The 287071-nt window shown below is 43.2% G+C and overlaps 8 protein-coding genes, 2 long non-coding RNA genes, 1 other non-coding gene and 1 pseudogene across 23 annotated transcripts; 7 read left to right on the top strand and 5 right to left on the bottom strand.

The window, feature by feature from the left end:
• Positions 1 to 17956: 17956 nt before the first annotated feature.
• LOC112927310 (small nucleolar RNA SNORA17) lies at positions 17957 to 18087 on the bottom strand. The gene has a single exon (XR_003236500.1). It is a non-coding gene; the product is annotated as a small nucleolar RNA SNORA17 (small nucleolar RNA).
• A 21537-nt stretch (positions 18088 to 39624) lies between these two features.
• FOS (Fos proto-oncogene, AP-1 transcription factor subunit) lies at positions 39625 to 42968 on the bottom strand. Its single transcript, XM_026008629.2, has 4 exons — positions 42660 to 42968; positions 41748 to 41999; positions 41198 to 41305; positions 39625 to 41072 (listed from the first exon to the last, which is right to left on the bottom strand). The coding sequence occupies exons 1-4, from the start codon at positions 42798 to 42800 to the stop codon at positions 40431 to 40433; spliced, it is 1143 nt and encodes a 380-aa protein (XP_025864414.1). The 5' UTR covers positions 42801 to 42968; the 3' UTR covers positions 39625 to 40430.
• A 23610-nt stretch (positions 42969 to 66578) lies between these two features.
• On the top strand, positions 66579 to 68877 carry LOC140599231 (uncharacterized). The gene is made up of 2 exons (XR_012001915.1): positions 66579 to 66800; positions 67546 to 68877. It is a non-coding gene; the product is annotated as an uncharacterized lncRNA (long non-coding RNA).
• Positions 68878 to 101486: 32609 nt separating this feature from the next.
• LOC112927133 (large ribosomal subunit protein P1-like) lies at positions 101487 to 101836 on the bottom strand. Its single transcript, XM_026008346.1, has 2 exons — positions 101771 to 101836; positions 101487 to 101689 (listed from the first exon to the last, which is right to left on the bottom strand). Exons 1-2 carry the CDS (start codon positions 101834 to 101836, stop codon positions 101492 to 101494), a joined length of 264 nt encoding a protein of 87 aa, XP_025864131.1. The 3' UTR covers positions 101487 to 101491.
• Positions 101837 to 117164: 15328 nt separating this feature from the next.
• Positions 117165 to 153436, top strand: TMED10 (transmembrane p24 trafficking protein 10). Its single transcript, XM_026008628.2, has 5 exons — positions 117165 to 117699; positions 136960 to 137071; positions 141131 to 141204; positions 149779 to 149905; positions 150293 to 153436. Exons 1-5 carry the CDS (start codon positions 117475 to 117477, stop codon positions 150412 to 150414), a joined length of 660 nt encoding a protein of 219 aa, XP_025864413.1. The 5' UTR covers positions 117165 to 117474; the 3' UTR covers positions 150415 to 153436.
• A 2579-nt stretch (positions 153437 to 156015) lies between these two features.
• Positions 156016 to 194705, top strand: NEK9 (NIMA related kinase 9). 2 transcript variants are annotated; one of them, XM_026008626.2, is made up of 22 exons: positions 156016 to 156378; positions 158861 to 159038; positions 160783 to 160838; positions 161381 to 161451; positions 163152 to 163257; positions 164952 to 165083; positions 166611 to 166721; positions 167782 to 167846; positions 170849 to 170899; positions 171360 to 171552; positions 173369 to 173513; positions 174431 to 174631; positions 174823 to 174869; positions 176132 to 176287; positions 178277 to 178385; positions 179245 to 179406; positions 182837 to 183007; positions 183780 to 183839; positions 186346 to 186548; positions 188111 to 188272; positions 189498 to 189707; positions 191649 to 194705. In XM_026008626.2, exons 1-22 carry the CDS (start codon positions 156160 to 156162, stop codon positions 191769 to 191771), a joined length of 2931 nt encoding a protein of 976 aa, XP_025864411.1. In that variant the 5' UTR covers positions 156016 to 156159; the 3' UTR covers positions 191772 to 194705. The 2 variants fall into 2 exon arrangements, with proteins under 2 accessions (XP_025864411.1, XP_072618153.1); XM_072762052.1 differs by lacking the exons at positions 156016 to 156378; positions 158861 to 159038; positions 160783 to 160838 and adding an exon at positions 160990 to 161088.
• Positions 194706 to 196986: 2281 nt separating this feature from the next.
• ZC2HC1C (zinc finger C2HC-type containing 1C) lies at positions 196987 to 205479 on the bottom strand. 4 transcript variants are annotated; one of them, XM_026008623.2, is made up of 4 exons: positions 205321 to 205479; positions 204593 to 204698; positions 203161 to 204502; positions 196987 to 197535 (listed from the first exon to the last, which is right to left on the bottom strand). In XM_026008623.2, the coding sequence occupies exons 3-4, from the start codon at positions 204481 to 204483 to the stop codon at positions 197272 to 197274; spliced, it is 1587 nt and encodes a 528-aa protein (XP_025864408.1). In that variant the 5' UTR covers positions 204484 to 204502; positions 204593 to 204698; positions 205321 to 205479; the 3' UTR covers positions 196987 to 197271. The 4 variants fall into 4 exon arrangements, with proteins under 4 accessions (XP_025864408.1, XP_025864407.1, XP_072618154.1 ...); XM_026008622.2 differs by having other exon boundaries at positions 205119 to 205476; XM_072762053.1 differs by lacking the exon at positions 204593 to 204698 and having other exon boundaries at positions 205119 to 205466.
• A 5629-nt stretch (positions 205480 to 211108) lies between these two features.
• Positions 211109 to 219586, top strand: ACYP1 (acylphosphatase 1). The gene is made up of 3 exons (XM_026008625.2): positions 211109 to 211210; positions 211630 to 211727; positions 219171 to 219586. Exons 2-3 carry the CDS (start codon positions 211638 to 211640, stop codon positions 219384 to 219386), a joined length of 306 nt encoding a protein of 101 aa, XP_025864410.1. The 5' UTR covers positions 211109 to 211210; positions 211630 to 211637; the 3' UTR covers positions 219387 to 219586.
• A 1375-nt stretch (positions 219587 to 220961) lies between these two features.
• On the top strand, positions 220962 to 250583 carry MLH3 (mutL homolog 3). 9 transcript variants are annotated; one of them, XM_026008615.2, is made up of 13 exons: positions 220962 to 221086; positions 222398 to 225750; positions 228497 to 228592; positions 229292 to 229377; positions 230124 to 230228; positions 231323 to 231395; positions 237200 to 237271; positions 238511 to 238622; positions 239617 to 239776; positions 247631 to 247654; positions 247761 to 247839; positions 249059 to 249210; positions 250202 to 250583. In XM_026008615.2, the coding sequence occupies exons 1-13, from the start codon at positions 221025 to 221027 to the stop codon at positions 250322 to 250324; spliced, it is 4497 nt and encodes a 1498-aa protein (XP_025864400.2). In that variant the 5' UTR covers positions 220962 to 221024; the 3' UTR covers positions 250325 to 250583. The 9 variants fall into 9 exon arrangements, 7 of the variants coding, with proteins under 7 accessions (XP_025864400.2, XP_025864402.2, XP_072618150.1 ...); XM_026008620.2 differs by lacking the exon at positions 220962 to 221086 and adding an exon at positions 221096 to 221393; XM_026008618.2 differs by lacking the exon at positions 220962 to 221086 and adding an exon at positions 221345 to 221660.
• On the top strand, positions 239935 to 241481 carry LOC112927287 (protein SET-like; annotated as a pseudogene).
• Positions 250584 to 257481: 6898 nt separating the features above from the next.
• EIF2B2 (eukaryotic translation initiation factor 2B subunit beta) lies at positions 257482 to 264242 on the bottom strand. Its single transcript, XM_026008614.2, has 8 exons — positions 263971 to 264242; positions 263739 to 263859; positions 263459 to 263607; positions 262366 to 262529; positions 261371 to 261466; positions 260500 to 260637; positions 259386 to 259452; positions 257482 to 258174 (listed from the first exon to the last, which is right to left on the bottom strand). The coding sequence occupies exons 1-8, from the start codon at positions 264131 to 264133 to the stop codon at positions 258017 to 258019; spliced, it is 1056 nt and encodes a 351-aa protein (XP_025864399.1). The 5' UTR covers positions 264134 to 264242; the 3' UTR covers positions 257482 to 258016.
• A 556-nt stretch (positions 264243 to 264798) lies between these two features.
• Positions 264799 to 280746, top strand: LOC112927284 (uncharacterized). Its single transcript, XR_012002253.1, has 3 exons — positions 264799 to 264938; positions 276232 to 276289; positions 280646 to 280746. It is a non-coding gene; the product is annotated as an uncharacterized lncRNA (long non-coding RNA).
• Positions 280747 to 287071: the final 6325 nt, after the last annotated feature.

The raw sequence follows: 287071 nt of genomic DNA, 5'->3' as shown, positions 1-287071 counted from the left end.
GCTTCCCCCTGCACCTCGCCTCTCCTTCAGCCCCCCTGTTGATTCCACATCCCACATAGTTCTTGGGTGTGCCCACCTCCACCATGCTCACAAACCCTTCCTTACTTGAGAACCATCATCTCTCACCTGGTCAGTGCAAAATCTTCCTAACTGTCCTCTACTTGTGCTCCCTCCATCTACTCTCCACAGAAAGCCTGATCTTTCTTTCTTTTTTTTTTTCTTTAAAGATTTTATTTATTTATCCATGACAGACACACACACAGAGAGAGAGAGAGAGGCAGAGACACAGGCAGAGGGAGAAGCAGGCTCCCTGCAGAGAGCCTGATGTGGGGCTGGATCCTAGGACCTGGGATCACGACCTGAGCCTAAGGCAGACGCTCAACCACTGAGCAACCTAAGTGCCCAAGCCTGATCTTCTAAGATAATCTTTCCAAAATGTCAATATAATTCTATCACGCCCTAGGAAAATTCTTCTGTGCCTCCCTAAAGTCCAAATTCCTCAACATGTAACATGGCTTGCAAGGCCCTTGGTGACTGGTCTCAGCTTATCTCCCTGCAATTTCCCTCCCCACCCCTGTCTACCAGCCCCCAATACACACATGCAATAAGGCCCCGCCCCTCAGAACAACGGGTAGTTTCCCAAAGGATTACTCTTCCTACATTTCTAACCTGGCAGCAATTGCATGCAGCCATGTGACTAGTTCTGGCCAATGGGTTGAGAGCAGCAGAAGTAATGTGCTTACTCCCAGGCTAAAGCAGCTCACCTCCAGTGCACCTCCCTGCTCTCTCTTTGTCTTCCTGACCATATGTTGAGTTGATGAGGTCTCAAGCTGAAAGTATCCTAGATCACTAAGTCCCTAAGAGGCCAGTTGCTCTGAACGCGAATCCAACTTTGCTTGAATGAGAAACAGGCTTTCCTTGTGTTAGGCGACCTGGAGTTTGTGAGGTTTCCTTGTCCTGTGGTATCACCTACCGTATCCCCTCCAGTTCTTTTCATTTACTCTCCGCTCCACCTACAAGGATTTTCCATACTGGCTCTCTACCACTCACCTGCACACCTGGCCAACTTCTATTTTCCTATCAGCCTTAGCTTGATTGTCCTTTTCTCCTGGACCCCCAAGTCTCAGTATGGGACTCTTGCTAAGAACTTCCATCCCATCCCGTAACATGGCACTTTGCACTTCATGTTATAACTAGTCATTCATTTGCCTCACGTTCCCCTGCAGGTCAGCAAAGCTAGGACCCATGTCTATGTTGGCCATAGCTCTCTCCCCAGCACCCGACATGGGGCCTGCATGTAGGATATTGAGCCAATATTCACCCAGCAGGAAACTTTGTATTCATGGGACTTAGTCCATAGTTCAATAAATATTTGTTAAATGAACTAATGTGTGACTTTGCAACCCCTAAAATCAAACAAGCAAAAAAAAAAAAATTGAGATCTAAAAAGCAACCCGATACTCATAAACAGCCATGAGTTATGAAACTATACTCACAGAAAACTATTGATAGACAAATTAACACAGCTCCCCTCCTCAGGGCTGCCCTATATCAAAGGTCAATTGTATTACTTTAATGAGTCTTTAGTCCCTCTTTTAATAATAAACTATTGGGATAACTGAGCAACCGGGAGGGTGGCAAGCTCCCCTTTTCAGTGACTTATACTCAGCACAAATGTTGAGAATCTACAACCAGGTCCTTCCTCAGCCCCTCCCCGTCTTCCTTCATGTCTAACTCTTCCTCCCCGTTACCTACTGGGAATGCAGAAGGACATGTTCCAGGCTTTAAAACAGAAGCTATGTAAATAAGGGAAGCAGCTTAAGCTCTGGTGCCATGTAAGGCCACAGCTGTCCCACAAAGCCACAAGCACTGCTGTTGAGTCAGGTGGTTGGGAGGGGCACGAAGGGGGTGCTGAAGGGCCCCCTCTCTTTAGCTGTCAGATGCTTGCAGTGGCACTTGGGTCCTTCAGCTCCTCCATTTGTCATTCTCAGCAGAGCCAAGAGCTCAGGTCTCTGGGGACCGGGACAGGCTGCTGCAATTTTTCCCAAGGGTTTCAGTTCAATCTGGGTGAAACCTTGAGAAATCAGCAGGGAAAGAGCCATCAATCAGATGCGATGCAAGGCAACAAAGATTTATTGGGCATGCACATACATGAGTCCCCAGAAGGAATACTAAAGAAATCTATGTCCCAGATGGTGCCCTCAAGGGTCGGAGGCCCATGAAAAAAAACCAGAGTGAAGCACGTGAGAAAAAAACTAGAGGACAGTACAAGGCAGCATATAATCAAGTGCTACATTATGCGGTTCAGGCTTTAAAAGGATCAAAAAGGCAAGAGCCATGTGACCAGGGGAAAGCAAGGAGGACCTCACTGTAATATTTGATGTTGGATGCCTGCTTTGCACCGAGTAGCACATACATTAGTGTTTAGTCTTTACAAACCTTATGAGATCGGCTCAGAGAGGCTCAATAAAAAGCCCAGGGTGACAGAGCTGGTGAATGGCAGATGCAGGATTCTAACTCATGTCTAACCTCAGAGCTTGTCCAGACCCCCTCATATATATGGCCTCATAAAGGGTATTGTTATGACCAAGACTCTGAGCTAACACCTTTACACAGACTGTTTTTCATCACCACGCTATTCTGGAGAGAAGGTATTACAACTCCCAGTTGACCCTTGGCAAACCTGGAGCTCAGAGAAGTTAACATACCATGGAAAAGGGGTAAAATTGGGAGACCCCTAATTCCCACACCATTCAAGCTCATTCAGATTCAGATAACTGTGCATTTTCATTTTTCCCTTGCCACTGATATTTGCTTGAGCCGCAAAGATTTTAGGGACACAAATGTGCTATTTTAGGAGCTGGGCATATTTAGATACCATAGATTACCTGTTTTTCAATGACACATTGATAAGCAGTCTTTTTGCAGCCCAGCATTCCTCCCTAGGAAGTAAGCACAGTCTCACTGGGCACTGGGACTTACACTTGACCAAGGTCACACCCACCAGCTCCACGTTGTCTAATATTTCCATGAAGTAGCATGAGTGAACTTTTTCAAAGCAAGCTTTGTGTTATATGCTTTTGCAGTTTCTTCACATTTTCCAATCGCCATCAACTTTTGTTAATCATTTCAAAGACCCCTATATCCTGGGCACAGGGCTAACCCTTCTTTCCACACAAATCCCATTCTGTGGGTCAGGGATGTTAAAGTTACTTGCTCCAGATCATACAAGTAATCAGTGGCAGAGCCAGATTTCCTGTCTCCAAGACCAAAATCTGTTTTTACATCATTCTCAGTGAAAACTCCCATCTGAGTGACAGTAAGGCGCTTCTTAAATCAACTTATGAAAAACTTTTAAACCTGTAAATGTGTACTTTGTTCATACAAAAAGAGAGAAGCACATAGTTGCCTATCTCATTGACAACCTTTGTAACTTTTGACAAGTAACGTAATCTCTCTGGGCCTCAAGTTTCTTGTCTATAAAACATGAGGAAGACAGTTCCTGTGCCATAGGACCATTCTGAGGACTAAGTTAGACAGAGTATATAAAACACCTAACATCATGCCTGGCATATCATATCACAGACATTCAATAAATGATACTTGCTAGCAGTGACAATATTTATTTATTGTCCACTGTTTTCCAAATCTTATGCTGTGTATTATAAAATAGCATATATAATAAAACTCTAACATCATATGTGGTAAATACATGTATATATGTGTGTGTGTGTGTGTGTGTAATACATATATATGAATGATTGGAGTATACAGAAAAGTCTAGAGTGACATAAACCAAAATATTAACAGTGATTATAGGAGGCTTTCATTTCCTTCTGCATCTTTATATATTTCCCCAATTTTTCTATAAAAACCATGGACAGATTACTTTTGTAATCAAAATAAAATCTTGTGAAATCCATTTGCAATACATTTCATTTTGGAATGAGAGGAATGCTTTATTTCAAAGAAGCAATAAAAGTTTAAAACCTTTTAAAAAGGTGCACGAGCTTAATAGCCCCAGGAGGGAAGAAGTAGCTTTTTCTAGTAAAGCTGAGCAAACCCAGCTGACTTCACAGGCAGTTGCTGTGACACCTGGTTCTAGAACAAGGATCTTAGGACTGAAGAAAGAAGACTTTTCAGTGGCAATCACCCATCTGGCGGCTCAAATCTCATTTTTCATTGTTCTGAGGCCAAGCACTGCTAGGACTCCGAGCTCTCCTGTATCCCATCACGCTATCAGTGCAACATATGTATCCTTCCTGAATGGAGACCTCACACTGATGCAGGTGTAGCAGTAAGTGGCAGCCTGCATCTCTCCCCACCTGGGAAGGCAGATTTAGCTGCTAAGCAAGGACCCACCTGGGTTGGCTAAACAGCAGCGTCCAAGGACAGAAGGGGTGGCATCTGGGAAGGGGACCTAAAAGAAGAGGAAGTGGCAAAGCAGCACTTGGGGGAGGGACAGAGTGCTTCTGCTTACCAAGGAATTTCCCACCCAAGCCTCACCACGGGCTCAGAGGGTCATTGGGAACTCTGACTTGCAGATGAAGGGGTCTCGGGAAGTTAAGAGTCTTGCTCAAATCCCATGGTTCGTGTGAGGAAAGCAGCTACCATGTGTGGACTTATTTCAGATGGCACCAAAACAAAATATGCATGAGTGGTGAGGACCATGGCAAATCGGAGAGCTGAGCTGAACCAGGGCCAGCTTTTCAGCTCCGAGGGCTGTGCCATGCCTGAATGCAGGCCCACCATGGCCGGGTCTACTGACTGTCTTGTGAAACGGCTGCACTTCTGAATGTTGGATTCACCTTAATGGTAAAATCAAATGAAGGCAGGTGGGTCAACCAGAACACCCCCCCAGGCTGAGTGTGGCCAACCAGCCTGAGCCCTAGGCCTCAGGGGTCACCTGGGTCAGGGTTGGGCCACCCAGCCTATCCAGAAGTGCCTCTTGCAAATGCTGCCTGGTAGTGTCATGAATTTCAGGCCTCCCTAGAAAAGAGGGGACACTTCCCATTGGGCTGGGGAGGTAACCCCAGAGAAATAAGAAAAGATATACAGGTCTTCAGATTACAGGTCAGAGAAGAACACTGGCTAAGTCCAAATTGGACAGGACAGCCAAGGGCCAGAATGGTATCTAGTTTTCTCTAACCACAGACCCTTTATTTTTGTGGGCTGAGTCAGTCAGCAGACATCACTTCAGTGATGACTGTACATTTACTGATACCATGCTAGACCCTGGGGATAAAGCCAGCGACAGAACAGAAAAAATACTGTTCCATAGAGTTTACAGTTGAGAGAGAGACAGTGGAAAATAACTCAGTGCATACTCCCTCAGTGGGGAGAGGCCAGTGAGGAAAAGTTAAGCGGGACAACAGAAACAGGACACATTGACCAAAGCCCATGGTGGTCACAAAGACTTCTCTGATAAGGTGAGATTTGGACAGAACCCGGACTTCATTGACTAGCCATGTGGATTTCTGGGGAAGAGCAGTTCAGGAATAGTAGGCAGGAGGACACATGATGCAGGAAGAGCCATGAGTCAATATGCCCGCAGCGGAAAGGAGAGGGGGAGATGAGGCCAGAAGAGGGGAGCAGAGGGGAGCAGGGGGAGGAGTGGGCTCCATTTTGTAGGACCATGTTGGCCCTTGTCAGGACAGGTTTGAGAGATGAGACAGTAATGATATCTGCCCTCAGCCCTCAAGGGGCTTGCAGCTTGGCCCTGGGACCACTGTATCCCATTCGTGTCCACATATATGTATTTGCTATCCTGAATTCTCCTCACCGGCCTCACATTGGTCTCAGAATCATCTGGCTGCAGGTAGGATACTTCAGAGAGCCCACTCAACCCTGGGCCACTCTCTGGATCTGGACAGAGAAGCAGAGAGAAGGGATAGCCTGTATGGCCACCAGCCGTAGGACCTGTCATGCAAGACACCATGATTAAATGCCCACCTTCACTTCATAGGCCAACACAGAGGACAAGAATCAATGTCTTTCCATTAGGAGCCAGAAGTATTTTTGCCTTTATTGTATTCATGAAACGGGTATGGATTGAGTGATGCCTGAGCATTGAGTCCTGATTAGTACGTGAGTATCCACACATTAACAAGACTACCCTCCCCACCCCAGAGCCCACAGTCCTGAGGGGATACCAACAAGCAAATACTCCCTGTAGGCACAGCAGGTGAATTCTACGATGGGGGCAGGATGGGAGACTCTGGGTTGTAGTGTGCTGGCAAATATTTAGCAACTGGCTCTCCAGAAAACTATGTGTGTGTTTATGAGTTTTACTGCCATGAAAGACGTATAGCACATAATTTACAAATAAATAATAACAAATATACAGTACTCTATATTGTAAATTCCATACAACCAATTGATTTTCACAGAATACTTTTGTTGACTTTTGCTAACACGTGAATCTGGAGCCAATCTATTAGTTGGATTTGATGAGCAGGTGTGATTGCAACAGAATATTTGCTGACATTCTTGTTTATGTTAATAAGAAAGACAAAAGTGAGATAAAAACGTATAGTGGAACTTCACCTATCTGTCAGTGACGTGAACATTCTTGCAGAACTGGATAGTGGTTTTTAAATGCCAAATGAGTAGTTTCTTGATTTTTTTGTGTGTATGCTAGTCACAATGCCATGGCTACAAACACTTTTGAGTTTAAATCTGTGTTTTCTCCATCACTTCCTTAAGTTTAGACAATCAACACAACAGTAAATTAATCCCCAGTTAATAGTCTTTGCTGGCTTTCATGGTGTAGATATACATACAAAGGCTGATTTCAAGCTATCAGTGGACTATGGTCTGAGTATTCATATGTTGAAATCCTAACCTCCAAAGTGATGGTATTAGGACGTGGGACCTTTGGGAGGTGGTTAGGTCATGAAAGTGGAGCCCTCAAGAATAGGATTAGTGCCCTCACAAGAGACTCCAGAGGGATCCCTCACCCCCTCTACCATGTGAGGACATACAAGAAAGAAAGCACTGGCTATAAACCAGGAAGAGGGCCCTCACCAGAAGACAACCAGCTTGGTACCTTGATCTTGGATTTCCAGCCTCTGCAACTGTGAGAAATACATTTCTGTTGTCTATAAACTACCCCGTCTATGGTATTTTGTTATAGAAGCCAGAACAGACTAAGACAGTGTAATCCACTGAAGGAAGATTTGGGAAGAGGTGCACAGCAGCCTACAAAACATATATAGTATTTTCCAGCCTATGGATACAAGAGATGGAATTTCAAGGGCATGGGTAATAGCAAGATGTACTAAAAGTGATTAGGAAATGGAGACTTTTTAGTATTTATTACCATACTTGAATTTCGAGTAATGGCCGAGTTTAACAACCAGCCCACAAAATTCCTGCAAATTGAACAATGGGTTCTTTCGAGGCACCCTGGTGGGCTGAGACCATTGGTCTAGTGGGACCCCAGGACCAGGCAAAGGAAATCGATACAAGGAGGCAGGTATGTGTTATCTCAGCAGCTGAACGGGAACAGTATTATTGGGGAAGAGTAATTTAGTCTTCAGGAAAAGGTCTTGAATCAAGATACCTCTAAGTCCAGGGGGTGCAACCCTGAGGCTTTCAAGGATGGAGGGAGGGGCTGGGAGCTGTGGGCATCCAGGTGGAGGATGGGGGGGGCAAGGAAGAGGGAGTGGAGTTGAGTGCTGGGCACTGCCCAAGGGCTCCTACCCTGAATGGTCCCCTCCCTCAGACCTCAGGAAAAGCCACACCACAAAGAGGCAAGACACTTGAAGAGTTTAGTTTCTTATGAGAAATGGATTGAGGACGTGGAGATGTGTGTCAGGGTTAATGTACACCTAGGCCCTGACGTGAGAGAGCATAGGGGTATCCCAAGAACTGAAAATAGGTTCATCCCCCAGAGACGTGAGGCAGGAAGTGGGGAGAAGACTGAGCCCCCAGAGGTCGGGTTGGCAGTGATGGATCCTGCCTGGAGCAGCCCAGGACTGCAGAAACTTCATTTCTACCCACAGTTCTGGGCTCCTTTGCCTCGCTCTTGTGGCCACTCCAGGTATGGGCACCCCACAAGCAACCTAGACCTTGCAGATCCCCACATCAGAGTCCGGTTACTGCCTTGCTGAACAGGACTTGATCCCCTGTCCCTGAGAACCCACATGGCCTTCCCCCAATGCTAGAGGCTGTGGTGGGACAGGACCCAGGCAAACTCCACTGGAGAGCCCATGAACACCTGCCCCTTGGCTAACAATGACCTCTGATGGGCCCCAGGGGCCCCAGAGCGGGGACAAGGATTTTTCCCCAGCTGCAGAATGTCCTCTTCTGGGTCTCTTGAAATTCACCCCTGTGGTGACACAGCCAGCTCCGGGCAGTGACTAACCCAGGCTTGAGGTGAGTCTTTCCATGATGGGGCAATGAAGCTTTGGAAAAAGCCCCCTGCTGCAGGGGGTTTCCTTCTCCTACATGAGATGGCTCATCCTGAAGTCACAGAATTCTTACCTTCCTCTTCCCCATTTTCTGACACCCTATTCCTGTGGGAAAAGGAGGAGGCGGTTCCTGAAACCTCCAGAATCTGGCTCTTCCTCCGTCCCTATTCTGCCCCCCAGCATCTGCACACCTCCTGCCTCCCAGGGGCTGGAGGTTGTGGGGCTTGTCTCTACTACATGTTCTCATCTCCCAGGAGCCCACGGTCCAGTAGGTGGGGGACAGACAGACTGACAGTTGCAATGTAATATGACATGCGTCCTAACAGAGATCAGCTCAGGGCTGTGGGGGGGGGTGGGGCGGGGAGGGTTGGTGGCTGGAGGCTGGGACAGTTCAGGAAAGGCTGCCCAGAGCTGATGGCAGGGGAGTCTAGAATTAGACACTGAGTTGATGAGAAGCAGGGACAGGACAGATGGAACAGGCAGATGGAACAGCATGTGCAAAGACATGAGAAAAGAAAGCTCATTTATGGGACGCCTGGGTGGCTCAGCGGTTGAGTGTCTGCCTTCAGCCCAGGGCGTGATCCTGGAGACCCAGGATCGAGTCCCACATCAGGCTCCCTGCATGAAGCCTGCTTCTCCCTCTGCCTGTGTCTCTGCTTCTCTCTCTCTCTCTCTCTCTCTCTGTGTGTGTGTGTGTGTGTGTGTGTCTCATGAATAAATAAATAAAATCTTTTTTAAAAAAATAATAAAATAAATCAAAATAAAATAAAAAGCACATTCAGCTCTTATGAGTGGATACTCGTGTGGTGGACCATGTTCTTGTTGACATTTCCACATCCCAATGAATTCAGATAGGGCTGAGGGACTTCCGTGGCTGCTGAAATTTGAGTAGAAGTGACACCAATTCACTTCCACAGAAGTGCATGGTTCAGGAGCCAGTGTCCTCTTTCTCTACCTCTACGATCGATCGGATTGATCGAATGGAAACACATGCCAACGTAGAGCTTCTGTGAGCCTGGATGCCTGAGTGACTATAATGAATGGAGCCCCCTGCTGGTCTGAATGGCCACGTAGTGTAGGCAAGAAAGGAACCCCATGGCTCTTTGTTACTGCGGCACAACTTCGCCTGTTCTTCACCGATACCATTGGCCTGGCTCCGGAAGGCTCATATTCGGGGGTGTCAGGAGATGAGCCTAGATGTGGATGCGTCTAGACCCCCTATGATTCTTTCTCCAGATCTCAGACAGCAGCACAGTCTCTACATAAGTGGATTAGAATCTGAGCTTTGTCATTTACTAGTTTTGAGAGTTTGGGAAGCTTAGCTAAATCCTTTGAGCCTAAGTTTATCCATCTATAAATTGAGAAGACTGAAAATAATATCACCTACTTCACAGGGCTGCGTGGTTTCCTGAGTAAATCTGTGCTGGATCTCCCCCCCTCTCCACTGATGACCCTTGCAACAGCCTGTTCCCGGTCACGGGGGTGCCTACTTCAACTGCAAATTCCTCACCCCCACGCTAGACCTACCAAGTCTGAATCTCTGCAGGTGAGGCCCAGAAGTCTGTGCCTTGCATGTTAGAGTTGAGGGACCACTGCCCTTAAAGTTTTGATAGACAATCAAAACCTCTGCCCTGAGGAGGGATCATTGCTTGGAGGCTGGCTGGGTCTGAAGCCAAGAATCTCCAGCCTGCTGCCGATCGGTGGCTACAGTGCCTCGGACAAAAGCCAGAGGCGTAAAAGCTCTGTATTACTTGGAGATCAGGTAACCTTACTTGGAGCCAGATCGGTTTGTACGACTCCAGCATTCATCAGCCCTCTGTAGCCCGCCTAGATCTCTGCTGAGCTTTTTATGAGGTGTTCTTCTCCAAGGGAGAACCTCCAGCAATGCACCTCTCCCCACCCCGCCCACCCTACACTGGTCTAGGGAGGCCCACCTCCTGGGCATGTGGTATCTGTCCCTTTTCCTTCGGGACAAGGGAATCATGGGAGATTAAGACCAGGAAGTGGGCTGCAAAACTAGACCCTGGTAAAGTAGGCTTCTGAGCATATAGAGCTGCCCAAAGGCTACAGAGGAGAGAGATACTTTTAAGCTACCTGTAGTAGTGCCCAGACCAGGCCCAGCTGCCCTCTTTGCCAGCAGCTTCCTTGCAACACGTACCAATGTCACATGGCTCTCTTCCTAAGCATTGCTCCAAATCATACATATGCTCAAGAACACACCGTGGCTCCCTATGGCTTCCTGCCCATGACTCCTGCCTCTGGCTTCAGACCCTTCCAAGTCATATTGTACCATCCATCTCCAGTCCTTTCTCCCACAACGTTCCCAACCTACTAAGCTCTTTCTTCACTCCCTTGCCACCAGAAGCCAAGGAGTTTAGATCAACCACATGTAGCAGATGCCACTGGTGTGCCGCACCCCCCAACCTCCTTCCCTCGGCCGGTGCATCCATTCCCTGACACGAGGTACAAAAGGCTGGCCTTCTTGCCTCAGGGAAGCTCAAACCTGCAGTGCCATCCATGCTTCAGAGCTCTCCCTGGGGCCAGACTGAGGTTATACTTCAATTGGACCTCATCTTTGTGTGACCTCTTCCCTTCTCCCACCCTGTCTTTCTCACTTCCTCACAGACTTTTTCTCCAGACAGAGCCCCCTCATAAATCACTTGCACAAGAATTGATGTCTTAGGCTTTGCTTCCAGGAAGCCTGAGCTAATGCTTCCAGAAAACCTGAGCTACGACTCCTGTGCCATTTGAGAAGATACCTGAAGGCAATGATAGCTTCTAACTCTCCTTCCAGGCCGCCTATGCCAGAGGTCACAGAACACAAAGGCTCATGGGCCAAATTAAGATGCTTGAATCACACCATTCGTTTCATCAACTTAGAGCATGCACTGAAAAGAAGCAAGGCAAAGAGATGGGACAGGTGAACACACTTAGGATGAGGGCAAGCACCCGCCCTACCTCAGTCCTGGGTCACACACGTCCACAGATGTTGTTCTCTCTCTGCCACAGCAGCCTTCTCTCCTGCTGGTGTGGCTACGGAGGTCAGTGTTGAGGGCAAGCCCCGGGAACAGCTGCAGGTGGCACCTGAAATAAACACACAAAAGAGCTCCTATTGGGACGACTCAGGGCCAAGTACACCTGTTCACACTACAGCACCCCAAGTAAGCTGCTGAGCAGCTGTGGGTTTTAGCTAGGTTTCTTGGAGCATCACCACTGAGCGGCCAACAGAGGAGTCACATTGCTTCAATCTGGAGAAGACGTGATCCGCGCCTTATAAATATTTAAGGTTTACTTGGTCTTCTCATCCCTTGTCTATAAGTAACATTCTGATTTGATCTATATCCAGCCCATATATGTTCTATTTATTTTAACTCTGTCTAAAAAAAAAAAAATCTCATAAGCTACTTGCTTCTATATTTAATTTCCCTCATTTTCTATAGCAAAATTGAATATTCATAAATAACATGGCAAACAAGACAGTTCCTTTCTCCAGGGTTAACATCTCCTACCCACTGGTCTCCAGAGCTTTATGTCGCCCCAAATATAAAACTGCATCCTTCAATAACAGAGCTAGAACTCGACTCGGGTTCGACTCAGGTTTTGAGCACTGATCTGTTTGGTTCTAAATCCATTGTGCCGGGTAACATGTTGTTTAGCAACATGGCTTATCTCCCCTACAGATGGTAGGGACCTGTCTTCTCTCTCTGTCTCACACACACACACACGGACACACATGCACACACACAGTGCTTGCCCATGGTGAGCCCTTGAAAGATGTTGTGGGGTTCAGTTGTATCCATTAGCACTTTCGAGAGAGCACAACCAGTTTGCTTTCCTGTGTCACCATCACTTGGCTTTAAAAATCCAGAGGACAGAAAGAAGCTTCCCCCTCCAGCAAAGCTATGAATGGGGTATGTGCTAAATCCTGGTTTTCATTTGCCAGATTCAGCCTGTGAATACCAGTGTCCTGATAGCTCTCCAGATTCAAGAAAGCAAACTCCTGCCCCCGTGTGACTATAAAACCAGGAGCCTCTGTCCCTTTCCAACCGGTCCACCCATCACAGCACTAAAAACTGAGCTTTTATAGGTGAAAAGCGCTTGCCAAATTCCCAGAATAGCCGTGGCAGGAAATTGAATAACAAGGTAAAAGTGTAACCCTGTACTACACCCTTAATATTGGAAGGGAGAGGGTGGTACAATCCATTAAGAAATAAAAATCTTACTGTTGGCCAGTCTAGCTCATACACAGAGCTCTAGTTGAGTTTCAAGCCACCAATTCCAATCCACACAGAACTGGAGATGAGGATTGGGAAGGACTCCCTGCTCCAGGCACAACCCCTCAGCTCATTCCCCAAAAGGTATGGGGTTTTTGTTCTTGCCATTCTGCATCGCACCATGTGGTTACCCTTTCCTAGTTGGTAGGAAAGCCTTTCCCCTTTATACACTTTCTCTTATTTTCTCTATAACTTAGGATGCTTTTAGATGAGGATAGGGGTGAGGATAACAGCTAACATTTATTGAGTCAGACATTGGGTTCCTGAGAAGAAACTCAAAGAGTAGCATGCACGATGTGCTGCTTGGATCCATGTCCACAGAAAGGGAAGAAAAAGAAGCAGAACTGGGGAGAGGGAGAAGCTGAGCTGAGAAGGAAGCCCAACAAAGGCTTCCATCCACCCCAGGGAGAGGTCCAGGACCTGTGTGACCTTCCAGAATTGTCCCAAGTTGAGGCAAGGGGTCTAGCCATTTATACTTCCTCATAGATCAGTCATTGGATGTAGACTGCTCCCGGAAAGAGGCCTTGGCCTTAGGGTAACAAGGTCATCTTCCCCTGGGACAATACTTCTAAAAGACTCCCAGTGGTTGGGGGAAATAAGTCTTCTATTCCCAAAGTGTGGACTGGGTGACACATCAGAGCCCCCACAGCAAGCACATACTACATGTCCAGTCTTGTCCTACACCCTTCACATTCTCTCACTTAATCCCCACTTAAATTAAGTGAGAGTATAGTCAACCATCCTATGAGGTAGGCACTAGAATTATCTCCTTTTTGTATGTGGAAACTGATGCACAGAGAGATTTAATAATTTGTCTGATGTCACACAGCCACAGAGACGTGGAGCCACAATTTAAACCTAGGCAGACTGACTCTGATGATCATCTGCCCACCCACCCCCCATGCTAATAAAAGAAAAACCAACAAAAACTGGACAGGGATTTTTCCCAAACAACACGTAGAACAGTGTTGAGCACATCATAAGCACTCAAAATGTTGTGAATGCATGAATCGGTTCACAAGGGGAAAAATCCAATGCTATGCATTTCAAGAGCAACTGGAAGCCTGGCTCTACTTCTCTGCTTGCTGCCTTCTTCCATGTGTTGGCTTTGTCCTCAAGGTGGCTTTCATGAAGGTCATAAGATGGTCTCGGGGCTACCTGTGTCTGTACTTACACCAGGAGGGGAGAGAACTTCACTTCTTTACCCATCAGAAGACTCAAGTGTCACACTTCCCAGTCTGAACTGATCACGGAGGCAAAAGGATTGAGATTATGCTGATCACTAGGACAGCAAGGAACCCCCTTGATATCCCGCCCAAACCTAGGAGGCAGATATGAGTGCTAGTAGGAATTACAGAGAAGAGGAATGGATATTGAGTAGGCAATCAATGAACAACCACTGACGCTTCAACCCCTGGGCCCCAAGCCCTCGAATGCTTTGCTCCCCTCGCTAGGGCCTAGCTTTTCCTTCTCCTCATTCCCTGCCTAAATGTCCCTCGTCTACCTCCATTCTGCCACTGAAGGCTTAGAACATGGGTTACCCTCAGATCCTGTGGGAGGAGGGAAACAAGAAGAAAGCAGTCCACTGAGAGTGGGGTCTAGGCTTGGGATGTTTAATATAATTCTTTACATAGCTAGATTAACCACATTGCAGAGCCTCAGATAATCCTGTGGCCACACTATGTAAAACGTGCCATACTCTCTTCTCCCCTTCCCCTGCTTTATTTTCTTCATAGCCCTTATCTCTGTCTAGACTTCTCTTGTGTTTATATTTATTCAGTTGTTTGATGTCTTTTTTCTCCACAAGAATAGATGCTCCACAAAAGCAACTACTTTATCTCATTCATCTCTGAGTGTTTGTCACCTAAAACAGTACCTGACACAAAACAGGTGCTCAGTAGACATTTGTTGGATGGATGGATGGATCGATGGATCGAAGGATGGATGGATGGATAATCACTGCCTTTGTGTTGTTATATAACAGGCTCCGTCTCCTCCTCCACTTTGAATGGCATTACCAAAGACCTTTTTCTGTTATCCTCAACTTCCAAGTGACAGGCCCCAGAAAGGCAAGTGAAGAAAGACAAGAGAAGAAATGCCATCCTATCTCAAATAAATCACAGTCCATCCTCATGAACCAGAGAACATCTGATCCATAGATACTTGTCATTTCTAGGTAGAGTTTAAGAGGAAACAAATCAATGAAACCATTTTGTCTGTACAGATTTCACAAGTGTGATTTTTGACAACAATCCTTCTCAATTCTTAATAATCATTAAATTGATAGCAACCACACATGCACTGCGAGGCCAGCAATGACTGTCTCACCTCGGCTAACGTCTAACTGGAGAGTGCTGATTGTCTCAGTCAACCTGTGTTCACATGGTCCACAGGCTCTTCGCCACAGAATGAGGATAATTCTGTTCTCTTCTGCATGGTGATTTGGGAGCACCAGTTAAGATAAAAAAAAAAAAAAAAAAAAAAAAGACCACACAGTTTGAAGCCAATCTCCCTGGGTTCCAATCCCAGCTCCACTTTTTACTATTGGGTGGTTTAGAGTAAGGTAATTGATGCTTCTGTGTCTCCACTTCCTTATTCATCAAATGAGGATACTATTAGTAACTACTGCTCAGGACTGTTGCAAAGATGAACGAGTGATTACCTGTGAAGCACTGAGAGGAGTGCCTGGCTCATAGCAAGCACCAAGTAAGTGTTGGCTGCTGGAACGTCTGGTCTTCAGTGTTGAAGAAATCAGGCATCAGGCAAGTCTCCTTCACTTACACAACTCACTCATATACATGTGATACATGCATAACACACGTAACACATACAACATACAACACAGAATAACACATAGAAGACACCACAACACATACACATGTACACACATAACACAGCCAAGCATTTTTCTATACTCTGTACTTGGTGGTTTCATGCAACTTTAGAGCCAGATCGCTGTGAAGACACACTCATGGTACTCATTGCTCTTCCCCATTGTAAGTCAATGTGACATCATGCAATGTTACGATAAAGCAATTTACCAATTGCTCATTCAAATTGCTCCCAGAGAAAAATATTCATTACCAGTTTGTTTCAGAAGCTTCTCAGAGGGGTACCTGGGTGGCTCAGTGGTTGAGCATCTGCCTTTGGCTCAGGTTATGATCCCGGGGTCCTGGGATTGAGTCCCACATCAGGCTCCCTGCAGGGAGCCTGCTTCTCCCTCTGCCTGTGTCTCTGCCCCTCTCTCTCTCTCTCTCTGCGTGTCTTTCATGAATAAATAAATAAAATCTTTAAAAGAAAGAAAGAAAAGGAAAAGAAAAGGAAAAAAAAGAAAAGAAAAGAAAAAAGAAAAAAGAAAAGAAAAGAAAAGAAAAGAAAAGAAAAGAAAAGAAAAGAAAAGAAAAGAAAAGAAAAGAAGAAGCTTCTCAGCAATAGTGTCTTCTCCAGTGTAGTGTGGTGTTCTGGTGGAGAGCTCTGGAGTCAGACATGAGTTCAAATCCTGACATTACTACTTACCAACTGTGTGACTAGGGGCAAGCTGCTAAACTACTCTAGCTGTTAGCTAGCTAGTTTCCTCATTTTATAGATGAGGAAACAAAGAACCAGAAAGAACAAACGCTAAACAGGACTCTCATGTTTTTATCCTCAAAGATGTACCTTGCATGGTTGTTATAAGAAATGAAAAGATAAGGTATGAACCACATTTAGATGAGTGCTGAGCACATCCTAATATATGCTAACATAACATGTGGTGGGTAAATGGTGGTGGCGATGAATTTGAGTATTTCTTTCAGGATGAAAAAAAGTCACTCTGACTAAACTGTTAACTGTTAATGAAACCGATGGTGACTTGAGTTCCACCAGCACATTTGGGTTCCAGATCCATAAACTTTGACCCAGCATCGTTTTGTAACTGTACCATTTCCCTTCATGAAATTTGAGAGGTGATGTTTTGACATTGTTTCATTTCGTTTCATTTCCTCCTTATGGGTGGGCTTAACTTGTTTCTCAATTTAGGCCCAGCAAAAGGGAGAAGTATTTTAAATCGCTGTGATAGCCCAAGTCGGTCCTACCTTCTGGTCCCTAAGAAGGAGCCTCAAGTTCTCTTCTCCCTCTCCCATGGTGTTTGGGCTTTTTCCAGCCCCTGTGATTGCCAAATATCATGCTTTCCTTCGTTTCCTCCAAAGCTTCCCTTTCCCCCCTTCAGCTTCCCCCCCCCCCCCCCCCCGGGCATTTGGGTACCTTAACAAGGAGCTTTGAAATAATATCTTAGCCATATTTCACGTCCTTGTGGTGCCTTTCTGCTCACTCGGTGTTTTCAAGTCCATTCCTCATTACTGGCTGAAGGGAGACGAAAGTCCTCTCTGTGATGGCACAGCCAAGGCACAGGAGGTAAACCAGCAAGCCCCAGGCATCGGCCTTCAAACAAATGCCCCTGTCTCCTGATACAATGAGAAGGCAATCTCTACTTGACATTTTTTTTAAGATTTTATTTATTTATTTTTAAAGGTTTTATTTATTTATTCATGAGAGACACAGAGAGAGAGAGAGAGGCAGAGACACAGGCAGAGGGAGAAGCAGGCTCCATGCAGAGAGCCCGACGTGGGACTCGATCCCAGGCCTCCAGGATCAGGCCCTGGGCTGAAGGCGGCGCTAAACCGCTGAGCCACCCGGGCTGCCCAAGATTTATTTATTCATGAGAGACACAGAGAGAGAGGCAGAGACATAGAAGAGGGAGAAGCAGGCTCCCTGGAGGGAGCCTGATGCGGGACTCAATCCCAGGACCCGGGAGATCACAACCCGAGCCAAAGGCAGACACACTCAACCACTGAGCCACCCAGGTGCCCCTCTAATTGACATTTTAAATTGTGATAAAATCTAGTAACACAGAATTGACCATTTTGATCATTGTCAAGTGTACAGTTCAGTGGCATTAAGCACATTCACAGTGCTGGGCCGCCCTCACCACCGTCCATCTCCACAACCCCTTTCACCTTCCCAAACTGAAACTCTGACCCATGAAACACTAACCCCCACCTTCCCTTCCCTGACCTCTGCGAACCACCTTTCTACATCTTGTCTCTGCAAAGGTCCTGCTCTAGGTCCCTCCCTTAAGAGGACTCACACAGTGCTTGTCCTTTGGCGTGGCAGACGCTTTAGCAGCAAGATTTCTAGGAGGACATACCAGGATTCTTTCCTCCACTGCATTTGTTTTGCTAATATTGCACATTAGCCAGAAAGAATGCCTTTTTTTTTTTTTTGTAGTCAAGTGTCAGACTATTAATTATCCAGATGTTCATGGGCCAGAACACTCAGCGTAGACAAGCCTCTCTTTCTGCCACCTAATGACACAAGTGTGACACAGCAGCCGCCACATCTGCAATGTCTCGGAGGGCAGGAAGGTGTCTACTCTTTACCCTAAAGTAACCTACCCTCATGGACGCAAACACCTCACAGGCCCTGCCCTGCAAAGCAGATGTTTGCTAACATTTGTTTTACGCTGAATGCTGTTCGTTCCTCTTGCCCTCCGAGTAATTACTTGACTTGTGGACATCAGCAAAAAAGAAAAGGGGGGGGGAGAACAGGAGAGGTAGTTATGACAGGGGACACAGGAGAGGGGAGGGGAGGATCGGAGGGGAGGGAAGGGAAGGGGAGAGGAGGGGAGAAAAAAAAGGAAAAGCAAAAGAGCTCCTAGAGAGGGATACAAGACATTCTCACCTCTGAGATTCCCAAAGACACACACCCCCATCCAGTGGCCTGTGTGTGTGTGTTGTTGTTGTTGTGCTGTTTTGTGTTTTTGTTTTGTTTTAGAGAACTCTGTGATCTACTTCAATTCATGTTTTGCCAAGAAAGCTAAAACAGCTGCAAATCCTTTCTGCCCGGAAAGCCTTCCAGCCTTTCCAAAGGCCTCTTTGCTAGTTCAGTAGCCACTTCCCTCCCTCCCAAGCTGGCCAGCCTCTCCCAGCCCACTGCCCCCTGGCACCCCAGGTCACCCACCCAGGTCCCGCGAGAAGGCACTACTCTCTGGAAGTGGCCCTGCCTTCTCTGGATTACCATTACTTAGAGAAGTGCAGGCCACCTTGGGCACCCCAGCCCCCCCTCCCTAGGCTTCACCCTCAGAAAACTGGCTCTGCTGCCCGCTGGTAAACGGGCTGGCTGTCACCAAGACAACGGCCTGGCCTAGAGCCTGGATGACGCCAGGCCTGACTCCCCTCCCAGCCTCACCCAAATCTGTTTGTTCAAGTTCCAGCTGCTTTTGTTGGGCTTCGTTTTGCTTGTCAGTTTGAGGCATCTCTGCTGCTGATTGGTTGCAGGGGGCTGGGCTTAGACTCCCTGGGTTACTAACCAGGAAGTCAGCTCCCTGCCCAGGCAGGAATTTCCTGGCACCCTGGGGTATTTCCCCATCACAGTAGGGAGAGCTAGAAGAGCCTTTCAGGCAAAGCAAAGCCTATAGGAAGCCGAGGTATCAGATAATCCAATAATGCTCTGATCCTTAGGACAACTTCAATCAAGGACACTCCTACTAACTCATCTTGGCTTTCTGATGCCACACTCATGACCAAAGGCCAGCTCATTGTTTCATGAAACTGAAGAAGCAGCACACCATCTTGACAGAACAATCCAATTATGCATTAACATCAAAAATAAATAAAACCAGGGGCACCTGAGCGGCTCAGTGGCCGAGCATCTGCCTTCGATTCAGGGTGTGATCCCAGGTCCTGGGATCGAGTCCCACATCAGGGTCCCTGCAGGGAGCCTGCTTCTCCCTCTGCCTGTCTCTGCCTCTCTCTGTGCCTCTCATGAATAAATAAATAAAATCTTTTTAAATAAATAAATAAATAAATAAATAAATAAATAAATAAATAAATAAATAAAACCAAGAAGAAGAAACAGTTATGTGGATTTCTGAGGAACAGTGGAAGGTGAATGTAGCAATAGACATCCAAGTGAATTTTCCCCTCAACATTTGGGGTGGTTTTGCTTCTACTATTTGGATAACTCTAGAAGCAGGAATCTGGAACGTTGTTTGGGACCAATCTGAAACCACACTGACTAACCTTTTGCCATTTCATCAGGTCATTCTCTCCCAAATAACTCATTTTAGTAACTTGCTTGGACTCCAGGGTTCCTGAGTTTATCCCCAGATTCTCTGATTTGTGGTATAAAAGGGGCTTCTCGTGTGTCACCTTTTGAAGCTGTGTCAGGTCAGCCTCAGCTCCTTGTCTATGAAACAGGGGTGAATTATGCCAGCTAACCAGGTTGTAGAATACTTAGCTTAGTCTTGGCACTTACTGAGCAATTATCATCATCGACTTCCACCGATGCCTGTTTTCTGAGGATCCTGACACTCTTTATAAAAATTACATCATTGATTCAACAAATATTTATTTAACAAATATTTACTAAGTCTCAACTGGCCAGGCGCTTTGCTAGCTACTAGTGATAAAGTGATAGAAACACACACAGTTCCAGTGCCTCGGTAGCTTCTGCACTAGTGAGGGAGACAGACACAAAAATAATCACACAAAATGTAAAATTACATCTGTTTTGTAGACCCTCCAAACCAGCCCACCTCCCAGCCAAATACCACAGAGGACATCAGTCTGCGCCATACTGAACAGAACTTCCTAGCTAATGCCTGTCTTAATTCCTAACTCACAAAATCTAGAGATATAATAAACTGGTTGCTGTTTTAGGTACTGTTCTCCAAAAAAATAATTTCACGTTATTAAGTGCCTAAAGCATTAAGAGAACGTGAAATAGAGGGACTAAACAGCATCTTAGCCACTTTTCCTAGTTAGAAGACAAGAGTTAAGGGACGCCTGGGTGGCTCAGTGGTTTAGTGCCTGCCTTCGGCCCGGGGCATGATCCTGGAGACCTGGGATCAAGTCCCAAGTCCAGCTCCCTGCATGGAGCCTGCTTCTCCCTCTGCCTGTGTCTTTGCCTCTGTGTGTGTGTGTGTGTGTGTGTGTATCTCATGAATGAATAAATATAAAATATCTTTAAAAAAAAAAAAGAAGAAGAGTTAATATAAGAATGTAGAATGATTTGATCACCTAAATCCCAGAGTTTAGAGCAAAACCCAGAGATGCAAATTCTCCATCTGAAATCCTGAAGATCCAGGCGGCTCCTAATACCAAACCTTGTTTCGCTGAACAGCGCCCTCTTCTGGCTTCTTCTCCCTTTTTCCAGCCAGCTACTTCCCTACTTGCTGCTTTTAAAGAGATGTGTAAAAAAAAAAAAAAAAGAGAGAGAGAGAGAGAGAGATGTGTAGAATCGAGGTCCACCAGTCCTTCATGAACCAAGGGCTGAGTGCCCAGGCCCTGGAGATACCACCTGAATCAGACATGGGCTTCCCCATCCTTATGGAGCTGATGCTCATTTGAACTTCCTGACATCTCTGAGAGTGTGGGGCAAAGTTCAGAACTCCCACTTGACAGATAAGATCTTTTTTTTTTAAGATTTTATTTATTTATTCATGAGAGACACACAGAGAGAGAGAGAGAGAGAGAGAGAGAGAGAGAGAGAGAGAAGCAGGCTCCACGCTGGGAGCCCAACATGGGACTCGATCCCAGGTCCAGGATCACACCCCAGGCTGGAGGTGGCGCTAAACCTCTGGGCCACCGGGGCTGCCCTTGAAGGATAAGATCTTAACTGAGTCAGGGTCGGCAGATAGAACTTTACTACGTTATCAAAATATTTATTTTATTTATTTATTTGACAGAGAGAGCACAAGCAGGGGGAGCAGCAGGCAGAGGGGGAGGGAGAAGCAGGCTCCCCATGGAGCAAGGAGCTCGATGCAGGACTCAGTTCCAGGACTCATGATCTCAGGATCATGGCCTGAACTGAAGGTGGATGCTTAGCTGACTGAGCCACCAGGGCACCCCCATTATTGATAATTTGGGACTCGTTTTTAGGGCTCAAGGAAACAAAAAAACCTCCCACTGAACATGAGATTAGGCCCAAATTCCTCACTCTCTGTAACCACACCCTGCCTCCTCATCCTCTACTTCTTAACCTTGAGTTCCCTCCTGCTTGGGAAATCTCCTCATGGTCCCCTGAACCAAGGGCCCCCACCTGTCTATCTCTGTGGCCTCAAGTGCCTTGTCTTGCCACTTCAGCACTGCAGTGATTGCTCCAAAGCCAGTCTCAATTCTCCCTCTTTCCGAAGAGCCTCTGGCCCTCCCTGAACATCTTACCCTCCAGCATCCCTGCTACTGTAATATACATGTGGTAAGATATCCAGGCAGGAACTTCGATGTACATCCTGTTTCATCAAGGGCATGGTCTTTGGATGGATCAGACCAACCTGGAGTTCAAATCCCAGATCTGCCACCTACTAGGCTGTGATGTCAAGAAAGTGACATCACTTTCTCAACTCTGACTTCCCCCCGGAGGCATAACATGGGTAGTAACTCCTATCCTACCTCACAAGGCTTTTCTGAAACTTAAAGAGTATGTTTCAAGCACTTGGTATATAGTAAACACTTCATATTTTGTATAAGTCCTTTAACATGTCCTATCTGGTCACCCGCTTTATTTCTTTTTTAAAGATTTTATTTATTTATTCATGAGAGATACAGAGAGAGAGGCAGAGACATAGGCAGAGGGAGAAGCAGGCTCCCTGCAGGAAGCCCGATGTGGGACTCAATTCCAGGACCCCGGAATCATGACCTGAGCTGAAGGCAGATGCTCAACCACTGAGCCATCCAGGCATTCCTTGTCACCTGCTTCAAAAGCAACCTGGCCCTCGAGGCATCTCCTACAGCCTTGGGCTTGGTAGAGAGATATAACCTGGGCACTGCGGGGAGAAAAGGGCTGATACAAAAGGCCTGATGTTGAAGGCCCATGATATTTTCACAAATCCAAGGAAATGTTTTAATTTCTTTTGAAAATCAGAAGAAAAAGATTAATACACTGAAAAATTATAATATATATGTTAACATACTTATCTTTATACCAATACAATCATAAAATACAATTCTCAATTAATTTTTATAGAGGAAGGAGCCCACAGAAACTAAAAGCACCTAGGGCCCATGAAGTCTTTATGCAGCCCATATGAAGAAAGGCCTCTGCTAAAAAAAAAAAAAAAAAAAAAAAGCCTCTGCTAATTAAAAAAGGGGGGGGGGGGAGGGAGGGAAGCAAACAGTAGTGAGAAAAGAAAGTCACTAGCTAAGTGTTAGGGTCCCTCCTAGCACTAACATCCTTCAGTTCAGGGAATTCCTTTTGCCTCAGTATGGCAGGATCCTTTACAGAGAGCAATTTTTTTTTTTTTTTAAAGATTGAGTTATTTTAGAGAGAGAGAGAGCGTGCAGGCATGAGCAGGGGGAGGAGAAGAGGGAGAGGGAGAGACAATCTCCACCAGACTCTGGGCTGGGTGCCGAGTCCAACTGGATCCCATGACCCTGAGATCAGGACCTGAGCTGAAACCAAGAGTCAGTCGCACCACCCAGGCACCCCCAGGGTGCATTAACAGTACATTTCCTAATGCTTTCAGAATCTGTGTGCCATCTGCTTTTAGCAGAAGATCTTGTCCCCCAAGAACTTGGTGTGACTTAGAAATTCCTGTAGGCGCCCTTGATCTACTTGGTCAAGGACTGCCATGCCCGGCAGTGGCCAACAGAGGGCAGAGAGACTCAACATTCAGCCTGAGCATCACAGAGGCCCCCGGAATAGAAAGCCTCGCTGTTCAACAACTGGGGCCTGATCTGGTTGCTTGTTAGAGATGCAGAATCTTAGACCCGAGCCTAAGGAGGATCCTAGACCCCCATGATCACAATTCACATAAGAAGATCCCCAGGTAATTGATATACAACATAACTTAAAGAAGCACTGATTTTAAAGGACATCTGGGTGGCTCAGGGGTTGAGCATCTGCTTTGGGCTCAGGGTAATCCTGGGGTCCTGGAATCAAGCCCCACAATGGGTTCCCCATGGGGAGCCTGCTTCTCCCCCTACCTATATCTCTGCTTCTCTCTCATGAATGAATGAATAAATAAATAAATAAATAAAATATTTTTTTAAAAAACACTGATTTTTTTTTTAAGATTTTATTTAGTCATGAGAGAGAGGCAGAGACATAGGCAGAAAGAGAAGCAGGCTCCACGCAGGGAGCTGGATGTGGGATTCAATCCCAGGACTTCAGGATCATGCCCTGGGCTGAAGGCAGACGCTCAATCACTGAGCCACCCAAGGATCCCCAAGAAGCACTCATTTTAAGTCTCTAGTCTGAGAAAGAGAAGACCACTTCCTCCAAGGAAAGGAGGATGGGAGAGGAACTGGCTAAAAGCATCCCTTTCAGTCCCCATATCTCCTGTTCTTTCAGCCAATCAGCCAGCATAAATCAAGAGGGGGCTGAAGCCACAGGAGGGGTATAAAAGCATTTTACAGGTCACAAAGCATTGGGTTGCTTCTTCCATTTTGATAAATACTTATTGAGGCCCTACTATGTCCTGGGCATCAGGGATACGATAGTGAGCAAAAAACAGACCCTCGTGGAGCTTTCAGCCTGGTGGGGATGCTACGGGAGAATCATCACACACATAACTGCAAACCTTGATGTTGCTATCATTGTTGTGGGTACCGAGGGCCAGGGGACAGTCACCAGAGGGAGGGGAGCTGGTTTATACCAAACGGTCAGGGAAGGCCTCTCTGAGGAAGTGAGCTTTTAAGCTTGCACTCTGATGCTGCCTAAAAGTTAGCCAGGCAGAGAGGAGGAGCTCCTGGCAGAGGGGAAGAAAATGTACAAAGGTCACACGACAGAGGGGAGCATCGCACTCAAGGAACTGAAAGAAGACTGGCAAGGAGTGAAGCAATGTGGGGCTCCAAGAGAGGCAGAAAGCAGCCTGGGAGGCGACTGGAGTGGAGGGTAGAGGCTCTGCATCCCCCCCTCCTTCTCCTTCCCCCCCAGAGTGACTGGTGCACAGCCCTGCTACCAACATCCATGTGGACATCTCAGCCCTGCCCACAGAGTCCCATTCTCCCCGACAGACAGCCCACTCTCTCCTCTTCTAACCTTTCCTCACCCTCCTCTCCACCAGCCACTCCTCTGCTACTCATCTACCTCTACCTTCCCCTCTCCAACATGTTCACCATTTACCATTTAAACCTGCCTGAGATCCCCCCCTCCAACCATTCCAGGCAACCAGACCTCGATTTCAGGACAACTTCTTCCCCAGAAGAAACAACAATCCATACATCAAAAACCACAAGTTTACTGAGGGCTCCACGTACGGAGGGATCCTCAAGTGCTGTGCCACCCACCACTTCACACATTTTTTCCAGCCGGCCCTTACAACTGTCTTAACTACATAGCTACTATCATTTCAGTTTTATAGTTGAGGAAATTGAAGTGTCAAAAAGGTAAATAATTTTTACAGTTACACAGCTGTAAATTGGTTGAGCCAATACTACCTTCCCATTTGTCACTGGGCACTCTACTATGTGACCCTGTCTGTACTGACCAAGCAGCTGCAATTCAAAAGCCTTAAGAAGGAGGGCACCCTTGGCCTGCCCCAAAAGTACGCACAAAAAAATTAGCCGTGAAGATATTTGCAGCCTTGTCTACAATAGCAAAAAAGTACGGAACCACCTGAAGGTTATATTTCAACAATGCAGAATTGGTTAAATTGCGGGACATTTATAACTAGACTCCTATGTAACTAGCTATTAAATTTGATCACGTAGAAAAGTATGTTCATGGGACACCTGGGTGGCTCAGCGGTTGGGGGTCTGCCTTCGGCCCAGGGCGTGATCCTGGGGTCCCAGGATGGAGTCCCGTATTGGGCTCCCTGCATGGAGTCTGCTTCTCCCTCTGCCTGTGTCTCCGCCTCTCTGTGTGTCTCTCATGAATTATCTTTAAAAAAAAAAAAAAGAAAAAGAAAAATATGTTCATGATCTACAGTATAGAAAAAGCAGATTACAAAACATTATTACAGCATGACCCTATTTCCATAAAAACCACAGCATAGAAACTATAGAGTATAAAACTAAAGTGTACAGGAAAGGTAGAATGAAAAGTAATAACAGTCATTATCTCTGTGATGAGACTACAAGTGATTTTTTATTTTTTATTTTGATTGTCTGATTTTTCAAAGCTTTCACCGTGAGCATTTTTTCTTTTGGAGAGAGAGGAAAAGGAAAAAGAAAAAATCAGAAGGTATTTGAACCTTCTCATTTATTATCTTTAAAAAAAAAACAAACCACTCTGCTGGGAACATTTAAAAAAAAAATCTTTTCTTCTTACAAAAGCAATGGGCGCTTGCCAAAAATAAAAAAATCAGAAAGTACAAACAGGCAAAAAGAACAAAAACACATTCCCTCTTCCCCGCAGACAACCAATACTAGCACCTTTGTGACTCTGCATAGGTCCTGTTTTTTTACAGACAATTCAATTCAATTTCTTTGAATTCTGCTCGAGACGCTAGTCACTGGGGCCCACCCTGTTGCCATCACGAGCCATATGAGTTGGAAGGGGGCTTACAGATTCCTGTGTGATCCCCAAACAGCCCGTAAGGCAGATTGTCCAGGTCCCAGATTGTGTCTGAGATCCGGAATAGCGACTCCCTTAGTATAGACCCTGCCACCAGGGAGCACACAGCTCCTTGTGGGTCACAGGGCAAGAGCCATCAAGTGTGAGGACCACGAGAGTGATTCCCAGCGTGTTTGGGATTGCAACACCCTATCATTGTTGGATTTTGCAACCCTCCTTCCCCCTCTTCGAAAAGAACTCAAAGGACTACAAGCAACATTTGCATCTCCCACTTAGTACTTTTCCACACATGCAGCTGAAGGGAAGTAAGGTTAATTTGGCTTTAAGACTATCATCACCCCCCCACCCCACCCCTTGGAGAAGAGCCTGCATCTGTCCCAGGTGTCCTCAGACAGGTTTGGGAATGGCAGCTTCCAGGAGCTGTGCCAACAGGTTCTGCTGTGAAGGAGGCCATACCAGTCCTGGAAGTCCGGGTCACAGGGCAGGATGTCCCTGGGCCATTCACACACACACACACTCCACAACAACAGGTTTCCAAGGCCCACCCTGCCCACACCCTCTTACTAAAGTCACATCTTCTGAGAAGGAGGTAGAAAGGCCTAGAGCTGGCATCTAGCCCCACTGCGTCCACACCCTCAGTGCACCCTTGGGCAGAAAATGTTCCTAGAGCTTGTGTGCAAGTAAAACCATTCTTGCTTTCTTCAGAGCCTGTGATATCCAGTCACGGCCCAGACCCAGGGCCTCCCCTCCACCCTGAGCTCCCCGGTTGAGATGATCTCATCGCCGTTCTATATGCTCACTCATTCTTGAAACTTCAAAGATTTTGGAGACCCTGTTCTCCTTTATATATGGCTCTTCTCATCAATAATAACCATCGCTTCTGTTTCTTAAGCTCCTTATATGCTGGGCATTTTATCAGCGTGCAATTGGACAGCATTTTATTCTAGATACAACTATCCTCATTTCACAGATGAGAAAACCGGGGCTCCAAGAAGTAAAGTGATTTGCCCAAAGTCACGCAACTGCTGACAGGGACAAGAGTCAACTCAGGCCTGCCTGACCCTAAAGTGCATGCATTGTCCTGGAAGGCTGGGGCAGAAAGGAATCGAGAGATCCTATCATGTTCCCCATCCCATTTACAAGGCACCTGAGCTGGAAAATTCATTTACAAACTGTTACATAGCACTTAGCACTTATGTGCCAGGCACTTTGCAAATATCAACTCAATTTATCCGCATCATATTGCTAAGAAGCTAGGTACTTATTTTTACAGATGAGAAGGTGACACACAGAGAGGGGAGTAAACTTGTCTGAGGCTACACAGCAGGTGGTGCAATCTGGATATAAACCTGGATCTAGAGCTTCTGCAGCCTGTCTGAACCCAGGAGCAAGGACCTCCCTCCTAATCCTTCATCCCTTGACCTTTCCAGTGTCACCCTCCTCTGTGTCTGAGAGTCCACTCCAAACTTCCTCATCCCTCTCTGGGTGGCGGTGGTGTTCTCTTGTGAAATTGTTTGGTGGAACCACTTATTGTGCAAGGCTATATTTGATTAGGTCACTACCTAGATTCCCCCAAAGAACTAAGTTCTGGAAGGTTTGTCGAAGCGAAGGCTTAGAGTTTGCTTTTGCATAGATTAATCGGTTAATATATCAGTTAATCAGCAAGAGCTTGTTGAGAGCACTTTCTGTCCCCAGCCCTGTGCTGGGCACTATGGAGTCTGTGAACATGAAGCCACAGAAAACGTGGCTCCCACCCACAGGGAAACGCTAATGATAGATAAGCGTGTCTTCTGTGTGCTGAGTCTGTGTACAGCTGTATTTAGAAGATATACAGAACGGGAGAGTCAGAAAAGCTGTTATGAAAGAGGTAGAACTTGACATAGGGGCTGAGAAGGGGACAGGGTTTGGATAGTAAGAAGGAAAAATACAGTCCGGGCAAGAGAAACAACAGAAGTCTCTTCTGCATCCCAATTGACCAGATCCTCAGAAATACACTAGAAAGCGAAATGGCTGGGATTGGGGCACCTGGGTGGCTCAGTGGTTGAATGTCTGCCTTTGGCTCAGTTATGATCCCAGCTGTCCTGGGATGGAGTCCCCCATCAGGCTTGCTGCAGGAAGGCTGCTTCTCCCTCTGCCTGTGTCTCTGCCTCTGTGTGTGTGTGTCTCTCATGAATAAATAAATAAAATATTTTTAAAAAGCAAGGGCTGGGATTATTTTTCTTCTGCCAAATTTTGCTCTTTGTATCAGAGTGAACAGAGTACTTCCTCTACTGCACCACTACGGTGCTGCTTCTGAACTGGAGAAGGGCACTGTGCCTCCCGTGTCCACCGGGGGGAGAGCCGCTGCTTCTACTGCTGTGGCCCAGACTCCTCCAATCAGCCGGTTGGGGTGACTGAGGCCAGCCGTGGGCACCAGCCTTCTCAGTCTGAGCTGCCTTCTTGCTCAGTCTAGACATTAGGGAAGAAATAGAATGTAGGATGTAAGAGAAGTTGGTTGAGACATGAGGGGAAGAGAGACAGAGAGGTTCGAGAGGCATTCCCCCTCCAGAATCTAACCTCTAAGCCTCATGAAAAGACCTTCCAATGAGCAGAAAAGGGTTCCCATGGGTTCAGGCTACGCATCTTCTGCTGTTTGTTTTGGCTGAGAAAAGCTTAATTAACGCAAGGCTTGGGTAACTATGCTAGTCTAAGATGGTTTCAGGACAGCCACCTCGGGCTCCCTAGACAAGAAGCCATTCCAGCTACCTTCAGAGGAATGCTTATGGCTTTGGAAGCACACACCTCCTGGCCAGCGCCACAGGCCCTGCTGTGGGGCTGTGGGCTGTGTGGAGCAGCAGGTGTGCCCCTGGCCTCCTTTAGGAGGCCTGCAGTCAGCATTTCTTTTTATTTTTTTTAAGATTTTACTTATTCATGAGAGAGACAGAGAGAAAGAGGCAGAGACACAGGCAGAGAGAGAAGCAGGCTCCATGCAGGGACTTGATCCTGGGTCTCCAGGATCAGGCCCTTGGCCGAAGGCAGGCACCAAACGGCCGAGCCACCCAGGGATCCCCTGCAGTCAGTATTTAGCTTTACTGCACACCCCCCCCTCATCTGAGCCAGGCAGCAGGGTCCCCAAGACACAAGAGCACAGGAGGTTAGAGGTGAGGCAGAAAGAACTCTAGTCTGAAGCCAGAAATCCTCTTTATGTCCCTAAGTGCACTAGCTGTGCAAGTTTGGATGGATGAACCAACGCCTCTGAACCTCTGTTTTCCCATTTGTGAGATTAAAAAAAGGGGGGGGGGGGCAGGATTAGGGGGAAATGCCTGATGTGCGTTCCAGCTCTGATATTCTGGAAAACACACAGTTCTCTGGCCGAGGAAACTGAGGAATTGGAGGAGGGGGGTGAGGGGGGCGCAGGCGAGCCGCTCAAGGGTCAGCCCCAGACGCCAGTTCCGAGGCCCGAGGCCCCAGCCGCGGCCTCTGCAGCACCGCCTGCCCCACCCCCGGCCCCACGGCCCACGGCCGGCGGCACACACCCACGGCTCCTTCCCTCCCTCCCTCCCTCCCTCCCTCCCTCCCTCGGAGATTTCTGGAATCTCGTTGGATTCCTCCCAGGAATGCTTATTGCCCTTTACATCTGCAAATCGCTTTACATCAGCAACCCTGCTGCGCGATTATTAATCATCGCAATATTCTTCCTTCCGCCTGTAAGAGGAATTGCGGGGATCCGGATTTATGAAGGTGAAATCCGGAGGGAATGGGCCCGGGATTCATTCAATAATCAGTTGACGGAGTTCATTAAGCGCCTCGGAGGAGCAAGGCTCCAAGAGCCGCACCAATGCGCCTACTGTGCACGCGGCTCGGGACCGCCGGGGCCCCGAGAGCTCCTCTGACCTCCCCGTTGGGTCACGGGGACGGGGGTGGGAGGGCACGGACGACCCCACACGCACCCTCGCCGGCCTCCCCGACTCTGCGGCCAGCCTTACGCTCCCTCCACCCACGCCCGCAGCTCCTTTTACCAGGCCGGGCGAGGGACGCGACCTTCCCAAGGTCACTCCTCCCCCAAGGGACAACACTGATCCCAGATCCTCCGGCCCCAAAGCGCTCCGCTGCGCCACGGGCGGGAAGATGTCAGCTTCGAGCCCGTAAAACATAAAACAGAGTTAGGCGAGAGAGGGCTGTTTCCAGGACTTCCGGCGCCGAGCGAGGACATCGTGATGCGAGCTCACCCGCCCGGGACGGACGACACAGCCCTCAGTCTTCGTGCGCGGCCTCCCGAGTCCCGGAGCGCCTGGGGACCTCAGGGCGCGTCCCTTCGGCCACGCCCTCTCTGGGGTCCCTAACGCCCTCGTCCCCCGCCCCCCACACCTGGGGTCTGCGGGCAGGAGAGGCGGGGGCGGGGGAGCGGGGGGCGCGTGACACGGGGCCGCAGCCGGCACCCCGCGGGGGCGTGGTCGGGAACTGGGGGCGCGGCGAGGCGGGCGGCCGGCTCCCAGCCTCCTCCCCGGGCGACTCGCCGGCTGCGCCAAATATGGGCAGAACGGAAGCGGCGGCTGACGTCACGGCGCCGGGTGGGGGCCGCGCTGCGGGGCCTGTGACGGGAGGCGCTGACGGCGCCCGACGTGTCGCCATGGAAACCAAACAGTAAATAGAAGACTCGCGAGCTCCTGGCAGCGCCTGACCCTGCCGGCGACCTGGCCTGGAGCGGACGGCCGGAAGCTGGGAAGGGCCAGGAGAGACCTGGGTCTGGCCGAGAGGGCAGAGGAGGGGGGGCGGCTGCGGGAAGCCGGCTCTCCCTCTGCCCGGAGCCAGCAGGGGCCGGTCTGGAATAGGAAGGAGCCCTCCTGGATGGAAGCAAAGAAGCCTTCCTGTCCTTTCTGGAAGGGCTTCCATCGGCCTGCAGGGTTGCTGGGGAGCTTGGTTTCGCTTTGTCTGGTCTCACCGGCGGCTAAGAATTCAGGGATTGGAGCCGCATGACCCCGGCTCACATTCCAGCTCGGCCACCCTAGTTGGATGATCCTGAGCAGATCACGATCCTTCTGTGCGTCGGATTATTTTTGTAAGATTCATAGCAGGACTTACCTGCTAGGGTTGTTTTCACGAGTTAATACAAATAGGAGCGTGTGTCCGTGTGTGTTTGGAAGAGTCTAGCACATGGTGAGCCAAATCAGTGCTAGCTATTTTTATTCCTGAGCAGCAAAACAGTAGCTCATCGAGTATTAGGCAACTGCTAAATCATAGTGTTGTAATGTTTTGTCTTCTCGATTCGTTTTTCAGTTTTACAGTAAGTCACTGTAAAGGAATTTTCCATCTTAAAGTTAATATTAAAGTTTAGGAAAGTGTTTCCTGTGTCAACTGTGATGTGCATTTCCCAAATAAAAACATCACTCGTCTCAGTTTGCATCGCTTTACAGTATTAAGTTTCAAACACAAAAACTCCACACGGTCATATATAATAACAGAACCGAAGGAACTCCTGTTCGGTTTCTCAGTCTTTCCAATTATTGTTGCCCCCATTTTTTTCAGACCTCTTTAAACACAGTACTGGGATGCCTGGGCTGCTCAGTGGTTCAGCATCTGCCTTTGACTCAGGTGGTGATCCCAGGTCCTGGGATCAAGTCCCGCCTCAGGCTCCCCTCAGGGAGCCTGCTTCTCCCTCTATGTCTCTGGCTCTCTCTGTGTCTCTCATGAATAAATAAATAAAACCTTTAAAAAATAAAAATAAAAAATAAATAAACACAGTACCGTGTAGTACCATAACGCTGGAGACGGGCCTGGCACCCAAAACAATCCCAAATGACTCTGAACCATCACAGACTTACTCTTAAAGTGAAGGCATATACCTAAGTCCATGTGTTGGGGACCAACTCTTAGTATAACTGGGAGTTTACTTACATGTAGAATACAAGGTGTTAAAGGATAAGTAATTTTTAAAATGAAGCTTACCTATGCATTATGAAAACTCAACAGCCCTCCCAGCAACTGTTAAAACAAAAGACTTTTTTCAGGAAGGAGTATTTCATCATAACTAAAATTGGCAGTTTGTGGCATTAATAAAGCAAACCAACTTTATTTGGATTTTTTATTACTTTTAAATTCTCAGCAGATAATGTGACCCTTTGTGGAAGACAGACCCTTGGGTGACCCCAGTAATCCCTATCTCCTGGTGTCCATGCCTTTGTGGAATTCCCTTCCCTTGAGTATAGGTGGAACCTAAGACTTACATCTCAGCAATAGAATATGGCAAAGGTGATGGGATGTTACTCCTATGATATGTAATATGCAATATTTATATATCTACCTATATCTATTTCTATGTAATGGAGATCTGTCTATCTTACCAGCACACACTAGTAGGTTCTCCTCACAAGCTTCACGAAGTGAGTGGCCATATTGAGGAAGCAGCCTCCATGACCTGACAGTGGCCTCTGGCCAACAGCCAGCAGAAAGTCAGGCCTTAGGTATACAATCATGAGGAAATAAAGTCTGTGACAACCAGAATGAGCTCAGAAGCAGACTCTTCCCCATTCAAGCATCCGGCTGAAAACTCAGCTCAGCACACGGAGCTAAACCACTGAGTCCACAGAAACTGAGAGAAGACACGCGTGTTGTTTCAAGCTGCTAAGTATGTGATAATCTGCCGTAAGAAGTAGAATGCTGGGATCCCTGGGTGGCTCAGCGGTTTAGTGCCTGCCTTCGGCCCAGAGTGTGATCCTGGAGTCCTGGGATCAAGTCCCACATCGGGCTCCCTGCATGGAGCCTGTTTCTCCTCTGCCTGTGTCTCTGCCTCTCTCTCTCTCTCTCTCTCTCTCTCTCTCTCTCTCTCTCTTTCTCACATTCTCATACACACACATGAATAAATAAAATCTTAAAAAAAAAAAAGGAAGTAGAACCCTAATCCACCTGCTTTGCCTGCGCCTAGTACAGTCGGCTCCCACCTGGCCACTCCTGGTGTAGCAATGTAGCACTACATATACTTCTCAGGCCTTCCACCCTGAGTGATGGGCCAGGAATAGGCCCCTGCAGGGCATCTTCACAGGAGTCATTGATGTCAGAGTTTTAAACCTGGAAGGGGAGCTCTTTGAGATTTTTGAGACCCACTCCTGTTGTGGTAGTCTCAGAGGGGTTCTGAGTCTCACCGTCGATCACATAAGTACATTTTTAGGAGCAGATTTTAACATTCTAGCAAAACAGTGAAGCACTTCAGAACTTACAGTCACAAAGAGCTGATTTCAAATCTCAGATCTGCTGCTTACAACTGTGTGACCTTGGTCGATGTAATCTTTCCTAGATCACTTTCCTCATCTGTAAAAAGAAGATCCTAATACTATCTGCCCCACAGGGTTATGGTAAGGTCTAAATGGGAGTCTCCATTCAATAAAGTAAAATCATTACTGTGTGCCCAGTATGTGCCAGTCACCAGAGGTAAAATAAGTGAAGCAAGACGGTCCCTGATTTAGCATGGCCTGAGAAATGCGTAGCATGGCTTGGCACAAAGCAAGCATGCATAAAGTGTTAGCCATTATTAATATTATACCCTAGGGCCCCAGGTTCTGTCCCCACCACATGCCTCCAGACAAACACTATAACCTCACATATAGAACCTCTAGTGTATAATTCCAACTGCCCACACCCCCCACTCTAGATGTTCCACAGGCATGGGAAACTCCACATGTCCAACATAGACCTTATCTTCTTATTCCCCCTTCTTCCTATATTCACAGTATTACAGCCTCCTTGCGTGTCAAGCCCAGTGAACCTGAGAGTGACTTGGTTCCTCTCCCTCGCTCACCTCCTACATCCACTCAATCACCAAGCCCCAACAGTCCTACCCCTCAATTACCTCTTGTTCCTTCCTCTCTATTCCCACCACCACTGCCTCGCTTCAGCCTACACACAACTGAAGCAAGTAAATACTCGGCTTTTCATGATCTGGCCACAGTTACCTCTTCTTGACCTATCTCCAGCCCTCTCCACTTTGATGCTGCAATATTAATGTCAATGAAATCAAATGCACTTATATGATGCTCTGTAATTTACATCCGCCTTCCTCTCTTCCTCCCTCTTCCACTGACATTGTATAGTTCAGCAAAAGCAAATGTGCTGTTTTATGGATCTCTGCCTTTACAGTGCTATCCCTCTGCCTCCTAGAATCCCTAAACCTGCCACTAGCTGGTCTAGCAAACTCCATCCATCTTCAATGCCCAGCTCAGAGGTCACTTGCTCAGAAATTCCCCCATATAGGGTTTATCACTCACTCTTCCGTGCAACCATTGCGCCTAATGTTTTCATTGTTACAGGGTATTATGATGTATGCATTTACATGTCTTTCTCCCTTCCTAGACCATGAACTCTTTGAGTATGGGACTGTGTCTTGCTCACATCTGAAACCAGCACCTGATAAAAAATAGACACTTGGCAACCTTTTATTGAATTAAATGCCCATGCTTGCTCCAGAAGATAAATGTTTTCTTCCCTGACCCCCATCTCTCATAATTACAGAGATAATAAATAATAGCTAACACATCTACACTGTGACAAGCACCGAGTACATAACTTTTTTAATGCTTGCAACAACCCCAAGAGATAGGTACAATTATCCCCTCTTTTACTGATGAAAAAACTAAGGTGCAGAAAGGCAAAGTAACTTACCCAAGGTCAAGGAGCCAGGATTCAAAGCTGTGTCTATGCTCTGAACCACTCTGCTATGTTGGATCCAAATCTAGATTAATTTATCATCATCTTGATAATTATAGCTGTGATGAGAGTCTCATAATTGATCAAAAAGCCTGAAAATCGATCACCATTTCTGTAGATCTAACCACAAATTGTTCCCCAAAGTGAACTTGGCAGCAGGCAGAGCCTCTACCATCCACCCTTATGAGGGAGGTGCTGCCGTTTGCTCCTCACCCTTTAACAAGTCCTCCTTCCTAGGGGCCTGTTCCTAATGTAACCATCAATCAAACCCCTCTGGGTTCTTATCCTAATCAGCTGATTGAACCAAACCTAAGCGCCTTGTCAGTGTGAGCTGAAAGTAAAAAGGGCTTATTAATTAAGAAGAGCTGATGGCCATCAGGCCTGGCAGCCTCTCTGGGACAATGGCCAAGAGCCCTTTCTGCCCTTGGGCAAAGGAAAGGCAACTCAGTTTTAGTCCTTGAGTGAATGTGTAAAAGCCACTGAAATGAATTGCTTTGAACTAAACCAGTTTATGAATTGCTTTCTCCTGCGTGCAAAGTGGAAATCTATCCAGCCAGCTCCCTTCAGGGACTTTGAACTCATTCGTCAGGATTCAGTACACTTCACTCCCAACTGCTTTTCTTCAGGTCTGGGCATATGCTTGGTAACCAATGATTATGATAATGACATTGATATCAGCAATGACAGTAATAACAGCTAACCCTTATTCTTCTATTCTAATGCAGATTAAATTGTAGGCTTTGTAATTTAGCTTACCAACTGCTAGGCACTGAAGAACTCAAATGGATTTGTGTGATGGTCTAAAACTTCATAGGAACATGAGTGAAAAACACAGGTTTGTTTGTTTCTTTGAAGATGATTATACCTATATTTACCTATACATCCATTCTTCATTTGATGTTGAAACACATTTCTCAATTTGTAATTAGTCTGGAAGTGTCACTGACCTGCAGCACGCTTGTATTTTTGGTACCTCTTAAAATTTCTTCCCACGCTAGCTACTTCCTCACTTTAATATTATACAACCCTTGTATGCAAGGATTTTTTAAAAAATCCTTAATACAGGATTTAAAAAAAAAAAAACCCAAAGGACATGCTCTTCTACTCAGAGAGAAGTCTGTGAAATACACACCTCCTCTTTTAAATTCGACTTATCTCCTTTTAGATATTTTTGTGATTTTCAGCCGCCTTCACTTATGAATCCATCTTCATCCACTTAACAAGCATCTGAGATCCTAATAGATACTGGAGATATGAAAGTGATCAAGACAGGGCAACCTGGGTGGCTCAGTGGTTTAGCACCACCTTCAGCCCAGGTGTGGTCCAGGAGACCCGGGATCCAGTCCCATGTCAGGTTCCCTGCATGGAGCCTGCTTCTCCCTCTGCCTGTGTCCCTGCCTCTCTCTCTCTCTCTCTCTGTTTCTCATAAATAAATAAATAAAATATTTTTTTAAAAAGATAGCAATTGATTTACTTTCATTGACACATGGAAAGTTGTTGATACGAAATGACTGTCATTAGAACAAATTGCTAAATGTTACCCTTTAATTTTAACATTTGCACATGATGCAGGGATGCGCAAAGACAATACAGAATCTATAATTCACTATTATATAAAGATAAGTATTTTTTTTCTCCTTCCCTTTGTCCATCTAAAATTAATATGGGGCAGCCCCGGTGGCGCAGCGGTTTGGCGCCGCCTGCAGCCCAGGGCATGATCCTGGAGACCCTGGATCGAGTCCCACATCAGGCTCTCTGTATGATGCCTGCTTCTCCCTCTGCCTGTGTCTCTGCCTCTCTCTCTGTCTCTATGAATAAATAAATAAAATCTTAAAAAAATAAAATAAAATAAAATAAAATTAATATGGAGCTAGAAGCACAATGGCAGCGTATTCACTTTGGAATTGAATGGGCGAAATTGAATGGAATCAGAGGAGGCAAGTAGATGAATTCCAGTAGACAACGACAGAAGTGGGGCCTGTGTTTGAAACCAGACATAAAAGATGTGAAATCCCCATTGCTTAATATCATAAAAAGGTCTGGAATAGGAGAATTATTTTTTAATTAAGTAGGCTCCACACCCCATGTAGGGCTCAAACTCACAGCTCTGACATTTGAGAGTCACATGCTCTACCAACTAAACCAGCCAGGCGCCCTTGGAATAGGAGAATTTAGAGAATATGTGTGGAATTTATTTCTGCTCATGGAAATAGAGCAAAATGTATTCTTTTGGTTACCAGGTAAATATTTATTGACCTGTATTATATGCCAGACACTGAGACAGGTCTGGAGATCCACTGATGAGCTAAAGTAGAAATGTTCCCTGTAAGGAAATGACCCCTCCCATCTATATTCCCATCCCTATTATATGTGTATCTTTTGGGGTAGTTGTTTTGTTAAGACCAACAGGGGGTCATACCTTGTGGGTAGAGATCAGTCTTTCCCAAAGTCATATCTTGTGGGTAAAGATCAATCTTTCCTAAAAGGAAGTCAGCATTCCTAGTGTACACCATCCATAGGAGTTGTTAAATCCTGACTTAGAAAAGGGAGATGTGGAAAGAGCCCTTTGGTTTCTTCTCTTGATCCCATGAGAATAGTCCACAGGGAGCTTGGTGTGATGTCAACTCTATGGAGCACACTCTGGCCTCTGAGAAGCCTGTTAAAAGGATTCCCTGTGTGCAAGTACCTCTCCCTGGACCTGCACTGTGGTCTTGTTGATGGAGCAGCCTGGTCTCCACTGGGTTATGGTGACTAGAGGAAGGGTCTGGGCATAGGCTAAGGCTGTCAAAGGGAAAGCAATGTCCTTTCTCTATAGTCAGCACAGGATTGACAGGGGCCATTAGCCAGGTCCTGGGAGCAGTTCAGTGTCCAGGGCTGAAGTCCAGCCATACTTCTCCACTTCCATGGGTTGTTATCCCTGTACCCTGTAAGGGGAGCCAGCTGGCTTCCTTACAGGGTATCTCACCTTGTTATTTCAGATCTGGGTGTTAGTTTCACTAATTTTCTAATTAGTCTCGGCCATATTTAAGGCTACAGAGGGGTGCCTGAGGTTGTTCAGTTGGTTGTGCATCTGACTCTTGATTTTGGCTCAGGCCATGATCTCGGGGTCATGAAATCAGGCCCCACACCCCCACACCCCACTCTGCTCCGGCTCATGGAGCCTGCTTTAGATTTTCTCTCTCCCAGCCCCTACCCGCACTCACTCTCTAAAAATAATAATAATAATAATAAAATAAAGGCTACAGAAAACTTACCCTCTGAACAGCAAACAGGGAGTCTATAGCCACTTCCATTACTGTAAGACGGGCAAGAGTAATATGCAAGTGGTATGACATATATCTATCAGTGCTCTTAAGAGCCTAAAGTAAGTTGGTTTCAAATGTCAATTATGTGTGGCCTAGGTAGATCAGAGGTGAAAATATCAACCTCAACGGAGCTGTCATTTTTAATAAAAACTTTCAACTTGACTGAGTGTGACACCCCATAACCACCCAGGGATTTTCATTATCACCAAAGCATTGGGAGGCTAGCACTGAAGCACCTCTTCTTCCACTAGGCAGGTGTGAAGCATGGTCTCTGGCTTTCAAGCATGGGGCCAGCATGGTATCTGAGAACAGCGGGGAGAAAGGCTCCTCTCTTCATGATTTGTGCATGTGCGTGTAAGGGACCCATTACTAGAGGTGCCCCAGACAAAGGTCATGTTCTTCTTTAAGATGATAAAGGTTCTAAGTTACAGCTCATGTTGACTTCTCCATAATGAGCTATTATGTAACTTTTTATTGACCGAAAGATCAGCCATTATTTGTACTGTTGGAGAGATCTCTTTCCGATTCTCAGAGCCAGTTTTCTCTTCCCTCAGTGTAAACTAAACAGCAGGTATATGATCAAGAAATGTCAGAAATTGGAAGGCATTTATCACTAAGGGATAGGACAAAAGCTCTCCCTTTCTTATGAGAATAAAAATAGTCCAAGGAAGTGTATGTTCAAATGGAGGCCTGAGAAACTTTTCTTTTTTTAAACCAAGTATTCAGAGACAGCTTGGCCTTAGGGATAGGGGAAGGAATGAGGAAGTTAAGACTCGAATCTCACTAGTGCAACATTGAGAAAGTCATTCATTCTAACCATTCTTCAATTTGCTCACTCTGAAGGTAGGAGCAAACCCTCACATAATCTTGTGGGAATAGGAAGCTAAAGTGGTTTGTACAAAACTTAAATTTTGTTTGTTGGGCAGCCCGGGTGGTTCAGCAGTTTAGTGCTGCCTTTGGCCCAGGGCGTGATCCTGGAGTCCCAGGATGGAGTCCCATGTCGGGCTCCCTGCATGGAGCCTGCTTCTCCCTCTGCCTGTGTCTCTGCCTCTCTCTCTGTGTTTCTCATGAATAAATAAATAAATAAAATCTTTAAAAAATAGTAAATTTTGATTGCTAAAAGTACCCCATTAAGTTCAAGACATTTCAACTTAACATAAGCACAACTAAATTTAAATATCTCCCCCTTTGACTTGCAAAACAGAGAAGCAGGCAGACATGTTCCCACAGAGCTATTGCACAGCCAACTCCCACCCCAGAGTCTGCTAGAGAATCTTAGCACGGCCGTGTGAACACATGTATTTGTCAGATATTCCAACATCAGCTCTAGAGTTTCCTTCTCCTTTTTGATAAGGGATCAAAGGGGCGTGTCCCCCTCCAGGAGCTACCCTTCTGGACGAACTGGTCTCCAATCCCTTTCAGAATCTTACAAAACTTCCCGAATGAAGAGCACAAGGTTGGTCGCATTCAACTTAAATGCTTTTATTGACAATGTCTTTGAACAATAAGCAAACAATGCTTAAATTTTTCATTCAAATTCACTTTCCACATGTCAAAAGACCTCAAGGTAGAAAAAAATAAAATAAAAATATAAATATCTGAGAATCCATCTTAATAAATAAATTAAAAACACAATAAAACGTTTTCATGGAAAACTGTTAATGTCAGAACATTCAGACCACCTCAACAATGCATGATCAGTAACGTTACAATGAACATTGATGTTGAAGAAAAAACTACAGTACATGGATAGAGCTATTTATTTCTATCTACTAGAAAATAAAGTCATATCTTTTCTTAGTTTAATATTGGTCATTGCTAATCAGAACACACTATTGCCGGGAACACAGTAGTTATTGTTAAAATCAGCTGCACTAGATACAATTCGAAAATATCCAGCACCAGGTTAATTCCAATAATGAACCCAATAGATTAGTTAATGCTATGAGAAGACTAAAGAGAAAGAGATAAGAGACACAGACCCAGGCCTGGCTCAACATGCTACTAACTACCAGCTCTCAGATGTGTCACTGGGAACAATACACACTCCATGCGTTTTGCTACATCTCCGGAAGAGGTAAGGACTTGAGGCCGCGCGTGGATGCTTTCAAGTCCTTGAGGCCCACCGCCTGGCGTGTTTCGCGCACAGATAAGGTCCTCCCTAGGTCTACGGGAACCCTCGAGGGAAGACGTGTTTCTCCTCTCTGTAATGCACCAACTTGGGCAGTAGCACCCTAGGGTGCCTGCCGCCTCCCCTCCCTGCCCGCTCACAGGGCCAGCAGCGTGGGTGAGCTGAGCGAGTCAGAGGAGGGTTCGTTGCTGCTGCTGCCCTTGCGATGAGCGGCCGCACAGCTGGGGAAGGAGTCAGCCTCAGGGTAGGTGAAGACGAAGGAAGACGTGTAGGTAGTGCAGCTAGGAGTACAGGTGACTACGGGGGTGCACAGAGGCTCGGGCTCTGTGGCCATGGGCCCCATCCCCAGGGAGCCACCATGCAGGGGCTCCCAGTCTGCTGCATAGAAGGAACCAGACAGGTCCATGTCTGGCACGGAGCGGGCGGTCTCCGAGCCGCTGGGCCTGGATGATGCTGGAAACAGGAAGTCATCAAAGGGCTCGGCCTTCAGCTCCATGCTGCCGATGCTCTTGACGGGCTCCACGGAGGGCTTGGGCTCAGGATCATTGAGGAGGGGCAGGGTGAAAGCCTCCTCGGACTCCGGGGTGGCAGCTTCGGGCAGGCCCCCGCTCAGATCTAGGGAAGCCACGGACATCTCTTCGGGGAAGCCCAGGTCATCAGGGATCTTGCAGGCAGGTCGGTGAGCTGCCAGGATGAACTCTAGTTTCTCCTTCTCCTTCAGCAGGTTGGCGATCTCGGTCTGCAGAGCAGACTTCTCGTCTTCTAGTTGGTCTGTCTCCTGTATCCAGAGGGATAAGAGCAAAGCATAAGACGCGGGCTTACTCAAGGGCCCTGCTCCCGGATGCCCAGTCTCCAACTTTTCCCCTAAGTTTGAAAAAGGAGTGACCCACAGGGTCCACCTACCGCTTGGAGCGTGTCAGTCAGCTCCCTCCTGCGGTTCCGGCACTTGGCTGCAGCCATCTTATTCCTTTCCCTTCGGATTCTCCTTTTCTCTTCTTCTTCTGGGGACAGCTAGAAAAACAATTTCCAAAAAAGGCCAACAGTCAGTAACAAGGTCTGCCATCAGCTCGGTTCAGCCACCCCGGGGGTGAAACTGGTCCCTGCAGCTTCCCAGCTTCCTGGCACCCCTGCGAGGAAGCCATTTCTAACCTGCAGTTGCGGGCTGGGTGTGACTTGCATTTAAAATAAGATCCTTAGCAAGAGAACAAAGAGGAGCCCGGTCTAAAAGCAGGAGAAGGAGCCTATGAGGGAAGAAATACTACCAGAGTATTTCTTGGGGTAGGACTATCAGAGTCCGGCTTGGGACGGAAATGGCTTGGAGCCAGGGTTCCTCGTGGAGGACAGATGGGTGGTGACTTCCATCAGTGGCTTCACCCTGCCCACGGTGCTCCCCATCTCCACCAATGCCAACCCACGCCCCCTACTGAGAGAAGGTGCCCGAAGAACCGCTCACCTGTTCCACCTTGCCCCTCCGGCCAATGCTCTGAGCTCTGCCTCCCGTCATGGTCTTCACTACGCCAGCCCTGGAGTAAGCCCCAGCCGAGGGGGTGGGGACTCCATACGGGTGGGGGGCTCTGGTCTGGGACGGGGCCACGGAGGAGACCAGGGTGGGCTGCACCAGCCACTGCAGGTCCGGGCTGGTGGAGATGGCGGTCACCGTCGGGATAAAGTTGGCACTGGAGACGGCCAGATCGGTGCAGAAGTCCTAGAACGGAACAGAGCGGGGAGAGCTGACGTGAGGGAGCAGGTTCCGGACACAGGTGCTGCGGGCCGGGCGTCCAGTGCCGCATGCAGCGGGGGAGAGCGGAGGAGAAGCACGCCCGGGGCTGCTCGGGTCTTCTGATGTGCCCCTCGTCCTGGAGGCAAGGGGCCCTCCGTGTCCTCCCCAGAAACCCGCGACGCGGCGCGTTTCTCCTCCACCCCGCGGCTGCGTCCCCGTTACCCCTCCGGCATCACTCGCTTGAAAGGGGGTTTGTTATAAATATCCCTGACGTCTGCGCTGACGCAGGCGCCGCTCCGGAGTCTCCTGAATGAACTCGCTTTTTATCAATGAAACTGCCTTACACACCCGCCGGCTTCACCCTCCTCCCCCGCCCCTCCTCCCTGCTCCAGGCTGCGAGGGGAGGGGTGGGGGCGGGGGGATGCCGCTTCCCGTCGCCTCCCGGAGGAGCCGGGCGCTAGTTCGCGAGTCTTTGCTCGGGACACGCTGTGCCCCGGTGATGCCAGGGAGCGCGGCCCGAGCCTGCCGGGAGAGGGGAGCCGATCCTCGCCAGGACGGCGTGCGAGCGTCCCGCCCCGCAGCCGGAGTCTCCTCCCTGGGGTCGGCCCTGCCCCGGGCCCCGCGGCGGCGCGAAGCCAGCCTCACCTGCGCATTGACGGGAGAGCCCATGCTGGAGAAGGAGTCGGCCGGGGAGTGGTAGTAGGAGAGGTTGTCCCCGGCCGGGGACGCGCTGCTGCAGCGGGAGGAGGACGCCTCGTAGTCGGCGTTGAAACCAGAGAACATCATGGTCGCGGTGAGTCTGGGCCGGGGCGAGGGGCGAGGGGCGGAGACAGGTCGGAGCTGCGGGCAGAGCTGGGTGGGAGCGCGGTCGCTGCTCGCTCGCTGCGCCGCGGCCGCCGGCTCCGTCTCGGCTTCTCGGCTGCTCGCTGCAGATGCGGTTGGAGTACGAGGCGCCGCAGCACCGCATTTATAGCAGCATTCTATGAATGAGCGCCCACCCACGTCACGGGCGCAACCATCGCGGCGCCGGGGGGGTGGCCGGCGGACCCGCACGCCGCCTCGGCCTCCTCGGCGCCGCCGCCGCCCCCGCCGCCTCCCGCTGCCGGCCTGAATGTGGTCCCTTATCTCCTGGGCGGTTAGCAGTTGGGGTCTTCGGGGTCTCCTGGAGCCCCCGAGGTGCGGGACCCCGGGGACGGCTCCCCCCACGACCGCAGGGAACGGCCGTGGAAACCTGCTGACGCAGATGTCCTAATATGGACATCCTGTGAAGGGGGGACGGATTGACGGGAACTGCTCGCCGGCTGCAGCCAACACCGAGGGTGCAGCGCGGGGGGAGGCGGGGGCCGCGGCCGGGGGAGGGGAGGCGGGAAGGGAGAAGAACGCGAGCGAACATTCGCACCTGGTTCAATGCGGACCCTTGTTCCCGGGGCGGGGTGGGGGGATGGGCCGGGAGCGCCTTTTTACCAGGATACGGCACCCCGGAAATGTGCTGGGGCTCAGGTATGGGAGAAACAGGTACACAGCCCGAGGGCTTAAGCCTCAGCCCCAGAAGGAATGCGCCGCCCCCCCCCCCCGCCCCCGGCCATTCCGGATTCTACCCTGATTCAGTGCACACGGTGGAAGCAGACCCTCAAGCCCCCGGCCCGCAGCAGCACTAGGGCTGTTACTGCATTTGGAAGCAGAAAAGTCGGGAAATCCGAAATAAGGGAATACGTACGCTAACCTACTTTATCTACGATGTTGGGTATTTTAATTTTAATTGTTTTGGTTTTTTATTTTTAGGGGAAAAAAAGCGCATTTTTTTTTCTCGGCCATACTTAGGGATATTAGCGATACCGTCAAATCTGAGACGCTGGCCAGTAAATATTGGGCAGAGCCTCCATGCAAGGATATCTGATGGGTTCGTTTGCCTAGTCTGAGCTGGGGCCCGGGGAGTGGGATGCGATTCCGGGGGTGCTATGTGGACAGGGTGGTCAGTTGAGGGTACCGGGTGGAGAGAGTTCCCCGGGGGAGCGCAAATCCGAGCTGGGAAGTTAGACGAGGCGCGGTTCCCCCAGGAAGCTGGGCTTACTGGCTGCCCCAGCGGGTGATTTTCCAGCGCAGACTTGGGGGGGGGGCGGGGACCGGGGGCGCTGGGAGGACTGTAGCCAGCAGCTCCCAGGAGGGAGACCTCGGCCGCTGTGGGACCTCAGGCGCGGCTCTGTGGCCTGGAAAACCGGGTTGGGGCGGTCGGGGGCTCGAGCGCGCGCTGCGCCCCCAAAGACCCCCCAGCCTCCTCCTCCGCTGCAAAGGACACCTGGGGTCACATTGCCCCTGCCCGGGTCCCAGCGCGCGGCCTCCTCCGGGCGCGAAGTCGCAGAGCCCAGCGGAGCCCCCGTGTGCCTTCCCCACTCTTCCGGGCCCGGGGCTCGCGGTGGACCCCTGGAAAGGGGCGAGGCGGGACTAGGGCGGCGGGCGGATCCCTCGGGGCGCGCGGGGAGCCGGACGGGCGACCTGCCTCCCGCCGCCGCACCCCGGAGCCAGGCGATCCTGCTATAGATAGTAACAGGGAAGCTGCTGTTTACAGCAACACTGCGCCGCCAGGGCTGTCTCCAGGCGACGCCGCGCGGCCGGGCGCGCCGTCGGCCCGGCCAGGCCGCCCTCCCTCCTCGCTCCCCCGGGGCCTCGGCCTCCCCGGCCCCGCCGCGGCCACTCCCGCCGCCTGACATCATCCTCCGGGTCCGGGGGCTGCGTGCGGCTCGCGCGCGGCTGTGCGCTAACCTCCATTCTTAGAGATGAGAACCCGGCGGGAGCTGGGAGGGCAGGGAGGCGGGGATTCGTGGAACTGGGCCACTTGCTATTTTTGCATTCCCTGTCACAGGCAGAGGTGAAAACAGAATTTCATCATTGTATGTCACTGGTTTATGTTGGTGGGAATTCAGGCGCTTTTTTTTTTTTTTTTTTTCCTCACTTAAAAAAGGAGAGAGAAGGAAAAACACATAATACATAAACACAGACTTCTCCGAGGTGCCCTGAATCCTAAAACAATTCTTCGGCTTTTAGTTCTCCTAATTCTATATCTGTCAGGCTACTTCGCTGTCCTTGATTATTTAATTAAAAAAAAAAAAAGTTATGAGAGTTGAGAGCAAATCCATCTCTCTTCTGATTAGCTCCAACAAAGTAGGTCAAGCTTTGAATTCCTGGGTCTGGCCTTGCCTTCCATTCATAAATGGATCTCAGGCCACTTAAGAGAAAACCTAGAATGATTTCATTTACTTGCCCTTTAGAGTTTGAATCGGTTCAGCCCAACACCTAAAGACTGTGTCAAGATTTTATATCCAGGATTTATCCCATATCTCACTTTATACTGTCTTTGTCAATAAAAGGTCTTTGGATGAGCCTGTGTCCTCCAGATGGCTTAACTCTTTCCTTCCTGGCACCATTATGACCAGAGAGTTGGAGAGTTAATAAATCCATCCTCGGGATCCCTGGGTGGCGCAGTGGTTTGGCGCTTGCCTTTGGCCCAAGGCGCGATCCTGGAGACCCAGGATCGAATCCCACATCAGGCTCCCAGTGCATGGAGCCTGCTTCTCCCTCTGCCTATGTCTCTGCCTCTCTCTCTCTCTCTCTCTCTCTGTGACTATCATAAATAAATAAAAATTAATTAAAAAATAAATAAATAAATCCATCCTCTGAAAGGACAGAACCATGAATTCATAATTCTTTTATTTGTCAAAGAACTATTGAGAACCTCCTATGGCTGTGCACTCCTATGAGTGCTGGGGGCTGGCATTTACTGTAATGAACAGAGTGGACCTGTTCCTATCCTCAGAGAGATTCCAGTCTTGGGCAGAAGACTGAAAAATCAATAGAGAATTGCAGAGCAGCAAGCAAGTACTTTGACAGAGGTAAGGACAGGGTGCAATGGAATGCAGAGGAGGGCCTGAAGACCAGTATTAGAGGAAGTGACTGTAGTCCAAGAGATGGGACCCAGATCCACTGTCCTCTGGGAAATGGCATGATAAAGATGGAAATGCCAGAGCCTCTGAAACTGTGATCATTCTAATGTACTCTCACATCTCAATCTACACATGATATCCATTTCAGGACTGCAAAATCACATTTTTATTTATTTATTTTTAATTTTTATTTATTTATGATAGTCACAGAGAGAGAGAGAGAGAGAGAGAGAGAGAGAGAGGCAGAGACACAGGCAGAGAGAGAAGCCGGCTCCATGCACCGGGAGCCCGATGTGGGACTCGATCCCAGGTTTCCAGGATCGCGCCCTGGGCCAAAGGCAGGCGCCAAACCGCTGCGCCACCCAGGGATCCCAAAATCACATTTTAAAAAAAAGATTTTTATTTATTTATTCACGAGACACACACACAGAGGAGAGAGAGAGAGAGGCAGAGACATAGGCAGAGGGAGGAGCAGGCTCCATGCAGGGAGCCCAACGCAGGACTCGATCCTAGGTCTCCAGGATCGATCAGGCCCTGGGCCGAAGCCGGTGCTAAGCCGCTGAGCCACCCGGGCTGCCCGCAAAATCACATCTTTAATAAGGAGCTCACATGGTGTAGCCGTAAAATAGAGGGAAGTCAGAATCAACAAGTGAAATTATCTTTGCCATTTGCCAAGGTCAGAGTGACTTTGAAGACAGATGTGCATGTGCCTCTGTGAGCGCAGTGGTGCCTGCCAGCAGGGCAGGGATTCTGTGTTCTGGACAAGTCTGAGCATATAAAAACCAAAACTTACGCAGTTTATGATTATCTGTGTGCAGAGTTCCTCCTATTTGGGGATCCAAAAGTGAAAAGGAGGATAGAATTCCGTATCTGATTTTAACCCCAATTGAAAACAAATCTATCTTTCCTCTACAGTTGTTCCTTATCAGATGGAGACTTTTCCTATTTTGCACTTTTCTGGCATTTGAATTAAGAGACCTGACCCACATCAAGCATTTGTTCAGTAACTCTGGAAGTCACTGTACATTGTTTAGCCTGGTGTTATTGCAACATTAAGTGAAAGGCTGCTGTCTGTGCCGCCTACGTAAATGCTGCCGCACACAACCCGTCCCCATCATGCAGAAGTAGTTATTTATTTGGGGAAGTGTGGTCTAGCGGTGAAGGGTTGTGGTCAGAGCACGGGACCAGAAGTCAGGAAGATGCGTATAGCAAAATCAACTCCTTCAGGGACTTGGGGAAGTCGCTTCCCCAAGCGACTTGTTTAACATCTACATACTTCTGGCCTTTGTCTTTTTCATGTACTGATATTCACTTAGCACCTAGCACAGTGCCTGGCCCATAGTAGGTGTTCAATAAATATCTCTTGAATGGACAAATGAATGAATGAACACCTTCATCTAAGCAAGGCAAATATTGTTCTTTATGGGTACTTAGAAATCAATGGAGAAGGTTCTTTGAATCTTTGGAAAGGCTGAACAGGCTGAGTCTTTTATTCTTGGGTATGAATAGGCAAAAATTGGGAAAGAGAAAATAACAAGATGTTAGGGCTATTTTCAGCTGGTGCAGGCTCTAAAGAACACCCCAGCAGTTTGTGATGAAAGATCAGACTTGCCCTTGTTATTGAGCCCCATGATAAAGACAGCCAGTGCCCATATATAAATGCCACATTGTCTGCAATGACAATCACCATGTTACCACCACCCTCTAATTTATTCATTCTAAATGTCTGGACCCAAGGAAGAGAAGCATTCCACAGTTCCTGCAGGACTCACACACACATGACACCCATGGAGGGTTTTAGGGGTCAAGGTTACTCACCCTATGGCTCAGACAGTGAGCAAAATAGACTGCTCCTATTTTAAAACAGTGGAACACAGGATTGCCACCACCATCTACACACACACACACCACCACCACTACCGCTACCACCGCTGCCACCACCACCACTAATTAGTACTAGGGATTTAGCCTCTTTGGGAAAAACTTCTCCTTCTGAACAACTCTTGGCTCTTTGACAGGAGATGATGATTCAATGGGATCCCCGTCCTTCTGCTAATGTGAGCATTTAAATAAAGCTCCGTGTGGACCCTAGGATATACTCAGTCTGGAGCTGAGGAAACGGGAAGAGTTATGGTGCTGAAGGACACCTTTCAGCCCAAGCTTGCAGCATTTCTCACTACAATCAGCATCACCAGACCCTCATTGCCAGTCACTCTGACATGTCTCCATGGGCAGACAAGCTAGTCCCCTCCAGGTTCTCAGCTCCTCAGATGTCCTGAGCTGACTTTATGCCGCTCTAGAGAACTTAGCTCCTGCAATTCCAAAAGAACCCCATCTACGTCATGAAACCTACAGGATAACAACACACCCAGACCTAAAACTGTGACTGCATGACTCCCATCCAATGGGAAAAATCTCGGAGTCAGCAAAGGGTAGGGCCAGGGATGGCCAGAACGGGCTGGCACATGACGTGCTCCAAGGTGTTAAGACATCTCAAGCATAGTTTACGCCATTTTATCCACTACCTTGCTCAACAAGAAAGATCTTTAAAAAAGACAGTCATAAATTGTGATGCCAAAAAAGAAAAAAAAAAAAATCCTTAGTCTAAACCAGGAAAATCCCGACTGCTATGTAAGAATTCAGAGTTACACTGCCTTCTGATCTAGAGTAGAATTTCATCCTCAGATATGAACACTTTTCATCCTAGTTTAGTATTTGACTCTGTCCTACAAGAAAACTTCTAGTTGCAACTCCCAGATTAAGTCTGATTTTCCCCACTAATGTTTTACCTGGGTGGCAGTGAGTTCTATAAGAGATCACTGGTAAAATCCCCAAAAATGACTCTACTGAAGAATTCTACCTTCAGACTCTGGCCCACCCTAGACTGAGAGGTAATCAATTAAGACGGAGACAGATCGCACACTGAAAAGTCCACTTTCCTACTTAATGGGGCTCTGAATTAAATCATAACATTGATCACTAAATCATAAATCCCTCCAAATCTGTTTAGTGGCCAATTCACAGAATTACACTTAGAAAAAAAAAAAAAATCTACACTCTTTACTGAGATCCACCGAGTATATGACCCAGCCTCTGCCGAGTCCTCCAACCTCATCTTAAACCACTTTCCCTCATTTACTCCACTCCAGCTACACCGGCCATTCTTCCGTTCCTCAAATATGCCAATCTGGGTCTGTAGGACTTTTTACCCATTGTTTCCTCTTCTCCCCATATCTTGACATGGTGACTCTTCCTTCATGTCTGCTCAAATACCAGTTCTCTAGGAAGCCCATCCTGCCCCCCATCCAATGTGGCATCCCTCAGCACCTTCTGTCACATTACCTGATTTTATTTTCTATCTAGGACTTTTCACCATGGGACCCTGTTGGCTCATTTATATACTTTTTCATTGCCTTCCTCTACTAGGCCATAATCTCCACGAAAGCAGGGACCTTATTTGTCTTTTTCAGAAGGAAACTATCCTCAGTGCCTAGCTTCTTGACACTAGAAGGCACTCAATAAATGTTTGTGGAAAGAATGAACATTAAACAGAAAGCTCAAGCTCATCCTCTATTGTCCATGTGGCTGAAAAGGCAGCACAGATTCTCTCTTTGGATAAGGGAGCTTGATGGGCGACTTCTGACCTGTACCCTCCGCAAGTGAGCAGAACCAAAATCCTGATCAGGCATAATGATTTAGATGCTTATAAACCCCATGCATACACCCATTCTGAGAAATGTACAGACCCATCTCATTTGCTGTCTAAATGCTTCTACTACCTGTTATACAACGACCCCATCCAGAAACACTGATCAGCACAGCAAGAAAAATCCCATCTAGGGCAGGTGAGTCCCCCAAGTCCTTTCTTTTTCACAACCTCAAGTTAATACCACAAGCGACTTCTTAGAAAATATTTGGGCATTAAAAAAAAAAAATCAAAAGAAAATATTTGAGCATAAAAGTTAAAAACCGAATTTTTGTTTGTTTGTTTGTTTGTTTGTTTAAAAGCACTAAGAATCCGGCCATAATAAAATGTTTATGGCCCCAATACTAAAATGGTTATGGTACCCTCCCAAGTGGTTCAAAATAAAAACAATATTAAATTGCAAAATAAAATTTTATGGAAAAAATAAAGCTTTACAAGTATGCTGAAATAAGGCCAGAATGCGAATTTGTGAGGGAGGGAAAAGTCTCTGGCTCCCCCAGGAACCATGTCTTGCACAATAACAAGCCCTCAATAAATAGAATGAGGGCTATAGTTTTCCCAGTTTTTTATTGAATGCCCTTACCCCCATCCCTGCCCCTGTCCTGGCCCAGCATGTGCTTGCCTGGCTTCTTGGGCAATCCAGCCATGATCGGACATGTAGCTAGGGCCAGGTCAGTATTTGTTGGGTATTATTAGACTTGCACTGGACAGGACTGGAGTATCGCATACCACAGGCTCACCTGAGGCCTGGATGCAGGACCTACCTACATCAGCCCTATCTAGGCTGGAGCTGATCTGCAAGGTTACGTCAGGGCATCACGTGCTCCTACCCCATTCAGATTACTTGGCCCAGTGGATGGGATCGGAACCCACAGGATTCTTCATTTGCATCATTTTGTTGCAGAATCATTCTATCCCTTCCTCCAGATTAATCAAGTGGTTTGAAGGGATCCCCTGGTGGCTCAGCAGTTTAATGCCTGCCTTTTGCCCAGGGCATGATCCTGGTCCTAGGATCGAGTCCCGCATCCGGCTCCCTGCAATGGAGCCTGCTTCTCCCTCTGCCTCTGTTTCTGCCTCTCTCTCTGTGTGTGTCTCTCATGAATAAATAAATATAATTAAAAAAAATTAGGTGGTTTGGAATAAATTGTGGGTAAGCTGTCCAGGGGGTATTGGTGAAGAATCTTTGTCGTCCCCTGGTCTCTGTTTGCCATGAGTGGGACACCTCACAGTAGGAGGGACTTTGGGTCCATTTGGAGGTTCATTTGCTACTATTACTTTGCCATCCAAGTCAAGTTTTTTGAACCAGGTCTTCATCCAGCTGGTGTCTGTCTGAGCTTGGAACTTGGAAAAGAGTGAAGCAAGGGGTTGTGAAATAGGCCGGGGAGATGGAGAAAACCTGGTGTTCTTCAAATAGCACTCTGCTCCTTGGTCTGCAAGATCAGCAGGCTCACCAAACATCAGCTCCAAGCCACAGTGAGTATTTCGACACTCCTTACCCATTTCTGGCCCATGACCAGAGAAGTACATTAAAAAATAATGGAGAAAACCGAAGAGTTCCAAATGAAGTGATTTTAGATTATATGTTCAGATAAGAGCAGCCCTGTGGTGTTTATATCACACATCTGGCTTGAGATTAATTTAGTTGTAGTCTTATCAGATATCTCTATCCTACTTTCTATTTTTCCGTTGGCTTCAGAATCCCCTCCGGGGAAGAAAGGGATTTCATGTGACTCAAATTATTATTATCTTGCATAAGAGCCAGAAAAAAACAAATGGTTACCTGCAGGTACTAGGTAAGACCTCTACAAAGTTAATTTTTTCATGACTCAAATTGTACAGGCACAATTATCCTATTCCTTATTCTTCATCCCATACCTTTACTGAGCATCTACTATGTGCCAGTCACTGGAATCCATAGTAAATTAACAAACTGCCTATAAATAAGTGAAGCTCACAGTCTACTAATGTTATAAACAAGTAAACAAACAAAAATGTCAGATGAAAGTGAGTGCCAGGCAGGGTATTAAAATGGAGGGATATGTTGTGATATCTCAGATTAGGTGGAAGGAGGTGACTTTTGTCATGAGAAATAAATGATGAGAAGGAACCAGCCAGGGAAGGACAAGAACAGAGCATTCTAGGCAGAGGAAATGCTTCCCAATGTAGAGTTAAGTACTGGGAAATGTAACTCTCGGTTCTCCCAAACCTCTGAACCCAGCAACCCTCTGTCCTTGCAATGTGTACCTCAAGCTTTACTCTCTGAGTTGCCACCAAACCGTCTCTCCTCCAAATTTTGGGTCAGTGCTACCAAATTCGGAAATGTCCCAGCTATTCCCAATTTACTTTTGTCCCTAGCTGTCACTAGACTTCAAACCGGGCCTGGACAGTTCTATTTTATTTTTATGCAATAACGACCCATATGGATCCTTCTTATAAATGGCTCCATGCTAAAATTGGTGGTTGGTAAGATCTTTCTCAACAGCTTAGAGTCTTAATAGAAAGCCCTGAAAAGCAGTGACGTAAAGAGCCCTAAACCAGGCTCTGAGGTCTTCCAGGACCCTTTCACAAAAGAATTTGAAAACAGGCACATTCCATTTTGCCCTTTGTTAGAGAGCTATTGACAATAAACAGAATTCAGCTTAGAATTTGTGCTGTAAAACAGCAGAACACTGAACAAACCACGCTTTCTCACCCAGGGCAACACTCTGCTGTATTCTGCTGATATTCACACAGGGTTTAAGAGGAACATTTGGGAAGTTTATGAGGGCCTAAAGTCTCAAAGCATTAGTTCCTTGAATTCTTTGTTATTTTGACTGCACTGAAGACTATTCCACAAGCCATTATCAGAATCCACCCATCTTCAGTTCCCGTAAATATTATGTCTACCCAGAACTATGTGAACTATTCCGTAGCTGGAATATGAACCAGGCTGTGAAACTTGCTAATGGGAATGAAATAAGAGGAGCATTAAAACCTAAAGGAGAGAAAATTCAGTAGTAAAGAGAAAAGTAGACTAAAGGATTATGTATGTTTTGGGGAAAGAAGATAGCTCACCCCTCAGGGACTGCACTTGATTATTTAAATCCAGCAGCGAATGTACCCTGGCACATTCTTGGGGGCACGAAGGTGACTTTCATTATAACAAGTAAAAGAAGCTGAGTTCAGCTCTCAGAGGTCATTCTTGTCGTAGTGATACTAACTGTTCCAGGCAACAGAGAGCAAGGGAAACGGAGGCAGCAACTGTCAACTGTCAGTGATTTCCTGGGAAAAAGCCAAGTAGGCAGCTGCTGCTGTGTATTCTAGAGCTGAGACTGAACTCAGTCTAGTGCCAAACTTCTGATGCAGACCATCTCCCATCTTTGGCAGCCCTGGCCTCTAGGGCTTTTTCACATTTGTGAAAAGGCATTGTAACCTGGAAAGCAAGAATTAAATGTGAGTTACTAGCGTTAAATCATATATTCTCTGCCCCCACCTCCTGCACTCTCCTCCTCTCTCCAGATGTCAAACTTGAAATGTCAGGTCCTCACACAAGACTTCCCTGAGCACCCAGGCTTTGCATTTGTAGCACTTCACACCATTTCTAATAATAAATAATCATTTAGAAAACAGTTGGGCTAATATCTACACAAGGGTTGGGATCTTTGTCTTGTTCTTTGGTGAACCCCCAAACACCTACAGAAGACCTAACACAAGTAGCTGTTAACTGTTGATTGAGTTTGTTTGGTGTCTGTGTCCGCTCCAGGAAGGGAGAAGTCTTGCCTAGCTCACTCATGATGGACTTGCTAGCCCCTAATGTAGTGTCTGGCCATGTACTAGCTGCTTGAAAAATTCTTCCAGAATGAATAGAAAGAACAATAGCTAATATATATTGAGTGCTTGTTCAGGGATTATGCAGAGCATTTTACAGATATTGTTATGTTATTTAATATTCACCCAAATTCAATGATACAGGTATATTAATATGCCATTTTGGCTGAGTAGTTTCAATACATTCTTTAAAATAATGATCTTAAAATTCACTAATCCACAATGGATAATTGGGCTGTTTTCTCCCCAGTATAGTAGGTAGATAGTGCCCTGCTGACTGGAATAAGTGAATTTATTTTCCTAGGTATCTAGCAGGGAGTAACAGTCTCATGTACTTAATTATTCTTAAACTGATTTGAATTCAACTATAGCCTCAATTTCTATTTACCTTTAGGAGGAAAAATATATATAATACATAATACTATATATATATTTATATATGTAATACTATATATTTCTATATAATACCATATATTTCTATATAATATATATAAAATATAAATATATATATATAATTGTTATATATATAATTATATAATGCTGGTTGCATTGGGCTCATATACAACCACAAAACATGTAGAGTATGGAGTGTTTCCACTTCTAACCAACGGAGCTTACCTGCCAAGCGGAGTGTTTCCACTTCTGCCAGAGGAAACTGCAAAGAGGAAAAAAGTATGGGCCAAACCTTGCCCAAGATGCTGGTTAAACTGGCTCTGCTAGTGTCTCCTGCACCTGCCTGGGACACCAGTTGGAAAGCAAGCTTGTTCCCTCCTCTGGGAACCGTGCCAATTTCCACCATTCAGCCCCATCTGATCTGGCTAATGGAGGCATAGGGCGGTCACAATCCCACCATCCCAGGTAATCCTAGAAGTGTTTGGGTGGGTGGGGCTCACTGGAAGCAAGGACCCAACCAACCAGAAACAGAATGACCCAACCCAGAGTGGAAATAATTCCAAGGGAAGTACTCAAAGTATGATATTCCCACAATTGTATAATATTCTTGCCCTTCCTGGTGAGATTATGTTACCAAAGAAACTGGTGATCCAAAGGTGCACAATGCAGAAGTGGTCAGTTTGATTAGGAAAATTAAACAATCCTTGAATTAGATTTTTACCTCTTGATTTCTCTGTCTGCTCTTCACCACTGTCACCATCACCCCATGGAGACCAAGAGGGAATAGAACGGTTAGAGGAAAAAGGACAAAGCAGGGACTTTTCATAGAGCTACATATATTCCATTTAAAAGGACAGTCCCGGGATGCCTGAATGGCTCAGCGGTTGAGCATCTGCCTTTGGCTAAGGGCGTGATCCCGGGATCTGGGATCAGGTCCCATGTCGGGCTCCCTGCAAGGAGCCTGCTTCTCCCTCTGCCTATGTCTCTGCCTCTCCCTGTGTGTCTCTCATGAATAAATAAATAAAATCTTTAAAAATAATAAAATAAAAGGCCAGTCTTTTAGTCTTAGTTTGTGTCCTTTTGACTTTTTTAAAAGTGTGAAAATGTCCTATTATTTGTAAAATGATGGTGATAATAAATGGTCATTGGTAAAATTAAAAGCTGGCAACCGATGTCAGTTTACCAACTTTAGAAAACTCTGCTGGCCCCTAAAATCCAGCAGTGTGGGAACCCCTGGATTACTGTACAATAGTGTCCTCAGAGGCTTTGGGAGAGGATGGGGCAAAGAATCTCCCCTTTTCATGTATGAATAGAGTTCCAGATCTGCTGGGTGGGCTCTGACTATCCTCTGTCACCAACTGGCACAACTATGAGGGCTGACTTTGAGTAAAATGAATCACATTCTCTAGACTCCCAGGATCCTGTTTTTCAGACCAACCTAAGAGCCCAGTGTCCTTCTGTGGTGCTGTCTCACCTGTCAGGGAGGAATGTGTCTGATAACCTAATTTAGGTTAAATTTTAGTTTACTACTTGTCAGAAAATTTGTACTTTTTAAAGGATTTATGTATTTGAGAGACAGAGAGAGAGAAGGAGAAGCAGACTCCCCACTGAGCAGGGAGCCCCATGCAGGGGCTGGATCCTAGGACTCCAAGATCAGACCTTGAACCAAAGGCAGATGCGTAACCAACTGAGCCACCCAGACGCCCCAGAAAATTTGTATTTTAAAGCTGAGACCTGAAGAGAGTAGTAAATGCTAACTCCAAAGGCATATTCCATTGACAATGAAATCTTAGGGACAGTGAGGGAGCATGCCTTGACATGGGACATATCAGATCTCACAGGTGGGCCTGCTCCTGAATTATACCCAAGTCCACCTTGACACTGCTCCATTTATAGGTCACCTTGCCTAGTAAAACATTTTAAGACGTAAATGCTTTCTGCTTTATGGTTTTCAAAGCCCTTTCATGAACATTTCTTAATATATCCCTCCTAACAGTGCTGAAAGATAAGCAGGGCAGGTAGCAGTACCTTTGTTTTTATGACTAAAGAAAAGCCATACTTGAGGAGTGGTGGTTGAAGAGCTGCATTCAGTTGTGGCTGGGATGGGCAAGACGGACAATGTGCACTTTGGTGTTAGAAGGCCAGGTAGGCCATGCTCACTGGTCCTCCTGGCCTGAGACAAGGCCTTTCTGCTGTGGAAACCTGGTAGGTGGAGGCTCCAGCTAAAATGAGGAGATGTTGGGGGAAATTGTGCCTATTAATAATAATTGAGCATTTATACACCATTTGGTATTTCCATAGTACCAACTAATAATCATTCTATCATTGTAATCCTCTTAGGTCTACACAAACATGGAGGGTCAGAGAGTTCTCCAGATCCCATTTTATAGATGAGGAAATAAACTGGGGAGATTAATCATCTTGTGGTTTGAGAAAATCAGCAGCAGAGCAGGACAGCACGGGTCTTAGGTTGAATTTAGTCAGCTAAATGGAGCGGCTGGGACAAACCCCAGGGCAGGAAGGGTCTACGCCTGTGTGTGTGCATGCAAGCACATAGGAAACAGACGGCTGTTTTCAATACCATCAAAACTATAATCCATTTGGTATTTCCTGGATTTAAAACTCCCTAGGCCACACACCATGGCCCACAACCATGTTTGGGTGATGGTCAAAAGAACAAAAGGGAAGAACTAAGTCTGGGCGGGGGATGGAGAAGGACATGGAAGCTTTGAGGTTACAACTGATGTCCTTGGACAGAATCATAAAATCCAGTTCGTGTGCTAGCGTCAAATCTAGGCGCTTAGAGATTCTGTTACCTTCCATCACACTCCCCTCTTCCTCAGCCACACTGAGAAATCCCCTCAGTCACCTCTCCTAGCTTTTCGGGTCATCTTTGGTGAATACTGTAAATATTGCCTCATGATTACTCTTTCTGTACAACCCAGATACGTTGGCTCTCAGAGACCAAGCCATTCTGGATTCCTGGAAACGTAAAGAGAGATGTTAGAATTTGAAAGGGATGTTTGATGGTCTAAAGATGATCTTATATCAGACTTTCAAATATCCCTTGGCAGTGTCAGGACAAGAGGGAGACTTGCCTAGCAATGTAATGTATTTACTGGGTAAATAGTAAGCACTTGCAGTCTCTGTGACTTAATCAGAATGAAGTTCATTACGATAAAGAGCTGTGCCCTTTGGTCCTATTTGCATTAAGCAGGCTCCCAATTTCATTCACATCTCCGAAGGAAATTGTAGGCTATAAGCCGGCCAAGGAGTGGTGGGGAGGACAGCTAGCAAGGATATTCACCAGAGCAGATAAACGGGAAAAGAGGTAATGGGCTAAGATTACAGCAGAGAGAACAGATGCCCTTCTTATCAATTCCAATCTATGAAAGTAATTTTGCTTTCTTGTTTTTTAACTTGAGGTTTGCATCAGTCCCTCTCTCTCTCTCTGGGTTTTGAAAACATATTATCAGGTCATCTAAACCTTTTATGAAACATTTCAGACTTGTATGTGCATGAGCTGGTGAAGATTTATTATATTTGACACCATAACTAAAGATTTTAAGGCATTCTTTCAAGCACAACTTGACTGAAACCCCTGAGGCTAGATCCCTATCTCTTGCCAGATGTTAACTCGGTTTCACTGGTGGGAGCCCAGGGTAAGGTTAAAACTGTTTCTGGAGACATTATCTGTACCTCAGAATGTTTAACTCCATCAGTATACCACTATATATATCAAGAAATCTGGGATTTCCAGATCAGAATCCGCACCCCCCCCCCCATCCACCCCTGTCTTCAATTTATTTCTATTTCTTTCAGAGAAGTCGTGGCCCCCCTCGTTTTGAATTAAAACAGGCACAGAGAAGAGCCTAAGATTCAATGAGTCCATGAATAGAAGTACCAACCCTTGTCCTTTGGGATTCTTTGGTATTTGCTGAAGGTACAAGCAATCTGGGCATCTCTGGGTAGGAATACGGATAAATGATGTCATTCAGCAGAATTAGGGCCAGACGGAAAAATGTAGCCAAATCCTGCAAGGGGTAGCCCTGAATCCTGGCATTAGGTAGGAAAGGCCCCGACTGCTCGGGGGTAAACAAGTGTAGCTGTGAAGGCAACACACAGTTCCTGGGATGAGGCTGAGAGGGGAAGTGCATTTTCGAGACGTGAAGTGGGGTAGGGTCGGGGGCGTAACACCAAATACTGGGCTGTGACAGCTGCCAGGCCCCAGGGCCGTGATTCCCACCATGGACCTGGGTCACACAGGACCTGTGTCATCCTGAGGCTGTAAAATCGGTAGGTGCAGGCTGCACGTTGAACACGTTTTGTCCTGGATCCTATCCTTGGCGACGGATCCAGACCTCAACCTCCAGGATCTGTTTGAGAAATAAACAAATAGGAGACAAACAACCAACACAGCAACACAGCCGAGCGGGCGCGGGCGGCGAAGCTCCGCCTCTGGAAGCCTCGGGCCAATCAGAAGCCTGTTGCTGGGGCCTGGTGTTTGGCCGCCTGACGTTCCCATGGAGACGGAGGAACGTTACACACTAAACACCGGGCGACGTTGACGTCTATGCATTATATCCATGGAGACGACTGAGTAAACGTCATGCCCCCCAGCACTTCCCCGCCCTCCCGCCGCGCCAGGGGCGGGGGAGCGACGCAGACGTCGCCGTCACGTGCCGCCGGCCGCGAGCGAGGCCGGGTGGGCGGGGCCTGTTGCTATGGCTGCAGCTGCGGCGGCTGTTGTTGTTTGGAGCTGGAATTAGAAAGCGCTGAGACGGCAGTGGAGCCAGGACCGATCCTGGAACAGCATCTTCCGCCCCCGGGCCAGAGAGGGTTCCCCAGCCCCTGGAAAGCCAGGACACCCCCTCGGCTGTCCCAGCACGCCTCAGCCCCGGGTCCTGAGCCAAGATCTGTGTGCTGCCTGGGACTCCAGACTGAGGGCCAAACCTAGACCACTCCCTCCACGCTTCGTCGGCGGTAATTGTCAGGGTGACCTCCCAGACCGCCGTCTCCTCCAGACAGCAGCGGCCCACAGATCAACCACTGCCCAAACTGCCTGGCCCGCGACACAGGAGCAAAACCCAGCGTGGAAAACTTTCCCACTCTTGGAGTAAACTCCCGAATCCAAGGGAATCAGAAGTTTGGAGATCTCTTATACTCTCAAAGCAGCACGTTACACATTCACGCCTTAGAGTTTTTGTTGGAGACTTGAGGGAAGGGGGCCTAATAACCCCAGTCCAGGGCAGGCCTCCCGAAGAGAGAGGCAATTTAGAAATCCCTGAGGACTGGATACTGAAAAGTGGGAAAACCTGAAGAACCCAACTCACTAGGAAGTGAAGCTTTGATTTTTGTATTGCTTGGTAGTGTGAGAAATCTCAGGGGGCCAGCCTCCTTCTCCCCCCCCCCATCCCCACCCCCCCACGAAATCCTGGAAACAGTTATAGAAAGGTTGCACCGACAAATTGCAAACAAAACCAGATCCAGTAAGAAGACTGAGGGGTTGAGATGACTGCAAAGGCAACTGCCCTGAACAGAATGTAACATTTGAATGATAAGGCACAGCTGAAGAGTCTGAGACTCTGAATTTTCTCCAAATATCACAATCTTCCAGCCTCGCCAAATTTACATTGTGTCTTATTTTTAAGGGAAAGCAGAACTATTATTTGCTTGAATTAAAAATAAGCCATCAGAGGGGCGCCTGGCTGGCTCAGTCGGAAAAGCACACCACTCTGGGGGTTTTTTGTTGTTGTTTTGGTTTTTGGTTTTGGTCTTGTTTTTTTTTTTTTTTTTAAGATTTTAGTTTTTTTTTTTTTTTTTTTTTTAAGGATTTTAGTTATTTAAGAGACTGAGAGACAGAGTGCCGGAGCAGAGGAAGAGGAAGAAGCAGACTCACCCACTGAGCAGGGAACCCCAGGCAGAGCTGGATCCCAAGGTGCTCCGTCCCAGGCACTTGATCCTAGGACCCCAGGATCATGACCTGAACCAAAGACAGATGCTTAACTGAGCCAACCAGGTGCCCCGAGAGCATGCCACTCTTGATCTCGGGGTGGTAAATTTGAGCCTCATGTTGAGTGTAGAGATTACTTTAAAAAATAAATAAATAAAGCAGTAGTATTCACAGAAAAGTAAAAATAAAGTGAAATGCTTTAGAAAAAATAATAAAGGTAAGCACATGGCATCCATCTGTTTCCAATGGCAGAAGCATAAAGAAGGATTCATTAAAATGAATGGCATCGGGGGTTGATCTGGGATCCCTCCAATCCTCCACCAGTGCCTATTCAATCCCATTTTCCATCTCTGACAAATCAGCACCTTAGGGTTCCCTCCCTCTTACTCCTTCCTAGCCCTCCCTGGGCTCCCATTCAGATATTTTACCACCTGCCCACAGAGCATATCCGTTCTCTTTCAATATTCCTTTGCTCCATCCTCTGACCTACCTATTACTCACTTCCCCCGACACCTTCTCTAAACAGCTCTCCCTTAATTCCCTTCCCACTCTGTTGCCACTCCCCAGGTTTCTACCCAATTGATCAGCACTCCCCAAACCCTTGCCCCATCCACCCATCTCCACCATAATGTTTTTCCTGTCTAGTCCTTACTAAACAGAGGACGGCAGCCTTTTGTAAATGTAGGCCAAACACAGGAAGAAGAGCACAGTGAGCTGAACTAAAAGTCATCATCTGCACCTAAAAAAAGAAAAAAAAAAAATCCCCAGACAGTAGTTGAGATTCCACATATCCAAGCTTTATGCAGATTTTGCTTATTACAGGACTATGGGCAAGGCAGCAACCTACTAATTCTGACATTTTCAGGGAAGTCCGATAATTTCTACTTTTTTTCTGCCAACTGATGCTCAAGCTAAATCCCTTTGGGAGCATCAGTTACCCTCTCCCCACCCCCAATACTCCACCTAGAGCCTAAGACAGATGGAAGAGAGTGAAACCTCAAGTTCAAGGCAATGGGAAGGCCTGACTTGAGGGTAGATTAGATGGAATCAGTTAGGGCATGGGAATGAAGTGGCTTGTGTTTTCTTTCAGATGGGAAAGGAAGCATTGATATGCTTTACCCCCGGGCACATAAATAACCTATCTTACCATCTAGAAGAAGATGGAAGAGCAGTCATTGTTATCTTCCCTACCTCAAACTCAAAGTTAAGTTAGAATAAGACAGCTTTGTTAATTGTGAGATTCTCTCACCCTCTCTCTAGGCCTCTCTTCCAATCCCTCTGGCTCATCAAGGGTCCCAGCAAACCACTGACAGAGAATGTAGGGAAAGGGAAAAACTGAGGCAAGACTTCTCTAGTCCTTTGATGGGTACAGAGTGTCCTCGTATATGTTATCTCATTTTATGCTCCCTACGTCCCTGTGCACTAGGTATTTTTGTATCCATTTTGACACCCAAAGAGACTGAGGCTCAAGCAGTGAAATAACTTGCCCAAAGATGTAGCACAGAGCCAGGTTTCCAACCCAGGTGTCAATTTCCAGAGCTTTTGCTCTTCCTGCACCCCACAATGAAGTGGAATACATGGAAAACCTCTACTTGGACCACTTTGCAAGTTTACTTTTCTACAGGGAGATGGACTCTAGCCCTTCCTTCCCAAATTTATTAAAAAGAAAAGGCAGAGGGGAGATTGAAGCTCTTTTGTGAGATCTACCAGAACTTCATGAGAAGGTGCTGACACTACAAAGTAAGAACATGGATCCATCCCAGCCTCCTGGGATTAACCTATATTTCCTCATTGGTTCAAGATCCAAGAGACAAAGAGAGACATGCCCCAGAGCACAGGCAGCAGAAAAGTTGGGCGAGTTCTGGGAGACTCTGACCTGCCGCAGGCTAGGGAGGCACTACCTGGAGAGCTCGGCCGGCGGGAGTCAACTGAAGCTGTCGCTCGGGCCTGGCCCCGCCTCCTTCCCCTCTCTCCTCCCCCACGGCCGACCCTGCGGAGAAGCACGTCCAGCACGAATTCCTCCAAACCTCGGATGCCTTTAGGATTTTAATGTGTCTAAAGAGTTCCCTCCTTGACAAGCGGCATTAGTCAAGTTGAGTGGGTGGGAAGGGCATTTCCCAGCGATCCAGGGCTGGAAGGAAGGGGAGACCCTCCTCCCTCCTGGCCTTGGCAAGCAGCTCCAGTGAGTTCCATGTGGGTGGCAGTGAGTCCAGAGGAGCCAGAGGGTTCCTTGCCGGGCAGGAATGCCCACAGGCCACACCTTCTTCAGCCCTCCTAGCACCCATCCTGTCTGGACCCGTGAAGGGAGGGGGTGCAGTGCCAGGGAGTGGGTTCTCCTGTGTCTGACTCCAACAACCGGTTTATTGTGATGATTCTATTTGTGCTCCCTGTGTTCTGTTTGACTTGGCAGCATGGAAGGGAAAGGGCAACAGGTTCACTCCGGTTTGTGTGGGGTGGTTCCTGCAGACACACCCAGGCATTAGAGCCAGCGGCTTGCACTGGGGATGCCTTCACCTGGGGGCCCTCAGTGTGCTAAAGCAAGGTGTGGGAAGTATTTCCTTTTTATGGACCAGCCAGGTGTGGTTGGCATTTCATCTATTCCTGTATTACTAACGTCATTCAGATTTAGGTCAAAGGTCCTGGGATCCAGTACCAGTGGATGGTTGATGGTGTCCATTTGGGCTAGATTACCATGAGTACCTACTGCTCATGGACATTGTAACTCGCAGACGTAAAACAAAAATCCCAAGCCTGACAGTTGGGTTCTACTTTGGGGAGCTCATGCGCCCAAAGTTGAAATCTGGACTTTTCTAAAGCATCCAGAGGGATTCTTCTCATACAAGGTGGTAACATTCAAAGAGAACAGACGTCGAGGTCAAATACTCTGGATTTGGTCTAGAACTCTGGATTTGCCTCCTTATTTACCTGAGCCTTTACCTAGAACTAAAATCTTTAGCACGTGGGAAATAACAGCTAATACTTATGCTACTACATGCCAGGCACTGTTCTAAGCATTTTTAAATGCATTTTAAAACTCATTGTAGCTTCAAAACAATCTAAAGAGGTGAGTAGGTGGACACTATTATTATCATCTTCTTTTATAGATGACAAACAGAGGCACAGAGAGGTTAAAGAAATCACCAAAGGTCACTCAGCTAATAAGGAGCAGTCCCATGATTCCACAGCAGGTAGTCTGGTTCTGGAACCTATGTGCTTAACCACTCTGTGGTAGTGCCGTTCCTAGAGGGGCTAGGCATGTCATGGAGAGCAGAGCGCACATGTAGCCCCCAGCCTCTACCCTGACATTTCTACACTTGACTTCTGAGGTGCCCAAGTCAACTTGGAAGGGGCCTTTCTACCAAGTCTAGAAACTACCCTCACTCTGGACTCTGCACTCACGGAAAGACAGGCATTTCCTAGGTGAAGGTGACAGTCCTGGTCAGCCAGCGAGGTCACTAAAAGGTGCACTAGCTTCCATGGGATCCTCACTCGCCCCAGAAGCAAGAAGGAAGCCACACTCATAGCCTGTCAGGAAAGAGCATTCTATCAGGCAGGCAGGCATGTGCCTCTCCGTGCTCCTTCACACAAGGGGTGGGGGGTGGGGTGGCGGGCAGAGCCAGGTGAGGGTGCCAGATGTAACCAAGCATGTCCAGCAGGCAAGGCCACAGAGCCTTTCCCTGAAGAAAGTAGCCCTGACCTAGACAGCCAGGTGATGAAACCATTTCCTCTACTGGAGAGGCCTGAGCACATGGCTTCAGGGCTTGGCAAGGCCACAGGCTTTGTTCACCAAAGCCACTCCCAACCGGATGTGATAATGTACTCTGTGGACGTGAGACACTTACAATTATTTCTTAAATGGAGGCAAGGTGTAGATAATTACCACTGCTCACATTTATTGAGCTCTTAGTGTGCTTTATGTGGCTGATATGGATTCATTTATTCAATCCTTAAAACAACCCTCTGAGGTACGTGCTACCATCTCCATTTGTCAGATGAAACATGGAAGCATAGAGAAGTTGGCTTCCACAAGTTGGCCCCAGCAATAAGTGACTTTCAAACCCAGGACTGGCTGACTTCCAAGCCTGTGCTCTTAACTATCTAAGGCAAAGTGGACGCCCTTCCTCTGAATCAGTGGAGACGTGTGAACAGGGGGAAGTCTTGAGACATTTCCATATCAGACTAGGGGGGTTCAAGGCCTCAAAGTCTAGTTTACTGGGGATCCTGGGGTTCATGCCTCCAGAAGTGTCATCTTATTGGGGCCCTCAGGTTCTCACTCTCTATTCTAGAGCAACATGGGCCCGAGACAATTCTAGTAATTCCCTTAGGCTAACTAGATCCCATATAAAAATCTAAAACTGGGCTGGAACCTTGTTGCTCCTATAAGAACAGAACAAGATGGAGGCAGAGACTAAGTATAAAACTATGATTTGTCATACCTTGGATATTTGTGCAGACAAGGTTTGGGTTCTGTGCTATGACTGGGAGTGAGGCTTGTCCTTCTGGGTTTGGGTTTTGTTCTGTGATTAGGATGGCACCATGCAAGGCCAGAGCCAAAGCCCTGAAGACACCTTTCTATTCCTGGTCCTTTTCCTCCACCTCCTCCCAATAACACACACACACACACACACACACACACACAGGTATTATTTAATAACACTGGCCCTGGAGCCAGACTCCCTAGGTTCTAATCCTACCTCTGCCACTTATTTGCAAAGTATTTATCTTCCAAATGATTTAAACTTTCTGTGCCTTAATTTCCTTATCTGTCAAATGGGGATGACAATAGTACCTTCCTTATAAAGTTGTTAAGAGACCAATGAGATAACGTATGTGTATGCATGTTAGGCATTGTTATTGCTGTGGTAGCTTGTTACTTCTTTGCATCCTTTTTTCTCTGGATATGAGATAAATTTGCTGAAAATTGGCTCTAAGCTATCACTTACTGGGTTACTATTTATATTCCTCCTCCCATATCCTCTTGCTATCAATCCTTATGGAGTCCTCTCTGAAGAGATCCAAGAATGGGTGCTCTTAGAATGGGAAAGAAATCCCATTAGATTAGGTCAAGGATCTTTGGGAAATTCCTTAAAGCCAATTTTCTTGAGAATTTTAATGGCTCAACTTGGGAAGGCAGCCAAAGCTATTAATTTGTAACAGCTGCTGAGAAATCACTGTCAACACCTCGGTATAGATCCTCTCTGTTGGGCACAGAAGTTAGGTCAAAAGTTATGAAACCTAAAATAATTAATGAGCAACAGCAATGTAGGGGATTACTAATGGCAAAATAAATAACCCTTTCAAAAAACACCCCCTCCCAGCTGTGTCCCCCTGGAGACTCTCACCTCCTTTTCTTAGATTATCATCTCAGTCTGACTAGAAACCATGTCTTAATAGATTTAACTTCTGTTTGACTTCTAACATAGGGCAAATACAAACCCACGTGCCCTACTAAATATAAGCTGATGATGATACAGACCAAGGATAGAAAGTGAGCGACCCAGTGGGTGAGTTAGTGCCACAAAGCAGAGTCAAGGTGAAGGGGTACCTTATCTCAAATCTAAACCAAGGAGTATATTTCCTGTGAGGTCTGATGAGAAAATACAAAAAAAAAAAAAAAAAGTGTGGTTTGACTCCCTCACACATAGTTACAGTGGGTCTTGCCCCGGCGTAGAACTTTAAAGACCTGAGCAGCACATCTGTGGTTTGGTTGTGTTATCCGATTCTAGGGCTGATACCTGCTGCATTTAGTTCATGGCTGTAGAGTTTCCAGTCCTCCTCAGGGCTCTTACGTTATGGTTTCAGGTTGGCCACATATCTCTCTCCACTATTCGGATGGAACACCAGCAAGGAACCCCCACAAAGAGACCATAAGAGACCAAAGATATAGGGGCTCACCATATGCCAGACACTGCTTTATCTACCTCATTTCATTCATGTTGCCCCCTTCACAGCTTAGGAAACTGAGGCTTACTACAAGTTAAATAATCAACCCAGCGTCATACAAGGAGAAATGTGTCAAGCCTGGATTCACACCTGAGGCCATACCACGTGACTGCATGCCCAAACTGCATCCTTACACACCAAGTTAGGCAGCGGCATCGTATTCTTTCCCCCATCTACCTCTTTACTTATGTTGTGCTTTGCCCTTTTCTCCTGCACACCTACCTGCAATGGCATGTCCACTCAGCAATTTTTCATCCCTCAAAGACCTCCTCTATTCTGCCCAAAGCAGCCTCTCGCCCTCCGAACGTTTCATCTGGATCATTTACTTTGACCCTGAAACATGCATTATCTTGGTTACTATTTAAGTGTTGTATTGCATAGGCTCCATCTCTCCAACCAAATTACAAGCTTTGCATTGTTCCCCCCAACACTCAGCCTAAGACTTGTGGACACAGCAGTTGCTAAGTGTCTGAGCAAATGAAAGAAAACTCGAGGTAAATATTCCAAATGGAGCTTCTTCCCAGAGATAATTTTCAGCAAGTGAGAATCATTTTGAGCTCAGCTACTTTCATCTCTCAATCCTTTTGTAGTGCCTGGCCCAATAAATAGGTGACCAATAAATATTTGGGAATACAACAAAAACCTACGGAGTGACTTGGGCAAATTACCTGAATTCCTCCAAGTCTCAGTTTCGTTACCTGTAGAATGGGGCTAATTTTTAGAGCATTTACACTGGATCAGAGACATGTGAGGCATGTCCTTTCAGAGCCTTTAGCTCCCATGTCTATCATCACCACTATGATAATTTACTAAACCTTCCACAGGAAATGTTTCCAGCAACTCAAAAATAAAGGACTTTGGTCACTTGTCTACTGGGTATGCGGTGGAAAATTGCTGCAGGAGATGATCAAAACAATCCTGAACAACGCTATGACCCACAGCCCTCTGCATATTGCTATTTACCAGGTTCCGGGGTTACCGGTTACGTTTTGTTTTTGCTTGTGGTCAAGTCGGAACCCCCATGGTGTCTTCCTATGGAACTCAGGGTAAGGTTGCTGCGGAGGGGGGGGGGGGCTGCTTTTCCTTTCTTTATTAAGAAAAGGAAACAGGAAATCGAATGTAAAACCCTCCGACGGTTAGTGTCACACCGAAGTTGTGAATTTAACCACACCCCCGCCAGGAAATGAAAGTACAGTTCTCACAGTGATGTTCCCTCTCCTTTCAAGGCCCACACAGTGTTTTTCAGATTTTAGTTAGATAGTGTAGATCAAAGGGCTGAACCTAGGGGCAGGGGGCTGTCACCGGGTATTTGTTGATTTGGGCATAAATTCTCACACTGATTTGAAATTGCACAAATGGAGATGGGACTTTCACTGGCTCTGTGACAATATGGCTCCTACCAGATGTCACAATGGGACATCTGACCCCTGGACATGTTTTTCTGTTTCAGCCCACATCATGTATTTTAAAATGTGCCCCATTGGCAATGTTTAAACGTGGAGAGGTTTCGTCGCATGCACACCCAATCTGGATTTACGCCCCGCCTTGGGGGGGAAGTGGTGATAACGGGGGACAGCTGCCCCCTGTAGAAGGGCACTTGTTTCTGGCTCTGTGCGGTAGTCCACTGCACTCATATGTCTTACCTGCCCTGCTTGCCCAGGGGGCTTCTGTCCTGTGTAGAAAAGGCAGTCAGTCACAGACCCTCCCAGGGAGGCAGGAGTAGGTTCCTGTCACCTGAATCTCACCAGTATATGCAACCCTTCATTCTCACCTTGCTCCTTCTGCTTCCAGGTCACTAGTCCTGCCTCACCCCAACATAGACACTTGTTCATAATCTGCCCTAGCCAGATCATAAGGAAGTTTGTCATTTCTTCACTCAAGTCCAAGGTAAGTCTCGATGGGACGTATCGATACCCACAGGGAAATTCTGGAGGATCAAATCAGTTGAGGAGATCTTCCTCTGAACTGTAACATTTTCCTTAATTGATGGGGTGGACCTCTTCTTTGGCCACCCAACATTCATTCTTGCTTCTCCTGGCAACCACTCTCACTACCCCACTCCCATTGCCCTGCCAAGAATCCCCTTCTCCACTCCCAGTCCCTGAGCCCTCTGTGGAGTTAAATCTACCTCTCCCTCCATAGCTGGGTCTTAGAACTCCTAGATGAAACCTTGCCTGACACAGGCTTGCCCCTGGACTTTCCAGCTCCATGAACTACTCCCTAGAAACCAGCCCTAAACCTTTCTATAGATTTAGTCTATATATATAAACCATGCTGGGTTTATGCTGCAGGTTCTTTTCAAAACTGTCTGTCTTAACCACCACCTTCGCTATCATTCCATGTCACTTCTCTGAGAAGAACTTCAAACTCTCAGAACTGCTGAGTGAATACTTCTGGACATGGGTGACTTTCAGGTGTGGCAGCCCAGTGAGGAGGTGTTGAGTTGGCCCGAAGGTCTCCAGGAAACAGGAAAATATCCACACATCTGGGGCAGGTAGCAAGTAGACAACACGTGATCATTAGCCTTTAGGATACTGTTATACTTTTAACCTATTGGCCATCAGCTGAGAGACATCCATGCATGACATGTTCCTTGAAGGCAAGGACTAGACCTTAGGCCCAGTTTATCTCCAGAGCCTCGTCAGTGTGCGTGGCATGTCTGGCACAGAATAAGTGCTTGATAATCATATATTGAGTGCATAAAGGGATCACTTGCTGAATACTTTGGGTCACAGCATCTAGAAATAAGACTCACCCTGAGTCCTCTGTGGAGTTGCTGCTGAGCCCTGAATAACATAACTGACCTAGATCCATAAGTTTTATTAATAATGATGTTGTGCTGATGTTCATACAGGATTTCCACATAGTTTCCCTCATTCTTAGGCACCGAGAACACACACCTCGCAGGTCTTCAAAGACAATTTGATGAGGGCACACGGTGGTATAGGATAGTGGTTACCAATCTGGGAGCTGGAGCTAAACTGCTTAGGTCTAAATCTTAGCTCTTCCAGGGGTGCCTGGCCAGCTCAGTCCACGGAGCATGCAACTCTTGGTCTCAGGGTGGTGAGTTTGAGCTCCATGTTAGGTGTAGAGATTACTTAAATAAAAATTTTTAAAAATAAATCTTAGCGCTTCCATTTACTAGCAGTGCGGTCTTGGGCATGTTACTGAATCTCTCTGTGGCTTCACTTCCCCATCTGTAAAATGGGGATATTAAGAATAACCATAAAAAAAAAAAAAAGAATAACCATCACGGGAGGCCCTGGGTGGCTCAGTTGTTTGAGCATCTGACTATTGATTTTGGTTCAGGTCATGGTCTCCAGGGCATGGAATCGAGCTCCTCATTGGGCTCCAAGCTCGGCGGAGTCTGCTTCTCCCTTCTCCCCCTCCACTCTCTCTCTCTCTCACTTTCTTTCTATCAAATAAATAAATAAACAAATATTTTTAAAAATGAAAGAAGTTGTAAGGATATAGAACATTTAGGGATCCCTGGGTGGCACAGTGGTTTGGTGCCTGCCTTTGGCCCAGGGCGCGATCCTGGAGACCCAGGATCGAATCCCACATCAGGCTCCCGGTGCATGGAGCCTGCTTCTCCCTCTGCCTGTGTCTCTGCCTCTCCCTCTTTCTCTCTCTGTGACTATCATAAATAAATAAAAATTTAAAAAAAAAGAAAAAAAAAAAGGATATAGAACATTTAGAAGATCAACAAACATGCAGTTAGCACTCAATAAACTTAGCATCGTCACTCTGGAGAGCCCTTATCATGTGACTTTAAAAAAAAATTATTTATTCATGAGAGACACAGAGAGAGAGAGGCAGGGACATAGGCAGAGGGAGAAGCAGGCTCCGTGCAGAGGGCCCGATGTGGGACTCGATCCCAGGACTCCAGGATCAGACCCTGGGCTGAAGGCAGCACTAAACCTCTGAGCCACCCAGGTGTGCCCGTCATGTGACTTAAAAAGAAGCCAGAGTAAATGACAAATATGAGATCCTCTACAATCTTTCCCTATCATGCCCTGCATAAACCACAATGTGCTACTGATTTTGAAATATCTTATATACTGAACACAGAATATATTGTTTTAACTTGTCTACTCCCTGGAAGGTGTTCCAATTCATTATCTGTTTCTTGGCAGTGAAAGCACATGCCTTTCTGTGTAATGATAATAGCGCCTAAAACAGATAATCTCTTTCCTACCCACCCACTATGTAAACTGAGTCCCCTCTGCTCCTTGTCATCAGCTGCAGAATCTGTTCCCCCTTTCTCCTCAGTGGCCCAGCATCGTCTCATTCAGAGGAGTTCCTCTAAACCTCTGCAGCTGTCCTAAAATTGTGGGCATGCCAACAGCCAGCCTTCCCTCTCTGACTCCCCAGGCTCCCATTCGAGCAGGCTCTTGCTGACCCTCTGTCACAGCAGGGTGAGTGTCAGGAATCTAAAAAGGGCACTGTTTGAAATTCCAAAAGTTTTCCCCAAAATGCCAGTTATGTTGCTACCTTGTTCCTGAATTAATAGCATTATTATTCTATCACTGGACAATTTTGAGAACAGGGACAAAGGACTTAGGAGAACCTATGTACGTGCACGCACACAGATCTGTCATTGGAAGATCAGTAGGCAGCTTCCAACACAGAATTAAATGAAAATATTTGGGGCAGTGATGCCTTGAGAGTATAGAAAAGGTAGACTCTGATTTAAGAAAGCCCAAAATAGGGTCACCAGGGTGGCTCAGTGGTTGAGCGTCTACCTCCCGCTCAGGTCATGATCCCAGGCTCCAGGGATCAAGTCCCGCATCAGGTTCCCCGTGGGAAGCCTGCTTCTCTCTGCTTATGTCTCTGCCTCTCTGTGTGTGTGTCTCTCATGAATAAATAAATAAATAAATAATCTTTAAAAAAGAAAGCCAAATAAATGCAAATGTGAGTACTAAGACAGATGAATTAGGTGGTAATTAACGATCCTTTTTTTTTTTTTTTTAAAGATTTATTGAAATAGGTGGTGAGTGTGGCCAGAAGCACTGAGAGCAGAGGCAGCGTGCTGATGGCTCTGCCCTGAGTGCAGCCCAACCTCCCAACCTCATTTCCCGGACACTGAAGCACCACCCACCCTCTGTCTTGGGCCTTGGAGACAGACCACTTGCAGGCCTGCTGGTGGTGTTCTGGGTCAGATTTCCCAGGACCCATCCTTTTCTCTTCAACTTTATTGACATTTCCTACCAACACTACCTCTATCCCTCCACCTCATGGCATTTGAGGAACTTGTAGTTCTGAACTGTGGCTTCTGCCCAAATTCAGTCATTCCTTTAACAGATGCTTGTTGTAGGTGGAGCAGTGGGCCAGGTCAGGAGCTGTATAGTCCCTGGCTTCTAGAAGCCCCTGGTCTGGGCAGAGCGGAGTGTGGAGCGTTTAAGCACTACGACAGAGCCTGATGCCTGATCCAGGTGTGGAGGGGTTAATACAACTTCCTAGAGAAGAGGATGTGGGAGTTGAGGCCTGAAAGAAGCTCAGGGGGCAAAAAATGACTGGAAGGGCATTCCAGGTAGATGGAATGGTCCATGCTAACACACAGAAGATGAGAGAGTTTCACACATTTAGGGGATTGCAAGCAGTTCAGTAAGGCTTCAGGTGTCAGGGGTGGAATGAAGGAGGTGAGAGGGGCCCACTTCCAATAGGGTTGAGAGGGTTGCTATGTGACCTAAGCCAGATAAGCAGGCCCAGATCATGGAGAACCTTGTCTGCCTGTGAATTCATATGTGTTTTCTCTGGAGAGAGAAATGAAGAAGCTTTGAAGAGATTTGTGCACTAAGATGACCAGATACGGGTTTTAGAAAGGTCACTTTGACAGTGGAGGATGGGGGCGGGGGTAGGTAGGGGAGGTTGGGGCACAGTGAGGAGACCACCAAGAAGCCCAAGTAGTGAGTTCCTGCCTCCGACCAGGGGCAGAGAGAGGAGGGGCACGAGTGGTGAAATTTTGCTTAAGTCAATCATTAACAAACAAGACACACAGTGATTCATTTATACCTTCCCCATTCCTGGCTTCATTTCCCCATCAGGCCCCTACCATCCCCATCTCTGATTCTGCTCCAGTTCCCTTTCCTGTTTCCTTAGCCACTCCCTTTGCCAGAAAACTCCAAGGTACAGGTCCCAGGCAGCAGGCTGCCACCTCCTTCTAGTCTTCTACGTGGAAAACTCCTAAGCTTTTTCTCTCTAAAGACCCCTAGAAGTGCTTCGGCCAGTGGAACAGAAGGGTCTTCAACACCTCTCGAAGAGCAGCTGAGAAACAGTGCGGCGGTCAGGTCGCTAGTACCGGGAGCCCCACCTGCTACGATAGCTGCTGGTGACAGGAAAACCCGAATGAGAAGCAGCAGCGCCAGCCTGAGGTCTCACATTTTGTCAGGCTCCAGGAGCCAAGCTGCACACAAGCCAGCGCTTCCCTCCCCTGGGTAATGCCTGATGAGCCCCATCATGTCAGCCAAAATACACCCTGGAGATTATATATGGGAAACGCGTAGCTCACCGAGTACAGAACATCTCCTCTCCCTGGCTTCTATTGGGGGACAGGACAAACACTTGTGTGATAAGGTCATCGGGCTCTGTTAGGCTTGTTCTGTGTGAATAATTTATATTTTGGGAAACCTGGCTCTTTCAAAATCATCGCCTAATATGCTATATTATATTAGAATTTTGTTGTATGTTCCTTATTCAAAATCGACATGTCTAAAAATATTTATTAAGTTTTAATACTGGGAGACGCAAAGGTAGATTAGATATCATACATGACTAACTTTTGCAAGCACCTGTCTTTATACAATGGCCTCATTACCAGCACCGGAAGGATTTTGGAGATCTATAAGCATATTTTTTCCAGGTAAAATGTGTCCCCAGTGATGTGGGAAATAATCATCTTCTGCCATCAACCCCATCCCTAAATTCATGCTTTCACTTTTGTGCATCTAGCTGCTGTTCCTAATTCCAGATTTAAAAAACAACAACAGGGGATCCCCGGGTGGCGCAGCGGTTTGGCGCCTGCCTTTGGCCCAGGGCGTGATCCTGGAGACCTGGGATCGAATCCCACATCGGGCTCCCGGTGCATGGAGCCTGCTTCTCCCTCTGCCTATGTCTCTGCCTCTCTCTTTCTCTCTCTGTGACTATCATAAATAAATAAAAATTTAAAAAAATTTTTTTAAATAAAAAAAAATTTAAAAAACAGCAACAACAAAAAACAAAAAACCTGCCATTCAGAGGCAGAGCTGTTTGTGTATAATTTATGAAACTCTTGGGTTCCTTCAAAATGAAAAGAGTTACTGAAATAGAAGTTATTCCCATCACCGTGCCAACAGCAGACCCATAACATCATCTCACAAATGCACTCTGTCCTAGAGCCCAGAGCACACACGCTCATGCTCCTCCATCAGAAAGATCTCTCCATTTCCTTCCAAAACAAACCATCTTCACGCACAGTCCCCCCTCCCAGTAGTATATGCAGCCCTCCTCCCCCAGTGAGTTGGCAGGAGTGTGCGCGCGCGCACACGCACACGCACACATGCTCTGCCAGCACACACCTCCCTCCTCATTCCCCAAGAGCCCCGGGGGTGTGTGTGTGAATGTCTGAACTGATGACATATTGTGACAGAAGGAGCAAGAGTGAGGCACAGCCACAAAGCAATGCAGGTCACAGCAATAGGCTTTATATAACCCAGAGCCATGGAGAGACCCAAAATAGCAGCCTCCCTGCTGCTCGGTTAGTCTCCTCCATCAACCAGGGATAAAATTAGAGCAGGCACTGACGCGCACCTGCGTCTGCAAGTGGGACTCCAGGGAGACAGTGAGAACAGGCTCGACTCTCTGCCATCGGCCACGCAGACTGCCAGATCCTTCAGGCCCCATCTGTCACCAGACAGAGAGGTGTGTGTGTGTGTGTGTGTGTGTGCGCGCGCGCACGGGCTGTACATGCACACCATGTGGAGCCCTACTCAGAGAACATTTCAAGAGAGTGGCAAGGAGCTGGTGCAAGGAGCTTGGCTATGTGGGGCTTTCAGAAAGATGTTCCAGGCCTTTGGGGAGGAAGTCTTGTCCACACCCTCTTTTACTTCATGGTACCTCTTCGCTTCCTTCCACACCTCCTCTTGTCTGGCCTGTGTAGGATCAAGATTGGCTGAGGTCAAGGATATTCCCTCCTGGTTGAGCCCCATTCTGCAAAACAAACGACAAAAACAAAATCCTACTGTGTTTATGTAAGTTCCACCAAACACACATGATCTGGAGGTAAAAAAGTGGTGCCAAGAAGTCAAGAGAAGGGACAAGGCTGAATGAATTTGGCTGCCTTTTCTGTAGGCCTCTTCAGGGCCTTGACCGCATATGGAAGCCGTGATCACTGCTAATAAGTGTGGTGGGCAGAACTACTGTCCAACTGAGGCAGCTCAGCGATTTGTTTTCTTTTTCTGCTTGAGGGAAGGCAGGGCAAAAGATTCCCCCACCCCCGCAAAAAAAAAAAAAAAAAAAAAAAAAAAAAAATATATATATATATATATATATATATATATATATTTACTGGTTTGTTATCTTGGTCCCTGAGGATCATATATAAATTCCAAGGGAGGAAATGCAGCTGACCCCAGGAACCAGAGACCAGAGAAATGACATGAATAGTACAGAAGAATAAGATAGAATAAAACTGGGTTATGATTTTTTCAAGGAAGTCACCATCCTGTCCTACTAGTACCTCTGAAATTCTGCTAGTATGCATTCACTTCTGAGGGGTAAGGGTGTTTCTGACCTTTGCGCTCTCTTTTAAGTAAATACTTCACAGAGAGAGGTAACGTATTCAACTATTTCACACTGAGGTATCAGTGACTTGTCAGATTCTTTTCCTCTTAAGGTAACCTGAATATATCCTGGAGCTCCCACGTGGCCCAGGATCTGCACTGTATCATCTCCCCAAACAAAACTGAACATACACAGGAAAAATAATCTAAACTAATTAAAAACTGGTTTAAAAATCCATTCCCATTTTGATTTAAATATTGAGAAGAGAAAAAGGGATCTGATCGGTAAACATAGCCACACTTCTGAACATCCTCTTTCTTCTCCTCTCTAAACCTCAGAGCTGCTCTGAGCCCCCTAAAACCTCCAGACACCCAGCCCTCAGGGGTATTTCTCTTCTTCTCCCAGCTGCTTGTCACTCGGTTCTTCATTTTCGTGTAGACTGCCTAGCTTCTCGGGCTTCCTCTAGCCCTCTCCAACATGCCCACTATTTGGCTTCTCCACACACATAAAAAGGAGCATCCAGAAACTGACCAAGTAAGCAAGAATTTGGCCCCCTTAGAAGCCTGGGCATAAGAGTTCAGGAAGAGTGTGGATATTCAACTTGTTAGACCAACAGGACTATGAGACACTGATGAGTGAGGTCAGGGATCCCTGGGGAAAGACCTCCAGGGAAAGACTTGTTTTTTGTGTTTTTTTTTTTTTTTTTTTTGACAGTTTTCATCTTTAGCCTATCTTGTCTGATTTCAGGAATTGAGGCCAAGAACTCATTGAAAGAACATGGTGTTCATGACTTAATATTCTATCTACTTTTCTCCACCCCACATCCCACCCCACCCCACACCACAATCTATGGCCCCACTAGACAATTCCTTTGCCACTGAACAGATTTCTTCCTACACTTGTACCTTTATTTGTGGTCTTCTATCTCTATAATGTCCTTTCCACCCCTCCCAAAGCCCTCCCCAACAGCCTTCCTTCCTTGGATCACTAAAGCATTAGAGCCTGCAGCCCTTAAATTTATTGTTTAGCACTCTGTGTAAAGATTGCCCACCCTGGCACTTTCCTCTTCCTTCTCCCTCCCCCACTCTTGGTTGGCAGAATTTTAAGATTGCCCCCAAGACTCCTGCCCTCTGGTGAACATGCTTCCTAACCCTTGAGGGTACAGTAGGTAGGATCTATGATGTAATATCACCACCTTGATTTTGACAAAAAGGATTTTGCCAATGTAATTAAGGTCCCTAACCAGTTGATATTGAGTTAATCAAAAGGGAGATCATCTTGGGTAGGTCTGACCTAATTGAGTGAGGCCTTCATTTTTTTTTTTTTAAGATTTTATTTATTTTTTCATGAGAGACACACAGAGAGAGGCAGAGACATAGGCAGAGGGAGAAGCAGGCTCCTGCAGGGAGCCAGATTTGGGACTTGATCCTAGGACCCTGGGATCACAACCTGAGCCAAAGGCAGACACTCAACACTGAGCTACCCAGGTGCCCCTAGAGTGAGCCCTTCAAAAGAGGGGTTGGGACACTCCCTGAAATCAGAGAAATTCTCCACCTCATCTTGAAGAAGTAAGCTGCCATGTTGTGAGAGGGCCTATGGAAGGGACCATGTGACAAGGATTTGAAGGCAGCCTCTGGTTGTTGAGGATGATCTCCACTGACAACTAGAAAGAAAAGAGTGTCTTTAATCATACAGGCACAAGGAAATAAATTCTGCCAACAACTACATGAACTTGCAAGTGGACCCAAGCTCCAGAAAGATGTACACGTTGATTTAAAAAAAAAAAAAAAGATGTACACCTTGATTACAGCCTAATGAGACCCCAAGTAGAGGACCTAGCTAAGCAATGCCTGGACTCCCAACACACACAAACTATGAGGTAATAAATGTTTGTTGTTTAAGCTACTAAGTTTGTAATAATTTGCTAGGTGACAAATTAGGAGAAAACGAGTACCAGTCCCCTCCCAAGAATGAATGAATCATCCTCTGGACTCCACTTTTTTTAATATATAAGATTTTATTTATTTATTTGAGAGAGCATGAGCAAGAGAAAGAGAGCAGGAGCAGGGGAGAAGGACAGAGGGAGAGGGAGAAGCAGAATCCTTGCTGAACAGGGAGCCCAATGTGGGGCTCAATCCCAGGAACCTGAGATTGTGACCTGAGTCGAAGGCAGATGCTCAACTGACTGAGCCACCCAAGGCATCCCTCTGGACTCCACTCTCGCCACTGTTAGAATCACCACTCCTCACACTATAGCATGATCTTCCCTGCATTTCTGTCATCTTTGTTATCACTATAAGCCTAGTCTCAGTCTTCTTTGGGTCTGGCACCCACTCAGGATCTAGAAGCTAGTAGGTAGTAGTGGTAGGAAGCAATACATGTTTGTGGAATTCCCATCATACAAAACCGATCACTTTTATCTCCACTCACCGAATCTTTGAAGCAGAGGCAATCTTTTATACCTCAGGTGTGAGCAGGCCTGGCTCAAGTCTCCTTGACATTTTGTAAGTATATAAAGATTCAATTATTAATGTAATGCATCTCGTAATAGCCCCTAAAACAATCTATTGTCTCAGAGCTCCCCTGTAGTTTTAGGCTATCATGTTTCTCTCAAGTGTACTGGGAATATCAGATCCTCCATAACAGCATCTTTAAAATCACATATAATGGTGCCAATCCTTAGTGGGCTGTGAGCAGCTGGCAAGATTATACTTAAATACTCAGGTCTCAACTCTTAGCCAAATCTCGTCTCTCCCAAGGGCCTATAGGACATCCCCAAAAGCACACCAAAGCATCTCTGCTGACCTGTTAGCTAACAAACAGCCTCTGTATCTCATGTTCATGTTATTGATCTCATTGTTACAAAAAGACACTTATACTGGCCCATCAATGCATCCTAACTTTGATTTTGAAAATACAGTCATGGAAGACACATATGACTATAGAAATAAGGGACAGATCTATGAGGTTGATTTGCCTGATTCCTACCCTGCCTCTTAAACACACGTAAACACAGACAGACATGCATGCCCATACACCCCTTCTTTATTGGCTCCATTGATAACATAAAATACCTATAACAGGAGACAGAGCTTTAAATTTCTCTCTGTATAAAAAGATTTATGGAGTGAAAAGCTCTTCACTGGGACTCTGGGTACACCCAAGGCACACATTTCCTTTGCCACCATTTTACAATCCTGGCCAGAATTTTCTTTGGCCAGGGTGCCTGAGTGCCTCAGTTGGTTAAATGTCTGACTCTTGGTTTTGCCTCAGGTCATGATCTCAGGGTTATGGGACTAAGCCCCACACAGGGCTCCACACTCAGTGTGGAATCTACTTGAGAATCTCTCCCTCTCCCTCTGTCCTTCCCCCTGCTCATGTGCGCACACACACACACTCTCTCTCCCTCTTTCTGAAAGAAAGAAAGAAAGAAAGAAAGAAAGAAAGAAAGAAAGAAAGAAAGTCTTCCCAAAAATGAAACAATTTTTAAAAAATAATTTCCGGGCACCTGGGTGGCTCAGTCAGTTAAGCGTCTGCCTTCAAATCAGGTCATGATCCCAGGGTCCTGGGATTGAGTCTCCCCCCATTGGGCTCCCTGCTCAGCAGGGTGTCTGCTTTTCCCTATACCCCTCCCTCCTGTTCACACTCTTGCACAAGCGCATGTGAGCGCTCTCTAATAAATAAATAAATAAATAAATAAATAAATAAATAAATAAATAAAATCTTTAAAAAAATTCCTTTGGCCTTAGGAAAAAGAAGGAAGGATTTCTCAGGATTGGGAAATCAAGCCAAGGACTCTGGGGGCAGGGACAGAAGGGGAAATGAGGGTGGCATGGCAGGCAAACTCTGCGTCTTTATTTCAGACATTCCTGATGCTTACACACCTTTCTCTGAATGGTTCCCTTGCATGCAAAATGGGCATAATAATCATTTACTTCACGGGATTGTTCAAAGGATTACATGAAACAGTGTGCTTAAGGCACACAGCCACAAGCCTGGCATACAGAAAGCCACCCAATGCCCTTTAGCTATTATCATCATTTGGCCTGTCATCAGTCTCAAAGGGAGTCTTCTAGGGTCTCAGACATTGGGTGGTAATTGGCCTGCCCCCAGAGTTAGTGGTTGTTTGTTGGTTCTTAGGGTCTCTGGAAGGTGAGCAGGTCTGACGGACACCTCATTACAGGCTGTTCCCCTGTCACCTCACCCCCACACTGGGAGTGGCAAGGAAGGCATTGGGCAAGAAACCCAGGAGTGAGACAATAGGTGTGAATGATGAAACAGGAAGTCTGGTTTGGAAGCAAGTACCAGCAGAAAACCACTCACAGAGAATAGAGAATACCCAACTCAGGCCGTTGATTGGGCACTGAGCCATCACTCGGCTCAAGCCTCAACGGGAAGTTTGTATCAGTGCCCAAAAGTTAAAGAACATGGTCACCAGGGAAATAGATTTAGTTGGAGACCAAGGGCTCATTTGAGACAGCACAGGCTTTTGCCTTCTGGGTTCAGATCTTGGGTCACTCTGTTATTATGTGACCTTGGGCTCATTATTCAACCTCTCAGAGCCTCAGCTTCCTTATCTTTGAAAGAGGCAGGGCTTTGGGAAGATTAATTGAGATAACATGCAAAGAGCCTAGCACAGGGCCTGGCCCATTCCATAAATGTGTGCTCCCTCCCACTACCCCTCCCAGGTGTCTGGGACACTGCTCCACCCCTTCCTTGTCTCCTGGCTAAAGACAGTTGACCACTACCTACTACCCAGGATGACGCCAGTTCTTGATTATTTGATATTGCTGCACATCTGGCCTTATCACCAGTTATTGACGGCAATACCCTGCTGCTCTCTGTTCCACCTGGCTCCTTCCTGCCAGGTGGCTTCTCCTGCTGCACTTGGACAAGGATGAAGGGTTGGGCCAGGTCACATGGTGGCACCGGGACTGATGTGAAAAAGTTTCTGCTTAATACTCCAAACTTATGGGAAGGAACTACTTTCGAGATTTTTATTTATTTGAAAGAGGGAGCATGAGCTGGGGGGAGGAGCAGAGGGAGAGAGAGAGAAGCAAGTTCTCTGCTGAGCTGGAAGCCCAATTCAGGGCTCAACGGGAGGTTCGATCCTAGGACCGTGATATCATGATCTGAGTTGAAGGCAGACGCTTAACTGACTGAGCTACCCAGGCGCCCTGGGGAAGGAATTACTTTAAAAATGTATATGTATGCATGTACCTGTAATACACACCCCCTTGAAAAATCCTGAGTGCCCAGGCTCCAACCTCTGTATAAATACTCTGCTTGGTCCTCCCTCCACCATGTTTGTGGTTCCCAGGCTTTAGGATTCTCTGCAGTTCCTCTTCCTCAGCACATCTAAGTGTTGCAATTGGGGTTCCACCCTCAGCCCTCCTCTCATCCTCCTCCACATGTTCCCTGGGTGATCTCACCCAGGGGCCATCACCACCACATCTCCCCATCTAATCCACGGCCCCATTCACACTCCCTTTCTGACCACAGATATGTATATACAGCTGCCCCTGGCACATTTCCACAGGGTTCTCCAGCCCCTCAGACTCAATCCTCTCAACACTCCCTTAATTCTTCTATATTTTGGGCCCCAGCAAATGACACTCTGTGCAAACCCAGAAGCCTAAGCAAACCTCCAATTATGGTTCCCAACTTCTGTCAATCCTATTTCCCTAGTCTCTCTTGACTGGATGCTCTCCTTTCTATCTCCACTCTGCAGCTGGCACCCAGGCTGTTGTCCTGCGGGCTCCCCCCTTCCCCTTGTTCTGCCTGGGAGTCTTGCAACCACTCCCTGAACAGGCTCTTTGCCTCCCAGCTTCATACTCTGTAATTGTTCCAACCTGTATGGGGCTGGCTGGCTCAGTCAGTAGAGCGTGTGACTCTTAATCATGGGGTCATGAGTTCGAGCCCTATGTTGGGTATAGAGAGTACTTTAAAAAAAGGATCGAGTCCCGCATCAGGCTCCCAGCATGGAGCCTGCTTCTGTCTCTGCCTCTCTCTCTCTCTCTCCCTCTCTCTCTCTCATAAATAAATAAAAATAAAATCTTAAAAAAATAAAAATAATAATAAATAAATAAAAATATAATTGTTCCTAGAGAGACATTTTCAAAATACAGATTGCCTCTTAAAAATTCTTCAAGCCCTCTAGGTCAATCAGGATCCAGCCAGAGAGCTCCATTAAGATTTCAGATTAGTTTTTCAGATCAATTGTTTAGGAAGTCTGAAGTTAACAACCATGACACTGAAAAGACAAAAAGAGCCAAAATACCGTGGAGGTGGCAACTCTCAGTAGGGGCCATTGTCTACTCCCAGGGCTGAGACAAAGAGAAAAGGTTGGGATAATTTATCCTATTTTGCCTTAATAATGAAAATCAAGCTAGTTTGATATGCAAAGCCCTCCTTCTGGCTCCAACTTATCTCCCCGGCCTCTGCTCAGGTCGCAGCACTGCCTTCCCCATCTTCAGACCAAGCCTGTGGTCATTGTGCTCTCAAACTTCCAAACTTTTCTACCTAAACTGGCACCACTTGAAATGAAATGTTGCTCTTCATTCTTTTCTGGTAAATCATCCCTCAAGAAAGGCTCAAGGAGGCTTCATGTCACTTTGAGAGCCTTTCCTGACCACTGTCCACCCCCACCCCCCTTCTGGCAGGTCCAGAAGCCCCCGTTCTTAAGGGTTTCTGTAACATCCTGGTCATGTTACTGTCATATCACATTGGATTCTTATTGTCATTTTAGGCATCTATGAGCTCCCTAGGGCAGGATGGCAGTCCCTTTTTCCTCTTTGCATTCTCTGCTTTCAGTTCAACGCCTGGCATATAGTACGTGCTCAATATATCGCTGAGTGTTAAAATGAGACTCATCTTGCCTCTCACATAGATAATAATCTCCTACTTGCTTTCCCCATTAAAACCATCCTTGCTAAGGGCAGCTCTGATCACATCTGTCCAATAATCAGAAAATCTTCAGTGGCTCCCCATTGTCTGAGGAATAAAGTCCAAACTCCTTAGTATACTGTCTGGCACCTGTCTCTCTGATCTTCCTATCTAGACTTATTGCCCACTATACCTCTGTACATACCATGTGCCCCTCCCATGCCAGCCACCCACTATTTCCTCAGTACCTTGAACTCTTTCCCTCTGGATCAGAGTTCACTCTGTTACCTTTCACCAGAAACACCACTGGGGGCTGCATGCTACCCTGTTGAAATGCCCCTGGACTTCAAAGCCTAGTTCATTGGTTACCCACTTCAATGTAGGAAATCTTTCTACATCTTCCCTCAGTAGCAGGGGAATAAAGTCCCAAATGTTCATGACCTTCATGTCCTTGTAGATTCTGTCCCCTGCTCACTGGTCTAACCTTATCTCTTTCCACTCTCCTCCTTGCTCTGTCTGCCCTAGAATGCTAGTCTTCTCTGGTTCCTGGGATGTGTCATGCTCTTTCACACCCCTAAGCCATTGTGCAAGCTGTTCCCTCTGCTTGGGTGGCCCTTCACCTTGCTCTCTTTCCTGAACCCCAGATCAAGTGGGTGCTGTCTGTAACACACTCTCCCAGCACCCGGTGTTTGTCCTTGTTTTCAGCTACTGTGCCTATGTCTATAGGCTAGACTGTATGCTGGATGAAAGCAGGCCCTGGGCGGGTCCTGGTTATCATTATACCCTGGCACTTAGCACACAGTACTTGGCACGCACTAGATGCTCAGTCTGCATAATAAATGCCGATTCATTAACAACCCCTTCATTTATAGCATTCTCAGCAGCCTACAGCAAACCAGTCATTTGTGTATACCTCTCCCCATCTTGAGCATAAGCTTTGTTTTTTTAATGAAACTTTTTATTTTGGACATTTTCAAAGATACACAAAAGCCAAGAGAATGATAGAATCACACCCCCCCCTCCTTTTTCCATCATGCCGCCTTAATAGTCATCAACATTTGCTCAGCCTTGTGTGAGATATTCTCCCTTCTGTTTTCTCCAGATTATTTTAAAGCACATCTCAACATCATAAGTCAAACACTCCTTGAGGGTTGATGTGTCTTGTTCATCTTTGCTCTTCTCATAGCCCCCAGCTCAGCATCTGGCCCCTAACAGATGATAAATCCACAGTGAATTAATCAATTTAAAAAAATGTCATTCATTCACTCATTTTGCAAATTTATTCAACAAAGACTTCTTGAGCAGCCACTATATGCCAGGCACTGTTGGCATTGGGGATAGATTCAAGTGGGAGGGCACAGAGAATGAATGAATGAATGAATGAATGAATGATGACATTCTAAAAGCACTCATAGGGGACACCTGGGTGGCTCAGTGGTTGAGCATCTGCCTTTGGCTCCAGGCATGATCCCAGTCTGGAGATTGAGTCCCACATCAGGCTCCCTGTGAGCAGCCTGCTTCTCCCTCTGCCTATGTCTCTGCCTCTCTCTGTGTGTCTCTCATGAATAAATAAATAAAATCTTTATAAAAAAATAAAATAAAAGCTCCTCATAGTGGTAAGTGCTATGCAGATCATTAAGACAGGACAACTTGGCAGCAAGTGATGGAGTGGCTACTTAGAATCAGTGGTTAGGGAGAGCCTCTCCAGGGAGGTGTCCTTTAACAGAGTCCTGAATGGCAAGAAGGAAGTAACATGGGGAGCCCAGGGGAGAAAGCATGCCAGAAGTAAAGAATAGCAACTTCAGTGTCCTGGAGGTGGAGCCAGCTTGACTGCTAGGGGAACAGAGAGACATGTGGCAGAGTGAGAAGGCCAGGGGAAGTGGCTGGAACTGAGGTCTGAGGAGCAAGCCGCCCACATCCTGTAGGGCTTTATAAGCCAAGGCAAGAAGTTTGGGTTTTGTTGAAGGTTTGTTGGGAATCCTTTAGGAGCTTTTAAGCAGGGGAATGCTTTGTGATCTGTTCAAAATATCATTTTGATTATGGTGTGGAAGATAAACTCTAAGGTCAGCAGGGCAATTGCAATAGTTTAGGGGAAAAGGGTAGTTTGAGACCAGAGTGGGAGCAGTGGGGATGGAGAGGCGTGGAAGCCTCAGACTTTTTGAAGCCAGTGTGCATACCTCTTGCTGAGGGACCAAATGTGGAGTTGAGGCAAAAAGAATTAAGGACAATTCCTGGGAGGAGAAAGGTCACTCCTACAGAATGAGGGAGGCATCGATGGCTGGGGAGGTGGTGATCAGGAAGTGCCAGCAAATGAACAGTAGCGTGGCCATACAGATAGAGCCGGCTCTGCTCACACAGTTTTATTTTAGAGGCTTCTACACCCACCTCAGTTTCCTCATTTGTCAAATGGGCATGGTGATACCATCTTGAGGGGTTCTTTGAAAGTTAAATGAGAAGGTACTAAAGGGCCAGCAGTGTCTGGCAGAGAGTCAACACAATGAATGAGAGTTCTTACCCATTGCCCCACCCTGAAAACACCCTTCAATGAGTTAGCCACTGTCTGGCAGAGGATCCATCCTGGGAAGTGGGTGGGTTTCCTCCCTCCTCTGGGAGTGTCAAAATTCCCAGGGAGAACCCATCCACTCACTCATTTGTTGGGTAATTCTTGTACTTTTGGTGTGTCCAATAGGAAGAGACTGGGACAATAGGGAAATTGTAGCCATAGGGCTAAGGCTTTCTAGGATGAGTGAGACCCAAAACTCCTGGGGTAATTGGACTTCCCCCAAAAGGGATAAGAATGAGAGGGAATGGTAAAAGAGGGAGACACTGCTTCTCTATCCCATGTGGGACCCAGGGATGCATGACCTCCAGGGACCTGTACTCTCAGCCACAGGGTTCCTTTCCTGCCTCAATGACTCCTTGAGTACAAAGACCCCAAGGGATTTGCCTCCACTTGCCCTTAGGTGAGAACATAGGAATAGGGCATGGCATCCTGGAGTTCCTCTCATCTTCCCCTTGCTCCAATTTTTAAAGGGCTGTGTGTGTGTATGTATGTGTGTGTGTGTGTGTGTGTGTGTGTACATTCATGTATACACCCATGCATATATACATGTATATGTCATATTTTATAAGTTCATATATATATACAGAAAGACTAAAAAAATAAATAAACACTAAAATGTTAATGGTGAATTTTCTCTGGGTGGCTAACCTATGAGTGATCTTCATTTTTATCTTTGTGCTTTTTTGTATTTTACACAATGCAGTGCTTTTCCAATGAGGGCAAAATATTATAGTTCAAGACCCTCTAGGGATCCCTGGGTGACTCACCGGTTGAGCGTTTGCCTTTGGCTCAAGGTGTGATCCAAGAGTCCCAGGATCGAGTCCCACATCTGACTCCCTGCATGGTGCCTGCTTCTCCCTCTGCCTGTGTCTCTGCCTCTCTCTGTGTCTCTCATGAATAAATAAATAAAATCTTTAAAAAAAAAAAAAACCCTCTAGAATATCTTTTTTTCAAAGTGCTCAGAATCTTCCTGGATTCTAATCTGTTCCTGAAACCATCTCCATGGGCAATGTTTTTGTTTTGTTTTGTTTTGTTTTTTACTTTTTTTTATTGGAGTTCAATTTGCCAACATATAGCATAACACCCAGTGCTCATCCTGCCAAGTGTCCCCCTCAGTGCCTGTCACCCAGTCACCCCAACTCCCCACCCACCTCCCCTTCCACTACCCCTTGTTCATTTCCCAGAGTTAGGTATCTCTCATGTTTTGTCACCCTCACTGATATTTTCACTCATTTTCTCTCCTTTTTCCATGGGCAATTTTTTTTTTTAAGATTTTATTTATTTATTCATGAGAGAGAGAGGCAGAGACACAGGCAGAGGCAGAAGCAGGCTCCATGCAGGGAGCCTGACATGGGACTTGATCCCAGGTCTCCAGGATCATGCCCTGGGCCAAAGGCAGGTGCTAAACCGCTGAGCCACCCAGACATACCTCCATGGGCAATGTTTGTGTGAGAGTTAAGAGTAGGGGGCGTTCATTCACTCACTTATTCATTTCATTCATTCTCAGGTTTGACAGCTATTCAAGCGCATTATGGGTAATATTGTTAAACCCCCCGGTAACACAAGACATAGGAGGTATGGTTCCTAGCCTCAGAAGCTTTTCAAGTTCAGATTTTAAAAACTTAAAGCCTGAATATTGCAAGGAAATGAAGGAATAATGCAGAAAATCAAGGGTCCCGAGGAGGACGAGATGACTTCCACCTGGAGGTGTCAGAGGTGGTTACACACAAGAAATGGGATTGGAATCAGCCTTAAGAAGTAGGCAGAGCTTGGATAAGTGGAGCAGGTGAAAGGGTATTCCAGGCAAGGTGAATGGCAAAAGCAAAGGCACAGAGGCAGGAAAGTATTAGAAGTATTTGGAAAATAGCAAATAAAGGACCCCATGTTTCTTGGATACCATAGAACAAGTACAGATTTATTACATATATATAAAATAGACTTGAGAGTTTTGCTCAGAGTACTCCTGTGGGGCAGTAGCATGCCATCATTCCATAGGTGGGGAAACTAAAAGTCTGAGGGGATGCCAGCTTCTCCCCACGGCCTCCAAGTAGTAATGCAAGGTCCCAAAAGAAAGAGTTCTCAGATTTTCTGACACCATGGATGCTCACATCTAGAAAAGAGCCTGCTAGACATAGAAGGTTCCCACCAAGAGAGAAAACCAAATCACTAAGAACATGGGGCAGCCTTTCATTACTCATATATAAGTGGCCAAACAAATAAATCAGCCCCATATGTGTCCCTGGGCTGGGCATCATTGCTTGGGCACAGAGAAAGGTGTATGAAAATATATGCCAGCTTTCAACATTTGTTTGGGTGGAGAAAGATGCAGGAAAGAGGGAAGGAAGGTGGAAAAAAGAAAAAAGAAAATGAATGAAATGTTTTAGAGAACACAGTTGGGAGAAGCAGAATTTCTGTATAAATACGTTTTTGCAGGCATCCTTTATAATGGCAAAAAATGTGAACAACTAAAATGTTTGGGTAAAGATTTTAGTTAAAATAATTATGGCATATTTGTACCATAGAAAAACTTCTTAGCCCTTCAAAGTGATAGAGCATATAGTCAATTGAGCATGCAACTCATGATCAAGCCCAACATTGGGAGTAGAGATTTTAAAAAGGTGATAGGGCATATATGATTGTTAACATGAAATAGTGCTTAGTAGACGTTTTTAAGTAGGAAAAAATTAAATAATAGGGGCGCCTGGGTGGCTCAGTCAGTTAAGTGTCTCTCTTCGGCTCAGGTCATGATCCCAGGGTCCTGGGATTGAACCCCACATGGTCAGGCTCCCTGCTCGGCGGGGAGCCTGCCTCTCCCTCTCCCTCTGCCTGCTGCTCCCCCTACTTGTGCTCTCTCTTTCTCTCAAATAAATAAATAAAATCCTTTTTTTAAAAAAAAAATTATGTAATAGTATGTATGTGAACCTAGCTCTTTGCACATGGAAAGTATTTCAATAAATGGCTGTCAATGGTTGTGGGATTCTTTTTTTTTTTTTTAACAAGCAGATTGTTTTTTTGAGATTGGGAAAGTTAGCAAGAACTCTAAACTGCTTTTAAATTACAGTTTCTTATTTACTGCATTTGATCTCAGGCATTGTTCTTCATGTTCCTTGTCCATCTAGGCGCCCTCAGGGAGCCCTCTGGCAAGGGCTGCAGCCAGTTCAGCCTGTTTCCTGAAATGCCACACGTGCAGAAAGCTTGTCCCGCTGCCCGTCCTGGGCTTATTCACAACAGATCCTCAGCCCCAAAATAAGCAGCCAGGGTGTTTCCTCTTCCTAAAGGGGAAGCAGAAGCCCCTGATGAGCAGAGGGAAGAGCGAGCCCTGTCTAGACCATCATCCCAGGGGAATTCTATCCACTCAGTTCCCCCTGGAAATCCCCAGGCCCAGAACAGCTCTGCTGACTCAGGCCACCCATTCTGCAGGCACCTTAGATCCCAGCTGACCTTCCTTCTCCAGCACCCAGCTCCATCCCATCCCCCTAAGGAAAGGCAAATTATGCAAAGGCACGAGGGTGAGGGGGGATCTTTAAAGGGAGAATTTGCTCTCAGATAAGGTAATGGGTCCAATTAGAGCCTCCTTGATTGATGGGCCTGTCAGGTCCAGCCTTGGGTCCATGCCTGGAGATAATTCTCTCCTCTCAACCCTGGGAATGCAACTGTCTGGGGCTTGGCCAAAGAGATTCAAATAACAAAGAGACATTTCAGGAGTACAGGTAAACAGGCTCCATTATTGTTTCTGAGTAAAAGAATTAACCATGGGCAATTTATCCCCCAGGAGACATTTTGGCAACATCTGACATTTTTGGTTGTTACAAGTGGAGAGTGTGTTTGCATACTGCTGGCATCCATGGGTAGAAGCCTGGGATGCTGCTACACACCCCAGAATGCACAGGACAGCGCGCATGTGTGCCCCCCCCCCCCCCCACCTTAAAGAATCAACCAGCCACGAATGTCATAGTGCCTGAGATTGAGAAACTCAGGTCTAAGGTGTGTTTTGTGCTTTATAAATACAAAGAAAAGGGGTTGTTGGGAATCCCCAGATTTGGGAATATCTGAAAAGGAAGACCTCCTGGGGGGAGGATATCCCTAAGCAGCAATGTTTCCAAGCTGCTGGCCCCCATCCAAACATGCTATATAGCTCGATTTCAAAAGTATTTTTATTTAATTTTTTTTATTTAAATTCAATTTAATTAACATATACTGTACTATTAGTTTCATTGGTAGAATTCAGTGATTCATCTGTTGCAAACATCCAGAGCTCATTACTTCAAGTGCCCTCCTTAATGCCCATCACCCAGTTGCCCCAACGCCCCACCCACCTCCCCTCCAGCAACCCTCAGTTTGTTACCTAGAGTTCAGTGTCTCTTATGGTTTGCCTCCCTCTCAATTTTCATCTTATTTTATTTTTCCTTCCCTTCCCCTATGTTCATCAAAAGTTTGTTTTTTTTTTTCATCAAAAGCATTTTTAAAGTGATTGTCTTCTAAGAATGTAGGAAAGTGTTGAGGACAGAAGGAAAAAGACCTAGATTCTGGCCCCTAGTTTTGCTCTGATTCTGAGCATTTGGTAATTAAAGACAAGCTCTTTTGTCAGGAACTTAGTAAATAAAGCAAAAGAATAAAATCCGTATCTGTCATGTTAACCCTTATAATTGTCTGGAACCTTGGAAATGCCTTTGACTATGCCTGAAAATATAGCAACACAATACAAAATGAGCCAGAAACTTAACACCACCTGAGTTAATTTAACTAATGGGTGGTCAAATATCTATGTGTAGAGAGCAAGATGGAGTCATTATGTCAAGCAGGGGCCTGCAACAAGCAATGACGCAAGCAGTTAAAGGGAGTGTAGCTACCAGTCTATCACTGACACCAGTATCAGCTAACGACACACTCAGACCTCATACCAGGAGAAGCAGAGGAAGTCTACAGGGGCCCAAAGCTGATTAAACCCCTTTACGAAGGGAGGATTTTTGCAGCAAACTGTCAAACTCTTTGGACACTGACCCCTCTATGTCTGACCAATGGAAAAAGGCAGCTGCCGCCGAAGGCTCTGCCCAGTTGATCTCTGATCAGACCTGAGATCCTCCACTGCTTGAACATAGTAAGCAGTAAGTGCCAAGAATTGACCCGGATCAGACTGAGGCCTCATCTCAATCATGTACCACAGACGGACTTCGTGCTTGGTTCATTAACTTCCTATCCCCTGCTCTATCTTGTTTGTTGTGTGACTTGTGTCCTGCTTTGTGTGCCTATGAGAAGCCAAGTTAATCACGTGGCAAAATGTCATTGAGTTTGGAATCTCGAACTTGTTTTATAATTATGTTAACCTTGCTTTATGACTGAATAAAGCTGACAATGTGCAAAGACACAACTCATGTGTGCACCTTCATAGCATGCTCATGACACTATGGTTGAGGTTGTGTCAATGAAGATTTAAATTAACTGTGTCTGCAAAAGGTCAGCCAGACCTTCACTTTGCTTCTCCCTACAAACTCTGAGTACTTACTTGGATATCGTGAGCCTCTGATAGGATGTTTACATGTCCTCCTTCTTGGACTCCTTCCCCAAGATCTGATTTGATTCATCAAGCATATCCTAAGCCCTTCCAATATGCCCAGCAGTTTGGTAGCTGCTGTGGACAAATAATATAGCACCTGTGTGCTAATTTAGGATGAGCATCTCTAGGATTTTGAGACTGGAGGCTTGGAAAGATAGTATTGCCTCTAATGGAATACAATATTTGGTGAGTGAGTGGGAGTTGGATCAGGCTGGAAGACAATGACTCAGGGATGGGATGATCAAGGATGTCCCAGTGGAAAATGTTGGTGAAATCGTTGGAGCTGGAGGGTTGGATCTCAGGTGAGAATATGAGCTCAAGATCTAAATGTGGAAATCTTCCACATTAAGATGAGTCCACCGAGATGGCAGAAAATAGAACAGAAGCCCAAGGGCTGGACCTTGAGGTGCAATTCATAGCTGAGAGGTAGGAGGTGGAAGAGAATCCAGCCAAAGGGGATGACTAAGAACAATTAGAGAAATAGAAAGAAAACCAAGAGAGCACAGCGCCTCTACAGTTGAGGGGGGAGAGGTTTTGGTTTTGGTTTTGTCTTTTAAGGGACAACCAAAAAATGTCCAAACGTCTTTTTTTCCCGAAGTATGATTGACATACAATATTATATTAGTTTCAGGTCTAAGAAACTGTCAATGCTTTATAGCATGAACTCTGAGGAAAGGAAAAGATCTTCTGGATTGGGGGGGGGGTGTCCTCATTTGCCCAAGATTGTCCCAGTTTTAGTCCTGAAAGTCCCACATCTCAGGAAATATGTCAGTCCTGGCCCAACAGGCTTTGGGATGTGCAAAGCCCTGAGCTAGAGTCTAAATTGGAGCACCAATGAAGAGTTCAGCTGCCAGTCATGTTAATACATACCCTCTAAGAGACCACATTTAAAAAATAATCAGATTCTGCATTTGCCACATCCTCTGAGCATGACCCTGGCTCGGACAGGGGCCAAGGTTAATAAACTGAACTAGTTGGATCCAGTCTTTGAAAACCTTTGAACACTTTTTGAGGTTTTTTGGCCTGGAAGCATTTCCTATCATAAAATTGAGTTAGCCAAACTCTTACTTGGCTCCAGTTTTCTTTTTCTAAATTGCCTTCACTCAAGTGCTTTTACTGGAAATGCAGCTGTCAAAATAAAGTCAATGGCTTTCAGAAAAGAAAGTTACCCCAAAAACTGGCGCACCCGAGAGAGAGATGAAAGAAAATGAGCTCACTTCATATCAGAGCTATGGATTCAATTTTGAGGAAACTGCAACAGATTTGGGGAACTACAAGGTACATCTCTGGCAACTTCCAGAAGCCCATAGCTTTTCTGAAGACCAGATGTATTGTGTTTTGTGGGTGATTGTCTCAAAGCTCTTCTATTAGTTTCCTGTGGTGCTTGGCAATCCGGTGAAACTCTGAATGATTTTCATGTTTTTTGTTTTTTGTTGTTGTTGGTTTTTTTTACATGCTTCTGGTTCTGCCCATTTCCTTTAAGCCAGAGGCTAATAGCTGGCAGCCTGTGAGCCAATTCAGCCTGTGAATGTGTTTTATTTGGCCCGCAGGGTGTTTTTTAAAAATTTTTCAATTGGTTGCCAGCATTTGAAAAAAAAAAAAAAATTCAAGAGATTAAAAAAAAAAAAATCAGGATTTCCTGCTTTTCTTGAAAAAAATTAGAAGACCTGAAGACCTTATGGCTGCATGTCCACATGGCAATAATCCACAGGGCTGAGCAGCAGCCACCCCCTTAGGCCAGGCATGAGCCCTGGCCTTGGTCTCATCCCCACCTTCCTTTATTTTACCTACCAGGCTCATCCCAAGACTCCACAGAGAATGAGACTTCCAATTTACCTCAGCCATTAGTTCTAAACCACTTGCCTTGACCTGTTTCCTGTTCTACATCCCAACATATTCCCAAGTTCTACTGTCATTGACTGATTTCCTGTTTGTGGAATTGACTTATCACCCTGGCCCAATACCTGGTCCCATCCCCCCATGCTACCTGTGCTTCCTTCCCACCTGCCCCTGCCCCTCTCAACCTAGAAGACCCACCCATGCTGCTGGCAGACATACAACTGAGCCATGGGTACCCCTGCTTGGTTTGCTCTCTCTTTGGATCTGTCTCTGCTCATATTCCTCACTTACTATCTCTCCCATGGTCTCCCCGTTTGCTTCAACTTTGTCTCCAGTTTCCATCCTTGAAATCATCCCTTTAGCTTAACTACAGAGTCCAGCTTTTCCCATTTCATCTTTTGGCCTCCCTCTCTTAAGCTTCATTTGTGACTCTTCTTACTTACAAGATCTTCAACTCAGGGACACCTGGGTGGCTCAGTGGTTGAGCATCTGCCTTCAGCTCAGAGTGTGATCCCAGAGTCCCAGGATCAAGTCCCACAGCTGGGTCCCCTTGAAGAGCCTGCTTCTCCCTTTGCCTGTGTCTCTGCCTCTCTCTGTGTGTCTCTCATGAATAAATAAATAAAATCTTAAAAACCAAACAAACAAGATCTTCATCTCAATCTGGCTCCAGCTCTTAAAAGTGTAGTAGTTAGAGTAATGCTAGCTGCTGTGACAAGCAAATCCCAACTTTTTTTTTTTAAGATTTTATTTATTTATTCATGAGAGATACACATACAGAGAGGAGACAGAGACATAGGCAGAGAGAGAAGCAGGTTCCTCACAGGGACCCCAGATGTGGGACTTGATCCCCAGACCCTGGGATTGCACACTGAGCATGAAGGCAAATGCTCAACCACTGAGCCACCTAGGCATCCCAAATCCCAACATTTTAGTGGCTGAACATAATAAAAGTTTGTCACTCATATAACAGTCAAATGGGAGTTTTTCTGGCCCAAATGCAGGACCCAGGCTCCTTCCTATGGCTCTAGCCTTGAAATTCTCCTTACCCAGCTAGTCAGTAGCACAAAAGAGAAAGTGACAAGGAACCACTGCTTCTTAACTGCCTTCCAGCCTGGAAACAACATGTGCCACTTCCACTCACATTCCATTGGTAAGAGCTAATCATGTATTGCCAGCTAAATGTAAGAAAGGTTAAGATACGTAGTCTGTGGGTGAGGTGCCACCACCTCAGGGACAGAATCATGACATGAAAGGGAGAGCCTGAGCTGTGGGAGAGCTGCTGGCAATCTCTGCCCAGCACATAGTCCAAACAGGGGCCCAGGTGGATGCTTCCCTGGCTGAGCTGGTGGTACTGGTCCCATGAGGTGTGGAAAGAGAGTCGCACACTTCTCTCCAGGATTATGGAACTCTCCACAGCAACTGACAGAAACCCAAGTCAGCTAAGGAAAAAAACAAAAAACAAAAAACGGCATTTTAGGCTCTTGTAACTGAGAAGTTCAGGGGGTTGAAGTGGCCTACAGGACAATTAGATCCAGACATAAATATTGATGTTAGGTCCCTCTTTCTCCATTTCCATATCCCAAGGCACCTTCTCCTGTAGATCTTTTCCACTTAGCAGAGAAAGTGGCTGACAGCTATCCTTGTATCAAAATCTTCCCAGTTCCATGTTCTCAAAGGCAAAAGCCCCTTCTCCAGCTCCAAGCTTTAAAAACCACATGAAGGCCATTGGCCTGGCAGGGGTCACAGGATTTCCAGGAAGTAGATGAACTCTGAACTCCTTTCCCACCACATTGGAGTGATAGCCAAGCAGCTTCCTTAGGGAAGTAGGCACTACAGTACAGCAAAAGCAATATAAATACACAAATCTTTGACTGCACAGCCTCTGCTTATACCCATACGGTCACCTCAGAGTCTGGGCCTCCATGTAGGTCCCGGGAAGCAGCCTCCCAAGACCAGAGTACTCACTGTGGACTATTTTGGTCAAAGCCATGGTTTCCATAAGATGTGATAGGATCTGCATGACTTCCCATGAATTCACCAGACTTGGAAAAGGCCTGTGGATATGTTTTTTACAAGACCTGAAGACCTAGTAAGCTCCATCAAGTTCCACCAAAGGGATATATATATATATATATATATATATATATATATATATATATATATATACACACACACACAAGAGGAAATATCATCAGAAAATTCATGGTTTTCAGGCAGAAATTTACTTCAAATGCTGAAGGACATCCTTTATTCATCCATCCAACAAATAATTACTAAGCCACCACAATATGCACAGCTTGGAGTCAGGTGCTGCTCATGCAATCATAGTGAATGAAGTTCAAGTACTGTGGCCTCAGCAAGCTTAGAGTCTCTAGTACATAAGGAAACACAGTTGAGGCAAAATGTGATACCACAGCCAAGTCTGCAAGATAGCTCTGTTACACAAACAAACAAACAAAAGACACCCTGAGCCCTGAGTATGGAATAAGGAGCTTCTCAAGAATGGAAGAAATTCCTGAGATGCTAAATAAATGAAGGTAGGAATTAGGAGGAACTAGCCCTCAGAATATCTTGAATTCATGATATGTGGCAAAGCACTTCTGGAATGCAGGTATTACCAGTATGCTACCTGGCCAGGTTGGCTATTTGGACAAGCCACCCTCTGGCTCCTTCCCCGAGTGCTACTTTGTTTTGGATGATTTTTCCCCCCATGAACACACATTTCCAATTCTCTATTTTTGTTTAAAGACTTTATTTATTCATGAGAGATACATGAGAGAGAGAGAGGCAGAGACACAGGCAGAGGGAGAAGCAGGCTCCATGCAGGGAGCCTGATGCAGGACCCAATCCTGGGTCTCCAGGATCATACCCAGGGCTGAAGGCGGCGCTAAACCGCTGAGCCACCCGGGCTGCCCTCCAAATCTCTATTGTTAAACCAATGGCAATTGTTCTACATTTTCAGAAACTTACTATACTATTATTACAAAAAGTAAAGAAAACTGTACAGTCTAGCTCTTGATTATTTTAATAAACTTTTTATTTTGGAATTATTTTAGATTTACAGAAAAGTTGAAAAGATAATACAGAGAGTTCCTATAGACCCTTCACCCAGTTTCTCCTAACAGTACGTCTGTCAAAACTAAGAAACCAATACTGGCACACTACTAATTAAACTCTCTACTTTATTGTGATTTTGCCAGTTTTTCTACTAATGCCCTTTTTCTGTTCCAGGATTTTCTGTGTACAGGATACCACATTGCATTTTGTAACTTTTTGTTGTTGTTTTTGTTTATAAACATTTCATGAATGTTCCAAAACACCTTTGCTGTGCTACAGGTGAGACTCCTGATGATGGAAGCTGATGAACTACCTACCTAAGTGAGCACGTGATTTACAGTTTCCAAACACCTGGATATCAACCAGAAAGATTCAGTAGGGAATAGCATCATCACTCAGCCAGAGGCTCCTTAGGATTCTTACTTTCCTTTTTCCTTTTCCTCTTCCTTCCCTCCCTAAAGACCTTCTACAGGGTATGATGCTCAGGATAAGAGAAGGGGATTGAGAGGGTCCCATCATACCACTGCAAATGCATTTTGTAGCTCTTGATCTTTAAGGACTATTATTCTTCAGGCATGGGTCAATTCTGCCCCTTTTCCTCCTTGCTGCCAATGCTTTTAGACATTTCATGGTTCATTAGCACCTGCCCTAGAGTGTGAGCAGGAGAAGGAAACAATTTTGAAATGCAAATTAGCCAAATGTTGTTATTTATTGGTTGGTGGCCATTAGCTCAGTTGCTAATAAGGCCAAGGTTATTGGCTTCATCTCTGCAAATGAGTCAGCTGGCTTTGTAATGACAGGGGAAATTTTGACCTGTGACCATTATTTGCTCCCTCAACCCTATCTAGCTTCTCTTAAATGCAAATCTTTCGTCAGAGTGGGGCAATGGTGGGAGTGCCTATACTCTTACTTTGCAACGTAAAGTGTGGTTCATGGGGCAGCCCTGGTGGTTCAGCGGTTTAGTGCCGCCTTCAGCCCAGGTTGTGATCCTGGAGACCCGGGATAGAGTCCCACGTTGGGCTCCCTGCATGGAGCCTGCTTCTACCTCTGCCTGTGTCTCTGCCTCTCTCTCTCTCTCTCTCTCTCTCTCTCTCTCTCTCTGTGTGTGTCTCATGAATGAATAAATAAAATCTTCAAGTAAAATAAAGTGTGGTTCATGGGCCATCAGCAGAAGCATCACCTGAAGCTTGTTAGAAATGCAGATTTTCAGGCCCCACTTGGGTCTAAGAATCAAAATCTGCACTTTGACAGGATCCCTGGATGATGAAGAAGCATGCCCATTCAACAAATGTTTATTGAGAGCCTACCCTATGTAGGTGGTTTGAGTCTCGGAAGAGAAAAGGAAGCACATCTCACTATTATAGAGCATACAGCCTAGTAGGAATTCCAGACAAGCAAAATGATAATTACAGTTACAAAGGCATTTGTAGGGTACCTGGGTAGCTCAGTCAGTTGGGCATTCGACTCTTGATCTCAGCTCAGGTCTTGACCTCAAGGTCGTGAGTTTGAACCCCATCTTGTACCCTCTGCGTTGTGCTCCATCCTGGTTGTGCTCCACACTGGGCATGGAGCCTATTTAAAAAACAAAACACACACACACACACACACACACACACACACACATACACACACAGAACAAAGGCATCTACAATGATAGGGCACTGCTGGAGAACAAGAAAGGGCCTAATCTTGAACTGGGGACCAAAGGATTTCCAGAGAATATCATATTTGAGGTGAGACCTAAAGAATAAGATTTAGCCACTTGAAAGAGGAAGTACAAGGGATGAGGGTAGAGGAAAAGCAGGTTGGAACAGAGGACTCTGAGGCAAAGAAGACCATGGTGTCTCCTGAGAATTACATAAAGGTAACATGGCTACAACATCCAAACATTGGGAATGTTTGGTGGGGATGATCCAGAGATTTCCTTCTCTCTGTATTCTATAGCATCATCAACACATATTATTGAGCACAAACTATATGCTGGGTACTGTGTTAGGTGTTGAGGATATGGGTAATAAATGTCACCATCCCATTAGATATGGGACTCCAGTCCAGGTCAGTTAGAGATTGCAATTACCCAAACAAATGGATAAAAGAGGCCTCATACTCACCACTCAAGGATCCCTCCAGATGCAACAGTCCAAGGGAACCTAGGCCTGTGTTCAAATAGGGTCAGGAGAATATGACAAATGTTGAGGGGTTAAGGGAAGAGGTCCCAGCTAAAGCATCCTATAAATAAAAGGGTATGTGAGTCCCATAGAGCCAGGAGGTGATGCCAAGGTCAACATCAGGCAGGAGGGGAGAGGACATATGTCAGTTTTCTATTGCTGCATAACAAATTGCCACAAACTTAGTGGCTTAAAATGACACCCATGTATTAGCTGGCAGTTGACTTCTGTAGGTCAGAAGTCTAGTAGGTGCAGTTGGGCTTTCTGCTTAAGTTCCCACAAATCAAGGTATCTACAAGCTGAGCTTTTATTTGGAGGCCCCAGGAAAGAACCCACTTCTAAACTCCTCCAGGTGTTGGCAAAACCCAGTTCCTTGTGACTGTAGAACTGAGGTCTCTGGTTCCTTGCTGGCTGCCAGCCAGGGTCCACTTCTGCTCCCAAACAGTGCCCCCTCTTTCTCAAGCAGCCTGTTACATCTTCAAAGCTAGCAACAGTACATCACATCTCCCATGTGCTCTGAATCTCTAACTTCCTCTTCTGCTGCAGGCCACAGAGAGCTCTCCTCTCTCAAGGGGCCAGGAGATTAGACCACGCCCACCTGGATAATCTCCCTGTGTTATATAATATACCACAACCACAGGTAATCTCTCATCCTATTCAAGGGTTCAGAGTATTAGGAAATCTATGGGTGTGGGGTGGGAGACCATTTCAGAAATTCTGCCTTCTACAGGAGCTAGGAATATACATGGAGGTTTGGAATCCTAACTGGCAGGCCTTGGTCAGCCAAAGTTTCCAGAGACTTGTGGCTAGGGCAGAAACGGAATCTTCATAATCATGAGCCCCTGGGAGGCATGCCTGTGCACCGCTGTGATTGCACACCTTGAGAGGTCTCATACTGACCCATGTTTTATCTGATCTCTTGTAGGTTTCTGATGATCATGGTTACTTCTGGGGCCACATTCTTTTTTTCACCTCAATTAGATCAGTCTGTGAATCTTCTCACCATCCTGATAAAGGGGCCCTGTTTTGTCCCACAAAAGTCCAGATCTGGAGCTCAGTCCCATGCCTGCCTTGGCAAAAAAAAGTCACTCACTGTGCTGTGGTGGGAATAGCAGATCTTACTGAGGTTTGAGACATGCACCCTGTAGTCCTCCTGATAGCACTTCAACATCTCTCTCCTTTGAGGACTTTTGTGACACTGGTTCTTTCCACCTCTCATCTCTGACTTCCCTTCTTGCACTGCTTTACTTCGTTCTACCTCTCAAGAGCCAACCAGTTTCTCCCTTTATCATATGCACAGCGGTTCCATTTCCCTCAGCTCCAGACCTTCTTTGCACAGCTGATGGATTTTGGCTAAAGTTTTGGTGTCACCACATCTAAGGATCTACCAGATTTAGCCATTAAGTCAAGAGTCTTTGTCTTCCTGTGGGAATGAGGGTAAAGGTGGTTTTCTTCTTCTTATTTCATATGCTATGGACAGAAGTGCCCAGTGTAACAGGGGCACAGGGGTGGAGCACCTCACAAGCAGGTCAGAGAGGTCTAGATATGAACAAGAAGCAGTCCTCCTCTCTGCCGTTCCATCAACAGGGCCCTGCCTGAAAAGGTGTTTCGTCTTCTCCACTTACTTGACTCTTAATCTTCTCTCAAGGTCCATTTCTGTGCTACTTCCTCACTTCCTTTTTCTTTTTCTTTTTTTTTTTTTTTTTTTTTTAAGATTTTACTTATTTGAGTGGGGGGGAGGGGCAGTGGGAGAGGGAGAGAATCTCAAGCAGACCCCACACTGAGTGTAGAGCCCAACACAGGGCTTAAGTTCTGCAGCAAGAGGATATAAAAGCATACTTTTTCACTAAATAGACTCTCAAGAAATATTCTCATGCTTGACATCCAAACTGCAAAGAATTGAGGGGTCTGGAGCCATGTGCCTTTTAGCACATGGGCTTTTCTAGGGTAATAATGTTCCCAAAGCGTAATACATATATGCCTAATGATACATATATCTCCCTCTATGGGAGGATTTTAGATAATACCCAGGTGAATATTTACACAATTCTAATAGATGTGTATTTATTTTAATGTATACTAGAAAATTTACAGGTAGCATATCAGACCTGATTTCATGAATCAGTGACTTGATGATTTACATAACATTAATTGTTCATAAACAATTATTCACAAACATTACTGTTTATGGCAAGGCTAGAGTTAGAGTGGATAGGAAGTACTCCAGCAGAACATGTTAATTGATTTTGTGGAAAATACTCTGTAAATAACAGATAGATGGCACACAGCTTTGGCCAAAACCATGAGGATGGCATTCAAATGACTGAGTTTGGGAAACTCTTTCCCAGTGACTCATTCTTGTGAATCCCCTCACTGTAAATATAGGGGCAGGGAGCATTTGAGACCAAAAATCCTGTTCTCCAATCTGTACCAGATATCACACCCAAAGACCACTATTCCTTTTAATTCCAGATATTACTGAAAGTCTAAACTGTTCTGCAGAGAGAACACCCAGAGCCTGCAAGTAGGTTATCACACGTCAAGGCTGGATCAGCCCATCAGTGGCACCAAAGGGTGGGGTGGGAAGGAGAAACTGCAAAATAAGCCTGGCTCCAGGAACAGCGTGTATTCAGTACAGAGCCATAAGTTCAGAAATACCAGACTTGGGTGTGTTTGTTATGGAGACTTACTGCAGTGAAAGGGAGGGTAAGAACCCAGGATTACTCTCCCCAAAGGGAAAGCTGGAAAAGTCATCTCCCAAGGGTCCCTGTCAAAAGCCACAAGCCTCAGACACACTGACAAAATAAAGGGACAGCTAGGAGCCACCCTACCTCTTTGTCCTTATTTTTATCCCTCAGACCTCAGAAGAGATACTGCAGATATATGACTCTAAATGTAATGAGTACAAATTGCAACTACTCCAAAGCTATACCTTGATAATGCTTAACTGCAACAGCAGGGAGATAAGACAAGAAACTGGACTAGAGGACATTTAGAAAAAAGGGTCTAATAGGTCAGTGATTTCTAAACACCCGTCTACAGACCAGTGTCCAGCTGGCTATAGAATAATCACCTATATCGAGGATGGGTGTGTGTTTTTTTAAATTTTTTCCAGCTTTATGAGATATAATTGACATATAACATTGTGTAAGTTTAAGGTGTATGATGTGTTTATTTGATACACTTACATATTGCAAAATGATTACCACCATAGTATGGGTGTGTGTTTTACTCTCCATCACCACCCAGGCCACGTTCTGGTTCAAGTCAGAAATGATATCTCAGAATTGGTGTTTTTAACAAGGTGCCCAATGCTTCTAATGCTCAGTCTAGTTTGCAAACTACTTTTTGAGCTTTGTGCCTCACGTCTAGTTGCTTCCTTCCTCTTCCCACTGGCCTAGCCTGGCCCCCTTCTTCCATGCTGGGTGATTCTAACAGCTTATAACCCATCTCCTACCTCGGTCTTTCTTTAAACACTTTAGAGCCAAACCAATAACTATAAAGGATAGAAAAAGCATATGGGAAGGAGAAACAGAGTTTAGTGTTCAAAAAGAGCTTTCCCTCTTGGGAAAAGTCATATAACCTCTCAAAACTGCAATTTTCCTCATTTTTTAAAGATAGGAACTAACAGGGATCCCTGGGTGGCGCAGCAGTTTGGCGCCTGCCTTTGGCCCAGGGCGCGATCTTGGAGACCCGGGATCGAATCCCACGTCGGGCTCCTGGTGCATGGACCCTGCTTCTCCTTCTGCCTGTGTCTCTGCCTCTCTCTCTCTCTGTGTGACTATCATAAATAAATAAAAATTAAAAAATAAAAAAAATAAAAAAAATAAAAAAAAAAGATAGGAACTAATAAATGTGCCTACATTACTGGGTTGTTGTAAGGATCAAACGAACCTATTGATTCAAATACCTAGGAACATGTGATCTATGTTAATCACATCGTTTCTATGCTTAGAAGCATTCAGTGGCTACTAGAGCATATTGCCTGGCCAGTATATCCTCCTTTGGGAACTGTCTCCCTTTCCCTGTTCTGCAAAATTCTGGAGGACAATCAATCCCAAATCCTCTGAGGTGGGCACATGACCCAAACTAAGCCAAGCAGATACTTCTGGAAATCTGCATTTTCAGTGGGGATTCAGGGATGGGAGGTTTGAGGTTGAGTCATGAGTTCATCCTCTGGAGATCCCCTCTAGCCTGGTCAGTTCTTCCTTCAATTCTGTAAACTCCCCAGTGTCCTTCCAACGGATTGCCCATTTTTTCTCTTCAGTTAACCCAGACTTGGTTCCTGCCTCTGAAACCAAAGAGCTCTAATTAATACAGCTCATCATCTACAGAACGAAGCATGCAAACTTCTCATCCTATGTTACAGATTCTCCACATTGTGTTTATATCTCACTTGATGGTTCTTCCCTAAGCTTAAGCCTCTATACAACAATCCCTGCGAGCTACTATTATGCTATTTGCATTTTATGGGCAAGGAGGGTGTCTAACTCATTTCCCATGCTAGACAGTTTGATGTATTTTGATCAGATTTAATTGAGAAACAGCTCATTTAAAAATAACAAAAGGCATTCTGTGGCTCAGAGCAGAAATGGTTGCCAAAGACTAAGATTATAGAGAATCTGGATATAAACCAAGTTCTGGGGATTTTTTTTTAAAGATTTTATTTATTTATTTATTTGAGTGAGTGAGAGAGAGTCCAGATACGAGTGGGGGGTGTGGCAGAGGGAGAGGGACTAGAAGACTCCCTGCTGAGCAGGGAACCCTAGGCAGGGCCCATCCCAGGACCCCAATATCATGACCTGTGCTGAAATCAAGAGTTGGAATCCCAACTGACTGAGCCACCCAGGTGCCCCTCTGGGGATTTTTTTTTTTTAAGAGTTCAGCTTTTATTGAGCAGCTTATAGAAGTTTAGTCAAAAAGACCAAAGCCCATGTCATCATCAGACTCCTCAGATTCTTCTTTCTTTGCTTCCACGTTTTTCTCCTTGGCTGGGGCAGCCCTGGTGGAAGGAGCAGGACCTCCTGCTGGTGCAGCGCCAGCTGCTGGGTTGGGTCCACCAGCTACTACAATGCAGATGAGGCTCCCAATGTTCACATTGGCCAGGGCCTTTGCAAACAAACCCGGCCAGAAAGGTTCAACATTCACACCCGCTGTTTTAATGAAGGCATTGATCTTATCCTCCATGACGATCACCTCGTGGTCGTGCACGAGGAGGGCTGAGGCAATGCAGGTGAGCTCCAAGACAGAGGCCATCGGGAGGGCCAGGGCTGAGCCGGCGCTGCCGGGTGTGGTGCTGGTCACCTGATGAAGTGAGGGCCTCACCCCAACGCGGCCTTAACTTCCTCGGAAGGACTGAGCACCTTGGCGGCCCCTGAGGAAAGCTCTGGGGATATTTTTAAAGCATATTCTAAAGGTATATTCTAGTCCTTTGGCTAGAAATTAGATTTGGAAGTTTAAGATCGAGGACCCAAACAAACTAGCCCATGGTGGCCAATGAGGCCAAACACCTTTGGGTTTATATAATATAACCCTCTGGTTTATGCATTTTGATGTTCAGAAAGGTTCTTTGTACCATCAGGACATTCTGATGACCCAGGGAATCTTGCTCATATGTAGGAGGTTTTGAGAACTTAAATCAAGCAAACTATACTTTTTTTTTTTTTTTAACAATAGAAAAGGAGTGCAGATTCTTAACTGATCACAAATAAAATTAAGAAATGAGATTTTAAGTTGATTTTAAATTGGTCTAGTGGCAAGACTATTAATAAATTCTCTCTCCTTTCCTATCTCTTCTGCTCCCTCTGCTAAATTAGCTCCATAACCAATTAGCCATTGCTATCTGGGTCCACATTCACCAGAGATTTTTTTACTCCCTGAGAGTAGAGAGAGGTAAGGATTAAGGTAATTTCTCTTTCCAGAATGATGCAATGAACAAGCCTGCCTTGGAGTCCAATAAACTTGGGTTTATAACCTGCTCTGACACTTGTTGGTAGTTTAACTTGGAGTAACTTAGTCTCAGTTTCTTTATCTGTACAGTGGGGGCAATAAAGCTGGCTCCCACCTCCAAGATTCTGATTCTGTTGTTGGCTGCAGATCCTTGGAATTTTGTTAACAATTGTTTGTTATGAGGATCAGATGTATGCAAAGTCCCAGAACAGTGCCTGGTACTGTTCATAAGTCAGTGTTCATTAAATGTTCCTTTCCCTTCTCCTTTGATGCTCTCTTCCCTAATACCTTCCATTCATTTCCATTCTAGATCTCTGATCATGTTTTATACAGGAAATATGTACATAAAAATTCTTGATTTTAAGTGTGTAAACATATTCTATGTACATATTCACTCATTTGTTCAACAAATAATTACTGGGAATCCCTTTGTGCCAGGCACTGTGATAAACCAGTTATACAAGTTCCCTGTTCTCATAGAGCTCATTCTCTAGTAGGGGGGTATTCCCTGGGATGAGATAGGAAGCCACAGGTATGGAGAAAAAGGACCAGATGGACCATTCAGCGAAGGCTTCTCTGGAAAGGACAGCTCTGAGGCCCAGAGGATGAAGCAGAACCAGCCACCAACTAGAGCACCCCAGGCAGAGGGCACAGCAAGTGCAAAGCCCGAGGGAGTGGGGACAGCTTGGTGCTTTTGAGAAACAGAAAGCGTCTGGTTCCAGGAGGGATGGGAATGAGAGGGGGAACAGCAGGGCACTGTTGGTCATGGTGAGGTGTTGGGATTGACATGGGACACAGTGGAGATGTTGAAGCAGGGAAGGAATGGGATCTGATTTAGGTTTATTTATTTATTTTTTAAAAATCTGATTTATTTATTCATGAGAGAGGCAGTGAGAGAGGCATAGACACAGGCAGAGGGAGAAGCAGGCTCCCTGCAGGGAGCCTGATGCGGGACTCTATCCTGGGACCTCAGGATCATACACTGAGCCAAAGGCAAACATTCAACCACTGAGTCACCCAGACATCTCCGATTTAGGTTTAAAAAGCACCACTCTGGCTGCTGTGTCTCAGAGTGAATTACAGAAGGCCAGGATGGAAGCAAGTCCACATGACTACATATACATGATACCAGGCATGTGGACTCCTAGAGTTAGAAAGGAGGGCAGAGCGGCTCCAGCCCAGAGGTATGGGAATTCCTGGGGGTGAGGGCAGTCACCAGCCTGGGGAACACTGGTCCTCACCCCCACTGGCACATTACAATCACCTGGAGGCATGGTTAAAATTCCAAGGATCCACAGCCACTGCCATGGGCCAAGAGAATCAGAATCTCATAGATGGGGGCTGGGCTTATAGGATTTTCTTTACAAAACTTCCTAGGATATTTTAATTTTTTTTTTTTTTTTAATTTATGATAGTCACAGAGAGAGAGAGAGAGAGAGGCAGAGACACAGGCAGAGGGAGAAGCAGGCTCCATGCACCGGGAGCCCGATGTGGGATTCGATCCCGGGTCTCCAGGATCGCGCCCTGGGCCAAAGGCAGGCGCCAAACCGCTGCGCCACCCAGGGATCCCCCTAGGATATTTTACATGCAACCCAAGGTGAGAATCCCTGGGTCAGACATCCAATTACTACCCCTCCCTCCACTCCCTTTACCACGCTCACCATCAGCTAAGGCAAATCTCAGCAAAGGGGGGGAAGGAACATGGACGCAGATGCAGGAGCCCTGGTAGGAAACCAGTTGTCAGGGGGCTCTGGGGGGCTCAGCTGGTGAAGCTTCAGACTCTTGATTTTTGTTCAGGTCGTGATCTCAGGGTGGTGAGATAGAGCCCTGTGTGGAGATCTCTGCTCAGCGAGGAGTCTGCTTGGGATTCTCTCTCTCCCTCTCCCTCAGTCTCTCCCCCTGCTTTTGTGCCGTGCATTTTCTCTCCCTCAAATAAATACATTAATTTAAAAAAAGAAAAGGAGGGATCCCTGGGTGGCGCAGCGGTTCGGCGCTTGCCTTTGACCCAGGGCACGATCCTAGAGACCCAGGATCGAATCCCACGTCGGGCTCCCGGTGCATGAAGCCTGCTTCTCCCTCTGCCTATGTCTCTGCCTCTCTCCCTTTCTCTCTCTCTCTGTGTGACTATAATAAAAAAAATAAAAAATAAATAAAAATAAAAATAAATAAAAATAAAAAAAAATAATAAAAAAAGAAAAGGAAAAGGGTTGTCAGGCTTCTGGGCATACCCTCCAACCCCCTGCAGGGCCCCATTCTCTAACAGATCCTCACACCCAGGGGCACTGCATGTGAAACTCAGAGCGCAGCCTCCAAACCAAAGTTCCCTGGAAGGAAGGTAAAGTGATGAGTGTCCTCCCTGACCCAGTCCACATGTATTACCAGAGAATTTGAGCACTGGAAGGGGCTTTCACATAAGTAGTTAAATTCTAACTTAACCACAGGTTGGCGGGGGTAAGGGGGCCAGACACTAAATATGACCAGTCTTGTATTTCTGGAGCATTCTTAGAAGCTTGAGAAGGGGTGGGAAATTTATCACCTCCATTCTGGCAGCCTCTGTGCTCCATAATTTATAGTCCTCACAAAAACTCTGTGAAACAGATGTTGTTATTCTTTCAGAGATTAGGTAGCTGAGATTCAAAGAGGTAAATTAACTTGGCCAAGGTCACACAGCTGGTCAGTGCCAAAGGCCCAAGGAAAACTGAGTCAGCCTTGCACCAATGCTGAGGCCCTATCCACCACTTCACTGGGCTCCCTCTTGGTATCTTTCTCTAGAATCTTCCTTCAGTGGAGGGATAATCAGCATCACCCCATTCCCCACATCACCCCATTTGAGTTAAGGAGCCAACTTTACAATTCCTGCTACTCTTCACCTAGCACTTTGTGCCCCCTACCAGTACCCAGCCCCTCTGTCCTCTTTCTCCCCCATGTTTGCTACAAACCCCGACCAGAGCACAAAACAAGTCTGCAGTATTAAGAAAGAACAAAGTATGGAGGTTAAAAGGTGGTCCATTTTGCTGACATGTTTTGATGGAGGAGCAGAGAGAGGGAACTGTTTTTACTCTTCTGTCTTATTGTATGGCTGGTTGCTTGGCCTGGACACTCTGCATGCACTCTCAACGGTGAGAAATTTCCCAACTACTCAAGGCCTTCAGCGATTTCTCATTTTAGGCTGAGCCCCTACAGTTAGCACTTACATAGGAAATCAGTTTATCCTGTAAGGTTCTCTTGCTGTTGCATAGGAACATGTTGTAACTAGCCGCTCCCCACCCACTCACCCTCACAGCCCCTGTTAGTTAAACCAAGGGGTTAGTTGTTGTTGTTGTTAAGATTGTATTTGAGAGGGAGAGAGAGAACATAGGGTGGGGGGAAGCAGAGAGAGAAACAGACACCCTACTGAGCAAGGAGTCCAACACTGGATTCAATCCCAGGCCCCCTGAGATCATGACCTGAGCCAAAGGCAGATGCCTAACCTAACATACATACACACAAAACATATTTATACATTTTGTGTTCTCAACACTCAAGTCGCTAATGGTTCTCCTTGACTAAGTCATGGACCGTGTCATATGCGGGGACCACTCAATTTACACCTGAAAGATGGCACCACATCTATTCCTAAACCTCACTAGAGTGTGGGAGAAAGAAGCCATTCTTCCCAGTGTTTGCTTTCAAGGCAGAATTCAATCCCTGGAGGTAGCCACTCCTATAACCACATTCCTCCCCCACCTGAAGGAAGCCTGAGGCTCTTGGCAGACCCTTCCCCCTCTACCTCCCCCAGGAACTCTGGAACTAATGTCTTTATCTCAGGCTCTCTGCCAGGTCCTTTATGAATCTTATCTTAGTTCACTTTCACAGCATACCTAGGCAGTGTTAGTCCCATTTCAGTGCTAAGGGCACTCAAGATTGGAAAGGGTAAGTAACTTGTTCCAAGGCATAGACAGCTAATAGCAGAAATGGGATTAGAACCCAAGTGTACTGGGCCACAAAGCATCAGAGCATCTGATAGTTCTGTGCTTCAGCTCAACCAGATTCAAGGCTCTTCAAGGTGGAGACCAGGTTTGGGTTCCCCACAGGCCCTAGCATAGGGCAGAGGCACAGTGAGTGTTTGCTCAGTAAATTGTCAGAGGAAGTTTACCCTGATTACTTATTGTGTGAGAACCAGTATTGGGGAAAGAGGAAGTGTTTACGTAGTGATAAGGCCTGTGTGCCTGATAGTGGCCCCATGCCCTTGGCCAGAGACAAGAAGTGGGAGGGTGGGCAGCAGAGTGGGGCAGGGTAGAAGGCCCCTCTCCAACAGGGGCTGATGGAAGATCTAGGGGTAGCCAAGAGACCTGGGATTTAGGGGAAGATGGGAGGGACATTTTGAAGGTTGACTGGTTGTTGGCTTCCCTGACATCCAGGCCTACAGATTTCTCCCACTTGAAGGAGCTACAGAAGCAAAGAAGGAAGAAGGAGGCAGGCTCCCAGTGGGTAGTGGAGGTTGCGGGAGAAACCAGTCCAAGTGACTGTGTGTGTGAGAGGCAGGGGAGGGATTTAGGTTTGGGAGACCCTAGGTATAGATGTGAGATTTGAAGGAACTTCCAGGAAGATGGAGGAGAAACATGACTTGATTCAATACCTCTGAGAAGAGGGCATTTTCTTGGAGGGCCCCATACCAAGAAGGCAAAGCATGGAAGCATGGCTCAGAGGGATCAGAAAAGATGGGATTTGGTGTGGGGAAACTGTGGGGGAGGTTTAGGAAGCTGGTTCAGAGGGATGTCTGGGTGGCTCAGTGGTTGAACATCTGCTTTTGGCTCAGGGCGTGATCACGGAGTCCTAGGATGGAGTCCCAAATGGGGCTCCCTGCGTGGAGCCTGCTTCTCCCTCTGCCTATATCTCTGCCTCACTCTCTCTGTGTCTCTCATGAATAAATAAATAACATCTTTTAAAAAAAGGAAGCTGGTTCAGAGAGATAGCTGGGCCTGATGAGGGTACAGAGAATGCCCTGCATGGGGTGGGGTGGGGTAAGAAGTGCAGGGAAACAGTGGGAGCAGGGACCCAAGTTGATACTTTATATCCACACCTCACCATTCACTGACTGTGGGACTCTGGGGAAATATCTTAACCCATCTGGTTCTCAGTTTTCTTGGCCATAAAATGAGAGATAGTAGTAATACCAACTGCCTTAATGCCATCGTTGTGCAGGTAAAATGAGATAAAGCATGTGCTGAGCTCAGCACAGTGCATGGAAAAGAAAAAGGCTCAATAAACATTAGGAGTGATTGATGTTGGTGGGATGATCAGAGTTTGCTCCTAAGAAGGAGGGATCTTGGAATTCAATGAAAGAAAGAAGCCACTGGCAACCTGTTCTGTTTCATGACAACGTAAGTTCACTGAGTGCATCCTATATGCCAGACACATACGTTCTATATTGCAGATGTTCTACTTCACGTAATCCTCCCCACAACCTAATGAGTAGGCACTATGCTTATCTTCATTTTCATGGGGAAGCAGAAGCACAGAGGGTTTAGGTAAACAGCCTGAAGTCACACAGGGAGTGGGCAGCAGAACTCAGGCATTCAGACGTCAGGTCCACACTCGTGCATCCCATCAGCTTAAATGAACGTAAGACATCTAGAGACCCAGTCAAGAACAGGTCATAGGGGGGATCCCTGGGTGGCGCAGCGGTTTGGCGCCTGCCTTTGGCCCAGGGCGCGATCCTGGAGACCCGGGATCGAATCCCACATCAGGTTCCCAGTGCATGGAGCCTGCTTCTTCCTCCGCCTGTGTCTCTGCCTCTCTCTCTCTCTCTCTCTCTGTGACTATCATAAATAAAAAAAAAAAAAAAAAAAAATTTTTAAAGAACAGGTCATAGGGTTCATGGCATACCATGGGGCTTCTCAAACCTCTGGGGCATTAGACTCTCCCAGGAGATGACCTTAAATGCACATGCCAGGACCCCTTGCCCAGAAAGTCTGTTTTATAGCAGGGATGGTAATAGGGGCTGGAGCAAGGAGGTCAGAAATTTGTATTCCTTAACTAGCCCCTAGGTGATTCTGATGCAAGTGGTCTAAGGTAGGAAGAGAAGGCATGAACAGTGCAAGAATAACTAGATGGCCCAGTGGGGATAATATCTGAGTGGCAATAATAATATCTGGTGAGAAGTGGCAAAGTTTCCTGGATAAGATGACTTTTAACCTAGGCTGGCTTTTGTTTTAATTGAGGTATAATTGATATATAACATTATATTAGTTTTAGATGCACAACATAATGATTCAGTATTTGTATACATTGCAAGATGATGACCTGAGATTTAAGCATGGGTAGGATTTTGTACACCGTTCTACCCTTCTCTATTTGGAGGCTGTATTGCTTTAAATTGTGTCCCCCAAAAGATATGTTGAAGTCCTAACCCCTGGAATCTGTAAATGTGAACTTTTTTGGAAGAAGCGTCTTTGCAAGTTAAGGATCTTGACCTGAGACCATCCTGGATTATCTGGGCAGATCCTAAATCCAAAGACAAGTGTCCTTATAAGAGACAGACAGAGGAAAGACACAGAGAGAAGTCTATGCAAAGACAAAGGCAGAGATGGGAGTTATGCAGCCACAAGTGAAGGAATGCATGGAGCAACCAGAAGCCAGAAGAGATGAGGAAGGATTCTCCTCTAGAGTCTTCAGATGGAGTATGTTCCTGCTGATTCCTTGATTTCAGACTTCTGGCTTCCAGAGTGTGACACAGTACATTTCTCTTGTTTTAGCCTTCCAGTTTGTTATGGCAGCGCTAGGAATCTAACACATGCTTTTATCCTACTTACAACATTCATCCTGGAGAGGTCTTTTTGATTAGTCACTGAGCTGTGGAAGTCACAGCCTGCAGACAGCTCAGCCTTGCTTGCTGGATCCCCAGCCAGGACAGCAGGCCCTAAACGAGAGTAGTGGAGCACACCTGTTAATGACATGGTGGCATCACCTTTGCAAGCTTGTGACTTCTCCATTTCTCCTTGGACAGACTTATAAGAAGTCAAAGAAAGGCTCAGTCTTTTGGCTTCGCATTTTACAAAAGAGGAAGTCACACCTAGAAAGCATAATTTCCAGCCCAAGTTTACCCAGTAAGTGGTAGCAGGGCAGAGCCAGGACCCCATCTAGAAAATACATCTCTTGTGGGATGTTCAGTCCATGGCTTTCACTGTGGGCTTGCCATGAAGCCCTGGTTCTTATAATGCTGTAACATTGTTACTTTAATTTTACTTCAAAAGTCTCAATTACCTGCAATGATTTTGCTGGGTGGTGGGTCTTCTTGCCCCTGACCAACATGTGGCTGGTGGTGTTTGACCTCTGGCTTAGAGATTCTTCTGATGGTTCCCTTCCCCATAGCTGGGTCTTCTGCTTTAGGGATGCAAGTTGAGCTATCTTTGGAAGCTGCTATCTGAAATGCAGAAGTTGGCCATCTGTAGAACTGAGAGCACTGGCTGTGGTCTGTGAAACACCAAATCTTGGAGAAGTACCTCTTTAGAAAAGTTATTAATACTTCCTTGTCCACGTGCCACAATGACTTTCTGCAAGGGAGAAGAAAAAGACTCCCTCATGTGCCTGCAGAGAGCTTCCTCCTCATCTGAAGCCCTTGCTTCTCATTCCTTCCTCTCTATAACACTTGAGCTGGTAGACTGTGGCCACCAAGGAATGAACTTTGTCCCCAAGCTGGTGTTCCAGGTACTCTAATTACCAGAGGACTAATTTCATATTGTATTCTAGGAGAAAAGACAGCAGGACTTCAGCAGGAGAAATCAAACCAAGAAATATTGAGAGCACACTGCTTAAAAGCCACCAAAAGGCTAGGTGTTGAAAACAGGAATGAGGTTAGAAAGGGTTAAGGTGGAACATTACTTTTCAATCCTGGATGCATGTTGGGTCCCAAAGAAGTTTTTAAAAATCCCAATGCCCAGGCTACACCCCATACCATCAGACTGTCTGATGGTGAGAGTCTGGCATCAGCATTTTTAAAATATCTTCAGATGATTCCAGCAGTCAGTAAAGTCAGGGAACCACTGAAATAATGTTATTCCTAGGAATTATACCCCGATATTCTGTTTTCAGAGGTGTAGGGTGGGTTCTAGGTGGGTCCTAGGCATTGGCAGTTTTTAAAAAGCTACTTTTATGATTCTAGGGTGCAGAGGTGATTCAAATTAAGTAGTGATGGGGAAGTCATATGGGCATTATCAAGGTTCCTGCAGTTGGTGCTCTTGTCCCATATGCATGGCCCATGTCTCTTACAAGTTGGAACTTTTGTTGACTTTGAATGGGTTTTGGTGGATTTCAGAGACAGCTAATGATGGTGGACACGAGATGTTGACTGCTTAGTAGCCTATCAGAAAAGACATTGGGGAGAAAACCCAAAACATTCTCAATATCAAGAAAGAAGCCTGGAAACAGTGTCACTAGCTTTAAGATCCAGGTCACCCAGCTTTAAGATCTTAGAGTACTTTTGAAACAATCCCAAACCCACTGAGGATCTGCATATGGACAAGCTTCAAGGATGGCTGTGTCGAGATGCAGAATGTAGCTAATGTTTGGGGGTAGATGCATTTGGCTCTCTGTTAATCCTCTGGAGGGTCTCAACCCTGGGGCTACTTCACAAAGCACTGAGTAATTTTCCCATTTCTTCTTTCTTTCTCAATACTTTTTTTCTTCTTTGTAGCAAATGTGGCTATAGACATAAGGTAAACAAGGGGCCTCTGCAGTCCCCATCTTACCTCCTTGACCCTATTCCTTCTCTCCTAGGGTCCCATCTTCACAGCTCTTTTTCTCTCTCTCTTGGTTCTTACATTCCAACTGGTCCAATGGATTTCTTTTTATCTCATTCCTGCCTTGAGATTTTGCCTTCCAGGACACCAGGACTTCATCTCTCAGCACTGGGTTCTAAGGCTGGTGTTCTCCATAAACAAACAGTGCTTATGGGGCAGAGGAGATGCCTCCCATCTTCAACTCCCAGAGTTGTCAACTTTTGGTTGACCAAAGTCAACTTTGGTTTGCTCTCAAAGTATGTGGGTATTGGTGATGGTTCATGTGATGGCTTTTAAGCTTTCTGAAACTTACTCTTTGTGGATACATTTTATATCCTTTACTTACATTATCCCTAAAATTCTTCCTAATAATTTTTTTTTTGTTAAATCCAGACTTCTTAGTGCTTTCAGATCACATATATAATTAGACACATATATTATTAAAATATTGATCCTGGCAATCAGGATTTATAGGCTGTAACATGGACAGCAGGATCCTGATAGTTTATCTTGGCATGTTCTATAGACAACATTGATAGAAGGGCATTAATTTTCATGGACAGTTGGTGAGGGGTTCTTGTTTCCCACCTAGGAAGGTAAAAATTCAGCATCATGAGAATCTAGAGAGGAAGAGAAATCTTTTTTTTTTTTTTTCAAGTAAGTGACTTGAGAGGAGTTGCTAATAGATGCTACTGGTTTCACATCAACTATTGACATCTTCAGGGACATTCTGGAAGACTTAAATTCATTCAAGCACAAAAGTTGTATTATGAATATAAGTGAGGATAGAGAAAAGGAATCTAAAAACTTCTCAATAGGAACTAAATAAAAAGTGCCATGTCTTATCAAATGTAATGACAACTGAAAACTGGTTTCAGACAATTGTCTGAAAATTGGTGTGCAGTGAGGAACTCTCATTTCTATTCTCAACTCCAACACTGACTCATTGGATGGCTTGAGGCAAGTCACTTAATAGTTTTGGACCTCAGCTTCTCCATATGAAAAACAGCAATTAAAATACTAGAGGAACTAACATTTATTGAGCAATTGCTCTATGTTGATGAGCTAAGTGCTTTATTTCATGTTGTATTCATTTATTCATTCACTCATTCATTCACCAAGTATTTGTTGAGCACCCAGTATACACAGTATATTGTACCTGGCCTTGAGATATATCAAACACAAAGACCTTGCTTTCTTAGAGGTAAAATGCTTGTAGGGCTAGGTGATAATAAATAAGAAAATAAAATATCAAGATACTCTTAAATAGCAATGTGTGCTTTATAGATAATAAAACTTGATCATGGGACAGTAAATAAGCTGGGGACAGTGTTACTTATGCAGGGTGGGCTCTCTATGAGAAGACATTGGAGTTGGGACCTGAATGATGAAGAGCAGCCTGCAGAGTCCAGAGTCCCTGGGACAATATCTGGGAGAAAGCACTCTAGGTAGACAGTAGGTACAAAGTCCTTGCTGCCATGTGACTATAGATAGGAGAGTGGTTGGGTGGTGGGAGGGAGTGATCACTGGATAAAATGAGATTAGAAAGGTAGGCAGGAGCCAGACCACAGTGGCCTTTTGGGCTGTGATAAGGTAATATGGGCTTTATTCTGATTGATCTGATCTACATTTTTTTTTTGAAAAATCATTAAAAATGTATTAAGGAGCACAGTGGGGGTAAGAATAGAAGTAGAGACAACAGTAGAGAGGCTGTTTTCTTGCCTAGGTGAGAGAAGCAAACTCTGTAAGGGATCACATAGTAAACATTTTAGGTTTTGTGAGCCTCATGCTTTCTTGGGTGGTACAAGAACAGGAATTTGCATGCTGCATTGACCTGTCTAGCTGGGCAGTAGTTTGCCAAACCTTGGCTTAGAGAGAAGTAGAAACTGATTGTCATATATTTAGGACACAGAATGGGTAGGACATGCTGATGCTCAGTGTGGGGAGGGGGTAAGAGAAAGAGGAAACAAGGATGGCCTCAGTGAAGAAGTAGAAGGTGGTGCCATTTACTGAGATGGGGAAGAAGCAGATTTGGGAGTGGGGGGAGAGGGGAAATTAAGAGTTAAGTGAGTTGCCTATTAGTCATCCAATTTGGAGATGTCAAGTAGGGAGCCTGATATAGATTCTGGAGTTGAGAGGAGAGGTCAGGGCTGGCAATCCACATTTGGGAATTATCGGCCTATGGATGCATTTAAAGTCATGGGACTGGATGAGATCACCCCCAAGTGCAGCATAAAGGTTCTAGGAACAGGTCCAGGGGGACAGTAGAAATTAGAGGACCCATAGTAATCCTTGGAATCACTCTCTGGGTCAAAGAGTATGACACATGACAAATATTGCCAAATTGCTCTCCAAAAGAGTCTTTTGTATCTTCACAGAACCCATCTTGTTTTAGCTGTTTAAATACACACTGTGAAAAAAAAAACCACACTGTGAGAGGGACTGTACACACGAATGGGCAGAGACATCGAGTTAGGAATTCTTGACTGCTTCTGCATTGGAGCGAGGAGCCCTAAGCCACAATGGGGGATTAGGCCAGTTAAGGAGGCCTGGAGAAGGCAGAAGACCGAAGCACTGGCCATAGAATGGCCCAGCAAGTTTATTATAAATGCAGATTTTTTTTAAAAAAAATTTATTTATTTGACAGAGAGACAGAGAGCACAAGCAGGGGGAGCAGCAGGAAGAGGAGAGGGAGAAGCAGGCTCCCCACTGAGCAGGGAGCCGGAGACTGTGAGACTGCAGAGACTGTGGAGGGCTTGGAGGGCTCAAGGCTCAATCCCAGGCCCTCAATCCTCATGACCTGAGCTGAAGGCAGACACTTAACCAACTGAGCTACCAGGTGCCCCCAAATGCAGATTAATAAGAGCTTCTGATTCAGTGTCTGGGGTGAGGTGTGTTTTAAACTGCTCCCTCTCATATCGGTGAAGGGTTGAGAAACCTGTGTGGCTAAGGGAAAATCTAGGTAAAAAATGTGTCCTAGTGACATCTGTTCACCTCCAGAGGCCTGGGGAGCCTCAGGAATCTTGGGAACCTGAGTCTGGCTGGGCAAGTTTCAGGCTGATGGGATGGCAGAGACCGTGAGGCTAAGAAGAAACATTTTTTTTCTGGTTGTGGGACACTTTCCATTTGATCTCTACTCCCCACAACAGATGTAAAATAACACTTCTTTAACATAGATGCAGAAGTTTAAGTCTGGGCTCCCCAGGAGTATCTCCTCCACCCTCTAAGTCCACAGTACAGAGGGGAGAACAGTTTTGGATTTTATTTTTCTATGCTCTTTTTTTTTTTTTTTAAAGATTTTATTTATTTATTCATGAGAGACACACAGAGAGAGAGAGGCAGAAACATAGGCAGAGGGAGAAGCAGACTTCCTGCAGGGAGCCTAATGCGGGATTTGATCCCAGGACCCCACGATCATGACCTGAGCCAAAGGCAGATGCTCAACCACTGAGCCACTCAGGTGCCCCTCTATGTTTTTATATGGAGACAATAACACATTTTTTAATTAATAAAAAGATATCCATTTTCTTGGTAAAACTGAAATCACACCTACACTCTAGATACAGTATGGATTAAATAAATTAGTGTGAAAACAACTAAGGAATCATGGAAAGAGTTTGCCATTAGTCCTTGGGCTAGGAGCTAAGGAATCAATCTTGCATTTACTGAGCCATTATTTATTATAGGCCAGGCCCTATTTTAGATTCAGAAGATAAAGCAGTGAACAAAATAGATAAAAATCTCTGCCTGTCACAAAAAAGATATCTTAACTAGGGACACAGGTTAATAAATAAGTAAAATGTATCCTGTATGAAATAGTGGTGAGGGCAGCCTCAGTGGCTTAGCGGTTTAGCGCCGCCTTCAGCCCAGGGCCTGATCCTGGAGACCCAGGATCGAGTCCCATGTCAGGCTCCCTGCATGGAGCCTGCTTCTCCCTCTGCCTGTTTCTCTCTCTGTGTGTCTCTAATAAAAAGAAGAAGAAGAAGAAGAAGAAGAAGAAGAAGGAGGAGGAGGAGAAACAACAGTGGTGAGTGCTAAATATATGGGGAAAATATGAAGGAGAGAATGGGAACAGGAAATAGGTGGAGGCAGGATAAATGAGAATATAGGACAAGAAAGCACACGTGGGCTGAGACTTAGGACAGTAAATCAATTTCTCGAAGTCTCAGTTTCTTTATCTGTAAAATAATAAATAATAGCACCTTCCTGAAGAAGGCACAGGCTCTCAAGACTGACTTTGTCATTTTTTTTTTAAAAGATTATTTATTTATTTGAGACAGAGCCAGAGCCAGCACAAGCAGGGGGAGGCACAGCAGGAGAGGGACAAGCAGACCCCCTGCTGAGCATGGAGCCAAACTCTGGGCTCCATCCCATCAAGACCTGAGCTGAAGTCAGATGCTTAATCAACTGAGCCACCCAGGCGCCCAGACTGTGTCACATTTATACAATGGGATTTGGGGATTTGGCCTCTCAGGACTTCAGTTTCCCTGATGTATAAAATGAACAGACTTGCCCAGCCTATGGTGTTTGAAAATGTCAAGTGAGGTAATTATGTGCAGATATTTAAAAAGATGTAAGTTATTATATAAATGTAAGATAGAATTACACACACACACACACACACACACACACAAACACACACCCAGGATTTTATGGGTTGCAAATCTTTGGTTAGTGGTCAGCACAGGCAGGGAAAAGGCCAATGCAAATTATCAGGATATACTGAGTAGTAGATTAGCAATCTTATCTTAGATCAGGGATAAAATAATCAAACTAAATGTTTCTAAATGGACACCTCATAAAATAATTATTATATGACATTTGCCAAATTTTAAAATGCTTTACAGCTCCTTTATGTTTGTTTTTGTTTTGCTTGTGGGACTTCAGTTCCAGTTTCAGGTGGACTGAAAGGAGTGATTAAATACTGAACAATCATTTAAATTGCTAAAAGCAGATAGTCCATCTTCTGGGTATTTCTGTAAATGCTCAATGAACACTAATCAAAGTAGATGATTCTAAACATAGGCTATTCCTTTTTCATTTTCACATTTTCTTCAGCCCTGAATATTTGATAGCGATAGTGATTTGTTAAATCAATACATGTTGGTATTCATGGATAGTATAATGTCCAGCACATAGTAGGTACTCAATGAATATTTGTTAAAGGAACACATGAATGATTATGGTGTAAATTTACTTACTACAGACTAGCCTATTTGATCCCTAAGGTGTTTATGCATTTAAAACACACAAATAATTGACAGCGCTTATTTGGTCAACTGCATTAGCTCCATCTCTCAGACTGAACTAAATCATTGTGTTTTATTCAATTTAAATACAAAATACAGGGGCACCTGCCTGGCTCAGTGGGTGGAGCATGTAACCCCTGACCTCGGAGTTGTGGGTTCCAGCGCCACTCTGGACGTAGAGATTATTTAAAAATAAAATCTTAAAAAAATACAGAACCCAAATTTAGTTTGAATATTACCTAACATAGTAGGCACCTAAGGTTTACCAAAGAAAATGCACGTTCAGAGAGCCATCCCTCCAGCCCAAAACTGCTCAGGTGCATGAACTAACTGGACGCCGCCTAGCCCACATTCACCAGGTGACACTACACCTAATCTGAGATACTGGCACTGCTCTCCTAATAGCCAAATTGGAATCTCTCCCCTCAATCTCTCAAAGTTTCCTTCTTAAGTGCTCAATGTCCCAGATGTTACTGAGGCTGCAAGGCGCTGGAACTGCACCTCTGCCTCGCCTGGAGCGCCTGAGCCGCTGGTGGGTGGGCCCAAAGAAGGGCCTTGTGGCTGTTTCCCATTGGGGCTTCGTTGCTATGGTATCACCGACCTTAAAAACTCTCCGGTACTACTTCCGGAAGTTAAAGGAGAATTACTTCCGGGGCTGCCCATACTTGCTACGGCCGGGTGAGCAATCACTAAGCTTTACAAAAATAAAGCGTCTGCGGTTAACTTCTAGAAAGTCTTATTTAAGCACTTTAACTTGTGGCTACTACGTGGTATCGTATCCTTTCTTCCCTTTCAAAAGAGTTACCATCTATCCTTCCCCGCCACCATTTGCCAGTCTCCAAAATGGCGCCCACGGCATTAGGTCAGAGGTGAGTCACGTGGGCCCTCCCGGTTCCGGTGCGCTCGAGGCCCGAGGAGGTGAACAGTCTCCGGCACCATGTCGGGTTTGTCTGGCCCACAAGCTCAGCGTGGCCCTTGCCCGTCAGCGCTGCTGCTTTTATTGCTGTTCGGCCCCGCCTCGGTGCTTGCCATCTCCTTCCATCTGCCCGTTAACTCCCGCAAGTGCCTCCGAGAGGAGATCCACAAGGACCTGCTGGTGACGGGCGCGTACGAGATCACCGACCAGTCTGGGGGCGCTGGCGGCCTGCGCACCCACCTCAAGGTGCGGCGGTGGGCGGCGCGGGCCGGGAAGCCCGTGGGCGCCGACGAGGGGAGGCTGAGGTTGGGGAGGGGAGCGGGCGGGCGGGCGGAGGCCTGGAGGGCGGCCTGGCCTCCTGGCAGCGCTGAGGGCGCGCTGTGGAGACCGCCCCCTCGCCCCCGCCGGTTGGCGTGGGCGGGGCGGGGCCGGGGAACCCTCGGAAGGACCGCGCGGCCGCGGGGTCGGCGCCCTCTACGCGGTTCGGCCTTCGGTATCTTGAACTGTGGCTTGTTTCCCCAAGAAGTCCTTGGGTGTTGAGTGTAGGTGGGGATTGGCATCTGGTGACTGTAGGAAAATCGTGGTGCGGCTGAAGCTCATGGTGAATAATAAAACCTGTTGTGTCGAGCCTTGGCTGTGCGTCAGGTCATGTGCCACTTTATACCATTTGGTTCCTACTCTGTGAAGTAGGTACTGTTGGCTTCGTGTTGCACGTGAGCACACGGAGGCTCAGAGGGGTGTAGAATAAATTGATGTCAGAGCTGGAATTCTTAGTGCGGGAGTTAATCAAGGTGAAAGAAAAGCACTGCAGTTTTATATTCTCCCTGCGAATGATAAAAATCGATCGCAAAATGGTGATCTCACCTTGTAATAACTTTCTTTTATGGTACCCCAGAGTCTGAAGCTGGCCTATTTTTATGTAAATTTCAGCGACCCTCTTGCGTGGTGACAGCTACTACTATAATGCCAATTTGGCCCTATTTTCCCCTTAGGATGACCAGCCAGATCTTTGAAACGTTGCTGTAACACGATCTCAGTCAAGATTTGATTGTGCTTTATTTATTCGCAGTTAGCTCTTGTTTTTGTTTTTGTTTTTGTTTTTTTAACAAAAATGGGTCTTAGACGAAATAGGAAAAAAAGTATTTTTACTTTTTAATAGAGCTTCAGGTAGATAAGACTATAATTTATGTTTAAGATATTGAAATCCAGAAGTAGTAACAGATGCAATTTATTTAGACTTTATTTGGGAGATATAAACTGTTTTTAGGGGTGTTGTTCAGTGACCCTTTCTTTTATTATTTCCTTCAGGTACCAAGCTTCTGGCTGACCAAGAAAGCTATGATTGTGTAATTATAGAGGCTTAGATGCAACGTTTTGGGGGTCATGCTGCTAGCACCTCAAGGGATGTAGTGCATAGAATAAGAGAATTTCAGCAAGGAGGGAGACTGCTCTCACCTCCAGTGTTGCCCCCTCTGATTTGTATTTATATTTTGAAGCCCTTCAGTGGCTCACTGTTGCTCATCTGATAAAGTTTAAATTTCCCAACATGCTCTGTAGGACTCTTTATGATCTGCTGAAGCTTTATATACTTTGTCACTCCCCACTTTGCATTTTATATGAGCCACCCTGAACAGTACCTTAAACGCACGTATTTTCATCTTATATTGTAGCTGTTTGTCCTTATATCTTATCAGACTATTAGTATCCTGAGGGCAAGAGTAATTTTCATGTTCATATTTTCCAGAATATCAGGCATATGGCCTTGCTTCTACTAAGTACTTACACAGGAAACATAGTGTAGCTTTAGGGCCTCATGAGAATTATATCTGTCTCCAAGGCTGTTGGAGAGACCTCAATAGCAGGAGTCTGTACATCTACATACTAGCATTTTGCTATCCCTCGGTTGCGCTCCCCAGGTCTGCTCTGTTCTCATGCTTCTAGCCAGCTTAGTTGAACAACTCGGGGTCCTAATCCCAATGCCCAGGAGGCAACGTAAATGAATGAATTGGGCCAGATAGGATTAAAAACAGCAGCAGTGATGGTTAATGGAGGATAACTGGGAGTAGTAGAAACTGTTAATTTGGAGTAGCCAGTACTCATCTCTTGATGTAGGTCTTGTTGCCACATTTAATTTTTCATATGAAGTTAGAAATCTAGATTTTGATGTGAAAGCTACTGATTTTTAAATATCACTAATTCAAATTGGCTTTGGCATTGGTTTGTTCACAGTGTTTTCTTAAGTAGGTTTTGTTGCCCACGTGGGGCTTGAACTTAGAACTCTAAGATCACATGCTCTACTGACGGAGCCAGCCAGGTGCCCCTGGTTTGTTGGTAGTTTAGTAGAGAAGTGTACAGTCAGTCCACTGTAAATACAGTACCCAGATTCAGAAATTATCAAGATGTTGCCATACTTTTTTCATTGAAACTGGCTCCCCCTTCACATGTTATGCTAAATTGTTTTATTATTACTATTTTTTAAAGATTCCATTCATTCATGAGACAGAGAGAAAGAAGCAGAGACATAGGCAGAGGGAGAAGCAGGCTCCATGTAGGAATCCCGATGTGGGACTCGATCCCAAGACTCTGGGATCACACCTCAAGCCAAAGGCAGACACTCAACCCACTGAGCCACCCAGGTGTCCCTATGCTAAATTGTTTTAAAGTAAATCCCGAATATTATACTATTTCAATCAATATATATATATATATATATATTTTTTTTTTTTTTATGATAGTCACAGAGATAGAGAGAGAGAGGCAGAGACACAGGCAGAGGGAGAAGCAGGCTCCATGCACGGGGAGCCTGACGTGGGATTCGATCCCGGGTCTCCAGGATCGCGCCCTGGGCCAAAGGCAGGCGCCAAACCGCTGCGCCACCCAGGGATCCCTCAATCAATATTTTCAATTGAATATTATACTATTTCAATCTTGCATACTTCGGCATGAATCTCTTTAAACATATGAATGTAATCACAGCGTTAAGTGTCTATAATCACACTTTGCAAAACTAACAATAATGCCACTAGTATACTCAATTCATATTCAGGCTGAGCAGAGTGCCTCAGGTGGGGCTTGATCCTAGGACCTAGAGACCATGACCTGAGCTGAAGGCAGATGCTTAACTAACTGAGCCACTCAGGTACCCGTTAGCTAGAATTCTTAAAGAATTCATCAAATTAAAAAAAATGTTTTTTAAAGATCTCATTTACTAATATGAGGGAAGAGAGAGAGTTTGAGAGAGCGCATGCTCACGAACAATGGGGGGAGGGGCAGTGGGAGAGGGAGGAGCAGACTGCTGAGCTGGAAGCTTGATATGGGGCTTGACCTGGGATCATGACCTGAGCGGAAGGCAGCCACTTAACCAATTGAGCCACCCAGGACCCCATCAAATTTTTCTTTTTAAATTTATTTATTCATGAGGGACACAGAGAGAGGCAAAGACATAGGCAGAAGGAGAAGTAGGCTCCCTATGGGGAGCCTCATGTGGGACTTGATCCCAGGACTCCTGAGATCATAACCTGAGCCGAAGGCAGATACTCAACCACTGAGCCATTCAGGCATCCATCCCCATCAAATTTTTAAAAAAGATTTATTTATTCATTTTTAGAGAGAGAGCACACATGCATGCAGATCTAGCAGGGAGAAGGGCAGAGGGAAAGGGAGAGAATCCCAAGTAGACTCCTGGCCGAGCCTAGATCCTCACAAAGTGCTCCATCCCCAGGACTCAAGATCATGACCTAAGCCAAAATCAAGAGTTGGACACTCAACCTAGTGAGCTATGCAGATGATGCCTTAAGAATTTGTCAGTTTTGGACAGCCCGGTGGCTGAGCGGTTTAGCACCGCCTTCAGCCCAGGGTGTGATTCTGGAGACTCAGGATCCGGTCCCACTTCGGGCTCCCTGCATGGAGCCTGCTTCTCCCTCTGCCTGTCTCTCTCTCTCTCTCTCTCTCTCTCTCTCTCTCTCTCTCTGTGTGTGTGTGTGTGTGTCTCCCATGAGTAAATAAATAAATCCTAAAAAAAAAAAAAACCTGACGAATTTTTCTTTTTTTAAGATTTTATTTATTCATTCATGAGAGACACAGAGAGAGAGTCAGGGAGCCCGACATGGGACTCCATCCTGGGTCTCCAGGATCAGGCCCTGGGCTGAAGGTGGCACCAAACCGCTGAGCCACCCAGGCTGCCCTCATCAGTTTTTAAGACTATTGGATTACCCTAAAATTTATAGGATGAACATAAAATTCAGTCTTTTTTTTTTTTAAGATTTTATTTATTTATTCTTGAGAGACGGAGAGGGAGAAGCAGCTTCCGTGCAGGGAGCCCGACGTGGGACCAGATCGGGCTGAAGGTGGCACCAAACCACTGAGCCACCCGGGCTGCCCAAATTCAGTCTTTCTTTTGGCAATTTTCAGAGTAAGAGATTGTTGCCCTTGTCATTTCCAGTGTAGTCCAAAGAAGGTTTTGTTCTGTTTTTTAAAAGATTTATTTAGTGACACCTGAGTGGCTCAGTTGGTGAAGTGTCTGCCTCAGGCTCAGGTCATGATCCCAGCATCCTGGAATCGAGTCCTGCATTGGGCTTCTTACTTAGTGAGGAGCCTTCTTCTCCCTTTCCCCTCTGTGTGTGTGCATGCAAGCGTGCACTCTCTCTCAAATAAATAAAATCTTTTTAAAAAGATTTATTTATATTTAGAGAATGAGTTAGGGAGAGGGAGAGAAACAGATTACCCACTGAGGGCAGAGGTTAACACAGGGCTTGATCTCAAGAGTCGGTCACTTAACTGACTAAGCCACCCAGGTGCCCCAGGTTTTTATTTTAAGTATTACACTGAAAGCATTTTTTTGTTATTTCCATTTTTAGAGTCATTGTATCAGTTGTGTTATTTCTTTATACTCACATGTCTCTTTGACTCCTGTACCCTTTTGGCACAATCCCATTAGGATTTGATAGCTTCCTGTTTTGTGGAACAAGGTATCCTGGGCTCATCTTTTGTATGTCCAACCCTTGACCTGGAAGCAACTATTCCTTCAAGGAGTTCTGGTCCATTTTCTGGGGAATAGTATTTTAAAGACCATAGCTAGGTGTCATTTAAAACAAAATTAATATACTGGGTACCTCAGTGGTTGAACGTCTGCCTTTGGCTCAGGTCGTGATCCCCGGGTCCTGGGATCGAGTCCTGCATCAGGCTCCCCACAGGGAGCCTGCTTGTTCCTCTGCCTGTGTCTCTGCTTCTCTTTCTCATGAATAAATAAATGAAATCTTAAAAAAATTTAATATACAGGCCACAGAATACTTGTGGGCTCAGTCCAGTCCCTTATAATTTGCAACCTTTTTTGTAGCATCTCATCACTTTCTCTTAACTTTTGATCACTTGTGTCCCAGACTCTGCTTGAGGATTCTCTTTGTGTGTCATTTCTACTTCTGAAGTACACCTCTTTAGTAAGAGAATCTGATTGGTTTAGCTCTTTTTATATGCCAGGTCACATTCTAGTTTTCTTATAGCCTATTGATTGTCTTCTCTTTTGTCATCTGTCCACCTTTGGTTCAAGCAGCATTTGGATTGAGGTTAAGGGGAGGGGGGGCTGGAGGCTTTCTGACATGCAAAATCTAGCCAGCTGGACTTGATGTTTCATTGTCACTCTGAATAAGGCATTCTCTCTTATAAGGATTTTTGTAAATGTAGTTGAACAGAGACTATGTCTCACCATTGAAATTTGTGTCTCTTATACGGTGCCTGGCACATAGTACATAGTAGACTTCAACATAAAGAGTTAATGAACAAATGAATTGGCAGTGTCCTAGCCTTATCTCTCATTTTTTCCTCCTCTTTTTTCCTCTTCACTTCTTTACTCTCACTCCTGACTCTCACCATACTGAACCCCATGCAGTTCCTTGAACATAGTGTTCTCTTAATCTGGACTGGTGTTTACCTGTAAACCCGTGTGTTTCCATTGTAACGTATTTGACATGGCACTTTTGATATAGTATGGTACTTACTTTGTGCAGTCATTAAGATCTCATTCATCATTGTGTCGTAAGGTTAATGTACTGTGTACACATTGTTGTAACTGAGTTAAATATATTAACCTCATTAAATAGCAATTCTTATTAAATAGAAGTGTTTTGGGAGGAACCTGGATCTGGAGTCAGACAAATTTGAGTTCAAATCTCAGCAGCTTCACCACTTAAAGGGTATATGGTCTTGAGGGAATTACTTAACTCTTGTCCTTGGGTCCCTGATCTATAAGATGGGGATGATAGATCTCATAGAATTATTTGTTGGAAGGACTAATTGAGGTGGTTCTTTATTATTCTGGGGATGGGTCAAATATATTAGTACTCTTGTTTTCTTATCTACTAAATGAAAATTGAATTGCTAGTTTCACTCCTCTGTCTTATGTCATTGCAGTGACCTGATAAAGTATATTATAACGAGAAGAGTTCTGAGGATTTTGTTGATTCTCCTATTTATGCAATAAATATTTTAATATTTAGTATATGCCAGACCTAGGTAGGGAAATGGGGATAAATAGCAGACAAGGTCCTTAAGCTATACTGGGGAACAAAGACAAGTTCAAAAAATGCACACAATTGCAGGTAGTGATAAGTACTATAAAGAAAAGTCAACAACAACAAAACAAAACAAAAAAAAGAAAAGTCAAACTGTAGTGGGTAGAGAGTGACTGAAGGGTAAAGAGTATTTGGTCAGGGAAGCCCTCTCTGAATAGAGGAATGGATTGAAACGATGAACTCTATTGCTAAGATTTCAGCTTCAGAACTATATTACGTGTTTTGAGTTGAGATTTCTAGGGAATTTATCCCATACCACCCTTCCCTGTTCTTTTCACAAAATGAGGCTAACTCAGGCTAAGTAGTACCAGATTTAAAGACTTTGCAACATGAAATTGAAGCAGGAAGTATTGACTCATCATTTTAGTGAATATGGAAATTTTTTCATTGCTTCAGGTGCATAATAAAAAGCCTGTTGTAGGGATTTAGAATTTCAACTGTTGATTTTTTAATTGAAAACCACATTTTAATTAAGACTAGATTATATCATGATATTTTAATAAGCTCCAGTACCATTTATTATTTAGAATGCTTGTTAATTTTGGAAATTAGAGGATGAATTAGGTTTAGGGGATGAGATGAGTTGTTGCCTAAGGGCAATTTATCCTTTAGAAATAGATTGTAGAGAGAGAAAAGCAGTTGTGAGCAATTGTCCTAATCATCACCCAAAAGGAAAGAAAGCTTAATGGTAATAATTGAAATGATTTATGATTTTTCAGCCTCTTCCAAATAATCTTATCAGTGACTTTTTCATTGTAATTTTTCAAGAGGGCTAATACTAATTAACAGTTCATTTTATTAAATGCAATTATTTTTCATTGGATATTTGGTGCCAGTCTTCCCAACTGGCTTATAGAAGGCCAAACAAATCATTTGAAGAGTTCAGCATTGAGTCCTAGGCCTATCACAATTCAAGCCTAAAATTTACCAAGGGATATCTTGGCAGCTGGGAAACCATTGGCTTTAAACTTTTTTTTTTTTTTTTGCCCATTGAAAGCTATGGAAGGATTGTGTGTGTGTATGTGCATACACATATATGCTATAGTTTTGAGATTCTTTTATCTAGAACAGTTGTTTCAGTTCATTACTGGCATCTGTAGTGAGGGCTGATCTTCTGTTGGGGAAAATCTGTCTTTCAAATTGACATTTGGTGTGACTTTTGTCCAATGGGTTAGAAACAGTTCAATAAATAGGTAGTTTTACATTTAATAGTATTAAAGGGTAGTTTCTTTTTCTACTATATACAAGATTTTTTTTTTAAAGATTTATTTATTTATGATAGACATAGAGAGAGAGGCAGAGACACAGGAGGAGGGAGAAGCAAGCTCCTTGCCGGGAGCCTGATGTGGGACTCGATCCCAGGACTCCAGGATCGTGCCCTGGGCCAAAGGCAGACACTAAACCGCTGAGCCACCCAGGGATCCCCTATATACAAGATTTCTGATCTTGTGTTTATTTCTCTGTAAAAGTTAAACAGTATGCTATTTCATTTATATCTCTCTTACTCAGTGAACAGCTATCTGCAGCCTTCTCTTTTGAACTGACCTAGAGAAGATGGCTGCTTAGAAATGGAAATAGCTATGCCATGTCTTTATGATGACTTCTGAAGACTGAGCCTAGTTTCTAGGAAAATGGAACAGATTTATGAAGGTAATCCAGCAGAGTACAGTGACTTCTATGATGTTTCTTACGTGAATTGCTGACTGGTGGTTGATCTGAGCCATTGCCCCCATATACATACTCAGCCTGGCAGTCTGGACAGTAGAGCCCTCTGTGAAATCAGCTAGCTGGCCACAGACCAGAATTTGGGCTCCCAAACAAGCCTCCGACTTGAGGGAGGTTGATGTCATCTGCTTAATCCTGTGCCCCCAATCTCATTGTTCAACGTAATGTGTGGGAAATCAAGGGACTAGTTGTTAAGAAAGAACAAGGCTTTGTTTGTCCCTTAAAGGGTCACGCTGGAGGTTTTTACCGTAAATAACTTTGGAACAGTATGAAAAAAAACATTTGATCTGGCTTCACCCCCGCAGTCATATTGTTAGGGCAGCAACTGGTTTTTCGTTCTCATTCCCCTCCCTTCCTCCCTCTCTTTCTTCCTTTCTTCCCCACAACTCCTCCCCCCACCCAGTCAAGCATGACGTGTTGCCTATGTTGAGTTAATGTAGAATGTTGATAGAAGCAGGAATAGAGCATCTATCCATTACCACGCCCAGTGCCTAGAAATTGTCCATTTCTAGGTTTGAACACTTCTGTCTTTTTAAGATTTTGTTTACTAATTTATTATTTATTTGGGGTATAGGCAGAGAGAGAGGGGGAGAGAATCTCAGTCAGACTCCCCACTGAGTGCGGAGCCTGACGTAGCTCATTCTCAGGACCCTGAGATCACAATCTGAAACCAAGAGTCAGATGTTTAACCTACTGAGCCACCCAGGTGCCCCAAGTTTTCAACAATTCTACAAGCCGCCTCAAGCAATTCCTTTGTGCTGTGCTATGTCATTATAGAATTGTGTTGGAAATTTGAAAGAATTTAGCATTGCTAAATACTACTTGTGGCCTTTCTAAATTGGACTTTGTTCTGGATGTAATCTAAATGTGATCCTTTGATTTCAGGGATGCAATTGGTAGACTTGGTTAGTACTTGCTCTTGTTTGAAAGATCAGAGTAAATTCATTTTACGCCCCTTACATATAGCATCTAGGCCATCAGTTACCTGTGTTCAAGTTTGAAAACAGTGGTGGCTTGTGGTAGCTTACCTTTCTTCTTGTGATGATGTGAGATGTTGAAATGTCTATGTGATGAGATGAAGTGAAGAACATAGACATTGTGAAGTAGCATTAGGCTACTATTGATCTTCTGAACATATATCTGAAGGAGGATCTTCTGCTTCTGTACCACAGTGGACTACAGGTAACTGGAAACACAAAGTGAAACCAAGCATAAGGGGAGACTACTGTACTGTTTTTCTAGTTTAAAACTACAGCATCTTCAGTGATTTGTGGTCTTTCTCCTTTTTTATGTCTTAGGGTAATAGACCCCATGGCTCAAGATTCACTGGTTAACTTTTACCAGAAGAAGGATATAGACCTACAGCCCCTAATCATACACATACAATACCCCTTCTCTCCCCCCGTTGTTGGGTTTTACATGTAGTTTATTACTAAAAACACATGCAGGAATTGCTGGAGTCCTTGTATTTCTTACTATTCCTTCTTAGCAACTAAAAGATGTCATTGAATACCTGCTTGGTTAGACATTTTGTATCCCTTCAGTTTCTAAATCTTGCTGCTGCTGCTTTGAGTGTTTACTTTTTTGTCTTTTTCTGTTTCCATGCAGTAACCATTTGGCCCTTACTATCCCTGGGTTTAGTCAGTGTAGTGTATTTTATATAGTTTGCCATCCACTAGCACTATTAGGTTGGAAGTATGGTTAGTAACCTAAATGTTTATGGAGTTCTGAGTTGTTACTAATAAGTAGTTATCATAATAATGCTAACAACAATGACAATAATAGTAACACTTAATGAGTGTAGCCATGTGCCAGACACTATTCCATGCACTTTACCTATATTAAATTTAATCCTCACAATAACCTCATAAAGTATGTGCTGCCATCCTTATTTCACGTATGAGGAACAGAAAGGTTAAGGAATATGCCCAAAACTGTATAGCTGGTAAGTGGCACAATTGTGATTTGAACACAGACCTGAGATGTGACTCTAGCATATTCAGTCTGTTATGCTGTAATGTCTCTCAAAGGGGGAAGAGAATAGGTATTTCTGTTTCAGTTCATTTTTATCAGGGTACAGAGTTTCTACAAGGGACCTGATATTTCTCAATTCCTGAGTTAGTCATTTAGGAGCTACAAAGGGTGATAGCTACCCATGAAATAATATGTACACATTGCATACTCAAACTTTATACCACACACTGATTGTAAACCTGAGGAAGACCATGCAAGGAGGAGCCTATTTGAAGGAAATTACATTTTCAGATTTTCACCAGCTACACCAAAATTGCAAGCTAATTGACCTCTCCTGCTATGGTAGCCCTCCTGGAAAAGAAGTGGGGTTTTTGTTTTTTATTTTTTAACATTTTCTTAGACTTGTGGGGTATGGAGCTGAGTCCGCAAATGAAACCAGTGTGTGACCTTTGCCAATAGAAAGACAGACTTGCCACCTTTCTCATACACCATATGTTATTTTACAGAATACGTGTAGACTTGGTCCAAAATAACTTTGTATATACCTCAAAAAAGTTTGTGAAAATGCTTAATGCAGGGCACCTGGGTGGCTCAGTTTGCTAAGCCTCCAACTCTTGATTTTGGTGCAGGTCATAATCTCACAGTCATGAGATTGAGCCCTGCATTGGACTCTAGCCCTGCATTAGGCTCTGTGCTCAGTGCAGAGTCTGCTTGAGATTTCTCTCTTCCTTTCTCTGTGCCCCTCCCCATGCTTTCACGTGATCTAACCAAATAAATAAACTCTTTTTTAAAATATAATTTTTTAAAAAAGATGCTTAATGCGTGCTTGGCTCTGCATAGACTAAATTTCTTCAGAATCTGGAGAGATATGTGTATATATGCATTTGAATTCATCTTTCTAATTAATTTTATTTTATTTTATTTTATTTTATTATTTTATTTTATTTATTTTATTTATTTGAGAGAGTGACAGAGATAGCAAGAGAGAGCATGAACAAGGAGGAGAAGGAGAAGCAGACTCCTTGCTGAGTAGGAAGCCCGTTGCAGGGGCCCTATTATCTCATGACCCTGGAATCATGACCTGAGCTGAAGGCAGATGCTTAACTAACTGAGCCACCGAGGTGCCCTGAATAGTATTTTTTTTAAACAAACGTTTAATTTGAGAACAGTTTTAGGTTTGCAGAAAAACAGTGAAGATAGTACAACTCTCGTATTCTCCACAGCCAGTTTCCCCTATTGTTAATTAACATTTACATATTTGTCACAGTGCATCAACCAGTATTTGTATGTTGTTATCGACTAAAGTCCATACTTACTCAGCTTTCCTTAGTTTTCACCTGGTGTTCTTTTTTCTGTTCCAGGATCCCATCCAGAATATGTTACATTTAGTCATGTTTCTTTGGGCTCCTCTAGATTATGACAGTTTCTCAGACTTGTTTTGGATGACCTTGTGAATTTAGAGGAGTATTAGTCAAGTATTTTGTAGGATGCCCCTCTAATTGGGATTTGTCTGATGTTTTCCTAATGGTAAAACTGGGATTATGAATTTGGGAGAGGAAGCTCACAGAGGTAAAGTGCCATTTTTCATTATATTAAGGGAGCATGGTTTATCATTGTTGCTATTGACCTTGATTATCTGGCTGAGTAGTTGTTAGGTTTTTCCAGGGTAAGTTACTTTTGTCTCCCTTTCCATACTATGCTTTTGGAAGGAAATCACTATGTACAGCCCACAGTTCAGGAGCGGGGGAGTTATGCTCAATCTCAATCTTCTTGAGGGCACTGTTTTCTTTGTAAATTATTTGAGTCTTCTGCATTGGAGGGATTTGTCTCTTCTCCTTCATTTGTTTAATTCTTTTTATCAGTTTGGATTCATGGATATTTATTTTATACTTTTTTTTAAATTTTAAGATTTATTCATGAGAGACAGAGAGAGGGAGAGACATAGGCAGAGGGAGAAGCAGGCTCCCTGCGGTGAGCCTGTTGCAGGCCTCAATTCCACGACCCTGGGATCAGGACCTGAGCTAAAGCCAAATGCTCAACCACTCAGCCATCCAGGTACCCTATACTTCTACTTTGATTACAGCCCAATACCACTATATTTTGTTGCTCAGCTTGTTTCAGCCTTGGCCATTGGGTGCTCTTTCATTTGGCTTCTCCGTCCCTTGGACATGCCCTCATTCCTGTTTTTTGTTTTGTTTTTGAGAACATTCGTATTTTCTGGCATTACAAAATGCTGCAGGCTTAACTTGTATAACTTTCTGCCCCAGTCCTAGGACCAACCATTTCTCCAAGAATTTCTGGTTCCTTTTTTTTTCTTTTTCTTTCTTTCTTTTTCTTTTTCTTTTTTCTTTTTTTTTCTGGTTCCTTTTATTGGAAAATGGTATAAGAAACGGAGGTCTGGGTAGATAGTATTATTTTTAAGACCTCTCTTCCTGCCTTTTTTTTTTTTTAACTTGTTTCAACAAGTGACCGAAAGTTGTCCCAGGCTTCTTGCAATTTTAGTAAGTCTGGGAATTCTGTGAGGAGTAAGCAAGGGAGTGGGATGGAGAGAGAGATTGTAGTGCTAAATTAGGGCAGAGAACCAGAGCACTAGAGCCTTTGTCTAGGTCCTTCAGGTCCCACCTCTGCAGCAGGTCAGGCACATCATTATAGAGGAACACTCATTCAGACTGTCTTTGTATCTTTAGCAAGGCAGTGTTTGAAATTGGAGAGTCTAATATTGGTCACAGTCTTTTTACAAGGACCTTCCTGATTGTACTTTGTGTCTAGTTCCAGGAAAATTATCTCTGAAGATAAATTTGTGAGCTTTCATCAGAACAAATTATGTATAACCAACTTGGTTCTCTTGTTTTTTAATGTTGGCTTCCAGAAAACTTATAGCCAAAGAGTTTCTGTACTTATCATTTGCTCAATTCAGGTTCTTGATAGTGCCTATTTGTTTCTTCCTCCAGACAAGCTCTATATTCTTTTATTCCTGATTGCTTTATTTGCCTAATGTTTGGGCCCAAGCTTCTTAAAGATCCTTGTCAAGTAGGCATGGTATTATCTTGAATATTTCATAAAAGAAATGTGAGCAGGCTTCAAGACCTGCTCAAGAACCTGTTTTCTGGCTGCTGCTTAGAATGGTCCAAGAAAATCCAATTCTAAATGAGTTTTTTCCCCCGTGACCTGTATTTTCACTTAGTTGACAGTTTCAGTGTGAGTATTCACATATTCTTGACATCAGCTACTCTTCTTACACAATTAACACTTTTTCCCTACTTACTAAGTTGTGAACTTTGGTTTGCTTTTCAGAAGGTGTTATCTAGAACAAATCTGTATTACTTCCCATTCTTTGATGTCATATGAACAAATTTTAATGGTTTCATATTACCTTTGTTTAATTAAGAATTTTTAATAAACTCTCTAAGTATTGTTTAAAGGGAAATAAGTAATTTATTAAGGACTTGCTGTTACAGAAGGTAAAAGTGGCAGTTATTTATCATATTACCAACATACTTTAGTAGAATTTAAGAAGAAAAAATAGAATCAATTCTTGAGAAACCAGATGATCTTCTAAGGTGATCTGTAATTAGAACATTTTAATTAAAGGAAATTTAAAACCATCATTTCAACCTTTTAGACTTTGCCAGCTCTGGCTAGTCATGAGCTTGGCTCACTTCTCTATTTCTTAATTTTAGCTACCTGCTGATTTATTTATTTATGTTGGGGTTAGTGCATATGATTTTTTTTTTTTTTTTAATTAAGATCAATGGCTTGGGTCACACACACACATACACACATACACAAGGATCAATGAGTTGGCTCCTAAATCGTTGCAAAGTTGTGAACTATATGAGAAACCTACTGATTTTCAGAAAAATTCTAGGATCTCAGAATGCCCAACAGTCCTTAAGAGCCTAAAATGAAGGTTAAGTTGTCATGTTGCTTACTTGAATTTCCAAATATTCACCTGGATAAACCCTCATATAGTTGTGTCAACTGAAGGTCATGAGGAATATAGAAATGTGAAGGCCCTTAGGGAATTGTGATCATTATTACACACTTTTAGGGAGTAAATTTCATTCTGATGAAAGCTGTAGGCAGTGATGGGTCTTTTGCCTTCAGCCTCTTGTAAAGCATTTGAGTCTTTGCCCTAGAATGAATATGAATATATTTATTTATTTATTTATTTATTTATTTATTTATTTATTTATTTATTTATTTATTTATTTATTTATTTATTTATTTATTTTTCCTAGAATGAATCTTTAATATATTTTCTTTCAGATGTCACATGTCCAAAGCAAGTGATTCCACCATAATTGTAGTTACTCAGTTCAGTGTAGCAAGGGACAATTTAAGCAATTCTAACCCCTTCTGAGTACCAGAGTCTTTCAGAAAAACATGGCAGACTTCCTAATTCATTTTGCAAAGTGCTCAGTGAAGGATTTTGGTAATGCCTTAATAAAAGTTTTCTATTTTTAAAGATTGTTTTTTAAAGTTTTTATTATTTATTCATAAGAGACACACACACAGAGATAGGCAGAGGGAGAAGCAGGCTCCCTGCAGGGAGCCCTATGCGGACTCAATCCCAGGACCCTGGGATCACAACCTGAGCCAAAGGCAAATGCTCAACGACTGAGCCACCCAGGTGCCCCTATTTTTGAAGATTTTTAAAAATTTTTTAAGTAATCTCTACACCCAACATGGGACTCAAACTCACAACCTGAGATCAAGAGTCGCACACTCCACTGACTGAACAAGCCAGGTGCCCCTTAATAAGACTTTTCAGACTTAAATCTAGGTTCTTTTGTCATATAGAGAGACTCTTGTCCTTAAATTCGTAATTTAAAAAAATATTTATTTGAGAGACCACAGGCACATGCCAGGAGAGTGGGAAGGGGCAGTAGGAGAGGGAAAGAATCCCAAGTAGACTCTGCGCTGAATGCAGAGTCCCTCACAGGGCTTTATACTACAGCCCTGAGAACATGACATGAGCTGAAACCAAGAGTCAGTCCTGTGCTCAACTGACTGAGCCACTCAGGTGCCCTGGGTGGTTTTTCCTAGGCTAGGTCCTTGCCTGACTGGAGATGATGGTATCTTTGATGACTGTTTAGGGCTGTATTCTTTTTTTTTTTTTAGGGCTGTATTCTTGATGCCATTCCTCGCTGTCCTCTGCTGGTTTCATTTACATTAAACATTTCTTTTCTTTTCTTTTTAAGATTTTATTTATTTATTCATAGAGAGAGAGAGAGGCAGAGACACAGGCAGAGGGAGAGAAGCAGGCTCCATGCAGGGAGCCCGATGTGGGACTCGATCCCAGGTCTCCAGGATCACACCCCAGGCTGCAGGCAGCGCCAAACTGCTGCGCCACCGGGGCTGCCCTACATTAAACATTTCTAATAACCTGTAATCCTTTCCTTCTGCCCTATGGATTAAATTAGGGGCACCTGGCTGGCTCATGATAGAGCATATGTGATTCTTGATCTTGAGGTTGTAAATCTCTCTACGTTGCGTATAGAGATTACTTAAAAATAAAATCTTTTTAAGGGCAGGGAAAAAATAAAAATAAAATATCTTCTTTAAAAAAGAAACTAGTATGGTGAGCAAATCTGGAAGCTTATTTTTATCCAGATATGCCTTGGAGAAGTTCTACATTTTCTGCAACTTTATTCATTGGAGCCAAACCTAAGTTAGAGTTTTTAGATCAGCTTGGAATGTGAAAATCTGTTAATCTTGCAGTCTATCTTTTTGAACTTCCTCCTTGCTCTTAAGAATTGTCGTTGTGCTTTTGGGAGCTAGGGAGTGGGAATGTGTGAGTATCTCATGGGCGAACAGTCTGAAGAAAGGAAGAATGACCCCACACTGGTGACTACACATTACTTTGAAATTTGATTAGTTCTCAGACCTTTGCCCTATAATGTGTGTGTTCAAGGTTCTAAAGAAGTCTCTTTTTACACCTTTTTTTTTAGTTGCTTCAGAAAAAGTATCATATGAACAAGAGGCCTTCAGGAATCTCTAATACTAAATATTCCCTTTCCCTTGCAGATTATTTAGTTATTGCTGACTTCAGAGCCTCTACTTTGTGAGTGCCTGTTAACCCCTCCAGGGTGGAGAATGGCAGACTGAACAGGGCAGTGACCCACTTGAGAGGACTCTTCAGGCCCTCTTTATCACACAGACCCAGAGAATCCATCACATTTTGTTAGTCCTTCTTGGCTTCTGTGCAATCCATTCTCTCAGACATTATTTTTGTGGGGAGGTGAAATGGAATATAGGAAGAACATGGATTTTAGACGACCTCAAATCCACATAGATAATTTATTAACTCTGTGATGATGGGCAAGTTACTGAATTTTCTTATCAGTAAAATGGGGATAAGAAGACAGTCCTCTCTGGGATTGTTGTGAAGGTAAAATAAATACTGTGTATAAAGTTTATAACAGCATTCCTTAATCCCCTTCTCCCAGACCACTCAGTTACAGAACCTCAGTCTTAAATCACTTGATACTTTTTTCTTTGCTCCTGCATCCTGGCTACTAAGTGTTGCCGTGAGAAATGCATCCACAGTCTATGATCTCTGCTGAGACCACAGTGCTGCCGAGCAATACTTTTATGTGCTCTTAGCTTTCTTCTTGTCTTAGGCAGAGGTCAGAAGTGGGTGGTCTAGAAGAACTTGGTTCTATAGACCTCTTTTGTTTGGCCTTGAGATAGTTTTTCATATGTTGGGATTAGCTGTGAGAATTTAAAACTTAGGAGATTTCAAATACAAGTTAAAATGTGTAGCGTCTTCTGAAAAATTGGACGATCTGAAAACCCATCGTGACATGACAGTCATTGGTTTCTCTCAAGACAGGCACATTTCACTTTGCAAAATTGTCTGACCTTGTGGGCCTACACTGGCCCATTAGATTCAGTTACATTGCTGGCTTAATGCTTGTGGGCAGTGACTTTTTGGTTTTGTCCTATGGGCTCTGTCTCCTTAAAATCTCTCAAATCTGTTCCCTTTTCCTTATACCCAAAGCGTTCATAATTTCTAACCTGGAGTGCTAGAATAGTGCCCTAATCCATCTTATCTCTAGTATTGTCCCTCTCAAGGGACTTGTCTTCACAGTATTATCAGATTCGTCTTTCTAAATCGCAAACTAAATCACATCATTCTGTTGTTTCAAACTCTTCATTGCCTTTCCACTTTGTACTAAATGAAGTATAAACTCCTTAGCATGGTGTTGCATTTCTGTATGATCTGGCCATATAACCTCTCCAGCCACTTAACCTCTCTGTTTCAATTTTCTGCTATGGAACATAAGAGAAATAATAGTTCTTACCTAGAGCATTAAGATTTAATTAATTAATTTTTATTTATCCATGAGAGACAGAGAGAGAGAGAGAGAGAGGCAGAGGCACAGGCGGAGGGAGAAGCAGGCTCCATGCAGGAAGCCCCACATGGGACTCGATCCCCAGTATCCCACCCTGGGCTGAATGTGGCGCTAAACTGCTGAGCCACTGGGGCTGCCCAAGATTCAGTTTAAAATACATATAAAGCACTTGGCATAGTACTCAACATTCAGTAAGTGCTTGATAAGTACTAGTTATTAGTATTATGATAATACTATATTTTTTGGTTTTTTTCCTGGACCCCAAGTCTTCTCTTCATATTTGCCTTTCTTCTACCCTGAATGTTTTTGCACTCCTGTTTTTCCCTGAATTATAGTTCATCCTTCAGGACTTATCTCATGTGTCACCTCCACAGTACACTCTCTGAACTTCCATACCCCATGGCACCTGTGCTTGCTCCTAGTAGTGTACTTTACGTACTCACATTACGATGAAGTCTCATTTCTTATTCACCTCATTTAGACTTTTAAGCTCTTTCAAAGACAGGAACTATTTTACATATCCCTGTATCCCCAATGACCAACACAGATCTAAGCATTGACAAATTAATGATCAACATCATTCATAGCAGAAGATTCATGATTAATATCACTACTGTTATTTTTAGGGAATTTAGATGATGTGCCATAAAACCTTTTAAATTGGCCTCTCATAAAAAATAAATAAATAAATTGATCCATTTCAGATTAGTTTAGCAGTAAAAACTATTTAGTTACTATATTTTTCCCCGAAATGAAATAATTTTATTTCTGACCATAAGTGATACATGCCTTTATAGAAAATCAAAAGAAAACTAAAAGTATAAAGAAGAAGTCTCACTACTCAGAAAAAAAGAAACTGGTGTTATTAAAGTACTTTAAATTATAAGCTCTTATGTACTACTCAGTTTTCATATTTAAAATCCCACCTATAAATGAATCTTGTTTTACAGACAGCATTAGAATATCTAGTTTAATATAATGAGGCTACTACTTTGTGTTCCACATTGCAAGTAGCTTCTTGTTTTAAGTAATGAAATGTGCCTTTTCTTAGGACAGCCATGAGCTCTAATAAAGAATTGCAATCCACTGTGTCATATTACAGTGTCATTCCTTTGTTTTATATATGACTAGTTACTTAATCTGTGCTAACAGGCCATTCTCTACAAAAGGAGCAGTTTAAGGTTGGAGAACTAAAGCTAACAACCTAGAAGAAAGAAATTATCACTGGTGGAAACCAATGATACCTTTTTTAGGACAGATTTCTTGTTTGTCCTTCATGCCTCTCTGCCAACACATTTGATCATTGACATAATTGATGTGCAATTTGCAGGAATGAATCTTCCAGATTTTCTTCTCTATGCATGCCTTTTTTTCTCTTTTTGCATCAGGTGTTTCATTACCATTCTCTGCTTCTACCTCTACCCCATCAAGATTTGTTTCACAGAAGAGGTGTGTTCTTCTATATTTTTCTCCTACATTCTTCTGGTAATTGTCCTCTTCATTCTTAGGACCTGTCCATTTCTAGGTAATGATACTGGTATACATTTTATATAGTAAACTTTTGCTAATAAGCCCAATTTATATCAACTTTATCAATTTTTTGGTATGGTAAGATATTTTATAGCAGCAACATATTTTAGCCTTCAGTGTGGATGCTGTTTGGGATACTGTTTGGATGAATGAAATTTGCTCTACCTGGTTTTCATCTATAATTCAATTCCTGTCTTTAGGAATGGACTGAACATAGTCACCATAATGAGAAATATCAACTCTCTTTTACAGACAGTAAAAGACATTTACTTACAGACATTTCTCCAATTTCTGTAAGTTCTTTTCCCTGGTGTTATTTGCTTCCTCTTCTTACTTACTTTTTATTTTAGATCACAGATTCTGCTGGTCATATTCTGTACTCCAAGGAAGATGCAACCAAGGGGAAATTTGCCTTTACTACTGAAGATTATGACATGTTTGAAGTGTGTTTTGAGAGCAAGGGTAAGTAATCAGAGTGTTTTCCCTGAATTAAGTGTTTCTTCTTGAGTTAGAGCATGAACTTACTCTCTTGGGCTAGTAGGAAGAGGAAATGGAAACTACATTTGTTTATATGTCTTTCACACATATGAGTGAAAGTTGGCTAATCAGCTGAGTTCTTCATGAACAGGAGTAGGCATTTCTTGAATGCTGTGACATACTGGCTTGAATGATAGAGTTGAATTTTGTATATATCCTGGAAAATAGCGCATTTATATGCTAGTGACACATTTTTCTCAGGGATTAGAAATAAGATCCGTCTAACAAATAATATATGGCAAAGTTAGAAGTATTTTTGTTCTTGAGAGCACTTTCCTAGTTCTGTCTTGCTATGAATTCTTCTGTGCATCTCAAGGCCAAGACCCCATAATACCTTTTTACTGATTACTTGATGGCTTCTGTGTTCAATCATGGGTGAAAAGGCAGCCGGGTGGCTCAGTGGTTTAGCACCACCTTCAGCCCAGGGCATGATCCTGGAGACCGGGATCGAGTCCCACATCTGGCTCCCTGCATGGAGCCTGCTTCTCCCTCTGCCTGTGTTTCTGCCTCTCTCTCTCTCCTCTCTGTGTGTTCTCATGGATGAATAAATAAAATCTTTTTTTTTTTTTAAAGGCAGATTCCTTTTTACTCCCTATTCATTAGTTTAAAAGACACTAGCCTTTTCAAAGCTGTATGCAGTTATATTTGTTACAACAGTTACATCAGTTTTGGGCTATAGCCCAAAAGGGTCCTATAGGACATAAAAACAAAACTCAAAACTACCTTAAAGAGAAATTTGACTCTCTGAACTGGGAAGTTTACAACGTGATGCTGACCCAAGGTACAGCTTCATCTTGGGGTTTTAACAGTATCATTGGAACTCTACCTCTCTTAGTGCTTCCTTTCCTTGTCTCCATTTAATTTTAGTCTCAGGCTTCCTCCGTGTAGTAGCAAAAGGACTCCTGACAGTTTTACATTTGTAGAAAGTTCAGAACATAGGATCCAAGAAGAAGAGCAAGCATCTTTGCCAGCAGTGCCAGTAGGTTCCCAGGAATGGCAGATGAACCAGCTGCTTTTGACAGTTAATCAAAAATTGACTCCCTTGATCTAAAGTTGGTCAAGTTAGCCTAAAAGCTAAGGGAATTTGCCAGAAGTAAATGGAATAATGGATTGAAAAAAAAAAAGAATTTTAATGGTGATTTCATGACCAATATCATCTGTGCTTCCACCTATGCTGTTTCCAGGATGTCTCAACTATATTCTAGACACTTCACATGGTTGTGTCACTCCTCAAAACCAAGATGTCTAAGATGTAGAAGACTGTATTCACAAGATTCCCTTTCAAACTAATTCCCCTCTCTTAATCAATGTTACTACTATCCTTCCAGTTACGTGGGCTCACATTTTGAAATTGTTTTTGCCTTTTTCAGCCTATCATTGAGTTATACTGATACTTCTTTCAAAATATCTTCTATATCTGCCACCACACAAATCTGAACTCTAATCTTTTATTTTTATTTTTTTTTAAGATTTTATTTATTTATTCATGAGAGACACATACAAGGAGAGAGAGAGAGAGAGGTGCAGAGAGACACAGGTAGCAGGAGAAGCAGGCTCCATGCAGGGAGCCTGATGTGGAACTCGATCCTGGACCAGGCCCTGGGCCAAAGGCGGCGCTAAACCACTGAGCCACCCGGGCTGCCCTGAACTCTAATCTTTTAAATCATGGATTGTGTCAGGGTGCTTAAGCTGTTAACTCTTCATTTTGGCTCAGGTCATGATCTCAAGGCCCTGGGATTAAGCTCTGCATTGGGCTCTGCACTGGGCATGGGTAGAGCCTGCTTAAGATTCTCTCTCTGCCTCTCCCCCTCCTAAAAAAAATACATACATGTATATATATGTACAAATGTATCCATACACTGTATAGTCAGCACTCAACTTCTAGTTTCATTTATTTTGATATGGAACAATGTGATACCTTGTAGTCTTTGGAGCACCTTTTAAAAGATTGTCCATTTAACAGAAAAATGCAGAGAAGGTTGGTGGGTTTTTTGTTGTTTTTTGTTTTGCTTTGTTTTTAATAAAAGGGACCCTTTAGGGCTATGATGTCAGCTAAGGGAATAAGCTAGCTGGTCTATGCAAGAGACTGTATGGTCTAGACTGAGAATAGCCAGAGGTCTGTGGTTTTGTGGTTTCACTAGTGTTTGAATAATGCTAATGCTTTGCTGTGGCAACAGAATGATGGTGGGAAGACCCTGTTAGGGAGAGAATATCTTGATCATTTGGACCAGGTAGGGTTGTGAACTGGTTCAGTTTCATAATTTTTTAAATGAAGAAGGAGAAGCAAAAACCTGCACTGTGTCTCTTAAAGACCAGTGCAGTGACCAGGTCTACACATTGGATTTGGGAAAAGATGCCTGCTTCTCTGGGTGCCACTTTGTTTGTTTTCTTTTTTGTTTAGGAGACTTACTAGTTTCATGCTCAGAAGACATTTGTGACTTAGTTTCTTAGTCCTACCTATGTAGTCTTATTTCTGTTGCTTTCTCTTTCTCCTCTTTTTTAAATTTGCATTACATTTTTTTTTTTAATTTTTAAGTAATCCCTTACACCCAACATGGGGCTTGAACTCACAACCCCAAGACAAGAGCCACATATTCTACCAACTGAGCCAACCATGCGACCCTCTGTTGCTTTCAAGTTGATCTTTCTGATCTATCCAAAAGAACTTCACTGTCTTTTAAACATGCCATACTCATTTCAATATTTGAGCCTTTGCCAGAGTACTTTGTCCTTGTCTTTAGGTGCTTTCTCTTTAGTGGAGTCTGTCCACAACTAATCCCTTTATTTCTCTAACCTTTACTCCATAGCTGGGATTATCTGAATGGATTTTTTTTCCCTTGAAGTTTTATACTGCTTTGCATTTTCATTGTAGCTGTTACAATTATTTGTCTTAGCTCCCCATCGAATTTTTGAAGGCAGAGATTGTAATTCAGTACATTTCTAGCACCCAGTGAGTTCTCAGTAGTTATTGAATTGACTTTAGTCCATTTCAGAAACCTGCAGTGTTCAGGCGGTGGAGTATAGTGCCATTCTCTCTGGCTTGTAGTCTCAAGAGCTCCAATGTTTAAGTGGCACCGTTTCACTAAACTCCTAATTCCATGCAGGCAGTTTTTTATTTCATAAATAATCAGGTGATTTCCAGGGGATTGGGGCTGAGCAATTTTGGGACTCTGGAGTTTTTCCCTCTCTCCTATTTGATGATTTAAGGTTAAATTCTTTTTTGATCAAGCTGAATCAGTTTACCTTTTCTAATATGACCCTAGCTTTCTTGGCCCTAGTATCCCAAATAGACATTTCTCTAAGTAGCATCCCTGAAAATTGTACTCTCCTTTACAAGAATTTTTCTTGGGCTATTCTCTTTGAAGTGTTTTGTGGGTCCTATAATATTTTATTAACCTACGGAAATGACCTTACATTGACCAAAATGTTTGAATTAAAGTGGAATATGAGCTAAATCCTGTGTTGTTTTCAATACTCATGTTTATATTAAGTAAATCCAAGCTTACCATATACCCAGTAATCCTTTTTTTTTTTTTTTTTCCAAAATTTGACAGGACAGCCTTTCCAGATGTAGAAATGCACCTTTTCAATCTTAGTTGGTGCCTACCACCTATTGGTCTATATGCCACTCATTTTTGTACTGTTTTGACTTGAATTTTATTTCCCGATTCAGTAAGCGTGTATGTTGTCTCTTCTGCTATTCTGTTCCTCTGTAGTACCAGCTACAGTGTCTTGTGTCCTGCTTGCTCAGAGATGTTTGCCAGCAGCATGTTCTTGTTGCTTTCTGGCACCCCACACAGAGGCTTTGTCTGGAATGCTTGTGATTTTAGCCAGAGCCAGGAATTTTTTGCAGCTGAGTAGGGGGAGGAGTTGCGACTGTTTCCCTCTATTGAGAGGGTAGGGGTTAGAGAGAGGGAGGGTGGGTGGGTGATTTCCCGGAATTTTAAATATTCTACACAATGAATCTTTTGATTTCCTTCTCAGGAACAGGGCGGATACCTGATCAACTCGTGATTCTAGACATGAAACACGGAGTGGAGGCGAAAAATTATGAAGAGGTATGTCCTTCTGTAACAGCCAGTAGTAGCGTGCTGTGCTGGGAGGTTTCTGTGACCTAGTCAGGCCAGCCGGCTGTGCTTTGCCCAGAAGGCTTTTGTTTTCTCAGTAGTCATGTGACAACCAGCTACAATCTTAACTAATACAAAATGTTGTGTTAACAGCCTTGAACAATAATTCTGGTAGTGCCAAATGACTGAACCAACTATCCCATAGAAATGTTGGTGAGATAAAACACTCAAGCATATGCCATTAGTGCTCTTGAGACAGAAACAAGGTGTATACTTAGACTTTTTATTTATTTTTATTTTAAGATTTAATTTATTTATTCATGGGAGACATAGAGGGGCAGAGACATAGGCAGAGGGAGAACCAGGCTCCCTGCGGGGAGCCTGATGCGGGACTCAATCCCACAACCCCGGGATCACAACCTGAGCCAAAGCCAGACACTCAACCGCGGAGCCACCCAGGTGCCTCTATTTATACTTTTTAAAAGCTCGACTTCATTTATATGTCCAAGATTAAGAAAAGCAACGTGTTTTTAGTTCTTAAAGATTTTATTCCCAGACTGACAGCTATATATATATTTCTGGGACATAGATTCAGTGCTATTTAGACTTGAACAACTGTGCTGTCTTTGAGAAACACCATAGTCAAAAGTAGCTTCTAGTTAATAAAATAATTTCACACTCTAAGAAACTTAAAGAGCAAGATGGAAGCAAAAACTGCAAGAGACTAGGAATGATGATAATGAATAAACATTTTTGCTGACAGGAAGTATTATAGGTAATAAAAATTGACATTTATTAGGGAGGTGGAGGTGTGCATAGGATAAGGGTAAGGGGACTCTGAGCCATTTTTGTCTATTATGAAAGATATCACAAAATGGTTCTTCAAATGGAGAGCACCTTTTAAAAACCACAAGAACTGGGCTGCCTGGGTGGCTTAGTGAGTTAAGTGTCTGCCTTCAATTCGGATCATGATCCCAAGGTCCTAGGATGGAGCCCCCACCCCTACCTCCACCCTGTGTCCAGCTCCCCACTCAGTGGGGAGTCTGCTTTTCCCTCCCTCTGTCCCCCCCACACCCCCATGCATGCACATGCACGTTCTCTCTCTCAAATAAATAAATAAAATCTTTCCCCCCCAAAAAAGAACAAAAGCACGAGAACTACTTAAGACTGGAGGATGGATCTTCACAGAAAGTTAATAGTATTTTAACCCAGATCAGTCTTTTTACAATGGTACCTTGAAGGTATGTAGAAGAGGTGTGGCACAGGAAATGTAAATGGTTTTTAAAGAATGTAAACTAAATAAAGGAAAGTTGATTTAAATGATTTAAGAGAATTTTTTAGGACTGACGGACCCAGAGAAAGTTGCTCCATTTTTGATCAGGACCTAGAAAGGAGACTAAAATGGAAGAAGATTGGAAATGACCAGCTAATTCTGCAACAGGAAGTAGTACCAGAATTGCTGCTCTTTAGGTTTTTCCTCTTTTCCTTAGTTTAGATATTCAATGGAACAACACGAGGCTGAGTTATTTATAGGTGATCAACAAGAGCAAGGGATGCGGTAGAGGTAGTGAATAGAAGACAGTTTCTGGCAGGGACTTTGAATTGCTTGTTTCTGTGTCTATGCTAGTTTAGTTAAAAGACAGAAAGTTGGGATCCCTGGGTGGCGCAGCGGTTTGGCGCCTGCCTTTGGCCCAGGGCGCGATCCTGGAGACCCGGGATCGAGTCCCACATCGGGCTCCCGGTGCATGGAGCCTGCTTCTCCCTCTGCCTGTGTCTCTGCCTCTCTCTCTCTCTGTCTGTGACTATCATAAATTTAAAAAAAAAAAAGAAAGCAAGAGAGCCTCTTTATTTGATGAACTGAAGAGTAAATTAAAATAATCCTTTCAGAGGCACCGGGGTGGCTCAACCGGGGTGGCTCAGTGGTTGAGCATCTGCCTTCGGTTTAGGTTGGAATCCAAGGATGCCTGGATCAAGTTCTGCATTGGGCTCCCTGCAGGGAGCCTGCTTCACCCTCTGCCTGTGTGTCTGCCTCTCTCTCTCTGTGTCTCTCATGAATAAATAAATAAAATCTTTTTTAAAAAGAAAAATATAATCTTTTTAAACTTTGATGATTCAGAAGAATCATAATTATATTTAAATAAGATAATATATGTTAAAATGTCATTGTAAGGTATAAAGAAAAATGTAGTTATTTTGAGGTAGAAGAATAGCTAAGATGATTTCAGTTTTCTTGTTTTTTTCTTATTAAAGATTTTTTTTTTATGTTTAATATGTTTTATTTCTCTCTCTCTCTGTGTCTCTCATGAATAAATAAATAAAATCTTAGAGAGAGAGAGAGAGAGAGAGAGAGGCAGAGACATAGGCAGAGGGAGAAGCAGGCTCCATGCAGGGAGCCCAGTGCAGGACTAGATCCCAGAATGCTGAGCCAAAGGCAGATTCTCAACCGCTGAGCCACGCAGGCATCCCCGATTTTCATTTTTCAGTGACTGCTGCAGTGTCCTCAACTTGAAGCCACTCTTAAGTCAGCATGCATTGAATTCCTACCATAAGGAATTTTACCGGTTGTAACTTTTTCTTCCAAATATGATGGCTACCATTATATGAAATAATAGGGCACTTGATTAGACATTAGATGTAATTTTTCCCTCTAAAAGAGAGGGCATTATTGAGTTTATATATAAAATAATGTGGGCATCACTGTCACGGAGCATTTTAGAACTCCTATTCCTCCTGGAATTTCTGTCATCCTTGGACTTTGTTGACATTGGGGAAGGGCCTTTATCTTCCCTGACCTTTTGCTTAACCCAAGAGGGGAATCCCTAGCAGAAAGGAAACCACAGCACTTCCTTTGCCTGCTTCCTGCTTTGGAAGTCTGGCACGTCCTAAGCATGTCATTACGCACATGGTTACAACACAGCTCTAAATTCTGTTTCTTAACCAAGTAACTCCTGCTACTACTTTCTTTGGTGATCTTACCACCAATCCCTCCACCTCCCCCAAAAAGGCACAGCAAACTGAGACAGAGGAGTGGTTTCGACGTAGGCCAAAGACCAGCCCTTTCCTCAGTCAGTGGCTAGGCTCCCTTGAATCTTGCTTAGAAATAACCGTTACTTGTCTTTCAACAAATGCCTGTGACAAGAACATGAATAATAGAAGCACTTGTTCTCTGGTTAATTACCGGAGAACACTGAACATATGTAGAGGTTTTGAGGCATTTAATTTCAGGCCCTTGAGGTAATAGAGAGCTTTTATCTCCAGAGGATTTGAGCCTATTGGCCTAAGGTTTGGCTTAGAGGAGGTGGCACATTTCTTTAATTTTTCACATCCAAAGTATCTCTCCCTCGCAGTTGGGAGCGTCATGATTCTGAAATCCCTTGTGGTTTTGTAAAATTTAATAGTAGTAGTCAGGGTTTCAGTAGCTAGACACAGTACTACAATACCTACTAAATTGTTATGGAGGATTTACTTAATTAGTGCATGTGAAATTGCTATGTAAACAATACAAATGTAGGCTAATATTTTGGAAGCTAGAATGGTTGTTTAAAGAGTTTGGTGTGTCCTCACATATTAGCACTTTGATCTCTGTTGAGTTTTGAGGACCTTTTACACTGTCTTCTGCCCATTACAATGAAGAGGGGCACATCTTTATAGAGTCAGTATGAATTGAGCCTTTTTTTTTTTTTTTTTTTTTTTTTTGTGGTCCATGAACTAGAGCAGCTGTTTGCAAAGACTCAATTATCTAATCCTGCAGTTGTGGAAATGAAGGCAATAACTATCCCACAAAGAAGTTGCTGACACATCCTCTAACTCTGGGACTCTATATATGTTCCCTTCTTGATGTAGATGTCAAAATTTTCAGTACAACTAAAATCCTGTTGTGCCTGTGGGTTCTATTAGTATGTCATTTGCTATCAACATGTATACCAGAAACTCTGTTGCCCTTGTTGGAGCAACAGCTGAAGACTTTCCAAAAGTTCTACTTTTCTGAATGCCCTTAGGAGGGGAGGAACTCTAGTTCTGCATACTAGATCCAAAATCCCTTTCTCGACATGAATTAAATGAAATAACATATGGGCAAGGCACCCGACACATAGTTTGGTTAGTTCAGTAATTTTGGCTCCCTCTTTCTATCCTTTCTAGAAGTTGACTATGACAGAGTAAATAGGATCATCCTAAATTTCATAAAGCCCTAAGATTGGCAGTATTAATTGGCCTTATTTTGGCCCATTCTTGACCATCTTAGTTTCTACGAAGAGGTCTGTGATTCACATACTTCCCCACACAAGAGTTGTTCTTGGGTGTAGGTCTGCCTTCTTTATCTTGACTGTGTTAGATTAGATGGTGTCCACTGTTACTGCTGTGCTTCTAAAATTTGGGGGGCTGGGGTGGGGACTGTGGAGGTAACAGCAATTTGACTGAATCTGGCTTACCACAAAAAACTTCTCTTGAGTCTCGGTGCTCCAACAAGGAAAACAGGCTAGCAATTCTCTAGAGGCTCGTTCCCACGTGTGCTTTAAGAAGCAGTTTTTCAGAGTTAAAACCTTTCCTTGGTGCAATTATATGACTCTGAACCCTAGGTTCAAATCATCACTAAGGGAGTGGAAGATTTGGAAATACCTTAAGAAGGGTAATTTCACAAGATTTTGGAGGTGTTTTACATGGGCAGAAAATGGCTTTCTGACTTGTAGCTTTTCCAAGGAGTCCCTACCACTACAGACGAGAGTGATAGTGTGGTAGGGAAGACTTTGTCCTGGGTGGTGGGTGAAGGTAGATGCAGAGTGGTCTGAGGAAGCCTTGTTGCTTCAGGGGACCAAAAGTAATTCCTATTGCTATGAGAAAGTTGGCCTTTCTGAAGAAGGCATGAATGGGCATGCTATACAAAGTATACATTGTATTAATTTCCTTAAGTTCAAGAGCCAAACTAGTGTGGGGGATAAAGGATAAAAATCAAAACAATGTGAATATGACAGTGTACGATTGAGTGTTAATGATGTGGCACAGTCTAAGTGCTATAGGACTTTAAGAAAGAGGGCATCGGTGTGGACAGAAGTAGTGAAGGGAAGCTTCATGGTTAAGGCTTGAGAGATAGATAGGATTTGGATATATTGAGCGGATACAGTTTGATTTGTAGAATGAAGTCCCTTGTAGCTCTGATAGTCTTCATTTAATGCCTAAATACAGTTTACGTTACTACCCTCTAGTGGAGAATCTGTGGTATATAACATTGTCAAATAGGCTTTGCTTTTATTAAGCTGTTGGCAAAATACAAATCATCCTTCCAGCCTAAGAAGAGAGAAGTAGACTGGAATAATAGCCTGCCACCATGAAACATGTATAATTTCACATTCTTACAGACACTTTGAACATTAAATCAGATGTTCAGAAGAGCAGAACAACAGTTATTGGGGATTTTGATACGGATGTTCTTATTATCTTTTTATACTGACTATGATATCAATCTTGATGATACTCATTGAATACTTAGTCCTGGGCAAACGAAGAGGGTCTTCCTGAGAATAGTAATGATAGTTTGTTTAAAATTTTTATTCTATTAGTCTGTAAAAATTAGAATAATAGCAATATGAAACCAAGGAAGTTTGACTAATAAACTGGACAACTTATGCAGAACCTTGTGACCTAATATAATATAGCTTGATCACTTCACTTTTGAACCACAAAAAACTTAGTGTGGTCTGCTAGTTTCCACCATCAAATTTTTAGTACCTTCAGAATAAAATATAAACTCAGACTTGAATTCCAGTCTCAGCTCTACCAAGCTCAGAACTAGGGCAAGTTACTTAACACTTTGAACCTTCCTTTCCTCATCTGAAAAATTTAGGAATAATAATATTCACCTTATATAAGGTCATGAGGACTAAGCAAGATTATAAGGTATAGGGGCACCTGGGTGGCTCAGTGGTTGAGTGTCTGTCTGCCTTTGGCTCAGGACGTGATCCCAGCATCCTGGGATTGAGTCCCGCATTAGGCACCCCGCCAGGAGCCTGTTTCTCCCTCTGCCTATGTCTCTGTCCTTCTCTCTGTGTCTCTCATGAATAAATAAATAAATAAAATCTTTAAAAGAAAAAAAAAAGATTGTAAGGTCTAAAGTAGATTACGCATTCTGGAGATATACTGATAGGTCTAATTCATTATACTACCTTCTTCATCCTCTTTGTCAATTTAGCTCCACCCTAACTTTTGAGCCTTTCATTTGCTATTACTGACCACCCTCCCCCAAGCATGTATGTGTGTTGACACACGAGTGTGCACATACACATACATACACACATGCGCATCAGACTACATATGATCTAAACACAGCCATGTTTTGATATGCAAGTTCCCTCAGCCTTGGATGCCTTTCTCATCGCTTTCAAAATCCTGCATATTTGTGAATCCTGCCTCGCCCACTTCTGTTAGCTTTCCTTTATCCTTCCAACTATGATTAATCTTGTGCTATTTTCTTTCCACTTTTAATGTGTACCTTTATTGTAGGAGTTAATACACGATGCCTTATGTTATGGTTGTAACTTTTTATATGAGCCTCCCCACCAGACTGTGAGCTTCTTAGGAGCAGAGATCATCATTTATATTGGTACCTTGCACATAGTAAGCACTCAAGAAAGCATTATTGTTAAGGTCTTAAAATGTTTCTTTCCTTTTTTAAAAAGACTGCTTTGTACATTTTTTTGATCTCTAGATTTAGATTAAATGTAAATGTTTATGTGTTGCTTGTACAACTAAAAAATAAATGAAACATCAGAAAAGAAAAAGATTAGGAGTGAGATTTTTGGTCTGTAATCTACAAAGGCCATCCTCAATACCAAATTTATTTTATTTTTTATTTATTTTATTTTATGTTATTATTTTATTTTATTTTTCTAAAGATTTTATTTATTTATTCATGAGAGGCAGAGACACAGGCAGAGGGAGAAGCAGGCTCCATGCAGGGAGCCTGACGCCCAGGTCTCCAGGACCACACCCCGGGCTGCAGGCGGCGCCAATCCGCTTTGCCACCGGGGCTGCCCTATTTAAGTTTTTTTTTAAGATTTCCAAATTTATCTTAATTCCATCATCATTTTTCAGGTTTGGGGCTTTTGGCCTATTGTCATTTTGCAGAAAACGTGGAAAGGGTTACAAGTAGTCTTCAAAGTAATTTTTAAAAATAATATTTTCAGCTGGCAGAGGCATGGCTATAGTTTCATCTGCAGTTCTTTTTACAAGTTTCTATATAGAAAACTTTAAATCATTTATTGCTAAAGAAGTTTCATGCCATTGCTTTTATACTATCTCAGGAAGCTTTGGAGGCGAAAGTATAGAGCAGGAGGGAAAATGTTAAACAGACTAAAGTTCAGCTTATTATATATCTCTTGAATTGAAATCTTTTTCCTGGGGAATTTCTTTGCTCTGTGGCTAGATACTAGATCAAGCAGCAGATATTAATGACAAAATTTGGCATTTGGGCATTAAGCTAGGAGAGTTAGCTAAATGCATTAACTAACCATTAGTTAAATTTTACGGTCAGTTAGCTTCATTGTTTTTGCGGCTATCAATCACACCATTAACTCTAGCCAACATTTTACAAATATCAGAAAATGTACATCCAGTGAAAGAAAACTTAGGTGGACCATTGCAAATTCATCACACTTTAATGTACCTTAAATATAAACTTAATTTTTATGTCCCTATTTTAACAGCAGTTTCTAGTTTTATTTTAAATAATTTTCATATTAAATAACTTCAGATGTTCAATGAGGAATATCAAATTAGCAAAGAAAACAAAACACCCTAAACTCTTCCTGTTTATCCCATATTAACTTCTGTTAACATTAACAGAAAAAGAACAAAGAAGGTGAATTGGACAAAAGAGAAGAAAAGGTAGGGAGTTGGGATGCCTGGGTGGCTCAGTGGTTGAGCGTTTGCCTTCGGCTCAGGTTGTGATCCCGGAGTCCCTGGATCGAGTCCCACATTGGGCTCCCTGCATGGAGCCTGCTTCTCCCTCTGCCTATGTCTCTGCCTCTCTCTCTCTGTGTGTCTCTCATGAATAAATAAATAAAATATTAATAAAAAAAAAAGGTAGGGAGTTCTATAGAGAACACTGATAATATTGTTTTTTTTTCTTGGACATGAGTGGAAGGGCAAAGTAAAGTGCTTTAAAATCAGAAATCTTAGGAAAATAACATTTTACTTTATAGCCCACTATATTATAATACTTATAAGGAGTTTTTAGTCAAAATTAAAGTATCAAAAAAGTTTGAGGAAACACATGATCAGTTTGTGGAGAAGGGCAGATGCCCAGATTTCAAAATATGTTAGAGTGATAACAGGGGAGATTTTAAGTTTGGTGAATTTTTATTTTTTTTAAAGATTTTATTTTTAAATAATTACTACACCCAGCCTGGGGCCCAAACCCACAGTCCTAAGATAAAGAGTCGAATGCTCTACCAACTGAGCCAGCCAAGTGCCCCGGATTTGGTGAAACTTTTAAAAGACTCCTCTGTTGCCTGTTCTAGACCAGAGAGCAGTGTTTTCAAGGAGTGAATTCATGATTCCTTTCTTTTCCAGATAGCCAAGGTTGAGAAGCTCAAGCCTTTAGAGGTAGAGCTCAGACGCCTAGAAGACCTTTCAGAATCCATTGTTAATGATTTTGCCTACATGAAGAAGCGAGAGGAGGAGATGCGAGATACCAATGGTGAGAAGGCAGTTCTTGTTTCTTCATAAAGGAGACAGATCTCTTTTCTCAGTTTTGCCGAATGGGATGGGGGAATGGGATGATCACTTACTTCAGTATTGTTGCTTTTCCAGGTAAATGAGCTTTGTTATATTTTCAAGGGAATAGAAATTTCTGTGATATGTGGTTGGCTATATTCTCAGCTTATTGTGTATCAAATTGATAGTGCTAATGTTTGTAATTTTTAACATTCATATATAGAACAGTGAAATTTTGAGAAAAGCCAATCCAAAATCCTACTGACAGGTCTAGGGACTAGATGAAGTTAATTAATTGCCTTTTCCCCCTGGCCTCTGTTAAGCCTGCTGAGCCTCACTTCATAGCCTTATAACACTTTTGTTTTTTTAGAGTCAACAAACACTCGGGTCCTATACTTCAGCATCTTTTCAATGTTCTGCCTCATTGGACTAGCCACCTGGCAGGTCTTCTACCTGCGTCGTTTCTTCAAGGCCAAGAAGTTGATTGAGTAAAAAGACCCAGTCTCCTCCCACCTTGTATCTCAGCCAGCTGAACATCACTGGGACGTGCCTGATCTAAGGCATCCTACCAACAGCACCATCAAGGCACGTTGGAGCTTTCTTGCCAGAACTGATCTCTTTTGGTATGGGAGGACCATGGGTTGCCACCTACACCCAACAAATCAATGAGGGACTTCTTTTTAACTTGGTAGGATTTGGACTGGTTTTGCAACAATAGGACTATTATTAATAGAGTTACCTATGACAAACAATAGGGGGTTACCTAGATAATGCCAAAGCCAGCATTTATACTAGGTTTCCTCCTGTTACCTGTTTGAACTATGTTTTCTTTCTTTTTCCTACTTGCTCACCAGCTTGGGCTTCCACTCTAGTTCTTTTACCAAGGTTTGTATGACCATGTTGAACTTGTTTCATTCTGATTGTCCTCTTTGGATTTCTGTGTGAAAACACTTTCACTTCACTTTCTCTTGACCCTTAGCTGAAATGTTTAGGTAGCTTCTGGTGATATCCTTTCATAAATTTATGTCTCTTAAAAGGGTGATAGATGGGACACCTCATAGAAAGGAGCTTTGAACTGTATATAACTCCTAAAGAGGACTTCATTTTAGAGAATTAAAATATTTGTGCTCAACTGCCTAAACCTTTTTTGTGTATTTATGTGTGTTTTAGTTCTATGCAGTTTTATCAGGTGTAGATTTGTGTGATCACCACCGCAAAATGCAGAACAGTCCAACTCTTATGCCCCTTGTACTGCTCCCTTTTTATAACGAGAGCCACCTCCCTTCGTTTCCCCAAAGCCCCAACTTCTGGCAACCACTAACCTGTCCTCCATCTCTAATTTTGTCATTTCAAGAATGTTTTATATAAATGGAATCATACAGTATGTAATCTTTTGAGATTGGCTTTTAAAAGTCAGCATAAATCCCTTGAAATCCATCCAAGTTGTTGCATGTATCAATAGCTTGCTCCTTATTGTTCAGCAGTATTTCATGGTATGAATGTACCACAATTTGTTTAACCATTCCCCCATTGAAGGACATTGGGGTCATTGTCAGTTTTTGGCCATTTCTAATAAAGCTGCTGTGAACATTCATGTATAGGTTTTCATGTGAACATAAATTCTCATTTCTCTGGGAGAAATACCTAAGGGGGCAATTGCTGGGTTGTATGGTTAAGCATGTTTATTTTTGTAAGAAACTGTCCTACTCTTTTTCTGGAGTAACTGCCATTCTACCTTCCCACCAGCAATGGGTGACCAATCCAATTTCTCCGAATTCTTACCAGTATTTGCTATTGTTATTATTTTTTATTTTAGTCATTCTAATAGGTGTGTCTAGTAGTACTTCTTTATGGTTTTAATTTGCATTTTCCTAATGGCAGATGATGTTGAACATCTTTTCATGTGCTTATTTATCATTTATATATCTTCCTCAATGAACTATTTCTATTCTTTTTGCCCACTTTCTAATTAGATTTTTTCTACTATTAAGTTTCAAGACTTCCTTATATAGTAGATACAAGTACTTTGTCAGATATGTGGTTGCTTGAATTTTTAACATAACTTCTAGCAAGGAAAATGAAAGTAAAATTTACCAACACTTCCTACATGGCCAGTCACTGACTTAATTCCTGTCTTTGTATGTTTTGTCTAGCAAATTAAGACATGGGGTATAAAAAAAACCACATCTGGAAGGATTATGAATAAATACTTGAAAATGAATGTTGCTTCTTTACCACAGCAAGAAGAATTGCTATGGGAATATAAGGTGCCCAAAGGCCTCTACTAATATAAGTAAGCAAAGGTATGGATACAAATGACCATGTTTATGAAAAGTTATGAAAAATACTGTCACTTGAAAATTTCTCCATTTTGCCTAGGAAAGTGGACAGGAGTCTGTCCTTTCTGTAATTTTCTTTTTTAACTCCTGCTGACTGTTGCAGGGCTTTGTCTAATTGCAGTGGCAAGAATTATAGGACTTAGGGCAAATAGCTTGCAATTAAGAAGCAATGTATTAGAATTAATGGAGAACACTGCTGTGATGACCAGGATAAAGTACAAAATTAGAAGAGGGAGTGAGTTACATTGTTAAAATCTCAGGCCGTTCTGTTAATGCTCCAGCTACTGTAAACCCAAAAGCCCCGTCCCCCCTTCCCACCTTCTTGACTTCTTGCCTCTAGAATTCCTCTAGAGTGGCAGAATGGTTCTTTCATTAATTTGTGTAACATTGCCATCTGCTGGTAGGAATTGATAGGTACAGCTTTTAAGAACCTGGCAGCCAAATCCTCACCATAAGGAGGACAATGGATGTTGAGAAAGTCCACCTGTGATATTACATATACTAGGTGACAGAGGACACATCCAAGTAGGGAAGAGAATAACCGAATTTGTGGGTCAGATGCAGTCTTAGAGGCCTAAAGGTCAAATTCTATTCTGTACCATTAGCCTAGTAAGAAACTCATATTTCTGACTGGTGCCTTTCCCCTTTTTCAGAAGCAATGAAAGTTCTTCACTTGATTGTATCCTTCTGTTTGACAAAATGGCAAATAAGATAGGAGAGGAGAATATTTTATTTTACTGATGTTTTTGTTCACAGATGTGACTCTGTGAAACTGGTATTTTTTCCATGACCTTCCCTTTTACTCTCATGCCAGAAATACCAACTCAGACATTTGTGCTTTCAGTTTAAAGTTCATTGATAACACCTTGGTTTTATTGAAAAAGTAAAAATTATTTGCCTTTGATAGAGGGCTAGTGCAAGAGCAAATAAGCTTTAAAAATGGGGATGTTACCTGCTTTCCAACATTTTGAGCCTTTTCAACACAGTCTATATATAACATAGATAGAAATGATACAGTTTAAGTGCTGTTATACTGTTGTCATAAACTCCTGTCATAAGCCATTTTTCTGTTTGTTTAATGGACAGAGGCATGTGGGATTTCTACAGATTCACTTGTAAGTGTTGGATTGGGGATTTTTGTGTAAATTTTCTCAAATAAATGCTAGCAGAAACCATTTTAGGTGTATTTTTCTGTTACTCTTGAGTATCTCTTTGAAGTAGCAATAATTCTTCCATATGCTTCAGTTTTAAAGTATGGCAAAGTATCCATATAAATTAGAGAAAAGTTATATATAATTTGCTGAGATGAATAAAGTTTATTTGAGCTAATACAGTTTTATTATATTTTATAAATATGTAAGCTATATGATGTGTATATAAAAACATAATCATAATCAATAACATCTTCAGAAAGGTAAAATAGGGTTCTGTAAGCCAAATATTCTCTGTAGCTTCTCTTGGAAACTGCTATTGGAATGATTCCTAGAGTGTCCTCTCCCATACCCTCCATTCTCAAAATACCCCTCCCAGTTCAGAACCTCTCAGGACTGCTTTTTTGCCCATCACATCTATATAAAACCCAACTACAGCCATTTTCTCCTTCCTTTTACTTACAGTTGAACATTTTTCATAAAGCTCCTTTCCAAGAGTCAACCTGAAGTGCTTTGCACATTCACAGGCTGGCTGGCTTTTTTTTTTTTTTTTTTTTTTTTTAGATTTTATTTATTTGACAGCACAAGTAAGGGGAGCAGCAGGCAGAGGGAGAGGGAGAAACAGACTCCCCAGCTGAGCAGGGAGCCTGATGTGAGGACTGATCCCAGGATCCTGGGACCATAATCTGAGCGGAAGGCAGATGCTCAACCAACTGAGCAACCTAAGCATCCCTACTAATAGTAGTACTAGATCCAGGTCAAGGGAGACAGCAGTCCCTTTGTACTCCAATCCAGAGCCAAGGTGGAGTGTTTTGCAGAGTGTAGGATATCATACTTTAAAAGGGTCATTGATGAGCTGTAGAGAGGTCAAAGGAGTGTGAATTCATCTTTCACAACTCCCCTACCCCATTCTACCAATTCTCTTTATCCTCTCCTTGCAATCACTATCCACCTCATTAAAAATCAGGAAGTGAATCTCCTGGACTCATTTATTTACCTCATCAACCATATCCCTACTTATCATAAAGTTCTAAATGTTCCTCAGATGGAGATGCCTGGGTGGCTCAGTTGGTTAAGCAACTGCCTTTGGCTTGGGTCATAATCCCAGAGTCCTGAGATTGAGCCCCAATTCAGGCTCCCTGTTGAGCAGGAGCTTCCTTCTCTCCCCCCCCCCCCCCCCTCATGCTTTCTCTCCCTATCTTTCACTCCAGTAAATAATTAAAATATTTTAAAAAATAAATGTTTCTCAGATGATTTCTCAAATATGGACTTCCTTTCCACTCACACTGATAAATAATTCAGTGCCTCTTCTTTTCTTAGAATGTTATTGTCTCTTAACTGGTCTCCCTGCTTCTAGCCTTTGTCCTCCACATTGTTAACAGAGTTCTTAAGAAAATATATCTTTGGTCTTATGTAAAGTGACTGTTGTTTATTGTCTGAGCTGGGCACTTGAGCAAAATAAAGCTCTATTATGCCTGGGGAAAAGGCGTGAATTGGGACTTCCCCAGCAAATTAGGATAGTCACTAATCATATACTCCCCTCCTTAAAAATTTCAATTAATTTTTTATTGTCCACAGGAAAGCCAAACTCAACAATTGAAGCCCTGTCTTCTCTTGCTTCTGCCCTACATACACCCTGGCCTCCAGCCACATGACTTTCTCTTACTCTCAAGACATGCTCTCTGAAAGATGTGGATCCAGATTACTGGGTTTGACTTCCCTTATTAGCTGTGTAACACTGAGCAAGTTACTTAATCTCTCTATCTCAGTTCCCTCCGTAGATTGGGGGAAAATATGAGGATTAAGTGGGATGACTCAAGGAAAGACAACCTTTAACAGTGTTAGGAACAAAACACTCAATAAAACTTAGCTGTTAACTCTGTGATACAGGTCATGTACCTACAGCTTTACAGATTTTAAAAAAGCTTGGAGATGTAAAGTTGCCCAAGGTCAATAACTGATGGAACATGTTTTTTCACTGTATTACAATTCTCTTAGCGACTTGAGGGTTAAGAGCATCTTATTGTAGATTTCCCACCCTCAAATATACTGGCACCCCGTGCTCCAAGAATGTTGCAAGAGGTCAGACGGCCAAAGATTTGGACAGATACACGGAAGAAGAATGTTAAATCGGGGAAAAGAGAGTTGACTTAAAATATTTTGGGGAGTTGTATAGAAGAGGGAAGGACCTAGGGTGGTTCTGGGAGCAACGACTGGGCCTGCGGGCTGAGATGACAGGAGGCAAGTACTTCCGCTAACTACAGTTATCTTCAGTATCTCCCTAAACAACGAGCACAGTCCAACGTGGAATCCCTGCGCTCGAGATAGGCCTGGCGCCGAGATGCGACGGGGCGACCTCCGGACCTCGGAGCTGTTGGATCCTGGCCAGGGATCGGGGGCGGGTCCACAGGCCGGTCGGCGACTCCCCGGCCGCCGCCAGAGCCCTTGGGTTCCAGGCCGCCCGCCCGCCCGCCCGCCGCGACCGCCAGCCAGCGCGGCCCGCCAGCAGGGAGGGAGGGAGCCGGGCCGGGGACGCAGCAAGCGGGCCGGCGGGGGCGGAGGGAAGCCCGCCGGGCCGGAAGCACCCGGAACTGCTTCCGGGTCAGGGGGCAGGAGCCACCATGGAGCCTCGCGGGGTAGCGGGGCGGACGGAGCCGCGGGCCGGCGTCTGAAGGGGGAGAGCAGTAGCGCGGCCAGCGCCGGCGGGCGCCGCTGGGGACACGCAGGCCGGTCCCGCAGCCGCCACCATGTCGGTGCTGGGCGAGTACGAGCGACACTGCGACTCCATCAACTCGGACTTTGGGAGCGAGTCCGGGGGTGGCGGGGACTCGGGCCCCGGGCCCAGCGCCGGTCCCGGGCCGCGAGGCGGCGGCGGCGCGGCGGAGCAGGAGGAGCTGCACTACATCCCCATCCGCGTCCTGGGCCGCGGCGCCTTCGGGGAGGCCACGCTGTACCGCCGCACAGAGGTAGCGGCCCCCGGCTCCGGCCGCCCCAGCCCCTCCTTCGCCGCCCCGCTTTCCAGCCCCGACCAGCTCCCGGCTTCGCCCGAGGCTGGCGCCTCCCTCGTCCTCACTTGGGTCACTGAGGTTTGCGTGGCCGCAGGGTGTTTGTCTCAGGGTCTTCTCCACTCTTCCAGCTCCTCCGCGCCGGGAGTTTAGATCCCCGATTTTACTAACTGATGGTTTCTGTCGAACCTGGGGAACTGAGCAAAGCGTTGAACCTTCTCTGAGCCTTAGTTTTCCCATCTGTAAATTGGGGTTAATGATAACCCCCCTAAAATAATCTTTTATTTTTTTAAGTTTGATTTTGAGAATCGAAGGTACTTTGCAAACTAAATTAAAGTGGCCTACGAATGTGAAGTGTTGTCAAAACTGCCTTCCCCTCGTGTGTATAGCTCTCCGAGGTCGGGGTGGAGAGGAGGGGCATAGCTTCAAAATTCCCTCGTTAGTGGCAATTCCACCGTCTTCGCCGCTATCTTTAAATTCAGGTATGAACACCTAGTTGGAGATTTTTTAGAAGATCCTTGGGTTCGTCACTTTCTTCATCAGTGTTTGTGAATTGGAAATACGTTTCTGGCATATTCTAAGCCACTGTTTCTTAACTTGGGTTAGGGGGAGGCAAGGACTCCTTTGAAAACCTAATGTAAAAATAATCCGCCCCTCCCCGCCCCGCTTTGCATATATACACATCCTTTGAAGAGATTCATAGATCACTGACCCCCCAAGTCCAGAACGTATACTGATCTGAAGCCTTGTAGTGCTGACACTACTTCCAAAAACTAACCATCAATTGGACTTTGTCACTAAAGTCTTAAACTTGAAGACTGTGGGTGATGATGATTCACCCATAAATGATCCATTTGCAGTTCTGGGGTGTGTTCCAAGCTAGCATAGTTTTTAAGGCCGAAAGTTGGAGGAGGGGAGGTGGGTGGTTGTAAGAGAAAATTTTCGTGTTCTTTTTTTATCTTAGTGCAACATTAATGTACAGATTTAGGGTTACTGTTGGTATTCTGTTTTTCTTATTTGTACTCATGAGAAGGAGAAGATGAGCATTGCTGTTTCTGTTTTATAATTAAACTAAGACAGTATGTTTAAATGACTTGACACTTAGAAGTAAATCTTGGGCTAGAACAGAGTTGCAGGTCTCCTCTCCCCATGCCTTTCCATCATGTTGAACTTGATTATTGAGGTTGGTTTATGTAAAATTTGATTATACTTCCCAAAAATGGCAGACCATTGTTCATATTGCCAAATGTTTATGACGTTTGTGAATTTACAAAGGTTTATTTTATTTTATTTTTTAATAATTTTTATTTATTTATGATAGTCACAGAGAGAGAGAGAGAGGCAGAGACACAGGCAGAGGGAGAAGCAGGCTCCATGCACCGGGAGCCCGATGTGGGATTCGATCCCGGGTCTCCAGGATCGCGCCCTGGGCCAAAGGCAGGCGCCAAACCGCTGCGCCACCCAGGGATCCCTCAAAGGTTTAATTAGAAGCAGCCCTTTCTCTCCAGAAGGTTTTATTTCAGTGGAAAGACAAGTTGGCCATTAGTTTTTTTTTTTTTTTTTAAAAAGCATTTAAGTTGAATGTGTATATAAATGAGAAAGGATGCACAAATATCATACCAGTGTAAGTTGTGAAAATGAAGGAATGGTTGTACTGAATAAAGGCACAGTAGAAGGTTTATCAGGATAACCCCCCACCCCCAAGTTTTAAAGTTCTGGCAGAATCATTCTAAAGGATAGGGAGAATGATTTAGGTGGGGATGCTCCAGGGCTGGGAAGCAGTATCAGTAAAGAATTTGGGTGTTGTAAAAGGGAGTGGATATTGGGAGCTGCAGATAAGTTGTCATGGATAGAGGGAAACACATGACACAAAAGTTATAGGAGCTATAGGAGTTGCAACATAGGGCAGGTGAGGGAAGTGAACTCTAAGCCCTTAGGCATCACTTATTCCTATCCAGAAACCATAAACAGAAATCACTAGAGAAATCTAAATTTATAAAATTAGAGATAAGTTTAATATTACCATTTTACAAGGAACTGTAACTAGCTATAGATAACCATGCTCTCCAGCTCTCCATTTCTCCCAATATTCTAGCCCTACTTCTGCTTATCATGACTAGCAGGTTGTCATAATGTCCCTCAATAGAATCTTAGAGATCTGCCTTTCCTATTTTTACCTGAAACTGACATCATGCAAATTAAGTGTAGCAACAATGTAACAGCATCTTAGTGCTTTGCTCCCCCCTCCCCCCACATTAAATTACAATGCGCAATTGTATGAAGAATCTTTAAATTCTGTTCCTGTTTTTTTTTAAAGGAAAAAATAAAAGGAGTCAGTCTCTGCCCATCTAGGACGTTTTCTTTCTAGACTTAGAGATCCAGGTGTGGATTCATTCTCTGCCAAGCGAGAGAAAAGCACGATACCTCTATTACTGTGTTGTAGGATGACTCACTGGTTGTGTGGAAGGAAGTTGATTTGATCCGACTGTCAGAGAAGGAACGTCGTGATGCCTTGAATGAGATTGTTATTCTGGCGCTGCTGCAGCATGACAACATTATTGCCTACTACAATCACTTCATGGACAATACCACCCTGCTGATTGAGCTGGAATATTGTAACGGTAAGGTCGAATACAATGGGCCCTCCTTTGGCAAGACATTCTTGTACCTTGAGGGGGAGAAAAAAATAAAAGGCATATACGTTGATTAAAAATTTTAAGTGGATTTCTAGAGTTGAAGAGAAATAACTCAAATAGTTTAAGAGAATAGTTCTTAGAGAATTTTTGAGTTACAAAATAAGGAAAGGGATTTTCCCCTGCATATTCAAATTCTTGTGCTTATAGTTCCATCTTCAAATTATTTGTTCAGATGAATTTCACATTCACTTTTCAAGGTTTTTTCACATGAATTAACTTTAGGCATTAGTGTTAGACATCTAATTAGGCACCAAGAGACATGTGGCATGGCACGGCTTGATGTAATATTAATGAAATCTTATGAGTGTTATTTATTTATTTTAACTCAGCCAAAGTTATCCAACTGAAAAGTGGTTCAAAGTTCATAGCTGAATGAAAATGGCACATGGTAAAGCATGGCCTTAATTTATCTGGTCTCTGATTTCTTTGGACCATTTTGCTTGTAGATAGTATTAGCTCAGTTCTAAGAATATAGACTCTAAACCCATATCACAAGCTCCAGTACTTCTTAACTCTGTAACTTTGCACAAGAAACTTTCTCTGCCTCAGCTTCCTCATCTTAGTATGAGTTTATTAATAAACAGTATCTGTCTTCTAGGGTTGTTGCATTAGATGAATATGTAAAGTCCCTATCATAGTTCTTGGGATAGAAGTAAATCTTTAATACATACTGTACTAGCTCTTATCCTTATTACATAGGAGAACGCTCAAAGCCCTTTCTTGAGCTACAGCTAAAAAAGTCCCAGCATATTCTTCACTTAGATCTCTAAGAAAAAGATCCCAGACTTCTAACTTTTTGTGTTTTTGGCTTATGTACCGTGATTGTTGCTGGTTCTGATCAACCCTTAATGTATAAGATTATATTAGAGATTTCTGAAATAGCAGAAGCCTAAGCAGCTAACTTCCTTTGTGGTTAGGAGGGACTAGAACAAGTGGTAGATTTGTTGAAACATTGAGTTACTAACTTAAAGGGAAAGGCATTGTGAAACTGAGGCGAGCTAAGGCAGCAGTTATAGTTGCAGGTAGGAAGTAAAATGAATGGTGATCATTTGTAGTCTGTTATTTGATAAAGGCAAGGGAGAAACAAATTCAGAGTTCTTCCTTAGGAAGGAGTTAGTAAAGGGAGTAATGATTAGAAACAGTCTAGGGTATACCCTAAATTATGGAAACCGTTTCAGTGTGAAGTAGTAAAAAAAAGGAAATTGTCAATGAGAAACACCTGTATGTACAAAACATGGCATCACAGGTATAACCCAAATGTTCTAGTAGTCACAGTCACACCAGAGAGTTATTACAAAAATATTGCAGTTTCCTTTAAAAGGAGTCCTAGGAAAGAAAATCTTTTGATTTTGAAGACTTTCAAGGTATTTTGCTAATTAGGATAATATAGGAATGGGCTTTGTTCTTATCTTTTCTAAAAATCTCATACTTCCCATTTTTGTATTGAGCCTCCCTTGTTAGGGAGGGGAAACTTTGAAGAAGACTTTGGATACAGTCCTCAAAAGGATGGGAAGAATTTTGTAAAGAACCAAGAGAAAAGAAGGGGTTTCCTTTGGAGAGGAAGCAGAATCCTTCAGTTCCTTGTGTCACTTGTTGAAACCCTAGTGGCTACAGGAGCCAAGCTTTGATCTTTATGAAGCAATTCACACCTGTCTCTTGTTAATTGCAGGAGGGAACCTGTATGACAAAATCCTTCGTCAGAAGGACAAGTTGTTTGAGGAAGAGGTAATTCATGCTTCTTTGGAAGGAACCTAGAATTGTATATTGTTGTGATTCTTACATTCTAGGCCTATATTTACTCTTCCAACAATGAAGAGTGTTTTTTTCCTTTTGTTCAGACTCCTTCCAGGCTCTGGTTGCTATTCATGAGAAAGGAAACCTCTAACAGGGAAGCTCTAGCTGCTTCCTAAACGCTTTACCTCCACATCATGATTCTCTATGGGCTTTCTTTCCCCGGTTCTATTACTGCAGACTGGTATGCCCAGTTTTCTATACTTTTGCGTTCTTTTTCGTTTTTTTTCCACAACTCTGCTTCACCATCCCATATTTTATAATAACATCGGAATCGTTTTTATGATGACCTGCTTTTTATTTTTACCCCTACCACTTTTCTTTGCCTACTCAGCCTTCAAGCAAGAGATGTCAGGTCATGTTGTATCATAACCACTGGTTGCAGTTTCCTTTGTTTTGTTTGTTTTAGTATGTGTCTTTATTTAAATGGAATTTTTTTTGTTTCCAGTCCAAATATAATTATTTTTTTTCTGTAGATGGTGGTATGGTACCTATTTCAGATTGTTTCAGCAGTGAGCTGTATCCATAAAGCTGGAATCCTTCATAGGTAATGAGTGAAAGAATATGGGACAGAGGGGTATCTGAGTGACTCAGTGAGGCATCTGACTCTTAATTTCAGCTCAGGTCTTGATCTCAGGATCATGAATTCAAGCCCTGCATTGGGCTCCATGCTGGGTGTGTGTGGAGCCTACTTTAAAAAAATATATTTGAGGGCAGCCCGGGTGGCTCAGCAGTTTGGCACCACCTTCGGCCCAGGGCGTGATCCTGGAGACCTGGGATCAAGTCCCACATCGGGCTCACTGCATGGAGCCTGCTTCTCCCTCTGCCTGTGTCTCTGCTTCTCTCTCTCTCTCTCTCTATGAATAAATAAATAAAATAAAATATATATATATATATATTTGAGATGGATTCCTCCCCACCAATCTAACCCCCATCTTGCATACCTCCCATCAGCACTATTATATTTTTGGTTAAGCGGTCAAGGCTTTTCCGTTAATATAATTTAGGAAGGAAAGAGTGAGTAATGAAGGGTGTTACCTTCACTTCCTGAAGTTAAACTGTGTTTGTAATCTAGGAAGAATCTCAGTAGCTAAGTACTGCTCAGTTGCTTTTTTATGAGATATTTTAGAGTTGAATTCATTAATTCATCAGTAAAGTCTAGAAGTCACTAAGAGAAGTGATGTTAGATTGGTTGGAATTCATAGTAAATGTTTTCTGTGAGCAATAATAATTGGCAAATATTTTTAATTTTATAATTGAGCCTTAATTTACATAAAAATACAATTAATTTTACAATTTAATAGCTATCTATTCATTTCTAGCTATAGGAAAGAACTATTAGAACATTTCCACATTATACCCCTCTTAAGTGAGTCATTCATTGATCATTGCTAGAGATTAGTGTTGATTCACCAGTATTTCTTTTTTTGTTGGTTTATTCATTTAGTTAACATGTGCTTCTTAATATCTGTTGAATGGCTATAGTTGCATATTATTTTCTTTTCAAAAGTTACAAAAAGTATTCTGGTTTTTTCACATGTTAAGGAAGCCGGAGTGTGAACCAGGCACAGTTTATTTGTGTTATATATGACCAACTCATCTTTAGAAAAAGAGCCAGTGGTTTTATTTAGGTGATCTACATAACCTAATCATGTTGCTGCTGGGATGTGCAATCTTTTCCCTTGCCTTAACAGATTTGAAACTTTAACATCAACCAATTCAAGGTTTAAATGGTAATTGAAGAGGCAGCGCACCTCATAGGAACTATAGGATTACCTAGAGCACTGTGTTTTCTGGTTTTGTTTTGTTTTTTTTTTTTCATGAGAGAGACAGAGAGAGACAGGCAGAGACACAGGCAGAGGGAGAAGCAGGCTCCATGCAGGGAGCCCAATGGGACTCCATCCCAGGTCTCCAGGATCAGGCTCTGGCCAAAGGCGGCGCTAAACTACTGAGCCACCCAGGCTGCCCGAGCACTGTGTTTTCAATCTGGCTCTCAATTTTTTCTGATATCCCCAGTGGTATGAGAGACGTGACTGTGCTTGAAGCCCTAAAGAATGGAGTTAATTCTCTGCCTCCACTCCCCCCAATCCCCTTTTCAGTGTTAAGGTGCATGTGAAAGTGGTGATCACTGTTCGGGATCCCATAATAGTCTGAGCAGTACTAATTCTGTACTAATTCTGGGCAGAGTCAGGGGTGAAACAAAATGATTGTCTGTAGGAATTTAATATACAGTATCTTTTATTCCAGAGATATAAAGACATTAAATATTTTTCTGACCAAGGCAAACCTAATAAAACTTGGAGATTATGGCCTAGCCAAGAAACTTAATTCTGAGTATTCCATGGCTGAGACGGTAAGTATGTGTTGCCCTTGTCTTAATTTTTGTTTTCTTATCCTTTCCAGTACCGTGTTCTATAACTGTAAACCATGTTAAATCTCACATACTTTTCTCAGTATTTTTTTAAGTTCTCCATATTTATTTAAAAATTTTTTTAAATTATTTTTTAAAATAATTTATTTATGAGAGAGACACAGAGAGAGGCAGAGACACAAGCAGGCAGAGGCAGAAGCAGGCTCCATGCAGGAAGCCCAACGTGGGACTCGATCCCTGGACTCCAGGATCATGCCCTGGGCTGAAGGTGGTGCTAACCCGCTGAGCCACCTGGGCTGCCAAGTTCTCCATATTTATAAAGCAGGTCTTCAGGAGTCTTTCCTGTGCTTACTAACAGGCATTTACATGCTCAGGTGTTCCTTCAAGAGTCATTGTCCACATCATAGCTCTGACCTCATAGCCCTTTCCAACACTTTCTAAAAACAAAGAAATGCTCTACCATTTTTTCTGGCCAAGAATCTTTAGTAGATTTCAGTTTATCTCTTATTTAGTATTTGAGCTTAGGATGTTGGACATCTATTTTTGTGTTTCCTCTGAATTTTCCTGGTTCAGAAGCCCTATATTACAAATAAAGGCTAAGGCACAGAGAACAATCTGATGTTAATATCGTATGCCATCTCAGTTGCAGGGCTCCCTTCTCATGTGATCCTAAGAAAGACCATTGGTAAAGAGTGGACCTAAGTTAATCTTTAAGGACAGTGATTCCATCCTATTATCCTATTAGGAATTATAAAACCCAGTTATTACTCTTCTAGTTTTGCAGTGCTCTTTCCATAAAATTAATTTTGTCTTGTTGATGTGGTTTGGTAATGTCAAGATATGCCTGTAAGCAATTCAGAGACATCCAAGGGTGCTAATAGCTAGGGTTTGGAATCTGCTTCAGGAACTCAGTCTGCTTGTATCATGGTGTCATATTGAGCTTCTGAAGAACCAGTCATGTCTTTATATGGATTTTTCTCATCAAGAATAATCTGGTAAAACCAAGACTTGACTTTTTTAGCCAGTTAAATGTAAAAAAGGAATGATACGAAAATTTATAAGTGCCATATAAGCCATCTAAAACTTGCTTTGCTGGTTAAAGAGGACTATCAGTTTTATTAGAGCTTCTGGGGTACTCATTGTCTCTTGTCTGGGGAGAGGCACAACCTCCATTCAGACATTTTTATTTCCAAACCCATTCTTCAAGGCAGAAGATCTTTTTTCAAATTTGAAAGAAATTTCTCTAGCCATTTTAGTATTACAGATGTCAAATTGAGCCATTTACAGAGTTTCAGTACTATGCATTTCAGTTAGAACTTTTGACCCCTTTATTTACTTATCATCTCCCCACTGTCAGTTTTTTTTCCCCCCATTGGCGAACTTCTACTAAGTGTGTCTTTATCTTTATGACATCTTCAGCGGGCCTAAGCCCTCTGTGATCTAGGAATCACTGTTGTGCCTCCCAAATTACCACACTGCCTTAACCCTTTTTAATTGGTCCAAAAAATGTGATATGAAAAAAGATTTCTTCCCATCTCATAAAAAACATTTCGGGATTTGCTGATGAATATTTTATAGTTGTTATCACTAATTTGTGGGAAATTTACTTTAGTTGTTGAAATATTAATATAGTTACCTCAGAAATGAAGTTATTCTTTGTTTTCTTTGTTGTTCAGCTTGTAGGAACTCCATATTACATGTCTCCAGAACTTTGCCAAGGAGTAAAATACAATTTCAAGTCTGATATCTGGGCAGTAGGCTGTGTCATTTTTGAACTGCTTACCCTAAAGAGAACATTTGATGCTACAGTAAGTTGTATTTTCCCCACCTTGTCCTTGAAAATGGTATAACTTGGTTGAGAGAACCAAATTCATTTATCCCCGAGTTTCTGATTTTTTCATCAGAAATCGGCTGTAGGCCAAAAAAAAAAAAAAAAAAAAACTATTCAGGCTTGATGTAGTGTATTACTGAAATACTGTATATCAGATTTATCTTTAACTTGAGCTCCCCACTGAAATAATCTTACTCAAGTGGTTTGAGCATTGTACTTGAATTTGTTGACTCTAATTTTGAAATTGGCTCTAGGATCCACTATGTGATGTTGCAGTTTAGATAAGCCATTTTATTTCTTATGCTTCAGCTACATCATTTTTTTTAAAGCTAAAACAAATTATGTAATACTCATATAAGTGTTATTTTTTATAAAATATTCCACACTGACTCTTATATTAGAGGTTGTTATTGTTTAATGGACAACAAATTCCTTTTAGTTTATCTTCTTTTCTTCCTAAGTAAAAACAGTGCTTCTCCAACTTTCACACACATAGGAGATCACCTGGGCACCTTGTCAAAATGCAGACTCTTTTTAGTAGATCTGGAGTGGGTCCCAGTATTCTGCATTTTTAACAAGTTCCCACATGATGCTGATGTTGCTAGTCCATGGATCAATTGGCATAGCAAAAATGGATTCACATCCAATATTCTCTACAAACCATGTATGAGAACTTAAGTAAATCATTAAAGAATTTCTTCAATCCTCTATTTCATTATCTATAACAAGGAAAAATAGATATTTTTCTTATAGAGATGCTATGATAATGTGTATGAAAAATGCAAATATGAAATAATGCTAGTTCATTGGCCTTCCATGACACCTATTTGTTTTTCTAAATCCTAGTTTATTCTGATGTATCATCTAATTCTTCTTAATAATATAGCAGAAGGAAAATGAGTTTTAGAGTGAAGATAAACTTTGGTTGGTGTTATAACTCCATTTTTTACATCTGTGTAGTCTTAGGCCAGTTACTTTATATCTTTGAACTGATAATTATAATAACCTCCTTACAGGGGTTTTGCAAAGGTGCCTACCTAGCAAACTGTGGTCTCCCAATAAAAGTATTGATGGTATTATAATAATAATATTATCATTGTCATCTTATTATTTACTGCCTTGTCTGTTATTGTAGAGTATCCCCTGCATAACATTAGGAGGCAGGTTACGTGGCAGAGAAGATACTTAAAGCCAATAAGCATGGCTAATCTTGCTTTCCTCTTTCTTGGGATTCAGTTGAAGGGTCAGATTATAATATACTCTGAGTATTATACTATTGGCCACATAGTCATACTTCCATGTAGGCCATTTGGCTTCATTCCTTCTGATAGCAACAGTGTATCCCTAGCTATTTCTTGCTGATGCATACTCAGTTATAAAAGAAATCAAACCTAATACAGAACAATTGCCATTTCTTTAAAAAAAAGTAGTCACAGACATCTCAGAACCCCTACTGATAGATTATATAATCTTTATATAACCAAGAATAATCATTTTCTTATAGAATCCACTCAACTTGTGTGTGAAGATTGTACAAGGAATCCGGGCCATGGAAGTTGATTCTAGCCAGTACTCTTTGGAACTGATTCAAATGGTCCATGCATGCCTTGACCAGGTAAGTGTGACTTAACATGTTGATTCCAGTTGAGGGTTTTCCCTTCCCACCATAGTGTTTGGAGTATGGTATGCATACTTTGTGCAGATTCCTGCATAAAACCGCATTCACTTCCCAGGGTAGAATATATTTTGACTATACCCAGAAGAATAAGCATTGGCAATTCATGATAGTTATTTGTTGTAGGCAACAAATCCTTAAGCTTTATTCTGCTTTATTCTTACTTTACTGATTTGTGAAATTATCTTACCATCTAAATTGTGCTCCATTTTTTATGATTAAGATTAATTTTTGTAAATTGATTTTATAGAATTTTAGTCAGAGTTCCTAGTGTGCAGAATATATATAATTCTTATATCTCACAGTTGCCTTGTAGTCTAGCTCTAGGTTGGTATTATTCAAAATATGGTTTGTGAACCATAGGTGTTAGAATTGCTAAGGGATGGAAGAGTTTTACAAATAAAAAATGAAGTTTCCTGAGTCCCACCCCAGACCAACTGGATCAGAATCTCTGTAGATAAGGCCCAGAAATCTTTATTTATAACAAGCACTCTGGGAGATTCTTTGTGCTATATATATTGCAATTTAAGAGACAATATCATACTGAACAAATAAGGAATGTGCATTCTCATTCACATACAAGTATTGATGATAATGAGATGATATGCACGAAACATGGAATGTGACATAGGAATTTTTTTTTTTTTTTTTTTAAACAAAAGGATAATATACAGTGATCTTGGAGTAATCAGCATACAGCCTTCTAAGGGGAAGTAAAATTCCTCGTTAGATCCCATTTTGCCGTTTTCCTTTGTTTTTTTGTTTGTTTGTTTTGTTTTTTAAGATTTTATGTATTTATTCATGGGAGACACAGAGAGGCAGAGACAGACACAGGCAGAGGGAGAAGCAGGCTCCCTGCAGGGAGCCCAATGTGGAACTCAGTCCCAGGACCCCGGGGTCATGACCTGAGCCAAGGCAGATGCTCAACCCCTAAGATACCCACAGTGCCCCATTGCTGTTTTCCTTTAAATTAAAACTAACCCAGTTTTGTACTTTTTAGGATCCTGAGCAGAGACCCACAGCAGATGAACTTCTGGATCGCCCCCTTCTCAGGAAACGCAGGAGGTAAAGTACAGAGAAGTCACTTTCTTGTCTTTCTTTGGATAGTTAACTGTTAAAGACCTGATCAGAGGACCACAAGAGAGGGCAGCGTTTCCTGATGTGGCCACTCTGATGCCATTTTCTAGCAACATCTCTGTTTTCTTTTCTTTTCCTTTTTTTTTTTTTTTTTTTAAGATTTTATTTATTTATTCATGAGAGACACAGAAGGAGAGGGGGAGAGACATAGGCAGAGGGAGAAGCAGGCTCCGTGCAGGAAGCCCGATGTGCGACTCAATCCCAGAACTCCAGGATCACACCCTTAGCCAAAGGCAGATGCTCAACCTCTGAGCCACTCAGGTGTCCCAACATCTCTTTTTATTGCTTGAGGGAAGCTCCTGACTTTACTTCCTTAGTCTGTGCTATTTTGTTCTGAATATATACTGATGAGACCCTAGCACCCTGCACTCCTTTCATCTGTGAGTTTTCATCTAGAATTGGAGTATTAGAGTATAGAAATTAAGAAAGGAGAGCTCTGGACTCAGATATTCTTAGGTTTGTATCTGAATTCTATTATTTTCTTTGTCAAGTTATTTAACATCTCTGTTCTTTAGTTTTCTCCTCTGTAAAGTCAGGTAGGGTAAGGATTAAGAGAGGTAATGCATATAAAGTGCTTAGCCCAGGGCTTGGCACAAGATGCTCAGTGATTGTCAGATAGTAGTATGGATTTAGAGTGGGCCTTTGTTTTTCAGCGCATTCGTTTAGATGGTATGTTGCAGTCAGAGGAGTTTTCTTATGCTCATTTCCTGAAATCAAGCTTGCCTGATTATTGGCAGGTTACTTCCTGAGATTTTTTTCTGTGTTCAGGGTCTCTAGAGGAAGGAAGGAGGTCCTTTATTCCTCACATCCTATAGGAGGCTTCAAACCCAAACTTATTTTTTTTTCAAACCCAAACTTAAAAGAAAATGCGTTGTTATTCTTTCTTTTTTCTTTTTTTTAATTTTTAATTTTTATTTATTTATGATAGTCACAGAGAGAGAGAGAGAGAGAGAGAGAGAGAGAGAGGCAGAGACATAGGCAGAGGGAGAAGCAGGCTCCATGCACCGGGAGCCCGATGTGGGATTCGATCCCGGGTCTCCAGGATCGCGCCCTGGGCCAAAGGCAGGCGCTAAACCGCTGCGCCACCCAGGGATCCCTATTCTTTCTTTTTTAAAAAGTAATCTCTACACCCATCACAATCCTAAGATCAGGAGTTGCATGCTCCTTTGACTAAGCCAGCCAGCATCCTTTTATTATTCTCATCCTGTTATATTCTCATCCTGTTGTACTCTTTTTGTCTTACTGTCCTTCTTCCTCCCCTACCAGTTCTTTGTTTCTATAACTTCCCAATATTTAAACCTTTCCTCTGCTTTTTTTCTTTTCTTTTTTTTTTTTTTTTAAAGATTTTATTTATTTCTTCATGAGAGACACACACAGAGAGAGAGGCAGAGACACAGGCAGAGGGAGAAGCAGGCTCCGTGCCAGGAGCCTGACACGGGACTCAATCCCGGGACTCCAGGATCACGCCCTGGGCCAAAGGCAGGCGCCAAACTGCTGAGCCACCCAGGGATCCCCTCCTCTGCTCTTTTTCAAGTCTTGCCCATAGATACATTAAGTATATATTTAATTCCATAGTCTTTGCTATTCGGTCAGTACCTTTATTTTGTTATGTCATTTAATCTTTTTTGGTTCTTTTTCAGTTAAGGTCTAGTTAGTGTTTTAGTGTCTAGAATTACATGTAATACTCCAGAAACAGCACTATGACCTTCTACTTATGTTTGATGCATATTCCAGCAGTATAATATGCTGGTCAAGTATATTTAAATTTTTTATCTGGCTTATTTTCCCCAACAGTAAAATCACTATTTAAATTTTTTTCAAATATTTTCATTGATAATTTTTTATTGCAATTTTTATTGAGATAATTATAGATATACACACAGTACTTCATTAGAACTTTGTACTTTGATGGAAAAACATAAGGCAAAGAGCTTTCCAGGTAAAGCACAGATAGAGCAAACTGTAGAAAATATTCAGGAAACACTAAGTCCTACTTGATTAGTGGGTCTAGACCTGGGGCTCTCAATAAGCAACACCTCAAGGGCTTTCAAAAAATACTGATGCCTAAGGAATTCAGCTATAAGTGTTTTAGATAGAATGAGAACCCTGAGCAAGAATATGGGAAGTAAGTAGAAGGAAAGGCTGAAAAGGTAGGTAAAGAATCTTGAATGCTGGACAAAGGGATCTGTGCTTAATTCAAACTATAGTACAGTAGTGGATGTTTATGAGAGGGTAGTTAATGTGATAAGGGGCATGCTTAAGGAAGACTCATTTAGCAAACTAATCTCAGTGTTAAATCAGTAGAGGACCAATAAAGTGGATGGGCACTGTGGTGAGTTAGACCTATTAGGATGTGCTACAGCAGTCTAGGTGGGAAGCAAAGCTGCTCAGAACTAAGGTGGCAAGCCTGGAGGGGAGAGGTGAATATAAAGGGCACCATATAGGTAGAATCTCTAGGACTTGAATATTAAAGAGGGACAGCGTAGGAGTTTTAAGCCTAGTTCACTGGGAGAATGGGGAGTGCCAGTTATAGAAACAAGAGAATCAGAAAGAAAAGCTGTATGGGAAAAAGACAATGAGCTGAGGTTTAAAGATGGTGAGTTTGGGAAGTCAGTGGGTAGCCTGGATGGAGAGGTCAGCAGGTACTCAAAATGTGCAACAGAGGTTCTCTAGGTTCTCTGTTCCAGCTTGGAACATTTCTTGAAGAAAGAAAACAAATGGCCCCAAACTGCTGTCCCCCTCATATTTAATGATTTTCCAAAGTCAGGCCTATGTAACTGTTTGAATGGTATTGAGATACTTTTCCCAAAGTATTGTCATGTTGCAGGAGGTATATTGTTTATAGAGGATTAAATCTATGAAATGTATTAAAGAGACACTGGTACAATGTAACAACTATTCTTTTACCCATGTATCTTTTCTTTTGGTAGAGAGATGGAGGAAAAAGTCACACTGCTTAATGCACCTACAAAAAGACCAAGGTAATGCCTAGGAGACTCATAAAAATTGAAATACCTTAAATTACCATTAGGAGGTCTTTCTTTCTTTGGTCCATGCATTGTTTGATCCCTGTAAGTAGCCTTTGAGAAGCATCCTTTGAGAAGCCAACATCTACAGAAATGTCAGCTAGTCATTTCTGAGAAAACAGAAGGCTATAATTTCATCCTCATGCTGAAGTGGACATCATTACCATGATGAATGTTGAAATTTGAAAAGTGTAGGTGTTATGGACCAGACTGGAATCTGATCTGGCTGAGCTGTGATGAAGCCCTGAGGCAGAAATTGCAAGGCCTGCTCTGATAGAGGGTTGAAATAAGTTGTCGAGAAAAAACATACTTTCACATGCCATAATTGGCAGTTCTTCTCTGGGAACACTGGAAGCATTTTTCTTTGATATAGTTTTTATGTTAAATGTGCCTTTGTTCTGGGGGTTGTTGACAGGTCAAGCACTGTGACTGAAGCACCCATTGCTGTGGTAACATCACGAACCAGTGAAGTCTATGTTTGGGGCGGTGGAAAATCCACTCCCCAGAAACTGGATGTCATCAAGAGTGGCTGTAGTGCCCGGCAGGTGTGTGCAGGGAATACCCACTTTGCTGTGGTCACAGTGGAGAAGGAACTATACACCTGGGTGGTAAGTGAAAGCTAAGTACTTTAGAACAGTGATGTAAGCCTAATTGTTTACTGGGCTGAGGATGTCTAAGTATTTTATTAGTTGAGTGTGCTGTGGGAATGGCAGCATGGGGTGATGGAACGTAAGCTCTTATGAGACCAGGGATTTTGTTTGTTTAGTTCACTGACGTATCTTTCCCCAGTGCCTGGTACATATTAGGTCATTTGTAAATGTTTTTTTTGAATGAATGAATCAAAGAAGACGGAAGGAAAGAATGAATGAAAAGATCCCTAGGTCTGGACTCAGGAGACTGGACTCTCATTTACAGCTGAGTGATTTCAGAGTCAATTATTCTATTGCCATGAGTTTCAGAGCAACTAGTATCTGTGAAATAGTTTTATAAACAAATGAAGCAGTGTACCACATCAGGAAAATTCTAAGACCTTTATCAGTGATTGAAAATGGCTAGGTATATCTTCAGTAGAATTTTCCTTTGTTCCCTCTTTCACCCTGTCTCTACCTTCTGGAACAATTTGCATATATTTGCTGTTTCCTTACTCCTGCTCATTCATCATTTGCCTACAATGCAGCTTCCATCCCTGCCACTTGATTGAAACTACTCTTTAAAAAAATGACCTCTAAATTGTGAATATAAAACAGATACCTTGTTGTCCTTACTTTCCTTGACCTTCCAGCAGCATTTTTGACCGAGTTAATCACTCTCTCCTTGTAGCTTTGTCTTCCCTTGACTTCCATGAGAGCTTCTTCTCTTGGCTTTTATCTTGTCTCTTTGGCTGTGCCTCCTAACTAGTTTTAGGCTGCTTTTCCTTTACCCAGCCTTGTCTTAGGCCCTCAGTTCTTCTCACTATTCCTCTTCTTTCTGGGAGAGCTCATTTTCTCCAGCAGCTTCTCCACAAATAAAGGTTTGTCCTCAGTGTGTGACAGAGTAGACACTCAATTATTAATAGATTGAAAGAAGGATGGAATGATTGGGCCTCTGTTACAGAATGTTAACTGTTACTTCCTTAAAACCCCATCCCTTAAATAACTAGCCCATAGGGGGCTTCCAGAGATGGAGTGAAATTATTGTCCCTTCAAAAACATTTGGATAAGGACTTAGTTGAATTCTTGTATGAAAAGATTTACTTTTCTCTATAAAACTGATGAAACATGATTTAGAACTACTCTTGGTACTATATAGCAGCCTCTTGGATGCAGCCAGATTCTTTATAATTGTTCCATAGTTCAGGGAAACTGACCAAAATTCATAAAACTTCTAGTAAGGATTTCCAAGAGACTATACTCCTATAGAAAGCAATCAAGGTAGACTATATAAAGAATTTCTTTTTTTTTTTTTTTAAGATTTTATTTATTTATTCATGAAAGATACAGAGAGAGAAAGGCAGAGACGTAGGCAGAGGGAGAAGCAGGCTTCAGGCAGGGAGCCTGATGTGGGACTTGATCCTGAGACTGAGGATCACACCCTGAGTCAGGGGCAGGTGCTCAACCGCTGAGCCACCCAGGCGTCCCAAGAATTTCTTTTCACCAACACCCATAATTAAATGTAAAAGCCTTAGACTTGAAGGAGAAAGACAAAATTGGGAATGTGTTCTTTTAGGTCTTGATAGGTATCAGTCTGGATACTTTTTAAGTCTTTACCTGTTGGCAGGGATTTTTATACTACCTATCATTAAAAGGCTTAATCTCCTTACTGATTTTTTTTTTCATTTCTAAATTTTCAGCTGATTTTTTCCTATGGTTTTTTGATAAGAAGTATATTGAAGAGTAGCTTTTGGCATGAAAAGTTAAAACTTCACAAGACCTCTTTATTTCACAGAACATGCAAGGGGGTACTAAACTCCATGGTCAGCTGGGCCACGGAGACAAAGCCTCCTACCGACAGCCAAAGCATGTGGAAAAGTTGCAAGGCAAAGCTATCCGTCAGGTGTCATGTGGTGATGATTTCACTGTCTGCGTGACAGGTAAGCCATCAACAAAAAGCATGCCATGCATTGACATGGGGTATTGTACTGAATGCTCTGCAGTTTCAGTGGGATTTTATAGCAAAAGACAGTATTCTAAGAACCAAAGACAGTGAGCAGACACACACATTAATAACAGAAGCCCAATTTGCAATGGTATTAGTGTGGGGTGATAAGCAAAGAAAGGCACGTGGATAACAGAGAAGAGGTGGGATCAGGAGAAAGATGTTGTATGTTCCAGTTGGAAGGAAAAATAATGTTACCACCTAGTCAGGTATGGATAACACCAAATCAGAAATAAAGAGCTGAAGTTTAATTTAGTCTTTTTTAAGCCATTTACATTTTTTTTCAAAAAATTTTTAAAAATATTTTATTTATTTATTTATTCATGAGAGACGGGGGGGGGGGGGGGGGGTTGCAGAGACACAGGCAGAGGGAGAAGCAGGCTCCACGCAGGGAGCCCGACGTGGGACCCAATCCCGGGTCTCCAGGATCATGCCTCGGGCTGAAGGCAGCGCCAAATCGCTGAGCCACCCGGGCTGCCCTTTTTTCTCAAATTTTTATTTAAATTCTAGTTAGTTACCATACAGTGCAAGTTGGTTTCAGGAGTAGAATTCAGTGATTCATCTCTTCCATATAACACCCAGTGCTAAAATTTAGTTTTCATCTTGCCATTAGTTACTTTTTCCTTTTCTCTAGAAAATAGAGATGGCCCCAATAAAATTTCAACATAGTACTACCACCTTTTAAAAATTGTTATAACGTACCCATGATCCCCTAAATAGAAACAACTCTAGACTTTCGTGGTCTATCCTTCAGATTTCTCTGGTGAAATCATTTCATATGAAATCCCTGGATGAGATAGTTTCATTCCAGTCCTGTCCAGCTTTCTGATAGGTTATGCCTTCCTTTTGCAGATGAGGGTCAGCTCTATGCCTTTGGATCCGATTATTATGGCTGCATGGGGGTAGACAAGGTTGCTGGGCCCGAAGTACTAGAACCAATGCAGCTGAACTTCTTCCTGAACAATCCAGTGGAGCAGGTCTCCTGTGGAGATAATCATGTGGTGGTTTTGACACGAAACAAAGAAGTCTATTCTTGGGGCTGTGGCGAATATGGTAGGTGTAGCCTTGTCTCTGTCCACTTATTCCCAGGAGCCAACTTGACTTCAAGCTTGTATGCTTCTAAGCATATCATGTAGCTTGTACTTGAGAACTGTTGATTCAGTAAAAGAGAATGTCGTTATAGAACATTTTCATTGGGAAAGAGGACCTCATCTTAATGGTTTTCTTTCTTATGTATATCTCAGGACGACTGGGTCTGGATTCAGAAGAGGATTATTATACACCACAAAAGGTAAACTCATAAGCAGCTTCTTCCTAAGCTTATGTAGGTCACTCAGACTCCAGTAATAACACAGACTCCTCTTTCCCTGACCCCTCATGTCAAGGTGTTTATTTCTGAAATATTTTCTATCTGGGAGACTGACAGTCCAGGATTCCTGATTTAGCACTATGTGACCTTGTCATCTGACTAAACCATAAACAGTTGAGAAGGAGGATATAGCCATTGTGGATACCCTGGAGTCACATTTTATTCAGGAATGAGAGCTAAAATCTGCATGTACCATGACAAAGACACATTGAGAAAAAAAAAAAAAAAAAAGACACATGAGCTAAATACACCCCAGAAAATTCCTTGGGAAGATATTGGAAAGCAATATATTCCCTCTTAACCCCACACAGCCACTTTCCCGTCTGATTTCTACAGTTGAACTCCAGATGAAATGTGTGTTTGTATTTAGGGGTCATGTTATATGAAACATAATACCTAATTACTCTCAGCACTGCAGCAGCTAGCCCTGCAGGAGTTGGCACAGGAGCTGAAAGCAGCTGCAAGAGGAGCATGGTCATCTGTCGCACACTCACCCTAGGATGCAGGCTCGCCTGCCCACTGGAAGGGTGACTGTAATCAACTATATCATTCACTGTTAACTCTGTTTATTTGCATTTCAAAAATTAAACATATTATTTGTAGGACTGTGGCTGTTCCTCTTCTGAAAAGGCTTTTTTAGAAACACTGAGGTTTGAGTTTTCAAGTTTCACAGACCATGATCCTGTCACCTTACCATTCCCCAGCCCTGTTTAGTTAGCTTGAAGGATGTGAGCCAGGACTTGGAAGTCCTGGCTGCTGATTCAGTACACTGTCACTTCACTTATAATGTGACCAGACTAGGACCCTTTAGGGCTACTGAGTTTCTTCTATAGCTGCTGTGGCCTACCATCCCAGGGGACAAAATCAGCAATGGGTTGAAGCTTCTCCTTTCCCAGTGTTTTCGGAGAAGTCTTTGTAAGAAGGACCTACTGCTAAAACAAACTGACAAGACTGTCTGTTTAGCCAACCTGGAAATGCCTTCTTTTTTTATTATCAAACCTGAGCTCCTTATTGAAAACCATAGTGTTTAAGCTGCTGGGAAAATCTGAAGAGGATATAGCAGTCTTTACTGTGGGCAGTTCTGCTAAATGTGGGACATCACTTTTGATGGAATTTGAGGGTTGTGTCCTAATGCAAGTTACGTTTGGGGGATTTTTTTTTCCTGATTTTTTTTTTCCGTGCAGGTGGATGTTCCCAAGGCCTTGATTATTGTCGCAGTTCAGTGTGGCTGTGATGGGACATTTCTGCTGACCCAGTCAGGCAAAGTGCTAGCCTGTGGACTCAATGAATTTAACAAGCTGGGTCTGAATCAGTGCATGTCTGGAATCATCAACCATGAAGTGAGTTCCCTCTTTGGTGCCTTAACCACACTGTCACACTTTCTCTTAGGTTAGAATTTCTTTGAGAATGCTATTGGTTAGTAACCGTGGAATTTTACCTAAGAATAAAGATTTCGCAGATACCATTTTTTATTTTCAATGAAAGAAGCTAGCCATGAAAGAGTATACACCATGTGATTCCAATTATATGGAGTTTAAGAACAGGCAAAATCAACTTATGATGGCAGAAGTCAAAGTAGTGATTACTTCTGGGAAAAGGTATATGAGTATTAACAGAAGGGATCCTAGAATCATGGAAATGGTCTATATTTTGGTCTGAGTGATGGTTTTACATTCATATACATACAGAAAAAAATTTCAATCTGTACAATATTTTTTATAATGTATTATGCCACAATAAATAAATTTATTACAAAGAATCAAGTGATGGAATTCAGGTACCTATTTCTACTCTATCACTGAAATAGGTACAAGAAAATTTACATGAAAAGAAACATTTTCTTTTTCTTTTTCTTTTTCTTTTTTTTTTTTTGAAAAGAAACATTTTCATGTATCACCTCCCTGAAGAGTTTTTTTAGATTTATTGCTACAAAATCACTGATCCTGTTCAGGCCTAGTGAATATAATTACCATTCACTTCCTTCAAGGATATCATGAAATTTACCACTGTTATTAAGACTTCATTTCCTTAAAAAAAATAAATAAATAAAAGACTTCATTTCCTCCTTATGTTAATATGATGAGTTTTTTTCATGTACTAAAGAATCAAATTAAGAGACAAAAGTTTTCAAGGGCGCCTGCCTGGCTCAGTTGGTGGAGTGTATAAGACTCTTAATCTCAGGGTCATGAGTTTAAGCCTCACTTTGGACATGGAGCCTACTTTAAAAAACAGGGCACCTGGGTGGTTGAGCATTTGCCTTTGACTCAGGTCGTGATCCTGGGGTCTGGGGACCAAGACTCGCATCCGACTCCCTGTGAGGAGCCTGCTTCTCCCTCTGACTGTGTCTCTGCTTCTCTCTCTGTGCTTTTCATGAATAAATAAATAAAATCTTAGAAAAATACAATAAATTTAAAAAAAAAAAAAAAAGAGAGAGAGAGAGAGAGAGAGAGACAAAAGTTTCCTGACTCAGGGAATAAGAGTTTTTAAGTGGGCCTCCTGGGTGGCTCAGTTGGTTAAGCATCTGACTCTCAGGTTATGATCTCAGGGTCTTGACATCAAGCCCTGCTTCAAGCTCTGTGCTCAACATGGAGTGTGTTTGTCCCTCTCCCTCTGCTCCACCCACCCACCACTCTCTCTGTCTCTCTCTCTCTCTCTCATAAATATATAAAATCTTAAAAAAAAAAATGTTAAGCAATCTCTGAAGTAATGATTCTCAAATGGGAATGTACAAATTTGGGGCAAGTCTGGGAAGGGTGTCTACGTAGTTTGAAAAGACATATTCAGAATTACCATTACTTGATTTGGGTTTTTATTATGTTAGGTTTGTTGTGAAATTTGAGAGGAATTTTTTAATGCTAATCTAGAGGGACATGGGTTTTAATATGTTGAGAACTCTGCCTTGTAGATGAAATTAGATCACAGTAAACTAGTTGCTTAATGGGCCAGAGAGAGTCATCAATATTTTAATCCTTTGCCCTGCGTTTGTTAGTATGCAGTATCTATACCAAGACAAATGTCAATGGTTCTATCCTCATGTAGGTAGATACCATCTGGGATATAGAGTTCATGTTTTGTATACTTACTCTTAGATTAGGAATCTAAAACTTTTGTTGTCAGAAAGTCCTGCTTCATACACTAATTAAATTCTCTGATTAAATATATGAGCTTATTTTGTCTTGTATTCAATTGGATGAAAAGTTACCTGGCACATTTTTCTTAATAACAAATTTGCTTGAAAGCCCTTTTAGTCACCATGACAGCATTTTCAGCCTACTATCCCTTCATTTTTACCTCATGAGTCTTTGCTTTCTGTTTTTACCTTGTTTCAGGCATACCACGAAATTCCCTACACAACCTCCTTTACCTTGGCCAAACAGCTCTCCTTTTATAAGATCCGTACAATTGCCCCAGGCAAGACTCACACAGCTGCTATTGATGGTGAGTTGATTTACAACTTTTATACACAGGCCTCAGTAGCTCATGCTTTTTTTCCGCTCAAGTGTTGGCTCTTCTTCTTCTTCTTTTTTTTTAAGATTTTATTTTTAAGTAATCTCCACACCCAATGTGAGGCTCGAACCCACAATCCCAAGATCAAGAGTTGCACATTCTACTGACTGAACCAGCCAGGTGCCCCAAGTATTAGCTCTTCTTAACAATATATACATTCTGGGACACCTGGGTGGATGTTTAAGTGTCTGCCTTTGGCCCAGGGTGTGATCCTGGAGTCCAACGATCGAGTCTCACATCAGGCTCCCTGCATGGAGCCTGCTTCTCCCTCTGCCCATGTCTCTGCCTCTTTCTCTCTCTGTGTCTTTCATGAATAAATAAGTAAAATCTTTAAAAAAAAAAAAAAACCAGTATAACAATATATACATTCTTCTGTTTACTCCCTGGCATCCAGTATTATCTCATTAAAAAATTAGGCATTCAAGTAAATTTTTTTTGGTAATGATTATAAATGCAGTCAGTACATCCCTAAATAAGAATGCCACGCCTGTAATTCCAGACAACTACTGCCTTTAATTAGTGCCATTTAGGAGTTTACTAAGGTAGTATCCATTTTCTACATGCAAAATACAATATTAGGGAGAAAGTACAATATTGAATCACTTCCTGGGTCAGATTGGTCATAGATCTAGATACCTTAGCTTCCCTGGGTACAAGATTGTGTGGCTGGCTTTCTATTTGTATACACTTAACAACCAGAAGCTAGTCCATGGAACTCTACATTGACTGCATTTTCCCCTCTGTTCTGTGCCCCATTTGTGCCTGTTTATTTGTTTTTATTCTCTCTTAGAGCGAGGCCGGCTGCTGACCTTTGGCTGCAACAAGTGTGGACAGCTGGGCGTTGGGAATTATAAGAAGCGTCTAGGAATCAACCTGTTGGGAGGACCCCTAGGTGGGAAGCAAGTGATCAGGGTCTCCTGCGGTGATGAGTTTACCATTGCTGCCACTGATGGTGAGTCTGTACACACCATTTCAAGCTTTCTGGATGGCTGGCTATATTTTAATGTTTGGCAGGGAAAGAGGTGGACTGGTTATTTAGATAGCTGAATCATACACTTTTTGTTTACATTAAATTGGTGTCCAGTTGTTATGCATTTGGAGCTTCATTAACTTCATGTGTTCAACATAGTGATTATTTAAAATAAAACAGATTTCTAGGTAATGGCAAAGTTAATATTCTAAGTTCTTTTTATTACTTTAAATATTTTGGTTAAATGTTTTAAGAATTTGGGGTGCCTGGGTGGCTCAGTCAGTTAAGTGCCTTCAGCTCAGGTCATGATCTCGGGGTCCTGGGATCAAGCCCCAAGTAGGGCTCCCTGCTCAGTGGGGAGCCTGCTTCTTTCTCTGTTCTTCTCTACCTTGTTCTCTCTCTCTTTCAGATAAATAAAATAAACTCTTTAAAATAAATAAATAAATGTTTTAAGAATAATTAAATATCTACATAAACCTGGCCCTACACCATGTTGTTTTCAATAAATGTTGGCTGGGTGACTGGAGAGAACAACATAATCTAACCTTGCTCCTTGGCCAGGCTCAGCCACACTGCAGTGATGTTCTCAGGAACTGCTAAGGTTTGAAGGGCTGAATACTGTGTGTTTCTCAGCTTCCAGAATTGGAATTGGCCTAACTGAATTTTCTTCTTTTTTCCTCTCATTGCTCTTTCTTCTCCACAGCATCTTGCTCCTTTCACCACTCTTCTTTACCACCACTTGAGCTAGTCTTTATTCCCTTCCCTCTCTATTCTGCTTTTTAAAATTTTTTCTGTATCACCTGAACTTTTTTGATTGTTGTAGCCACTTCTTTCTTGTGACTACTGAACAACAAATCACATTTCATTTTCTTATCTTTTGACTCATTTCAGTTCTTGTTGCTTATGATCTAAAATGTCTGTTTCCTTTTAGTCTGTGCCTACTGTATATACATGAGGGATCCAGGGACGGTGTCAAATAAGTACTCTGTTACCGTATTTAATTAAGTGAACCAGCTTTTGGGGTTAACCTTCTCCACTTGTCCCAAAATGAGGGATTTTAGGGAGCAAACTGTTAAGGTCAGATTAGATCAATGGAAATGCTACCTAGAAAGACAGAGTGAGGGTGTCACTGAGGATTAAGTGCTGCAAGTCAAGTAGCACTTCCTGACAGAGCCTCAAGAAGGTGATATTTCTTCAGTACATCTGTGTCCTTCACAAGGTCAACTCAGAATGAGGAATGTAGAGTTGAATTCCATGGCTGGGCGTATTATCTCCTAATAAATGTTTCTGTACTTCTCTGAACTATATACTCTGTCTCTTACACAGCCAACATAAACTGAGTGCCTACTATGTTCCAGGTCTACTTTTAGGCTCTGAGAATATAAAAGTGAGTCTCAGAAAGCCCCTATCTTTAAGGAGCTCACAGTCTAGTAGGGTAGGAGAGACATTCATAACAGATTAGTATAGGCAAATAGATCAGGTGCCATTGATAGTGATATCTGACCCCTCTAAACATGGAATGCCCAGAACTCAATTCTTCTATCTCCCCCACTGTCTCCCTTAAGTTCCCCATATTCAGTGATGGCTTTATATCACCACCCCTGAACTCCAGGTTGTTATTCATCAGCCCCTGGACTTTGATGTCTAAAGGTAGGGTGGCTTTAAAGCTCAATTTTCCCAGGTAAGTCCTCATTCATGCTTAGTGTCCAGGCTTAATCATTAATAGTACCCCTTTTCATTAAAAAATGCTCTGATTTAGATAAGTTATAGGCATTTCAGACAAACTAGTATTAATATAGTAAAAATCAGACTTGATTTTCTGCCCAAATCTTTTTTTTATTTTTTAAAGATTTTATTTATTTATTTATTTATTTATTTATTTATTTATTTATTTTAATAAATTAATTTTTTATTGGTGTTCAATTTACCAACATACAGAATAACACCCAGTGCTCATCCCGTCAAGTGTCCCCCTCAGTGTCCGTCATCCACTCACCCCCACCCCCCGCCCTCCTCCCCTTCCACCACCCCTAGTTCGTTTCCCAGAGTTAGGAGTCTTTATGTTCTGTCTCCCTTTCTGATATTTCCCACACATTTCTTCTCCCTTCCCTTATATTCCCTTTCACTATTATATATATTCCCCAAATGAATGAGAACATACACTGTTTGTCCTTCTCTGATTGACTTACTTCACTCAGCATAATACACTCCAGTTCCATCCACGTTGAAGCAAATGGTGGGTATTTGTCGTTTCTAATGTTTCTGACCAAATCTGTTCCTCCTACACCTTTCCTATCTCACTAAATGGCAGTTTCACTCTATACTCCGCATCCCATCTATCAGCAAATCCTATTGATTATCTTCATAGTATATCTGACCCATTTCCCACCATCTTTACTCCTACAACTGGTCTCCCTTCTTCTACCTGTGGTCCCTTGCAATTGATTCTCCTCATGGTAGTCTTTTGGATCCTTTTTTTTTTTTAATTAAGATTTTATTTATTTATTTGAGATAGAGCATGCATGCACGCGCGCACACACACACGTGTCTAGGAAGAGGCAGGGGGAGAGGTAGAGGTGTAGAGGTAGAGAATCTCAAGCAGACTCTATGCTGAGCTCATAGCTTGAGCAGGGCTTGATCTCAGGATGTGAGTCAAAACCAAGAGTCAGATGCTTAACCAACTGAACCACCCAGGTGCCGCTACTCTTCAGAACTTCCAAAGAATTCCTATCTCAGTAAAAACCAAAGTCATTAAAATGGCCTATGTGGCCCTACACAACCAGGACCCCACCTACCTCCTGACCTCTTCTCTGACCACTATCTCCTCTCTTATTTTGTTCCAGCTGCATGGGCCTTCATATTCCTTATTCGTGATACTCATGTTACCCACATAGGACCTTTGCAGTTACTATTCTCTCTGCCTGAAAAGCTCTTCCCTTAGCCACATCGTTCTCTTTTTCTCTCACTTCAATCAGGTATCTGCTCAAATGTTGACAGGTACTTCTCTGACTACCCTATCTAAAATAATCATACCCCACTATTCTTTTACCACTTTTCTTTACCATTTATCCTCCATTCATAACATTTATGACTACCAGGCTTATGAGACACTTGACTGATCAGTCTCCTCCAACTAGAATGTTAGTTCCACAAGGAATGACCAAAAAAAGCTGAATGAGTCAATGAATGGATGGATGGATGGATGGATGGCAGTACATAGGAGAAGTGGTCATTTTTACGAGGTTGGCATCAGGAATCATTTAAGTTTTATTTATGGAAATAAACCACTTTCCCTTGTTTTGTACATAGTGGAAAATCTTTCTAACTCTAGGACATAAAAGAATAGGGGAACCCAAAAGAATAGGGAAGTCAGTTTTCTATTAAACTATCTGCTGTTTGATTTTTTTTCTAGATAATCACATTTTTGCCTGGGGCAATGGTGGTAATGGCCGCCTGGCAATGACCCCCACAGAGAGACCACATGGCTCTGATATCTGCACCTCATGGCCTCGGCCTATTTTTGGATCTCTGCATCACGTCCCAGACCTATCTTGCCGAGGCTGGCACACCATTCTCATTGTTGGTAAGGGTTTCATATATTAGGCTTGGGGTGGATTTGACAGAGAGTAGACTCATACCTAAGACTCTGATTGTCACATTCTTCGAAACCGAAGTGTCCTGAAGAAAAGAGGCTGTTCCTATAAGTCTCATAACAGTGACACCATACCTAGTGGTGGGACAGAACACTGTCATTGCCTGAGCTTTGTTGTTTGCTACCTTCTGACCATATTTTAACATGTTAACTTTGGGCTCTGCCACCTTTGCTATAAAATTGTTATCTCTAGTTGTCTTCAAATTGTTGGTTGTCTGTATTCATGCTTTTGTGAGAAACATTCAGGATACCTTTAAAAAGAAATTAAATCATATCTGTTTTCTGCATAAAGATTACTGTCATGAACTAAATTATAAAAGTCTGTGTAAAGGTTTCCAAGTCCATTCTTTTGGATCAGTGGTTTACAACCTAAGCTGCACATTAGAATCCCCCAAGGAGCTTTTAGAAATCCACTGTCCTGACCAATTAAATCAGAATATCTGGGATGGGACCTTGGTGTTGTTACTATTTAAAGCTTCCCAGGTAATTCCAAAGAACAGTTAAAGTGGAGAATTGCCACTCTACATAGTGAATATAGTTAGAGTAGCTAGTAGTGCTTTAATATCTAGAATAATAAGTAATTATAAAGTTACCTGGAAGGAGGGATAGCTGTTATGTCGTAGATTAACTCCCTATTCTAGTCTTCTCACTTTTCCTGCCTATAGCTATTTATGATGCTTACCTACTGAATATTTTTCCTCAGAGAAAGTGTTGAATTCCAAGACCATCCGTTCCAATAGCAGCAGCTTATCCATCAGAACTGGTAAGTGGCAGTGTCTCAGGTACCAGTGGTTTTTCTGTACTGTAGGTCTTTGATTCCAGCAGTCTCCAATAAAAGGAAATGGGAAATATCTTTGGGAAATGAGGAATACGGTGATCAAGAGAAAGGATCATATTTTGGTGGATTTCACAATAAGCTATGACTTTTATTACATTGTGGTCAGAGAGACAGTACATCTTTGCCAAACAAGCATATGGAAGTAATTAAGTGGCTTACCCAACATTGTAATGTGGCTATGTATTGTTTCTTTCCTTACCATGCTAGGGGCTATGGGTTCTGTCTGCTTTTTACTTCCACCGTATTCACAGGGTTATTCCAGCCTATAGAAACAGTCCTTCAAAACAGGCCCTCAGAATTAAAAGTTGGCTAAACTTTCAGTGTGGTTAGGAAAATCAACCCAAAGCTCTCTGATAGTTTTCCTTTGGCTGCTTTCTGCATTGTTCTCTGTTATTTGAGACTATGCCAGAAAACGAAATCTGTGTTCCTTTTTGGTTAGCCATTTGCTCTGAAGTACCTTTACTCTTCAGGATCTCAGAACCTGGATTCTGTTAGTTTGTAGAATCAAAGCAGATAAAGACTTGGAATAAAAGCAGATTAATCCCCAAATAGAAAGTTGAAAGTCTGATCTGGACTTGTACTCTAGTCACACACACATACATCATACATTTTATTCATTTCCTTTAGTACTCTGTTGCTCAGCATTTACCTGTGCATGTTAATATCGGTCACAAATGGTGAAATTTCTTTTTGCTAAACTCAGCTGTTCTCTTACAGCTTTGTTTTGGTGGAACAGTATTTAACGGAAAAAACAAAATTAAAAGCACATATCCATTGGCTGGAAAATGTTAACTCCATAAGGGCAGGAATTTTCGTCTTTTTTAATTTGGTAGTTTTATCCACAATGCCTAGAAGAGTGCCCGGCAAATGGTGAATACTCAATAAATATTTGCTGGTTGAATGTGTTTTTACCATCCAATGTAATATTCTACAAGAGCGGAGATGAACATTTACAAATAGTTCCCTAATGTAAAATGTAAAAAGCAAGTTGTAGCAGATTATAACGTTCAAAAACAAGCCAAATTAATAAATTGCTTAAGGATACATAAATATTTGATGTTTTTTTTTAAAGAAGAAATGATAAATATAGAATAAAATCAGTAGTTACATCTAGGTAGGAGGCCAGAGAAGGAAGGAATTCACAAGGCAGATGCAATACAGGTAGTGTTTTAGTTCAGCACTGTCTCATATATCTTTCTGCAGCAGTGGAAATGTCCTATATTGTTGTTGTCCCACACTTGAAAAGTAGCTATTGAAAGAACTGGAATTTTATTTTATTTAAATTTTAATAGCCATATATGACTAGTGACTACCATATTGGAAAGTACAAATCTATTTCTTCAAGTTGTAGATTCATGTTTTTGTTTTATTTTGTTAGGTATCAAAACTTACACATATATTAAAAAATATCTTATATTTCAGATGTAACCTAATTTTTAAAAGCCATTTAAAACAAAGCAAGCTTCAGAGCTTTTGTTGGCAGCTACAGTTATGCTGTTTCAGTAGGATCACAGTGTAGCAGTCAGTCTGCAAACCACCTATATAGCTAGTGATCATAAATAGTCCTTTACATTTAACTTTTTTTTTTTTTTTTAAGATCTACTTATTTATTCATGAGAGACACAGGCAGAGGGAGAAGTGAGCTTCCTGCAGGGAGCCCAATGTGGGACTCAATCCCAGAACTCTGGGATCACACCCTGGGTTGAAGGCAGACCCTCAAACCACTGAGCCACCCAGGCATCCCTACATTCAACTTTGGAGTATACAATGCAATTATTTTTTTAGCTTTGACAAATTTACTTTCTTAAATATATATATATATTGGCCCATATTAAAATTCAGTTTCATTTTCTGATTACACATCAGCTAGTCTTCATTTCATTAAGGTAACTTGGAATATGCTGCATGATATGAAAGACCAGCCGTCATATTTTAAAAATTCTTACAAATAGTTATCAAGGAACTTAATAAATGTAATGATTGAAGACTTCTCCAGAAAGAAGGTAGTGTGAATTTATCTGGCAGCTTTAAGATGTGTTTGGCTCAAATGTGAAAGAGCTTTGTTTTTATATGAAACCTTGATGAGCCTTGGTGGAGAATGCTGGAGTCTAGATGTATCTATTAAAGCCTGGGTGGTAGATTCAGCTATGGTTGGGATGATTGTTGAGTAATGCTTTAGAACATTGATAATTTGCTGTGGATATAGAGATAAGTAAGTTTGGGATATAAAAGTGAATTATCATTATGAAGATACTGATGTTCAATACCTTATGTAAAAACTAAAAATTTTAGTCCCAAGTATCTGACCTGCACTATTGCTACTACTTCATGCGACTCTAGGAAGCTCTCCAGGAGTCAGCAGGGCTGTAAGATCATAAATCTTTCTTGCTACATAGCAAGGCTCTCTCTTTCTGTGCTGTGTATCTGTCAGTGGTTCAGAGCTCTAGCCCAGGAGGCGGCGGCGGTGGGGGAGAAGAGGAGGACAGTCAGCAGGAATCTGAAACTCCTGATCCAAGCGGAGGCTTCCGAGGAACAATGGAAGCAGACCGAGGAATGGAAGGTTTAGTCAGTCCCACGGAGGCCATGGGGATCAGTAGTGGGGCCAGCAGCTCCTGCCCTGGCTGGCTTCGAAAGGTAATTCCTTTGGTAGAGGTATCTGGAAAACATCAGGCCCTTTGCAGCAACTAGAGAGGCGTTGTCAGCATCTCTCCGTGCCCCATGCCCTGTTCAAGTGTGTGTGTTGCAGCAGGAATCAAGGTTTCTGATTTCTACCTGGGACGAAATTACCAAATCTCTAATCCTTTTTTCTTCCTGACATGAAGAGACCCAAAATGTTCTCATACCTTTATTACTTACAATGTGAATTAAGAAAACCCTTCCTTGAAGGCAGTTTTTGTAATGCATGTGTGCAAAAATTGAGCTTAGAGATTTTGTACTGTGATTTGTAGCAGTGGAACATTGGGTCAGCCAGAATGTTTTACAGCAGAGAGATGGGTTATGAGAGTTGAAGTGCAAACAGTAAAAATGTTGGAGTATATTTATTTGGATGGAAAGTTGGTTACAACATGTGGCTGGGCAGATAAAGATGGAATACCTTTGCAGCAGGACCCCATTCTCTTAGAGTATGTGTAATACATAGAAGAATGTCTGCTATGAAGACTAAATACAGTGTTGCTCATTTTAACAGTGCTTATCTGGGGGATCCCTGGGTGGCTCAGCGGTTTGGTGCCTGCCTTCAGCCCAGGGCGTGATCCTGGAGTTCTGGGATCGAGTCCTGCGTCGGGCTTCCTGCATGGAGCCTGCTTCTCCTCTGTGTCTCTGCCTCTCTCTCTCTCTGTCTCATGAATAAATAAATAAAATCTTTTTTTTTTAATCATAAATTTATTTTTTATTGGTGTTCAATTTACCAACATACAGAATAAAATAAAATCTTTAAAAAAAATTAACAGTGCTTATCTATGAGTAATGGAATTGCTGGTCCTTTTTTATCTGTTATTTTCTCATTTTCTACAGTGAGCATTTGTAGTTTGTGAAATTTTAAATTTTTACCAAAAGAAAAAGAATCTAAGAGATTTATTATTTTTTTTAAGATTTTTTATTTTATTTATTCATGAGAGACACACAGAGAGACAGAGAAAGAGGCAGAGACACAGGCAGAGGGAGAAGCAGGCTCCATGCCGGGAACCTGACACGGGACTCGATCCCTGGTCTCCAGGACCAGGCCCTGGGCTGAAGGCAGGCACTAAACCGCTGAGCCACCTCGGTTGCCCGAATCTAAGAGATTTAAAGCTGCCCTTTTAAGACAACTAAACTCGGTAGCCAGTTCGGAGAATGAGTGGAGGATGCAGCACACTTTTGTTTCAGCCTCAGCCTTGAGCAGCCTGGTCAGTGGCCTCACTGTCATCACCTTTGAGCTTCCCAGCTCCCTGAATAGCCCATGTAGAATAAGTGTGTCAGGGAGACGTGCCACGTACCCCAAACTGTGTTCTTGAATTTGAGTTCGAATTCGCATCTCTGTTACTCTTTTGAGGAAGCGATGGCTTGCTCTTTACAGGTACAGTGAGCTGTGTGGAACCCACAACTGTCATGCCCCACTAGAGGGTGCTGATGTCACAATAGAGTGAAAGCTGTAGCAAGAATTGGGGAGAAAGAAAACAAACAGCCCAAACAGAACTGATGAGATTTTTTTCTCTTAGGAGCTGGAAAATGCAGAATTCATCCCTATGCCTGACAGCCCATCTCCCCTAAGTGCAGCTTTTCCAGAATCTGAGAAAGATACCCTGCCATATGAAGAGCTACAAGGACTCAAAGTGGCCTCTGAAGCTCCTTCGGAACACAAGCCCCCAGTAGGAGCCTGGGTAACTGAACTCTTTGCCTTTGAATCACAACTAAGTAAACAGAGAGCTTTCCCCACTTCTGGCTGCACCATCTCCTCTAGCCTTCTCGGTCTCCCAAGGCCTTATATCAACTCATTATACTGTTTGGTAGTGCTTAAAGCCTCTGCCCTAGGCTTAACTGAATTGCCTTGGAAAATTATTGACCCTTTCCCATTCCTGATGGGCTAACAGCTTTCTACACTGGAGGACCATCTTTCTTTTCTCTCTTCCTCAGAAATACCAAAATTAAATTTCCAAAATTCAGATCCAGTTTTTTTGACACTACTAGTGTGGTGGGTTGGAGGCTCTGAATGTGAGTAAGAAATAATGCTTATAGTCTAGTGAGGGAGCCACACATATGTGCCTGACCTTGGTAGATATCAAATTGTGGTAAATTCCTTAATCAAATGTAAGCCCCAGGGGTCATCAAGCTTTTTCTATAAAGGGCTACATAGTCATTATTTTAGGTTTTATGGACCATACAGTCTCTTCTGCAACACCGCTGACATTGTAGCACAAAAGCAGCCATAGATAGTACATAATGAATGAGCATGATTATGTTCCAATAAAACTTCATTTACAAAAATAGGCAGTAGGCCGGATTTGGCCCATGGGCTATCATTTGCTGACCCTTCCTATAAATAAAGTATAGTAGAAGGGAGAAAAATCCAGACTAGAAAAGATGTAATAAAACCTTTGAAACTTCAAGGTAAATGTTTAATTCCTCTAATTAGCTTTCTTGAATTATGTTGGCAGTCCTGTATACTGAACACCTTCCAAATGTCTTCTAAAGTGTGACCTACTACATTTCATGAACTGTGATCAGAAAGACTCATTCCAAACCATATCATGCCTTCCCCTACTTCAGCATTTTCAGTGGGATGATATTAATGCACTTTAAATTTGTTTGCCAAGTTCTCCAAAACAGAGGATTGTTCTTTTGCATTAGCATAACAGAGATGGAGGCACTAAGAGTTATCTTGTCTTGTGAAGTTGAAGCCAGGTGCTACTGTATACCCAGCATTTTCTGCTTTTACATTTCCTTTATGTGTCCCTATGTTACTTTAAAAGTAAAATCTAAAAAAAAAATAAATAAATAAAAAATAAAAATAAAAAAAGTAAAATCTGATACCATTTAGAGGAAGGTTAAATGGGGCAGCTGTGGTGTCCAGGTAGAATGCCTATGACCTCTCTCTGCTCTCCTTAGCCACCTCGGCTGAATCCTGCAGAGACATGTGCTGGGAAGGCAACGCCATTAACTCCTACCTGTGCGTGCAGCACTCTGCAGGGAGAGGTTGAGAGATTGCAGGGGCTGGTGTTAAAGTGTCTGGCTGAACAACAGAAGCTACAGCAAGAAAACCTCCAGATTTTTACCCAACTACAGAAGCTGGACAAGAAATTAGAAGGAGGGCAGCAGGTGAGAGCATTAAAAGAATAATTCAATTTCTAATTGTTTTGAAGAATCAAAGAAACAAAACTCGAATAGACCAAGAACTGAAATAGACTTATTCCTTTGCAAGTACTTATCTTTTGATGATGTAACTTTCGTAATTAATCCCAACAGCCCTGGGCCTTGTTTCAGGTGCCTGGGTTAAATCATTTTCATCATCCGACTTCCATTGTTTTTTGCTACTCTGTTTTTTTCTTTTACTTTTTATTATGAAAAACTTTAAGCATCACAATTCAGTGAACAGTCATCTATCCACCATCTAGATTCAACAATTATTAACATGTTGCTTCTTTTAAATGTCTGCATGTGTATTTAAAATATATGGGGGTATATATATCTGTATTTAAAATATCTGGGTGTATGTTGTGTATATTATTTTGCTAAACCATTTTCAAATAAATTATAAAAGTTATGACATAGGCCCCCTAAATACTTTCTTATACATACCCAAAAATAAAGACATTCATTCTCCCAGATAACTGGCGAACTATTATTACACATAAAACAGTTTACACTAATCCAGTACCCAGTTGATAGCCCAATTTTCCCACAAAAATGTCTTTTATAACTTTTTATCAGACCAGAATCCAGTCAAGATCCCTACATTACATTGTTATGTATATATCGTTTATTTTTATCTGGAATACTTTGTTCTACTACTCTCCCCCTTCCCTTTTTAAAAAATTTTCATGCCATTGACTTGAAGAAACAGGGTCATTGTTTAACAAAATGAGCCACATTCTGGATTTGTCCTCTATTTTCTTGGGACATTATCTAACTTGTTCTTTTGTCACCCTGTCATTTTTTTTTATATTTTATTTTATTTTATTTTATTTTATTTTATTTTATTTTATTTTATTTTATTATTTATTTATTTATTTATTTATTTATTTATTTATTTATTTATTTATTTATGAGAGACACAGAGAGAGAGAGAGGCAGAGACACAGGCAGAGGGAGAAGCAGGCTCCATGCAGGGAGCCCGGTGTGGGACTAGATCCAGGACCACAGGATCACGACCTGGGATGAAGGCAAGCGCTAAACCGCTGAGCCACCCAGGGATCCCCACCCTGTCATTTCTGTAAACTGTCATTTCTATAAACTTAAGGCCTGATTAGATTTAAATTAAACATTTTTTGTAAAAACATTTCACAGGTGTTGCTGTTTGCATTGTTGTTTTAGAACGCAAGTGGAGTGGGGGGAGGATCTGGGGGGGGAGAGAGACAGAATCTCAAGCGGACTCCCCATTGAGTGCAGAGCCCGACACGGGGCTCAATCCCATGACTGAGATCATGACCTGATCAAGAGTCACAAGCTTATCCGACTGAGCCACCAGGTACCCCATTTGCATTGTTTTTAAAAAGCCATTGTATTCCTCTATTTAGAGTGAACCAGGAAAGGGAAATAAGGTTCAACCTTTGGCTTTGCCATTTACCAGTTTTATGTGTCTGGACCAAATTACTTGGTTTCTGTGAGTCCTAGTTTCTCACCTAAAAGAGGAAAAGAATACCATCTACCTTGCATGGTTGTTTTGATGAATGAGAACGAAATCATGTCTATGAAAGTACTTTGGAAAGTAACATACTCACTTGAGGTAAGCATGGGGTGATTGGCAGCTATAGCAGGCAGGAAGATTATTTGGCTTAGGACTGTCTCAGTTTAAAATTGAGTGTTCTACATTCCAGAAAATCCTACAGTCCTAGGCAAACAGTCATCCTACCCGCAACGAGTGTAAAGGTGTGGACTTTATTTAAGATAGCATTGTTAAAGTATCATCTAAGGTAGTATTATGAGCTTGTCACAAAACTGTAGCTGCAGGTCCTTGGAGGTCAACATTAGAAACCTAGTCCTGAACTGCTATAACTCGTGGTGGTATTGTTAATATGGAACTGTGTTTTGTTTGGACAGGTGGGGATGCATTCCAAAGGAACTCAGACAGCAAAAGAAGAGATGGAAATGGATCCAAAGCCTGACTTAGATTCAGATTCCTGGTGCCTCCTGGGAACAGACTCCTGTCGACCCAGCCTCTAGTCTCCTGAGCCTGTATGGCCTCCAGGAAACTGGGATCCAAAGAACTTCACAGCACACTTACTGAATGCAGAGAGCGCTTTCCTGGCTTTGTTCACTTGCAGACAAGGAGTGCAAGGCGGAGGCTCTGAAGCACTTTCCGTGTACACTTGGGGAGTGGCATGGCCTGTTAGATAGGATCTAGGAGTGGTTTTGTTTCGGAGAATGGAAGGGCCCCATGGCCCTGGCTTTGTCCTCAGTGACTGCCATAGCAACAGCAGCTCTGTACCTCATCTGGTGATCCCACCTTTGAAGAGGAGACAAAATGCTCACCTTAATTTTGTTGGTAGCAGCTTATGTCCCGTTTATCATTTCACCATTACTTGGAAGCTGCCTTGGGAATTCAGCACCAGGCATTGCACCTCTGGGTGGAGGAGGGAAAAGTGTAAAACTTGAGTGGGCTGGAACCAGGTGGGGCCCATCCAGAGTCATCTGGAAAGTGCTGAAGTGGTAAAGCCCTCTCAGGAGCCCTGAGTCTGGGAAAGTACGTCTGGTGGAGTCAATCTAGGACTTGTTTTCAGAAAGTTCAGTTACTTTGCGTTAGCCAAATGCTTTAGGAGGAAAAGTGGGTTTAGACTGCTTTTCCTCTGAAGGTCGATTAAAATGTCTTCAGTGAGGAGGAGACAAAGAAGGCTAGGTCCCTCCTCATCACACAGCTGGGGTTGCTGTCTGTGGCCATTGCAGGTTGGATTTCCTAACTTTGGAAGGTACCTCTAAAAGGTGAGGTATCCCATAGAGAATTGAGTCACTGGGGCAATAGGAATGACCTTAAGAGAAAACCATGAGGGAGAGAGGTCCTCCTTTAGCTGCCTCTACTTGGTATCTTTGTGAAGGTCTAGAGTACCTCCGCCTTCGTGGCTCTTAGGGTTCTAACCTCAACTTCAGCAGCCCCAACCACTCCCTTTCTGTATGTCTAGTCAGTATTTGTCCCCTTTTGGTGTTTTATGAAGCCATATCAGTGAATCTGTATCATCTTTCCTACTTGAGTGGCCCAAAGCCAGCACCAAACCTGGTAGTACCTGAAGCCTAACAGGACAGGTAGGAGCTACCAAGTGAAAGGAATTTGGCTGATCCCACAGTCATTGTGTCCTTATAGACAAGCAAGCTAGCTTTCCCAAAGAGAGAGTGTCCTCAAAGCTTTTGATAGTTTTACTTAAGGATGTCAACTTTGTGTTTTCACCTCGCCTTATAAAATGTTCCCTTTAGTATTTTGGGTCATAGGAGTTGCCTTGATGAGTCTCACATGCCCCCTTCTTTGAAGCCACTAAATTACTTTTTGTTTCATTTTCCCCAAACCAAAAAATGAATGTTTAATATCTCTTTAACATTTTGGAAGGACCTGTGCGATGGAAATTTTGCCATTTCCCTGAAACTGGTGGTGTAAAGGCTGATGCTTGGGGAAAACCCCATGGCTGGGGACGGGCAACTCTGTTCAATGGGATGTCTTTGGTTTGATGTTCCCATTGTTTTCTCAATTCTGGGAAGCCTAGTACAATGGTACTAATGTAATCACTAAAGCCTTTTCTTAAAATAAGGGAAGGGGCCAACCCTGGATTAAAGTTACAAGTTCTGGGGACTTGGGGGTTTGCTGTAAACCCTAACAGTGGGTTTTAGTTCATCATGTAAATGCACCTTTGTTTTTTTTTAAGGACTGACTGGCTCTTCATGTTCCTGTATCCCTCATACTCACCATCTCAGCAGGACTGAGAGGCAGGCTCAGTTTGGGTGTTAATCCTGAGTATTGCTTCTGCTGTGAAACTGAGGAACAGGGGCACGTTGCTGAGACAGGGGTGGGAGTGAGCATTGAAGGGAGGGGTGAGCCCTGCTCTTGTTCCAGAGGGGAGCCATTCTCTAGCAGGGGAACACTGCTCATTTTCTCTAGCATGTTCCCATGGGAAGTCTAGTTTGCTGTTAATCTGGCTGAGAATCTGAGTTCTGTGCCTTAGAGACAATTTGCACTTTACCAAATTGTGCCTGGGACAGCCGTATGATTTTTCCCACCAAATAGCTATGCAAACAGAAACCAATTCAAAGGTGGCAGCCATGCATTAGATAAAAAGTGAAAGGTTAGGCAGCAGCAATGCCTTTGAATGGTTTTCTGTAGCTAATTCTCTTGGAGTTTGTCCTGCTTTTCTTCTTTCTGCAGTGCTAGGTGTTTTCAGTTTCCCAGTAGTATTGCTTTTGAGTTATAGTATAACCTGAGTTATTCCTCTGCTCTGACATTGTTGCTGAAGAACTAGCTCATTGTTAGCCAGATGTTTGAAAGGTTGAGGGTGGAGTGGTTTGGCATTTCTGTTTTAAATAAACATTTAAACTCTCAATCAGTGCTATGCCTGCGCATGGACCTTAGTCACTGGGATGAAACACCCAGATTCTAGGCCTTCATGAATCTTTGATTCAATGAGTCTTTATCTAAATAAATAAAAGACCTTGTAACAGAAACAACACAAGGAACATTTGCACAAATAATCTTTGCTTTCTTCCAGTTTCTTTTTCTTGCTCACAGTATCGTTTCTGCTGCTACAACTTTTTCTCCCCAGACTTCTCAAATATAGTGCTTAAGATGCAGAGGGAAGGAAAAAAATGAGCCACTGAACGAGGAAGGAAGGATCATTTCTTGTACTCACCTCCTGAATCACAGTGGACTTTTTCAAGTGATAATGTGTGTCTACGTTTACAAAATTGTTTTCCCTCAAAGAAGGTGAACTGTATTTGGTCTCCCTGGCATTGCACAGCCAAGTTATCACTTCTCTTGGCTGAGCATTTCACTAAAGTTTAAAGCAAAAGTGGCCTTAAACTCACATTTCATTTGATTTGCCATATATTTGGAAACCTTCATAATAGAAAGAACAGCTCTGGAGTGAGGATGTATTATAAATAAATTCTTTCAAATGAGTATCCCTGGGCCTCCAAAGAAGTATTCTTCATTAGTGTCAGGCCAGACTGGGCTGTAGTCAGGACTACAAAACATGTTCCTTCCTGCCACAAAGCCAAAAATCATTTATTACTTCAATGATTAACTATGGAAATAAACATGCTGATCACTAAACCTCTCAGAATTGGGAACATTAGAGAGAAAAACATTATATCACATCTCTGCTATCTCCTTTGTAGTCATGAAGAATGATAAATTGACCAAAAGCAAATGTTGGTCAAAAGGTACCATGCTGCATTAAATACACTGCTGTTAAGGAGTATCTCAGCACGTCTGCATACACTTTTATGTGAAGTGAGTTTCACTATGAGATTTTTCCCCCATTGCTTAACCTTTTGAACTTTAAAATTTATAACATTTGCTTGTACTGAAGGCTCTTGGATAAAGTTGTATAACACACAGACAGTACCAAGTAGCATTATCCATTGTCATCCAGGAAGGGACTTAGATAGCAAAAGGGTTCTGACCTCTTCCCAAAAATCAGGTCGAGCTAAATGTAAAAGACTCATAGATAGTCCTAACCTAATCAAAGCTTACACATGTTGAAATCAGAGGGAACACTGAGGCATTGACTATTGCGTTATTGTCCAGCAGTATAAGAATGAGTAACTGCTTCCTGTCTACAGAAAGCACTCCCCACACATACATGTGTTCTCCCCAGAGGGTCCTGATCTGTGAACTTAATCACATCATTCAGGGATCCCAAAAAAGGCAAATAAGTGCAGCATGCCAGGCGGGACTTGTGATCTGCAAGGTCAGACCATCTGAAGGACCACGTGGTTGGGGCTATGCAGGATTGCTGGCCTGGTATTTCCAGAACTTCTGGCTTTTCAAGAGATTCTCCATATCCCAGTTTTTAAATGTCAGACTATATTTTTAATTCTGCACCAGCCAAATAAAGCATATCTGTAGGACAAAGCAGTCCATAGGCTACCACTTTGCCCCCTTGGCCATAGCTCATTCTTGCCATCTTTTGTTTTTAAGTATGAAACTTAGTTTGTATTTCATTGCCAGGGGAATGTATATATTGGGTTAAATACCCAGTGTGTGTGTAAGGTTCCTTCAAGTGGCCAGCCTAAAGTCCTGCTATGTGATTCCTCTTCTTTGCAACAATTAAGATGAGCATAAAGCAATTCAATATGTACTGTTTTTTAAGTATATACATTTTTCTCCACCTAGGGTCCTGCAGCTTCGCAGCTAAAGCCTTAATCACATTTCAAGTCGGTCTAGTCTATTAGCCCAGCCATTCAGCAGGTGCTGCAGGGGAAATGGAACATGAGTGGCCATTTGTTAGTAGAATATGGTTTTTTTGTCTGCTTAGTCACCGTGGCCCAGGTCAAGTTGGGTGTTTTTTCTCCAGTATTTTAAACTAACAATTTGAGTGATGTTCTCAGGACAATAATCCTACTGTTATTTCATATCTGTTGTTCTATCTTCATCCTATTTAAACTGATACTACTCCTGACGGGCATTACCTTATCACTTCTCCCATCTGACCAAACTAGGACTTACTCATTTTATTATTTAATTTTAAATCCCCAAAACCCTTTTGAAGGTCTAATTATGAAGAGTACCTGCAGTATGCACAATTCTGCACAGAGAAAATTTTAAAAATCCAGTATCTTTTTTCATTTTTCATCAAAGTTTACTCTCTAAAATAGAAGTTCACTGTGACATAATGGACAGCGACATGTAACACTGCAATGTCCCAGCTTGCTTTGATGGTAGATTTTGCTGCCTTATTTCAAAAGCCATACAACCAATCTGATTTCAAAGCAGAATGCCAGCAATCGCTAAAACTGAAGTTCCTTCCTTTTTTTTTTTTTTTTTGACATATGAAATCCATTAGCAAAGAGCAACTACTGAGGCATACAGTAGTGCTCTCCCCATCCCTAGCCTGTAAAGCACATCAAGATGAGGTTCTCTTTATGACACAGTATACCACAAGCGGGGCCTAGGATAGACTGGCACCCGAACTTTGCATACTGGTGTTGGCTTTTGGCCAGGACCATGCGTCACAAAGGTCAAGCATAAACTTCCATTTGCCTTACAGCAAAATTGTATTATCTTTTATAAGAGATACCACCTAGGTGATCATGATCTTCTGACACCAACTTAATCTAATGAACCAACTTCCTGCAAGAGCAAGAAGCATGAACAGGAACCACAGACATACATGCAGAGGCAGTGGCAAGAAGGCACAGCAAACGCAGGCACTTAACTAGCACAGACCACAAGTCAGGCTTGCGAGAAGAGAGATTTAATACAGCCCACTCGCTACTCTCGAGTGTCTTCACCCACCAGTTCTGAGGGCAATAGAAAGGCACACCAGCCCAACATGGTAATTTAGTGGGAAGCCGAGGCTTCCTTTTGCTTCCTGCTGCTTAGCAATGAGTCTCTCTTCACTGATTTAAGTTCTGCAGGCAGATGTGGGAGATGTAAAGGTTTTAGTTCTGGTTTGTATCAAATTATTCTCCCATTTACTGCTGAAGAGAAGCAGAGCCTTCTGAGACTTCCACTGTGGTCTGTTCAACTGTAATGCTTCCTTGGAGGTGGGGGCCGATTCTTAATGGTCTTACACTTGGGAATGTGGCGCTCAGCCACCTTGGGAGCAAAGTGGCGGCTGCAGTGTGGACACTGAATATAATCTGGATTTTCTGCAGGTAGGATGGGTGGCAAGTCTGAGGGGTTTCCACCTTTGGCAATTACTTGCTGGACCTCTCGGGCCTGACGGAGAGTACGGATGAAAGACTCATGCTTCTGTCTCCAGTTGCTCTTCTGAGGAGGTTCAGCCTGTAAGTAAGAGGAAGACTGATTATTTGACTTGGCATTTACCACATCTCCTTCTGAGTCTTCATCAGAATGACAGTAAGGAAATGTAAAGGATGCTCTCCCTAAGGTCAGAGAGAACAAGACAGGAGCAACAGAGCTGACTTGCCAGAGTGGAGGCACTAAGCTAAGGGCCTGCCAGGGGGGATGGTCCTGGGAGGCTTGGTGTTTACAGGTAGAGGCAGGGGAGAGGTGTGGGGCTGAGAATACATTGGATCCCTGGGGCCCCGTCCCATCTTGTACATCCAAGAGTCTGTCACTTCCAGCAGTCTCACAGGAGAACAGGGGTCTATTCTCTGTAGAAACTGAACCAGACAGGTTTCACACGCAGGAAGTCCAGGCATAATAGAGAAGAAGGTTAATACTGAAGCTGAAAATTGGGATTAAGTGCAAGTATACATGATAAATTATGGAACTGTTTGATATCCTGGGAGCCGAGGATATCAACTCAGCTCCCAGGATATCAAACACATTGGCACCCTCACAGGAGACAAGAGTTCTCTGGTTGCACCAAGCAATCAAGAGAAAAGCCATTAGATGCTGGCCCTGCATGACCCCAGTGAAAAGGTTCACTATTTGAGGCCTTTAATCAACAAGCCTCACTTAAGCTTAACTATGAATGGACAGCCTGGGGTCACCAAATATTTGAGTAAAGCTCTAACAAGAGAAAAACCAAAACAGGTACATGAATTCTCTCTCTCTCTCTCTCTCTCTCTCTCTCTCACTCTCAGGAAGCAGCAACAAGGCAGGTAGAAGAAAACTTAAAACCAGAAAGCCAGAAAGAACTATTACAGATTACAACTGTGATAACTAAGGGGCGCCTAGGTGGCTCAGTTGGTTGAGCATCTGACTCTTGAATTTGACTCAGGTCATGATCTTGGGGTCATGGGATTGAGCCCCACATCAGGCTCCACGCTCAGCACAGTCAACTTGTTCCTCTCCTTCTGCTTCTCCTGATTATGTGCTTATACTCTGTCTCATAAATAAATGAACAAATAAATATCTTTATTTTTAAAAAGACCACTTAAAAAAAACATGATAGCTAAAAATAAAAATAGCAGTGTTTAAAATGTCAAGAAAATTAGAATGGGAAAAAAAGATCAAGGTGGGAAGTAGAAAAGATTAGGAAATTAGAAAGTCAATCCAGGAAGTCCAACACCTGACAAAAAGGAGTTCCAAAAAGAACAGAAAAAGGAGGAAATTATTAAATAAATAATACAATAAACATTCCTAGAATTAAGGTCACTGTCTTGAAATTGAATAGCCTACCAAGATTCCAACACAATCATTGAAAAATTTTGGAATTTCAGAATAAAGAGTGAATCCTGTAAGCTTTCAGAAAAAGAAACACCAAGAGAAGCTTCATATAGTGGCGCAGGAAGCAAAATGGCATCAGATTTCTCAACGGTAACACGATACTAAAAGCTAGTGGGAAAATGCCTTAAAAATTCTAACAGAGGGCGGCCCAGGTGGCTCAGCAGTTTAGCGCCGCCTTCAGCCCAGAGTGTGATCCTGGAGCCCTGGGATTGAGTCCCACATCAGGCTCCCTGCATGGAGCCTGCTTCTCCCTCTGCCTGTGTCTCTACCTCTCTCTCTTTCTGTCTCTCATGAATAAATAAATAAAATCTTAAAAAAAAAGTTCTAATAGAAAATCATTTTTTTCTTTTTAAAAAGATCTTATTTATTTATTCATGAGAGAGAGGCAAAGACACAGATAGAGAAGCAGGCTCCATGTAGGGAGCCCGATGCGGGACTTGATCGTAGGACTCCATCCTGGGACTCCAGGATCACATCTTGGGCCGAAGGCAGGCGCTAAACCGCTGAGCCACCCAGGGATCCCCTGAAAATCATTATTCTACCTAGAATTCTATACCTAGTCAAATCAACTATAAGGCTATTGTATGGATATTTTCATTCATTTTGAGACAAAAAAAATATGCCTCCCATGCACGTTTCTTGAAAGCTTCAGCAAATCAAGGAATAAAGCAAGAAAAAGGAAAACATAAGAAGCTGGAAATGGGACCCAATACAGAAAAGAAGTAAAAAAAAGAAGTCCCAACACAACAAGTCTACACTAGACCTAGAGAACAAACAGTCCAGACTGGTGCAGGAGGAAAAAGAGTAGTGGGAGGAAAGTTTTCAGAATAAAAAAAAAAAAATCAAACTGATGGATTAAGTGTTTGTGCACTTATAAAAACACTACTAGGTATCTGACATCAGATGAATAATTTAGGGGAAAAAAATTAGAGACAGGTATGTAGGGAACCAAGCAAATAAAAACCTGAGTCAACTATTAATTCCAGGTACATGTGGGCAGAGGCAGAATTTGTTCACTCATCGGTGAACAAAATTTACATGGTTATTATAAGTAAAAGCTGACTGCTGCTTTAATCCAAAATTGTGATCCCATTACAATGGAAGAAGAGAAGGAGAAAAGTAAAAAGAAAGGAGATGTGAAAGAGAGCTTAACCCACAGCATTCATAGAAGGAAATCAACAGATAATGTGCAAAACTGGTTAATCAAGAAAAAAAGCATATTATTGAGAAATATGGAAATGCATACCAGAAGAGTAATCGATCAGGAACTGAATGAAGGCTGCCACTGGGGGCCAGATGAGGATGGAGAAGGGTGAAGCAGGATCCTGCTTATTGCCTTATAGGTCACTTAGTACATGATTTTTTAAATGTATTCAAATATTATTTATATTAATATAAAATTAACTTTAAGATTATTTACTTATCTGAGAAAGAGAGAGGAGAGAGAGCACGCATAGGGTGAGGGGCCGAGAGAGAGAAGCAGACTTGGGAGCCAGATGTGGGGCTCAATCCTGGGACTCGGGGAAGACAGACATATAACCAACTGAGCCACCCAGGTGCCCCTAAAATTAATTTTTCAAAAAAGAAAAAATGAGTTAAGTAGCTGCTTGGTGATCTGATATCATTAATGATAAATGACAGGAAGAGATATTATCAAAGGAAAAGGATCCTTCAGGAGAGTCTTACTGAAACAGACAGGAAGGCAAGAAAATCTGTGTGTTGGAGACAGGACCCAGGAACATTTAAAAGAGTTAGGAGAAAGTTCCTTGACTATATGATGGTTACTTCATATTCATAATTCATATTGAAATTTTATTCAATTAACACCTATTAATCACAAAGCACAAAGATGTAGTCCCTGTACTCAAATGCTTCCTTCCTTCCTTCCTTCCTTCCTTTTTTTTTAAGCTTTTATTTATTTGACAGAGAGATAGAGTCAGAGAGCACAAATGAGGGGAAGGGCAGAGGGAGAGGGAGAAGCAGGCTTTCCACTGAGCAGGGAGCCTGATGTGGGGCTCCATCCCCGAATTCTGGAATCATGACCTAAGCTGAAGGCAGATGCTTAACTGACTGAGCCACCCAGGTGCCCCTATCCAGATCTTTTCTGCTTCAGTGTCCTCAATGCAACATATTCCCCGCAAAACTAGTTTCCACAAAGCTAGGGTATCTGATCTCAGAAACCCAATTCTTTTGCTTCACTGCTAATGTATTTAGGAATTTAAGAAACACAAGAGTCTTTTAGATGCCTGCCAGAAACAACCACTATAGTGGGATAGAGAAGACCCCAGTGGATTACTGGGTTGACCAGAAAGAAAACAGGAAAGAACCGGAACTGGTGATCATATCATTATCTGCAAGAGCAAAATGTTGACTTCTTGTCAGAAACTAGACTTTGGGCAGATTATCTCTGAACCCAGAAGGGACTTTTCTGTGGTGATCTTCCAAACTATACTGAAAGGAGTAACTGCAATTGACTTCTTGTAACAACCACCACATAAATTTGAGTTTTTAAAGGCCCCAGTAAATACATGCATAAACTGTAACGTGCATAGCGGACAACAAGTGCTAGCACAGCATAGGGAGGGAAATGAAAACAGAATATGCTCTCCTATTTTGTTAGAAAATTAGAGTTGAATGGGGCTTTGAGATCCTGAGGTCTGGGCTTTTCCTAACTTTGATCATTTGCATATCACTTTCACTTTATCCCCCTTAAGATAAAGAACTTAATATTTTTAAGTTCATGATTTTTAAAACTACAGGCTTCATATGTTGTTATATTTTTCTAATACACAGTAAAACTATTCTAAAATAAAAAATGTTTGCCGGTATGCCACACTTTGAAAAACACTCATTTACAAACCAAGAGGCATAACCTTGACAGGGTGGTAGACTTATTCATGAGACAATCTCCAGATATGACTGTCCAAATATGCCTGTGAAATACCCCTAAACTTACCATGCAAGTGTCTCACAGCCTTTTTACAACTTAGTTTTTCTGCAGCTGGAATGTTAACCAAAAATCAAGTCCTTTACCTTTTAAGGTGTTTACACTCTGAATGGGGAGAACAAGGATTGCAAACTTGAGTTTCACATATTTACTAAGAAGATATATCAGAACTGAGCTACTCTTGAAAAAGTAGATCAGGCTATAGGAGTTGTAACAAATCTTAATCTTGGGAGGTGGCAGTGTATATTGCAGAGAGCAAGGAACTCTCTCCCAGGGGTGAAATGCTGCATCATTTTTTTCTTTGTATTTTTCAAATCTTTTTAATTTTCTACAGTAACCATTTATTACTTTTGCTTTTATTTGTTTAAAGATTTTATTTGAGAGAGAGCAAACGGGTGGGGAGGAGCAGCAGGCAGAGGGAGCAGACTCCCCGCTGAGCAGGGAGCCCCTACATGGGACTCGATCCCAGGACCCTGGGATCATGACCTGAGCTGAAGGCAGATGCTTAACCAACTAAGCCACCCAGGTGCCCCAACATTTATTACTTTTATAATCAATAGGACATATATTTTTAAGCCTGGATTTTTTGCAGTGCTTCTAAACCAGATTTAAATTTGCTTTTTTTTTTAAATTTTTTATTTATTTATGATAGTCACAGAAAGAGAGAGAGAGAGGCAGAGACATAGGCAGAGGGAGAAGCAGGCTCCATGCACCGGGAGCCTGATGTGGGATTCCATACAGGGTCTCCAGGATCGCGCCCTGGGCCAAAGGCAGGCGCCAAACCGCTGCGCCACCCAGGGATCCCCTAACCCAGATTTATATGCTGACTCTTGTTTGAGAGAGCACATGGGCAAGTGGTGTGAGGGGCAGAAGAAGAGGAAGAGAGAGAATCCTCAAAGAAATTCCCCACGGAGAGCAGAGCCTGATACGGGGCTGGAGCCTGATGCAGGAGCCCAACGTGGGGCTTAATCCCAGGACCCTGAGATCATGACCTGAGCCCAAATCAAGAGTTGGATGCTTAACTGACGCTTAACCGCCACCCAGGCACCCCATACATGCTGACTCTGCCACTCAAAGCTGTTTGTGATTTCAAGCAAATTAAACTCTCTGAGATTTGATCTTTGAATTGATAAGAGACAATGAAACCCTCACAGGGTTGTGCTGAGGATCTTATGATAAACTCCCATCACAGTGACTGGCACACAGTAATCAATAAATGTTCTTTCTCCCTGTATGACACATGAGTTTTTTTCTAAAGAAAACTGATTTAGCATCCTTTTATAATGATCCCCAAAGTCAAATCCGTAAGGCCCTGGCCTTTTTACCTTGACTGGGGCTGGCCCCTTCCAGTTCAGGTACTGCTCTAGTTCTGTGCCCTTGGCCCGGGCCCTGGAGGAGTCAAACACTTTCCTCTTGGAACCCTGCATCCTGCTGCAGACGTTGGAGTGTCTCTCCAGTCTGAGCAAGAGAAACTTGCGTCCACAGTGGCTACATTCGCCAAGTTTGGGCTCTTCAGTGGAACAGCTGGAAACCGAAGAGTCTGGTCCCCTAGACAAACTAGAATTGCTGGTGGATCCCCACAAAACACTGCCAGGCCCTTCTGAAGACTGAGAAAACTCCTTTGATGACTCTGAGACTAGGTCTCGGATTCTGTTATTGCTTGCCACCAATCTTTCCCTTTTGAGCTTCTGTATTCCGTAATCAGAGAACTGGAATGGACCGGAATTTTCTTGAGACTGTCCCCAAAGTTCATCTTCTCCCCTGTCTCTACTGAAGACCTCCTCAGACCCGAATTCTGGGGAGAAGGTAGGTTTGTATGTGGTGTTGCTATTACCTTTAATTCTCCTCCTGGGGAGTGTCATTCTTTGAAGCTCTCTTTTTTCATTTTCCTTAGCCTGTTCCTTTTCTTTCTGGATCCTTCGGAGTTCCTCCTCTGTCTTCTTCAGCTTTTCCCTTAGGAGGGTTTCTTTTCTCCGGATCTTCTCTTGTAAGCTCTCCCCTGCAGCTTCCAGTCTTTGGATCTGCATCCATTCAGTCCTGTTGGGGTTTGCCATGGCTCTCTCCTCCTGTGTGGCAGCAACGGCATGGAGCACAGATGCATTCACCCAGTTCCTTGAACCAAAGCTGCTGTATGGAAACTCTCTTGGTTCAGGGGGTCTCGGAGTGACATCCTGGTCCCCATCAATGCCAGCTTCACTTGTACTGTGAGACTTCCTATGGAACACGGGTTTCAGCGGGTATGCCCGGTCTACCCCAACTCGCTTCTTCGTAAAGGGGATGAATTCCTGATTATTTGCTTTGGGATACCAGGACTGAGAATTTGCTGAGTAAAACGAACCCTTTGCTTGGCCTTGGGAATCGCTTCTTGAATCTTGCTGACTGATTCCAACACAGTGGGGATAGGAGCAGCTCCCGGCTTTTGTGCAGGCGTTCCACTTGGAGTGAGTGTAGAGATTATCCAGCGTCAGCTCTTTGTTGCTCAAAAGCTGCTGGAAATTGTTCCTCAGGTGCCCCATGGAGGACCGCTGAGAAGAGTCACCTTTTTCATAGGGCTCTTGCTTAGCTGAGAGGAGCCCTGGAGCTTCCCTTTCATTATATGGAAGCATAACGCCCACAGGCAGAGGTGGTGCCAACTGGAGGCCAGCCATTCGGGGACTGGACTGAAGCCTAGGGGAGATTTAAACCAGATATATTGTGAGGAGGTTTTCTGAGGTTACCCCCGGCTACTAAAGTAAACAGTTTATACATTTGTCCTACCTATTCTCTTGAACTTTTTAGGGACAGTGGTGCTGGGTCTGCCATAACTTTCCTTCAATAAGGATTTGGTGAATGCTTATTATTTCCTGTGGGTGCCTATTAGATCCTGAGGACAGAAAAACGAATGTGACACGGGTGTTCCCGCCACCTCGCTTTATTCCAGTACCAGCCTCTGCCATACACAGCGATGCTCCTGCCATACACAGGAGACTCCTTAGGTGGTGGAAAGATTTACTGGAAAGGGCTGTCGGACTCAAAGTCAGGCTTTAGACCTGTGACACAGGACCAGCAACTTTCCCTTGCTGGCTCGCTTCTTCACCTATCCACTGAAGTTTCGCTCAGAGTTACAAGACCTTAGGACTCTGAGTCCGGGCCTACGGTTTCACAGGTGAGCAAACTGCGGCTGGGAGGTAGGTGGCCCGCACAAGGCGCTCTCGGGGCTTCCCCGCTGCTGGACTCCAGAGGACACCGCAGGTGCCCGGCTGTCCAACCCGCACCCAGGGGTCCCCACGGCGCGGATCGTAACCTGAGAGGTGGAGGCCACCTGACCCGGCCGCCGCGCCGCCGCACGGGTGCTGAGCTCACGCACCGCCCCAGAGTCGGCAGCAGGGCGCCCCCGCTGGGGCCTCGGCTTGGGGAACACAGCCCCCGCTCTTCTGCCCATGCGGCCGCCCTTGGGAGGTCGAGGCGCTGCCCTACGTCTGCTCCCCACGCCTGCTTACGCCTACCTGAGGCTCTGGCGGACCGTTCCTGCTCAGGGGAAAAGAAAAACAAAAAACAAAACAAAAACCAACCCAAGACTTAGCTTTCCACCCCCGACCGCCCCCGGGCCGAACTTCAACAACCTCAACCGCCCGCCGCGCAGGCGCTCTGCGCCGGCCTTTGTTATTCCCGTTGCCTGGAGACGCGAGCGCGTGCGCACCCAGCCCCGCGCGCGGCCCCGAGACGCCCGCGACGGGGGTGTGGCCAGGGCAGCGTCCCTTGACCCGGTGTCCCGCCGACTCTGTGGCTCCGTCCCGCCCTGCCCTTGGGGAACGGGAGAGGGGGCGGGAGAGGCGTTTCTGGGGCTCCATCAAAGAACGTGTATTTTTCTGAGAACGATGCTCCCAGCCCCTGGGGCGTGCCCTTCCCTGGCAGGAGTCGGAGCCCCTGGAAGGGCCCGGGCGTCGCGGTGCAGGCCTGCGGCGTCCGCCCGCCCGGCGGCAGTGGGCCTGCTGGTGGCCTTGCTGAGCGCGCTCGGCTGCCCGGTGCGGGCCCCGGGTGTGCGGCCCCCCCGCGCCCGTCCCAGCCCACGGTTGGGAGCTTGCGGTCAGACGTCAGCTGCTCGGCGAAGCTGTGCTGCCCAGGGTCTTTTCCGAGGTGGTTTTCGTAGCCAATCTAATTATTTTGATATGATGTTTTGCTCTCACGTGGTTAACTCTGGCCCGTCTCTTCGTGAGGCCCAACGGTGACTCAGCCAAGTGTAACGATAATAAAGTTAACTACCGGATTGAAAACGATCGGTGTAACCTGGTCCTCAACGCTAAATGACATTCTGTGACTTGTTAACATTAGAAAGGGGTTTATTTGTCTTCATGCTTTAGTTCGTTTGTGTAAGATGTTTGGAACAGGCGGTTTACTTTTTTCCTGTAACTACTCAAAAAGATTCATGCACTTGGGACATAAAATGGACAGCACTAGTCGGCGTTAATGCTGCAGCATGTCATTATTACAGCTTTACATGTTACAGAGACATTCCTTGGTGGGCCCTCCTCCGGGCCAGTCCTTTGATTCCTTATTTTCTTTCATAGCTGACTCAACTGCCTTCTCTCTATATGCAGTTTCAGACATTTCCCGCTACACTCCAGGCCCTAATTATGTCAGCATCTGGCCTGCCTGTCATCAACTCCTGCAGCTCCCCTCCAGTCTGGCTGAATTGCCCAGAGTGCCTCCCTTCATCCTGAATTCCTTCCCTCTGGTGTCTGAGGAAAAAGAAAATCTTTCTCTTTCCTTGTGGTCTGTTGAATCAGTCCCTTTCTGTACCCTCCTGGACTTGACTCCATCACGTTACCCCTCCATCTTACTCACTTCGAGTTGTATCTATCCACTGGTTTTAAAATATGTTTAACTTTGCCCTGCAAAGCAAACCTCATCTCCCATGGCCTGCTGCCTCTCATCGTAGGGTCTCATGGATTTCTCCTCTTCTCCTCAAGCCTTCTTAATAGACAGCTGTACATTTGTGGTCCTCATTCTTTCATCTGCCCTTCAGTGTCCAGTCCCCTGTTGAACGGCTTCCACCCTTTCCATTTTATTTAACTGCTGGGCTGTTGGTGACTTCCCAATGGCCAAAGACAAAAGCTCCGATTTCTTTAGCCTACTCATTTGCCATCATTGATTTTTCACTCCCTTGGAACTCTCTTCTCACTTGCTCCTCCGCCTTCTTGGTTTCTTCTTTCACATTTTTGCTTCATCTTCTTCCAGGTCTCGGGCATTTATGTCCTTTCTTTGCCTGCCCACCAAATTTAGGTGTTCTCCAAAACCCTCTTATTTCTCATATACACACAGTTCCAGGCATTCTCTTCTTTAATGATTTCAACCAAATGCTGAAATGTCAGGTCTCTCTTATGTTTAAATGATACTCAGCCTAGGGCTCTCTCCTTCATTACAGACTCAAATTTCTAGCTGCCCATTTAGCACCTCCACCATGAATATTCCCCAGGAAACTCAAATTCAATATGACAGAAAACAAACTCATGATCATCTCCCCATTTCCCCATATACTTTTTGTCCAGTGTTCTCATGTGAGCTGAAAGCATCAGTTATTTTGCACCACTCCCTCTTTTCTTTTAAAGATTTATTTATTTATTTGAGAGAGAGACAGCACAGAGAGAGAGAGAGAGCGGACACAGAGAGAGAGCGGGCACAGAGAGAGCGCACACACACACAGCACAGAGAGAGAGGGAGAAGGAGAAGCAGACTTCCCACCAAGCAGGGAGCCCAATGCGGGATTCCATCCCAGGACTCCGGGATCATGACCCAGGCCAAAGGCAGATGCCCAACCAACTGAGCCACCCAGGTGCCCTGCACCACTCCCTCTTTGTCACCCCTTCTGTCTAATTAGTCAGCAGACTCTGCTTAATTTACTTTGCAATGTCCCAAATATGATTGTTCCTTTGCATTTCTACTGCCCTTGGTGAGTTCTTCCTCACTTTTCTTTGGGACAGCGTCACTCTCTTGCTATTTTTGCCTTCAACATCTGCTCCTCAACCTCATTTTTTATGTTGCTGCCAGAGTAATTAATCTTAAATATCTCTGACCCCCATGGTTCTCCTACAGGAGCTTCTTCTTTACCTATACCTTCTTTACTTTTACTTTCAAGTTGAAACACATAATTTAACATGGTATTTAAATCTGCCAGATTAGGTCCAGCCTATCTTTCCAGCCCTGACTCCCCAGAGTCTAGCCCAGTGTATGGCAACCCTAGCTAAGCTTTAGGACTCCCTGGAAAACAATTTCTGGTGGTGAGACCTGGGTATTGGTATTTTTAAAAGCTTCCGCTGTTGCAGTTATGTGCAGCCAGGGTTAACCCTTGGTCTGGTCACACCTGACTACCCACACTTACTCTTCTCTTCTTCTCTTCTCTTTTCTTCTCTTCTCTTCTCTTCTCTTCATCTCTTCTCTTCTTCTCTTCTCTTTTCTTCTCTTTTCTTTTCTTTCTTTTTCTTCCACTTTTGTATATCAGTGGAATTACCTTGACCCAAGTTCCATGCACTGGGAGGTAGTAGAGCATAGCATTTATGGAAGGGGGCTCCGTACTCAGACTGTTTGGAAATAATCCCAGCTCCATCACTTACTTACTGGTTGTGGTTGTGTAACCTTGGACATTGTGCTACTTCCTCCAAGAACACTTGCCCAATCTTCCCAGTCAGAATAAATCTTTTTGCTTTTTTGTGCTCTCAAGTATTTTCTGTTCTTGTTGTAGGACAGGGCTGACTCATGAGGAGCTCTCAGTGGATGTTCATGGAATAGGGCTGACTCATGAGGAGCTCTCAGTGGATGTTCATGGAATTGACTAGCACGTTGTGCATTTTACTGTCATTATTTGCATGCGTATTTGTCCCTTATACTAAAGAAAAGCTCTTGGAGGACAAAGATTACATATCATTCATCTTTGTATATCCTACAGTGTCCCATATTAGTAGACAATAGTTTCTTTTTTTTTTTTTTTTTTTGACAATAGTTTCTTAAAATCTTTTGAGAAGCTAGGTTTTTTTAAATGAATTTTAGGGGCAACTGGGTGGTGCATTTGGGTGGGTGTCTAACTCTTGGTTTCAGCTCAGGTCGTGATCCCAGTAATGGTCATGAGATCAAGCCTGTTTGAGATTCTCCATCCCTCTCCCCCTCCCACTCATGTTCTCTCTCTAAAATAAATAAATCTTTAAAAAATAAAATACAAAAAAAAATGAGTTTTAGAGAAAGAAATAACATCAACCGGACACTCTGTTTAGCATTATTTTCAAATATTGCCAAGCATAACATTCAATCCAGCTTTCCACCCTATCCCCACTCCAGCACTAAGGTTATATGATTCTTCAGGATCTGGATCCTCACTTTTCAGTGGGGGGACAAGTGAAGTGATGAATCTTTATGGCTTCCATTGCAAATCCATCTCACCTCACCAAGTCTGCCCACCTGGAATATTCACAAATGGAGTCTTATATTCTGAAGGGACATAATGCATACAAAGCAATCCACAGAGGAACAGGAAACACCACAGTTTTCCTTCATATATTCTTAATCATCAGAGTAGCTGGAATCAAATGCTTGCAAGATGACTGTACTTTTAACAATCATCAGCCACAACTCTGTCAACAATTCTCTTTTCTCAAAAGAAATTCATGGATTTTGGTCATTTGGCTTAGACTGATTGATTCAATTTTTTTTTAAGATTCTATTTATTTATTCATGAGAGAGACACACAGAGGCAGAAGGAGAAGCAGGCTCCCTATGAGGACCCTGATGTGGGACTCGATCCCTATACCAGACCCTGGGATCATGCCCTGAGCCCAAGGCAGATGCTCAACTATTGAGCCACCAGGTGTCCCTGATTGATTCAATTGTGATTCTGGAGCCATGGGTTATTTTGCTTGTGCTTGTGATCAATCGATTTAGGTAAGCATTATTTGGAGTTTTTTTAGTAAGGTAGAATCTGGTGGGTAGCTTCCATAAGCACAAAAGGAGGAATAATGTCCTCTGGGACCTCCCATTCACTTACCCCCTTGCTACCAATTCCAGACTGGGGCATGACCCCAAATTTGAGGAGAAGTGAAAGAAAAAGGGCAGAAAGGTACAGGCATACTTCAGAGACATTGTGGGCTCTATTCCAATCACTGCAATAAAGTGAATATTGCAATAAAGTGAGTCAAATAGAAATATAACTTAAATATGCTGGTTTCCCAGTGCATTCTACTATAGTCTGTTAAGTATGCATTTGCATTATGTCTTTAAAAATGTACATACCTTTTTATATATAATAATGCTGAAATATATATGATATATTATAAAAATATAATAAGGATGAAAAAGTTTGGGGCACCTGTGTGGCTTAGTCGGTTAAGCATCTGCCTTTGGCTCAGGTCATGGTCCCAGGGTCCCAGGACTGAGCCTCACATCCCTTCCTCCCTGTTCACGCTCTCTCTCTCCACCAAAAAATTTTAGAAAAGAAAAAAAGTTTGAAATATTGTGAGAATTACCAAAATGTGACTCAGAGGGATGTCTGGGTGGCTCAGCAGTTGAGCATCTGCCTTCGGCTCAGGTCATGATTCCGGGGTCCTGGGATCAAATTCCACATTAGGCTCCGGGCAGGGAGGCTGCTTCTTCCTCTACCTATGCCTCCGCCTCTCTCTCTGTCTCTCTCATGAATAAATAAATACAATCTTTAAAAAAAAAAACAAAAAACAAAAACAAAGTGCAACTCAGAGGCACAAAGTGAGCAAATGCTGTTGGAAAAAATGGTACTGTTAGACTTCACCAATGCAGGGTTGCCACAAACCTTCAATTGTAAAAAACATATTTGTGAAGTGCAGTGAGACCAGGAATGCCTGTATGTGTCCTATTCAATTTATGTGTTTGTGTATTCAATGTTTATTGTCTATTTCCTATCCCCAGATTTTAAGTTTATCCAGGCCAGTGATCCTTTTTGTCCACTAATGTAGGTCAACCACCTAAAAGTGTGCCTGGCACACAGAAAGCTTTCAGTAAATAGTTGTTGAGTGGTTGAATTTATTTCAGGTGCTTCTTCATCGACGCCTTTTTCCAGAAAAAGAGAGCAGGGTTGCGCTTAGTGACCAAGGTGAGGTGAGGCCTGGGTCTGTAGAATCAGCGCCTAGACTCTGGACAGATCCCCAACCTTAGGCTTGCCAGTGCTCCCAAACAACCGTATTTGGAAGCCCCACCCCCTGGGCGGGCTCTGGCTGAGCCTTTCCACTTCTGATTGGTCGGCGGAGATGATGGGCATGAGAGACAGCGAAGGAGGGGCCGCTCTCTAGGCTTCCGGGCGCCGAGGCTACCCTGCAGTGGGAACCGTTGGCGTGCTGGTCGGCCGTGCTGTCCTGAACGCCCGAGAGGAGGACGAGGAGGGTGAGCCTAGGAAGGGGCCCCGTAGCGTGTCCATAATTCGATACCCCTAAAATGTTAGTAGAAGGGGATTCTGGTGGCCAATGGAAGCTGGGTCCGTGGGAAGAGAAAGGGATGGAGAGGGAGCCGGACGGGGATAGGTGTAGGGAGGCAAATGAATAAGCAGGTAACTGCCCCAGAGGGGACTCTGTGGGCACTTGCGACCCCAAGCTTCTCAGCCCAGGTGTCTTCCTGTTACTGAGCACGCCTGCGCTGGCACGTATCCGCTTACGTGCTCTGAAGTTCGAGGACCACAATGTCAGGGAAAGGTCGCAGTGGTTACAGATGGAGAAGTGTGGGTCTGACCCTTTCTTCCTTGGGATTTGAGGTCCTGGAATAGGATAACGAGTCCTTTGCTTTTCTGCTTTTCTGGTCTCTGACAGGTGTGGGCATGAACATGGCAGAAGGGGACACCCTGATATCAGTGGATTATGAAATTTTTGGGAAGGTCCAAGGGGTGTTTTTCCGCAAGTACACTCAGGTATGTGTCCTACAGGCTTTGGGGACATACCTACGTTACCTGCATGGAAACAAGAGACAGTGTTCCTGACAAATGTGTATTGGGGGAAACTGGCTATCTAGTAGCTGCATGGTGGTTTGTAGAGCGGTGGGAATGAAAATGCTTTGGAGTGGACAAAAGACAATGTAAATGGCAGAATCATGTGCTGTTGTCATCGTTCGTTTCTGATGGGGGTACCAGAATACCAGACACATATTAATGAGCTTCTCTCTTCCCAAGGGGAATTGAGGGCATCCCCAGTTCTCCCTGTTGTGGTCTTATCAAACCAGATCACGATTCTTGTAGGAAAGACAACGTTGATCAGATGGCATTTAAAGATTTTATTTATTTACTTGAGAGAGAGAGCACGAGGGAGGAAAAGAGGCAGAGGGAGAGGGAGAAGCAGGCTCCCCACTGAACGGGGAGCCCAATGCAGGACTCGATCCCAGGTCCCAGGGACCATGACCTGAGCCGAAGGCAGACAGACACTTAATTGACTGAGCCACTCAGGTGCTTGGATCAGGGGGCGTTTAGATGAACTCATGATGTTTATGAAATATATGTAATTGCTTCCTCTGTAGGAAGCTGCTGGATTTTCTTCAGACCTCTTTCACTTCGTCAACCTTGCCCATTCCCCCACTGGATTTCTTTCTGCTTATTATAGCTCTGAAAGAAGAGTTACCTTTCCGGGCTAAAGCTTTTCTAATGAAAATATCTATTCCAGGGTAGGTAATGGTGACACTGGATGTGGGTCTAGTGTTCCTAGTAGAGTGTTGTGGAGTAATTGTGCGGATGAGCTAACCATGGATGATGGCTTTATTGTCACTAATCTTCCCACAACATGTGCACGTAATTGCAATCTCAATATTCCTTCTGTCTCTGTCAAAGGGATATCTGGCTTTTGCCTTCTTCATGTATGGCCAACCCCAAAGATAATGAGTCAAGACTGCAGAGCTTTCCAAGTGTCCCATTCCTGGTACTGTGGCACATAAAATTCAACCCTGCAATCTTTGAAATATGAATGTTACATGTCATTACCTCTTTTTTCCAATCACTTGCAAATCATTTCCTCCCGTTTCATACTCATATATGAAGTGCTTGTTGAAAGAGAATTGCTGGGGGCACCTGGGTGGCTCAGTCGGTTGAGCATCTGCCTTTGGCTTGGGTCATGATCCCAGGGTCCTGGGATTGAGCCCTACATCAGGCTTCCTGCTCAGTGGGGTGCCTGCTTCTCCCTCTCCTTCCTGCTTATGCTGTCTCTTACTATCTCTTTCATTCTCAAATAAATATTTTTAAAAAGAAAGAATTCTTGAAAAGTCATAGCAAAAGTTATGTTGCAGTTAGCTTTGGTACCAATTATGCAGGGTAAATTCCTGTGACTTAGTAAATGGGGATGACAGCCTAAAGATTAATTGAAGTTTTTGAGGGAAAAGGACAAGACAGTAAGATAGCCCATCTTTCTCTACTGTCTCCACACCCCCCAGTTCAGAGAGACAATAAAAGAATGCAGGCAACAAATATTGATTTGGAAAACTGCAAGGAAAATACCATCTCTTTTTCTTTTGCATTAGACTTGGAGCTTATTCCTTATTACTTACAGTCATTTAACCATGTGTTCATTTCAACAGTTGTTTTCTTTCATGACAGTCTCTTTGTTTGTTGATATCTGGCCTCTTTTTTTTTTTTAATTTTTATTTATTTATGATAGTCACAGAGAGAGAGAGAGAGAGAGGCAGAGACACAGGCGGAGGGAGAAGCAGGCTCCATGCACCGAGAGCCCGACGTGGGATTCGATCCCGGGTCTCCAGGATCGCGCCCTGGGCCAAAGGCAGGCGCCAAACCGCTGCGCCACCCAGGGATCCCTCAAAGGGACTTTTTAAAAAGTTGAAATATAATTGACATCCCATAAAATTCACCCCTTTTTTCTGTATCATTAACACTTTTTAAAATTTTTGTTTAAATTCAATTAACATATAATGTATTCTTGGTTTCAGGGATAGAGATCAGTGGCTCATCAGTCTTATATAATACCCAGTCTTATATAACACCCAGTGCTCATTACGTCACGTGTCTTCCTTAATGTCCATCGCCCAGTCACCCCATACCCCCATTCCCCCTCCCCTCAGCAATCCTCAATTTGTTTCCTATGATTAAGAGTCTCTTATGGTTTGTCTTCATCTCTGATTTTGTCTTGTTTTATTTTTTCCTCTCTTGCCCTATGATCCTCTGTTTTGTTTTTTTAAATTCCACATATGAGTGAGATCATATGATAATTGTCTTTCTCTTATTGACTTATTTCACTTAGCATAATATCCTCTAGCTCCATCCACATCATTGCAAATGGCAAGATTTCATTTTTCCTTGATGGCTGAATAGTAGTCCATGGTATATTTATACCACACCATCTTTTTTTTTTTTTTTTAAGATTTATTTATTTATTCATGAGGGAGAGGCAGATACATAGGCAGAGGGAGAAGCAGGCTCCTCACAGGGAGCCCTATGCAAGACTCGATCCCAGATCCTGGGATCACACCCTGAGCTAAAGGCAAACGCTTAATGGTTGAGCCACCCAGGTGTCCCTATACCACATCTTCTTTATCCATTCATCTGTTGATGGGCATCTGGGCTCTTCCCATAGTTTGGCTATTGTGGACATTGCTGCTATAAACATTGGGGTGCAGGTGCCCCTTCATATCACTACCTTTGTATCTTTGGGGTAAATACCCAGTAGTGCAATTGCTAGGTCATAGGGTAGCTCTATTTATTCAACCCTTTGAGGAACCTCCATACTGTTTTCCAGAGTGGCTGCACCAACTTGCATTTTCACCAAAAGTGAAAGAGGGTTCCTCTTTCTCCACATCCTCGCTAACACCTGTCATTTCATGCCATTCTGACTGGTGTGAGGTGGTATCTCATTGTGGTTTTGATATGTATTTCCCGGATACCAAGTGATGTTGAGCATTTTTTTCATGTGTCTGTTGGCCATTTGTATGTCTTCTTTGGAGAAATGTCTGTTCATGGCTTCCGCCCATTTCTTGATTGGAAAATTCACCCTTTTAAATAAAAGTGGATTTTAGTGGTTTTTAGTGTAGTCACAAAGTTGTGCATTAATTCCAGAATGTTTCATTATCCCAAAAAGAAATCCCATCCCTCTGCAGCCCCTGGCATTCATTAACTTCATCTCTGTCTCTATGGACTTGCCTATTCTGGACATTTAATATAAATGGGATTATGTAATATGTGGTCTTTTGTGTTTGCCGTATTTAACATGTTTTCGAGGTTTATCCATATCATAGCATGTATCAGTATACTAGCCCCCCTTATCTGCAGGTAATACATTCCAAGACCCCCAGTGATTACCTGAAACCGTGGTTAGTACCAAACCCTATATATACTATGTTTTTTCCTATACAGACCTACTAATGATAAAATTTAATTTATAAATTAGATATATAATATCTAATTATTCACAGCATAATGATGCTGTGAACCTTTATATATTTGTTTTTATGTAAACATTTTCAATCCCCTTGGGTATATATACCTAAGAGTAGATTGCTGGGTCACCTAGTAAGTCTCTGTATGACTTTTTACAGAACTGCCAAACTATTTTCCAAAGCAGCTGTACCATGTATATCCTCTCTAAAAATGTGTGAGAATGTCAATTTCTCTAGATTCTTGTCAACAACTGCTATTGTCTTTTTTATTAGGGCCAATCTAATGAGTATGAAATGGTATCTTATTGTGGTTTTTTGTTGTTTTATTTCATTTTTAAAGTATTAATGAATTTTAAAAGATTGAGGTCATGCAAAGTGTGTTCTCCGAATGCCTTTTATTTCTTTTTCCCTGCCCTGGCTAGAACCTCCCGTATAATATTGAATAAAAGTGGCAAGAGCCACTTGTCTTGTTCCTCCTGATCATAGGGAGAAACTGTTCAGTCTTTCACCATTAGATATGATGTGAGCTGTGGGTTTTTCACAGATGCTTTCTATATCAGGGTGAGTATGTTCCTTTTTATTCCTAGTTTGAGTGTTGGATTTTGTCAATTTTTTTCCATCTAATGAGTTGATCATCTGTTTTGTTTCATTTATTAATATGGTATTTTACTTTATTTATTAATATTGTGTTTTAAATAATATGAATTTTAGGGGCACCTGGATGGCTCAGTCCATTAAGTGTCTGCTCAGGTCATGGTCTCAGGGTCCTGGGATTGAGCCCCATATCAGGTTCTGTGGGAGCCTGCTTCTCCCTTGCCTTCTGCCACTCATTTCCCCTGCTTGTGCTCGCTTGCTCTGTCAAATAAATAAATAAAATCTTTTTTAAAAAATGTGATTTTTAAACTATGGTGTATTGATTTTTCTGTTTAACTGTCCATTCATTCCTGGGATGAATCATGGTGTGCCATCCTTTTTATATGTTGCTGGATTTGATTTGCTCATATTTTGTGGGAGAGTTTTGTGTCTATATTCATAAGTGATATTAGTTTATAGTTTTCTTTTCTTGTGATGTCTTTGCCTAAGTTTGATGTGAGGGCAATACTGGCTAACGGAATGATTTGGGAATTTTCTTCTGTTTTTTGGAAGAGTTTGTGAAGGATTGGTGAAAGAGTCTTCTTTAAACATTTGGTATACCTGTGAAGCCATCTAGTTCTAGGCTTTTCTTTGTGGGAAGTTTTAAATTACTAATTCAATCTCTTTACTTGTTATAGGTCTATTCAGATTGCCTATTTCTTCTTGAGTCAGTTTTAGTAGTTTGAGTCTTTTTAGGAATCTTCCTTTTTCATCTAAGTTATCTAATTTGTTGGCACACAATTGTTTATGGTGTTCCCTTATAATCCTTTTCATTTTTGTAAGGTTAGTGGTACTGTCCCCTCTTTAATTACTGATTTTAGTAATTTGAGCCTTCTCTCTCTTTTTTTATCAGTCTAGCTAAAAACTTGGCAATTTGGTTGATCTTTTTTAAAGAACCAACTTATGGTTTCATTGATTTTTCTCTTTTTTTCTATGCTTTATTTTATTAACTCCTAGTCTAATCTTTATTATTTTTATCTTTCTGCTTGTTTGGAATTTGGCTTGATCTTCTTTTTCTAGCTTCCTAAGTTGGAAGTCTAGGTTATTGATCTGAAGGGAATTTCTTTTTAGATTGAAACTGGAATTGGTGATTATGTTCCTTAAAATAATGTTTCCAGAATATGACTATGAGGAAGAATTAGCCTTTTTGGATTTTTCTTAGGAACAAACACTACTTGCTTAGATATTCAAAATGGAACACGAGTCAGCAACATTATACTATCATTTCAAAATAAGAACAGAATCAGGGCAGCCTCGGTGGTCCAGCAGTTTAGTGCTGCCTTCAGCCCGGAGTGTGATCCTGGAGACCCTGGGTCGAGTCCCACGTCGGGCATCCCTGCATGGAGCCTGCTTCTCCCTCTGCCTCTCTTTCTCTCCGCCTCTCATGAATAAATAAATAAAATCTTAAAAAAAAAAAAAAAAGAACAGAATCAAATGCACAATTAAAACCTACCGGAGGGGGATCCCTGGATGGTTCAGTGGTTTAGCGCCTGTCTTTGGCCCGGGGTGTGATCTTGGAGTCCCGGGATCGAGTCCCACGTCGGGCTCCATGCTTGAAGCCTGCTATTCCCGCTGCCTGTATCTCTGCCTCTCTGTGTGTGTGTGTCTCTCATGAATAAATAAAATCTTTAAGAAAAAAACAAAAACAAAATACAAAACAACCTACCGGAAATTCCCATCCTCAATACCAGTCACATTTGGGGTTTTTTTTTTCACTCTTAAGAGTTCAGATAAATCACATTGCAATTTAAAGATTTACTTGAGGGGCACCTGGGAGGGGCAGTTAGTTAAGTGTCTGCCTTCAGCTCAGAGTCATGGGATTGAGCCCCATGTCCTTGGCTCCCCACTCAGTAGGGAGCCTGCCTCTCCCTTTTCCCTCTGCTCTTCCCCCTGCTCATGCTTTCTCTCTCTCAATCAAATAAACAAAATCTTTAAAAAGTATATCTATTTGACTTTATAAACTACTGCTCAAAATTCAATATAATCATTATAGCTAGTTACCATGTGAGTTAATTTGAAAGAGCTGGGGATAGCCAGTTCTCCTAGGTTAATTTGAAGCAGAAGAGTGCAATTGTTACACAAAGTCAATTGGATGTAGTCTTCCTTAAAATCTATTCTCTGCATCCTTTTTTTATGACCCCCATCTTTGGCACTTAATATGTGCTGTAGGTATCTTCTATTTTTTTTCCTTCCTTAATTTCCCCTGTATCCCTTAAATTGTTATTTGACTGCAGTCTCTTTTTGTTCATTATACAAACATGTCTTTGCTTTGAACATAACTGATTTGATAGATACTTTAGTTTCTCATCAAACATGGTTTTGCTGTGCAGAACATTTTCTTTGGCCAACTGCAGCAATTTCCCATATTTGCTAGGTCACTCCTCTGGCATTTGGGCATGCAGTCATGGTAACTCCCATTTTCTTTTGTAATCCGATTCTTTCCATTTAGATAAGTTACTTTAATGATAACTTTTCTAATATTTCTGCTTGCAAATTTTACCAAAAAAATTTATCTCTAAACATTGCTACCTCTCCCAGTTTTTCAGTCGTTCCACAGTTTCATGACTTAGAGGAAAAAATGTTGGAAAGACTAAGAGAAAAGCAACTACAATGATTACATGGTCTTGATAGACTTATTCTACTTTAAAGGTGTGATTATTTAGACAGAAGAAAGTCAAGTGAAAACCTTATAGTTATGTAGTCTCATGAAACTTTGATGTTCAGAGACTGATCACTACATGCTTTTTCCTTCTCTAGGAGGAGGACAGAAAGTGGACTTTGGATATAACATAAATACCTTGGATTAGACAATTTTTCTAAAGTGAGAACAAATGAATGTGTTGCCCAGGAAATAATGATCTCTAAAGATACAATGAACACTCATTCATCTGGATTTGTTTAGGTGTGGTCTTGGCTGAAGACAAAGAGAAGGATCAGATAACTTCATGCTTTTTCTATTTAATATACCCACTAGATTCTTGATTAGGAGAAGGGAAAATGAGCAAGATACAGCCCAGTATCCTAACAACAATTAGCCTTAGGGAATGGTTTTGAAAGCATCTGATTTGCGTTAGTACTTAAGTCTTTAGTACTTAACCAAATTGACTATATAGTGAAAATTTCTAGTGCCTAGGTTTTATAGGGTAGAAGAAGGAAGTGGAGTCAAATGGCCAACACTTCATGTTAAGGTCAATGAGATTCTCCTTGCTGTAGTTCTGTTTTGACTGTTCTGGACAACATCAAATTAGTTTCAGTGGCTTGATTCTAGGCCAAGATTCTGGCAACAGATTGTAGTCTCACTGTTTTGTCCAATCTCACTGGATTTTACTCTCTCTTGTATTTTTCTTTCCCTTAGGCTGAGGGTAAAAAGCTGGGATTGGTTGGCTGGGTCCAGAACACTGACCAGGGCACAGTGCAAGGACAATTGCAAGGTCCCGTCTCCAAAGTGCGTCTTATGCAGGAATGGCTTGAGACAAAAGGAAGTCCCAAATCACACATCGACAGAGCAAACTTCAGGAATGAGAAAGTCATCTTAAAGTTGGATTACTCAGATTTCCAAATTGTGAAATAATGGCCTGAATTTAAATTTTCTAAAATAAACTTGCTGGCTTTGTTTTTATTGTTATTATAGAACTAGTCTGTGTTCAGTATTAGAATGGGTCAGTAAGTTATGTTAGTATAGGTATTTGAATATTACTGTATAATATATGTATGATAGAAAGATGACAACTCTACACAGTTCTAAATAAATAAAGCTACACTAGAACCTTCTGCATAGGGTCCTGTCTTTATTTTTGGTGAACTTCATTTTGAGCAATATAAGAGGTTATATATCAGTAAACATCTGTGGGAAGAGAATTTTAATGTAATTTAAAGAGAGCTGAAAGAAAAAGCAGTTAACTCTGAATCACTTTTTAAAATGGCTTCCATGCAGTTTTCTTCCGGAAATTCCATACCTAATAATAACAAATACCACAATTTCAATTTGTTAGTTGTTCAAATGACATTTTAGACATATTACTTTTACTTTTCTGGAGTATCTGCTGTCATTCCTCTCCTCTGGGCAAGGATTTCATATAAAGCAATGCTATGGACTAAATTGTATCACACATACCTTGCCTACCCCCAAATTCATGTGTTTAAGTCTTAACAGTACCTCAGAATGTGACTATATAGAGATAGCACCTTTGGAGAGGTAATTAAGGTTAAATGAGGTCATTAGAGTAGGCCTCAATCCAATGTGCCCCAGTGTCCTTAAAAAAAGAGGAAATTGGACACAGGCATGTACATGCATAGAGGAAAAGAACATGTGAAGACACAGGGAGAAGACAGCCATCTACAAGCCAAGAAGAGAAGCCTCAGAAGAAATCAACTTGTCAACATCTTGACCTCAGATTTATAGCCTCCAAAACTGTGACAAAATAAATTTCTATTGTTTAAGCCAGTCTGGTATTTTGTTACAGCAGCCCTACAAGCAATAATCAGGATTTTGCTTCATCAGCCCTTCACGTTTCCCAATTTGTCTTGGTCAGCCATTAAACAGGTATACAGCAAATGCTCACTGGACTTGTCATAAATTACAATTTTTGAAAATGATAGGTTTCAATGAAAATGAGACAGCAAAAACAGGATTGGTTAATAATTTCCCAAACACCTATTCTCACAGTGTTCTTACAGTTCTCATCAGTTAGAAAAGGAGCTGCGGGGGCATTAGGAACATCAATAAAAGTCAATGAAAGGAGTCTTGGTGTCCTTGCCTGTAAATTAAGAGGGTTGAGCTAGTTTCTCAGTCTCTTCCACCTCTGAAATGCTGTAACTACAGAAGATGGGAGGCTGTGGATTTATTCACCCATTGAGTACCTTAACAGGACAGGCACTGTAAACAAAACAGATAAAATCCCCACCTTCAGATAGTTGACCTTCTAGTCAAAGACCTACAAAACGCAAATTGAATTAAATGGTAGGCAGTAGGCGCGAAGGAAGAAAGAGGAAAGGAAAACGAGAAAAGCAAAAGTGAAAACTGCCGGGAACAGCTTTTCACATCATGCTAACGAGGTGTAAGGACGGAGAGTTCGGGGTACCAGCGGTTGGAGACCCCCCACCTAGCCTCCCAATCAGAGAACAGCCGGTGCGCATGCGCATTTGCGTGTCGCCGACGAACGCTCGTTCCTAGCCAGTCGCCTCCGCTGCGCAGGCTCGTGGCGCGTGCATGAGCCTCGCGAGCCGACGTGCGCGCGCCCGGCGTCCGAGGCGGTTGGTGGCCTGGAGTTGGTGAGGCGCTCTTCAGGGGGACTCGGGGGAAGGCACGCGTCCAGAGGACGGTCCCGGGAGCCTTGTCACGGCGGAGAGGCCGTGACGACCTCCGCGGGCGTGCTTGGGACCCCGCTGCGCAGGAGGCGGCCGGAGGCCTCGTGCGGCGGGGCGGCCGGGCTCGGCCGGCGAGTTGGGGGAGGGGACGGGGTGGAGCCGGAGCCTGGGGGCCTGCAGCGGCGGGCCTGCGCCCGGGAGTCCCCGCCCCTGGGGACCTGCACCAGACCGTGGCCCACGGAAGACTGCGATGTCCTCAAGAAATCGTTAGGTTGGTTGGGTAACAAACAGCATACCCATTAGACGTTCCCCGGGTCATTTGCTGCGGGCTGCAAAGTTACTTATCTTAAAAAACAAAACAAACAGGAAAAAACATCAAATCTGCGATTTAGCTCTGGTGTTCCTGGCTTTGGAGAACTCCTCCTCCCCCCTGCGAGAGGTCCAGTCACGCTGCCCTCTCACCTGTGAAGAAGGAAGGAGACCTTGAATGGCACTCTAACCTTAATTTATGCGGCAGGAGAACATCACTCTTGCTAAGGTAGTGTGTAGCCACCTGTCAGATACCAAAATGCTGTCAGCTTCCGAAAACTGTTTCTCAAAGTGTGAACAAGATTCAAAAATCAAATGCTACAGAAAGGTTGATCGTGAAAAGGAAGTTCCTGCCCTACCCATTCCCATTCCCAGTCTCTTTCCTCTGAGGCAACATTTAACCAATTAGTGATGAATAATAATAACCTCTTAATGCCCATCTCTTCTTGAGACAATTTGAGTTTTTAAGTTTCCTCCGTCTTTTAACACTTCATTATGAGTTTTTACTAAAAGTCATGGTTATTGTGTAATGTATAAATATTATGAAACTAGCTTGGGTTTTTTTTTGTGTGTGTGTGTGTGTGTGTGAATTTCTAGCTGAATTTAATTTGAACATCTGTTTTTGGTGAAGTGATTAGAATTTTGAACACTGTCTTACGGGTCAGCTTCAAGTGTGATTATGATTTCACTTTAGGGCATGTGGGATTTAGAAAGAAGCAGTGAAAATTACGAAATTGTGAATGCCGCTTTGGATATTAAATCCATCGCACCAAACATGAGCTGTGTGATCTGCCTAGAGATCAAAGCAGTAATTTGTGTTGTTTTATTTTTTTACAATGTGGTTTAATAAGAGATTTAATTTACCTCAAATGGTATTTCTCTGTAATGCTTGAGAGAGATGGATAATGCTGTGTGACTCGGAGGCTTTGATTGTGTGTGTGTGTTTTGTTTTGTTTTCTCCCATAGGCAATTATTTCCAGTGAAAGAAGGAAACCAGTGCCTGGCGTTCTTACCAGCTTTCTACCTTGCCATGATCAAGTGCTTGTCAGTTGAAGTACAGGCCAGATTGCGCTCCGGTTTGGCAATATGCTCCTTAGGCCAGTGTGTTGAGGAGCTTGTCCTCAACAGTATTGATGCTGAAGCAAAATGTGTGGCCGTCAGGGTGAACATGGAAACCTTCCAAGTTCAAGTGATAGACAATGGATTCGGGATGGGGAGTGATGATATAGACAAGGTGGGAAATCGTTATTTCACTAGTAAATGCAACTCTATACAGGACTTGGAGAATCCCAGGTTTTATGGTTTCCGAGGGGAGGCCTTGGCAAGTATAGCTGACATGGCCAGCGCTGTGGAAATTTCATCCAAGAAAAACAGGACAATGAAAACTTTTGTGAAACTGTTTCAGAATGGAAAAGCCCTGAAAGCTTGTGAAGCTGACTTGACTAGACCAAGTGCTGGGACAACAGTAACAGTATATAACCTATTTTATCAGTTACCTGTAAGAAGGAAATGCATGGACCCTAGACTGGAGTTTGAGAAGGTTAGGCAGAGGATAGAAGCTCTCTCACTCATGCACCCTTCCATTTCTTTCTCTTTGAGAAATGATGTTTCTGGTTCCATGGTTCTTCAGGTCCCTAAAACCAAAGACGTATGTTCCCGATTTTGTCAAATTTATGGACTGGGTAAATCCCAAAAATTAAGAGAAATAAAATTTAAATATAAGGAATTTGAGCTTAGTGGCTATATCAGCTCTGAGGCACATTACAACAAGAACATGCAGTTTTTGTTTGTGAACAAAAGACTAGTTTTAAGGACAAAGCTGCATAAATTCATTGATTTTTTATTGAGGAGAGAAAGTATTATATGCAAACCAAAGAATGGCTCATCCAGTAGACAAGTGAATTCAAGTCCTCGGCATCGGGCTAATCCAGAACTCCATGGGATATATGTAATCAATATGCAGTGCCAATTCTGTGAATATGATGTGTGCATGGAGCCAGCAAAAACGCTGATTGAATTTCAAGACTGGGATACTGTTTTGGTTTGCATTCAGGAAGCAGTGAAAATGTTTTTAAAGAAAGAAAAATTATTTATGGAATTATCAGGTGAGGACATTAAAGAATTTAGTGAAGATAATGATTTTAGTTTATTTAGTGCTACTCTTCAGAAGCATGTGCCCTCTGATGAGAAAGGTGACCAGGTCAATTTCCAAGAAGCATGTAATAGTATTTCGGATTCCTATGAAATGTTTAATATTCAATCAAAAGCTGTGAAAAGAAAAGCTACTATAGAAAACAGAAGAAACACCGAGAATTCTAGAGATTTGGAAGGTATCAGAAGAAAGACAAATGATTCATTTTTGTATAATTATGAATCAGTTGACCCAAGCCATAGTAAAGTGATGGAGTCATCTTTACAAACCAAAGATAGCTCTTGCTCAGAATCAGGGATCTTGGAACAACAGACAGCTGAAGTATCAGAATCAGGAGAAAATGAAAAACATAAAAAACTTTGCTTAGAACTTAACTCTTCAGAAAATCTCAGTAGAATCCATTCAGAAATGTTTGCAAGCCCTTTTCAGACATCATACTGCTTTGAGAAGAGTGGAGATGATCTAGAAATACAAAATACAAATACTATTGTTAATGGCATGGCTGCCAGTATCCTGAAAAATAATGGAATTCGGTATCAACTAGAGAGATTTAAAGATGCTACCGAAATGGGATGCCAATCTCTGCCTTTTGCAACAACACTATTGAGACTACATGGTGCTCAGAGAGAGGAAGAGAAAAAAAAACAGCCTAGTAATTGTGGAAGAACAAACGTTTTTAGTTATGGACAAGTTAAATTATGTTCCACTGGCTTTATAACTCATGTGGTACAAAATGAGCAAACTAAGTCAACTGAAAGAGAACATTTACTTAAAAATTGTATTCAGCCTGGTCCCATGAGTGCCAGAGAAACGTTTCTAAATAGAGTGTGCCATTCACTTCAGACTCCAGAAATCAAAGATAGAACCAGCACTTTAAATAAGAAATTTGCTCAACTGTCTAACAAAAAATTATGCAGAACAAATATAAGGTATGGGGTAGAGAACAAACCTATAGCAACTTATAAAAATGTTTCTATTTCTCAGGAAAGTAGTAAAAACTCACAAATAGATTGCTTATTACCTGACACATCCTCTTCCCCTTGGTGTACACATATTTCAAATGGTAGTAAGAAAATAAATAAATTGATTTGTTCCTCTAAACCCATAACCCATAAAAAGCTAAGCTTAGGTTCACAACTAGGATCTTTAGAGAAGTTTAAGAGGCAATATGGGAAGGTTAAAAATCCTCTGAATATGGAAGTGGTAGAAAATAATAATTTTGAAATCTCTACCAGTCTCAGTCCTCAAGTTGAACCTGGCATTCCATGGAAAGACCAGAATCACTTAGACAACTCAGACATTTATAAAGTAGCTACAATGAAACATGACTCAAATAATAGTTGTCAACCAGTAAGTCACATGCTTTACCCAAAGAAGTTTCCGTTCTCCAATGAAGAAGATTGTTTGGAACAACAGATGCCTTGCTTAAGAGAAAGTCCTATAACTCTAGAGGAATTATCTCATTTTAGCAGAAAACCTTTGGATGTCAAGCAGTCTCCTAAATCTTTAGCCTCTAAATTATCCAGAATGAAAGGTTCCGAAGGAGAGACTCAAGCAGTGGAAATGATGAGTCATTTTGATGAACTTCCACAGTCAGATTCCAGTAGGAAAGACCATGACTTGTGCAGTGGGTTAACCCTAGATTCTTGTGAGTTAACTAAAAACAAGTATGAAAAAACAGAGAGTGACATCATTCCAGTGTTGGACTCTGTCACACAGGATAATTCCTTCAATAAAGATAGTGAAACATCCTCTAACAAGAGTACAACAGAGAATTCTGTGATACCAGAAACTCCTTTGGTGTTACCCTGTGATCGTTCTAAAGATGTCAGTAAAGATTCAGATGTTCTTATAGCTTCAGAACCACAGATAGGAAGTCCTGATTCTCCCAATAGAATGTCAGTGAGTCATGTAGAAGTTTCCACTCCTGACCAGAATGGAACTTGTTTTCAGAGTGAAGAATCTATAGCAAGAACTTGTTCTGTAGATGAAGAGTCAAGCACATGTTCTTTGGATTGGCAGCAGCATTTTGATGTAGCCCTAGGGAGAATGGTTTACATCAACAAAATAACTGGACTTAGCACATTCACTGCTCCTACTGAGGATGTTCGGGCTACTTGTACTAAAGACCTGACAACTATAGCTGTGGATGTCCTACATGAGAATGGTAAGTATGTAGTATTCACTAGCATGAAATGCTTTTGTTTTTTTTTGATTTTATTTATTTATTCATGAGAGACACAGAAAGAGAGGCAGAGCCATAAGCAGAGGGAGGAGCAGGGTCCCTGCGGGGAACCTGATGGGGGACTCGATCCCAGGACCCCGGGATCACAACCTGAGCCAAAGGCAGATGCTCAACCACTGAGCCAACCAGGTGCCCCATGAAATGCTTTTAAAGGTGGAAATAATGGCCAAAACATGAGGTAATCCTTGCCCAAAGAGATTATCTCAGCTGATGGAACATTTTGAAGTTTAATTATAAACTTTATGATATATGAAGATTCTCTAGGTTCAATACAATTTATATCTAGAAATACAATGAAAGACAGAATAGAATGGAATTGTATGTGTATATATCTGTGGGTGTGTGGTTGGGATAGTAGAGTGAGGCCATTGTAATGAAAATGATACTATTAATAGTTGAGAAATCCACTGTGCTTCCCTACCCTACTTTTCTTCTCTCTCCCAAACATACAACTCCTAGAAATTTGTCAGTAAGGATACCTGCAAAGCCAGTGTGATATTTTTCTGGAAGTTGCTCTCTGCAGCTCCCAAGTAAAGGGCCAGAATGATTCTGTAATCATCCTAGGTTTCCCAGATAATCTATGGTACAGTGCTATATATGTATGAACTTTTTTTATGTTTTTAGAAAAAAGGATCTTAAAGTTTTTGGAACGTAGGTAAAGTATACTTTTCAAATGGAGTTTGTTATAATACATATGCTAATCCATTTGCTCTGTTTATGCTATAAGTAGCTGTTATTCAGGAAGATAGTGTGGCTTTTAAATCATACCACAAGGCTAGATCAGAGCCTACATTGGAACTGTTGAGTTTGAAGGTCCAGTCAACATTAAAAGTGACATTGTTTTGGCAGTGTGTTGACAGCCAGGTGTTGGGAGATGGTAAAGCTGATTTCCATCTGGCTATAATCTTGGTTTTGCATCAGGAGGATAAACATTAAATGTACATCCATATTAAAATCTTGAATGTTGCAAAAGAATGTAAATTGTATGAATGTAATTGCAAATTAACTCATAATCCTCCTTAGAATGAATATCTCTAGCAGGAGCCTCAGACTTATCTAAGGTTAAATAAGACTTTTAATTTTAAATGGCTTCCAGTGTTTTCCTTGTGAAAAAATAGTTACTGTAGTAACATAAAAAGTATTAAATAGGAGAAAACTCTGGTCTTTAAATATTGCTCCTGAGACTCTCAGGTTGCTCTTAAAGACGTGTTTTTCAATCTATGTAACTTAATGCCCTGATTTATACTGAGTGCTTATCAGAGGTAAGCCTAAGGCACTGGCACCTCATCTTTCTGAAATTCAGCTGCTTCTAAAATGGTGACAAAAAAGAACTGGATGACATTAAACTGAGGTGTTTGTTGCTAAAACAAAGGGGGAATCTCAGCTGCCACACTCAACATAAACATCTGCTCCTATTAAATCAATCTAGATGTTTAAAACACTTCGATCTACTTAACTTTCAGGATTAGCAAGTTTTGTAGTGAACTTTGAAGGGTCAGGTTAACTCAGTTTCATAAGGAAAAATAAAGTATGTTGGATATAGAAACAAGGTCCATGGAAAGATGGCTCCTAAGCACCCTCCATTCACATGGAATGTTACCTGTCTGCAAAGGACTGATGTATGTAAGACATTGGGACACCACTGTTGAACCATACATAAAACGTTACCTAAGGTGAATTGTTAAAAGGTAAATTAAATTGTAGACAAGAGAAGATCTGTAAAGGTAGTTTTAAGGAGTAGTGTCAAATCTCCAAGTTCTGGCAGTTTTTTTTCTTTAAAATGCCTTTTACTCTGTTGTTTCTATTATGGTAACCCTACCTTATTTCACCTTACCCTTTAATTTTATCATTCTGAATGAATCTCTCCCAATTCTTGCCCAACAGATTTATCTTTTTCAAATAATAGTTTCATGTTTTGCTGGTATTCAAAAACTGTCAAATTCAGGCATAATTTCTAAAAAATCAGACCATCATTCAGAGAGGAGGGCAGTTTTTGGACCAGATCTTACTGGACTTTGGAGTTTAAATTGAGGACTTTTCATTCATTTATTCATGTATTCATTCATTTATTGATTGTTCATACCGTGCTAGGTTGCAGATTCACTGACTTGGCTTTCAGGAGTTTACAATCTATTGGCGAAGACAGCTATCTAAATATAACATGGTGAGATAAATGTTGTAATGGAAACATATTTTGGGATGCCTGTGTGACTCAGTGGTTGAGTGTCTGCCTTTGGCTCAGGGCGTGATTCTGGAGTCTCGGGATCGAGTCCCACTTCAGGCTCCCTTCAGGGAGCCTGCTTCTCCCTCTGCCTGTGTCTCTGCCTCTCTCTCTCTGCGTCTCTCATGAATAAATAAATAACATCTTAAAAAAAAAAAGAAACATATTTTGGGTATAAGAGACCTATAAGTTGTGACCATTGAGAATCAGTGATCTATTTTTGGTGCTCATTCTGTATGGTATAGATGGATAATGGCACTAAGCATTAATGTAGTAGGTTCCTAAGTTAGTATAACTTCATTAAAGTACTCTGACTCTCAATCTAGTGTTTAGTAGTCTGCCTTATTTTTTTATTTGGTTTATGCAGAAATATTTTATGTAACTTGATTTTTAAAATAAGTTATATTTTGAGTTCAAATGTGTAGGTTTTTCTTTTTTTACATTTAGGAACTCAGTATAGGTGTCATCCTTTTAGAAGCGACCTCATTCTTCCTTTCCTTCCAAGAGCTCGGGAAGAGAGGACTATGATGAGACAGAACAAAGGTAGGGGCAAATAACAGAGATTGCTGAGACACCTAGTATGTACTATATCACCTAACTAAAAAAAAAATTTTTTTTTTTAAAGTAGGGTTGTATTATTAAGCTTGAGCAGTGCCAGCTGTGCCTTACTGGAACCAGGAATTCCCCCACGGTCCTATTTAACAACAGAACTAAGTAATTCAGTGCATGCATTTAGATCAGAAATTACTTTTCCAGACTTGAAGTCAATACTGGGTGATTATGCACAGTCTGTGGTGTCTTGTGATTGAAGAAATATCTCTTAAACATTGGCATTGCACTACAATTGTAGTAGTTTTATGTAAGCAAAATTTTTATTTTCAAAAAAAGCTACAGACATAGTGTTTGTTCTTTGTTTCTAAAAATAGGTAAGGTACATTTTAATCTAAAGGAAGTGAGACTACTAATTTGAAGCAGTTTCTTCTCGACTTGTATTCTGAAATATCTTTTGAAAATAGTTTGGAGAAAAAGCTATAATGCCAGAAGATACAGTCATCAACTCTAGTTTAAAAAGTAACAGATCAAAACAATTTAGAGATCCAGCAAACACTGAACATTTGTAGAATATTGGAACAATATGTCTGATCTTTGGTCTTGAGGCTGCACCACACCAAATACAAGATGCCATTCATCTTTTTTTCTGATGCTCTTGATACCAACTTTACCTGTCTCCTTTTGCCTTAGATACTGTGGATGACACTGTTGGTAAAGAATCACTTCAGTCTTTGTTCTCAGAATGGGAAAATCCAGTATTTGCCCGTTATCCAGAGGTGGGTCTGTAGCAATTTTTCTTTGCTTGTTATTTTAAAATTTGTATTTCATTTAAGTTAGGTATGGGCATGAATGACTATACTAATTTTTAATTACAAATGGAAAGTGGGCATGTTTCCAAATAGTTTATTTGGAAATACTGTTTAATATAGAGAGGAGGAATCAGAATCCATAGCATTTTGGGAACTCCCACATTTTGTATTAAACATGTGTGATCATTGTGTGAATAGTGAATGTGTTTACCACTCTTAAAAACCCTGACTTACAGCCTTGGCAAAGTATTTATGGGGAGGTGATAATTAAAAAAAAAAACATGTTAAATCATTATATAAAGTAGTGAGTTTTCTACTGGAGGGACAGTCCATCCTTGGACATGAGTGTACATTCTCTCCTCAATGGGTTATCACAGAATGTACTTTGTGTGTTGTAATGAAGGTGTAGAATAAATGAACATTTGATTACGGATTTTTCAGTTAAGATGTGTTTAAGGAGTTGATCATAGGGCATAAACAAATTGTTAATCTGAAACAATATTGGTTTTGTTAGTAATTCTGTTTGTAACCAAAAATTATTAAGACTAGTAATTCACACAGTTTTTTGAATTTCTGTAAGTTTCTTGAATTCAACACACCTCTAATAGGTTCTATGAAAATGAATGTTTTAAAGCACTTTGAGACCTTTGGCAAACAGTTCTGCAGATATAAAGAATTAAAATTTAAATGATGCTTATGCTGGATCTTTCTAGGTTGCTGTTGATGTAAGCAGTGGCCAGTCCAAAAGTCTAGTGGTTAAAATTCACAATGTCTTGTATCCTTATCGTTTCACCAAAGAAATGATTCATTCGATGCAGGTAAAAAATTGACTTTGAAATCTTGTAAAAATATAGATAAGATCTAAACTGGGCTAAATCTTGTGAAATTGTATTTATTTAATGATCTAGACCACCGTGGTCAAGGCACATGTGCTTTTTTAAATCTTACTGGAACTTTTATTATCCGGAGAAAAAGCAAAGGACTAATTTTAATTACAAAGAAAAAATGTCTTTAGTAATGTGAGCAGGTTTGGAGAGATGAATTATGGCTTGAGGCTCACAGTTTCAAAGATTATATATTGACTTTATATTTTGACAATAATTAATTAATCAACAAAATACTGTGGAGACCTTGTCCTTAAATGAGCAACAGTGCCCCGTTGTAAATGACCGCCTATTGTGTGAGGCTACAAATGACATGGCTTAGGAGACTCCAGATTGAGGAGCTCTATTAACAAAAGGGACCCCTTGTCTCCTCTGCTTTGCTAGTTTTGCCTTCTCCCTATACCACTCAGGCCATCTTCATCTCCTTATTTTTAGTATGGAAACAAATTAGGAGGTTAGACAGATACAGGTAAACTCCTCACCTGGCCTTGATGTGGTGCTAGAGCAAAGCAAGCTCAGATATAGGGGAGTGGGGTAGGAAAGTATGAGGAGAACCTTTCTGTACCCGGACAGGGAAGAGCCACCGAGGTTAAAGCCCCTGGTGACTTTTAACTTACAGCTCTAAGGAACTGCCTCTTCTGAAATTATTTTCCTTGCTTTTGCATAAATTTTCAAAATTTATTTCATCCCCATTTGGTAGCAGTCTCTGGTCATATTACATACTCAATAAGAGTCATTCTGTTGGGAACATTTCAAGTCTACTCTAAAGTCTTAGATTTTCTTAGCATGTCCCTTTTAGAATCCTTAGCTTGTAATCTCCTTTCTTTTTGTGTTCTGATCATTCTACTTGCCCATTTTTCAATCCTTCCTAATGACTCCCTCAGGTTCATCAGCACCTTACCATAGTCTTAGATATGAATGTTATAATGCAATGACTCTTAACTAAGTATAGTTTTATCTCTTAATATGCAGATAAGGCTTTGTTAATTTTTATTTAGTGTTGTACCACTTATTTGAATGTATGACAGGTTCTCCAGCAAGTGGATAACAAGTTTATTGCCTGTTTAATGAGCACCAAAACTGAAGAGAATGGTGAAGCAGGTAAGATTGGAGTTTAGCCTTTATTAATATGGAGCTGGTCTTCTGATAGCCTCTTTTCAAGGTATTTTTTACATACAATACAGTTGCAGTGATTTGGACAGGTTAAAACCCAATTGGGAAAACCAATCTAAATTAATATTATGAAAGAACAGGTTTTTTTTAAAAAAATATTTTATTTATTTATTTGAGAGAGAAAGTGAGCAAGTGCTCTCATGAGAGAGAGGACGAGTGGGGTGGAGAGGGAGAGGGAGAAAGAAGCAGATTCTGCACTGAGTAGGAAGCCCGACATGGGGCTCGATCCCAGGACCCCGGGATTATAAACTGAGCCGAAGGCAGACGCTTAACTAACTAAGCCACTCAGGCACCCTTGAAATAACAGTTTTAATGTACAGTAGTTTTATATTACATATACAGAGACATACATATGTAAGATACATGTTAAATTATTAATACTAGTTACCTTGGGAGTGACAATAAAGGGGAAATTTCATCTTTTACTCTTTAAAATATTTTATATTGTTTGACTTTTTGATAATGTGTTCATGTATTCCCTTTATAATAATAGAAAGTCTATATAATAAACTCCTCTTAAAAAAAAAAAACTCCTCTAGGTTTATCAAGAGTTACATACAGTATCTTGGTGACTTGCTTTAATAAAACAATAATAGTTTGTAAACAATAATATTAACTCATTCAACAAATATTGATTGTTGCATGCCAGGAACTGTACTAGGCCCTAGAGCTACAATGGTGGGAAAAAAATACACATCTAAGAGAAACAAATAAGTATATAAACATTAACATTTTAATTCTAGCTAGTGTTACGGAAGAGAGAAACAGTATGCTGTAAGAAAATATACTGAGAGATTTGATTTAGACAGGGGGGCCTGGGAAGGTTTTCTTGATAAAGTGAGATCTGAAGTATGCATGTGAGCTAACTAGGTAAAGAAGGGAGGGAATAATATTGTGGGCTGAGGGAATGACAATATTCAATTCGTGATTTCCTCTCCTCTAGTGAGACGAAGTAGGACAAATGCAACTGGAGTGAAAGCATAGAGATGAGGCCAGAGAAGTAGCTTCCCACCAGTTGGAAGTGCCAGTTAGAAGCTTTGTATTTGTCCCAACACCAGTTGGAAACAATGGAAAGCTTTTTATTTTCTTTTTCAGTGTGTGTTTTTGTAGTGGCACATGTCATATCACATTTGTACTTTGAAAATATTGCTTGGGTTGCAGTGGAGAATGGAGTGAGGGTGGGGTGGAATCCCAGTAACTGCAGAGAGACTGGTAGGAGGATTTTGCAATATCTAAAAACGATTGTTGGCTAAGACCAGAGTGGACTAGAGAGAACTGAGTGCATCGGAAAGATATATAGGAGATAAAGTCAGCAGGGTTCGGTGATGCATTGGATAGATGAAAGGAAATCAAAGATGACTCCTAGTTTTCTGACCTCCATAACTGAGTGGCTGATGTTGCAGGACCAGGTGACAGAGATCCTAAGGAGAGACTCAGATATCTGTGACATGGTAGAGAGGGACTGAAGGAGGGTGATGGGGAAAGACAGTTTGTTTATTGGTTTGGGCTTTTTTTTTTTTTTTAAACTGGAAGACACTTGAGCACATTTATGAGGAATGCTTGATAGTGTACATGGCTGAGAGCCCTGAGCACCAGTGAAGGACTTGGGTCCAGACAGGTAGACCCACAGGCGAGTGCTTCTGAAGTTTGAAAGCAGTTCATTCTCTTTGTATTTCAAAGTATTCCCTTTTACCTTGCTTACATGGTAGATTTACTTAGTAAATGTCGTAAGAGATCAAAGACAGATTAAAAGATCCGTCAGAATTGTCATAAATATGGAATCGGTGAAAGTCAAATTCTGATAGTTTTACTGATCTGGGAAAATTAATAGATTTCTCCAAAGGTTTTGATTACCTGGGATTCTTTGTTGTTTAAAGATCTTATTTATTTTAGAGAGAGAAAGAGAGCGACTGTGAATGGGGGAGGAGAGAGGGCATCCCAAGCAGAATCTCAAGCAGATGCCACATGCACCTAGTTCAGAGCCCCGATGCAGGGCTCAATCGCAAGACTCTGAGATCATGACCTGAGCTGAAATCCTGAGTCGGATGCTTAATTGACTGAGTCACCCAGGCGCCCCTCTTTGTTGTTGAATACCAAAATCTTTATTAATGGCACCTGAGTTGGGTATAGCCACAAAATCTGAGATAGAGAAGCAGAAGGGACCTATTTAAATTCTCTTGAGATTCTGTATGGTCATTGGATTATAGTTGACCCTTGAACAATGCAGAGATTACCCCAAACCCCCACATAGTCAAAATCCATTTACAACTTCTGTCTCCCCCAAAACTTAACTCCTACTATAATAGCCTTGACCATTGGTCAAGGTTTGTTGACCAAAACCTTACCAGTGACATAAACACATATTTTGTATGTTCTTTTTTTTTTTTTTTTTTTTTTTTAAATTTTTATTTATTTATGATAGTCACACACAGAGAGAGAGAGAGAGGCAGACACAGGCAGAGGGAGAAGCAGGCTCCATGCACCGGGAGCCTGACGTGGGATTCGATCCCGGCTCTCCAGGATCGCGCCCTGGGCCAAAGGCAGGCGCCAAACCGCTGCGCCACCCAGGGATCCCCATATTTTGTATGTTCTATATATTACATGTTGTGTTCTTGTAATAAAGTAAGCTATAGAAAATGTTACTAACAAAGTCATATAGAGAAAATACATTTACAGTACTGTATTTATTGAAAAAAAAATCTGCACATAGGTGGACCTGTGCAGTTCAAATCCATGTTGTTCAATGGTCTACTTTAGTTAGTTACCACCAAAGAGTACTCTTAGATAAATACATTTTTAAAATCAAAGCGTATTTTTACTGTCACTCATGAATACTAAAAGCAACATATTCCAGTAATTGACTTACTTTAATATTTGCACATATTTTTGTAATCGACAAATATAGTATTACTTTAAAATTTTAGTGAAATGGGATGCCTGGGTGGCTCAGCAGTTGAGTGTCTGCCTTCGGCTCAGGATGTGATCCCAGAGTTCCGGGACTGAGTCCTACATTGGGCTCCTGCATGGAGCCTGCTTCTCCTCCCTCTGCCCGTGTCTCTGCCTCTGTCTCTGTGTCTCTCATGAATTAATAAATAAAATAATAAAATCTTAAAAAATAAAATAATAAAAATAATAAAATTATACTGAAATTAATACCATATACTCATAAATTGGCATTTTGTATTACATATTTCCACCTATGATAAAATATAGTTGTTCAGTTATGATACCCCAAAGAATAAGGATTCATTCATTTATTCCATAAATACTTATTGTCTATTATGTGCTGGGTGCTAAGAGTATAACAGATAAAATCCTTGACCTTATGAAACTGCCATTCTGTTGTGTTAGAATATCGAAATACAGCTTCTGACATGATTACATTATCTTCATATATTCTGCTTCATTCAAGACATACAAAATGTTGTGAACCTTATGTAGATTGTCAATCAATCTGCTACCATCAGGTACAAGATTGATTTCTGAGGGTCCCTGACTCTTGATAATTCACACCAAAGCCAGTTTCAAGTTTAAGGTTACTCCCTCATAATTTTTTATTTATTCCATTGTTTTGCCCAATACAGGATGTTCTGTATTCATCACAACCAGCTGCAACTCCTCCTATTCTCAAAGGAATTTAAAATTCAACATTTTGGGGCCTAATCCTGTGATTGAGCGTCAGAAAAATTATTTCCTTTTTTCCCTTAAGTCTTAAGCTTTCATGCCATGAATTTGATGGTGTTTTAGAAATAGTAGATTCTTTAGTAGAAATGGGAAAAACAGGAATTATCCATTTTTGATCAAATTAAAGAGGAGAACTTTGATTTCAATATAACCAATAGCAATAAACCTCAACCCTTTGGCCCCAAGTAATAAAATTACGAGATAAAAAGATGTACTAAGGTAATGGAGAGTCAGTCCTCCTGTCAATGAGAAGGAGATTTCCCTGTAGGTTTGGCTTTTTGGGTCAGGACACTCTGCCTTCTCTCTTGCACTTGAGAGTCAAAACCCTTGCTACTCAAAAGCTTGGTCTATAAATAGCATCACTTGGCAGTTTGTTAGAATTGTAGCATCTTGTGTCTCATCTCTACTGAATCAGAATCTGCATTTTGATAAGATCCACAGGTGATATGTATGACCATCAAAGGTTGAGAAACCTGAGTCTAAAACAAGGCAAACTATGGCTGTGAGCCAAATCCAACCATGACCTGCTTTTGTGCACCCAGGAAGTAAGAATGGTTTTTAAATTTTTAAGTGGTTGAAAAAAGCAAAAGAATAATATTTCTTGACACATTAAGATTCTATGAAATTATGGGAAGCCTGGGTGGCTCAGTGGTTGAGCATCTGCCTTCCGCTCATGGCATGATCCTGTGTTGGGGGATCGAGTCCCGCATCAAGCTCCCCACATGGAGCCTGCTTCTCCCTCTGCCTGTGTCTCTGCCCCTCTCTCTCTCTCTTGCTCACTTTCTCTGTGTCTCTCATGAATAAATAAAATCTTTAAAAACTATATGAAAGTAATATTTCAGTATCTATAAATAAAGTTTTATTGGAACACAGCTACAGTGTTCATATATTGTCTGTGACTGCTTTGGTTCAAAAGGAATAGTTGAGTAGTGGTGACAGAAACCATATGTCCTAAAAAGCCTAAAATATTTACTATCTGGCCCTTCACAGAAAAAATTTGCTGATCTCTGATCTAAAGTATACTAGATGAGGCAGCCCGGTGGCTTAGTGGTTTAGCACTGCCTTCAGCCCAGGGTGTGATCCTGGGGACCTGGGATCGAGTCTCACGTCAGGCTGCCTGTGTGGAGCCTGCTTCTCCCGCTGCCTGTGTCTCTGCCTCTCTCTCTGTCTCTGTCTCTCATGAATGAATGAATGAATGAATGAATGAATAAATAAATAAATAAATAAATAAATAAAATCTTAAAAAAAATTTTTTTAGAAAAGTATACTAGATCTGGCAGGCCACCTTTTTAATATGTAAAGGGTTTGTGAGAAAAGTTTAAATTGGCTAGAAGAAGCCTGTTTTTTAAAATAATTCTAATTACACTTAAATTTAAAATACGTATTATTATATACTGTAAATCAACAAATTGAATTTATATGTTTGGTTATAATGTTTCTTAAAGTGAATCACATCTGTCATTTGTTATAAGTGTACTCCCTGGAGAAAAAAAAGTATACTAGAATTACATTCTTCCTGGGGTTCAGAGTAGCTTACAAATCAAAGTCAGGTGATTATAATAATGTGTTTAAGGTCCTTCATTTTATCAGTCTGAATTAATAAAACAAAATCAGTATTTAAACATTTTAAAAATTTATTTATTTGAGAGAAAGAGAGTGAGAAGCTGACTCCCAGCTGAGCAGGGAGCCTGATTCAGGACCCGATCCTCAATCCCAGGACTCTGGGATCATGACCTCAACCGACTGAGCCACCCCAGGCACCCTGCAAAATCAGTATTAAACATTAGGAATGTAGGGCTTTCCCCTTGTTTTATTAATGAAATACCAATGAACTAAAGAGTTTTTCATCAGGGATAAATTTGTAGTTTTCTCCATATTTCAATTTTTAAGAAATGAAAGATACAACTGTTACTACTAAGTATGTGTGTTTCCCTTATGCTTATGTTGTTAAATAGTTTGAATTAATCTTTTTTCCCTTCCACACAACATGATGATTTTAATCTTGATCTGTGAATTTGAAGCTTCAGTAACCCTTACTAATCTTCCAGGTGGAAACCTACTAGTCTTAGTGGATCAGCATGCTGCCCATGAGCGTGTCCGTTTAGAGCAGCTGATAACCGGTAAGGATCTGTTTGGGACTAGAAAAGATTTGAGACTCCCCTGCAGAACTTGTATACTTAAGGAGTTTTTCTAACTGTGACTGTTGTGAGGAAGGATGAACTGTATGTTCAAAAAATTAAGCTGAAATCTTCTGGTTTGGCTTCTATAACCGAAAGAATGTAGTGATTCACTTTACTGATTCAGACTTGGTGGTCTTACATGGTCAAAGATATATAGTGTCATTCATTTATTATTGACCTTAAGGGTTCGGTACATAAGAATTAGGCTACTTTCTTATGACATCCAACACAAAGATATGCCGCTGTGTATGGCCATATGCTTTTGGTATACATATCTTCTTCACACCTCATCAGAGACTACCAACTCAGAGGGCCCAATATATTGTTTTTATTTTAAAATTGTTTTTGAATGCATGGTATAATCAAATAAGTTCAAATTTGAAAGGTACAAAATGGAATATAATAAAGTCTCCTTTTTGCCCTTGTTCCTCATCTCTCCTAGTTTCTCCACCCAGAGACAGCCAGTATCACTAATTTGTTACATGTTTTTCCAGAGTCAGTATGTGGTTTTTAATCTTTGCTACCCTCTTTTCTCATCATGAGGTAGTGTGTTCTCCAAATGGTAAAATCCCAGGAAAATCTTTACTCCTATGGTCAAGTAATGGAAAATTAATGTCAAAGAGTTAGGAGAGGACCTAGGAAGACTAGAATGGCAATACTTCCATATTCACTTTTCCTTATGAAATGAAGAATAATTGTTGAGAAAGATACAGTAAAACTAGTGTTAGGAAAATTTGCTACAGTCTCAGAACCATTTGAGAACAATACTGATCAGTTCTCTTCAGAGACTGGGAAACCCTTCTGAAGGAATGGGGAAGCCTTCTTGAGCCAGATTTTATAGTAAACCAATTTATTTCCTCAGTAATCAACATTACTCCCCCCACCACATTATTAAAACCACATTTATTGACTATCTCTGGGAACATTGCATTGTTCATTTCAACGTAAGATTTATGTTTTACATTTCTTGTTTTGGAAAATACTGGTGAAATGAATAAATGGACTGGATATTGACTAGTTTGACGTTAATAATGGAAATTCAAAGCCTAAAACTGAACATTGAACACATCGCTAAGCACAGTAATAATTAACATGGCTGTGCCTTATCATGCCTTACTTTTATCTGATTCTAGAAGACTTCACTTCCTACGCCTAACCCATTCATCTTTTTCCTAATAGATTCCTATGAGAAGCAACAGCCACAGGGCTCTGGTCGGAAAAAACTACTGTCTTCCACTGTAAGTCCTCCACTAAAAATAAGAGTGACAGAGGAACAAAGGAGACTCTTACGGTTAGTACCACCGTGAGGATGTGATATTTATGGTATAAGCTCCGACAGTAATTCTATGAGGAAATATTGTTCCTTTTTTCAGATGAGGCACCTGAGACCAAAGGGAGGTTACATGACTTGTTCAAGGTCATAACTCTTGAGTGGCTTTCAGATGCAGGTCTTCTGACTCCCAGTGCTGTTCTTTCCACTCTATCACAGCTGTTGAGTATAGGATAGAGTTTCCTTGATAATTTTTTCCAGCAGTTGGCTTAGAATACTCTTACCATTTCTTGGAAAAGTCCATGTTTATGCTGTGCTGTTTCTAAAAGCAAAGTTGCTGCAGTAATTGCTTCCATTCTGCTTTGCCTCGGTGCATTCTAGATTCTTAGTTTTCATTACCATAATCATACTGAGGAGAAAGTAAAACACTGGGCCGCGAGGAAGGGGTAAATCATATGGTGAGTCACAAGATAGGACATTTTCCCACTTTGGGGCTGCACAAGTTATTGGAAATAAAAAAAGGATCATCTCTGAATTTATGTCAGGATTGGGAATATGCTACTGCCAATAAATCTTTTTCCCTGAGCCATAATTTATAATAGAGACAGATCCATTTATTTACATCCCATTAATCAGGACTTCTCAGTTCCTACGGCTGTTAATTACCTCCTGCTTTAATGTTGATTCAAAACATTCTCAACCCTTTTATTTGTGCCAAACTCCTTGAAATGCCAGCAATGAGGAGAAGTTAGTAATCCCTCAGTGAAGAATAAAACTTAGGAACAAGATTTAGAAACAAATGGATTCTCTCAATGGAAAAGAAAAAAAAAAAAGAAAGTTACTATAATTCAAAAAGGAAATTTGATAGTAAAATCCTAAACAAATGACCATAAGTATGAGAAAAACAATACAACTTTTAAAACTTGTGGCAGCTTTTGAGAAATTATCCAGCATTTGGAACTAGTACTGAAATGCAAATGAAGTAATACTTTTGTAATTGAAGTTATCTCTTTAGGTGTTACCACAAAAATCTGGAAGATCTGGGCCTTGAAATTCTATTTCCAGACACCAATGATTCTCTGGTCCTTGTAGGGAAAGTACCACTCTGTTTTATAGAAAGAGAAGCCAATGAACTTCGAAGAGGAAGATCTCCTGTGACCAGAAATATTGTAGAGGTAAGACAGAGCTTCACATGTTGAGGAAATTGCTAAGTGAAGGGTAACCTCCTGTTTTCTTTAGAAATTCTCTATATTCATCTTTTATCCAACAAGCATGTATGAGATACCTTCTATGTGCCAGGTGCTAGAGATTCAAAAATGAATTAGCTCAAGGTGGAGAAGGATGTTTACATAATTACAAATACGATGCAATTTGGCCAGAAGAGGTATGTTCAAAAGTGCTGTTACAGAGTAATCCGAGCTTCTTCTAGACATGCCTCTCTCCGGGTTTCATGGAGTTTCCTCACAGCATGGCCCCCAAGCGCCAGTCCTCACTCGCACCTCAAATGAAGAAACCCAAGAAACCCAAGAAACCGAAGCTGCCTCCTGCCCCCAAGTGTGAGGAGACGTCGACCTCTCAGCACTTGCCGAAGGGAGAAAAAGAACAGCAAGAAGCAATTGAACACATGGATGAAGTACAAAGTGAAATAGACAGACTTAATGAGCAAGCCAGTGAGGAGATTTTAAAAGTAGAACAGAAATATAACAAACTCCTCCAATCATTTTTTCAGAAGAGGTCGGAACTGTTCGCCAAAATCCCCAATTTTTGGGTAACAACAATTTGTTAACCATCCACAAGTGTCTGCACTGCTTGGGGAGGAGGATGAAGAGGCGCTGCATAATTTGACAAGAGTTGAAGTGACAGAATTTGAAGATATTAAATCAGGTTACAGAATAGATTTTTATTTTGATGAAAACCTTTACTTCGAAAATAAAGTTCTCTCCAAAGAATTTCATCTGAATGAGAGTGGTGATCCATCTTCAAAGTCCACTGAAATCAAATGGAAATCTGGAAAGGATTTGATGAAACGTTTAAGTCAAACACAGAATAAAGCCAGCAGGAAGAGACAGCACGAGGATACAGAGAGCTTCTTCACCTGGTTTACTGACCATTCTGATGCAGGTGTAGATGAGTTAGGAGAGGTCAAGAGGTCATCAAAGATGATATTTGGCCAAATCCATTACAGTACTACGTGGTTCCTGATATGCATGATGATGAAGGAGAAGATGATGGTGATGATGATGAAGAAGAATGAGGATTGGAAGATACTGATGAAGAAGGAGATGAGGAAAAAAAAGGAGATGAGGATGAAGGTGAAGAAGATGAAGATGATGATGAGGGGGAGGAAGGAGAGGAGGATGAAGGAGAGATGACTAATGGAACACTGATGGATTCCAACCTTCCTTTTTTAATTTCCTCCAGTCCCTGGGAGCAAGTTGTGGCTCTTTTTTTTTTTCCCTCCTCTTGTGCTCATTTGCCCTGTTTTTTAAAGTCTCTTTTCTCTCCCTTTATATCATGTTTCTCAACTTATTTGGGGGAAAATACCTTGAGCAGAATACAGCAGGAAAAGAATCTCTACCCCTTTCTGTTCCAAATTCATTTTTATTCCTTCCTGTCTCAACAAAAACTTTATGGAATCAACACCACCATGCTCTGTGGGAAAAAAGAAAAACCTGCTCCCTTAGCTTGCTGGGAGCTGGAGGGTGCTAGGCCCCTGTGTAGTAGTGCATAGAATTCTAGCTTTTTTTCCTCCTTTCTCTGTATACTGGGCTCAGAGATTATACTGTGTCTCTAAGTGAATATGGACAGTTAGCGTTTACCAACATGTCCCTGTTTACTTTCTCTTGTTTAAAAAAAGAAAAAAAAAACTTAAAAAATGGGGTTATAGAAGGTCAGCAATGGGTGGGTTTAAGATGTTTGGGTGGGTTAAGTGGGCATTTTGACAACATGGCTTCTCCTTTGGCGTGTTTAATTGTGGTGTTTAATGGACATCCTTGCAGTTTAAGATGACGCTTTTAAAATCAAACTCTCCGGGATCTCTGGGTGGCTCAGAGGTTTAGCGCCTGCCTTTGGCCCAGGGATCGAGTCCCACGTCAGGCTCCCTGCATGGAGCCTGCTTCTCCCTCTGCCTCTGTCTCTGCCTCTGTCTCTCAGTGTCTCTCATGAATAAATAAATAAATCTAAAAACTAAATAAATGAATAAAATAAAATAAAACTCTCCTAATGATGACCTGAGCCCTGCGACTCGATAGGAGAATCAGCAGAACCAGTAGGATCTTATTTGGAATTGGCATTCTCTTGTAATTTTGATCCTGTTTATTTTTAAATTTTCTTTTTGTTTCACTGGAAAGGAAAGATGCTCAGTTTTAAACATTAAAAGTGTACAAGTTGCTTTGTTACAGTAAAACTAAATGTGTGCACACACACACACACAAAAGTGCTGTTATGGAAATACAGAATGATTACTGTGCCCAGGGGGATGGAGGTCAAGGAAACTGTCACAGGAAAGCTGTTTTTTTTCCTTAGGAAAAATCTTGTAAAACATTAGGAGCCTGTGAAGTACAGAAGAGAAGAGAAGGGCATTCTCAACAGAACAACTGATATCAGAGACTCAGAGCAGATCCTGTGTTTAGGGAACTACCGGTATATATGGCTTGAATGAAGATATGTATGTAATGGTGGACTAGATGAGGCTAGATAGGTCATAAAGGAATTTAGCATACTCTGCTAAGTAGTTTGCATTTCATCCTCCACATATATGCTTTGGGAAAGGTCTGGAAAGCTGCTAGTGGAATGTGGCTTTGGAAGTCTTGAAAATAGCCATTACTTCTACTTTACTTATGTGTTTCATTCTTTTTTTTTTTTTTTCCCCAAGCCCACTATGGGGCTTGAACTCACAACCCTGAGATCAAGACCTGAGCTCAGATCAAGTTAACTGCTTAACAGACTGAGCCACACAGGCGCCCCACACCTTATTTTTTACAACAAACAATTTTTTGTCTTTGCTACCTTTTCTTTCCTCCTTTCTGGTTTTCTTTTCTTTTTTTTTTTTTTTTTTTTTTTTTATGATAGTCACAGAGAGAGAGAGAGAGGCAGAGACACAGGCAGAGGGAGAAGCAGGCTCCATGCACTGGGAGCCCGACGTGGGATTCGATCCCGGGTCTCCAGGATCGCGCCCTGGGCCAAAGGCAGGCGCTAAACCGCTGCGCCACCCAGGGATCCCGCTTTCTGGTTTTCTATTAGAGTTTTCTTTATTTTCCCTTTTTTCTCTCTGCTAGTTTAGAAGTTACATATTCCATTTGTATTCCTTTAGATAGCCTTAAACTTCAGCCTTAACAAAGTTTCAGGTAATTTGTTTCTCTGTTCTCTTCCTAAACAGTACAAAAATCTTACATCCCTTTATCTTCCATCACTCCCCTCCCATCTTCCATGTTGTTGCTCAGTATTTTAACTCTACCTTGTTTTTAATCTCCTTAGCAGTCATTAATTTTTAGTCAACGTTGGGATCCCTGGGTGGCGCAGCGGTTTGGCGCCTGCCTTTGGCCCAGGGCGCGATCCTGGAGACCCGGGATTGAGTCCCACGTCGGGCTCCCAGTGCATGGAGCCTGCTTCTCCCTCTGCCTATGTCTCTGCCTCTCTCTCTCTCTCTCTCTGTGTGACTATCATAAATAAAATTAAAAAAAAAATTTTTAGTCAGTGTTTATTTAGATTAAACCAAAACATTTAGCAGAATCTTTGTTCACTGTTGCTCCTTGAATCCTACTGTTCATTCTGTATTCAGCTCTCTTTTTACCAAAATCTTTTAAAAGTTCTTTTACTAAAAGTCCATAAATAATAAACTGTCTTTGAAAATGTCTTTATTTTGCCTTCACACTTGCATGGTTGTCTAGTTTAAAATAGAATTCCACGTTGTCAGTTATCCCTCAACATTTTGAGAGGATTCCCTTACTTTGACATTCTGTATGCCATTGGAGTCCACTGTCTGAAGAGGAGGTCCCTTTTCTGAAGAGGAGGAGCAGCAGGAGGAGGAGGAGGACCAACCAGGAGACAACGAGGAGGAGTCTTGCCAGGAGTCCCAGGAGGAGCACGCGGGAAATGACACCAAGGCAGTTATTAAAGCCCGGGATGAGAAGATTGCTAAATATCAGAAGTTTCTAAACAAAGCCAAAGCTAAGAAATTTTCAGCAGTCAGAATATCCAAGGGACTAAGTGAAAAGATTTTTGTAAAATCTGAAGAGCAGAGAGCAGCTGAAGAAGTTGTAGAAGACACAGCACCTACCAAAAGGGGAAAGAAGAGGAAGGCACAGAGGGAAGAGGACCATTCAAATAAAACTCGCAGAATGCTTACATCTAAGGAACGGAGGCGAGCGGCCCGGCAGCAACAGTCCAAGAAAGTTGGTGTACGCTACTATGAAACACACAATGTGAAAAATAGGAACAGGAACAAAAAGAAGACCAATGACTCAGACGGACAGAAACACAAACACAAAAAATTCAAACACAAGCAGTAACATTTTAAAAGTTTATTAAATTATACAAAAATATGCAGTTAAAAGAAAAAGTTATCATTACTTTATAAGTAATCTGATTTTCCTTCTGGTGAGGGCTTTTCTTTGCCTTTAGTGTTCTGCAGTTTCACTATAATATATCTTGCTTCCATTTTCTTGAGATTCATCATGTTTCTTCCATTTGGAAAATGTACAGTTATTATCACTTCAAGCACTGCTGCTTCTGCCACTCTCTCTTGTCTCCTAGAAATCTTACATTTTAACTTCTCTGTCATATTTCCCATTGTCTTACCTCTTTGTGACGCATTCTGGGAAATTTCCTCATTTATCTTCCAGTGAACTAAATTCTCTCTTTACCTACTCTTTAATCAGATATTTAACTGATCTACTAAGCTTTTTTTTTTTTTTAAGTGACTGTTTTTTACTTCCAGAATTACGATTAGGTTCTTTCTCAGATATATCTGTTCTTTTTTTCATAGTGTTCTGTTCATTGTGGTTTCTGCTCCTTATGTATCTCTAGCTCTGTTTGGAGCACAGGCAAATCCACATGAACCCAGTCTATCATTTCTCCAGAAATCTGAATTACTTTAGTCATATCTAAAAATAAAAATGAGAAGATTGATTTAGTGGATAAATTGTGTGATAGATTGATACAGGAAAGGTTTGAGGTGTGGGGTACAGTTGAGAGGCTATTGCACTGGCTCAAATAGGAGAGGATGAGGGCCTAAGTCAACAGCATTGGGAATGGAGAGAAGGGATATATTCAAAACATAAGTTGGAAGATAGAATCCACGGAACCCTAACAATAGAAAGTATAAAAGGATAAAGGAGAAAAGATAAGATAGGATTCTGAAGGTTCTAGTTTGGATGACTAGAAGGATGGTGGTGCCATTGACAGAAGAAAGCAGTAGAGGAGGAGGGGTACATCTGCCTAGGGAGTTAGACTATGAGCCTGGGGGCACCTGGGTGGCTCAGTCAGTTAAGCATCTGCCTTCCATTGGAGTCATAATCCCAGGGTCCTGATCAAGTCCCACATCAAGCTCCCTGCTCAGCTTCTCTCTCTCCCTCTGCTGCTTCCCCTGCTTGTTCTCTCTCTCTCTCTCTCTGTCTCTCTGTCAAATAAATAAATAAAATCTTAAAAAAAATAGATTATACTGGGTTTAGATGCCCTGAATGTGCCTTTAAGTGGGGATGTCTAGTGGATAGACAGACTTACAGATCTAGTGCTTGGGAAAGAAGCCTGGGCTATATGTACTATCTGGGAGTTAACTGTTTATATTTTGATCATATCAGAAGCTGGAGAAGGAAGTGTGAGTGTCTAGGGAGAATGTGAACAACAAAAAGAGAGGAGAACAAAGGGTGAAGTTGATGGAACACCAGCATTCAGGGTGCATATGTTTTGGCAAAGGTCTGGAAAGCCACTGCTGAAAAGAAGAAACTGGAAAGGATGATTGAAAATTTTGGTCAGAGAGACAGGAAGAAAATCAGGAAAAAAGTAGTATTGCTAAAGCCAGTGGAAGTTTTAAGCAAGAAGGGAATGGTCAATAATAGTCATAAAGCTTAAAAAGTTGTATTTGGCAATCATGAGGACAGTGGTTTCATGGTGGAATCTGTTCCTGGGAGTGGGGGGTGCAGAAGACATTGCTATGGGTCAGAGAGGGAGTGGAGGGGGAGGAGGTGGAGCTGAGTAGACTGCTCTTTCAAGATCTCTGCATACAGAAGAAGAGAGAGGGTGGTAGCTAAAGGTTAGGGGTGGTCTGAAGTGTGTGGCAGGACACAGGGTTGAGGAAAGATTTTTGATTGTTTTCAGATGGAAGAGACTTAAGCATGTCTGTAGGTTAAGGATGAGAAGACATTTGAGAGGAAGAGGCAATTAATAATGCCAGCTTTTGGATTACCATGAGTTTAGCCCTTCCAAAATTGCTCTTTGATCAGACAACTTTTGCTTTGCTTTTAGCAGTACTCTTTTTCCCAGCGCAGCCTTGTTCTCCAAGGCTCCTCCTCCAAACTGTCTTAAATCCAAAAGATAGGATCTGTTAGAATCTTTTGTTGTAATTCAATCCCTAAGTATTTAACCAGAAAATTATAATAAAAACTTTTCCCAAAATGACTTCAAAGACTACTGGTAAGGAGTTTACTTCAAATTGAAATAAGGCTTATGGCTTCAGAAAATCTTGACTATGTCAAGTCACACTGATCAGGAGAGATTTTGTTGATTCTGGAAGAAGTTGGAACAGTTTTGGTGTCTTGGAAAGGAGGTAGCTACTTGGATCCTAACAGTTGAAAGATCACGAATATTTTCTATAAAGTTCTGTCCTCTAGCCTGATGAATGAGCCTTTTTAATATTTAAATTATCTAGAATTAATTGAACCATTGAAATGTGAAATGAACAGAGAATATGGTTTATCCCACCCCCCACCTCACTAGGCTTAAAAAAATGGTATTTCTCAAGTCCTAGATGATCAAGCACAGGAGAGAATAGTAAAGAGGTTAAGTTTGATCACTGTTTGCATTGAGCTCTGGGGATCAGGTATTATGAGACATCTTTCTGTGTAGGTTTGTTTGGAAAAGCACATGGCTTTTGAAAAATACATGGTATCTACCCCCTAGCTTTTGGTAACTGCTTATTTATGAGCTTGGTAGACTAGAGTGTATATGAGGAAAAGAGGAAAATTTTCTGAGTCTGGTTCAAAAAGAAGATCTACCATATTGTACTCTTAAGAACGTGATTTATACATCACCAGTTCTACAGGTAAAAAAATCTTGTGTCTTCTTATAAAGAAATGATTAAATGTGCCTTATCTCAGAACACTTTTTTACCTCTAGAGGGTTAAACAGATTGGTAGCATGAAAAATTGCATCTGCTTTAAATTTCTTTGAAGTCCTCTTGTAAATATTAACATCTGCAGGGATAACTATTGAAAAGGCTACCCGAGGGACAGAGATATGCTAGTGAGGAGAAACTTCTCAACAAAATGCCTCAGAAAATAAGCTTTTTGACCTGAAGGGAATTGTCCAAAAAACCCACAAAAACACAAAAAATACAAAAACCTTGTGGGAACTACAGTAACTACTTATGTTTATGATATATCTAAGCAAGTGTCATACTCATTGCCCAGCTGTGTTGATGATTGTCATGTATTTGTTCTGCTTGTGTATATTATTACACTTGTTCTGGCTAAGATCATAAATACAAACAGCCTCTTAGAATCCTTCCTGATATTTAGACTCAGTTGAATCATCAGGGCTGCTCTCAGCAGTTACATAACCTCATGAGTTATGAGCTAGCTGTCTCTGGAGGAAGTTTCAGTAGCTAAATATATTCTCTATTCAGTAGGAGTTCTATTAAATTGTCTTGGTATTTTCATATTCAGAGTGCCTCACAACAGATAAATTATTTGCACCTGAGTGCTATATTGCTGGAACTCTCTCCTTCAGGAGGTATATTTTTAAACCATAAAAGGATATAAAAGGGCAATTATAACAGTAGAGTAATGCCTCTTTTCCTCTATGCTTTGTAGGAATTTATTCGAGAACAAGTGGAGGTAAGCTTTTCTCTTATTTTGGGGTTTCACACAGAGGCACCACACACAAAAGGCTCTATTGTCCCATTTCTTTTTCTCATTAATGGAGAATTTGTTTATGTATTAGCTACTCCAGACCACAGGAGGCATCCAGAGGACTTTGCCACTGACTGTCCAGAAGGTGTTGGCGTCCCAAGCCTGCCATGGTAAGTCTCAACACAGCAGCTCTTGAGTGCTTCTGTATGCTAAGCACTGGCAGGGGTACAGCAGTTATAAAAGGAGTGAAAGGCACATTTACTAGTCACTTCTTGGAGGGTACAATTTGGATCAAACTGAATACACTAAAAGTGAATACTAAAAAATTGCTTTTACAAAGCAAAATACCAACACATACATTTGACCATAATTCCGACTGATACATACAAGTGGCGGAGTAACTCATGGAGGAGAGATGCATTTTGAGCCAAGTTTTGAATGAGCTGGATTCATAGGACAGAAGGGAAAGTTTACCCCAAGAGATAGAAATAGTCCGTGCACAGACCCAAAGACAGGAACAAATTATTATATGAGGAGCAGCAAAGGATGCCAAGAAATTGGGCTGGTAAGGAAGATTGGAAGCCTACAACAAAAGTGTATAATTACTATATAATTATTTGTTTAATGTTTGTCTCTCACCTATTAGATTGATCATAAGCTCCGTGAGGGCAGAGACCATCTGTCTCATTCATTGCCTATCATAGCTCCTGCTACAAAGTATATACTTATAAAATATTTGTTGACCAGAGAATGTATGCATAAAGGCAGGTTCTGACCACATGAGAGTTTTTGTTTGTTTGTTTGTTTATTCATGGAAGACACAGAGAGGCAGAGACACAGGCAGAGGGAGAAGGAGGCTCCCCAAGAGGAACCCAATGCAGGACTCGATCCCAGGACCCCAGGATCATGCCCTGAGCCAAAGGCAGATACTCAACCAGTGAGCCACTGAGGCATCCCCACATAAGAGTCTAGATCAGGAAGATTATTATTGAAATAGAAAAAAGCAAATAAAATGGGCATTGTAGGGAACAATAAGAGATATTGGTGAAAGATTGGCTAAAAGATGACCTCGATTTCACAACCTGGCAGAAGTAGGAAAATATTGCCCTTGCCTCTTGAGAAAAACTCTGAAAGCCAAATCCTAACAAGTTAAGGAATGCCTTTTATGAGGATTAGAAGGACAATGATTCCATAAGGAAAAGCTGAGAGACATGTTAGTCCTGAAGCCTTAGTTTCATCCAGTAAGCGCCAATCTCCAGCAGTGTTAAAGTCACATGAAAGAAGCTGAAGAAACATTTTACTTTTCCCAGATATTTGGCTCTGGCCCAGGGTCAGCACTGGTTTCCCACTATACACACCATAACCTTCTTGTTTCTGTCTTTCGTTTAGGGGCCATTAAGTTTAATGATGGCCTGAGCCGAGAGGAGAGCTGTCGCCTTATTGATGCTCTGTCTTGGTGCCAGCTGCCATTCCAGTGTGCCCATGGGAGACCTTCCATGCTGCCGTTAGCTGACATAGACCACTTGGGACAGGAAAAACAGGTATGGTAATGACTAACAGGAGAAGAGGGAGCAAAGTGTATCTTCTCTTTCTTGCTCAGCTCCTGTTAGCCAAATGTGATCTGTCTTAATCCTTTCCAAAATAACGAGCATTTTGAAAAGTGTGAATTGAGAGTTTATTTACATAAAGTCTCACCATTTCATCTTCTGTCTCAAAGTCAAAATGGAACTTAAGCTGCACTGTCAGATTACACACATGATGCCTTTGTATTTTGTACGCTAAACACATGTACAGACTGACATATCTTGAACATCTGTTGCCTACTGGCTCTTGGTTTGATAAGATAGAGAAGTTTTGTCTGGGGCTACAAAAGTTGGTAGAAACACAGCAAATCCATTGCTAGCAAATATAGCCTAAACAGCCATTTGCTTGATGGTACTTGCTGGAAATGGTAGCCGTCCCTAAGGATCTCTGGAATTATGATTTGGGGATCATCAGGCAGGAAACCAAGCTTAGGAGATTTTCACATTATGGTTTGGCCTTGATTACTCAACAGCCAAGGAACAATGATGTGGATAATGCAATAAAGGCACAGAATGGTTTAAATTAAAGAACATTTTCTGTTCTTGTTATAATCTTAAATGAAACAGAACATGAGAACATAATAGGAATGTCCATGTTACTGCTTTCCAAAATCTTTTCTTTTGCCTGCCTTTCCTTGTAAGGGCTATAAAATCTTTCCTTGTGTGGAGTTTTCTGGTACTTTTGTTTTCTGATGCATCCAGTAGACTTTAATCCATTAAAAACTTACTGTTTCATGTGACAATGAAAAAAAGTCCTGTTCTTATTCCTAAAGAGATGGGAATCTAGACTTAAAGTTTACAGTCCCACTTATCCTACGGAAATCTCTAATCTTTTCTGAATCCAGAAATTAGAAATCTGAACAGATTGGAATAGCCACAATTAGGAAATTTTTATATGCTACTTGGCTTTTCATGCTGCATATGGAAGTTATTCTCTTTCTTCCCACAGATTAAACCCAATCTTGCTAAACTTCGAAAAATGGCCCAGGCCTGGCATCTCTTTGGAAAAGCAGAAAGATGTAATGCAAGGCAAAGCCTGGAGGCATCCATGCCTCCTTGTGAGCCACCATGAGAACAGAATTACTGACCTGTAAGGAACCAAAGGGATGCTAACTATATGCCTCTGAGCAGAGACCATGAGCAGCAGGTACCAGCAGAGTCCTGAGTTGGCCGGTGCCCCCAAGCAACATGATACTGGCCAATCTTGAGCAGATGATCCCTCCAAGCTAAAGAGAGTTCATTCGTCTGCAGCCATGGACACAGGAGGTTGCCCTATAATACCTACTTTTTATAACCTATGTAGAGATAAAATTTAATAATCAGTTGGTTCATTTGTGGGTTTTTGTTTTTTGTTGTTTTTTTGTTGTTGTTTTTGTTTTTTTGGTAGGGGGGAAGTGGTTTGGGAGCAGTTTGGTTTTGTTTTTGCAATTTTTTCCAGCCTTGTAGTTTGCATTAATGTGATTTGCCTGATGATGAATTGCTCATGATCCAGTCTGCCTTCCTAGACAGTCCATAGCCACACTCCATTGGTCCTTTCCTTACCCACAGTCTTCTTCACTTTTTGCTCCTTTACATCTTAAATTTCAGACTTAAAGAGTTTCTCTACACTCAACAAAAATGTCCCCTGCAGTCTTCCATCAGGCCTGTAGTTAGATTATTTTAGGGATTAAAAACTATTGATAAAGAGAAACAAGGACAAGAATAGGATAGAATAGACAAAATTTCAAGTTGCTCTGGTTGTCTTATTTCCTCTTTAAAATCTCATTCACAGGCTCATATTGTTCATAACCCAATTAGTAAAAACGGTGAAAGGACTATGAACTTGTTTTTTAAATACAAGTTTTTTTGGTATTTTAAAAATATCTCTCTTGATGTGAAAGCAATTTTTCATATCAAAATGCAGCATTTATTCTTTCAACCTGACCAGATATGCCCTCTACATTTTTTCAGGTTCTTTTGGCCCCTTTGAAATCCTGTCTTAGTTTTTATTATAGTAGGCCTATCTAATGGCCTCATAATTTCATTTGGGACAGGACTGATCTTTGTGTAAACGCTTGTTGTGACATCCTTAATCTGTATGTCCTCTGCTTTTTTAGAAGGTTTGATTTCTGGTTAATAAAACTCAATAGACTAAGGTTTTACAGAAGGACAAAAAGAAAAGCAAAAAACCAGCTGGTAATGTTTATTGCAACTGGGATACAGTATAATGAGAAAGACGTTGCAGTGAGAATTTCCACTTTTGTATTTGCAGCCTGCTCAAATTGGCCTTTGTATCAATGGAATGATTTTTCTCATTTTTTAATACAGGAAACAAATTTGTGCTCATGGAAGAAAAGTTTGTTTGCCAGCAGCCCTGCAGTGATTCTTACAGGAGCAATGAAGTATTGCATTCATTAGTGTGTGTCTCAGAGAAGGTTCAGGAAAAGCCTTCACTGGTTTTCAAGGGGATCCTTGTAGAATTACGTAATTGGAACCCTGAAGAATAGGCACCACTGTCTAAAAATGGCCTTTATTCTTCTAAATACATATAAACGGTTTCATAGACTGGAAGACATGACCTTTGAAAGGAGGGTGTTTTCAGGGGATTTGCAAAGATGTCAGGGGCTCTGCCTCCAGGCCCAGTGGGGTGCTGTGGCCTCCGGACCTCTGCCTTCACTCTCCAGAGCTATATGGAGGCCAGCTGTCCTGGGAGTTTAAAAATTTTTAGGTTAGACCAATGTGTGAGATTAAAAAAAAATATTATGATACCTCTTATATTAGGATGATGGAGTGCAGTTTCAAAATGTTTTGCTATAATCCCAAACCATTGTTTCTTTTTTGAGAATAGCAGAGGATTAGAAAAAGTTCTCCATAAATTATGTAACCAGTCTTTCTGGCTAGCCGGCCTCAAGCAATGGAAGAGATAATTATCATGTTTTAATAATTTATAAACTCAGTTGCCTACATCAGCATAAAATGAACCTATTAGCCAAAAATATCTAACATTACCTTTATTGCCTATTAGGATTTTGTTTTGTTCTGTTTTGTTTTTAACTTACTTACAATAGAGCAGAGATATACTTAATTTTCTAAAACATGATAGTAGTAATCATTAACACTTTCGTGGTGCTTTAAGGATTACGAAATAATTTTTGCATATCTTTTTTGAATTTCTTGGCAACCCATGAGATAAGATGGTATTATGCTCCCCATTTTCTGAAGGCTGAAATATATTAAGTGATTTGTCTAAGATCACACAGGTACTAAGTATTAGTAAAGCTGAGAATGGTAAAACAAGTTTTCTGGTTCTGATAACAAGAATAAATATTACCATTTATTAAGGGCCTCCTATATACCCAATGCTTTGTTTACATTACTTCTAGTTCTTACAACAGTTCTGTTAGCAGGCTAGTATCTCTCTTACAGTGAGACTGCTGAGCCTCGGAGCAGTTTCCCCTTTGGCAGAGAGAGCCAGAATTCAGACCCAGGTCTACGTGGCTTCACATAGCACACTCCTTCCCATTGTTAACCCATGCTGCCCATATATTTGCAGTTTGTTAGGGACTTACCAGTTTGTCAACTTAGTTCAGCTTTCTTAGAGTCTGGTTGGTGGACACTTCATTAACTTCAGAATAAAACTTGACAGATGTGATGTGCAAAGAAGCCATCCTCAAGAGTTCCGTTTTTGGGAACATTCATCACAATTTTATTGAGCAGTAAGGGTGCATGCCTGCAAGAACTTAGCTTTAGTCAGGGAGAGAGACAAGGAAACTGAAAATCTAATGTGGTAACTTCCTCTAGGTTTAGAAGTCACTGAGTTACAGCTGTGTTGTTGCTTTTACTGGGATAAGAGGAGATAACAATTACATCAGAAATTAAGGTTATAGAAGGAGCTAGTATCAGAAAAGCTTAAGGCAAAGCTTAGAAAGGAGGGGAGAGACTGGAGAGAGGGCTAGGGAAAAGTCTAGAACCTAACTGAGATCTCAAACTCCATGAGCAGCTGAGAATGGAGAGATTCTAGCAATCACACATCAGAGCAAGGCAAAGAAAAGGTCAGACACAGATTAACAGATGGGATATGAACCTAGCAGTGGAAAAAAACAGGGCAGCCAAAACAAGTGGAGCCAGATGGGGCCTAAGACCAAGTTGTAGAAATATGTAGGGGGCTGAGGAAGCCATGCCCAGTGAGAAGAACAGATGCAGCCCATCAGTTCCTAGAGAACCTCAACAACCATGCTCAGCTGCAGCTCCAAGCAGGAGCCTGTAAGCGGTGAAGGGGAAAGCGGTTTCTGGCACAATGAGCTGGACTCCTCCAACCTGTTTTCTACCTGAAGTACCACCCCATTCTATGAAAACCTTTACAAAAGCAGGCTAGCAACAAGAACTGACCACTATGTTTGCCATTATCTATCATGCCTATCAAGCTGTATATCAATGGGGAGGTAGCAACAAGGTGGACTCAGAAGAGAAGGAAGTCGGGGAAACCCAAAATCGATAAAACCCTTCTTTCTCTTTTCTCCATTCATTCATCATTCAGGAACTAAATGTATGAGTCCCTTCTGAAGGTACCAGAAGTTATGGGGATATAAAGAAAAAAAGAGGCTCTTCTCTGTCTTAGGATTTTTCAGACCCTTGGATCATTTTCACCTTCTACCTGTTTGTCATAGAGCACTCTGTGCTCAGAAACATCTGATAAAGTTCAGGCCACCTGACCCCAGTCTGGGGGAGCTGAGTGTCTTACCAATCAAAGTGCGGAGTTCGCAAGCTAGGATGACTCCAGCAGCAGTACAAAGCAGCGAAATTTGGCCTGACTCTACCCTTAAAACTGGCTTCAGTAAACAACTTAATCTTATTTACTGCAAAAGCAAGGAGTATGCAGTGGTAGTTGCTCACCCACACCCCCTGCAAAAGGAAAAAAAAAAGGTGGTTTGGAGTTGGAGTCAGCTGCTGCTGTTAGCGTATCATTTATTCAAGGTCCTTCATCGTGCCTCTTTTATAGTAAACTGCAGAATTTTGCATATAAATTATGAATTTTAGGAATCTTGTCAAGTTTTCCAGTAGCTTCCTTCTCGAGGCAGGTCTTAATTCTGAATGTTAACCTGCCTGAAAAAACAGTCCTGAAAGGCTCCTTCTCTTCAATTCAGTGTTTAATATAAACATCAGGCAATCAGAGTTGCAAGTGTGGTTAGGCTCAAAGGCGGCCCTCCCTTGAGTGAGTGTCGTGCAGAAGACAGAAAGCTTAGACTCTAAGCTCTTTATTAATAATAATTGCTTAGCCATTGCACAATAACCTGGAACAGCTGTTTGGTGAATGAAGGAATAATTCAAAGCAAAGTTAGCCAGATAGAGAACACTTCCAAACCACATTTCAGAAGAGCTCTTTTGTATCAACTAGGTGCTCGTTTACAGAGGGAATTTTGCTGAGTTTGGGGAGGACAGGTGGATAGTATGTGGCCTTTACTATAATACATCGCCATCTGGTACTATATGGCAAAATAGTTCTGATGTACCGAGTTCTACATATGTGGTGTTAGAGAGTCACGTAGCTCGATGATGGGACTGCAGAACTGGCAGCCTTCATTACCCCAAAGACTGATGTGACAGATTGCTTTGAGAAATGATTTGCAAAGCACATCTGTGAAACGTATGATCCTGCGGGTACCAGCGTGTATTTCTTTGAGGTATCACTTTCCGCTGAAGTTTTCCTTGGTGGAGGATTTTTCAGAGACTTCTCTTCTGATGCTAAATTAGGAATTTCTGTTCCTTATTTGAGTTCCAAGAATTGTGCCTTTCCTGCCCTCCGCCCAAATTGGAAGACATAAACCGTGGGAACAGTGTCTTTACAAACTGTACTGAGTGATTCTCTGACTTGATTTAGCATATTCAGGAGGCCTCTCACAGGCATGGCATCCTCTTTCTATTAATCCTCTTCAAGTTGGAGCTACAAGTTTTTGTCTTTGGTTTCCGGTTCCATCTGTGAGGGCAGCGGCAGTGGCAGGAGGCAGGCACGAAGGCAGATAGGTAGGAAGTTCACATGGAACCCCTGCCTCCCCCTTCAGATCAGGCTCTCCCATTCCAATATTTACTCTTCCTCAAACAGGAAAAGGGAGAGGGAAATACAAAAATGAGGCCTATAAATAGCTTTGTGGGATTCGCTTGAGGTCCTAAAGAGCCTAAAAGAATATGCATTGGTGCAGTTCTTCTGTCCCAGGAACTTTAAGAGTTGACCAAAACGAGACAGAACCTCTACTCTTGTAACCCTCATCCATTGCACTTATGCCTGGGAAGAATGTGGGGGCTAATTTTAGACCTAGAAACTAAGATGCACAAAGGACAAGTATCATAAAGCATTTTTGGGGCCAGAAACAGATTTAAGTTCCTTGACTCACTGCTGCTTTTACTCCAGACCACACGGTTTCACCCAAGTGAATTGCTGTTAGAATTGGTGCCTACAGAGGAGACAATTGCTCATAATTGGTAGCTATAAGCCACTTCACTGAGAAAGTGCGGGGTTTTAGATGCTTTAAGAGATAATTGACAGACTGAAGCCTGAGTCAGGCTCTTCTGAGTCATAGTTTTTAGGTTGTCTTTCTGACTGACCCTCTTCAAGGGAAGACAAGAGCCCTAAGGCAAAGATCTACCTCAAGTTGATGTCAAAGGGTAGAGGCCTTTATCTCATAACCTGCCTCTGGCCAGTGTTTACCAAAGTGTGGTTCTCAAATCACCTGTTAAAATCCCTTAGGGTGTTTGTTAAACATGCAGACTCCTGGTGCTCCCTTCCACCCCGCAGACAGTGCCACAGGAGACAGGAAGCTGGTCTGTGACCAGCATCCCCAAGGGTTCCTCAGCACATTCAAGTCTGCCTTGGACCTCTGTTCTAGACCAGTGGTTCCCAAACATGGAAGATCATCTGAATTACCTGGGCAGATTTTAAGATTTTATTTATTCAAGAGAGAGAATGAGCGGTAGAGAGGAGCAGAGGGAGAGAGAAGGAAGCCCGATGCTGGACTCAATCCCAGGACCCTGGGATCATGACTTGAGCCAAAGGCAGATGCCACTCCCGGTGCCCCTGGGGAGACTTTCTGAAAAAGTAATTACTAAAGTAGTATACAAAAAATAAAGTAGTATACATAAAAAATTGGAAATGATATATAAACATACTAAATAAAATTAGATGTTGTCCTGCTTGCCACTGTTTGATGCTATTCTTCCACTTTTTTTTTTTTTTTTAAGATTTATTTGAGAGCAAGTGACTGTGGGCAAGGGGGTGGGGGTGGGGGGCAGGAAGAGGGAGAGGGAGAAACTCCCCACTGAACGTGGGGCCCCACATGGGGCTTGATCTCACGACCTAAGATCATGAGCTGAGCCAAAACCAAGAGTTGGATGCTTCACCGCCTGGGCCACACAGAGGCCCCTTTTTCTAGACTTTTATCCTATTGCGTATACATACTGTTTTGTTTTAATGAAGGTCATACTCTGCATACTGCTCTGCAGCTTGACTTTTTCCTAGCTTGTTTTACTTAAGAGTGTTAATTAGACTTTGTTACAAATCTGTCCCATTCTTTTAACACAAGGCTCACAAAGCAAATGCCTGTAGGGGTTAGGTAGATAGTAAATGTGTTAAATGGGAGGAACTGCAGACAGGTTTTTCCATTTAATTCAGAAGCTGCCCAGGTAGTCAGCTGCTGCCATTTGGAAACTTGGGCCCAGAATTGCCAAAGCTTCTGTTTTCAAGAGAAGCAAGAAATATGAATTTGTTTAATGTGCAATCTCCACATTTTTTTCTTTGCGTTTTTAAATATTGGTAACTAATTCAAATTAAATACAGGATGAACCAGCCAAAACATCTTTAATCCAGATACAGCCGTTAAAGCCCCCCTTTTGAAACCTCTACTGCAGCGTATATACATGATGATCCACAGTATGTCAGATTTGCTTTAAGCAAATTCTCAGGTGCCATTCCAGAGATCAAATGATAGAAGTCTGGATAGAGCCCAAAATGGTACATTTTTTTTAAGTTCCCAAATGATTCTGATGATCAGAGTTCTTGGAACCACTGTCTTAGATTACTAACAAGTTGTTTGGGACCACTGCCAATGAATTAGGAAGGAAACTGTAAATCCTTTCATTTGCATTTCTGTTTTAGATGGTTCCCTCTAATTACAGCCCTCTATGAAAACACAAAAAGGGCTCTGTCGCTGCTGTTTCAAGCAGTTCAATCAGAGCAGAACAATAAATAAACCATCTCAGGAATCTTCAAGAAGCTTTTATTGGCACCGGCCAGGAAAAGGTGTGGTAGCCATTTCTGAGCAAAAACCTGTATCCCAGCAAGGTCTTCAGTGTTAAGTTTAACACCCCACTGAACCAGAAAGTTTAAGTTCCCGAAACTTAAGTTCCAGACACCCCACATCACCAAGAGGTTAAGAGGTGTCCCCACTGAAGAATTTTTTAAGTAAACTCTGTGCCCAACATGGGGCTCGAACTTGGGGCTTGACCCCGAGATCAAGAGTCACATAGTCTACTGACTGAGGCAGCCAGGCACCCCCAAGAGACTCCAAAATCAATAGGTCAAGCCCCGCTGCTCCTATTAAGATCAGAAAGGCAAGCAGCAGTCCTGAATGTGCATCCTTGTTATGGGATGACTAAAAAGGCAAGAAACAGTATTATGGTTTTTTCAGGTTGACTCCAGGTCACTCTCCATTGCAAGGATGATGTTTTCAGCAGTCACACTGAAGTCCCTCTCCATTCTGTATTTGGCTAAGCAGCTGCTTAGAACAAGTGGTGGTCATAGGACATGATCATCAGGATGGTAGAGTTCACTCATCAGGCGGTAGATGTAGGAAGGTGCATTCCCACCAATGTTGGAGATAAAGAGGGTAATGAGCTCTGGGGGGACGTAGTCAAACACAGGGCAGTGAACGCTGACCTTCTCCAGAATGTCCCCTGAAAGGCAATCACAGGTGCTGAAAATAAAGTGGAGGATCCTGCTCTAATAACTAAACACACAAATTCTAGGCTCAATAATGCAGGCATACCTGCAACCTCAAGAAAAGGAAGTTACAGCAAAGTACAAACCAGAAGAGAGGACTTCACATCATGACACCCTGCTTCAAACTCCAATGCCTTTCCATAGCCCGTAGGATAAACTCCCAACTTCGGGTAGCAGCCCTCAAGATCTGGCCCCTCCTCACTGCACTACACTAATTATAACTCATCCCACTCTCCTTCATGTCATTACTCTCCAGCCATATGGACCTAATTGAGGCCCTTTGCATCAACGCCTGGAAGACTCTCTCCTTGATATTTACATGGTGAGCTCTATTCATTCTAGACTCAGCTGGAATGTCCTCTCAGTAAGACCCTTGCCCCATTAAGGTAGTTTCCTACCACTTTCCATCACATCATCCTTGTTTTCTTCCCAAAACATCCCATGACCTGACATTTTCTTGTCTGCTGCAACAGAATGTAAGCTCTGTGGGAGCAGGGCCTATTTGTGTTGTTCAGTGTTACATCCTTAGTACCTAGAATAGTGCTGGATACATGGTACTCAACAGATACAAACAATTCTTGAAAAAATGGATGTGTGAATAAATGGATGAAGTTATTCAACTTCTAAGAATTAGCATCCCAGCTCTGCTCCTATAAGGTGTTTAAGGCCCTGTTATGTTGATGAGGTGAGAGGCTCACTGAGCAGAGCTGCTGCCTTCAGAAGTCAGAGAAAGGGACCCCAACACACAAAAGTATCTAGGTTACAGGCAAGTTTTATAGTAGGCACACTTTAGAGCATGCTTCCTTTGGCACCCCTGTCACCAAAATGATTCCCTACAGCAAATAAAAACTAGTACATTTTCCCAGTGGGTTGCTGCATGTGTATCAAGCAATGTGCAAAGCCAAACCCCATTAATGCTAGGTGAACCAACCTACCATGACCCCAGTACTCAAATATATTAGTCTCAGAACAAAATAAACACAGACTAGATCAGGCACCCTAAGATGCTAAAGGGAAGGCCCCATGAGAATGATAAAAAGCACAATCTGGCCAACATTCAATCCCCACTGACTACCAGAACATCATCAAAAAGACCAAAATACACACATGTGCACATGCATGCACACACACACACACAGCCTCCCCCCCACCCCGCCTTCCATACCTTCTGTGAAAGGCAGGACTTCTTCAGGAGCCACAAACTTGTGAAATGAATCTTCTTCATTGGGGAACTAGACAAGGAAAAATTTGAAAGGGTGGGGGGGTGAAAGAGACACTCAGCAAATTACACTTTTAAGTATACAACTGAGGGAAATAAAAAAGGTATGTCCACACAGCAACTTGTACAGCAGCATTATTCGCAAAAGGTTGAACAACCCAACTGCCCCCCAACAGGTCAATGGATAAAAACGTGGTAGAAAAAAAAACAAACAAAAAAAAAAACAAAAAAAAACGTGGTAGATCCCTGTAACAAAGTATTATTCAGCCACAAAAAGAAACCTTTTTTTCCTTGTTAGAGCTAGGAACCTTGAACACATCATGCTAAGTTAAAGAAGTCAGAAACAAAAGGCACATATTGTGTGGTTTCTTTTATATGAAATATTCCAAACAGGCAAAGCCACAGAGACAGAAGGCAGATTAGTGATTCCTAGGAGGTGGGCAGAGGGGGCAATGGGGAGTGATTATGTAATGGGTATGGAGTGTTTTCCTGGGATGATGAAGGTCTGAAACCAGAGAGCGGCAGTTGCACAATGCTGTGACTATAGTAAATGCTCCTGAGCTGTACATTTAAAAATGTTTAATTGTATGTTATGTGAATTTCACCTCAATTTAAAAGAGATCTGCAAAGAGGTTGGTATTTCAAAGCAAACAGCTTCTATCACTAATGAAATGGCTCCCTACTTTGTAACACTACTTGTATTCAGGCTACAGAGAACTGTCCCTCCAACGATAACAAATAAAACCGATTTCTATGTTCCGAGTTTCAACTTTTTGGCATTTCCAGAAACAGGGTGCTGGGCAATGGTGACAGTGTAAACAAAGGGCCTCCCCCAACTGTCCTGACCTTACAATTTTGATTTCTCAAAGCTGACTAGTTATAACAATCTTTTTTTCCTGGTTCAAGGCTTCTGTGGCTTTTCCCAACCTCTACTGGGTCTAATCCATTTAGTAAACGCAGATAAAGTGAAGCCTCACAGTGAGTAGATTGGAAGGCCCAGAGCTCAACCGAACACTTTGGCTTCCTTCTCTCTACTGGCTATAGACGGACACATACATACCTGTGGGGAAAGCTTGAACATGGGAGCACAAACGATGAGTGGGGTGGAATGGTGTTTTGCTGCCAGTGCTAGAGTGTGAGTTCCTGTCACAGCTCTCAGGGCACCGTTGGCCAGGATGGTCTTTGTGCCAATGATCACCTTTGGAACAGGAAGCAAAATGTGAGTCATCCTACTGCAAGAGCCTTAAATGGGCCATTGGGGACAACAGGCTAAATGCTCAGGCCTCAGTCTTGACACTGAGGGTCGTGCACTAGTAAGGGAAAACGTATTCTACAGTGAAGACCAGGAGTTCTAGCTCAAGGGTAGCTTCCCAAAGAAAGAATGAGTATAGTATGTGACAAGAAACTACTATCTCCTGCTTTTAGCCCCGTCTTTTCTGGAATCTATATGCCACACCTCCTGAGAAGATAGGAGCTATTCTATTCACCATCCACCACTGCCAAGCTCTCTGAGCAGAAGGCAGGGACCCCCAACCCAATCCCTAGCAGCTGCCACACTTAACATAGCCCTATTTCATTCTCTTCGATGCTTTCATAAAAAAGAAGCTGCTCTGGGGTGCCTGGCTGGCTCAATCAGTAGAGCATGTGACTCTGGAGCTCAGGGTTGTATTTAAGCACCATGTCAGGTGCAGAGATTGCTTGAAAAAATAAAATCTTTAAAACAAAAACAAAAAGAAGCTAATCTAAGTGAGGAACAATGATATAGATAAAGGGAAAAGAAGTTCAGGTAATATATTAAAAAGCCCCAAGCATATACTTTCAAAAGGTACTAGAAGCTTTCTTCTCATGGATATTATAGGGGGTAGAAAAAAGAAATCTGTATTTTAGAAGTATAATCTTCATGAATTCAGTATAACTCCAAATACACCCACCTTGTTGACTCTTGACATAACAGCAAAAATGGCAGCATCAGTCATGACAGTTGTCTCAATACCTGCTTTGGATAAATTGACTGCCATTTCATGACCCTGCAATAGGAAAGAAAGGCCTGATGTTAGAAGAGAGTGGGGAGAGTGTGCAAGGCATCTCCAATGGAACTGGATGTGGAAAATTCTGTGATATTGGGCACAGCCAACACACAACTGCCAACAGGTAATTCCTTTTTCTGCCCATGGCAGGTATTCTCTGGTACGCTGCAGGGAAGCCCAGGAGAAGCCAATAAATGTTGAATTTTCCACAGGAGCACTAGAGCAGCCACAAAACTGGAAATACCGCTTGCTTGTGTAACTAGGCAGCGCTGATAGGATAGCTCCTGGCTCCTTATTTTATGACCTCCTGCATCCTTACCTATTTCCTTTCTAAAGACCTATTATTTACATAGGGATTGAGTGGCGACGTCAGACCAAGCATCAGTCATCCCCCAAGGCAAGTTACCCTATTTTGATTCCTAAAAGAACCAATATATTTCTTTTCTTGGACCCAGCATTTCCCCTAACTTTCCTCAGCCAGTGTTTAAGAATGTTGACAGAAAAAAAAAAAAAAAAAAAAAAAAGAATGTTGACAGGATGAACAACTTGAAAATTCCCTTCATGTTTTACTTTATCTTCTCAATGTCTTGCTTATCAATTGAAAGTTGGCATGGAGCCCATCTATCACTTCTTTATTTTTTTATTTTTTAAAGATTTTATTTATTCATGAGAGACACACACACAGAGAGAAAGAGAGAGAGAGAGAGAGAGAGAGGGAGAAATAGGTAGAGGGAGAAGCAGGCTTCCTACTGGGAGCCCGATGTGGGACTCGATCCCAGGATCATGCCTTGAGCCAAAGGCAGACGCTCAACTCCTGATTCACCCAGGCATCCCCCAAATGCCACTTCTTTATTCCTTTTGTTTTTCCTTTTTCTTAGCAGCTCCAGCAGTCCACCTACCTGACAGAAAGGAGCACACTCTGCCACAATGACATGGAATTTCCTCTTTCGGGCAGCCTCTATGAGGAAGGCCTCTACCGTTCGGGAGAAGCCAATGGTCATGATCACCTCGTTGGAGTGGATATGCTCCAGCGCCTGGGCTGCAATGTTCTCTGTTGTCCCTTCTGCAAGAACAGTCAGTTTGGCAAGGAAAATGTGAAACTGCCATGCCACAACACCAACACAAGACAAACATGAATGATAGAACATGGACAGAGACAGGTGCCCTTCACACAGAAGGCCCACCTAAGCAGACCCTGGTAACAGGATTAACAGACCTAATGTGAAGGTCACTTTCTCTGAAAAGCCCTGCCCCACTGGGATCTTCTACTTTCCAAGTTCTCAGCCTACCTTCTTTCCCAGCAGAACCCTTACTCATCCACTTATCCCCCTCCCCAACCCTGCCTGACACACCAGCTCCCTATAATTCATTTTGAAGACCATGAATTCAGGCAAAAGAAATGGTCCAATTTGAGAAACTGCAAAGTGCTAGGAGTGGGGTAAACAGAGTTTCCTCCTAAAAGAACTCGTCTAAAAGGTGGCCAAAACACCTCCACCTGAGAAGGAGGGCACAGAAGAAAAATAGGGGAGGAATTTGGAAGCAGCAGCTCCAGACACACAGACCCAGCCTCTTCCTCCCTTGGGGAACTCTTGATTGTAATGAATACCTGCAGGTCTCCTGGGTCACAAAGACAAGGGGAATGGAGGTGGCGCATCTGTGTGTATAAAAATTCAAGAAGAAATTTAGTGAAAAAGAGTCTATCATCTGTGGTTTTAGGGAGTTCATCTTTAAAGTGAAAATATAGCTCTGTCGTAATAGTCTCTGCAGCAGTGGATCCACAGTGTATAAAGGGCTGGTATGTAAGGAAATGTAGAGAAGGCTATCTTAATCCTGCCACCTGTTCCGACCCTTCCTCTAAATCAGGACAGAGGACAAAGCTTGGAGAACCACAGGACTGGTTATCTCCCATCTCTGCTGATGAACAACTTCTAGGGTCTTCTCTTCCTTCATCTGCCTGTAACCTGCCCTGTGATCAGGGTTCAGGACTCTTACCCAGTTCCACAAGCAGCTCATTAATTGCCTCAATGATGTTGGACTGGAGTTGGGCATAATGGAAGCTGAAATCCTCGCTCAGGCCTTCGGATGTCAAGAGTTTGTGCAAGGACTCCTGCTGATCGCTCTCATCGCTGCGTCCGTGGAGTCTAAGTAGGCAACAAGACCCAAACAGGGAGGTGGGCGGAGACGTAGTCATTTAAGCAACAGGAGCTGCTCAGCTCCACTAAGGGCTCCAACCAGGGAGAGGGACTGGTGCAAAAATGGCCCACATCCTGACCTGCCATACTCCTCCCGGATGATCCTGAGCACTCTCCGCACCATGTTGCCCACTGTGGTCTCCGAGGGCTGCGCAGCCGTCATTCTCTGGCCCTCTCGGCGGACAAGTTCCATCAGCTCCTCTGTGGTCCGAGGGAGAGAGGTGAGAGGGCACGAGCGAGATGAGGCCTGGCCGACTCTCCGCCTGGGGACTGGGTAGTGGCGAGGGACGCGACAGAACCAACATGCCTTACCTGCGTTGCTCCAGCGGTGGTCGGTGATGATCCGGCGCAGCAGCCCCAGGGTCTCACGAGCCATGTCCTCGGAGCTGCGCCGCCCACCGTCCCGCTTCAGGGCCTCCACGAAACTCTCGATGCTCCCGTACAACTCCGAGCCCTCAGCCGCGGCTCCCGGCATCTCGAAAACAGCCGCCTCGCCGGCGGATTCCACACCTGCACAAGGTCGGTCTTTGCACTTCCGGGGCGGGCGAAGTCGGCTTCCGCTCTGCAACGAGAACTCCAGTGTGAGAGTCTTCAGGCCACGCCCCTTCGATGCCACGTCCCGCCCCTCCACCTGCCTGAGCCAATCAGCGGCTAGGAGCTCGAGTTACTCAGTTGCCGCCGAGCGTCAGCGAGCCCCCGAGGCGGGAGGACCGGAAGTGGCCTTTCTGGGTCCCTCCGACGCTGAACCAGAGGTGAGCTGCGAGGCCCCACGAGGGTAGCTAGTCCCATTGCTATGGAAACAGCTAGTCTCGGAGACACCCCCCCCTTCCCCCCGACCGCCCGAGATCCGAGGCTGCCCTACACAAGCCCCTGCCCTGGTCCCCAGGCGAACACCCCCTCTCCTTGCAGAGACGCTCAGAGTGCGTGTCCGGGACCCTCTGCACCTCGGGCAGACAGGCCATTATGATGCTCTTATACTGCGTGGAACTGGTTGGTTCGCACCTGTGTCTAATAGAGTCAGCTCCCTGAGGACAGGAACCATATCTTTTTTTTGCCTTTGCATTCCCAGCGCCTCGGACATCTAACATAAGACGGGAATCCGGGATGAGGAGGCCGAATACTCCCCAGTAAGGATATTCAAAGTGGGAGCTTACGTGGAAGCATAGATGATGTCCTTCCATTTGAACAGACTACAGAGGCTGGGGAACATAACATAATACCAAGAGCTACTGTTGACTTAGCGCTGTGTGTGCCTTAGCTCATCTCTTGCAATTTATGAGGTAGGTCCTCTTATCCTCATTTTACAGGAAAGCAACCACAAAATTTAAGCAATTGGTAAAGGGGATGCGTTCATATTTAAATCTACGTCTGTCTGAATCCAAAGTCTGTGTAATGAGAATCCCTATTTAAGTTCTTAGAATCTTTGGACACACACTTAAAAAAAAAAAAGATTTTATTTATTCATTTCCTTGACAGAAAGTGAACAACAGGGGTCACAGCAGAAGGAGAGCAAGCAGCAGATTCCCCCTTGAGTATGGAGCCCAATGTGGGGCTTGATCCCAAGACCCTGAGATCATGACCTGAGCTGAAGGCAGACATTTAACCAACTGAGCCACATTTTTAAGACATTTGTTACAACTGACACACATTTTATTTTATTTATTTTATTTTAAAAATATTTTATTTATTTATTCATGAGACACACACACACACACACACACACACACAGAGGCAGAGACACAGGCAGAGGGAGAAGCAGTCTCCATTCAGGGAGCCTGATGTGGGACTCGATCCCAGGTCTCCAGGATCACACCCTGGGCTGAAGGCAGAAGCTAAACCACTAAGCCACCCAGGGATCCCCTGACACACATTTTAAAGACATTTGTTACAATTGACAAATTGCCCTCCAAAAAGCTGCATCAGTACCAAAACCAGACAAAGCTAGGACAAGAAAACTACAGACCAGTATCCCTCAAGGCACAAAGTCCAAATCTGTAACCAATTAACAAGTCAATACATAAAAAAGATTAATACATCATTACAAAATAGAATTCAAACCTGGAATGCAAAGCTCTTTTAATATTTGAAAATTAATCACCTTAACAACCCATATTAATATAAAAAGTGAAACCACATGATCATATCAATTGATGCAAGAAGCATTTGACAAAATTCGACAGCCAGTGAATTAAAGAAAATTCTCAGAGAACTGGGAATAGAAGGGAACTCCTTTAACTTGGTAAAGAGCACCTACAATAAGAGCCTGCACTTAACATTAATACTTTATGGTGAAAGACCACCTTCTTTTTAAGGTCAGGAACAAGGCAAGGATGTCCACTCCTATTTAATATTATACTCAAATTCCTAGCCAGTGCAGTAAGGTAAGAAAAATGTTAAAAACATACAGACTAGAAAGAGAGAAAACTCCCTATTCACAAAAATTATTGTCCACACAAAAAATCCGAAGAATCAACAACAATGATAAAAAACCCCTCCTAGAACTATTTAGTGAATTTAGCAAGGATACAAAGTCAACACACAAAGATCAATCTTACTTCTGTATACTAGCAATGAATAATTAGAAACCAAAATTGAAAACACCGTACCTCCCAAAAGCCCAGGACTCCGGGATCATGCCCTGGGCAGAAGGCAGATGCTCAACCGCTGAGCCACCCAGGCTGCCCATCTTGCCTACTTTCTTAAAAATCTTTTTAAAAATAGACTTGTAGAAGTACCTTATGTATTCTGAACACTAATCTTTTTCACTTTTTATATAAATATCTTTTCTCAGTTCATGTGTTGTCATTTTACGTACTTTGAGTTGTCTTTGAACAGAGTTCTTTATTTTAAATATGATCAAATGCATCAACCTTGTGTTGTATAGTTAATGCTTTTCATGTTTTATTTTAAAAATCCCTCTCTGATATAAAGGCTTAAAGGTAACCTCTTATCTTTTCCTTCTGAATAATTTAAAAATTTAAATTTATGACTAATTTTGAGTTACTTTCTATGTGGGGTGAAAGGTGGGAATCCAATTTTATTTTCTTTTTCCATTGATTTCAATGCTACCACTGTAATATGCCAGGTGTCTATAATGGGTGAGTCTGTTTGGGGAGTATTTTGTTCCATTGCTAAATTTGCCTATCCCTTACCCAATATCACCTTATCTTATTTACTGTTGTCTTATTTTATAAAAAGTCTTGCTATCTGGTTAAGAAAAATTCCCTTGCCATATATCTTTCTTTAAGAGGGTCTTAACTAGTTTGGGGCCTTTACTCTTTCATATATATTTTAGAAATAATTTGTCCATTCATAAAAAAAAAAAAAAACCCAAAACACAGAACTCTAAATATGTTGCTTGGAATTACTTTAAATCTCTAAATTAATTTGAGGAAAATTGACAACTTTAGGATATTGAGTCTTCCCATCCATGGACTTGGTACATTTCTCTGTTTATTTGTGTCTTTAATGTTTGTTTGTTTTAAGATTTTATTTATTCATGAGAGACACAGAGAGAGACGCAGAGACATAGCAGAGGCAGAGGGAGAAGCAGACTCCATGCAGGGAGCCCCATGTGGGACTCAATCCCGAATCTCAGGATCACGCCCTCAGCCTGAGCAGATGCTCAACCACTGAACCACCCAGGCGTCCCTGTGTCTTTATTTTATTTTTTATTTATTTATGATAGTCATAGAGAGAGAGAGAGGCAGAGACACAGGCAGAGGGAGAAGCAGGCTCCATGCACCGGGAGCCCGACGTGGGATTCGATCCCGGGTCTCCAGGATCGCGCCCTGGGCCAAAGGCAGGCGCCAAACCGCTGTGCCACCCAGGGATCCCTCCCTGTGTCTTTAATGTTGTTTGGTAAAATGTTGTAATTTTCTCCATATAGGTCTTACACATCTTTTAAAAGATTTATTCCTAGGCACCTTGTATATTTATTGCTATTATATATTATTATCATTCTTTTTCATCATTGCCAAATTGATAGAGAAAATACAAAAACTTTTAATTTTCATTTCTTTGCGCATTAATCAAGGTGAGCTTTTTTTTCATATTTATTTGACTTTGCATTTCTTCTCTTATGAATTGCTGGTGTGTGTGGTTGCCCACTTTTCTTTTCTTTATTTTTTAAGATTTTATTTATTTATTCATGAGAGACACAGAGAGGAAGTGGGAGGGGGGGGCAGAGACATAGGCAGCAGGAGAAGCAGGCTCCATGCAGGGAGCCTGATGTAGGACTCGATCCCAGGTCTTCAGGATCAGGCCCTGGGCTGAAGGCAGTGCTAAACCGCTGAGCCACCCGGGCTGCCCTGCCCATTTTTCTAATATGGTACATGACAGACATTCTGGTTGTCCACCCGATATCCATTTCTTTCTTCTTCCCTGTTAAAAGAACTTGTTTGGTTTCTACCCATAGGAAAAGTGGTTTTAACTTATGGGTAAATCCTGATTGGTTTAAGCCAATCATGGCAATTCCATTCACCTTTAAGAAAAAAAAAATTTAACAGGTTGGTGTTGGGTAATGCATTTTCTAGCCAGCAGGATAAAAAGAGATGTTTGGAAAGGTTTCTTTGTTATTTAGTAACAGAGAAGACTACTTAGTCTCTTCTACCTCTGATTGTCTGAGATATGGTACTTAAAGCTCTTGCAGCTATCTTGTGAGGTCTGAAGATTGAAGATAAAGTTAACATACCAAGGATGGCAGAACAGAAAAATAGAAAGAACCTAGGCTTTTGATGATATCAACACTTAATAGGTATTTTACATATATAAACTCTTTTCATTCTTACAGCAATCCTATGAGATAGATGCTACTATAACCATTCTCAAAATAGGAACCCGAGGCATAAATAGGATAACTTGCTTAATGACACACACCCAGTAAGTGAAAGAGTTGAGATGTTAATCCAACAGTATAGCTTCAGTGCCTGCACTGTTAGTCTGTGTACTGTGGAGCCTTATTAAAGTTGTGTGAAATCAGCAAATCCAGAAGTTGCCTAACTTTTAGACTTCTCATTATATAAAGTGATACGTCTATTTATAAAATTTTGAGTTTTCTATCACTTGTAGCCCAAGGCATCTTGATATTGGGCATTTAGTTTTTTGGTTGACTTGTAAGGTCTATTCATATGTTAAAGATACCAATCATTTGTAATTTGTGTTGCAATATTAGTAGTTTTGGAAACTTTGCCCAATTCTCATATATTGCTATGGGATTTTAAATTGAAACACTTTTCAGTAGGACAATTTGAAAAAAAGCAAAAAATTTTTAAATGTTCATTCATACTCTTTAAACCAGTATGTCTTAGGAATTTATACTAAGGAAGTAATCAGAAATAGGCACAAAGATTTATCCACAATAATATTTTTTATTTTATTAGTTATAACATAAAAATCAGAAATATTCCTAAATACTTAAAGTTAGGAAATTGGTTTGGAAATTAGGTTCTGCCATCCATATTTTAGGAGAATATTTAATGACATAGGAAATACCTTATGATAAGAATTGCTGACAACATATTGTTAAGTTTAAAAAGTAGGTTGCATGCAGTCACTCTGAAAAATAGTTTGGCAATTCCTTTAAAAACTGAAAATGGATTTATAATACAATCCAGCAATTGCACTCTTGCTCATTCATCCCAGAGAAATGAGCACTTGTGTCCAAACAGCATGAATGTTCATAGCAGCTTTATTCATAATAGCCAAAAACTGGAAGCTTCCCAAATGTCCTTCAATTGGTTGACATTTAAACAAACTGTGGCACATCCATTAGCATGGGATATGGCTCAGCAATAAAAAGGAACAAACTATTGATAACTGCAACAACTTAAATGAACCTCGGAACTGAATGAAAAAAGCCAATCTCAAAAGTACATTTAGTGCATAATTCCATTTATGTATCATTCATGGAATAACACATAGAAATAAAAAATAGATTAGGGATCCCTGGGTGGTGCAGCGGTTTAGCGCCTGCCTTTGGCCCAGGGCGCGATCCTGGAGACCCGGGATCGAATCCCATGTCGGGCTCCCGGTGCATGGAGCCTGCTTCTCCCTCTGCCTATGTCTCTGCCTCTCTCTCTCACTGTGTGCCTATCATAAATAAATAAAAAAAAATAAAGTTGTAAAAAAAAAAATAGATTAGTCATTACCAGGGATTATGGATGGATGGGGGGCATGAGATGGGTGTAGCTATGAAGGAGTGACTTAAAGCATAATACAGTTGAGTCTCTTGATCTTGTGGAGATAGTTATGCAAGGCTGCAGATCATAAAATTTCATAGAGCTACACACATGAGTGCATGTGTAACTGGTGAAATCTAAAACTATAGATTCTGTCAATGTCAATATTTTGATTTTGAGGGAATCCCTGGGTGGCTCAGCAGTTTAGCGCCTGCCTTTGGCCCAGGGTGTGATCCTGGAGTCCCGGGATCGAGTCCCACATCAGGCTCCCTGCATGGAGCCTGCTTCTCCCTCCTCCTGTGTCTCTGCCCCTTCCCCCCCGTCTATCATAAATAAATAAATCTTTAAAAAAATATTTTGATTTTGATGTAGTACCATAGTTGTATAAGTTGTTACCATTAGAAGAGGTAGGAGGAAGGGGCATGGGACTTCGGTGTATATTCCTTTCAATCTCTTGTGAATCTACAATTATTTTGAAATAAATAGTTAAAAACTTCATAAACCAGGATTTATAAAATAAAAGCATCTACTCAAAAGAAAATTATAGGCATGTCTGGTTGGCTCAGTTGGTGGAGCATACAACTCTCAACTCTTAATCTCGAGGTTGTGAGTTTGAGCCCTACGTTGGGTGTAGAGTTTGCTTAAAAATAAAATCTTTAAAAGAAAATTCTAATGGATTACATCACATTACAGTAATTGTTAAATGACTCAGTGCTAAATTGATCATAAGAGAGACTGTTTAAAGTGCAATTTTTCAGAAAAGCAAGATGCAAAAATAATATATTTGGTAGGATCTCAATTTCATTTAAAAATATTATTCATATGTATTATATATTAATATACACACCCACATATATGCACACACATATACATCATATATTTGTATATATGTGTGTGTGTGTGTATACATATATACACATACAGGTATGAGTGTGTGTGTGGATATGTGTGTGTATAAATGACATACACCAAGATGTTAACAGTGGCTCTCTCTGGTACTATGATTACAGGTTTATCAGAGACCTCTAAAATTGCCTCCTAAGCCATTCTATATTAATAGTTTTGGCTCAGCACATAGGCATCCAGAATAACAACTACATTTCTTAGTCTAGTCTCCCCGGCAGGTAGATGTAGCCACGTGATGACATTCTTACTATTGGGATGATGTGAAACCGTTGTGTTGCCGCTGCTGAGAAACTTCCCTGGAAGATAGCTGGCATGTGTCCATCGGCCTCTTTATCCCTTTCTCTTTCTGGCTGCCTTTCTGCTCTGTCAGCCTAGATGACGAGGATTCAGGAGTAGTGAGCTAGAAGGAGCCTGGGCACCCTGAGGCCTCTGAGGAGCAAAACTATCATACCAGCCCGGACTTTTGAACTTCATATAGCTGCAAGCAAAATAGACTTCAATCTTATTTGAGCCATCACTTGCAGTCACACCCAGTCCTAACAAATATAAGAGTGATTTTAATGTTCATTTGTTTTGTAATTCCCAGTATTTCAACAATAAATATATCCCATTTATAATCAGAAAAAAAAAGTTATTTGTAAGAAAAATAAATCTTTCCATCAGGCCCTTTCCCTCAACCAGGAATATGATTATCTTGACCAGATCTTCCAGATTTTCCCAGTATTCCAATTTCAGACATTCTGGCTGATTGCCTGTGAAGTTATCAGATCACAGTTTCTGAAGGTAATTTGGAGATAGAGTGAGTATGATGATAATTCTCAACTGTGAGGAGGGAGGCTGACCAAAATATTTGTGCCTTTCTCCTCCTGTTCCAAAGAATCTCCTTTATGCCATCTGATCACTTCCTTTTCCTGAAGGGCTTTGACTCAACACTGCGGCATGTGAATACACTACTGTTTTTATCCTTCTCTGATTGTTTTGGTGGATAAGTCATGTCTCTACGCAACCTGAGAACAAGTGCTATTGTCATGGACACCTGTTGTTTTTGTCTGCCCTGCACCCCCTTTCCTCTGGGAACTGTCCCTCCTTATGTCATTCAGGTGGAACTGTCAATCTCAGAGGCTCCTAGCCACAGGGATGGCACACCACCCAGGTCTGAGCAGTCACCCCAATTCGACACTGTCTGTACAAAGTCATTTAGTCCTTCCCTGTGATTTGCTATACGGACCTCAGAGGAAAGCATGTTTCTCGCCTTTAGATCATCTGCTATCAGAAGACTGGCTTGGGATTCTTGATGGCCAGCTTTCCTGTTTTGTGGAGGAAGCTTGTCTGTAGGAGAAAGTCAGGCAACTGCTCCAAAAGAAGTAGAAGTGAAGAGAGGCAAGTCCTGGAGTGAGAGAGAAAGGGCAAATGAGCTATGACTTGAAGTGAACTGATACAAGCTTGTAGACCTAGTCAGGCTTGAAGGTAGAGCTACCCTTGCTTAGACTTCTCAACAAATCCCGCTTTGGCTTAACTTTTTGAGTTGCTAGAGACTTGACTAAGTTTCTCTTTTTTCCTCCAGGGAGGCCAGCCCTCTTCTCAGGCATTATTTGATTGATTCTACTAGACTAGAAGCTGATCTTGGTCTAAGTGTAGATTTGTATTTTACTGGAATCTGGCTCTGTTCTTGAAATTCTCTGCTACTTGAACTAGTCAGTTGCTAGGAATTTGGAGGAAAATTCTAATGACAAACACAGGTAATGGTACCAGGGCATGTGATTAGGAAAAAAAAATACCACCCTATTGTTATCAGGACTGCATGTTAATAGCTGGTCTTCATAGATCAACATATACAGTGTATAACAAATATTTGTTCAACATCTTTTCATACTGAGCACCATATTTCATATTGGGAAATAGCCCCTGTACTAGGAGAAACTCAATAATAAAATAGCATCATCCTTTAAACTTAGAGGATTTTGCCTTTTAGTTAAAGATTTTCATACTCTTTATCTCTTGGTCTCTAAGGAGCCCTAATTAGTGAGCTGGTTCTTATCAAGAGATTCATTATATCACAATTGATAAGTTCATCATAAGTGAGAATAGTACCAAGTACATAGATAGACAAAACAATAGTCTGTGATTCTGAAAAAAGAAAGATGTGGAGACTAATGCCCACTAGCCAGCTATCCTCTCATGTTACGTTATACTGTTTAAAAGTTGCAGCTTGGAAGTCAGATGAATCTCATTTTAGATCCCAGGTCTGCCCCTCCCAAGCTGGGTGATCATAAAGTGATTCTAATGTACTTAATAAAGATCTGGTTGTATTTTTAAATTTTTTTAATTTAAATTCAATTTGGTTAACGTATAGTGTATTATTAGTTTCAGAGGTAGAATTTGGTGATTCAGGACACCTGGGTGGCTCTGTGGTTGAACATCTGTCTTTGGCTCAGGTTGTGATCTCAGAGTCCTGGGATCAAATCCCACATCAGGCTCCCCACAGGGAGCCTGCTTCTCCCTCAGCCTATGTCTCTGCCTCTCTTTGTCTTTCATGAATAAATAAATAATTTAAAAAAATAATTTAGTGATTCATTAGTTGCATGTAACACCCAGTGTTCATTACATCAAGTGCCTTCTTTAATGTCCATCATCCAGTTACCCCATTCCCCCACCAACCTCCCCTCCAACAACCCTTAGTTTGTTTTCTATGATTAAGAGTCTCTTATGGTTTGCCTCCCTCTCTGTTTTCATCTTATTTTATTTTTCCTTCCCTTACCCTATGTTCATCTGTTTTTTTCCCCTTAAATTCCACATATGAGTAAAATCATATGGTATTGGTCTTTCTCTGACTGAATTATCTTGCTAGTTCCATGATACCCTCTAGTTCCATCCACGTTGTTGCAAATGGCAAGATTTCATTTTTTTATGGCTGAATAATATTCCATTGTATATATTCACCACCTCTTCTTTATCCATTCATCTGTTGATGGGCATCTGGCCTCTTTCCATAGTTTGATTATTGTAGACATGGCTGCTATAAATGTCAGGGGTGCAGGTGCTCCTTTGAATCACTATTTTTGTATCCTTTGGATAAATACCCAGTAGTGCAATTGCTGAGTCATAGAGTGGTTCTATTTTTAACTTTTTAAGGAACCTCCATACTGTTTTCCAGAGTGGCTGCACCAGTTTGGGAAGTTTGCATTCCCACCAACAGTGTAGGAAGGTTCCCCTTTCTCTGCATCCTCACCAATGTCTATTTCCTGAGTTTTTAATTTTAGCCATTTTGACCAGTGTAAAGTGGTATCTTGTTGTGGTTTTGATTTGTATTTCAAACTGGTTGTATTTTAAAGACCAGATAATCCAGATAAAAAATAATACCAGCTTTTATTTCTAGAACTCCTCTCTTTCAAGAATGAATGAATTATTGTAACTACCTGAGAGCATTTCGGAACAGCAACAGACCTTGCATGAAGCTACATCCCAGTCAGGAAGCCTGGGCCCTCCACCCAAGTAGCTTTCTCCCGCCCTTGGTACATAAGTGACACTCACTGACTGCCCTGCAGACAGAGGCTGCCAGTGGCTTCTAGAGGCCCAAGGCTTACTCTCCCATCTGGCTCCCCTCTTCCCCTAAAGTAATTTCTATCCCTGGTTTGATGCCCGTGGCTCACAACATCCTTAAAAACAGATAGTCATTGTCTAGCTTCAGAGGGTAGTTTGATTAACTGGTTCCTAACCAGAGTAGAAAAAGAAACGGTGGGGGTTCTTTTCAAGTGTGCCATCCACATTGTGCAGAATGCCATGGGTAGGAAGTACTAAGTTGACCATTGAGATCAGAAAATTCTTTCCAATCTCAGCTAACTTCATTTATTGGGGCTTGTGTATTAAGCATTACAGTGCCTTCCCCTGATTAAACATTCACATTGTGCCAGAGACTATATATTACATCTAAGACTTCTGAGACTACAGTGGAGGAAGCCAAGGCTTGGAGGGGTTAAGGGACATGTCTAGTCATACAGCTAGTGAGGGCAGAGCTTAGGTTTGTCTGTCTCCGGAGACCTCCCAGGACGTCCTAATACCACACCATCCACACCCTTTCTGTTAGAGTGGCAGGAGTGGCCTTTAGGGGTCACACAAGGGCTTCCAACAATCTCTGAGGCCTTTGGGTTCTTAGGGATCTAAGTTCTGTGTCCCTACTCTGTCACATGAGTAAGGAGCCAGTGGATGAGACTGGAGTGGGTGCTGAGAAAGCTGAGTAGCAGGCCTCTGAGAGCTGTACCCCAGCCTTGCTGGGATGCCCAGCACACACCTCTGGGTGCTGGGGGCTGGACAGGGAAGAGCCCTGCTGGGTTCTGGATCTGCCTGCCAGCTCCTAACCCCCTGAAGGGAAGACTGCATGGAAAACTCCCAGGGTTTATAGGCCGTAGCCTGGGGTAGATGGCTCCGTAGAGCCCAGTGGCCAGTTGCACCCCGTGGGAAAGCCTTGGCCCTGGCCTGCCTGGGAGCCACGGTGGTGCCGCCTCCTGCCCACGGCTTGGCTCAACTTGGTTCAGCGGGTTCCCAAGTGGCTTGACTTCCTCCCCTATACCTCCCCCCACCCTGCAGTCTCCAGGGAGCCAGGGAGGCCACTAGCAGAGTTGGCTCTCAGGTCCTCAGGCCTCCCCAAGCACTTGCTCCACACACCTGGGAGCCAGGTTTCCCCCAGGGAGCAGGAGGGGAGCCTCTAACCCCCCTGGGAGCACTCCTGCCCCTAGGTCTGTTTAAGACTGGCAGGCCCCATCCCCAGTCCTTCCGCTGTGCACTGAGGCTCCACTCTGGGCTGCAATAACAGGGCTTGGGGTATGGGCTGTTGTTTTTGCAGCTGGGCTGGGGCGGAGCGGCAGCGGGAAGGCGGCATGGGTACTGACCGTCTGAGAAAGCCCCGAGCCCACATTCCCACTAGAGCTGGGACAGCCTCCTCAGGCTAGTGACTGCTGTGCCTGCGTGGAGAGGCCCCTAAGCACTGCTGGAGGAGCGTGGGGGAAGGCAGAGAGAGAAGCTGGCCAGTAGAACAAGAGCTTGGGGAGACCCCAAGCCTTCTCTGAGCCAGCCCTCCCCCAGCAGGCTGTGCTCCCCTCATTTCTAGCTGCAGCTGGACCTAACCTCTCCCCTACCCCACCCCCGCACATCTGGGAGATGCTGAAGCAAGCTTCCTTAAAACAAACAACAAACAAAACAAAATATCTCATTTACTAGGGGCAAATGTTAGAAACTAAAAAGAATAAAGGTTACCCATAATCCTTTCACCCAAAAATACCCATCAAGAACATTTGATGTGTTTCCCTATGACCTCTTTTTTTTTATTGTAATAAAATGTACATAACATAAAACTTAACATTTTAATCATTTTTAAGTATACAGTTCAGTGGTGTTAAGTACATTCACAATCTTGTGTAACCATCACCATCTCCAGAACTTTTTATCTTCCTAAACTGAAACTGTGCCCATTAAGAAATAACTCTACTTCCAGGCGCCGGCTGGCAAGTACCTCTCTACCTCCTATCTCTACGTGTTTGACCGTTTTCTAGGTACGTCAGGTAAGTGGAACTGTACAATCTTTGTACTTTTGTCTCTAGCATATTTCACTTAGCATAGTGTCTTCAGGATTCATCCGTGTTATAGGATGTGTCAGAATCAGAATTCATTCCTTTTTAAGGCAGGTTAGTATACACACACACACACACACACACACCTCACATATTATTTATGTACTCATAACATTTTTTCATGTAATTAAGATTATACTTCGTCAGCAGTTAGAGATCCTGATTTTTTTACTCCAACGTTGCCACGTCATTAAAAATTTCCCCTAGAAATAGTCTTAGTGCTAGGACTACTCTAGCTTACTCTTTAATTCTTAGTGCTTACACTTTAATTCCTTATGTACATAGATACAGCATAATAGATTTAACCAGTTTCCTGCCATTGGCTACTGAAGTATCTTCTTTGTTTTATTGTTTGTTTCTTCTTATAAACAAAACCAAGAAGAACATCTCAGTAGACATTTTTATGGACCCTCCCTGCTGCCCTGTCATTTTCACATTAGTTCCCAAGGGAGAGTACCAGAAGTAGAATTTGCTCACCAAGGTGATAGACACTCCTCAGTCATCTTGATAACTATCACCTCAGACTTGCCAGAAAAATTATGCCTGTTGCTCCTCCCACAAACAATGTAGGAGATCCAGAGGCTTTTCCTTCCTTTACCACACATTTGGCAAATTTCAGAGGACTCATGTCCCTGGTGCTGAGAAGCCAGGTACCTCTTGCTATGCCTTCTCTTTTCCTGGAGAAAGGTGAAGACTTCCACAAATAGGGCTTCAAGATACCCAACCATCTTCAGATGCTTTCTGAGATTGCTCTGCCCTGGCAGGCTGGCCAGTCCAGTTGAGGTGATAAGTTTTTGATGTCCCTAGGGTAGAGTGGCCCAGAAGAGAGCCAGCCTGGGCCTGCAGCCTCCTCAGGGAGATGGCCATGCAGAACTAGCCTGGGAGCAAAGAAGCAACTAGCAGAGTAGGGGTACAGAGTCTCTATCCTGCGTGTGGCCTAGGCTTGGTCCAGGACAATTCTGCGGACTCCCTAGTGACTGCTCCGCCAACCCCATGCAGATAGATAGCTATATAAATGGTAGCCATTTATTGAGGGCTTACTATAGGCTAGCTTCAAAGGCTCTGGTAGGGCTCTAGTAAGGCTGGGTTCCTCTCACAGACCCTAGCTGTAGGTTTTTGTCACCACTTTACTAACTAGGCAACTAAGTTCCACAGCCATTTGGGACCTTGTTCAAGGCACACAGCTGTGTGTAGTAGAGCTAGGATTTGTACTCAGACATCTCCAACTCTAGGCTCTTCTGATTTCCTGGTTCTCCTTATAGGGGCTATGCTGGCACCCCAAGACTGGGGAGGAGAGGAAAGAACTGTGGATCGGTGATGGTCTATGGGGTGGAATTTGGCTCTGCCCTCTCTGCTGGGCCTTGCCAAATCCTAGGCCAGAGACCCCTGGCCACTGGGAATGAGGAGTGCTTCATGCCCCAAGGGGACCTGGCTCAGGCAGGGACAGGGGCAACTGGGGAGGGGATTACTAGAGACTTCACTGCACACAAAAAGCCTGATTGTGTTGCAGACTCTGCTCTTTGGAAAAATAAGTATCACGAAGTTGTCTTGTTTTGGACAATCTGGTGTCCCAGAGATCCAAGCCAAAGAAAACATGAACTGAGAAGCAGGAGCCAGCAATGCTGAAGCCTACAGGTGAAGCCCGTGCTTCCGGGTTTGAGGACGGGAGCTCCCGTGGGTTCCCAAGCTGGAACCAGGGTGCCTATGTCCAGAGCAACCTCTTTTCCCTGGGGTCCAGGCAAAGGACAGACCTTGGGCTGGGGAAATTTTTCCACAGACAGATGGGAGGAGGAAATCAGGGGAGATCAGAGCTCCCTGTGGAACCTCAGCCTGGGGGGGGCCACCACGAGAAGGGCCTCACCACATCCAGGAAACACTGGGAAGCTCAGAGATCTACAAATTTTGTGGGCTCCATGCCCAAGCCTAAGGAACATGCACTGAGATGAGCCAGGTTGGGGGCTGGCCAGGCCTCTAGTATCAGAGCACCCTACAAGGCAAGGGAAGGCAGCTTAGTGGGAACCCAGGCCAGGAGGGGTGATCTTTTTTTTCCGGAACAGGATTCCCTGTGGGGTACAGAACAGAAGTCTGTGGGCTGCAGAGTCTGGGACGTGCCTGTTGGACTGGGCTGGGGTCAAGAGGGCGGCCCACTGGCCTGGCCTCATCAGCCAAAGCCAACACAGGAAATGCCAAGCAGACCTCAACGTCCGGGCACCTAATTTGCTCTGGCTGGCAGGGAGCGCCTCCTCCCCAGCTCTACTGGGGGCAGTCCTGGCGGCAGGGAGGAAGCAGTGGCCTCCATGCGCAGGGGAGGCTCAGCCCCCTGGCCGGAGGAGCCGGGCAAACACTCAGCAGGCAGCACAAGGAGCCAGGCGTTACCCTGGACGGCGGCCACCGGGTTGTTGCTGGGATCCAGTTTCCCGCTCACGCTCCTCCGCTCCTCTGAGAGGAGAGATGCAAGGGGTCAGCCCCTCCACCAAGCCCCAGGAAGGAGCCTGGTGGACAGACAGTTGTTAACGCCACCGCCGCCAGGGTGATTAGGCCGCTGTGAAGGGCCTCGCAGCCGGGCAGGGTCCGGCCTGCCAGGCAGGCCACTGGGGCCACCGTGACTGGCTGGGAGCAGAGGAGCCAGGGAGGGAACAGCGTATGTTGCAGCCGCTCGTGCTGATCCGATTAGTTGGTGAATTGACACTCCTTAATGATTTCCTTTCTGCGGCCCAGCCAAAGCCAGAACTGTGGGGTGGCCTGCATGGTAAACAGAGAGGAGACTTTGGGCTTTCCCAGGCTCCTTTTAAGCTGGCCACCAGCTGGGGCTGGGGCAGAGGGTCTTCATACTGGGTGCCAGCTCTGCTGGGAACCACCCTATGGCCCCTCAGGGACTGATGAGCCACCCTGTGTCCAGGGATGGGCTCCTCTCTTGCCAGTTGGGGACCCTCTTCCCCATTTGCCCACTGGTGCCTAGGACAGTGGAGCCTGGCAGGTGCCATCTATTCTCCCAGGCTCAGCTGAAGCCTGGTACAGAGTAGGTTTGCCAAGGATATTGACAACATGAGTGGATCAGCAAATGGATCCATCTCCCCCAATTGGCCTGATTGCTTTGTGGGAGAATCTCTGTGATCCTCTTCAAGGCCTGGGTGGTCCTTGTGGGAACATTTTTCCAGACAGTCTCGTGAATGGAGAGCTCTCCCAAGGCCGTCTGGTCCATTCCCCTGCCTCTAAGGGCAGCATCTCCTAAACCATCTCTAATGGGCAGCTTTGCCACATTTTGGCCAAGTTCGCCCTTTTGGCATGCACACATATGTGCACACACATGAAGGTGTATGCATGTGCCTGGGTATGAGCATCTATGTCTGCCCAGAAGGAACACTGGATATTTTCTTCCTTGCCCATCCTTTGCGTTCTCTCAGCTTCCCGGATTCCCTCCCTTGGAGGTCCCAGGCAGGGAGGAGGAAGGTTAGGTCTGGCGTGGAGGCTTTCTGGGTCACGACCTTTTCAGAGCTGGTCTTGTTTATATTTTAGGCTGAGGCACAGGCTGGGCTGGCCTCCCACCTGCCTGTCCCCTCAGTCACCTTCCTAGGAGATGCCCCAACCCCTCTGTGAGTAGGAGATGGTCCTGGCTGCTCAGGGCCTGGGCTGGGGTAAGGGTTGCCTCCCTCCCCTCACTGGTGGACATGCTAGAGGCCAGCTAGCTTGTGACCACATGGGAATATAGGATGGTAGTCCTGGAGGGAGAACAGGTCCATCTAGTCAGCATTAGCAGGCAGGGGCAGTGGCCAGCACCCACCAATGATGTTAGGCAAGAAATGCCCCTTGAGGCCAGGGGAGGAATGTGTGTGTCCCAGGTACATCAGAGGCCAAAATGCAATCTTTCCTTTCCTCTTGACAGATTTGGTTTGAAAACCGCTCCACTACCAGCTAACGAGCCCTGCCCAGCCCAGACATCTAGGGCGCCGAAGCTGCCACAGAGAGGACACTGAGGGATCCTGGGGGACACTGGAGGAGGGGTGCCACTGCATCCAAGCAGACTATGTACCCACTCCTAGCCCACTGCTTCCTTCTCACTTCCAGTCCCCCTCTCCCATCCCAGACCTCCCTCAGGGGGTTTCCAGCCTTTCCCCTTATCATATCTATCCACTGCAGGGAAGAGGCTGGAAGCTCTGGCAGAGTGAGAACAAGGCCAAGCTGTGCAGTCTGGGACAATCACTAGTGCTTTCTGAATCTATTTTTCTCATCTTTAAAATGGGAATGAGGAATATCCACACTCTGCTGATTGCCTTGCAGGGATATTAATGATGTATTGTTGAATCAGAACGTCAGGATGGAGTACAGAATGCACTGAAGATGGTCTGGAAGGAGATCCAATAAACTGCAGACAGAAGCTACCCCTGGAGTATGCGAGTAGTGAGGGAAGGATCAAGTAATGGTGTGGGGGAGGAGAATTTTCACTTTTACTTAAGATGCCTTGATATTGCTTGAATCTTATTTCAGCAAGTGTGTGCCTCTTTTGCAATTAAAAAAACAACGTCGGGATCCCTGGGTGGCTCAGTGGTTTAGTGCCTGCCTTTGGCCCAGGGTGTGATCCTGAAGTCCCCGGATGGAGTGCCACGTCAGGCTCCAAAACATGGAAACTGTTTCTGCCTTTGCCTGTCTCTGCCTCTCTCTCTGTCTCTCTCATGAATAAATAAATCTTAAAACAAACAAACAAACAAACAAACAAACAAAAAAAACATAAAGGCTCTATCTTAAAGGGTGGTTGCCAGTTTTAAGTGTTAATGTGGATTTGTGGAGTGGATGAATGAATGAATGAATGAAGGCCTAGTATGTATCTAGTACATGACCTGCTTCTCTTTTCCCCTCTGAGCCAGGATTCAGGTTCTCCCTCCTCGTTTATCCATTTTCTTACCCTGAAGGAGTTAAAACAGCAGCACTTCCAAAGCAGTGTAAAGGTAACCCAGGAGCCCCAGTGAGGCCAGTCTGGTGTGTGGAGTGGCATGGAGGCAGCATCCCTCTGCCTCTCTTCAGGCCCCAGCCCATAAGGCTCCTAGAGCCAGCCCATAGAGCCAGCCCACTCTGCTCAGCTCAGGACCTGCTTCCAATTACCCATGAAATCTGAGCTGGAAGAGACCTATTAAAGCCCCATTTAGTTTGATCCCTCTAGGGGCCAGGGATCTTTTCCGGCGACATTCCCCTCCTTGTCTGACTGGGACTCCAAGCCCTTTGGATGTTATCTCCTCCTGGGTCAATATGTTGACAACTCCAGCTGTGACCCAGGCCACCCCGGAGCCAGAACTGATCTAGGCCTGTTATGGTTCAGGGGGCCCCAAACCCAGCTCCTTTCCTACCTTAGGGCTCCCTGAGATAGCAGGGCTGACCTACCTCAAGTCAGATCCCAGTCCAGCCTACACCACTGTTTCCATACTGGCCTGCAGGCAGCCCTATGGTTCCTGAGCCTACCTGGTCATCCCACAGGAAGCTCTTACTAGTAGGGGCCATCTTTCACATATTCCCTGTTGTGCCTGGTACAAGGTCCCATGTTTCATAACACTGCTTACATAAGAAATAATAAATAACGGTGATTAATGACCTCCTCCTCTCGTCCCTGGGCTCGCCTGGGTCAGACCTCCCAGGGAAGGCATACGAGCTCCAGGACGAGGAGGAGGAGGGGAGCCCAGGGTGTGTGGGGGCATTCACCTTCTCTCCCCATCCTCCTCAAGCACCTCTGCATGTCCTCTCCCATGGCCACTCCCTGGAGAGCCAGAGGAAGCCATCAGGAAAGGCAAGGTGGGGAACCCAACTCCCTTAAGAAGTGGGATCTCCAGCACCAAGGCGGTGGTCCTAGGGCTCCTCTGACCCCACACCAGGGTACACTCTCAAGTCCAGTTGGCCTTAGTTCCCTGAGGACCACCCAGGTGAGGGTTCTTGCCCACCAGGCCTGTTGTCTCCCTGCCCCCACCCCAGTGCCGCTCCCAGTTTGAGCCTCTAAGCGCCTCTCCTCAGGGTGGGAGGCCCAGGGCTGCACTCCAGGGACCAGGCGGGACTAGGCTGGGCCTTTGGGGGTGGTCTGTTGGGAGAATTCTGGAAGCAGGGAGGGAGTGAGGAAACCACTTTGGGGCCAAGGCTGGGGCAGCCACTCAGAGGTGAGAGAAGAGCTGCAGGAAATGAGGGATAAGAAGGTTCCGGAGGAGGGAAGGATCTTGGGAGCAGTGCATGGACGTGCGCCTGACTAATTTTCTCCCCAGATGCCCCTTTGGGCCCCCTCAGAGCTGCAGAGGAAAGAGCCAGGACAGTAGTGGGAAGGGGTACTTCTAAAGGTCACCCAGGCCAGTCTCCTGTCTGACCCACACCACCAGCCCTGTGGGTGGATATGGATCCTGTTGTTGGGATCTTTGAGGGCATAGATTTTGTGGCCTTTGTCAGTGAAGGACACTCCCTCCTTCAGGTCTAGCCTAAGCTCCCTTGCTGCACTTTAAACCTATATATCCTTGCTCTATCTGAAGTGGGTTCACATAATGGACTCTCCCTGAGCATTAACTTGCCGCTTTGTTTTTTCAAAGTTCAGTCCCCAGAGGAAGGAGGACCACAGACCTGGCATTCTCTGGGTACTCTGGCCCTGTCACTGTCCCCACTGCCATGGCTCAGCATGGCAGCTCCTCACAGGCCTAGGGTGGGGTCTTGTTGCCTGAGGACCAGGACAGAGCCATTATCTCCTGCTGAGCCCTGGTCTTGGTTACCAGCTCAGTGGGGACAGAAATACTGAAGGTTGGGGGCCTGGGGCCAGGTCCCCATAGCTGCTCATCACCACAACCCAGCAACCACACAGGGATTCTGCATGTCTCTCTGTCAAAAGTTAGGGTGCAGTGTACAGTCCCTCCTCATGTCCCCGGAGCTTGAGAGGTTTGTGGAAGGAAGACTGACTGGCCTTGGCCTTCCCCAGTACCCCTCGGCTGGACACGTACACCCACATGCATGTACAGATTTGCCTGTGTGTACAAGCACACCTTCAATATACAAAAGCACCCGGATAGGTTTACGTGTGCACACATGCTTTGGCACATGGGCACAGGTTCACCTGCACAGGCTCATGTGCATACACATGTTCACACAGACATGACATGCCTGCTTTCACACATGGAGAAGCACATTTATTCCTACACATTTCCAAACACGCACATGGCTCCCTCCCTCTGCACGTGCTTGCTTATATCCTCCTCTGAATATATCTGGCTCATTCACACACAGTGACACACTCATTTGCACTTACATGGGACATTAATGAGAGGTTGTCAGCTCCTGCTTGGTCCAGATTAAGGACTATATGATGCAGGTTGTTCAGGGATTGGCTCCAGAGATCAGGGACAGGATAGTGGAAGATCCCTGGACCCCCAAGGGCCATTTCTCCTGTGCCTTTTCAAGAGCCAGCAGCCTCTGGGAGCCACAAAATGGAAGAATGGGTAGGATTTCACTAGGTGAGTGTGATGCTGTGTGTTCTAGGAAGAGGGGATGGCCTGAGCAGGGCTGTGGAGAGGGGAAGGTTCAGACCAAGTTTGGGGAAGGCTAAGGGACCACTTGAGTGGAGGATTCTGTGGCTGGGGGACTGGTGAATCCCAAAAGGGCAAAAGGCTTTTTCACAATGGGGAGCCATAGAAAATGTTTGAGCAGGAGACTGCCAATACCAGAAGCTTTTTTTCTCTTTGGGAAGCTTTATTCACTCAGTGCTCTGTGCTTCATTAGCACAGGAAATGAGTGATTCTGCCTGGAACAGTTGGGGAGGAGCAGGAGCTTCACATCTGACATGGGCCTCAAAGGATGGATAGGAATTGTCTAGACAGGGAAGGACAGAAGAAAGGACCCGGGCTGAACCTGGCAGCTAAGAGCTGGGGGAAGAACTGAGTTATTATTACGTATGCCTTGTAGACCCAAACAAAGGTCCTCTTGAGGAGTGACCACAGTATCAACACCAGAATCAGGAGTGCAGGCCGACCTGACCCCAGGCAGGAGGGAAACTATTCTCCGGAAAAAGTGAGAGCCATAGGGTGAGGACAGAGGAGTTTCAGAGCCAGTTGGCCGGCCTTCCAGAGGGACCCACGCAGGTCTCATAGGCACCCAGATAAAGAAGGGTGGAGGTATGGGGACCACCTGGCCCTAATCCTTTGACATATCCCCTCGCTGGAAAACTTCACTAGAGATAGTCCATCCAGCCTCCACCCACCCATGACGCCACCATCCTGCTGAGATCCATCCCTGAGGGGCCCAGCACTCCACACTCCAGCCCTACCACGGCCCCATCTCCAGCCTCCATCTCTTCAGAGCGGGAAACACCACATCCCAGCTGTCTGTCCCAAATCCACCTGGAGGCCAGCCAGCTTGGCTGAAGCCCAACTTAGTTAGGCCAGACCCTGGAGACACTGACGGGAAGAGGCCAGGACTAGAAGGAAGCTGCTGGGCCAAAGTCAGACCCTTTCCTGGGCCCAACCTTGTAGGGTTCCCCCTGGCACACCCATGGGCTTGCCCATTGTCATGTACTAATGAGCCTCTGGTCCCCTGAGGCTGCAGACTCTAGGTCCTTTCCATGCAGTTCTAGAGATAAAGGTTACCGTGACAGCTGGTGGTTAGATTCCAACCTGGTTGCCAAAGGCCCAGAGACCTGGCTTTGAGCCCCACTTGGGATAGAAGTGAATCTGTTGAGAACCTAGAATCCCATCTTGTAGGCTTGAAAGCTTGTCAACAGGCTTAGGAAGAGACCCTCACTCTGAGAACAACCCCCTTCTTCCTGCCGTCCCATCCTTGGCAGCACAAGGCTGGCAACAGCAACAGTATCCCTTGTCAAGGCCTGCGGCACTGCCACCACTGCCAAAGGCAAAAGGTGCATGGGGGCCCAGGGCTGCCACAGTCTCCCTGATTCACCCCCTCATCCTTCAGACACCAGGTCCACTGGCCCCCCAGCCTCTGGACTGGTTCCTCTTTCCCTTCCCCTCTGCTTTATTCTCTACCCATTCATCTCCCAGCCAGGGAGACACTCTTCTGCTGCCCATGGCAACTGGGTGCCACAATTTGTTTGCCACATTCCATGCAAACTCCCTCTTTGTCCCCTTTGCCTACCAGAGAGAAGAGCCAGAGAAACCCAGAGTCAGGGCAGGATAAAGACAGCCAGAGGACACAGCATCTGAGAGCCAGTCCCCAAGGACACCTGGGGTAGGGGGGAATGGAGACACAGAAGGGGATGGTGAGACAGAGGCCTGGGGGCAGGGGACTCTTGCTGAACAGTACCACATGAGGAACAGCTTGGGTGCTTCTGTAGGGACCCTTCAGCAGCAAAGGGGAGCGTTAAAGGTGTGATTTTGCAGTTAGGCACGTTGGTCTGCCTCTTATAGGCTGTGTGACCTAGGGCAAGTGCCTTCACCTCTCTGTGTTTGGGTTTCCTCAGGGAAAATGGGCCTGTTATACTTGCTATTCTTGTGAGACGTGAATAAGTTAACATTTGCAATGTGTGCTGCAGAATTCCTGGTACCTAATAAGCAAGCTCTAGATTCAGCTATTATTACTCTTATTTTCTGAGCTTTGATTTTCATTTATGTCAGAGGGAGATGATAGCTCAAGCACCCCAGTCGCAGTGGGGAGCAAGTGGTGCATTCAGTAGATGTCAACACAGGGTCCCACTCCTAGCTTGCCTGCCCCAGGCCAGGACCCACTCTAGGTCCCAGCCCCACACCACACCCTGCTGCTGAGGCTCCCGGGCAGGCCCCACGTGCAGTCAGGCAACAGGTGGCAGGCCAGCAGAGCACAGGTGCAGCTTTGTAGGGGATGTGGGGGGTGGTCCTGCCTGTTTCCTCCCCACGAACCGCTTCCCCCAGCTGTTGGCAGGGCGGCTGTGCCTGGGAGGAAGGCTGGGTGGAGGGAAGTAGCAAACACAGCCACGTGCAGCCCCGCAGCCGGGGCTGAGTAAGCTCAGCTTCCTGCAGCCATCGTCAGCAGCTTTAGCAACAGTGGCCAGTGGGCGGCTCACAATGCTTGCTGGGGCAGGAGCTCTGCTACCGGGCAGGGTCACTTCCCTGAATTGTCCTCACCACCGGCTCTCCCCACCACATCTGGCCGGCCACCCTGCCCGCCTGGGGAGCCATGGAGTGCCCGGCTAGAGGCTGACTCCACCATCCTGGGTGGCATCCAGTACCCAGGCCTCACCAAGCCAGGAGGCGGGGGCTTGGCTGGCACTCGCTCTGGGGTCTGGACACAAGTCCAGGCTGAGGCACAAAAGATCCAGGCTGAGTCTGAACTGGACCTACACTGACCATACTCTCAGGGAGGCAACAACATGAGCATCTACTCTGTGCAGAGCTCTCCACTAGAACTGGGCTCAGGCCACCCTCTCTGTGGTCCTCAGTGACAACATCTCTACTTATCTCAGTGGGTAACTTGCTGGAAAACCTTATGTAAGCCCGGTGACCTCTCCTGAGCTTTACCAGCTGGGGTGTAAAAGAGCCCAGCAAACACAGCCTGTAGAAATGCAAATGGCCAATACTCACATGGAAAAATGTACAACTTGACAGCCTAGTAACAGGGAAACATCCAGAGCCAACCCTGAAATGTTCCTTTCACAGAACTGATGGTAGAGATGTAAAAAAATGATAACACTGATATGGCTGGGTTGTAGGGATCTCATTGCCCTTGGACATTGCAGGGTAGAGTGTAAGCTAGAACAGTCTTTCTGTA

The sequence above is a fragment of the Vulpes vulpes genome, chromosome 6, assembly GCF_048418805.1.
Source record: "Vulpes vulpes isolate BD-2025 chromosome 6, VulVul3, whole genome shotgun sequence".
Classification (NCBI taxonomy): domain Eukaryota; kingdom Metazoa; phylum Chordata; class Mammalia; order Carnivora; family Canidae; genus Vulpes; species Vulpes vulpes.
Note: the sequence above shows the minus strand (reverse complement) of the source record. Positions and strands in the feature narration are given on the sequence as shown.

Excerpts from the sequence above, each read along its gene's own strand:
- ZC2HC1C (XM_026008623.2), bottom strand. The coding sequence starts at position 204,483 with ATGGCTGGCCTCCAGTTGGCACCACCTCTGCCTGTGGGCGTTATGCTT. Across the intron at positions 197,536-203,160 it reads AGGGGCCAGCCCCAGTCAAG|GCTGAACCTCCTCAGAAGAG; the intron begins GTAAAAAGGCCA and ends TCTTACTTACAG.
- MLH3 (XM_026008615.2), top strand. The coding sequence starts at position 221,025 with ATGAGCCTCGCGAGCCGACGTGCGCGCGCCCGGCGTCCGAGGCGGTTG. Across the intron at positions 247,655-247,760 it reads TTATTCGAGAACAAGTGGAG|CTACTCCAGACCACAGGAGG; the intron begins GTAAGCTTTTCT and ends TTTATGTATTAG. Across the intron at positions 247,840-249,058 it reads GGCGTCCCAAGCCTGCCATG|GGGCCATTAAGTTTAATGAT; the intron begins GTAAGTCTCAAC and ends TCTTTCGTTTAG.
- TMED10 (XM_026008628.2), top strand. The coding sequence starts at position 117,475 with ATGTCGGGTTTGTCTGGCCCACAAGCTCAGCGTGGCCCTTGCCCGTCA. Across the intron at positions 117,700-136,959 it reads GCCTGCGCACCCACCTCAAG|ATCACAGATTCTGCTGGTCA; the intron begins GTGCGGCGGTGG and ends TTTTTATTTTAG. Across the intron at positions 137,072-141,130 it reads AGTGTGTTTTGAGAGCAAGG|GAACAGGGCGGATACCTGAT; the intron begins GTAAGTAATCAG and ends TTTCCTTCTCAG.
- ACYP1 (XM_026008625.2), top strand. The coding sequence starts at position 211,638 with ATGAACATGGCAGAAGGGGACACCCTGATATCAGTGGATTATGAAATT. Across the intron at positions 211,728-219,170 it reads TTTTCCGCAAGTACACTCAG|GCTGAGGGTAAAAAGCTGGG; the intron begins GTATGTGTCCTA and ends TCTTTCCCTTAG.
- FOS (XM_026008629.2), bottom strand. The coding sequence starts at position 42,800 with ATGATGTTCTCTGGTTTCAACGCCGACTACGAGGCGTCCTCCTCCCGC. Across the intron at positions 41,306-41,747 it reads GGAGGGGCAAGGTGGAACAG|CTGTCCCCAGAAGAAGAAGA; the intron begins GTGAGCGGTTCT and ends TTGTTTTTCTAG. Across the intron at positions 41,073-41,197 it reads TGACTGACACGCTCCAAGCG|GAGACAGACCAACTAGAAGA; the intron begins GTAGGTGGACCC and ends CTCTGGATACAG.
- EIF2B2 (XM_026008614.2), bottom strand. The coding sequence starts at position 264,133 with ATGCCGGGAGCCGCGGCTGAGGGCTCGGAGTTGTACGGGAGCATCGAG. Across the intron at positions 262,530-263,458 it reads TGAGCTGCTTGTGGAACTGG|AAGGGACAACAGAGAACATT; the intron begins GTAAGAGTCCTG and ends CTGTTCTTGCAG. Across the intron at positions 261,467-262,365 it reads AGTGTGCTCCTTTCTGTCAG|GGTCATGAAATGGCAGTCAA; the intron begins GTAGGTGGACTG and ends TTCCTATTGCAG.
- LOC112927133 (XM_026008346.1), bottom strand. The coding sequence starts at position 101,836 with ATGGCCTCTGTCTTGGAGCTCACCTGCATTGCCTCAGCCCTCCTCGTG. Across the intron at positions 101,690-101,770 it reads TGCACGACCACGAGGTGATC|GCCCTGGCCAATGTGAACAT; the intron begins GTCATGGAGGAT and ends TTGTTTGCAAAG.
- NEK9 (XM_026008626.2), top strand. The coding sequence starts at position 156,160 with ATGTCGGTGCTGGGCGAGTACGAGCGACACTGCGACTCCATCAACTCG. Across the intron at positions 167,847-170,848 it reads CTTCTCAGGAAACGCAGGAG|AGAGATGGAGGAAAAAGTCA; the intron begins GTAAAGTACAGA and ends TTCTTTTGGTAG. Across the intron at positions 174,870-176,131 it reads ATTATTATACACCACAAAAG|GTGGATGTTCCCAAGGCCTT; the intron begins GTAAACTCATAA and ends TTTTCCGTGCAG.